Source organism: Acinonyx jubatus, chromosome C2 (genome assembly GCF_027475565.1).
Source record: "Acinonyx jubatus isolate Ajub_Pintada_27869175 chromosome C2, VMU_Ajub_asm_v1.0, whole genome shotgun sequence".
In the NCBI taxonomy this organism is placed as follows: domain Eukaryota; kingdom Metazoa; phylum Chordata; class Mammalia; order Carnivora; family Felidae; genus Acinonyx; species Acinonyx jubatus.
The window spans coordinates 88,930,014-89,218,371 of record NC_069384.1 but is presented as its reverse complement, the minus strand read 5'-3'; the positions used below and the strand labels follow the sequence as shown (position 1 = coordinate 89,218,371).

General features: G+C 34.8%; 1 long non-coding RNA gene across 1 annotated transcript; it reads right to left on the bottom strand.

Annotated features, from left to right (window-relative positions):
- Positions 1-55,397: 55,397 nt before the first annotated feature.
- Positions 55,398-203,419, bottom strand: LOC128315237 (uncharacterized). The gene is made up of 4 exons (XR_008297806.1): positions 202,289-203,419; positions 145,164-145,401; positions 75,563-75,761; positions 55,398-57,705 (listed from the first exon to the last, which is right to left on the bottom strand). It is a non-coding gene; the product is annotated as an uncharacterized LOC128315237 (long non-coding RNA).
- Positions 203,420-288,358: the final 84,939 nt, after the last annotated feature.

The window sequence follows — 288,358 nt, the reverse complement described above, 5'->3', positions numbered from 1 at the left end:
GAAAAAAATGCTGCATTGTAGAAGAAGATATTCAATTGTGGTGTGAATGTTTAAGGCAGCTGATGGCCAAAATAGGCAAGTCAAAGAAGGTGGTCAGTGTTTGGAGTTGAGTCTGCATCTGGAGGAATTTTTTCGCGACCTCAGTGACTGAGCGCTGGAGAGTGGGTCTTCCTCCTCAAGGTCAGTGATACTTGAGGTATCAAATGGTCTCATTTTCCCACTCTGGTCCAAAGAGAGGGTTGGGTGGGCCAGAATTGCAATCAGTCAAAAAAGATAGCAGCACACTGAACATGCCACCAGCATGGTGATGATAATTCCCTCACCGGCACCCTTAGGGATGAACCGGGGCACCAAGAAGCCGAGGAAGCCCCAGAACACATTCATCACAATGAGAGGCACCATGCATCTGTTACATGCCACAGTTACTCCTGGAGCTACTGGCCCCTGCTCAGTAGCCTCACTTAGGTTCCACCTGGCACCAGCCCCCTACCAAATTTCTTAATTGAATAAAACTAAATGCATCACTCACTCTTGAAGGAAATTTTGAAAAGTACATATATAGAGAAGCCAAAAAAAATTTTTAGACTTAAAATTATTATGTCTAACTTGTTTTTCTTGGTAAAGATGCTTTTCTGTACATGGATCTTAGTACGATGTGTTATATAACTCCAAGGGGTGACATTCAAATGCCATTCATACCAAGTAGCATGTAAATGGTAACCTTGTGGTTGAACATCATGGAGGCCTTGCTGTCTGTACCCAGACCTTGTCTGGTAATTGTGAGGTTGACAGATACAGAATCTGCTGTGTCACATAATAAGACTTTAGGTATGTATTAATATGACTGCCAGAGCCAGCTACATAACTGGAAAATAAAAATGTAGTGTTCCTTGTCCAAAACAAACAGGAAAAAAGTTTTTCCTTTCTTCCACTGTTTCACTACTTATCTGTCATGGTATTTTGTTGTTTTTGTCTTTGTTGTTGTTTCAAATTTTCTATTTAATATTACATTCCTCCAGGCTCAGAGAAACTCAGAAGTGCAGACCCTTAAATGGACTTGGGGACTTCCCTAAAACTTACTGCACCAATTTCAATCCTCCATGTTTGTCCCAACCTTCTGCCCAGAGTAGATGCTGGCAGTGGCTGCTGGGCAGGAGCCCGAAGCAAGTGGCCAAGAACCCACCCCAGGGAGGTGCTAAGAGGTGAGAATGCACATGAGCTCCCCATCCCTGGGTCATGCTCTGTTGTGTCACTGGGCTTCACATAAAATACACAAGATCAAAGATTAAATTTTTAAGAATTTTAAGACACAATCTCAGAACATTAAACCCCAAGAGGAGCATCCTTCTTCTTCTTTTTAATGTTTACTTATTTTTGAGAGGGAGAGGGAGAGGCAGAAAAAGAGAGAGAGAGAGAGAGAGAGAGCTGGGGAGAGACAGAGAGAGAGAGGGAGAGAAAATCCCAAGCAGGCTCTGCATTGTCAGCTTGGAGTCCCATGCAGGGCTCGATCCTATGAACTATGAGATTGTGACCTGTACCAAAATCAAGTTCAGATGCTTAACTAACTGAGCCACCCAGGAGCCCCAGAGAAGCATCCTTCTGAGGGCAAGGTCCTGTGCTACCACACTGGTTGAGCACCCATGAAGCAGACCCTGATCACTACATAATTTATCATCTAAACCAAGACAATCTTGACAATAAAAGGGACACAACTCCAACTTTGCTGAGACAAGAGCTGTTAACCAACTTATTTGGGAAAAATTGTGGTTAATAATAACTCTACAGAAAATACAACTCAAAAATATAGCCAATGAGTGTTGGTTTAGGAATAAGGGTGGCTTAAATCCAATGATTCCTGTTCCATTTCTGTATTTTTCTCATCCCTCTGCTCCCCTTCATGTCCTTTCATCCTGACACAATTACAATTATGATAATTACAATAGTTCCAGTCACTTATCTGGTTAAAACAATATCCAGAAGATGAACAAAGTTCTCTACAACACCCATCCTAGGTATTTCCAGAAAACAAAAGGTCATTCTAGAAGCCTCAGAAAACCCCTCCTTGAGTTGCATTGACTTGAATTGAATCACATGCCTATTTCTGAACCAATTACTATCAAAAGAGACTGAATTAATTTTAAGCCTATTGGAACCACCCACGGAGATGGGAGTGGGGTCACTAATGGGCTCCCATGAAAAGTGTGAATTTCAAAGAAAATCAAGTTTTATTGAGAAAATTCCTATTAGTAATGTGTAACCAGTGCAGATGCAGAATTGCCAACTAATAACGTTGACTGTATATATAAATAGACTTAAATGTCCTGGGTGAACAGAGCAGAATGATGAATATGAGCCCTGATCACATATGTAGTGACATGAATGGAGGCACGGGTAAGCTAGATACACACCATTTTCAGAAAAACTTGATCTTTTTGACAAGGTTCTCAGGACCCCCTGTGATTTTTATTACTGCTAACATCTCTCATTACTGTTGAGGAAGCAAAATTATACCTTATGTTCTTGGAGGTTTTTTGTTTTTGTTTTTGTTTTTTATAAGCAGAGCCTGAAAATTAAATTGATATAAGACATTAACGGGAAAAAGGTATACAAATTTACTTAATGCAAGTTTTATGTGACACAGGAGCCTTCATAAGGAATGAAGACCCAAAGAAATGGTAAAACTTGCATGCTTTTATATTAGGGTGAACAGAGAGGCTATTGTGGAAAAGTAATAAACTATGTGGAAAAGCTAAAGGAAGATAAAAAAAAATTATTTTAACAAAGCCTGTATAAAATTCTCTCACTCTTGACTTCTCATCCTTGATGATAAGAATGTTACTTTTCTTCTACTATAGGGAAGACATTTTCACATGGGAATTTCATCTCCTGCTTTTAAGAAAAAAGAAGGAAAGTTAGAGTATGCTTCTTACATCTGATATTTTTCATGTGCTTTCAACTCAAAAGAGTCAAACTACCAAAGTGGCATATTTTAGACTGATGTTTGGAACTCCTTCACTACCTATGGCACATATAAGGAATCAGCCATAAAGAACTACTGAAAATGGTCCAAATGTGTGATGCTCAGTTAACTTGTGTTCCATCTCAAGCTCCTAGCATTTACTGAACACTGAATACATGCACATTAAATTAATTAAGGACAAAAGCATTATTAGGGCTGGAAAGTATCATTACATTTTTACAAAATTTCAGGAAAACATAACAGATTCATACTTAGGTGTATCTAATAAATTGATTAAAACATATAAAGAAAAACTAATAAAAGGACAGAGAGATGTTAACAAACTTATTATAGCTATGATCAAGTCCCCAAAGTTTGTCTACAGATTAAACGTACTTCAAATGAAATCCCCCAAAATATTTTGCTTTCTAAAACATGTATGGAAAAGCAAAGGGCCATGAATAGCCAAGATACACATGAATAAGGGTAAGGCCAGATGACTTCCCCACCAAATATCGACATTTACTTTCACTGGAGTAAGAAAATGATAGAAAAATTGACCAAAGTAATTTATTACACTCTTGATATTTATCAAAACTGGTTTTGAAAATTCCTGGGAATAGCATCAATCCTTTAGCTAAATGATACTGGAATAATTCATTATCCATATGGAGAAAAATAAAACTAAGTGCTTATTTTACTCCATATAAAAAATTATTCTAGATGGAATAAAGACAGCAAGACAAAACTTTGAAATTATTTACAGAAAATGAGGATATCTTTATAATTTTGGGATTGAAAAGTATTTCCTAAACAATTTACAAAGACACCTATCATTAAATTTTGACAAATTTGCATACTTAAAAATTAAGAACTTCTGTTTACTAAAAGGCACCATAAAGAAAATGGGAATATATTTTCAATAAAGAATTATTATCCAGAATGCATAAAGAACTCTTCCAAATCAACATGAAGAAGACAACCAATGGGAAAAAAGAGTTATTACACGAACACAAATTTTGCCAAAAAGAATTATAAATGGTGATTAAGCATAAAAAGGATTTTCTATCTTACCCTTCATCACAAAATGAAGATTGAAATGAGATGAGATATTATTTTTCACCCAGTAGATTGACAGATGCTTATAGTCTGGAAATACCAGAATTTGGAGAGGACATTACTGATTGAAGTGACAATTGGTTTAGCCACATGTAAGAGATATTTAATATTAATAAAATATTAACATTTCATATTATTCTGTAAATGGGACTAGGGTTAGGCAGGGCAAAGCGATGAAAAGGAAGACATATGTGAAAGCACGAAGATTGGAGACGCTCTAGTTATAAGTTGGGAGGTATTCAAAGAAAGAGATGTTATTATTATATATTTTAATTTTTAAGGGCTATATATTTCTTGATATGCATTAATGATAACATTAGAATAATAAAACAAATACAATTTTACACATCAAATGAAGAAAACAGATTTAAAAATATATTGATAATTCTTCACTTGGAACATTTAGACAAAACCTATAAAATGTGTTTGAAGTTGTATAGTCAATTGCAGATCTGGCACAGGGACAGAGTTTCCCACTAGCTAACCTGGTGCATTTTCAAAAAGTACATACCTTTCAGTTTGCTGGATTAATAATTAGAACTTTGTAAGATTTATTTTTTTTAAACCTAGAATTAAAATTTTTAAGTTGCGAGCCCACTAATTTGGGCTTGGCAACAATTCAAAGTGAATCAGGCTAACGTTTACCTTTGTACTATTTAAAATGAATAAGTACTTTAAACAAATTAATTGTGTTAAGATTTAAAGTTTAAAAAAAAGGATTCTCTTTTTAATTGTTTAAACTTTTCATGGATGCAAAAAATACTGACTGAACTCTAAATAATCACTCTTCTAATGACACATGAGACTTATCTATTCATTTGAGTAGGATCTGAGAACTTTGTTTTGCAAGAGATGACTTTTCTTCAATGTATGAAACCGTAACTGTTTATAAAATATTCATAAGCTTAATTTTCCAATAATTCTAGTCACCTTTCTTTGTGGTTGAAAAATGGGTTCTTTTAATGCACAAGTCCCCTTTTAAATGATTATGAGTTATAACAAAACAAAACAAAAATGCTTGGTTACTCAGAAGACAAACACAAAACATTTCCTTACCCTAAATTTGACAGCGTAGCCTGGATTAGGATTAATATGGTTTGTACTGACCTAATCAAAAACAACCATAGAAAGGACAATTGGAAAGGTTCCAGAAGAAGACTGGTAAAAAAAGGAGAGTAATTAGGTTAATATGTTTAATGTTCTGAGAAGAAAACACATGGAGAAAGATTTCTCCTATTCCCTGGAATATAAGTATTCTCAATGTTAAAAAGTGACTGAAAGAAATGTTGGATAATCTAACTCCGTGAAGAAAATATCATTTAAATATAATGTGGGAAGGCACTTAAAGGACAGAGCACTTAACGAAGTGTATTTAGAGTATATTGATTACAGCCATAAATTTATATACTTCTTGTGTAGATAAATTCGTTACCGTGATCCATTCAAAATTACCATTTTAGATGGTATTACTCTATACAGAATGCTGGCAAACTCGAGTGAAGCTGATTTATTCAAGAGAATTATTCATTTAATTTCCACCATTTAGTATTTATGTTCCCTTTCCATTCATTTATTCATTTCATCTTTATTCATTTATGCATTTATCAAATATTCATTTAAATGAGTTTCATTATAACTACAGAAAGTATAGAGCGAGATTTGCAGTAAATTTATTCTTTTAATAGGTTTATTCTTGCAAAATCCTCTGAGCAGATAAAGTCTACTTGACCCATTATGTTCACATCTCTTTACATTTTTTACAACTTTCCCCTATCCATTTCGTTTCTTAATTTGGATGCTTTCCTTGAATTTTATTAAATTGCTTAGAATCAACCTTGGTAATCTATTTAATGTTTGACATATTAAATATTTATTTATGCAATGAATATATCATATGTTATGTTTTATAGTGCAGTCATTGAGAAGACTTTACCATTCATCAGTCAAGCAAACTTATTTCACACTAGATAATATAGTAGCGTGTTGAGAGCTTTCCCTTTAAAACTATTCATATGTCACTAACATTGCCCATGGTCATTTGAGATTTTTCTGCTTCAATATGTTTTTGGTTGTTGTTTCACTAAAATTAACTTGTTAGTTACAAAAATGTAAACTAATTACATTTCACATTGCTAGTAGAACTGTTATTATTATTATTTGTTTGTTTAACGATGATTGTGCATCTAGTTTTGCTAGTCCAATGGAGCCTGAAATCCTGCTTCCCTCTGAGCTTTGGCTGGGCCATATGCCTTCCTTTTTCTGCAAATGAACATTTTCCCACATATGCCAGCATGAGACAGGGGCAGAGACAGGGACAGAGACACAGAGAAAATGGAGTGTTTTGTTTGTTTTGTTTTGTTTTATTAGCTTTTCACATTTTTAATTTGGTGCTAAGTGTTTTAAAGGTAGTTACTTAAGGAGCACCTGGGTGGCTCAGTCAGTTAAGCATCCAACTTCATCTCAGGTCATGATCTTACAGTTCATGAGTTTGAGCCCCATGTCTGGCTCTGTGCTGACAGCTCAGAGCCTTAGAGCCTGCTTCAGATTCTGTGTCTCCCTCTCTCTCTGCTCCTCACCAATTCACGCTCTGTCTTTCAGAAATAAGTAAATGTAGAAAAAAAAAATTTAAATAAAAAAATAATAAATACAGGTAGTTAGTTACTAAGTAACTTTTTTCTTTTTTATACCCAGCCTTGGCATTCCTGTGCTCCTGTTTTTACATCTATTTCTTCCTACCCCCTTTACCTTATTTTGGTTTGGTTATTCATTTTGGCTCCCTTTTGTGGGTTACTGATTTTGGCTTCTTACCTAGCTGTGTTTTTTCACCCTTCCTTAGTTTCATCGTGTCCAAAAAGTGGGGGTCAGAGTCCCTTACTCAGGCAGTGCTATAGAAAAATAAACAAACAGTATACTTCCAGGCCGAGAGAGTTCTTTCTTCCCACTCCTCCTGTTACATTTTTTAAAAATCATGCAATGGAATCTGCTTGAAATTACTGTATGGAATTGCTTCTCTTACAAATTGATAACTACCAAAAGTAAATGAGTTAGTATCTTTTATACTAGCTTACGTTTTGACCACTAATAGTTCCTTTTTAATTTAGGCATTAGGCTTTCATTTAATATTTTTAAGTATTAAGCTTCCTGTTAAAGGGTGGGAGGAAAAAGATGCAAAGGTGGCAAACAATTATCGTTGTCTTTCCTTGGAGGTTCAATTTTTATTTGATGTCAGCATGGATATGCAGATAAACTCTATAATGCTAATAGCAATAACAGTATGAAAAGCATGGAGACGAATGAGTGTCAATATTGTAGCTGGCCGAAGAACTGAATGCAAAATTCCATTCACCATAAATTCTACAGAAATGTGATCTGGAAGATCATTGCTGAGGGGGGGCACAAACAGTGTTGAAACTTACAGAATTTACAGAAAAGGTGAAAATAGATTCCATTTTATATATATCATGATGGTAAGTCATATTCAAAACAAGTGTGCTTAGGTGAAAGAAAGTGTGTTTTAAGTGCATTGTCTATTGTTTGTTTAAATTGCTTTTCCCCACTGTGTTCAAGCATTTACTTTAGGAATATTTTGAGATTATGGTACTTGTTATTTTTTAACTACAAGTGTAGTTTTAATAACAGGACATGATTTTTATATAAGTGATCATAATAATGTTTAGGGAAGTAGTAAATAGTAGCTTTATTATGAATTTAAATCTCTGTGATGTCAGTAGTTGAGCCATAAAGAAAACTTCTCCTGAAGGTCTTCTACCCAAGGTGTTCTGTACTGATGAGAATCTTAAGCAGCAACAGAGAGAGCTGAGTAATATTTGCATCAGTTTCTTGAGACTGTGTTTTGCTACTTTTGTTTTGGGAATCAAATATTACATATAACTGTCAGGTACATAAATACATATCCCTCAATTTTTATTGTTGCCACAGTTAAAATCTCACAAATAAGTTCCCTGCCACCCATCTCCCACCTATAATGGGCTATCTTCTAGGAGTCTTTTTTTTATATTTTTTTATTTTAAAAGGCTCTACTCATTCTCTGTCAATTATAAATTCCATGCACAGTCCTTAGGATAGTCCTTCACAAGGCAGAGAGCCTGTCTCCAGATTTATCAATATCCTGAATGTACATCTTCAATTCAACAACTGAATTGGAGCAGATGACATTCTTTTTAATGTCTCTATGCCTTTATACCTGGTGTTCCTTTGCCTAGAAGGCCCTACCCTCCTTTGCCCTGTAAATTCCTCATTCTCTGCATCAGCTCACTAGTCTCCTCTTTCCTGAGGCTTTCCATTAGAATGTTAATTCCTAAAATCCCTCCCTTTTGTTGCTCCAACATAATTTTATTCACATCTTTAATAGTGTTATGTTATATGATATGGAAGGAGTACCATATAGTGGTTAAGATCACGACCACAAGCATCAGACTGAGTTCAACCCATGACACAGCAATTCCTAGAGCATAACCTTGGGTGAGTTATGTGAGCTTTCTGGACTTCAATCTCCGCATCTGTTAAAAAAAAGGTGGGTAATAGGGGTGCCTGGGTGGCTCGGTTACTCCACCGACTTCAGCTCAGGTCATGATCTCTTAGTTTGTGAGTTTAAGCGCCATGTCGAACTCTGTGCTGGCAGATGGGAGCCTGGATCCTGCTTTGGATTCTGTATCTCCCTCTCTGTCTGCCCCTCCCCTGCTCACGTTCTGTGTCTCTCTGTCTCTCAATAAATAAACGTTTAAAAAAAGGGGGGGGGGGTAGTAATGGTAGGTCAAAAATAGTTGAATATTTCCTGCTTCAGCTTTGATAGGTCAAGAGCTCAGAGGCCACAATTCTGTGCTCACATGAAAAAGTGAAACAAACTGAAAGCCAATTACTTTTCTTGGACCTATCAGAGAACTGAAGTTGCGGGGCAAACCGCCATCTTGAAATCTGGAGAGAGTCTCAGCCAGAGAGTCAGAGACCAGGTCTGCTTACCTGCAGCAGAAATCGCTGAAGGAATAAACTTGAGGAACACTTAAATGGCACTTTGGATGAATTGTGAGACCTGAGTGTGGACTAGTGAGAGCATGAGAAACTCCCAGGGTCAGCAGTCATCGGAGGACCCACATTTTTTAATAGGCTTTACATCCAGGTAAAGAAAAAGGGAGGCAATGTAAAAAGCTCCAGATCCCCAGAGCTGAAATAATTTGGGCAACAAGATAAAGTAGCATTGGATTACAACACAGAGTATAAAATAGGTACCCTGAGTCCATCCATGGCATAAATAAATGACTGAATAATTTAATAAATGGTGAAAAATAGACAAATCTTTCATGCAGAGGAATTCCAAATTACTCAAGTAGCCACTCTGACATTGAGGAGTTAAAACATAACTCCCCACTAACTAAGTGTTGGCTGTGCATAGAGCATTTCTTTGAAAAGAAACCTGAAAACAAAAACAAAAACAAAAACTATCTTAAACAGGTCATCAACTTTAATAACAACAGTGGTAAATCATTTTGATATTGTGTACCTTTGATATGATGCAGTGAAAATGGTAGCTAACCTCTGTGTTCTTCCACTTAACAACCCATAATCCCAGTCTAATCATGAGAAAAAACATCCGACAAATTCCAATAGTAAGTCACAAAACAAAATACCTGACTGGTACTCCTCAAAATTAAGTTCATCAAAAACAAGGTAAATCAAAGAAATTGTTAAAGTCAAGAGGAACTGAAGAAGATATGATAACCAAGTGTCATGCGGTATCGTGGATAGGATTTTGGAATTGAAAAAGAACATTAGGTTAAAAATGAAGAAAATCTGAGTAAAGCTTGGAGTTTAGAATCAGTAAGAATCAGTATTGGTTCATTAAATGATGGTTAATTTAATATGTCAACTTGACTGGGACACAGGGTACTCAGATATGTGGATGAACATTGTCCATGAGGGTGTTTCTGGGTAAGATTAACATACTAATCAGTAGACTGAGTAAAGTGGATGGCCCTGCCCAATCCCAGTTGGTCCCATTGGCGGCCTGAATAGAACAAAAGACAGGATGAGGGAGAAATTGCTCTTTCTATCTGACTGTTTTTGAAATGGGACCTGGTTCTCCTCCTGTACTTGGACTGGAATTTACACTGTCAGCTCTCCTGGGTCTCCAGGTTGTAGATGGCAGATCATGGTACTTTATAGCCTTCATAATCACATGAACCAGTTCTTTATAATAAATCTATGTATTATCTAGCTATGTTTGTATGTATATATGTGTGTATGTAGGTATGCATCCATCTATCATCGATCATCTATCTATCTATCTATCTATCTATCTATCTCCTATTGTCTGTTCCTCTGGAGAATGCTGACTACTACCCATACTAATATAAGATGTTAATAAGAAGAACTTGGTGTGGAATATATGAGAACTCTGTCCTATCTTTGCCATTTTTCTGTAAATCTAAGCCTATTCTAAGGTGAAAAGTTTACTTAAAACAAAGTTTGAATATTGGTAATTTAATAATGGTTGGCCTAGCTCTTCACAGAAGTATAATGCACACTAAAAGGTTAATCCATGTACAGTTCTTAGAACAATGACTGGTGCAAAGTAAATGTCAATAAATACTACCTATTATTATTAATGTACCATGCATGTTTATCGGTTTTTCATTGTTTTCCATACTTCTGTCTCTTGTTGAGTCTTAGTATTTATTTTTGTAATCTCTAGAGATCAATTTTATTAGTTCTGCATGTGGCAGGCTTTGGAAATTTCATAGGAATTACCAGAATGTCTTACTCAATGAGTATTTACAGAGGATATCTTCTGCATTTTATACTAGTCGATCTATTATAGAAGTAGACAAAGGAATAGAAAATGTTTTTGAAGAAAACTACAGCTTATCTGGAGAGATTTCTAAAAATGTTTTTATCATTTATCTTGCTATTATTAATTTGAACTTTTATTTACTCTGTCTTCCTCCAAAATGGAGCTAAGGTAATAACCATGTGAGTTAACTAGGCAATAAATGGAAAGATATGGAAGTAATAATGTGGTGTCTATCGTGTAAATAAGTCTCTCAATGAAACATACCTAATCCCTTCTGCCAGACATGTTTAAGAATTAAGTGATCTAAGTCACACAGATATGGATTTAATTTCTAGCCCTTGCAAGCTGTGTTCTTTTAGCAAGTTTCTTGACCTCTGTTTCAGTCAGTTTTATTTATATAGAGAGAAAAATGTGTGGTTGTTCTAAGGAATAGACAAAATAGGTGAAAGAGCTAAATAAAGTAATTAATGGGTGCTCAATAAACAACCACCGATACTTACACAGTATTGTCAGCAAGGAACACGTTATCTTGTTCAGTGAGGAAAATATTTGTTCATTTTGAACACTGGGTGTTGAAGAAAATATATCATGGAGAAGGTAGAATGTTACTGAGCACCTTCTATAATATCTGATTGTGATATTATATCCAATAAGTAAAATCAAACTGTTTTCTCAGGACTGGATTTTCAGTGGTCTTTTCCCTCCGTCTCCCTTTTTCAAATAGAACTGGAGTTGTACCTAAAGCAATTCTTAAGCCCCTAATACTATTCTATCTTAACCGTATTGATACCTGAGATTAAAAATGAAAATAATACCAGTTCATTTCTTTATGGACTTTTTTTTCATCTTTAATTGTAATTTCATTTCTCAAATGATACATTATTTCTTTGTCATTAACTCTCTTCATCCCATCTGGAATGTCTCTTTTTCATTGTCCTTATTTCTTTTTTATTTATCTATGATAATGTGCCTGCTAGACTGTCATCTTTCTTTGCCAATTTTAGTTATGAAGTATATCTTCTATCTATTCTGATTTTCTCCCACAAATTGTGTCTTTTTTTTACCTTTGTTTTCATAAATTGTATATTCTTTTCCCCTGCAGGTTTAATGACGCTTTTAGGAGTACAGATAATTTCCTGTCTCTGTTGGCTCCATTCTGGAAAGCATACAACTTTGAGATTAACCTAGTTTTACTGAACCTCTTGCTCATCATTTTCTTTCTCTGTTATAACAACATTGATGATTTTAAAAAGTGCCCCTTAAAATCTTAGTTACCACTGAACTTGTACTTTCTTTGCTTCTTACCTATTGAATAGTTAGAGATATCATCAAAAAAACATGCTCAACAACAGTATAGGGTCATTTAAAGAAAAGAGCAAAAAATACTTTGGAGTTTTATTTATGGAAGGGTTCTGATCTTAAACTAGAAGTATTGATGGCAAGTTTTGATGCTCTTCAAAGAAGCAACTCTATTTTATTGCATGAATCAGTGTCAAGAAATTTCCTATCCCCAATAGCCCCATTTCTCAGTTTGAAGATGATCATCCATCAAATGCAATATGTATAATAAATTGAAGTCTGCCAAGAATTTATGTTCTTTGGATGAAGTTGAACTACGAGTTGAAACAAGTGTTATTTACCTTAGTACAGGGGATGAATATGAAAGAGTTAAGACTTAGTTTCATCATACCACTAAGCAGCAGCTATTAGGAATCTTTGCTGGAGATTCTCCAGTAGATCAGGTAAAACAGTAAAGCTCAACAACAAAAAAATTCCTCCAGCTCACTTGTAAGTATAAGGGAAAGTGGATGCTTTTTCACAGGGTGGAAAGGCACTTATCATGTTGAAAGTACCAATTTAGCACTGAAGATTGCTAATGGTTGCTGCAAGATGAGTCACAATTTATAAGCATTCCTGGCAGAGTGCTGAAGGGTTTATAGCTTAGAGAACTGGGGGCTGTGGGGGCTGTGTCTTAATTTCAGTGGAACTAGCAAAGATTTAACATCGTTCCTCTTTTTTTGTCAAAAGAAAAGTTTTACTTTTTTCCCCCGTAGAGCCTTGCATGTATATCTAGTTCAGCTTAGTGACATCAAAAATTCCACAGACCTCATGAATCTCCCTGAGGTGGGTGCCTGCCCTGAGGGAGCTGGCCCCAATCTGATATTTGTCATGGACTTGAACCCCTCCTGACATGGTGTTTCTGAGGTCTGTTCCACTGCTGGTCTTGCATGGCTACCCAGACTCCAGGGAAAGTAAAGCCAGTCTTCAGTGAAAAAGTTCTGAGAAGCTTTGGAATTCTAAATTGAAGTTTTCTGTCCTCTATCTTTTATTTAGAACTTAAAAAAAATTACATTAGCATCTCTTATTATGGCATAAAATAAACAAAAAGAACTAGTATTGACTGTCAGTCGAGTTAGGTACTCTTTTTGATGTTTTACGTACATTATTATTATTCCATTTATCCTAGGAGGAGACATTGTTACATTCATTTATGAATGGTACAGGGTGAAGCTGGACTTTGGAAGTCAAGCAATGCACTTGAGATCACTCAGCCAGTAAGCAGTGGAGACTGGATGAATCCGGGTTTCTGACTGAAAAGTTTGTATCCTTACTGACTTTTTTTTTGCCATATTATTAAAATCTAAATTCAGAATGCTTAGATCTGCTCAAGAAGTGCATGGCTCTTAAACTCTAGTCCTTATGGCATACTGTTTTGTTATTCTCTTTGCATGTCAATATATGCTCTACTAAGATATAAATGGAAAACTCTTTCTTCTGATTCTCTTTGCCTGGCAGAAACATCTGTACAATCTAAGCTTATCAGCATATTCACTGCCACACACAGAGTTGCTCAGAGAAGAATGAAGATCATCAGGCATGTGCATTTCATTGCTGCTTTCAGAGATTGCGTCTGTGTCCCATCAAATATACTGCTTTAGGGATACTGGCTTGACATAAGCAATACCTGAAATGGATAATTTCATGTTTCATTCCTTTCTTGGAAATGGTAATATTCTGTGTCCACACTGAGATCAACTCTGAAGACTCTAGTACAAACATAATATAGTAATTGTTTTAAAGACACCAAAGTCCACTTCATCTCTTTCACTTTTATAAGTGAGATCTGATTTAGATCCAGTGGATTACCCAAAAATTGTCACTAAAAATAAGATCTCACACCACTCCTTTTTAGATCCTGCCCAACCTTTGAATCATATTTCTTGTCCCTACTTTCACCAGCTCAGCTCCCTTCTGATTGAAATACCATTCTTCCATCTTCCCTCTTCCTGCCTCTCTGAGGAAATCCTAACCTTTTTTGCCTTGTTAGGATCACTATATTCACTAACAGAGAGTGGAAATTTTCTAGAGTAGTAAAAAGAGAACCAAATAGTTGAAACAAGTAGAAAATATTGTAGAGAGAAGGCAAGCTTATTGTTGGATGATCACCAGCAGTTTGCCATCAAGAATAAAACATGTAAATTTTGTGGAGCAAGTTAACATCAGGGTAGATATGAAGGTGGGGAAGTATAGTAGAGCCAGTGTGAGCAACATGCTGAAAGAATGTTACCACACCGTCAGTGAGAACCTTGCCTTCGGAGCCAGGTAGTTTGGCTCAAAGCCAGCTTTGCACTTTCTGAACTCATGATTTTGCATATGTTATTCAATTTCCACAAGCCATGATTTTCTCACTTATATAATTAGGATGGTTCTAATGCCCCCTAACCCATAGGTTGTTGTAAGCATTAAACCAGTTAATCATCATAAAACAATGGACACAGTGTAAAGTGCTCAATAAGCAAAAGCAGTATAGATTTAATAATGAATACCTGTGAAATCAGATGCTTTGTAATTTACTTATCTAGTGCCTGGCACATAGTAGACATTCATTAATGTTGGTTTAATAAAGAAACCATATATTTGGAAGAATGGATTGGAGAGCAGAAACAAAAGAGAAGAAACCACAAATCGTCTGGGTTTGAGGAACAAGTTAAAAGCAAAATCTGTTTCTTTGGTATTAAATAAGAAAATGAGATAGTCTCTGTTAATTCCTAGTGGTGGATTTTGCTGCCCCAAGCAACCTGCATGTTCTCTGGCATCCGTCTCTGAGTTGCTATGGACGATTTGGTGTCAGAGCGTGTGCTTCATGTTAAGCTTAAGGGATTTCAGCGGGAATAATCGGATTTCTCGAATTCATGATGCTATGTATGATATCTGCTAAATGAGTTTGCCCAATGAAAATGGATATTTTTAAACTGTGGCTAACTTTAAAGCTGTAGCATTGGGTATCTGAGATACTCTTCAGAAGTACTGTATTTATAGGTTAGAAGGAGCAGCCAACTTCCACTGTGAGCTCAGGTGCTGATCCCTGGGAGCTAACATTCTTTTTTAAAAAAAACTTGCTTCTACACAGGGCATTTCTCACAGTGCTGCCTTTGAGGGAAGATAAGGTGTTTTAGTCTTGTGTCGCTCACAAAAAACAGTGAACATTAGATTACGTTTAAAGTATTGCATCGATTCCACCAATAACTCTAGCATTTTACTGTAAGGTATTCACATATAATTTCAGTATGAATTACTGTTCTCTAATTGTGACTCTAATTATATTTTTATACTTTGGGTCAGTTCATTAAAACTGTGCTACTCAGTGACTACTCTTTCATCTTCTTCAGTACAGCCATTGTCACAACCTTTTTTTGGCCAAATGCTCATCTTCACATACTAAATCGAGGTTTGCCGGCAGCCTTCAACTGGCTATTTTATACATTTGGACATGTCTTCAGCCTAAGTGCGTTTCCTGTACTTTGAGAAATCCTTAAAGACTTTAAGAAAATATTTGAAGCTATTACTAGCAATACTAAAGTGCATTTCAACAGTATCGAAAAATGTAAATCTTTACATCAAGACTTAAAAGCTTTCTCCTTTTACTTAACAGGAAAACTACATGGTTTAGGATATTCATCTGTCCAAAAGTAATTTTGAAGGTAAGAAATATCATAGTGAGTAAATTTGTTTGGTTTTGACATATACATTTAAAAAAGGAGAAAATAGAGAGAGAAGGTGCAGAACAATAAAATAATTTTGAACAAGGAATGTCTAATTTTATTATTACTGGTTGGGTTCAATTGTGGCTCCAAAAAAGATATGTCTACATCCTAACACCTGGAACCTGTGAATATGACCTTGTTTGGAATGGAATTCTTACTGGCCATATTTCTTTCTTGGGAGACAACCATTATATCCCATGTAGGCTTATTAAAAATATGATTTTCAATATTTGAATGTACACAGTATTTGAAAAAGTCTGAAGAATAAGTTATGAATTTTAGTCGTTTGTGTTTTATCATCCACATCCATAGTATATCTTGGCTCTAATGAAAAAATAATCAATAAGTCACTTCAGAGGATTACATTAATAGTTATTGAGAAATACATTACTATCACTCATTTGCACAACACTTTGTACCTGCAAAAGAGCATTTGTTTTATCTGGAAAGAAGGCCGAAGCATAAATTGTCTCAATGTGACTGATGCTGCTGCTGAGGCTATTCATTCATTCATTTATTAAATAAATATTTTTTTGAGCACCTACTATGTACCATTCTATGTGGTAGAGATACAAGGAATACATAAACATCTTTACGGATCTTATAATTTGTTGTGGGTAGAAGAAGGACTTTCAAAAAACATGAAAATAATAAACTGTATGTTATGTTAAAACATATATATCAGGTTAAACAGCAAAAAGTGCTGTGTTAGAAGGGTTTCAAATAGAAATGGTCATATGTTTGATAAGTACTTGAGGGAAGTGAGGATATGAGTCATAAGGATACATAGGAAATGTTTTTCTAACACAATGTATAGTTGGTGCTAACATCTGTGCCTGAAACAGTAAGAAAGTCAGTGAGACCAAAGAGGAGGCAAAAAGTAGATGAAGTCAAAGAGGTAACAAGGTCAAAATATAAAGGGTTTTTATGGCATTTGAGGATTTTGGCTTTTTTTCTGAATTCATTGCAAAAATTTTGGAAGGTTCAAATTAAAGTGATACGATCTAATTTATGATTTAAAGAAATCATTCCCTGTGCTGTGTAGAAATAGACAGTAGGTGTGAAAAGATATGGTCAGGAGATTCAGGTGGCTCTTGGCATAATGTAGGTCCAGGTTATCTGTACCAGGATTGAGCAGAATAGGTGATGAGAAGTGGTAAAACCAAACATGTTTTAATGCTGGATTGGATTTGGGGTATGAGAAAAAGAGAGAATTTAAAGATGATTTCAAGTCTTCTACTTGTCTAACTAGAAAGATTAAGTTGCCATTAAGTGGAATAGATAACGTGGATTTGGAGAGATAAGTTAACAAACATGCTAGCTTCCAGATATCTGAGATCCAAAATGCTGAGTAGGCAGTCAGAGATACACTGGCAGTCAGAGATTCAGGGGAGAAGGCCAGGACAGAAATGTGTATTTGGGAGTCATTAGCATATAGGTGCTATTTAAATGAAGGCAGATGAATGAGTCCACGGATGAAATGATGCAGACAGAGAAAATAAGAGGTTCAAGGATAGTGTGGTGAACTCTACAGAATTTTACCTCAGTGACAGTGAAAGTAAACCATAATTTTGTGGTTCCAGAAATCCAATTAAAAAAAAAAAGTTCTTAAAGAGGAAGGCAGATCAACTTGACAGGCAGGTCAAGTATTATGATAGCTATTAATTGAGTATTGGATTTAGCAATATCGAGGTCATTGCTGAATTGACAAGAACAATTTTGATGGACTGATAGGGGTAAAATCAATATTGGAGTGGATTCAGTGGACAATGGACAGAGAGAAACTGGAGAGCAAAACTATTGACAGTTTTTTCAAGGGATTTAGCTGTAAGGGGAATGATGAAATAGAGTAGTGGTTGTATCAAAGTGACTTTTTTAAAGACAGGTAAATTAGCAGGATAATTGCTCATAGAAATGATGCAGCTGAGAGAAAAAACTTGATGATGTAGAAAATAAATGGGAAAGTACTAATGACATACTAGTGTCGGCGAAAAAGAATGAACTTTTTACAGTGTAACTCAAATGTTTGGCATTAAGTATAACCACAATCAGTTTAACTCTAATAGCACAAGAGAAGCAATTGTGTGGGATCAGATGATAGCAGGCACCAATGTATGATGTTGGGAATTTCTTTCTGGTGGCTTTGATTTTCCTAGTGAAATAGAAAGCAAGACCATAAATTGAGAATAAAGATGGGGCAGGAATTTTTAGAAGATGAGGAGAGGAGAGGATAAGGTGAAATGTTCATCAAGGAGTGTGAGGGAGTAAATGAATGAAAAACCACCTCATGATGATTGTGCAACATTATAGGGACACTTGAAGATCCTGACTTTGAATCTGAGATGAGACAAGGGTGCTTCTTCAGTGCCTTCACAGTACTGGCCAGTTATTTTGTAGATAATCTCTTGACCTGAGTCGAGATGTTTTCACAGGGTCAGACTGAGATCATGCATTTTTGCCAAAAATACCACTGAAGTGATGTCATGGCCTTCTCAGATCATCATATTAGTGGTATGTGATATAAACATGACTTGTAAATTACTTGTCATGTTGGCTTTGATTCTTGTTTCAGGTGGTGTTTGCCAGGTTTCTCCACTGTAAACCTGGTATTTTCATCTTTGCAGTAAATAGGTGCCATGGGTGGGAATATCTTGAGATTACATAAAAGTCCCATTTCTCATAATTTTGCCCACTACCTTTAGCACCACGTTTTAGTGGTTCTTGTATGCAGTAAGTGTTACTGTGATATTAGCATAATGGTGACTCTCTATTTACATCATTCCTTGCATATTTACTAATTGGAGTACTACTGTAAAGAAGAGATGCCCCTTCTTTCACATTAATTTAATCAATTAATTATTTATATCAGAATGAATAAACAGACTGGATATAATAAATATATGCTATAAATATACAAAATGTATTCTATAGATACAATTAAATACTATGTTTTGTTGATTGAATTGTTCCATTTTTGGCCACTGTAAGTTCCTTTGAGTCATTCCAACATGCCTGTATTCTTTTCTGAGCATATTGTTACTTTCTAGAACCACAAGATATATCAGGGTCATCTTGTGTTTTTCTCTGCTTTAGTCCTAGAATCAGACTTTTTTCAAGATCTCTGGTTCCTTTTATTAGTAAATGGCATTTATAAATCAAAATCTGTGTGTTAGTTATATTTATTGCTAATAGTCCATTTCAGTGGGGAGTGCTAGGAAATACAATATCTATTTCTGTAACTACTATCTATGTGTCTGTGTGTATGTAAAAGCTTGAGTTCATTCTGATGTCTCCGATTCTGATTTAATGCTACAGGGTTTGTTCTAACCTCTCTCTTTCAATATGTGTAGCTCTTTTTTCCCACATTTAGAACTAATTTCTCATTGTCCAAAAGGTATTTACTTATTTACTTGATCCTATTATATGTATAGTTTCAGAGTTGCTACTTTGTATCCTTGTGGGGAAAAATACTAACTAGAACACAGTATTTGTGTACAATTCCTTTGAATTTAGCATTATAGTATGAAGTTTAAACGTATAAGCTTTGGTTTTCCAAAGTTAAGTTAGTTCCTTTATTTGCACCTACTTAATTTTGCCTATGTTATTCATTTATAATACAATTAAATTTATCTCTTACTGTTTGCATTCCATTTTAAGTTTCCCTCACATCGTGGTTGGTTTAAATTATTTGTTTTTGGGGTATGTGAAATATTCCCATGGTTTTAAAAGTCAGAGTTCTACAAAAAGGTGTACTCAGAGAAACTTCACCCTCCCTTCATCCCTATTAACATATTCCCATTTACCTAATTCTTTCTAAGCTATCCCCACATACATCTTCAGATAATCAATCTCATTAGTTTCTGGTTTATCCCTTTTGTATTTCTTTGCACAAACAAGTGGATGTATGAATACTTTCTTTTTTGTAAGTTTGTTAATTTATTTTAAGAGAGACAGAGATAGCATGAGTGGGGAAAGGGCAGAAGAGAGAGGGAGAGAGAGAATCCCAAGCAGGCTCCACACTGTCAGAGGAGAGCCGGATGTGGGGCTTGAACTCACAAACCGTGAGATCATGACTTGAGCCGAAGTCAAAAGTCGGATGCATAACCGACTGAGGCACCTAGGCACCCCATGAATACTTTCTTACATTCTTTTTTTCTTGCATGAAATATATCATACAAAAGACATACTTTTGCACTTTATTTTTCACAATATACAGTTTGCTTTGGTTTCACAACATATATCTGAATTCTATATCACATTAGTTCATAAACGTATCCTTAATTCTTTTTACAGCTTTTTAATACTCCATTTTGTAGAAGCATCATAGTTTATCCACCCATCTCCTGTGTAAGGACATTTAGAGAAGAGTTGATTTTAACTAGTGTTATAATTTTGCTAGGTGAGGTGGTTAATATGACTCACTACACCATGGCAAGTTATATATTTTCTCCCTTTCCTAGTAGGAATATTATATTTCTCTGACCCTCTGATGTAAGCAGTGGGTGTATGATGTAAGCAGTGGGTGTATGATTTACTTTGGCTGAGGGCATGTATACAGAAGTAAAATGTGTAATTTCTAAGTAGAGGTTTTAAGAACTAGCTCATGGTTCACCATGTCTATTTATTCCTTTGCCGCAAAATGGGCAGTGTCTTTGATCGGGTTGCTCTGTTAGCCTGGAATAAAGACAGTGTTGAACAAAGCTTCAGTTAACCTATGGTGGCTGTGAAATATGATCAAGAAATAAACCATTGTAGTTATATGCCACTAAGAATTTGGCATCATATGTTGCCACAATATAATCTTGCCTAACTCTTCTGAAGTAACTAGGTAACATATCATATATATGCTAAAATAAGAAACAGAATCCCTGTTTTCTATATTAGTCTACTTAGTCTGCTACAACAAGATACTGCAGTCTGGATGGCTTAAACAACAGAAACTTATTCCTCACAGTTCTAGAGGTTGAAGTCCAAGATAAACATGCTGGTTGGTTTCTGGAGAGACCTGTTTTCCTGGCCTGCAGTCAGCCACCTTCTTGTTGTGTTCCTCACACAGGCCTTTTCTGTATGCGTGTGGAGAGAGAGAGAGAGAGAGAGAGAGAGAGACAGATCTGGTGTCTTTTCTTCTTCTTCTAAGATACTGATTCTATTGGAATACGTCCTCACCTTTGCAATTTCATTTAACCTTACTTAATTCCTTAAAGGTTTTATCTTCAATTATAGTCACGTAGAGGATTAAGCTACAATACATGAATTTGGGGGGAGGTTACCATTCAGTCCATAACATTATTAGTATTAATTATTTAATTATTAATTGTTTGTAATTAATTTGTTAAAATGTACATTCAAGTTATAATAATCATTAAAGCATTATTATTCAGTTTGAATTATTCGACTACTAATTAGATAATATATAACTTTATCTTAAATGATATGTAATTGGCTAGAAATTATTAAATTTCCCTGTATTATTGTTCTTGGATCATTTTCTTTATGTCAAGAAATTGCATTAGGTGCATTTGTTTTTGGCAATTCAGTAATGTAAATTCTTAAAATGGTGATCAATAACTGCTTGTATATACTACCTACTACATTTACCTACTACACATTTAACAATATGGGAATTGGTCTTGTCTTTACATTTTTTTCAAAAGAAATATGTAATAATATAGCAATTAAGGTAGCTCTTTAGTTATATAATCTTGAGCAGTATTCTCAGCTATAAAATGGCAATAGTATTATTATATATGTCACAGGCCAGGCATGCCTGTGTCCCAGGTTAGGATGCAATGGGTTGATTATGTATGTAAAGTCTGTACCCCTATGTGAATGCTCCACAAAGTGAATTACAGAATGCAGATGAAAGTTTCTTGGTTATATGACCACAAATCTCCTTGTTTACTTAATCATACAAATTAATTTATAAACATAGAGTAACTTAGAAATAATAATACATTTTTTTAATACAAAAAAATTATAACAGTTCTTAAGTCCCATGGGATTTAACCTATAATATTCTCCATTTAGGGAAGCAAAATGTGATTTTAAGGACAGAATATATAACATTCTGGAATCACATGGCCTCTGTCTTTTCAAAGATGATATTTGGTGTCCTAGACTAAGATATAAGGAAATTAGTGGTAAGGGAATTTTTTTACTTTAGTCATTATTGAAAACTTCTGAATGAGTTTGACAAGAACTTGAATGCGATTGCCACCTGAATTTTATGTAGGTGTCTTCAGCTTGATGTTTCCATAACATTGCCTAACTATTTGCACAGTTTTTACTAGCTATCACTAAAGGTAAAGTGAAGTCTTTTTCACTTACAAAATAGGAGTAGGTAAATGATGTCAGCAAAATGATGGCATGAGACTATCTAATGATAGTGCCCTTGCAGAAACATCAATTTGAACAACTATGTCCACTGAAAAATACCACACAAGAGCCAAGGATTCCAGGTCAGGGATTACGGCACTGAAATTGGAAAAAAAAAAAAGATACAAAAAGGAGGGTAAGAAAGAAAGATTCACAGTACCTCCATTCACCTTTTCTCTCCAAGCCTGGGCAGCCCAGCATGAAGAGACATCCTTCCAATGGGAGGATAGTGATATGAGTGCCAACTTTACCACAGACCCCAGAGTTGACCCACCTGGCACCATTTTAACTCCCATGGCACCATGTGACCCCCTACAGGGTCCTGTAGTCCCAGCTTTCCAATCAGCCGACACAAACCTAGACTCAGGGTAGGCACCTGTAAACCTAGTCTCCTGGCTAGGCTCAGTGCCAGACCAACTACTGTGGCCCCTGCTCCTGATCTGCCCCAGCACCAGGATGGTCCCCACAGACCCAACATCTAGCCTGGTAGTGGCTCCAGACCTGCCCTAGTGCCAGACTGGCCCCAGGAACCCCAAACTCCCTGGAAACCAGGCTCCTGGCCTGTCCCACTACTGGACCAGTCCTGCAAACCTAGAGGCTGAACAAATTATTTGAATAGCCATTTCACAGAATAATATAAAAAATGGTTAATAAGCACATGAAAAGTTGCTTAAAATCATTAGCCATTAGGCAAATGCATCTTAAAACCACACCCTGTAAAATGGCAATAATAAAAAAGACAAGCAATAACAAGTTTTGTCAAGGATGTAGAGAAACTGGAACCCTCATACATTGCTCATTGAAACGTAAAATGTCACAACCATTTTAGAAAATAGCTTGAAAGTTTTTAAAAATGCTAAACTTATGTTACTATATGAGCCAGCAATACCATTCCTTGATTTCTATCAAAGAGAAATGAGAATATATAGCCATACAGAGACTTGTACACAAGTATTGACAAGAGCATTTTAAATAATGGGAAAACTGAAAACTATAATGTTCATCAATAGTGAATGGGATGGACAAAATGCATTATATCCATACACTGGAATATAATTATTCATCAAGAAAAAGAATAGAGTACTGATACATAATACAACATGGAAGAATTTTAAAATATGCTAAGTGAAAGAAGCCAGACACAAAATAACATGTATGGTTTCATTTACATGTAATGTTCATATAAGAAATAGCCAGATCTATAGTGACAGAAGGTAGATTAGTAATTGTTTATTGATGGGGGGCTGTGCACTTTTATATACACATACTATGCCTCAACAAAAATCTGACAAAATAAAAGTCAATCATGTATTTGGACAAAAAATAATCTTTATCAAGTAAAATAATTGACAATTACATGGTTATTTTCTGCTTACAGTCAGATACAATTAAATATGTTTTTTGAATCACTTGAAATAAAGAAGCATTTCATCATATTTCATTTGGATCAACACAGAAATTTAAAAAAACATTAAAATCATTTTGAAAGCAATAAAAAGTGGCATATGCCACACCATAATTTTGGGTCACAGCAAAATCTGCACTCACAGGAAAATATATGATATGAGTGTTTTTAGTAGTAAGTAGTATAATAAAAATGAAAGAAGTTGTCCACTTATTTTTTAAACATAAAACAAAGAGGAAAGGAAGAACACATTAATAGGAATATAGCTGAAAATTTAAAGTGCTAGAAAGAACAAACTATACAAAGTTTAGGTAAATCCAATATTTTTCTTTTGAAAAGATAGAGGAAATAGATAAATCCAACAGGATCTCAGGGTTAAAGAAACAGTATAGATTAGGAATGCAAAAGGAAGACATACCCTAAAGTACAATGGAAATATAGTGCTTATGTCTTTAGACACAAATTGGAAAGCCTAGAGAAAATGGATAACTTTCTAGCCAATTTACATTATAAAAATAAACCTAAGAAGATGTAAAAAAAACTCGAAAAGACCTTTACGAATGGGAAGATGAGTAAAGGTCAACCTTAAAACAGGCACTGGAAGCTGACAGTTTCACAACTGAATTCTATATCATATTTAATGGATTTGTAGACCTTTAAATACTATTGAAACTATCTGTAATAGGAAAGATGAAATCTCCTAATTAATTTTATGAATCTAGAAAAGGGATAGTATCACAAAATTTTAATCTCACTTTTCTATATAGAGAAATGTAAATTTTATGTACGATTTTTGCAAATAGAAACCCCACACCTTTAACATAAATATAATGAGAGAATATTATAATATGGATTAATTAATTCATTATTAGTATTAAAAAACAATGTTTTTATTTTTAATAGTAATAACCTCCAGGAATTAAATTTGGAAAAGAAAATATTTCAATCAAAGAGTGAATAAAACAATACTTAGTAATATATTAAAGAGGATGATAATCTATAAAAATTACAAATATCTTATTGATGGACATAAAACAATATTTGAATATGGAAAGCAAATCATTTTCTTGGGTGTGAATAATATACAATAAAAAAACAATTTTCCCAAAGTTAATGTATAACTTTAATATAATTAAATTAGAAAATCAACACCTTTTTTCATCTTTAGAATTAAATTAAGTGCTACTAAATTTTATCTTGAAGAATAAGCATGTAAAGAACAATGAGGGCAAGTGGTCTGTCTTACTAAATATCAGATAATACATATTTAGAAGCCACTATAATCAAGTCAATGTGGGAGAGTAGTTCCCCCTTATCTGAGAGGCATATGCTCCAAGACCCTCCCTGGATGCCTGAAATCATGAATAATACTGCACCCCAAATATATATGCTTTTTCCTAAACATATGTACAGGCATGCATTATTTTATTGTGCTTTGCTTTATTGCACTTTGCAGATACTACATTTTTTATAAATTAAAGGTTTGTGGCAACCCTGGATCAAGTAATTCTATGAGCACCATTTTTCCAATACCATTTGCTTACTTCATGTCTCTGTGTCACATGTTGGTAATTCTCCCAACACTACAAACGTTTTCATTATTACTACATTTGTTATGATGATCCACAATCAATGATTAAAACTCATTAAAAGCTCAGATGATGGTAAGAAATTTTTAGCAACATTAAAGTATGTCCATCTTTGTAGACAAAATGCCTTTGCACACTTAATAGACTACAGTATAGTGTAAAGATAATTTGTACATGTACCAGGAAACCAAAAAATGTATTTGACTCACTTTATTGAGTTACTCACTTTATTGCAATGATCTGAACCTAACCCACAGTATCTCTGAGGTATGCCTGTACCTGTGATAAAGTTTAAAGTTTATAAATTAGATGCAGGAAGAAATTAACAACAATAATCATAATAAAATAGAGCAAGTATAACAATATACTGTAATCAAAGTTATGTGAATGTGGTCTTTATCAAAATATCTTATTGCACTGCATTCAACCTTCTTCATGTGATGATATGAGATGATAAAATGCCTACATGATGAGATGAAGTGAGGGGAATGGCACAGACATTCAGACAGCAGTAGGCTACTACTGACCTTTTGAAGATAGGCCAGAAGAGGGCCGTCTGCTTCCAGGTTGCTGTTGACCAGGGGAAATGAAACTGTGGAAAGCGAGACCATGGCTAAGCAGAGACTCCTGTATTGTCAAAGGACATGTATGGTTTCATATACATGTAATGTCCATATAAGAAATAACCAGATCTATAGTGGCAGAAGGTAGATTAGTAATTGTCCATTGATGGGGAGTGTGCACTTTTATATATATATACTATGCTTCAATAAAAATCTGACAAAATAAAAGTCAATCATGTATTTGGACAAAAAATAATCTTTATCAAATAAAATAGAAAGTTGTAAGAAAGACAGCACAGAAATATATTACATTTACATAAGATTTTATTAATAGCAACAAGCATTGCATTTAACAGATAAAGTTTCAATAACTTGGTTCAGTCTTGACTAGTCTCTGATTGCTTTCATGCTGTATTAGTCTTTGGAGACTGCTTCCTAGCTCTTGTGTAAAAGAACTTCAATTTGCAGCAAGACTTATTTAGGAAACATCAAAACTGGATGCTGGTTCTAAGCAACAGCACTAAGTACTTTGAACAATTCAAACACAAGCAGAGCTTCACACATCCTCATGGAAGACTCTTTGCTGATACATAAACACTGATATAGGTACTCATTTTAAATAAAGAGGAGTGAAACCATAAGAGATTCTTAAATACAGAGAACAAACAGAGGGTTGATGGGGGGTGGGGTGGGCGGAAAAGGGTGATGAGCATTGAGGAGGGCACTTGTTGGGATGAGCACTAGGTGTTGTATATAAGTGGTGAATCACGAAAATCTACCACCAAAACCAAGAGCACACTGTATATACACTGTATGTTAGCTAACTTGACAATAAATTATGTATATATTATATATATTATCAATATATATTATTAACATATATTATTAATATATGTTATGTATTAATATATTATAATATTATATTAATATATTATACTATATAAAATAAATATAAATATATAATATTATATATAATATATATAATATAAATTAAATATAAAAAATAAGTAGGCATTCATTCACCCCAATCCAAGGTGCAAGACCTAGCAAACCTTGCATAACCTAGCAAAACAAATTTCTTCTTTCAATGGTGTAAAAACCCTTGATTTTTTTCCCTCAAAAAATTGCTTTGTAGGGGTGCCTGGGTGGCTCAGTCGGTTGAGCGACCGACTTCAGCTCAGGTCACGATCTCACGGTTTGTGGGTTTGGGTCCTGCGTCAGGCTCTGTAATGACAGCTCAGAGCCTAGAGCCTGCTTTGGATTCTGTGTCTCCCCCTCTGTCTGCCCCTCCCCCACTCATGCTCTGTCTCTCTCTCAGAAATAAATAAACATTAAAAAAATTTTTTTAAAAAGAATTGCTAGGTGGGGCGCCTGGGTGGCTCAGTCAGTTAAGCAGCTGACTTCGGCTCAGGTCATGATCTCATGGTCCTTGAGTTCGAGCCCGGCGTCGGGCTCTGTGCTGACAGCTCGGAGTCTGGAGCCTGTTTCAGATTCTGTGTCTCCCTCTCTCTGACCCTCCCCCATTCATGCTCTGTCTCTCTTTTTCTCAAAAATAAATAAACGTTAAAAAAATTTAAAAAAAAAAGATTTGCTAGGTAAAGTTCTTCACTGGTGTATGTTTTCATGCCTGGCAAATAAATAAAAAAAGAATGAAATCTTGTCATTTGCAATGACATGGATGGAACTGGAGAGTATTATGCCAAGTCAAATAAGTCAGAGAAAGACAAATACCATATGATTTTACTCATATGTGGAATTTAAGAAACAAACAAACCAAAAAATGAAAGGAAAACCAAGAAACAGACTCTTAATGATAGAGAACAAACTGATGGTTACCAGAGGGGAGGTGGAATAAAGGAAGGGTTAATTAGGTGATGGGGATTAAGGAGGGCACTTGCTGTGATGAGCACCAGGTGTTGTACCGAAGTGTTGAATCACTATAATGTACACCTGAAACTAATATTACACTGTATGGTAATTAGTTGGAATTTAAATAAATATTAAAAAATAAATAAATTCAGAAGTCATTGAAGAGACTGTGGTCTATTTTTGCTTCTCTTTCAACATTAATACCTATGTCAATATTAGCAGCTTGACCCTAATCAGTAAGGACCCTAATGTGTCATGGGGCAGAGTTTCAAAAAGATATGCAACCTTCCATTTTGAAAACATTTCTATCTTTTCAAAAAAATACATTAGCAATGCAGGGGTGCCTGAGTGGCTCAGTCGGTTAAGCATCTGACTTCAGCTCAGGTCATGATCTCACGGTTTGTGGGTTCGGGCCCCACGTCAGGCTCTGTGCTGACAGCTCAGAGCCTGGAGCCTGCTTTGGATTCTGTGTCTCCCTCTCTCTCTGCCCCTCCCCTGTTCGTGCTCTATGTCTCTCTCTCAAAAACAAGTAAACATTAATTTTTTTAAATACATTAATAATGCCATATATTATGTTCCTCAATAACTATAAAACATGGATTCAATTTAATAAGTTCCCACGTGAATTCAGTACTAGAACAGACATGAACTGCTTTCTCACACAAACAATGAGTACATTAACCCAAAGTATTTTCCCTTTTTATAGAAGCTGCCATGACAATCTGTGCTGAATTTATTGTTCATCTATACTTAAAAATTCTTTTTGGGGTATCTGGTTATATTTATTCCTTTTTCAAGTATTCAAGTATCTTTCAAGTATTTGTATATTGCCTTATTGTATATGTTGCTGTTGATAATGTGTTTGATTTGCAGGATTACCTTTTTTTTTAAATTTTTTAAAATGTTTTTATTTATTTTTGAGAAAGAGAGAGACAGAGCATGAGCAGGGGAGGGGCAGAGAGAGAGGGAGACACAGAATCCGAAGCAGGCTCCAGGCTCTCAGCTGTCAGCACAGGGCCTGACGTGGGGTCCGAACCCACAAACCGTGAAATCATGACCTGAGCCGAAGTCGGATGTTTAACCGACTGAGCCACCCAGGCACCCCTGCAGGATTACCTTATAATATTATGTACAGTAGATAGAGTTTAAAGTTTAAATAAGGAATTAAATATATTCCTATTTTTGTTTATCACTGATAGACTATGTCATTTTGACTGAAATTACAACTGGCTTGATTGTGAACAGACATGACCTTAATGTGAATTAAAAAGGAAGATGAATAAAGCTAACTAAAAAAGGTTGATGCTCCTAGAAAAAAAAAATGTCTTTTACTCTTATGGCCTCTGATGGTTTAGTTTGTCTCTCATTAGGTCACATAGAAGCTCATGTGGTAGAGCTTGCCGTTCAAATGACCACATATGGTTTTTTTTTGTCTTTAATTAAGAAAATATTCCTTTAAACTATCAAAAAATTCAAAGTGCCTTCAAATTTTTAAAACTGAAAAACAATTCTGGCTCTTATATTTATTGTGATATTTTTCCCAACTGTTTTATTTTTTAAATGTGTATTTATTTATTGAGAGAGAAAGAGAGAGAGTTGGGGAAGGGCAGAGAGAGAGAGAGAGGGAAAGAGAGAATCCCAAGTAGGCCCACTATAGTCAGCACAGAACCCTTTGTGGGGCTTGAACTCATTAACCAGAAGATTATGATCTGAGCCGAAATCAAGAGTCAGAGACTTGACCAACTGAGCCACAGGTGCCCCTCTACCAACTGTTTTAGAAGCAATTTTTTTTTATTTTCTGAAAAGAAACATGTTTCAGATGATCTTTAAGATTCTACCTCATGGTTTATTAACTTTTTTATTTCTAATTATTTTTATATCAAATGTATACTTTACTATCTTAATTATTATATCTTCTCACTAAAGTATGTATCAATAAATATTAATACTACAACTTCAGAGTCATTTCCTATTTGACAAAATAAAACAAAACCTTTTCAAAGTTAGATTTTTTTATTCAGTAAAAGACTTAAAACTTGCCTTTCTTTTTCCCTGGCAGTTATTGACCTTTGTTACAAGAGATTATTAGCTAAAGGTCACCGCCTTTTTATTTTGTTACCTTAAAGCCAAAGAATTTATTATCTCATCCTTAATACTATGGCAGATCATTTTCTTCATGGGCTGTGTAGTACATAAATAATGCAAGATTTAAAGTCTCAGAATTCCTTTATCAGCAGATAGCAAAGTACTTAAAAAAAAATCTTTTCTGGCTTGAGGTAACAGTCTACTTTTATGCTGAATCCACTCAAGGCTTGGTGAACTGCTTATGTATGGGAGACAAACCACTGATTCTGGGCGGATCTGAGCATACACCTGCCACAGATTGAATCCACCCTCCATAAAATTCACCAGAAAAGAGAATTGATGGAAACACAATTTTAGTTTTTAAGATTGTGAAAAATGACATAAGTAGAGACATTTTTAAAATAAAGCCAGACCAGCCATTTTAATGGAGCTGCCCTGCACTTCTTATTTTGTAAACCTTTAACCTGGGCCAAACCACCAACATGCCAAGAAGTCTGGCAAGAATGAGAAAATCCAGTGTGAAAAGACCAATAAAAGTGAACTTTTGCCGGCTGACCACTTCACCTGACCAATCAATGAAGAAAAAAATCTAACCCTGCTTCTCAGCCTCAAAAACTCTTTTTAAAAACTACTTATCTAGGGGCACGTGGGTGGCTCAGTGGGTTGAGTGCCTGACTCTTGACTTCTGCTCTGGTCCTGATCCCAAGGCTGTGGAACTGAGCTCTGACTTGAGTCCCACATGGGGGCTCTGTGCTGAATGTGGATCTTACTTAAGATTCTCTCTCTCCTATTCTTTCTTTCTCCCCTACTTGCACACTCTGTCTCTCAAAAAAAAAAAAAAAAAAAAAAAAAAAAGTAAGAAACCCAATATTTACCAAATCTTTTTTTTTCCCCACAAAAACCTTGAGTCCACTTCCGGTAATTGAGACAATATTTGGGTTCTTACCTAAATCTGTCTACCCCAAATTACATTTGTTTGATCCCAAATAAATACAATGCCTCTTGAACTAGTTTTAGGTTGACAAAGGTTATTAGATACAGTGGATTTTTTTCGTTTTGTTTTTAACATCTTTTTATTTAATTTGTTAACATTTATTTTTATTTTTGAGAGACAGAGCATGAGATGGAGAGGGGAAGAAAAAGAGAGACAGAATCTGAAGCAGGCTCCAGGCTCTGAGCTGTCAGCACAGAGTCTGACGCAAGGCTCAGACCCACAAAGAGTGAGATCATGACCTGAGCTGAAGTTGAACACTTATCCAACTGAGCCACCAAGGCACCCCTGTTATTAATTTCCATTACCTGTTTTCTGGCATGACTACTAGAAGAGGAAGGAAAGAAAGAAATTGAAAAGTGGAAATGGAATTATGTGGTAAGAATGGGAAAAGAGATTGCATAACTGTCATGCCCAGTAAAAATAGTTTTGCAATTGGAAACACAATGGTCATACATACTTTCTTTAGTAGTTTAAATAAAATAGGAGATAGGAGGGTCCTGACTGACAGAAATGTAACACACTTCTCAAATGTTACAAGTTCTATTACCACCCAGAGGAGGAAAAATAAAAGTCAATATTACACTTTTCCAAAATGCACGTACTGGAATACTGCCAAATAATTGTGTGGCAAATTTTGACCTGTTTAGAGATGCTTATCAACAGAGGGTTCAAAAGATCAGCAGTTCTGCCTCTGGAAATTCAGAGGCCTAATTAAACTTATTTATGTATTCTAAAAATCACTTTTATTTTTAAAGCACTTATTAAAAACTCGCTTACACATTTGATTCCTAAGCCTTCCTAATTTTGACAGATGTTAAACTGCTATAACCCAGGGAAAAAAAAAACAAACATAAAAATCTTCAATTGACCTGGATCGTTTTCTGCATTAAATGTTTGAATGTCAAAATTATTCTACTAGCTGGTATAGAATAATAATAAGAGGAATGAAATTTCAGTGTTAAATAGTATAAATTAAATTTCCTACATAAACAGTATAATGATTACAGGTATCCAAACATAAATAAAAATTTTTAATAAAAAATTTTACAAGGGGTGCCTGGGTGGCTCAGTTGGTTAAGCAGCCAACTCTTGATTTCAGCTCATGTCATAATCTCATGGGTTTGTGAGTTCGAGCCCTGAGTTGGGTTCTGTGCTGACAGCATGTAGCGCACTTGGGATTCTCTCTCCCTCTCTCTCTTTGCCTCCCTCAAAAATAAATAAATAAACATGAAAAAAGCTTTTAAAAATTTACAGAACTTTTTTTTTGCTTTGCTTATTTTTATTTCATGTCTCATTACAGATACAAATAATAAAATAAATAGTACTGCTGACACACATTTCACAAGTCTTTGACAAATGTTGAAAGCAAACAAAAAGGACTCTCTAGTGAACTAGGAATGAAACAAAACTTTCAGCGAACAAAATACAGTGTTATATGATATTTTACCCTTTGGTCCTTTTCTAAGGCTTTTTAGAGTAGAAAAAATGAAGTCACCAGTTCCAATTGAAATTAGGAATAGTTTAGGTCTTTTGTCCAGTCTAATTTAGCATTCATTTTTTTTTTTTTTTAATTTTTAACGTTTATTTATTTTTGAGACAGAGAGAGACAGAGCATGAACGGGGGAGGGACAGAGAGAGAGGGAGACACAGAATTCGAAGCAGGCTCCAGGCTCCGACCATCAGCCCAGAGCCCGACGCGGGGCTCGAACTCATGGACCGTGAGATCGTGACCTGAGCCGAAGGACGCTCAACCAACTGAGCCACCCAGGCGCCCCTAGCATTCATTTTTAAAAATAAAAGTGGTGAGCATATAGAGAAGCGAATCACTATGTTGTACACCTATAGCTAGTGTAACATTATGTGTCAACTATACTCAAATTAAAAGTTTTTTTAAAAAAATAAAAGAGAATAAAAGAGTAAAGCCAGTGTAATTTACTTCTCTACACCTATCAGTACATGCAATAAAATTTTTTAGTAGTTCTACATTTTCTATCACAAAGTATAAGATGGATATGATAATTTGAATAATTTATTACAATAAAATTAAATTGATATTATGGAGACAAATGTTACAAAGTTCATTGATAATTTATTGAAAGTATTTTAATATAACAAAATATAGCAAATAATTATTTAGCACTTAGTATAGGAAGATGAATCCTGGCAGATAAATAAGACAGGTGTTGAGTTAAAAAAACAATCCACTGATGACAAAGAGATATTTGTAATATTTATAAGAGATAAATAAAGATGCAAAAAATGTCTCCCAAAATTTCTGAGCAAGACATAATTTGATGGACATGGGCAAGGCTGCATATAAATGTTTAAAGTTTTATGAATATTGACTAGCTGAGTATTTTTAGTGCTGTAGTGAAATACACTACGGAACAAAAATGACAGACCCATATATGAGCTTTATGGTATTTCAGATAAAACAAATACTCTGCCTGTTTATTTAAACATGGGAATATTATCCTACTAGTATGATAATATCTCCAAGGGGCCCATTAAAATTTGTGTCAATCTTTGTTTCACACATCACTGACAAAATAGGACATAACCCTTTGGCTCTAAAGGAAATACAAAGAGCTGTTACAGAAAAGAAAGAAAGAAAAAAAAACTCATGATCTTTCATGTAAATATGCTCTTAAACATTTTGAAGAAACAGATCATTGACTTGGTGCAAAAGCTTTTCCAGCCTATCATGGAAATACATATTTAACGACTTTGTAAATTTCAGGTCAATGGTCCAGTAGACCAAAAAGTCTTGGAGCTGTTATAGTATATCCTGTAAATGCACATTTAGGGAATTTAAAAACCACAGATTATTGACTTGATTATTGATGCAAAGTAGCCATTACAGTTTATCAGGTAATTAAATATCCTATCACAAGAAGTACATTTATAGGATGCAGTTATAATTTATGAACAGAATTAAATGTGATACTATTTTCAATATCTTTTGGTTAATTTTGATATTCTTTTTTGGTACCTCTTCTTCTCTTCTTCCCCATTACACATTTGTCTTCCATGTGTAGTGGAGGAAAAATTTTCTATTGACCCTCTTAGGGTTCCTGTCTTGGTCTAAAAATTAAACTGATAAAGACAAATTAACAGAGAAAATCATACAAATTTATTTAATATAAGTTTCACATGACACAGGAGACTTCATAAGGAAATGAGGACCCAAAGAAACAGACTTGTGTATTTTTATGCTAAGTTTGATGAAGAGAGTGAGGTTGTGTATAAATTGGACAGGTTAAGGAGTATTCGGTAGATTCAGTAAACTGGAGGAAAGTTAGGCCTGTTTCATAAGATTCTTCTTGATGTCCCTTCATCTTTGGAGATAAGTGTACTCCTTTTCTCTGGTTATAGAAAGGGCATCTCTTACAGCTGGGTTTTCTGACAGGCAAGGTGAGAAGGAGGTCAAAGTTACCTTCTTGCTTCTGCCATTTTCTTTTGTTTTCTTTTCTTTTGGTTTCTTTTTTTTTTAATGTTTATGTATTTTTTGAAAGAGAGAGATAGAGATAGAGTATGAGCAGGGGAGGGGCAGAGAGAGAGGGAGACACAGAATCCGAAGCACATTCCAGGCTCTGAGCTGTCAGCACAGAGTCTGACGTAAGGCTCAAACCCACAAACCATGAGATCATGACCTGGACCAAAGTTGGACCCTTAACTGACTGAGCCACCCAGGCACCCCTGCCATTTTCTGACACTACTTCAAACTTAAATTCAATATGCCAAGGCTCCACATTTTGGGTGTGTCCTGAACCTCACAACATACATAACTATGTTTGTCACTGAGAACCTTATGGACCTTTGCAAATGTTTGTAATTTCCAATAAAATACATAAGTGAATACTGTACAAATTTTTCATTATATTGTAATTTTGTCAATTATAATCCAGGTCATGATTTTGGATGTATTTTTCCAATATGAAATAGTGTAAAGTATTTTTCTAATTTTGATTCAAAAGATATTCATGTTTTAAAGTTAATAAAGGAGGGGTGCCTGGGTAGCTCATTCGGTTGAGCCTTTGACTCGATATCAGCTCAAGTCATGGTCCCAGAGTCATGGGGTCAAGCCTTGCATTGCATTCTGCACTGTGCATGGAGCCTGCTTGGGATTCTGTCAGATCAGGTCCTATTTAATATATTTGTTTTTAAAGTAAGTACAACAAAAATTTATTTCAGTCAAAAATTTGGATTAGATGTGAACCTACAAGTGTCTCATATTAATTAATTAATTAATTAATTATACAAAAGAAAAATATTGGCATTTCTAAATCAAGGAAAATTTTCAATGTACTTATTAAACATTTTCCTGAGTTTTAAAACTCAATACTCAAAATTTCTACATGTTCTACTGGAATCAATACTTGATAGTAAAATGGCCCATCTTTCATTCCTTTTTTTTCCACACTTGACCTATAAAATATGTTTTTCAAAGAGAGATAACCTGAATTTTTCCTTGCCTTTTGCTATGTTCTGGAAGAACTCCTAACCTAAAGAGGTCTTAATTATCTGAATTTCTTCAGTAAGTGGTTTTCAGCTGAGCTTTCCTTATTTCTCTCTTTGCAGGCCCCATAAAACCAGCAAATCCCTGAAGCTCCCCACTCTCTTATGACAATGTGTATCTTCCTGGAATAGTCTTTATTCCATTTGTTTCTGGTGAAAAACTGTTCTCAGATGTGCTCAACACTGGTAATTCAAAATAAATGAGAAACAATGACTGTTCTCAAAGGGTTTTGCTCTTCTTTCAGGAGAAAGATTTCATATTTTGAAATAATTCTCCTTGTCTCAAGATAAAGTGTCTCTTCTGAATCCTATAACTCCTTTCCCATGCCTCCACTACAACTGCAAATTTTTTTATTTGGTAACTAGTAATCTATTTATATCCCCCCTATTTATTGTAAGTTTCTTAAGGAAAATGACTGTGGTATTCCCTTCTGTATCCTAATCTGGCTTATTGCACTTACTTTAATAAACTTTGCTAAATGAATTGTAAATTTAAAGCTACAAGTACTAAAATGGAAAATGTATCATAGGTCATGTGTAAAAGGAGCATTATTTTATTTTTTTCCCTATATTTGCATTTATTCAGAGATGACTGTTAAAACTCTTTCTTCAATTTGTTATTTGTTTATGTCTCCTTTTGGTTCCGTTAATTTTTGCATTATACATTTCGGGTTATATTAGTGTCATAAAAGTTTAGGATTGTTAAATATTCTTGGTGGATTGATCATTTTGCCATTATAAAATTTCTCTTTGTCTCTACTAATCCTTTCTGCTTTAAAGTTTGTTTCACCTGATATCACTAAAGTTAAACCAATTATGTTTTTGTTAGTATTGACTGGTATATATCTGTTTATTTTCAACATTTATATCCTTAGTATTTTTAAGTTTTCTTTTTCTAGCAACATATAGATGATTTTGTTTTGGTATTCAGCCATATATCTTTATATTTCAATTGGAATATTTAATCTGTTTACATTTAATGTAATTGATAATATATTTGGGTTTAACTCTGAGGACCTGCTACTGATTTTCTCTTTGTCCTAAATATTTATCATTACTTTTGACTCCCTTTTTTTTCCTTTGGGATTAAGTATTATGATTATTTCTGCTTTCTATTTTATTACCTTCTTAGTGGAAGAAAATTTTACTTTTACTGTAATGAAAACATAGGTATTACAAAATTTTATACAAATTTATTAAAGACAAATAATTTTGTACTCTTACTATCTCCCAGACAGTATGAAGACCTTTGAATATTTCACCTTCAATTACTATTACCCACCTGTATGCTAATGTTGACATGTAATGTGTGTGTATATAATATATATATACATATGTAATTTAATAACAAAACACATCATTATTATAGAGCGCCATTATTTATTTAAATCTAGCAGCATATTTGACTTCATTTTGTTCTTCATTTTTAAGTATGTTTTTCTAGCTTCAATCTGTGATGATTTTTCTTCTAGCTAAATGCTGTAGTATTTTCTTTCCTTATTTTTTTGAAATTTTTTTTAAGTTCTAGTTAGTTAACATATACTGTAATATTGTCTTTAGGAGTAGAATTTATTGATTCATCACTTACATATCATAAAAAGTGCCCTGCTTAATACTCATTACCCATTTAGCTCACCCTACCCACCATCTTCCATCAACTCTCAGTTTGTTCTCTATCTTAATAGTCTCCTATGGTTTGCTTCCCTCTCATTTTTTTTCTTTGTTCCTTCTCATACATTCATCTGTTTTGTTTCTTAAATTCTTCTTTAACTTAAATCTTCTGATGACAATATCTTTATTTTTATCTGTCTTAATGTCTGCAATATCATTATTTACTTATGTATAGGTAAACACATAAACTATACATAGACATATCAGTATATAAGTATTCAAAAAATTTCACAATTATAGCTTCTGATTTGATCAGTACAATCTATCACTCACATGGGGAGAATAATGATTTATAACAATACAACAATCCCAAGTACAATTCTATTCAATTAGTTTCTTACTCATTGAAAACAATTTACTTTCTTCAATATAGACCCTTTCCTCCAGCAAATTCATTCACCCCAGCCGTGGTAAACAATTTTATTCTAAATTTTGAGAATTTTAACTTAATTTGCTGTATTATTCATAATATTTTCATGTGTTATACATGAAAATTAATTTCCTAAAGCCTCATTCAAATTTTTTTATGAATTAGATGAAAAATTCTTAGAATTAAGTTGATGATTTCTATTTAAAATATCTGGTGACACTAATAAAATCAAAACTGGTATAATTATCTATGTAATTTTTTTTTCTGCTAATGAAACCAAATAACAAACAACTATTGCTTTACTTTTCTAGGTGCAAAAGAAAGCTTAAAATAGAAAATGGTTACATGTATTTTCAAAAACTAATTATTTAAATTTGAAAGTCATGCTTCATAGAGAAATCTGTAAATACATTTTCTAAAGCTACAGGTAGTAAATTGTCATCTACAATTTTCATTTTTATAGCAATTATTTTATATAAAATATTGTGATGCTTTTTTAGCAAAAAAAAAAGAAAGAAATTCCTGTTTTCTCGTTTCCACAGAGTCACTAATACCATAAGGTCTCTTTGGTAAATGGAAAATTCTGACATCTCTCTACTTTGTGTAAGTTATACACTCATCATCAAATTTAAAAATGAAAAGTGTTTTTTTTACCCACCAAACATGTAGTTTTGATTTTTATTGAACAAATTGCTATTGAAAAGGGTTATTTCATGCTTTGAAATGTATTGATAAAAAAATAAGTTATTGAATAGTAGTCTAAGATTTACACCATATAATAAACGACAAAGTGATTATAGAAAGTGCCTTCAGACGATTCTCTCTAAATACTATTGTGGGAAGTCTCAGTCTCTATTTTCTATACATTTCACGTACATTTAACCAATATCTGCCCATGTTTTTCACTGACCTTGCCAACGAATAGCCTAGCTACTTTGTATATGAGAGAATATTTGCCCAGAGAATTCCAGACTTACTTCTGACCATTGATTGCTGAACCTATTGTGCATACTTTTTTCATTCACAAAAGTCCAGATCAAAAGAAAACCTCATAAGATCTGGATTTTAGTCAGATATGAAGTTTATAACATAAAACTTTTGGAGCTCTGGGGATGGATGAATGTATTTTACATGTGGAAATAATAATCATGTTAGAGGCTAGGGTGTAGTAGACTCTAAAAATTTTTCACTCTTGTCGTTCTCTCATCTATGAACTCTGTCATGTAACTTTGTAGTAATCTTCCATGTGACTTAAGGCTTGTAAAGCACTAGCATGTACTCTTGCTCTTTTTCATCTGTCTTCAACATGAGAATATGCTTCAGCAAGCCTGCCAGAGAGGTGAGAAGAGTGTGGAGCAGCAGCCAGTCATCTCTGCTGGTAGCCAACTGATTCACAGATGCTTGAGTCCCCAGCCTGGAGCCAGCTGACTCTCAGACATATAAGAAAGCCCAGTTGAGACCCAAACCGCCTACCCTAAATCTCTGAACTACATACATATAAGCTTAATAAATTATTGCTTCATGCCACTAAGGTTTTGTTTTTGTGTCACACACAGTTATTGAGGCAATAGATCACTGATACTGAAATGAGGAATGCCAGAGAGAATTTCTCAGGTCAGGAAGCATGTACAAGGTCTTCTAAATCTAATTAGTGAAGGCAGCACTAGGAATAAACTAACATTTTCTTACTCCCAGAATAGTGCTTTTTATCATTGCATGTGTAAACAATCTTCCTGAATTTTTTTCTGTTTCTGAAGTTGTTTTAATATAGCTGTTTCTTAGATGCTTAAAGGTAATTTTGCTAGAGGCGACTAAAATCACAACTTTCATTTTCCTTTGCAATGGGAATCCCCTTTAAGTTCATACAATTTTAACATTTCTTTCTTACCTTCTTATTCCATCTTCTAGCATGACTTAAGAAAATAAAACTTCTGGAAAAATGTCAACAGAGATCTTATCTTCCTTCCTCTTTAGAAATGACACATCTTGATTTTACATTGATATATTCTAAAAAGATATTTGAACTTACTGTAAATGTAATGACTTCTTGTGTTTGATGTAGGAAACAAGAAATATTTCTTTGAATCTTCAAGGTGACTGTCTTTGTTCTATAGAACATTTGGACTTTAACTGAAAAAGTCTGAGGAGATTTATAGGCACTAATGTTGAGCAACATGACAATATGACTAAGGTTGAACATTGGTTAATGTCAGAGGATATCAATAATCACACAGAGGATAATCACTACAGAGGATATCAATAATCACATTCAGTAATTAAGGTCTTTCAAACAATTTAAATAAGATAATATTAGTGAGTGTTTCTTCATTTCAGCTTGCATTAGAATCACTTAGGGGAACAGAGTCACAGCTCCAAGAGTTTCTTGTGTAACTGGCTTCAGAATTAAACTTAGTCAAGCTTCCTAGGTAAGTTTAACATATGGTTAAGGGTCGATAAAAACTATTCAAATATTTGTTGCTGTGCGTAAGTTAAAATTCTTTGATACTTCATGAAAAACTCTGAATTTGAATATTGTGGTATTTTACAGCAGTTTATGAGTAATTTGTGTTCACTGCTATTTCCAAAGCCTGTGTACTATTGTACATAGCGAGTGCTCAATTAATAGTTCTTGAGTTTAAAAGTTTATGAATGAATAAATGAGTGAATGAATGAAAAACACTTATACTCAAGATATACTTGTGGTAATTATTCTAGCAAATGACAATATCTCATAAAACGTTAGCAGAACCATGTTTTATAAGTTCGTGAATCAGGCTTTTATTTTTTTATTTTGATTTAATGATTCTTAATCTTTAGTGCCTAGCAGAATCATTTGGAAGCTTCAAAACATAGATTGCTGAGCTTCCACTCCAGAGTTTCTGATGTTCTAAGTCTGAGGTGAGGCCAGATAATTTGCATTTTTAACAAGTTCCCAGTGGATACCAATGCTGCTTGTCTGGGGCCACACTTTAAGAATTGCTTCTCCAATTCATATGCAGTCCCTCTTTGTGAAATCTTTGCAGGTTATCTAAAGACCTTTGCAAAGGTCTAACATATCCCATCTGCCTGATATGCTGGCATCACTTGACTTTTATCATATTGCTCTGTGGGAATTGGAATGCTAGGAACCTCACAATGACACTCTGGCTCTTTCTGCTACGCTGTGACCAATGTCATCCTTTGTCTCTGACCCAGGGGTCTTATGTCTTCTACTAGTATTCATTAAATTGTGAATTTGAAAGTAGAGTAAAATCTCTGATCAGTGTCAACTCTTAACAATACCTATTAAAATATAAAGTCAATTTCAAGACTTCTTTACAGCATGGCGAACAGCAGTTTTCCTGGCATGTCGTAACATTGACATCAAAAAGATCCATTTTTAATTGGAGTTCTGAATAGCTACTTCTCTTCAGACATTCTCAGCTTTCTGTTTAAGTGGGATTCTTAGAGCTTAGAGGGGGAAAAATAAAGAATCTGTAAATTTGGCCCCAGTTAAACCAGAAGAAAACGTGCTATGTCTTTTCTTAAAGGGTAGTCATTTATTCACAAACAACAAAATAAACATAGATCATAATGGTATAAGTAATCTTACCAAATGGATTGCCATTACCAAATGGATTGTTTGTGGCTGGCCTTTTACTTATACTAAGTACAGAACATGTGGATTAGTATCTATCAAGATTTAGAGGGCATCTGGGTGGCCAAGACAGTAAAATGTCCACTCTTGATTTCAGCTCAGATCATGATCTTACAGTTCACAGGGTCAAGCCTGACATGGGTCTTTATGCTAACAATGTGGAGCCTGCTTGGGATTCTCTTTCTCCTTCCTTTGTCCCTCCTCCCCTTATCTCTCTCTCTCTCAAATTAAATAATTTTTTTTTAAAAAAAGATTTAGAGGAGTACTGGTGTAATTTTCCCCCGTAATTTTTAATTTAATAGACTTCATTTTGGAACAGTTTTAGGGTTGTAGCAGTACTGAAATAAGAGCACAGGCAATTTCCATATACTCCCTACCCCAAAACATAACTTATCTTCCCCTATTATCAACATTCCCCAACATAGTGGTACATTTGTTACAATTGATGAACCTAAATTGACATATTATTATCACCCAGAGACTATAGTTTACATTAGAATTTATTCTTGGTGTCATACACTTTACGAGTTTTAACAAATTTATAATGACAGGTATCACCATTATAGTATCATACAGAGTAATTTCACTGCCATAAAAAAAAATCTTCTGTGCTTTGCCTAATCATCTCTTCTCATCTTAACCAATGGCAACCACTGATCTATTCATTGTTTCAGTGGTTTGGCCATATCTAGCATGTCATGTAGTTGGAATCAAACAGTATGCAGTCCTTTCAGACTGATTTCTTTCACTTAGTAACATGCACTTAAGGTTCCTCCATGTCTTTTAATGGCTTGTCAGCTCATTTCTTTTTAGCACTGAATAATATTTTATTGCCTGGATGCACCACAGTTTATTAATCTTTTTTTACCTACTGAAGGACATCTTAGTTGCTTCCAAATTTGGGCAGTTATTAATAAAGCTGCTATAAATTTCCATGTGTAGCTTTTTGTGTAGACATAAGTTTTGTGTAGACTTTGGGTAAATACCAAGGAGTGCAATTGCTGAATATTATGGTAAGTGTATGATTAGTTTTGTAAGAAACTACCAGACTATCTTCCAAAGTGACTATACCATCTTCTAGTCCCACCAACAATGAATGACAGTTTCTGTTTATACACAGCCCTGCCAACATTTGGTGTTGTAGATGTTCCAGATTTTGGCCATTTTAATAGGTGTGTAGCAATATCTCATTGTTTTAGTTTGTATTTCCACAATGGCATATGGAGCATCTTTTCACATGTTTATTTGACATCTGTACATCTTCTTTGATGAGGTGCCTATTAAGATGTTTGGCCCATTTTTTAAAAATTGTGTTGTTTCTTATTGTTGAGCATGACTTCTTTGTACACTATGGATATATGTCCTTTATTATTAGATATATGTTTTGCAAATATTTCTCCCAGACTGTGGCTTGTCCTCTCATTCTCTTAACAGTGTCTTTCACAGAGCAAAAAAAAAATTTATTTACTTATTTTTGAGAGAGAGAGAGAGAGAGAGAGAGAGAGAGAGAGAGCATGCATGAGCAGGGGATGGAAAGTGAGAGAATGAGGGAGAGAGAGAATCCAAAGCAGGCTCCACACTGGTAGAGCAAAGTCTGACACAGAACTCAATCTCACAAACGATGAGACCATGACCTGAGCTGAAATGAAGAGTTGGATGCTTAACCAACTGTGCCACATAGGTACTCTGAGGGGAAAAAAATATTTCAGTAAAGAAAAACTTACCAATTCATTTAATCATGGATCATGCCTTTACAAATATATCTAAAAAGACATCACCAAACCCAAGATCACATAGATATTTCTCCTATGTTATCTTTTAAGAGTTTTATAATTTTACATTTTATATTTATGTCTCTGATCCATTTTGAGTTTATTTTTGTGTAGGATTTAAGTCTATGATTAACATTTTTGCATGTGGCTACCCAATTGTTCCAGCAGCTTTTGTTGAAAAGACTATCTTTTGCTCCATTGTATTGCCTTTGCTCTTTTTTCGAAGACTAGTCAATTATATTTAGAGAACTCCAGTTCTAATCTGTTCCTTTAATCTCTTTGTCTATTCTTTTACCAGTGCCACATTATTTTGATTGATGTAACTTTATCATATTCCTTGAAGTCAGATGGTGTCAGTCCTCACACTGTGTTCTTTGTCCTTCAATATTGTGTGGGCTATTTTGGGTATTGTGCCTCTTTATATAAATATTAGAATCAGTAATCAATATCCACAAAGTAATTTTCTAGGATTTTTATTGGTATTGCACTGAATCTAGAGATCAAGTTGGGAAGAACTGATATCTTGACAATATTTTGTCTTCCTATCCCTTAACGTGAAATATTTCTCTATTTATGTAATTTTTTTTGATCACTTTCATCAGAGTTTTATAGTTTTATTCTTATAGATCTTATATTTTCATAGATTTATGCCTAAGTATTTCATTTTGGGGTGTGGTAATTTAAATGATATCTTTAATTTCAAACTTCATTTCTTCATTGTTGGTATATAGGAAAACAATTGACATTTTTATATTAATTGTGTATTCTATAGCCTTGTTAAAATAGCTTCTTATTTCCAGGAGTTTTTTTGGTCAATTCTTTCATATTTTCTACATAGACCATCATGTTATCTATAGGCAGAGTTTTATTTTTTCCTCCCCAATTTACACACTTTGCATATACTTTCCTTGTCTTAGGAATTCTGGTAAGATGTGGAAAAGAAGTGGTGAGAAGGAACATCCTTTCCTTGTTCCTGATCTTAGTAGAAAAGATTCAGGCTTGTTACCATTAAATATACAGTTAGGCAGTTAGGTGTAGATGTTTGGTAGGTATGCTTTCTTCAGATGTTCCCACATGATTAAATTTTCTGTACTTTCTTAGTATATCAGTATACTTCTTTTTCAATTTTTTAGCAGGTGCCCTAGATTTTGCAATATACACTTACAACTAATCTGCATCCATTTTCAAATAACACTATGCTGTTTCACAGATATAGTGAGCATCTTTAATGATGAAACAATCCTAATTCCTTCCTTTTGTCCCTTGCACCATTTCAATCCTTCATTTCACTTAAATATAAATAGAATGGGCATATATATATATATGTATATATATATATATATATATATGTATATATATATATGTGTGTGTGTATACACTTATATAATATTTACTCATAAGCATATATAATTGTATACATTGTTGATATTATTTTTTAAGCTTGTTTATTTATTTACTGAGAGAGAGAGAGAGAGAGAGAGAGAGCACATGTGCATGTGAGTGGGAGGGGGCAGAGAGAAAGGAAGAGAGAGAGAATCCCAAGAAGGCTCTGCACTGCCATCCCAGAACCCAATGCAGGACTGGAACCCTTAAAATGTCAGATCATGACCTGAGTCAAAAGCAAGTGTTAGATGCTCAACCAACTGAGCCACCCAGGTGCCCCTATTGATATTATTTTTCAACAAACTATTATCTGTTAGACCAACTAAGAATAAACAAATAAAAATTTTAATTTTACCTTCACTTATGCCTTGTCCAATGCTCTTTTTTTCTTTATATAGATCCAAGTTTCTGACCTTTATCATTTTCTTTCCCTCTAAAGAGCTCTTCTTAGTATTTCTTACAAAGTAGGCCTACTGGCAACAAAATCTCTCCAGTTTTGCTTCTATGAGAAAGTCTTCCGTTCTTCTTCACTTTTGAAGGACAATTTTGCAGGGTATAGAATCCTGGGTTGGTAAGTTTTTTCTTCTCCTTCTGGTATTCACAATACATATATGCTACATCTTTTGTAGTTACCTCATTTTTTGGATATTATTTTAACTTTTCATTTCCCAATCTTTTTTTTTCATTTGCTTATTATATTTGGAGGTTTCTACTGAGATATCCCAAGGTCAGAGATTCTTTTCTTAGACATCTCAGTCTAATGAACACATAAAGGCATTCTCCATTTCTGTTAGTGTTTTTGATCTCTAGCATTTATTTTTGGTTCTTTCTTAAAATGTCCATCTCTCTGCTTACATTGCCCATATTTTTTTGAATGCTGTCTACTTTATCCATTAGAGCTCTTAGTATATGAATCATTGCCTTTTTACATTTCTGGTCTTAAGTTCCAACATTCTTGTCATATCTGAGTCTGGTTTTGATGCAAAGTCTTTCTCTTCAATCTTTTTTTTTTTGTTGTTGTTGTTTGTTTTTTAGTATGTCTGTGATTTTTTTCTTGATAGCCATGTGTGATTTTTTTCTTGATTTACCAGGTTAAAAAGTGGGCTTTTAATAATGTGGTGGTAATATGTGGGCAAGGAGAGCCATTCTACAGTCCTATGATTAGATCTCAGTACCTTTTAGTAAGCCTGTGTTTCTAGACTGTGAACTTCACATGTCCATTTCAGTCCCCTCCCCACCCCATCTTAGGTGGGACAGGATGGCTATAGTGGGTAGAGTTGGGTATTCACCTTCCTCCAAGTGAATGTCTAGGTCTAACTGGAATTGGATATTTCCCTATCCCCAGGTCAGCGAGGCTGTGATAAGATCTCAGCAGTTAGGTTCTGTTAAATAATTTCTCCTAAAGGAAGACCATGTTTAAAAAAATGTTTTGATGTATTTCAAAATGATCCCCTCTCTCCTCAGGAAGCCTGAGGGAAATTTTTTTCTGATAGTCACTGTGAGAACCTGATAGAACTCCAGAAAGTAAAATTCAAAAAAGAGTATGGGCTCTCCATGACTCCATCTCCCTGAAGTTCTTAACTCTGAGTTGACCATACTGAGCCTCCAACAATTCACCAATTACAATTCAGCTTTCTCTACTCCTGCACTGGTTCCACAGAGGTTTCAAGTCATGGGTTTCTTTTCCAGTAAGTTGTAATTCTTTTTATTCACCAGTCTGTCTCTCCAATTTAGGGTTTGCCCTCTGACCTCACTTCTCTTATAGATCTAAGAATGGTTGTTGATTTTCCAATTTTTTCAGTGTTTACTTGTTGTTAGGATAAGGTGGTGATTTCAAAACTTCTTACATCCAGCCCTGTGTTAGTTCTTTTTAAAGTAAACAAATCATTTGAAGCTAAAAAAGATGTCAAGTGTTATTTCTTCCCTATTTTTATATTCTCACCGTATGTTCTAATAAAAAAGCAGATAAATCTCTTAATTTTTTTTCTTGCACTTCAATCTTTATTTTATTCTCATTAGCCATTCACGACAGCCAGCTTGATCAGCAGGAAATGTAGCTGACAAATAAAAATGGTTAGACATATTTTCTTCATTATTTCTTTACTGATCCCACCTCCTTTCCTCTTCCTTATGATGAATGATTGTCAGAGAAGCAAGTTGTTAACTTAGGTTTAAGTATCCTTCTTGTACTGTCTTGCTGATATTAAGAAAATTTGACTTTGCTGATGTTGGTTTTTCATTTCACAATTATGCTAATACTTTTCATCCAAAAGTATTAACTTTTTATTTTAGGAATTTTGAATATATTGCTCATAAAAAAGTGCCTGCCATTTACGTAAAATGAGAAATTTAGAAATATGAACTTACAACATGTATTACTTCTCATTTAAACTCAATCTTTCAGAAAACAATCTATGCCTTTTTAATTCTTTCTTTTTAGAGAGAGAAAGCGTACTGAGCAGAGGAAGAGAGAGAGAATCTTAAGCAGACTCCATGCTGAGGGCAGAGCCTGATGTGGGGTTCAATCCCAAGACCCTGGGATCACGACCTGCAACAAAATCAAGAGTTGGACACTCAACCCACTGAGCCATCCAGGCACCCCACGATCTGTTTTTTTTACTAACAGCTGTTGATGTTCTCATAAGCAGTAGAAAATAAAAACATACAATCATATATTGTATTTAAAATTATTTTGTATGCTATCCTCACAAAATTTCAAAGTCCCCTCCTACCTTAAATTTGACTTATTTTTTTTACAAATATTTTTTAATTGAAATTTAATAGCATTTCTCTTTTCAGTGTCCTCTCAGTTATCCAACAGTTAATGGAAAATTCAGACTTCCCTTTTCCCTTTAAAATGCATATTTTTTTCCTTTAAACAGTAATTAAGTTTGTAGTATATCTGATGGTGTTACAAAAATTTTGTACACATTGTCTTGCCATTGGGTGGAGGTTAAGCAGAAAGTTAACAAAAATCTTTTTGGCCTATATTTCTATTTTCAGGGATAGGACTTATAGATGTTATGTGGTTAAAGTACCAACTCATCTTTCAGCTTACCTCATTTCCTTCCCCTTTCAATACCAATTTCTCTTTTAATAAAATTCTGTATATTTATCTTTTTTCTTAGCATGTTACTTCCAAGACTCTTTATTTAGGATTTTAAATACTTTGAAATATTTAGGCTCATGTCTTGAAAGAGTTTTCAGAGAAATTTTTTCTGCATTTTGAGCAAAAAGAACAAAAAAAAGGGGGGCTGGCAAATAAGCTTCTATTAATAATATATGTAGTTGGAGAAAACTTTAGACTTTGTTGCCATGAATGCTATGATGCAGACCATTACAGCATGTCTACCAATCTGGTCATGTAAATTTACATCCATAATGACTCTGTTGCTATAGGTTGATAAACATTCTACAGCAAAAACTTTGCTTTCTAACAAAATTATAACCAGGCAAGATAAGAGCCTCCAGGGCAATAATTGCTTCACAGTAGGTGGCATCTATGTCACAAATTGCTCTGCATCTGGCCTCTAAATCATCTGTACAGAAGATAGTACTGCCAGACAAGAAAACAGAAAAAGCAAGACTTGTTTATCAATATACAAACCACATGTATTTGGAGTATCTGTAATTTATTAATATTTTTCAAAAAGAAAACCAAAGGAAACCAAGCCAGGCTTCCTAGTTTAAAAAAGGAATTAAATTTATGAACTGAGATTGCTAGAAAATCAAAGGGCTATTTTTACTGCAAGTAAATATTTCTGTCTTAGAACTTTTCTAGATGAAGGCAGTATCATAACAAAAAAGTATAAATAAGAGGTAACCCACATTTTTGTCTATCATATGCTAGGTACTCAGTTATGAACTTTAGGTTAGATATTACATTTTATTTTCACTCTAAATCTAGGACATATATTGCTCAGTGGATTGCTCTAATTTATAGGAGAGAAAACTGAGGCTCCAAGAAGTAAGGAAATTTGTTCAAACTCACAACTAGTATGTGGCCACTAGGAAAACCAAACTATTTTTATCTGATACTTAAGTTTGTTCTCTTAATCACTGGGACATTTACCTTTATTTCTGAATATGCATGAAATGTATATCAATTTCAACAATGGTACAACTCTCAGGAATATTAAACAAACATTCATATTCAGATTTGAGGTTCTTGAGTTTTTAGCTGATATTCAAGGAGGAGTGGCTGTTCCAGAATTAGGGAAGGTGTGTTATTGATCAGCATGTTAATGCATTTTCAGAAGTCATCAGGAAGACAGAACTGGCCAGGTTATGTTCAAGGCAGAATTCTTAAGCATCCGGGGACCCTGACACTTTTCTACCACATATTATCCTGTTTTATTTATCACTATGTGAAATTACAGTATGTATTGGATTATATTCCACCCTCTGTTCATCTTTTCTTAAATGTAAACACCATGAGAACCAGGTTCTTGTCATGTTGTTCTCAGCCAAACCCTCAGAGTTTAGACTAGTAACAGAAACATAGTAGTCACTCTACAAATAGGTGCAGAATGTATGAATGAAAGAAAGAATTCTTGGAGAAGCTGTAAAGAACCATGTCTATGGAAGTAAAGAACAGTAAGGAATCATTTCAAAGGACTTATTGGATGTATATTAACTCTTTCTTACTGTCTGTCTCCAATATGAAGTTGGAAACACTACTTGTAAAAAAAATAAAAAAGAAGAGACATTGTTAAATAATTACTTCGGGTCAGTTTATTCAGAAAGGATGGAGAAGTAATCCAAAGAGCAAGCCTTGAGAAAAAAAAAATACTCAATAAGTAGAAGGAAGCCAAAAAAGTCAAAATACTGACAGAGAGGAATTCTCTCTTAATCACTGAAATTATATACCATCTGAAGATATTTCTATCAAGCGTAAATCTGGTTTTTTGGATACATAATATTCCACATTTCACATAAAAATACAAAATTTTGGAAATTTGGCTAGGCTTGAAGAATACTTGTGAGAAGAGATCAGATATGAAGATTAGTGATTTCTCTTCCAGATGCAAACAGACTCAAGGCCGATCAGTTGACAAGGCACTGGCCTATTTTCTTGGAACATGGGACTAATATGTGAGAGAGATTTTACACAGGATTAAGAACAAAAACTCATTAACCTTTACCCAATTGGGCTGAAACACAGGAGAATTATACTGGAGCTCACCAAAAGAAAAACAACAACAACAACAACAACAACAACTCGAGTCTGTCAAATATTATGTAGGGAATTGAAGGGCATGGAGTCCAGGTGGTGTGTTCATCTTTGTTCCCCATTTGAAGGTCATACCTTTGCAATAGAAAAGCAGATATGAGAAATGAACAGCTGGCTGCATAAATGACATCAAAGGACAGAATTTGGTTCTTTTGGACATAATTATGCTAACAAAATCACTAGCTCCTGCAGTGACAAAGTGCATTTCATGGGTCTGGAGAGGACATATTTTTCAGGACATTCACTGACATAATCAACAAGATTCTTAAATCTCAAGAGGGAAGGCAATTACCATGAGGAAAGGTCAATAATAAATAAAATGATGTGTATCAAGTAATACAGAGAGGAAAATAGTGGTGTGGATACCTACGATTTCTAAAGAAAAACCAGTAAATGCCCTTAGAATGCAACTAAATGCCTTTGTATTTCTAAATAACTCAGTCAAAGGTCTTAGTAATAAGGTTTAAAAGAAATTCCATTTAAAGAAAACTCAATATGTGATCAATTCTTGGACTGTTTTGCTTTGATAATAATTTTCTCTTTCAAATATTATAGAAAGAAGCTGAAGGATGTTTTTATGAATATGTAATATCCTAAATGGAGAAAAAATAGAGAAAGAGGTATTGTAAATGATAATAGCTTCTTTAAAAAGTTTCTCATCCTTCTAAAAATCTATAAGACCTTTGCCAAAGAACAGAATGTGGTTGACACTATAACTATGGATTTGGGAACACACAGACAGCTTTTGGAAAAGAAAAAAATGGAAAAAAATCCTATGACCTGAATTTTGTAGAGCATTGGTTCTTATCCGGGAGCAATTCTACCCCCAGGTGATATTGGCCACTGTCTGAAGATATTTCTTATGGTCACAATTTTGGGGATACTATTGGAATCTATTACTATTGGGATACTATTAGCATCTGAGATGATGCTAAAAATCTTACAATGTACAGAACTGCCCCCTTGCCCCTTGCTCCAACAAATCATTATTCAGGACAAAATCTCAATAGAATTTTAGTTAAAAAAAAAAACCTGATCTAGGTAACAACATAGTTCCATGAATATGTGAGATTGTTTTCTTTTTAATTACAAATTACTATAATGAAAAAAAGGGGAAATATCAAAACAAGGTATCATGGCTACATGGGAAGTCCCTGTTGAAACTGGAAAGCAATGCTTATATGGTAAAAATGCCAGATTTGGATTCAGCAGGCCTAGTATCTACAGCCTTTTATACTATTGAGATGGAAGAACTACAGTAGTCATGAGTTGGGCTTACAGAATAACAGAGTAAGATTCAAATTCTCAACCTATATCAACAAGGAATCAATGGCTTTGGATAACACACTGGACCAGATGGACTTAACAGATACAGTCAGAACATTACATCCTAAAACAGCAGAATACACATTCCTTTCAAGTGCACATGGGACATTTGCCAGAATAGATCACATACTAGGTCACTAAACAGGCCTCCACAAATACAAAAAGATTGAGATCATACCATGCTTCTTTTCTTACCACAAGGCTATGAAACTAGAAGTCAACCATAAGAAAAAACTTGGAAAGATCACAAATACACAGAGGTTAAACAACATGCTACTAAACAATGAATGGGGTAACCAGGAAATCAAAGAAGAAAATTTTTAAAAATACATGGAAACAATGAAAATGAAAACACAATGTTCCAAAACTATCAGGATGCAGCAAAAGTGGACCTAAGAGGGAAGTATATAGCTACCTCAGGAAACAAGAAAAATCTCAAATAAACAACCTAACTTTACACCTAAAGGAGCTAGAAAAAGAATAACAAATGAAGCTCAAAGCCAGAACAAGGAAGGGAATAATAAGGATTAGAGCAGAAATTAAAAAAAAAAATCTCAGTCTACCAAGCACTAGCTGTTGACCTGTGAGGGTTCTTTTTATGAACCTCTTAAACAAGGATTAAAAATAATATCTACTTCATTATATTTCTGTGGACATTAGGTACAATAATAAAATTAAAACACTTAGTAAAATACTTGCAATGGTAAGTGTGGGGTAAATAGCAGCTTTTATTTACTACTATTTTCTTTTTTTTTTTCTTTTTTTATATGAAATTTATTGTCAAAGTGGTTTCCATACAACACCCAGTGCTCATCCCAACAGGTGCCCTCCTATTTGCCCATCACCCACTTTCCCCTCCCTTCCACCCCCCATCAACCCTCAGTTTATTCTCAGTTTTTAAGAGTCTCTTATGGTATGGCTCCCTCCCTCTCCCTTTTTTTTTCCTTCCCCTCAACCATGGTCTTCTGTTAAGTCTCTCAGGATTCACATAAGAGTGAACACATATGGTATCTGTCTTTCTCTGTATGACTTATTTCACTTAGCATAACACTCTCCAGTTCCATCCACGTTGCTACAAAAGGCCGTATGTCATTCTTTCTCATTGCCAAGTTATTTACTACTATTTTCTTCGCTTTCATTTCTTTACCTATAAATTAAGGTCACTTGATAGGATGATTTCCAAGCTAAAATAGGATTTGAGATCTGAAAAGAAGTTTCAAATCCTATGAAAAATTAACTAAAACTTATAGAGTTATCTGTTAAAAATATCCTATTTAAAGTGGATAAATAAACTTATAGTACATAAAACTCTAAAATACAGAAAAATTTGAAAATAATACTAAAAACACAAAATTGCAATCTGGGAGGGATAATTTCTATTCCTAATTTAACTTTAAAAATCAAACATGATTAAGAAGTTAATTGAATTGGAACAAAACTAAAATCAATGTTTTATATGTTGAGCTAAAATCTAATGACCAAGGGACATTGAAAACCAACCTAGGAGACAAGATACTAAGCAAGAATCAGCAAGAACCCTTCTCATAGCCTTATTTCCTGCCCTAGATGATGAAATACTCAAGCTTATTAAGTAATACTTGCGACAATTCAGAATGCAGTTTTGAGAAACCTAAAGAAAAAAGACCTGAAAAGTATCATCCTGATATTTCTTTTTTTTAAATTTTTTAATGTTTATTTATTTTTGAGAGAGAGAGAGAGAGAGAGCAGGGGAAGGGCAGAATGAAAGACAGACACACAAAAACCAAAGCAGGCTCCAGACTCTCAGCTCTCAGCCCAGAGTCCAATGCAGAGCTTGAACTCACAAACTGTAAGATCATGACCTGAACTGAAGTCGGACCCTTAACCAACTGAGCTGCCCAGGTGCCCCTCATCCTGATAGTTCTAAAAGAGAGATAAATTGATAAATTCTAGCAATCCAGACTACTACTTCCCGACCATCTGTCAATTGCTTAGCTGTCAGGACTTCAGCCATATCTGTGCACTCAGTATCTGTGGAAGGAGAAAGATTTAGGGGTCTCCAGAAAAAGAAAAACAGACATAGCTTTCATGGCACAGAGAAATCATTTTGGCTATCAGTGATCTTCTGTGATCTCTGCCCTACTTGCCCAAGCACACTTCTTGTAGAACTTCCTAGGATGTGTCAGAATTAAAAAGAAATGCAAAAATATCAATAGTTGAGGATTTAAAGGGAACGAAGGGAACTCAGAGACTAACGGCTGTCTAGCTAACTGTATCAGAGACAATAAATCAGTGGTAAAAATTCCCAGTGCTGTTTCAAAAATAAGAAAGATCCTGCATTCCTTACCTGAGATAAGGAGCCCAGGACTCCATCAGTTTATACTGGCCCTTGGAGTATGCCCATAGCCCCTTCTCCTTGTCTGATAGTTACCTTTGCTTCATTATCATGTTAAAATCTCTGCCTAAGGAGGAGCACAAACCTTATGAACATAATATACAATGTATGCATAGACATTATTCCTTAAAATGTATGTGCCACCTTATGCCCACCTCTACATATGATGACAAAACTCCTTTTTCTGAATATTCATCCTAACTCTAAATAAAAGAAACCCACTCACCCCTGATTAGGGAGTCAAGGCTTTGGAAGTAATTCCCTGTGACCTACTTATTTGCTGCAAATAACATTTCTTTGTGTGACAACTCCACCTGGTTGTGGTCTCTACCTGCAATTCACCAAGGAATGAACTCATGTTACTTATGTTACATTTGTTTTAAGAAGGGTGTTTTGGTTACAAACAGAAACCAAGTGTCACTACTAATAGAAAATGATGATGAATTTTAAAATCACATTTTAAAACTCTTTGTCGATGCTCTTGCCTGCCAAAACTGTGTCTAAGTTCTCTTTTTAAAAACATAGGAATCTTAACAAGTGTTACAAAAAGTGTTAAATAAACACTAGTACCAAACTGAGACATCCTTCTTGATGGGATGTAATTTTTTAATTGAAAAAGGAATGATTCAATGTCTTCTAATTAATATCATTTAATTATTCAATTAATAATCACTTAAGTCAGTGTACAGCATGAGATAATTTGAAGTTTGAGTAAAGAGAGCCAGAGGTATTATGCTTTGTTTTGGGCAAAAATGCCTTTAAAACCCACCAGAATTACCTGGACAGTTTTTAAAATATATCACTGCTCAGGCCTCTTTAGCAGAGATTCCAATTTGGTTAATCTGGATGGGGCCTGGACATCAGTATATTCTCCAAACTCCCTAGTGATTCTAATATGCAGCCAATATTGGGAACTCTGCTCCAGAACAACACACTTGGTAGAATACATCATTAGCAAATGCTTGGAGGTACTTAACAAATGAATTATCTAATATTTAGATCCAACTTCATTTTCTGAAACAATTTGCAGACTAATAATTTAGGTAAGATCACAAACATGCTGAATGCTGATTTTAGCAAGGCATTTAATAAATATTGATTATATTACAGAAAGTTTTTTTTTTAATGAGTGCTACATAATAGTAGTTTGATTTCTATCTGGTTAAACTATTGCCCAAGTTATATCTAAAACTGTGTGTGTGTGTGTGTGTGTGTGTGTGAACTGTGATGTGCTCTATATGGTCTAATTCCCATTTGGCAGTTAAAGAATCTTTATTAGTGATGTGAGTTAGGAGGCTGACTTAAAAATTACTGTGTCATGATATTAGGAGCAACATATAATACAGGACAAAAGTCTACTTTTAAAATAACTATAATACTAGAGTGGTAATGATAATGTTAAATAGAGGAAAAGATGCTGACTCTGGATTTTGAGTTAAAGATTTGGTTTTGAAAGTACAAGATAATGGTCTTGTGGCTGAGCAATATATGGGTTAACATATGTAGGAATTTAGCAGTTTGCATGTTCAATAGGAACCATTGGAGTATTGTGGCTACTTAAACGAAACAACCATCCCCAATGTAAGTTAGTTGCATTAAAAGGATAGTCACCATATCAGAATATGTATTATTCTCACTCTGCACAAGTCATACTGGATTTGGAAGGATGTCAGATTTTTTTTTAATATTGTTAAAAAAGAGCTTGTCAAAAGAAAAATGCATAGGACAAAAAGGATTTTGAAGGGTGGAGATATTTTTAAAAATGATTCAATGAGCCAGAAACTTTAAAAAAAATTAATGTTTTTACTTATTTTTAAGAGAGAGAGAGACAGAACATGAGTGGGGGAAGGGCAGAGAGACAGGAAAACACAGAATTGGAAGCAGGATCCAAGCTCTGAGCTGTCAGCACAGAGCCCAATGTAGGGCTTGAACTCATGAACTGTGAGATCATGACCAGAGCCTAAGTCAGATGCTTAACTGACTGAGCGACCCTGTCACCCGGAGCCAGAAATTTTTAACTTGAAAAATAAATGTGTGTGAGGAATCCATGACCATCATCCATGATAATCATCTTCAAATATTGAAGGGTTCTCATGCCAGAGAAGTTTTGATAGATTTTGTGTGGGTGTGGTGAACACAACTAGAAAATATTTTAGTAGGCTAAGGTCTACTTTCAAACATAGCCTCTAATTGTTCACATGCAACGATGACTTGTCCTTAAGATAAGGGCCTCTCTTACAACTAGAAGTTTTTAACCAAAGGAAAGGTACATCTTTTGAGAAATAGTGAAGGTTCAGGGCTGGAAGAATAGCCAAAAGTGGACGTTTCTTATTAGATTCCTTACAGTTCAAGAATTTATTTAAATACAGTTCAGAAGAGCAAGCAATTTAAGATTAAGAAAGTACTTAATACCAGAAATAAAATTATAAAAGCGACTTGTAATCCTTTTCTAATATGAGCAGTTGTTTTTTTCTGGAAGAAAATCGTTATATATGCCAATTTATATATATTTTTTATCACCTTTCTCCTCCTGTATTCTATTTCATATGGCCACAGACTATGAAAAATGTACAAGTGTGTTTTCTGCCTTGCAATAGAATTTAATATACGTTGTCAATTTTTAAGTCATAAGCAATTCAATCTTAACTAATGAACTTGAACTTAGAGTCATGTATGTATATATAAAAGGTAAAAAGTACACCTTATACCATCTTATAACAGTTTATATTTGACAGCTGAAGGAGTGCCTTAAGATCTATTAGAATTTATTAATATGTCACAATAATAGCTTTAGAAATGATAGCCTTAAGCAAGTTCTTTTTTCTTTGAATGAACGAAATATAAGATTGTTGAAAATAACTCCTTAATGACTTCCATTTATTTTTGAAATCTATAACATTTTGTGAAAGAGAAGTAAGCTTTGGCATTTCCCTACAAAAAAAACTTCAAATTCTAGGTAACTATATATAAATATTGCCTTAGTAAACTAAGCAGGAAATATATGTTCTTTCCATGGCTCAGGACCTAGTGACCATAATCAAATGGAATGCATGAAAAATCTATATCCCACATTGGATTTTAAGTCATCCAGCTATCATAAAATGCCTGAGATGTGATTGTAAAATGAATTAACCATAATCTTTACAGAGGTGTCAGTTGCACATATTTAATTTTGCATATTTCTAAAGGCTAATAAATCAGGTGAACAGAAATATATGCCAAAAGCCACAACAATTTTTATACACAGTTTGACAAAGTGTTTTTTCTGTTACTTTAATAAATACAGTTTCAAGCAAAGTTTTTGCTAGTGAAACTCTATAGTTATGCAAACATCCTAAACAGAATGGTAACATTTAAGTGTTTAAAACTATCAATACCTCTCACTAGATTTTCACTATATATTATTTAAATAAATGAATGAGAAAGCATAAACACTGAAATAAGATATTTTTTATATATTCATAAATAAAAAGTCCTTCTATGGCTCTCTACCTTATTAGTTTATGTGATCCTGTGTTCATATTTTCTCATCTGTAAAGTTAGAATATTAGTAATAGTATATTCTGTATTGGGTTGTTGTGATAATTAAATAGAATAACGAATGTAAAATGCTCAAGATAGGCTTAGCACATAAGAAATGCTTAATAAACGTTAGTTACTATTATTATACTATCACATCTTCTTTTGACTCTATTTAAAAACTGTAGAAGATACATATTTGGTAAAAGAGCCTATAAAACAGAATCTCTCTTTGCTTTTTCACAAAAAATATAGACCATTTTTGTCAAGGACTGAATGTGTATTCCTCTCTCATTCATATCTTAAAACCCTATTCATCAGTGTGACAGTATTTGAAGGGGGGGAGGTTTGAGAGGTAAAATAAGTTTAGATGAGGTCATTATGGGATTGATACCCTTCCTTATAAAAAGAGAAAGAGAAGGAAAGTTCTCTCTGCTTATGCACTGAGGAGAGGCCATATGAAGACACAACGAAGAGGCAGCTGACTAGAAGACAAGAGGTCATACCTCGCCCAACACCAAATCTGCTTGCACTTTAACCTTTGACTTTCCAGCTTCCAGAACTGTGAGAAATAGCATGTTTTTAATAACTCCAGTCTATGGTATTTTGTTACAGCAGCCCAAGTTGACAAAGACAATTTCACTCTCCTACCCACTTACACATGTGCATACCTATATTATGCACAAAAACAGGTATTCGAAAGATTTAGTCTTAAGGGAGACCTTTTGTAAAAATAGCAATGATTCATTTAGGCAAATATGTTCTCCACTGACATTGTAGAGTGATCAAAAGAACTGTGCTTCTAAGGCAGCCCTATCCTCAGGCAATATCTTAAAACATTACTTGTCATATAGATGCTCTGAAAAAATAAAAAACAAATAAAAATAAAATTTCAATGTCAAATAAACTTAAGAAACAACACCTGTGTTGTAGACTCTGGGTCTGGAGTTCTCTCTTGTCCAGCAAGAAAGCAGGATGCAGGATTAAAAATGCAAGAGAGGCTAATGTCTGGGAGAAGACAAGAGCCCCGAGTAAGCGTCCTTGCTCATTTTTATTAGGATCAAAAGGCTTACAAACATGGTGACGGGCATCTACAAAGAGACAATGAAATCGTGAACATTAATTCATGGGTGTGAGGGAAAGGGAAAGGTTTTGAAGATATGCGGTGTCAGGGGTTTAGGTCAATACAAAACAAAATCCTGGCACAGGGCAGAAGGTTGTTTGTAGCAGACATGAGGCCCCACCTCTGTTTACCTAAACTTGCCTAGGGGACAAGAAATACAGAGCATACTGCCTCATGTACCTTTCTTTTACTAATTAGTTCTGTTCTCTGGCAACTTCCCCCTGCAGCCCTCTACAGCCCTATTTACCTGTTTACCTAATTTGGTCCTTCCTTCCTGTGAAAGCAGGTTTCTGCTATTATACTAAGTTGGGGGGCATTTCTGCCCCGAATACCTAATCTTGTTTACCTTGTCTTGGATATTTTCATCCTGAGATTCCCTACTCCTATACCTTTGTCCTATACTGGGACCTTTGCCCCACTTTACCTATACTGGGGACCTGTGCTCCATTTACCTAATTTTATTTACCCAATCCTGTTTACCCAAACTAGGGTGTGTACATCCTATGGCTTTCTAATTCTTTATGCTTATTATGGAAAGAGCCTAAATGTCCATCAACTGATGAATGGATAAAGAAATTGTGGTTTATATACACAATGGAGTACTACGTGGCAATGAGAAAGAATGAAACATGGCCCTTTGTAGCAACATGGATGGAACTGGAGAGTGTGATGCTAAGTGAAATAAGTCATACAGAGAAAGACAGATACCATATGTGTTCACTCTTATGTGGATCCTGAGAAACTTAACAGGAACCCATGGGGAGGGGAAGGAAAAAAAAAAAAGAGGTTAGAGTGGGAGAGAGCCAAAGCATAAGAGACTCTTAAAAACTGAGAACAAACTGAGGGCTGATGGGGGGTGGGAGGGAGGGGAGGGTGGGTGATGGATATTGAGGAGGGCACCTGTAGGGATGAGCACTGGGTGTTGTATGGAAACCAATTTGACAATAAATTTCATATATTTAAAAAAATAATAATTATTATTTATGCTTTATTAACCCATTGGTGCAAACTTAGGAAATTCCTAAACTTATTCTCTACACACCTGTAAAAATATTCTTGGGATTCCTACACTGTAGTGAGTTTCATTATATTTAAGGTTATCCAGAATTCCCTTCCTTTGGGAAACGGCACCTTCATCTATTTTCTGTAGTTACTTCTCCTCTATTGTGCAATCCTGATGGGATTATAAATAAAAGGAGCCCTTTGTTTATAAAAGGGGTGAATATGTAAGCCAAACTAGCCAATTGAAGCCTATCTCTTCTGAGTCTGAAACTTAACCTGAATGTCTCAAGGACTGAAACAGTCAATCAAAAACAACTGGGGCTCATGCAGTACCTTGGTTTCCTGATAAGACTTTTGATAAATTCTTACCACCCCAATCCTTGCTTCTATATTTTCCAAACTTATTCTCTATCCTTGTCAATTCTGTGAGCTATAAGATCTACTTTCATTATATTCCAGCTCTGCTTAATTTAGGCAATGTGTTTCTCTTGCTTGCAATGAAAATAACCCAATTGATAAACATAAACAAAACAAACAAACACAAATACACATACAACCTGCCAACCTTCCAGGAAAGAAATATGTGTGTGTGTGTGTGTGTGTGTGTGTGTGTATCTATACTTCTCTATATCTATCTATCTATCTATTTACGGACCTACCTACCTACCTAGATATCTGTCTTTCATCAACCATCTATCTACCCCAGTTTTGGTTTTTGTTTGTTTTTGTCTTTGTTTTATTTTTATTTACTTATTTTTTTTAGTTTCTTTTAATATTCATTTATTTTTGAGAGAGAGAGGGAGAGAGAGAGAGAATGAGCAGGGTAGGGGCAGAAAGAGAAGGAGATACAGAATCTGAAGCAGGCTCTAGGCTCTGAGCTGTCAGCACAGAGCCCATCATAGGGCTTGAACTTATCAACCATGAGATCATGACCTGTGTTGAAGTCATACACTTAACCAACTGAGCCACCCAGGCACCCCGTGTTTTTGTTTTTTTAGAAGGAGCAAGTGTGAGATGGGGAGAGAGGCAAAGGGAGAAAGAGAATCCCAAGCAGGCTCCAAGCTCAACATGGAGCTTGACGCAGGGCACAATCCCATGACCCTGGGATCATGACCTGAGCTGAAATCGAGTCCCATGCTCAACCAACTAAGCCACCCAGGAACTCCTAATCTGTTTATGTTTTACCCAGTATTTCTCTACCTGATTTGATCAAAAAACTCTTCCCATTCGGCGTCCCCTCCTTGTCTCCTGAACATCTATTAGTGCCACTTAGCATGTTTTGAGCAACATGTTCTGATGGATTAACTGTATCCAAGAGCAATGTCTTACATCTGGAGAACTGTCTGACATTCCATAGTGGATTACTGCTTCTATAACATTCATTTCCTCCATTTCTTCATATCATCTCCATTGCATCTAAGTGATTACACCACATTTCTCAAGTATTGAAAAATTCACACTTACACAAGAAAACTCATTTTAAACAGTAGCATCTGGGCTTTTGCAAAGAAATGTAAAGAAGTGCCATCTTTCATTAGGTTAAAAAATGAGATCAGAAATCTACCTAGGTTACTGTATTTCCCCTCTCTGCTTTCATCTATATTGGCTTAAGGCAATTAATCAATAAGCAAGGACAAGGGGTGAAAACATATGGTCTTTGATATTTAATAAATGAATTAGTGGTGTCCCTTGCTTAAGCATATAAATTAATAAGCATTAGGTCCTTTACTTAATGAGGAATTTCCCTTTTAAAACCCAAATGAATTATCGAAAAGACCATGGCATAAATTCAAAGGCATTTTCTGACCTTCTTGTATTCTGGCCGGCATGAATTTTTAACAAGTGCTGTATATCTGAAAGTCTATTAGAAATTGTTCATATGAAAACTTTTCTTAAAATAAAAAGCTAAACTAGCAAAGCAAGGAGAGTACCTACGACACCAAGAGAATATTTAACTTGCGGCAGAATGAAATTTTGCTAAAAGTGTTTATGATCTCACATTTTGCTGTAAAATATAAAGTGTTCAACAATGTAGGAAATAGTGGGATTACTGTTAGTGTGTACTTTAAAAGTAAAAATCATAAGTAAAATAAAAATTTCTATGTATTTATATCATATGGTGCTTTACAAAAGTTCTATTAAATGTTTTCCAAGATTTTTAAAATCAAGAGTCAATTGCTACACTAAAATGTGTTATAAAATATAATAATTTTAAATTAAAATATTTTTAATGAGAGTAAAGGTCAAAAGACTTGACATGGTCTCCTAAAACTTATTCTAAACCGGTGGTTTATATCTCAGCAAAGATATTATAGATCTTTTATTAAACCTGTGGGAAGAATGGTCAATAGACAGCCAGACTTGCTCTGCATTCTGGGACTATGGTTAAGAAAGTAGTCTTAGAATCTATAAAGCTGCTATTTAATTCTGTGGGGACTATTTACTACAACAGTTTCTCAGAAGTCTTTTAGTAGATAAGTGTATAAATATTCACCAATTCTCTCCAAAAAAGAAAAATAAGAATGATACAATAAATTGTTCATGAAGCTAAGTTTGCTCACTATAAAGGATTAACCTTTCTTCTCTCATATTTTTGCTTATTACATTTTTAAATTGAATGAGAATGATAGTTGATATTGCTCTGTAGATAAAAATACCTATTCTCCTAATGTTTCTAAATCGGTGGATGAGAAAGTTGGTATCCTTGATATTTTAAACTAATTGTGAAGTTTGAAATACTTAAAATCATGGATCTAATCCTGTAAGATTTAAAAGTGTTTTTTTAAATTTTTTAATGTTTACATTTTTTGAGAGAGAGACAGAATGCAAGCAAGGAGGGACAGAGAGAGAGGGGGACACAGGATCCGAAGCAGGATCCAGGCTCTCAGCTGTCAGCACAGAGCCCTGTGCAAGGCTTGAACTCACAAACCATGAGATCATGACCTGAGCCGAAGTCAGACGCTTAACCAACTGAGCCACCCAGGCACCCCTAAAAGTTTTATAATTTTAAAATTTTAATTAAGTTTCACCAAATATAGGTAACATTTACAATAAGGTGAATTTTTAAATACTTAAAATTAAATACTAAATCATTTCTTTCCAACTCTGTACAGAAAGATACTATTTTAGACAAATAAAATTTATTAATATGAAAGATCCCTAATAAACCAGTTTCCCAATGGCCTATTTTACTGATTTTCAACAAGAAAATACATATGCATTCCTTAATCATTGATCTCTACTTCATTCCACATGAACATTGTTTATGACAATAAAATTTCCTTTTTTTCTTCTTGTTTAAAAATATGTGAAAGGCACTTTTTAAAATACTTATTTTTATTATTATTATTTTTAACACACTACTATACTTATTGTGCATACATTAAGTGGTTGAGTTTAATGCTATTGAGTGGAAAGCTTTATGAATGGCATATAGTCTTCACAGAAGCAATTAAGATCATCCCTCCAACCATCATGTATTGCAAAATTCAATTTGGGTCTCCAGTATACTATTGAATGTGGAAGATGAAGTGTCAAGTAGAACGAACATAATGGTTGATTAAAAATATACTAAGAAGTTAAAGAACCACCGAAGTATTTCTTAGGTACAAGTGCAGATCCATTTGAGAAGGACTTAAGGACTCCCACATTTAACTTAAATCATTTTGTATTAGCTTTATTTGAATATGTATAAACCTAAGATGAATTATAAGCTCATACTAACAGTTCAAAGGAATTATAAAAATAAAAATTACAAAATAAATGTAAAATGTCTAATATTCAAATTTGAACTAAAAGTAATAATACTAATCTGCTATGTCAGATGATGTTGTTTAGCTAAAACCAAGTAGTTGATTACACTGCAAATGTGGTGCTAACCTATGGTTCAATTTCTGTTAAAATTACAGGACCTAGCTATGTATTATTACAAAAAACTCAATTTTTCATTCCATACCATTAATTGAACAAGTGAAAACCTGTGTTAGTACAATGAATCATAATCTCCTTTTCCCTTCTCTTGGCATGAAGACATCTTCTATTTATTTATTAAGTCAACCTCAGTTCTTTAGCTATTTATCCTCAAAAGTTAGAGAAGAGCTGCATCTGGTATAAATAAGATCTTAAACCGGATCCAAACTGTGCCTAAAACGCTGTGGGTGTATATGGTTTTTGATTTCAAGTTTATGAAGAAATTTCCCTTTTAAAGTTGAATATAGATTAACAGAAAAATGAAATAAAATACTTAAATAACAGTCCCAGAGAAAACATTTGTGCAACCACTTTGAAAAGCATGACTAGGGAGTGCCTGGATGGTTCAGTTGGTTGAGTGTCCAACTTTGGCCCAGGACATGATCTCATGGTTCGTGGGTTCAAGCCCTGCATTGGGCTCTGTGCTGACAGCTCAGACCCTGGAGACTGCTTCAGATTCTGTGTCTCCCTCTCTCTCTCTCTGCTCCTCCCCCATTCATGCTCTGTTTCTCTCTGTCTCTCAAAAATAAATAAATGTTTAAAAAAAAGAAAAAGAAAAGAAAAGCATAACTGGGCCATTCACGTCTCCTGTCTTATGTTATCAGACCTGCTTCAGATACAAATGTCTTTGAGCTAGAATTTTTGGGTAGACCTAAACAAAAGTGGGGAACTAAGCAAAAAATGATTTGATAAGTCACAAGATGGGAGTACTGGATGGAATTTTGTAGTACCACCTAAGAAAGGTCATCAAGAAAAAAAAAACAGAATAACTGGGAACATTTAAATGGTTTGAAACCTTATCGTCATATTTAAGTACCTATCTATAGATAATAATATACATATATACATACACACATACATAAATATTCATACACATACACACACACATATATAATATGTGTGAATACACTTAGTTATTTTAACCCTTATGCTTGCCTGTCATGAATGTCAGCAAGTGCTTAAAACCAAAAAAGACCAAGAAATTTATTTTAAGGAACAGCAAAGTAATTGGAAACTGAAGAGATCCAGTACGAACTTGTGGCCAGTTTTGGATGGAAAATATATCATGTGGAGACAATTGCAAGTATGAAAAGTAAAACAACAAAAACAAAAATAGAACAGACTATCAATCTCTGTGGACAAATACACACACACACACACACACACACACACACACACATGCCTTGGCTTCTGTTAATTTATGATCACAGAAGAGAAATTATAGAAAAATATTTACATGATACACAGTGGTAAATTTACCCAAAAATGGATGCATATTCATCATCCTTAAGGGCTGCTGCTTTTCCCTCTCTGAGAACTACCTAACAGCAAGTACAATTCTGTGGTAGTATTAAAAAGAAAGGCCCCTTTGTCCTGTCCCTCCGAATCCCAATTACCTCACTACAAGCAACCAATGTTAACAGCTGGTTGATTCTTCCTTTTTTTTTAAGTGTTTCACGTATTTATTTTTGAGAGAGAGAGATTGACACAGAGAAAGAGAGAAAGAGAGAGAGAGAGAGACAGAGACAGAGAGAGAGTGAATGAACAGGGAAGGAAGGGGCAGAGAGAGGGACAGAATCCCATGCAGGCTTAACATTCCGCTGAGCAGACACAGGGCTCAAACTCAGTAACTGCGAGATCACGACCTGAGCAGGTGTCCTACACTTAGCCAACTGAGCCACCAAAGCACCCTGCTGATACTTTTTAACATTTTTCGGCATTCATTTACGTGTGAGATAATTTCTCACACTATTTTTACTTTTCAATATTTCTTAATATTTTGCCTATATACTCTTACTGATATCCCTTAGCAACAACTGAATTTATGAATTTTTCAGGAAAGATTAGACAATTATATTTTGGCTTAACATGTAAGTGACTCTATGTTTTCAGAACTTTTTTTAGTTAAAATTTTTTTGGCTTTTCACTATTGATTTTTGGTACTATTTATAGACTCTAGATATACTTTGTCAGGCACTATGAAAAAGTTTTCAATCCTGTCATTTTTCATTTAATATAATTTATGCTGTCTTTTATCATAAAATATATATTGTTATATAGTTTTGGTGTCAAATTCTCCTTTTGTGTTTTAGTCTCCTGTCATTTTTGGAAAATCATTGTAACCTTAATAATTGTAAAAGTTGTCCGATTTTAAAATTCAATCATTCAATGTTTTATTTAATATACTTACATACTTTATTGATGTGGATTTACTTTGTATAATCTGAGAGGCAGGACTATAACCTTATTTCCTTTTCAACACTCCATTCTTAATCCTATTTTTTCATTTGTTTTTAGAACAATTGAATAAATAGTATATACTTTCACTTTTGATACTAAATGTCACTTTCATAAATTGTCAATCCCATATTTACATGGAACTATTTCTGGACCTTACTTAAATTTCACTGATCTACTTTCCTTCTTGTGAACTATTATCATACTAACTCAATATTTATAGTATATGATATACTATGGTATCTAGCAAAGTAAAGTCTTAATTCATTTTTTAAATGTCTTAGCATTTTTCGCACTTATATATTTACTAAGAAACCCAGAATCAGCTGAATTTGTAAATGGGCAAATTTAACTTCCAAAATTTCATAAATAATGGAATCATATAGCACATATGCTTTTTTTTTGCCTTTTATTCACTCAACATGTTTTTCATGCTCATACATATATTTGTCAGTAGTTCATTATTTCCATTGTTAAGTACATCATTGGATGGATATCCTACATTTTGTTTATCCATTCACCCTTGATGAACATTTCGGTTGTTTCCTTTTTTTTTCTGACTATTATGCATAGAGTAATACATATTTATGTATTGTTAGTGGACATATATACAGTTGATTCCTGAACAACCCATATTTGAACTGCATGGGCCCACTTATATATGGATTTTGTGCAGTATGATGTTGTAATTATATTTTCCCTTCCTTACGATTTTCTTAATAACATTTTCTTTTCTCTAGCTTACTTTACTGTTAGTATACAGTATATAATACACATAACATACAAAGTATATGTTAATTGTGTATGTCATCAGTGAGGCTTATGGTCAGTAGTTATGATTTTGGGGGGTCAAAACTAATAGGTGGATTTTCGACTATGTGGGGAATCAGCACCACTAGCCTCCTGCATTAATCAAGGGTAAACTATATTTTTGTTTCTTTCAGGGAAGTATCTAGAAGTGGAATGGCTGAACTATATAGTGCATGTGTGTTTAACTTTAATTTTATTTATTTATTTATGTATTTTTTTTTGTTTATTTATTTATTTTGAGAGCGGCAGAGAGCTCAAGCAAGGGAGACGGAGAGAATCCCAAGCAGGTTTTGCACTGTCAGTGCAGAGTCCAACTCCGGGCTCGATCTCACAAACCATGAGATCATGACCTGAGCTGAAATCAAGAGTTGGAAGCTTAACCAACTGAACCACCTAGACACCCCTTTACTTTATATTCTAACCAAGAAGTTTACCAAAATGATTGTACCATCTGACATTCCCCCACTGTGCATGAGAGTTTCAGTTGCTATATATCTTCACCTACAGTTCTTATTGTCAGTTAAAAAAAAATTAACTGTCTAGTGAGAACATAGACATTGTGGTTTATGTTTGTATGTTCTTAAAAACTAATGGTACTGAGCATCTTTTCAAGTGCTTATTTGTTATCCATATATCTTTTTTTTTAACAGTTTAGATATTCTATTTTTAAATTGGGTTATTTGTGTTATTGCTGCATTTCAAGAGTTTTTAAATTTCTTTTTTACATTTATTTATTTTTGAGAGACAGAGCACAAGTGGTGGAGGGACAGAGAGAGAATGAGACACAGAATCCGAAGCAGGCTCCAGGTTCTGAGCGGTCAGCACAGAACCCTATGCGACGCTCAAACTCAACAAACCCTGAGATCATGACCTGAGTCAAAGTTGGACGCTTAAACCACTGAGCCACCCAGGAGCCCCCAAGAGTTCTTTATATGTTTTGTATACATCTATTTGACAGATATTCATATTGCAATTATTTTTCTCATTATTTTTCTTTAGTTTATGTTTTGTTAACAAAGTATTTCAAAGAGCAAGTATTTTAATTCTGATAAAGTCCCTTTTGTTAATTTTGTATATGTATGTTTTCAGTCTTATATAATAAATATTTGCCTACCCCAAGATTGCAAAAGTTTTCTTCTATGATTCCTTCTAGAAATGATACTGTTTTAGTTTTCACAATTAAGTCAATAATCCATCTCCAATTAATTTTCCTGTATGATATGAGGTTAAGAGTCAATTTTTTATTCATATAAAAATATAGTTTTTGTTGCACCAAATATGTCAGAATCTACTTGTGGGTTTCTAATTCTCTTCCACTAATCGAATATGTAACTTTTTGAAAATATCTGGCTCTGTTTTGACTGAAGTTTAGAGCAATTCTTGAAATCAGCTAGCTGAAGTCCTCTAAGTTGGCTCTTTTAAGAAAGTATTTTGGCTATTTTAGATCGTTTACATTTTCAATTGTGGAAGAATTGGTGTCCCAACAATATCGAATCTTTCCAACTTTGAATGTGATATATCTTTCCAGTTATTTAGGTCTTCTTTAATTTTCCTGCGTAATGTTTTACAGCTTGTAGCATCCAGCAATCCAGGTATTGCGGATAGTTTGGTACATTTCCATTTGCTTGTGTTTTGGCTTTTGTTTCTATTTCTCTTCTGACAATTTCTACCTTCCTTTTTATTTAAGAGTGTATGTTTTATCTTGATAATCTCTTCCTTTAAGAATGTTTTTGTTCCTCGCACGCTGATGAGTTTTGGATTATGTCTCAGATATATTTGTTATGTTATGAAGTCTCTGGGTCCTATTAAAATCTGATAACGGAGAGTCTTTTGTATAGACTGTCTCAGCTTCTTAGGCAGTGGTTCTAACGTCAGTCCATGTTTTAGAGCTTTTGTTAGACTACTTTGAGTCTGTCTGTTACATGCACAGCTCAGGGGTGAACTGAACTTCTGTTGGGTCATACACTAATTAGGGGATCCCCCTCACCCACACTCTGACTCCCAGAGAATGCTTTTCCTGGTCCTTTGGCTTGAAAGCTAGGTTTCTCTCCAAGTTATAGTCCTGTGTCCTTCAGTGCAGTACTGTGCTAGCTAGTGGGCACATCCTCTGAACAAGCACCAAGAAAAAACTGGGAGTTTATCACATGGGAGTCACAGGACCTCTTTTTTCTGCTCTTCTTCCCTCAGGGTTTCAGGTGCCTATAATGCCATCAATGTAGTGCAGCTCCACGATGGGGGTCACCCATAGGCTAGGCTAGTTGTTTGTAGTTGACAATTTGCTGGGTCGTATCTTATAGTCTGTTTCTTAATCTATTGATGTCCACTTGCCTGTCTATTAACACTTAAATGCTTCTTTTCTGTATATGGTAGTTTTCATATAAGTGTTTGCAAATCCCACTCTATTACTTTTGTTTCTTTTTTTGATCATTAATGCTTGTGCTTAATAACAAGCCATATGTTTTGCAATTTAAAAAATCATTATCTAAGAAATTCTTTCATATCTTTGGTATGACTTATGTTTGTTTCTCCCAGGTGCCTGAATTTAGAAACAGTCTAAAATATATTCTCAGATGAAAGATTTCCAGAAGACTTGAATGGTAATGAATTTGGATAACAAACTTCTGGGAGGGCAAACTTGTCAAAAACAAAAATGTCAAATCTTGTTTATGGATACAACAACTTTAGGAAAAGCTATTTTTCTATTTTGTCCTTTCATTAGGGGGTTGCCTTCCAGAAGCCATAGTTGTTTCTTCGTTTGCTTGTTTGTTTGTTATCTCTATTTAGATTTCCCAACTTGTGTGGGGCCCATGAAAATATTAAAAACCAAATTTTTATGTCATTAGTGATTTCCAAATGACCTCAGGGCTGCTGGTAGTTTCAATCCTCCCATACATTTTTTGGATTTTGTGGTCCTCCGCTTACATTAATTGCCCATACTGACCAAATCATTGAGTACAATATGGGGATTATTACATTCCATAAAATATTGTAGTTTTTAAAAACCTGTAGGCAGGCATAAACCACAGACACTATGAATACTCTACCTGCTCTTAAATGATTTTTCTTAATCTTTCAGCAAATCATCTTGTCTATTAAAAAATTTCAAGGTCACATTCTTTGAGCTGGAAAATACATACTTCCAAGAACAGCACAGAAGGCTGTGATTCGTATCTTCCTCAGTGTCATTTACAAAATGGCCCTGGTTATATCTATACCTTTCTTAGGGATCTAGAAAGAGAAAAACATGGAGAAATAGAAAAGAGAATATAAAAACAGAATTTTTGTGCCTTTCCATTTGTATAATTTTCTGTGAAGTGTGGTTATAATTTTGTATGGTCATATTTAGGACACTTTCATGTACACCATAAATGTAAGAAAAATATATACACAGTTTAATAAGTATTCCATGATCAAAGGACATAAGATGAGTGCTTTAGGGAACAGAGAATGAAATGAGGTCAGAGCTAAATTTTGATTTAGAGAGAGGTTAAGGAATTCAAAAGTAATGATTTTCAAATGTATTTCAAGGAGTTTCTTGAAAAAAGAACTCAAGGTAGGCATGTCAACTTTATTCTGCCTTTCTTTTCTTTTCTTTTGATATCCTGCTACTGCATCAGAGCTTGCAATTTACCAAAATAAAATGAGGATGCACACACACACACACACACACTCGTATTTCTCTTGAAAAATATAGGTTAAAGCTCATTGCAGAGAAACTATTTTTTAAATCCTGTGCTTTTTATTTTTTCTCATAAAAGTTTAGAAATTCATAATACTCATATTGAGATAATGCCTTATGCCATAATCTAGTAGTAGGCAGTTAAGTAATTAAGCTATGTAGAGTCTAAATTATCTGTCACAATTCCACTGCTTCTGAAAATACTTCAATGTCTCCCCAGTATTGTCATATAACATTGCAAATCATCAAAACAACTTAAAATATCCTTTATGACCTGATGCTTATTTAATTCTCCAACTTAATCTCTGACCAATTGTCAGTATACTCCAGCAATGCTGATTTTTTTCTTTAGTTTCAAGTTTTTATTGGAATTCTAGTTAGTTAACATAGTGTGTAATATTAGTTACAAGAGTAGAATTTAGTGATTCATCACTGATATATAACACTCACTGCTCATCACAACAATTGCCTTCCTTAATCCTCATCTTCCTATCCCTCCACCTTCCTCCCCTGCATCAGTCTTCAGTATAGTTAAGAGTCTGTTTTATGGTTTGCCTCTCTCTTTTTCCCCCCTATGTTCATTTGTTTCATTTCATAAATTCCACATATGAGTGAAATCATGGTATTTGTCTTTCTATGACTTTTTTCAGTTAGCATAACACAGTCTAGTTCCATCCATTTCATGGCAAAAGGCAAAATTTCACTCTTTTTTACAGTTGAGTAATATTCTATCATATATATAATATATTCTAACATTCTATCATATATTCATATATATATCATATATATTCTATCATATACACACATATGGTATATATATATATATGGTGTATATATATATGGTTTATATATATATCATATATATATGGTTTATATATATCATATATATATGGCTTATATATATATCATATATATATGGCTTATATATATATCATATATATATGGTTCATATATATATATCATATATATATATGGTTCATATATATATATCATATATATATATGGTTCATATATATATATCATATATATATATGGTTCATATATATATATCATATATATATATGGTTCATATATATATATCATATATATATATGGTTCATATATATATATCATATATATATATGGTTCATATATATATATCATATATATATATGGTTCATATATATATATCATATATATATATGGTTCATATATATATATCATATATATATATGGTTCATATATATATATCATATATATATATGGTTCATATATATATATCATATATATATGGTTCATATATATATCATATATATCATATATATATATGGTTCATATATATATCATATATATGGTTCATATATATATCATATGTATATGGTTCATATATATATATCATATATATGGTTCATATATATATCATATATATATATGGTTCATATATATATATCATATATATATGGTTTCTATATATATCATATATATATGGTTTCTATATATATATCATATATATATGGTTTCTATATATATATCATATATGTATGGTTTCTATATATATATCATATATGTATGGTTTCTATATATATATCATATATGTATGGTTTCTATATACATATATCATATATATGTATGGTTTATATGTATATCATATATATGGTTTATATATATATCATATATATGGTTTATATATATATCTCATATATATGGTTTATATATATATCTCATATATATGGTTATATATATATCTCATATATATGGTTTATATATATATCATATATATGGTTTATATATATATCATATATATGGTTTATATATATCATATATATATGGTTTATATATATATCATATATATGGTTTATATATATATCATATATATATGGTTTATATATATATATATAAACTCTTCTTTATTCATTCTTCAGCAGATTCGTTCTTCAGCAGAACATTCGGGTTCTTTCCATAATTTGGCTATTGTTGATAATGCTGCTCTAAACATTGGGCTGCATGTGTCCGTTCAAACTAGTATTTTTGTATCCTTTGGATAAATAACTAGTAGTGCAATTGCTGGGTGATACAGTAGTTCTATTTTTAGCTTTTTGAGGAAACTTCATACTGTTTTCCAAAGTGGCTATAACAGTTTGCATTCCCACCAATAGTATAAGAGGATTCTCCTTACACTGTATCTTCACCAACACCTGTTGTTTCCTGTGTTGCTAATTTTAGCCATTCTGACAGATGTGAGATGATATCTCATTTTAGTTGTGATTTGTCTTTCCCTGATGATGAGTAATATTGAACATCTTTTCATGTGTCTGTTTGCCATCTGTGTGTCTTCTTTGGAAAAATGTCTATTCATGTCTTCTGCCCATTTTTAAATTGTATTTTTTAAAAAAATTTAAACATGACACCCTCTGGGTGCACATGCTGTTTCCTTTTGTCTTATGTGCTTGTTACTATTTTTCATGCTAAATCTTGTCATCTATTATATTAAAAGTAACATGTCTCATGCTTATTAGAATACTGTAATTTATTTGTGGTAAGGAACTAAAAATTTAATATGTGGATAGATATGAGTATGAAGATATATGCTAACAACATTTGAAAAGCTTCCCTAAGTACAGATTATGTGCTCTACAATGTGCTCATGTAACACTGGGTTTCTCTTGGCTTTCGATTTTCTAAAAATTTTCTGTTAATTATATATTACTCTAATAATTTGTTTGCCAGTCTTTTTTTTCTCCCAACTAGGAGTAATAGCTACCATTTATTGAACTCATATCATGTTTCAGGCTCTGTGGTAATGCCTCAATATATACTACCTTATATCATGGAATATGGAATACCTTCATTTTGTATAGAAATCACTATCTAATATAATCAAAAAACTTCATTGATTATACATAACATTCAAAGATACTGAAATTTGAGGAGCTTCTAGGAATCAATGGAATATGCTATTTACATGCATTCATTATAGCAACCATATAAGAAAGATGCCATTAAGCCTACTTTATGAGGTAAGGAAGGAAAAACTTAAAGAGACTAAATAACTTTTCTAAAATAATAACAAGGTTGGAATTTCAACATTTAATACCAACAGTTTAATGCCAAAGCTCATTCTCTTAACAATTTTATTTACATTATAAAATATGTGAGAATAAGTGTCATATACATCTTGATCAATATTGAAATCTCAGTGCTCAGCACAAAGTAGAAACTCAATGAATATTGAGTTTTAAAAGGTAATTTATTAGCTATGGTACTGCTAAGATAGGAGACCAGGTCAGAACCTTGTACCTTTGGTACTCTATCTTGATGTTCAAAAGCACCCATGTGATTTTCTCTAGACTAAGCATTAATAATCTTCTATACTAAATAATTTGATAAGATTCATGAAGAAATAAGATTAATACCTATGGGATGACACTAACTGATAAGATAAAAGATGACCACTTATGATTAAGACTAAGTTAAACTAGTATAATCTGGGAAGGGAATAATAGAAATTTAGTGTTTGAGAAGAACTAAGTAGGAAATGATATATGACCAGTCAGAGGTTCTAGGAAAGGTATCTATCTCTAGGCTTGGGAGAACTAATAGAGTAGAGATTCAATAGCAGAAAAAAAAAGAAAAAATCTGTTCATTAATCCATTGATTTGAAATTAATATTGGAATCGTGGAATATTAGAGCAAGAATAGCTAATCAGGAAAAGGCCTGACCCCAAAACCTTTATAAAACAAACAAATCAGTTTATATGTGGTAAGATAGAACAAAAATTTTAAATCCTTGAAGGTTTAATTAAAGAAAGAATTTGAAAGATCAATAGGAATTTGCATCATCAGTTGGAAAAGGACAGGTCCTGGAGTCAGAGGGTCAATTTTATGGCTCTTGTAAAAATCCAGGTGTGAACAGCTAAAAATGATAAGGAACTGAACCATGACAATGGTTTCAGCAATACAGTTAAGTCATTTCATACCAAAAAGTAAGGAATCCAATACCTCTTGGGACTAGTGAATATGGAAGATAAAAGAAGTGAGTAAAAGATGGTTTATATTTTAAAATCAGAGAATAAATGATTCATTGTCAGAAATGTAGAAGACTGAAAACAAAAAAAGGGGTCAATCTTGAGTTGTTAACATATGTGAAAACAGAATTTTACATTGTAATTTCCTATCTATCATCTATCTAATCCATCTATCATCTACCTAAAGTGTTACTTATTATTTGAAACTTAAAAATCACTATGACATTTTCCACAACAAACTCACTGATACCACCAGAATTATTTCTAACTATATGAATAAAGGAATGTGTCCTTTAGAATGCTGTGATTTGTGATAAAAAAAAACTGAAAATTCAGTATGTGGATGGATATGAGTATATGAATGTTTTCTAACAACATCTGAGAAATTTACGTGATCATTTTAGAGTCATGAACATTATCTCTGATGTAAATGTCAGTTTTCTCTTGTATGAATTTGACATTCAATGATATCATTGATGGGGACAATCATTGTCCCTCTGTTTCTGTATTGTAATCCTCTTAACCAATGAGCATATTTAATAAATTGGATAAAAATAATATTATATAATGTCTAAAGTAGCTGTATTTGATAGTATTTAATTCTCTAGGGCTAAAGATTTTCTTTGTGCCTCATTCAACTATCATAAGGACACATAATTTTAAATGAAATGTTAGAACTTTGAAAATATCCTTTAAGGGAGTTGGCCAATAACTCTCTCATCTTTACTCCTCCTCTTTGACAATCATGTAGTGGTTCACCACACATGGACAAGCTCAATTTTCAGCAGAGGTCTTTGGCTTAGTCTGCACTGCACCCATAAATCGTGAATGACTCTTTTTATGGACATGCCCTTTATCAGGCACTTTAAAGATGAACAGCAGTAAACTCACATGTTCAGAAAGAAAATTGGAAAAGTAGAGGTTTTTTTTTGGAGTACCTATCTTGTTTTCTTTTCCATGTTAAAAATTATTTATATTTTTATTTTGTTCTTAAAATTATTTTTAAATACCCTTTGACCATACTAAGCTGATACAAAAGGAGCACACTTGGCATACAAATAAAATATGAGTGAGAACAGAAAAAAATCCATTTTGGCTATTGTCATTATTAATCAGAAAATGCAAATCACATTTAAAAATAACCTTAAAATTTTTCTTGAGGCATAATAGGCATACAACTGCACACATTCAAAGTACACATTTTGATGTTTTGGTATATTTAAAGACCAATGAAACTAACACTCTAATCAAGGTAATGAAGGTATTCATCATCCCAAATTTTTCTTCCTTCCCCTCTGTAATCTCTCCTTTCCATTCCCTCCCATGCCCTGCCTTCCCAGAAACTAATGATTTGCTCTTTGTCATCACAGATTAGTTTTTATTTTTGAAAATTTTGTACACATGAACAGTACAGTATGTATTATTTTACCCTCAGATTGTTTCAGTCAGCATAATTATTCTGAGATTCTTTCATATTGTTGTGGATGGATCAGCAAACTATTTTTTCAAAAGGGCCACATAATAAATATATTAGACTTGGTGGATCATGTAAGATTTCAGTTACATATTCCTCAATATTTATTTACTTATAGCCCTTAGAAATGTAAACAATAAGGATTCCTGCGTGGCTCCAACAGTTAAGCATCTGACTCTTGATTTTGGCTCAGGTCATGATCTCATGGGTTCATAAGTTTGAGCCCCATGTTGGGGTCCAAGCTGACTGCGTGGAGCCTGACTGGAATTCTATCTCTGCCTCTCTCTGCCCCTCCACCACCCCTGCTCTCTGTCTCTCTCAATAATTAACTAGAAAGAAAGAAAGAAAGAAAGAAAGAAAAGAAGGAAGAAAGAAAAGAAAGAAAGAAAGAAAGAAAGAAGAAAAGAAGGAAGAAAGAAAAGAAAAGAGAAAGAAAGAAAGAAAGAAAGAAAGAAAGAAAGAAAGAAAGAAAGAGAAAGAAAGAAAGAAATTTAAAAAATATTCATAATTTGTGCACCATATAAAAACAGTTCATAGACCAAATTTAGATCAGGGCCAGAGTTTGTCAATCCCTATCAAAGTTCTTTCTTTTTCTTAACTGATCAATAGTCCATTTCATGGAAGAACTAGAGTTTGTTTATCCACTTACCTATTGATGGACATCTGATTTGGTTCCAGTTTTTGGCTATTAAAAATAAAGCTGAGGGATGCCTGGGTGGCCCAGTTGGTGGAGCAAGGGACTCTTGATTTCGGTTCAGATCATGATCCCAGTGTTGTGGAATCTGCTGAGTGTGGAGCCTGTTTAAGATTTTCTCTCTCTGTCCCTCTCACCAACTCGTTCTTTCTTTCTACAAAATAAAAACAAAAAGTTAAATTAAATAAAACTGATATGGGCATTCATGTGAAAATCTTTTGGACATTTGTTACCCCCTTCCCTATGATAAAAACTTAATAGTAAAATGCCTGACACGTATATACTTTTCAGAAACTCCAAATTGTTTTTCAAAGAGTGGTATGATTTTTTCTTTGCACCAACAGTGTATGAAAGTTCCAGTAATTTTACATTCTAGTAAACAATTGATAAGATCAAAAATTTTTAATGTAAACATTCTAGTTTTCATGTAGGAATATCTTGTTGTGATGCTTACTTTTATTTATCCAGTGATTGATTGCATTAAAACTTTTCATGTGCTTATTTGCCATTTATATACCTTCTTTGTGAAGTCGCATTTTAATCTTTTGCTTTTTTTTTAAAGTTGGGTCATTCATTCTCTTATTGGATTTTAAGAACTCTTTATATATTCTAGGTGAAAAATTTTTATCATCTATATGATTTGTAAGTATTTCCCCAGTTTTCAATTCATCTTTTCATCCTCTTAGTAGTGTCTTTTGAAGAGGGGAAAGAATTAATTTTGGTGACAACAAATTTCTTTTTTTTTCTTTTATACATTGTGGTTTCTAGTGTCTTATTTGTGAAGTAATTTTTCAACCAAGACACAAAGATGTTTCTCCTGTTTTCTTCCAAAAATAGTACATCTAGGTTTTGCATAAAGTCTATAATCAAATGTGAGTTAATATTTTGGTATACAATACAAACTATACATTTGTTGTAGTGCAGGTATACTGTTGATGTATTATATTAGCTTTTACATGACTGAGTACATCTGTCCTTTGTCACTATTTTTGAAATACATTTTTATTGAATATAGAGTTATAAATTGTCAGATTTTTTGAGCACTTTGTTATTCTACTGCTTTCCAACTTACATTGTTTACAAACAGAAACCCCCTGTTATTCATATCTTCCTTGCTTTCTTCCTCTTTATAAATAATTTTAAGAAATTTGATTTTGATGTTCCTTAGTGTTTAACATTTCTTATATTTTGAATTTGTTGAACTTATGCATGTGGGTTTGTAATTTTCATCAAAGTTAGAACATGTTCAGCCTTATTTCAAAAATAAGTTTTCTGTCTCTCTTTCTTTTGTCTCTTCTTTGGATACTCCAATTGTTTGTATATTTGACCTTTTGAGGCTTTCTTACAGTACAAGAACGCTATGTTGTTTTTTTTCCCACTGGTTTTGATTTGGAACAATTCATATTGCTTTGTCTTTAAGTTTATTAATTTTTGTTTTGCAGTGTCCAGTGTACTGTTACACTCAGTGTTTTATTTATTTATTTTCTGTCTAGGGCACTGTTATTTTCATCTCTGTGAGTTTATTTTATTTTTTTTTAATTTTTTTTAACTTTTATTTATTTTTGAGACAGAGAGAGACAGAGCATGAACGGGGGAGGGTCAGAGAGAGGGAGACACAGAATCTGAAATAGGCTCCAGGTTCTGAGCTGTCAGCACAGAGCCAGACGTGGGGCTCGAACTCATGGACCGTGAGATCATGACCTGAGCCGAAGTCGGCCGCTTAACCGACTGAGCCACCCAGGCGCCCCTCATCTCTGTGAGTTTAATATCACATTTAAAAAATGCTTCATGTCTCTACTTACCATTCTCAATATTTCTTCCAGCTTCTTGAACAGATGGCATAGAGTTAAAAAGACTGTTTTAATGTACTTGTCTACTAATTATATAATCTGGGTTATTTCTGGGTCTTTTCTGAGTAATCAACTTTACTTATAATTATGGGTTCTATTTTCCAGTTTTTTTATATGCATGGTGATTTTTGATTAAATGTAAAATGTATTTTACCTTCTTATGTGCTGAATACTTTTTATTCCTATAATATTCTTGACATTTGTTCTGGGATGCAATCAAATTACTTGGAAACATTTTGATTCTTTCAAGTCTTGCTTTTAAAGTCACTTTATGTGAGATCAAAGAAGCATGTAGGCAAGTATTTATTTTGTCCTACTATTGAGGCAATATTCTTCTGAGTATTTCAGGCATGAATTAAGAGGTTTTTCCACTCTGTCTGATGGGAATAAGAACATATGCAGTGATGAGTTCTCAGCTGAAGACTCAAAGAAGTCTCTCTACAAACTCCAGAACTCTTGGTCTGTGCAGGTGTCTTTTCTTCTATATTTTATCCTAAGAACTCTAGCTACCTTAGCTTCTTTAGGATCTCAGCTCTGTCTTTTCTACCCAAGGAAAATGTTGTATTACACCCGTTTCCACCCTCTGTGCCACAGCTTGGAAAATCTCCAGTCACTGATGTCTATCAATTATAGGGCTAATCTCATTTCGTTTTAAAACCTTAAGCTCTTTGTCCTTTGGTCTAATATATAATATCTTGGAAAAACATTTTTATATGTTTTATCCAGTTTTTTTAGTTGTTCAAAGCAAGAGTGTATTTTTGGTGCCTGTTACTCCATCCTGGCTGAATGTAGAAGTCATCATTTTCAAATAATTACATCAAGGGTAGTACTTATCTCTTTAATTATATATGTAAGGAATTTATCCTTTTACAAGAGATTTGGCCTTTGTCATTGGCTTCTGGGAGATAAGCCCTGAATTTCATCTCTAAGCCTTGAATTTCATGCCTGCTAATATTTTCTTTGTTTTCCTGGTGGCCTTGGGTGATCAGAGAGTTTAACAATATGATTTTAGGGAGGAGGGGCTGACCATGCCAGGAAGACCAAATCTATAACTTAGAGAGGGACTTTGGATAGTGTGGTTTCATTTGACCACTGTGGGGACTAGAGGCTGCGATTAGACATATAGGCAATCAATAAGGCAGGGGTAGTAAAATCAATCTTGTGGAGAAATTAGCACAAAGAAATTCATGATATAAAGTAACTAAAGGTTTGCAATAAAATAATTTCTGAGTTTCTTAAAGGCCAAGGCAAGGAAAGAAGTATGAACCATGACAAGATACAAAATGTCCATGGAATAAAACACACCATTCCTCATAAAAACTGAGATATTAGAAGAATATGTACTATAAGCCTTTGGTAGGGTAGTACTCATCATCTATAAAGTTTGCACATTTTTGATATTTACCATGAATAGATTCTGATTTCAAAATTTTGGCAATTACAAAGATAAAACTATAGTAGTTCTAAATAAAATTTGCTAGTACTTTAATTCTTTAAGAAGAAAACATTTATTATAACCCAGGAAGTTTTATAAACATTCACTGATACACAGAAATTGTCCTGAGGGAGAAAGAAAGCAGATTACAGCAAAAAAACATAAAGAGACAAAATCTGAGAAGGTTAAATAAAATCTTAAAGAGAACTAATAAAAATGATTAAATGAATATTTTTCTACCTTAAATCTCCAATTTCTTTATTAATGAGACAAGTTTCCTAACATATTTGCAACTCTCAAATAGAAAAAGAACAAAAACTAATGAGCATATGGAGAAAGACTATATAACATAGGGAAAGATCTCGCATATTAAATGTAACTTCTTTGCTTCACAAAATGTAAGTTAGTTTCATACAGAAGACCACAGTGATGGCATAAGTAGTAATACTTTATAAGGAGAAATGCCTGCCATTGCTGTTCGTATTTCCATCATGATTAGTATGAATAGATACACGGAAGAGCTGGCACCGGGAATGTAATTAATAAATATTTGTTGAAATGAACACCACTCCTTCCAACTCTTCTCCCATCCTTTCTTCTAGAACAACTCGAGGCTCAGCAAGAATGAGAGTAGAGGTAAGCAAAACAGACATTCCAAGGATGGTGAGAGAGAGAGAGAGAGAGTTTTAAAAAGAGCAAGAAAAAGGAATAATAGCAACAGACCTTGATTACTCAGGACTGTAAGAAGAAGTATACATATAGATACAAATACCTGCATTCTGACAAGGGAGATAAATTTGCATTCAATCTGAAAAGTTGCAGTTCATTGACATACTAATATATGCAAATTATTTGCCTAAGACATCATGTTGACAGAATAAAGGAAACAGCGTTCCTTCTTGTGGCCATGCAGGGCTGAATGCGCTAATTGTAGGATCACTGTTGCTGGTACTACATGACTTGACTTGCATGCTGCTCTTTTTCTGCCCCTACAGGTACTTGAAAATGTACGTCTTGCATCTATTACCATGACACATACCTTTCCTAACTGCCTCATACAGCGAGAGAGAATTCACTTAGCCACATATGGTGAATTTTGAAAAATGAGTTCATGGTTTGGTCAAGTCTGTCAGATAGTAGAAACACAGTTGAATCACTGAGCATTGCAAACATGCCATCTAAAATCACACATATCAAACAAACAAACAAGCCAGAGTCAGTTGACAAGTGGAGGCTAAATCCTTGCGACACAGAGCAATTCAAGCCTATGTTTGGTATCCGAACTTCTTAAAAACTTTCTGGAATATCACCAAGACTGTCTCATCAGAATTCATTTCCCCTGCCAAAGCATTCCATAAGTGTGGAAGAGATAAAACTGCAACACAGAAACATATGGGCAGAAGATAAAAGGAGATCAGTGAGCAGGAAAATATGTTTCTTAAAATCTGTGCTGCAGTCATTTTTCTTCTCAGTTTTGTTGTTTGTTTTGCCACTGAATGCCCATAGCCAACATTAAGAATGTTTCTACACAACAGCAAAAGAATAAATTGATTCTGGCCAAAAAGAGCCAATTCAGTTAATAAAATAACAACAAGAACAACATCAGAGACAAATGGAAATAAAGTTGTTCGGTATTTTATAATAAATTGGTTGATTTGTTTGGGTGCTGTGGAAGCACAGCCCAAATGACTAGTAACAAAGGTAAGTTTTCCATTAAGAATTTGCTTGGCCTGCAATCACAAGTCTTTTATTATTTTATTTTATTCATGTGTACATACTTATACATTATGCTATGCTCACCACAAGTGTAGCTACCATTGTCACCATACAATGCTATCACAATATCATTGACTAAATTCCCTATGCTGTATCCTTTATAACTGTGACTTACTCATTCCATACTGGAAGCATCTATCTCCCACTCTTCTTCACCCATGTTTCCCATGCCCCACCCCCTTCGCTCTGCCAAACATTCGTTTGTTTCCTGTATTTCAATCATAAGTACTTTTAATGTTTATGTTCCATTATGCTTTACGCAATGTCTCCTGTGATGAATTCTTTGCTTTCTTCAAAGTATTATATTTGAGAAGTGGGTAAGTTTCCATGAAGGGGCTAAATGCTATTTGCGAACTGGTCTAATATCCTAACGAGGAATGCTCCCATGGGTTAGTGAGGTAGCTGTAGATGTTTATCTCAGCAAAACATTTCCTAGAAACATTTATTTTCTGCAGTGTATCTAAGGCTAAAATCATTGATTTAAACTGTTTCCACAGTTCAGTTTCACAAAACAAATAAATTTTCAGTTTTGTTTGTCTGAGTTCTTTTATAATGTCACAAATGGTTGGACAAATTCTCCAAGTCACTGATTAGCACTTGGAATGGTACTTACTTGTCTTTAGTCCAGAATTTCTAAGACAAACCCCCTTCAACTATTTTGTCAAATAGTGCCAATACATTCTAAAATATTCTAAATCTTTAAATATAAACGAAATGAAGAATTGAATTAAAGAAGACCTGAGTTAAATAAGCAAAAGTTTTAGGAGAAATGCACACATCAAAAAGTTGCTGGTCATAAAATATGGAGATGCTGGTTGAAAAACTGTATGATCAATAAAAAGCAAATATGTTCACCAATATTGGTTTAATTCTTCCACTAATACATAATTTGCATATTAGTGGTATTTGTCAAATTTTCAAAAGAAAATTGTAAAGAACATAACTGACATCTCCTATGTGAATGGCACTGATTGGATAGGACCTTAAAATAAATTGTCCTTAAAGTCAGTTTCAGCTCTTAGGAATTTAGCCAAAGCATGAGTGATTGGAGAGATTAAAGGAGGGAAAAAAGGAAGAGCACCTGGGTGGCTTAGTTGGTTGGGCGTCTGACTTCGGCTCAGGTCACGATCTCATAGATCGTGATTTCCAGCCCCGCGTCAAGCTCTGTGCTGACAGCTCAGAGCCTGGAGCTTGCTTCGTATTCTGTGTCTCTCTCTCTCTCTCTGCCTTTCCCCTGCTCGGGCTCTGTTGCTCTCTCCTTCAAAAATAAATAAACATTTAAAAAAAATAAAATAAGGAGCGCCTGGGTGGCTCAGTCAGTTAAGCCTCCGACTTCGGCTCATGATCTCCTGGTTTGTGACTTTGAGCTCTGCGTCAGGCTCTGTGCTGACAGCTCAGAGCCTGGAGTTGCTACAGATTCTGTGTCTCCTCCTCTCTCTGCCCCTCCCATGCTCAAGCTCTGTCTCTCTGTCTCTCAATAAAAATAAATAAACATTAAAAAAATTAAAAATAAAATAAAAGAGGGAAAAAAGGAATAAAAAAGAATAACATAGCATTTGAAGACAGGGGACAAACAAGCAGCAAAAATAATTATATTTCTTAGCTTTTGGTTTTTAATTTCAAAACCTCAGTTTCAACTAGCAATGTGTAAATTCAGAATGGCCTGTCTTACGGATTGCAAATAGCAGACCTTCAACAAACATCTGTTGAACAAATGAATGGATAAAGAGTGTATATGCTAAAAGCTAAGTATACAATAAATCAACTGAAAAAAAAAAAAAAAACCCAAAACCCAACACTGTCTAATAGACTCTTAGGAATTAGCATTTGAAGTACAATTGTTAACAATAGTTACTAACCAATCTATGAATATCTCCCATTAGTCCTGGAGATACTTTGAAAATGACCGTATAAAACAGAAAATGCATCTCCTTCCCTATCCCCCCAAAGTTAGAAGTACATGAGAAAGACATAAAAGCTAAGCAGAGAATTAAACCAGGATCATGTCTTGCAAAATAGGATGGTGTCTCTGACATAGTGACACTTAAGGTGGAATCTCAACAATAAGGAGAAAATAGCTATCGAAAGAATGGAAAAATATAGTGATAAGCAAAAAGAGGTTAGTAAAAAAGCTAATGTCTGATATGTGTCATTGCCAAGCTGAGCAGAAAGTAGGCAAGTTCATTAGAGGTTAGGGGGATAATTTATTAAAGGGGGAAGAAGATGACAGGGTTCAGATCATTTAAGCACTTTTTAAGAAAAGAGATGGGGGGGTGATTTTCATCAAACAACCGGAGGAGTTTAAGAAAATGAATGTCATTGACATTATATATTCGAGAATATTATGTTATTTATAATTACTGAATCTGGAGTTATTAGAGAATTCAAGAATGGAAATAAAGACAGTTGAGTCATCGGCATATAGGTGTTTAAACCATTGCGGTGCCTGAGTGGCTCAGTCAATTGAGCTTCCGACATCGGCTCAGGTCATGATCTCACAGTTGGTGTGTTCAAGCCCCACGTCAGACTCTGTGCTGAACGCTTGCTCGGAGCCTGGAGCCTGCTTCAGATTTTGTGTCTCCTTCTCTCTCTTGCCCCTCCATTGCCTGCACTTTGTCTCACTCTTTCAAAAATAAATAAATATATTGAAAAAAATTAAACCATGAGTCTCCAGGATTTATCCTAGAGAATGGAAGAATATAGGAGAAAGGTACCAAGAAAAGGAGTCTTCAGAGAAAGCTGAGCAATTGATTATAACCACAAAGTGCAGGTAATATTTGATGATTTGGGTTTTTTTTAATTTCCCACTTATTTAATTTTTAAATAAGAAATTAAATTATTTAATTTTTAAATAAAAATAAAAATTATAAAATAAAACTGCCATAATATTCCTTAACTTACCTACTGTTTCTGTAAAAAGATGGGTCAGTAATCTTGCCATATATGTAAATTTATAGGAATTTGCAGATTTGCACATTTTTGAGCAGGATATTAAGAATCTCAAGTTTTATTTTATTTATTTAGTTTTAAATTCCTGCTTTGGGGGAAAAAAAAGTACTGGGATGTCTGGGTGACTCAGTCAGTCAAGTATCCCACCCCTGATCCTGGCTCACATCATGATCTTGCGGTTTATGGGATCCAGCTCTGCACTGTCAGCACAGAGGCTTCTTGGGTTTCTCTCTCTCCCTCTCCCTCTGCTCCTCTCCTGGCTCCCACATGTATGTGCATGCTCTCTCTCTCTCTCAAAATAAATAGATTTTAAAAAAATAAAATAGAAAAAAAGTACTAATGTATCAAAAAGTATTTGTGGAAACTTGAATGTTCATTTATTGCTGATTGATTGATTTTGATGTACATTCAAATAAGTAAAATAAATGTCAGCATATTTTCTGATTTAATTCTGAAATTTTACTGACAGATACGTTGATTATTTAAGGTCACATGGAAGGAGACATATTTAAGATAATATAGAGTGCTTCCAAATGTTTATGTGAATTGTTTGTAGAGAATTATCTAATTTAGACATACCAAATAGATTTGGCTTAGTAAAAGTACCTCACAATTTAGGCCGATGCTTTTTTTTTTTAGTCACTTATATGTTCAAATTGTCTGAATAGTAAATTAATATTAGGCCAATTTTATCTAACCTACTGATTTTTAAATAAAATATATTTAGGACTTGTTGAGTATTCTCCACCGATAAAACTTCCAAATCATTTGTGAAGGGAGCCATGCAATACAGTAGTCCCCCCCCCCTTAACCATGGCTTCACTTTCCAAGGTGTCAGTTACCCAGAGTAAACCGCAGTCTGGAAGCAGATGATTCTCCTGATACGTAGTCAGAACATCAATAGTAGCCTAACACTATGTCAGAACACCTAGGTCATTCACCTCACTTCATCTCATCACATAGGCATTTTATCATCTCTCATCATCACACAAAGGAGAAGGGTGAGCAATAAGGACAATGAGGTATTTTGAGAAAGATCACATTCACATAACTTTTATTACAATACATTGTTATAATTGTTCTATTTTTATTAGATATTGTTGTTGATATCTAACTAATTTATCATAGATATGTACACATAGGAAAAAACCATAATGATGTATAAGGTTTGGTACTACCTGTGGTTTCAGGCATCCATTAAGGGGTCTTGAACCATTCCCTACAAGGATAAGGGGGTAGTGTGTATGCCACATCACCTACAATTTCAAAGTATACTTTCTCTGTGTCCAGGGTTTTAGGATAATTTAGGAATAACCTTGATATTTTAAGCAGATTTTTATTTTATATGATGGAATGGTCTAAATCCATAGTAAAATTAACCATTTGAACAATACCTGGGCATGTACTACACGCCGATTTGGGTCATATTTGGTCATATTGGTTAGTGTGTTGGGTATTGTGCAGTTAGGAATGAAATAGAATATGAGAAGGCGGATTAGGCATATAGTATTGGAAAGCATATTCTATGTAAACAAGCTTAATCTTTTGACATTTTAATGTCTGCCATGGAATATGGGGCACCTGGGTGGCTCAGTCAGTTTAGCATCTCTCAGGTCATGATCTCAAGGTTCGTGGGTTCAAGCTCCATGTCAGGCTCTGTGCTAACAGCTCAGAGCCTAGAGCCTGCTTCGGATTCTGTGTCTCCCTCTCTTTCTGCCTCTTCTCTGCTCACACTCTGCTCTCTCCCTCTCAAAAATAAACATTAACTTTTTAAAACTAAAGTCTGCCATGGAATATACAGTTGCAAAAGAACTCTCAACTCATCTAAACCTATCTTCAAAGCATATGAAGTTCTCTTTTGCATCACCCTTGTTGCAGGTTCTTGCATCATCAAATTAAGTATTGGCATTGGCAGAAACATTCTTGGTGGCGTTGTTGTTCAGTAACTGGACACGTAGCAATTTTATCCCTACCTCATTAAATTGATTGTAAGAGATTTTAGCTTGTTTTTAACTTTGTTTATTTTCACACACTTGGGAGTTTTCTTCTGAGGATCTTGAAACGTCAACTTTACGTTGTAACTACAGAAACAGTATTTTTTTGTTGTTGTTTATTGAGAGAGAGAGAGAGAGAGAGAGAGAGAGAGAATCCCACTGTCAGTGCAGAGCCCAATGTGGGGCATGAGATCGTCACCTGAGCCAAAATCAAGAGGAAGACACTTATCAACTGAGCCACCAAGGTGCCCCATAAACAGTAACTATTACTCATAATTTAAAAAATGTAAAGGAGGTCACAGGTCTTTTTATATTTTTTTGGTTTTAATTTTGTGTATGATTTTAATTTTTTTTTACTTTCCATATGTGTAAAAGATGAGTACTATGTTGCATAGATTCTAAAACATATTTCTATCTTTATATTGGTATCAATGTATGTAAAATGACTGGATACCTACTCCAAGGATGTATAAACTAATTATTTAAATAATTTTTAACTTTTGAAAAATACTAGAATTGCTTTAAATTTACAAAATTTGTTTTTTCAAACCATTCATTTATAGGGTTCCTGGCACTTAAACTTTGCAAATGCCAGGATCATGCTGATATATATATTTTTTAATGAGGAAGCTTTACTTCCTGATTTATTGGCTATATAATTAAAGAATATATGAGCTTGCATGTGGAACAGATTATATTTTATTCTTAATTTTATATTTTTGAGAATAGAGCAGAGTTTTAAGCTCCCAAGGGTTTATGCATTCATACGTCAATAGCCATAAAAGAAACAGCTCTTGCTACTATACATAAATGGGTTTATTTACTTGTTTAGTATTCAGAGAATATGGGGCTATTGTATGCCAAAAAAGCTATAATATTTTCATAGAAAATTTAGTGTTTTTTCTTGCTGACTACTGTAATTGATGTGATAAAAATAGCAGACCTGAATTTCAGCCTGTGTACCCAGAGGGAGTTCTTCCATAGAGTTACTTTCAATGAGGTTTGAACCCAGCATATCATTTATCATGGTAATACGAAGAAATGTTCATATTTCTGCCCATATTAGATTGCCTAAATGTGAGAATTTTGCTGTATACCCATCTGTCAACCCATCAAGAGGCTCAGAGAAAAAACAAACACATATAACCCAGATAATGCAACATCTTTTCTTTTTTTTTAAAGTCTTTTTTTAAATTTTTTTCAATATATGAAGTTTATTGTCAAACTGGTTTCCATACAACACCCAGTGCTCATCCCAAAAGGTGCCCGCCTCAATACCCATCACCCACTCTCCCCTCCTTCCCACCCCCCATCAACCCTCAGTTTGTTCTCAGTTTTTAATTGTTTCTTATGCTTTGGCTCTCTCCCACTCTAACCTCTTTTTTTTTCCCCTCCCCCATGGGTTTCTGTTAAGTTTCTCAGGATCCACATAAGAGTGAAAACATATGGTATCTGTCTTTCTCTGTATGGCTTATTTCACTTAGCATCACACTCTCCAGTTCCATCCATGCAACATCTTTTCTACTGTCCATACTTGATACATCTTTGGGGAAAGGCAGGAAGGAGAAATGAATGGAATAATATCTTTTAAATTGAGATCATCATGATTTGTTATCTGTACCATGATCTTGGCATTAAAATCAGTGAGATACATGATTAGAAATGCCAATGTTGGGGCGTCTGGGTGGATTAGTCAGTTAAGCATCTGATTCTTGTTCTCCACTCAGGTCTTGATCTCAGGGTGGTGAGTTCAAGCCCCATTGTAGGCTCTGGGCTGGGTGTAAAGTCTCCTTAAAAAAATTTGCTGACGTGGACCTGTTATGTCAAGGAGTACACTGGATACTTTAGTGGTCTCACCTATGATTTTTCCTGAGGACAAATTCAAAAATGTTTTTCTTAAAGTTAGGAGCATCTTAATACATTTTTTTACAGCGTATATTTTTTATGCAGATAAAATTCAAGGACCTTTCTGATCTAGGAACTTTAAAAAATATTTTTATTGCTTTTTTTTATACAGAAAGAGAGAGCATGAGTGGGGGAGAGGAGCAGAGGGAGAGAGAGAAAAAGAGAGAGAGAGATTGAGAGAGGGACAGAAGGAGAATCCCAAACAGACTCCATGCTCAGCCATGCAAGGCTGGATCCCACGATCATGACCTGAACTGGAATCAAGAGACCAACATTCAACTGGCTGAGCCATGCAAGCATCCCCTTTACTGTTTTTTTTTTTTTTAATTAATTAATTTATTTAGAGAGAGAGCAAGGGAGGGGCAGAGAGAGTCAGCTCTGTGATGTCAGTGCAGTGCCCAACTCAGGATTATATCTCAGGAAACATGAGATCATGACCTGAGCCAAAATCAAGAGTCAGATGCTCAACCAACTTAGCTACCCAGGCGCTTACCTTTTATTGCTTTTTAAAATAATTTTTCACTATCTTATCTTATTCACCAAGTTATTTGTATTTATCAGCATGATATGCATTAAGTTTATTTATTTATTTATAATGTATGCTTGTAACACTTTGAAAAAAATATTGTTTTTTCCATGTTCTTCCAATAGTTAAATATTTTGTGATAAATATAGTTTGTCATAGTAATGAAGAAACATTTAAAGCAATTAGTAGAAAGAACCAATCAAAACATTCCAAGGATGAAAAAAATCTCCAATAATTTTATGATATAAAGATTGTTTTCAATAGAATGTCTATCAAGTATTTAATGTTTAACTTTTTAAATGTTTATTTACTTTTAAATAAAAAAAACCTTTTTAAATGTTTATTTGTTTTTGAGAGAGAGAGAGAGAGTGAATTTGAGTGGGGGAGGGGCAGAGAGAGAGAGGGAGACACAGAATCTAAAGCAGGCTCCAGGCTCTAAGCTGTCAGCACAGAGCCAAATGCTTATTTACTTTTGAGAGAAAGGGACAGAATGTGAGCAGGGGGAGGAGCATAGATGGAGGGAGACACAGAATCCCAAGCAGGCTCCAAGCTGTCAGCAAAGAGCCCGATGTGGGGCTCAAACTCACGGACTGCAAGATCATGACCTGAACCAAAGTCAGACGCTTAACCAACTGAGCCACCCATGTATCCCATGATGTTCAACTTTTAATGTTGAACATTTAATGTTCAAACTTTTGTATCTAGTTTGAAATATGGATAACACTGATTTTGTGTGCTTGCCTTTGACTTTCTAACACCAGGGCTTTACAGCAGGCCAGTTCCCAGGATGAGACTCATCACAGGGCCCATGCCATTAGGAATGAAAAACATTTCTGCAAATTGGTTCTTACCTGCCAATCGCAGTAGTACTATTCTGACAACAGAACTGGGAAGAAGCTCTTGTTATCCCTCTTAGGTACTTATGAGGACACTGAATGTGGGTGAGATTTAGTGAATTCCCATGAATTTGCAGCAAAGAAATGATGGACTCATGATTCAATCCAGGCTGCTCTGCCTAGAGGAAGAATTCTCTTTCCATAGGCATGTGGTATTGGTTTCACTCTCAACATGCAGAAGCTAGCTTGTCAGTGGTGGGTGGTTGGAGTTGTCTTGACTGGGCTCCTTTAGCTTAAGTTCCTATCATCGCTCACCTTCTGTTTCGATGGTTATTATGCTATAAGAAAGATATTTTTTCCCTTAAAGAGGAAAATAAAGAATGTCAGATTTGGCTATAAAATTATGTGCATAGCTTTAAGCAAATAAAGAACATTTAAGGTAGAGCTTTTGTTAATGTCCTTTATTCAAAATACTAGGAACACACCTGTAAGTCAGCAAGTTGGATTTATTACTTGTCATGCTAGACAGTTAAATTCACCTAAATTTTGTAGAGACAGAAAGATACTATATATTACGATATGATATGATATGATATGATATTATATATCACATAAAAAATTACACAAGAAAACATGGACTAACACAGTTCAATGCTTTGAAATCAATAAAGATATCAGTTAATTGAAGACATATTTATTACAGCCTCTGTTCCATATACTGAACTAAGTCCTGACTATCTATCTATCTATCTATCTATCTATCAACTACCATATATCTACATCTTCCTACCTATTTATCTATATTTAAAATACTTTAGTTTAACATATGAAAGAACTTCCTGACAACTTTTATGTACAAATTTTGACTTGGTCACTAAAATAATGAGAAAAATTTTGTGCATCTTTACAACTCTTTGATTAATGAACACCTTACAATTTTACCCTCTTGTCCTCTGATTTCTGCAACAGGGAAATCACAGCATTATAATCCTACTTTCACATTAGCAGTAGTTCTCCGAGGTGATGAAATAAAAATAAAGACAAGACATTGAACTTAAAATGGTAACTGACTTAGAATATAATTTAAGAAGCCTGGGGCAGCTGGGTGGCTCAATCCGTTAAGCGTCCAACTTCGACTCAGGCCATGATCTCACAGTTCATGAGTTTGAGCTGTGCATTGGGGTCTGTGCTGACAGCTCAGAGACTGCTTGGGATTCTCCCTTTCTCCCTTTCTCTCTTCCCTCTTCCCTCTTGCACTCTCTCTCTCAGAAATAAATAAATATTAAAAAATTAAGAAGCCCAGTTAGAAAAAAAAACACAAAAAACCAGAAACAAAGATAAAAAGATCCTAAATAACCTGACAAAGAAAGTAATAGAAAGTACAGTAGCTGTGGGGTAATAGGTATTTGGCATTCTGACTAATCTGAACATTCCTAATTTGCTTCTGTGGGTATGGGTAATTAAAGATAAGCTGGGGGCAAATTTTTTTACCCTTTCATTCTAAATCATCACAAAGCAGGTCTCATTTCTATTGTCCTTGTCTCCTGGTCCACTACACTTATCCTTGCTACTGTAATTTTTGCAAAGTAAACCAAATTATACTTTTAGGTTGATAGATTAACTTTTAGTTATTTAAATATAAGGGAATACTTTAAAATATCAACTAGTCTTGAGGTGCCTGGATGACTCAGTCAGTTAAATGGCCAACTCTTGATTTTGTCTCAGGTCATAATCTCACGGGTTCATGAGTTCATAGTACAGAGCCTGCTTGGGATTCCGTCTCTCTCTCTCTCTCTCTCTCTCTCTCTGCCCCTCTTCCACTCATGCTCTCTCTTTCTCTCTGTCTCTCTCTCAAAGTAAATAAATAAACCTTAAAAATATCAACTAGTCTTACAAATAAAAAAATCATTTTTAATGATTTTAGAAACTGAATCAATTAGAAGATTGCTAAAATAAGCAGCATTTCAAGAAGTGGCATCTAATGTTTCTGAAATCCTGTCTTAAATGGTCAAAGGGCTATAAAAGCAGAGGAAAAGTAAAGTAGGGGAGGCTATTATCCATGAAAGACAGACCTTGAGAATTCCTTCCACATATAGTGCAGATGGGATCAGATAGAAGAGAACAGCTAGCATCTGCTCACAATTGGCCTTCTTGAGACGATGGTGCTTTAGCCACAGGATGTAAACAGAGCACAATTTGGCCAAAGTGCTCTACACCTAGCATTTTCTTTTTGGCAGGGTGTGTTTGGATACTGACACTAAAGACAGACTAAAGGAAAGATAAAGGCCACTTTCCTTGCAACATCACACTAGCATGAATAAGCAGCTGCATTAGGCTTTCCCAAAGCAATCTGACCACCTCTAACACAAAGGATCCCAGGTGCAAAGGGAGCCTTTTGCCTCAAAAGGCTTTATACTGAGTAAAGCTGAAAATGGCCCCATAATCTACCTAGTATACAAGCCAGACCAAAGAGAAGAAGTATCTTAATTACATAAATAAAAGCTCTAATCTGGCACAGAGGTTTCCCTAGACATCAAGAAGACATTAAAGAGAGAAATTCCGCTCCTGAGATGGGACAGCCCTTGTTCTCAGCATCACTGGTGATGGACCTGGGAACAGACTCTTATAGTAACTAATTAGCTAGCCAAATAGGTCAAGGACAAAAGATCAAAAAACCTTGAAAAGGAATGGAGGTCATCGATACAATGAGAAAGGTAATATATCCAGGGTGAATTCTGAGTTACATAAACAGAGTACAGAGAATAATTCTTTTTTATTACCCCTGGAACATTACCATATTTTGGTTACATTACTTTCACACATCCCAGAATTCAATAAACTTGAATAATCAACCCAATAAGTCACATATTTTGGCCAAAATGTAATAAAATTGGAAATTAACAGCATAAAATATGAAACATTACAACTCATATATATAAAAAATCACTTTAAGAAATCTTGTAAATGATAACTTATATAGGTAATTGAATTCAATAATAACAGTATATGTAATAATATATGGAATATAGCTAAATCTATAATTGGAATAAATAATCAGCTCTAAACAATTTACTTATTAAACATAAAAAATAAATATTCAACTCAAAAAAGTTTATAAATCTTATAAATATGGCTAGATTATAAAGGATAGATTTAATAAATAAATCCAGGGTCTGGATAAACTATAAAGGGTAGAATTAATAAATATATCTAGAAATATTGAAATGGCCAATATAAGACACACCAACAAAAAAAATACGCCAAGATTAATCAATAAAAAAGAAAAACACAAGACCAAGAATGAGAAAAAGCTTAAAATCTCAAATAAAAAAGCAATGAAAAATTTCTATCTTTGGTACAATGGCAGAGCAGATACCTTCAAAGGTCCTTCTGCAAAGTATGCCTAGATTATGGATAAGTTACAACAAATATACATTTTAACAATCTTCTGGAATTTCTGGAAAGTAATGAAACCCTCCTCTCCCTCCCCCACTCTGTAAATGAAACAGGAAGTACTGAGGGTTAATACAGCTCAAAAGATGGATTTCCCTTTTGGACAAATGTCTACATCTGAACTGTAATGAAACTCTCTGCTTAGTGCTCTTGTGAAGGATTTGGGGTGGAACCCTGGACTTTTTTGTACTTGGAGCTTCATAGGTGGAAGTGGTCAATGGTAGTTCAGGAAAAAACAAACTCCCTGCTGGGAGAAGACCATAGTTAGATTCTCGGGATTCCCACAAATATAGCTCATAACAACAACAACAACAACAACAACAACAAAGCCAAACAGACAACAAAGATGCCTATGCAGGTAGCTTTTACTTATTCTACTTCTAGCAATATATATCAGAGATACACTAGCAAAAATACATACAACACATACACAGAATATTAATTGTGGGCTTATTTATAATAACTGAAGACTGAAATTATGCACATTTTATCAACAGGGGCTGGTGAAATAAAGCCTAGTTTATGTGTAATTGGATTATTGTGAATATATAGAAAGGAATAAGGAAGGTCTTCATATACTGTCATGGAAAAACGGCTAGAATAATTTTTGACTGAAAAAGAGCACATAAAACAGATCAATGTTTATAGAATTCATCATACAAAAACATCTTTTTTGTTTGAAAGGGAAATATATGTGTCTGTGTTCATATGTGTATGTGTATATATTTGGTTTGCATGTGTATGTTTCAATTTGCTCATATTTTCTAAGAAAAATTATGGTAGAATAAGCAAAAACCTAATAAATATATACCAACATGAGGAAAAAGGAAGCAGACACGTAAGTAAGTTTTGTATAAATTTAACTTGCTTTAGGTTTTACATTTAATGTAATTTAAATATTTCACATAATTAAAAATAAATCAAAAAGGAAAACAAAGTGATGCTTAAAAAGTGAAAGTGAATAGAAAAAATGAGTCCAAATGTATAAGAAACGATTAAAAATTATTTTCTTTCACAACTTTGGCAAAATTTGACTTAATTCCTTCCCACTTTGATTTTCAATCATTTATTACATTGTAAGTACCTTCATCTTTTTTTGTTGGTGACGGTAGTGAATGTGTTTATTTTTGTAAACTTTCATGTATATATATGCCATTCTCTTCCATTGACGTTCTCATTTTTTCTCCTGGAATCCCTGCTATGCAGATGTTAGATTCCTCTAACAAGAAGTCATTGATCAAGAAATGATTGCCAAATCCAATATCATGAAGTTTTCCCCCTGTGTTTCATTCTGAGAGTTGTATAATTTTATCACTTACATTTAGCTCTTTGACCCGTTTTTAGTTAGTTCTTGTATATGGTGAAAGGAAAGGACTCAACTGCATTCTTTTTGCATGGGGGATACCAACTTTTCCCAGAAAAAGAGTTCATTTTTAAGTAAATATTTTCATAGACAATTTGATGCTCTGTCCAATGCTTCATCTGCTAGAATTCACATGATAAATTCTCAGACAATGAGGATTTTCTAAAATCTTCATTTTATAGGTAAAAAATACATTCAGACAAAATATCTTTCCCACCATTTCATCATTCCTTCCTCCATTCAACAAAATACTGCTGTGAAGCAGTCACATAGAGAGGAGGAAATTGTCCACTTGTTCTGACTCTCAATTTAATGTTCATTCCTTTGCCTGAAACTATATTTCTTGTTATTCTTTCATTGTTTCTGAAATTGAAATATCTGAGCCTTGCTCCTGGGAAGGGAACCAAGGGCAGTGCTAATTTCACAAAAATGGAAATTTCTGGATATGAAGCAAGCAACACTGTATATAGGGTTTAAAAGTTTAATAAGGTTAGATAGAAAGATATTATGAAGCTGTATATTACTAGTATTAATATGCAGCCATTATTGGAAGAAAAGAATTCTCTTTCTATTCAGCATTAAGATTTTAATTAATTTTATTGATGCATGAAAAGATTTTACTAATAATGTACAATCCTCAAAAATTATATTTAGAGATTTTTGCTTTCTTTTGATGTCTTTAAAATCATCACACTGTGTCATTTTTTTCTAGGTAATAATTTTCTATATTATGGCTCTCTTCTCTACAAAAAATTCTCATTAAAAAATAGATTTAGAAAATTATGGTACTTGGAATTCTATTATCATCTCACTCACTGGAATTCTGTAACACAGTTGCCTAACAGAATTTGGCTGATTGCTTAAACATCAGATCAAGTAAATGGAAAATAAAAGAAATAGAAACAGTTTGATTTTCTCCTCTATGGGCTTTCTAAATGTCATGCCACTAGTGAGACCACTTTGTAAAAGCAGCATAAGAAACTGTGTCTCTAAAATGCAAAACTTATCAAAGAGGAATCATTACTGAAAATTCTCCCCTGGAGGAAAAGGAGTGGGTGAGCTTGAATAAATAAATGTGGGCTGAACCAGGGCATGGGAGACTAAAGAAAATGTTCTCCAAAACCTATACATTAGCAGATAGACAGATCATAGCCTGACTCATAAAGGCCTACAGAATCTGGAAAAGAAACACTCTTGTGAAGACATCTGTAGGACTGGAGCTATGGGGAGCCAGGCCTCTTATGAGTTCTGCAAATGTAATCTGGATACTGAAATGATTGATGTGTGTATTTTCCTGGCACCTGGACTTGTTGGGGGGGCAAGGGGATCCCAGAGGCAAGAGAGGATTCTCTTCTACCCCGTACTCCAGAATAATATACAGGGAGAAACTGAGACTGTACTATATACATTTTCTATAATCAATAAAGTAATATGTCCACTGTGGGAAACAAGCTTAGAAATTCCCTGGGCTTACACCAATGGGTTAATAAGGCATAAAGAATTACAAAGCCATAGGATGCTCACACCCAAGTTTGGGTAAACAAGATTAGGTAAATAAGTATAGAGAAGGCAGGGCAGAATCCCCAGTATAGAGAGGGTGGGGCAAAGTCCCCAACATAGAACATAGGTATATGAAATAAACAAGATTAGGTATTCAGGGAGGAAATGCTCCTCAATTTAGTACTATAGAAGAAGGCTACTTTCATAGGAGGGAAGGACCAAGTTAGGTAAACAGGTAAATAGGGCTTTAGACCTCTGAGCTGCAGGTGAAGCAGCCCAGAGCAGAGAGGATTAACAAAAGAAAGGTGCCTTGTTAACCCTGAGGTCACATGTCCTATCTTTCTTGTCACCTAGGCTAGCTAAGATAAACAGAGGTGGTGCCTCCTGTCCTCTGTAAACAACCTTCCACCCAGTATTTTGTTTTGTATTAACCCAAACCCCTAACCCCGAATATCTTCAAGACCCCTTTCCCTCACTTCCCAAGTTAATGTTCACAGATTCATTGTCTCTTTGTGCACATCCATAGCCATGTTTGTAAGTCTTCTAATCCTAATAAAAACAGGGCAAGGACCCTTATTCGGGGCTCTTGTCTTTTCCCGGACATTAGCCATCTCTCACATTTTAATCCTGTGTCTCTTGTCCCTCTTGCTAGATAAGAAAGAACTTTAGACCCAGAGTCTACGACAGTCCACAAAATTAAAAACCCTAATTTAGACATATTTTTTAAAAGGCCGTATGGAAGGAATTCTCCATGGATAGCATTAGGTGTAGCTTTTGGTAATTTTTTAAGATAAATCATTGTTCCTTATTGAGAGCCATGTTGAATAAAGAGAAAGGTGAACAGAACAAACAAACAAAAAAGGAATGATGGGGTTGGAGAAATAAACAGGTGAAATGAAGAATAAAGTCTCCCCTTCACTGAGAAGATATAGACATGTCAAAACAATGAGTCTGAAGGGAGATTTCCTAGTTGATGCTGTTGCCAACACCTTCAGTTGTCTAATTTTCTTGATTGGGATTTGACTACTAAAAGCAGAGGACTGTGTCTCCCCAAACCTCCCAATACCCAGCCTTCATATGACCACTTAATTGTTAAAGAAAAATGATCTGCAGTAAAGACTAAGGAATAATTACATAATGAAGAAAGACTGAAAGGGCCAGTTTAGGTTTATATGAGTAAAAATAACTGTAATAATAAGAGCTAGCACTTATTTATCATTAAATGTCTGTCAAGCACTTTGCAGATATATAATGAATTCTACATACGTAAGGTGCTTTAATATGTAAGACATTTCTTATAAATAAGAAATGTATTTATTATCTTCAGCCTCTACAGATGATGAAGCTGAGGATGAAGGAGGATGTGTAACTTACCTCAATACACAATCACAAAACATCACAGTGAACCTAATCAGTCTGATTCCAGAGTTTGAAAGCTCAGAGCCAGCCTACTACATCACCTCTCTCCAAGCTCTTCATTGCCCCTTGCACAGAGCTCTTTATTACCTCACAGGAGCCCTCACTGATCTTCTCAGTCTAAAGAATTTGTATACCAACACAGAAATAAAATACAATGTACCCAACAATGTCACTCCTCTTTAAGTGCTCAAGAGAAATGCAAACATATGTGTATCCAAAAAATATATGAGTATGTTCATAGCAGCAGTGTTTTCTCCAAAGCTAGAAATTACCAAAATTTCATCAACAGTAGAATGGATAAATACATTTTTTATATTTATGCAATTGAATGAGAATGAATGGACTACATACAACTATGCACAACCATATGGATGAATATCACAAACAAAATGCTGAGCAGAAGACAGATAAGTGAAATAAGATAGACACAGAAAATCAAACACTGCATGGTCTCACTTATATGGAGAGTCTAAAAAGACAAACTCATAGTAACAGAGGGTAGAATGGTGGTTTAAATGAGGAGATGTTGGTCTAAGTGTAAAAATTTTCAGTTGTGAGTAATTTCTGTAGACTTAATGCACAGCATGGTGACTATACTTAATAATAATATGCGTCATACTTGAAATTTGATGGTAGATCTCAATATAATAAAAAGGTAATTATGTGAGGTGACTGATATGTTCATTAGGTTGACTGTGGTAATCATTTCACAATGTAAACATGTATACATTTCACAATGTTAACAGATATAAAGACATGTTTTTTACATAGAATTTTTATTTGTCAATCATACCTCAATAAAGCTCAGAAAAAAACTGTATCTTTATCAGCACTCAATCTTCCTCCTTTTTTTTAGAAAAAAAAATCCCTCCTTAAAGCAGTACTTTCAATATCAAAAATTGGAAACAAGCTAAATGTTTATTATTGTGGGAATAGACAAAAAAATATTTCTGTACCAAATAGCCATTAGAAAGCAGGCATTTAGGGATACCTGGGTAGCTCAGTGAGTTGAGGGTCTGATTTCACTGACTTCAGCTCAGGTCATTATCTCACGGTTCTGGAGTTCAAGCCCCGAATCAGCTCTGTGCTGACAGCTCAGAGCCTAGAGCCTTCTTGAGATTCTGTGGTCTCCCTTTCTCTCTGCCCCTACCCCACTTACACTGTGTTTCTCTCTCTCAAAAATAAATAAACATTAAAAAAATAAATACTAAAAAAATGTGATACATATGTACATTCATCTGGAAATATATCAGTGATATGTTTTTAATGTAAATTATAAAATAATATGTATACAATTATTTTTTATAAAAGCAAAATATACATATGCATATACACACATGTGTGTAAGTGTGCTATCAAGGCATACAAAATAAATAACTAAATATGTATCAAACTGTTAGCAGTGTGCAGAAGAAGGCAGGACTGGGGTGGTTTGAGATAAATTTAGGGAACTGAAGTTGGGAGATTGAAAGTCTAAAGATGAGAACTTACTCTCTAAAACTTAAAGAAAGGGGGCTACTTTTAGTTTTTTGTATATTCAGTAGTTTAAAAACTTCAAAAAAGGAAAATAAATATTTGACTTTTTATTTTTTTAAAAAAAGTTTACTTATTTTGAAAGAGAGAGAGAGAAAGGAGGGCACAGGGAGAATACCAAGCAGGCTCCATACTGTCTGCATACAGCCCAATGTGGACTCGATCTCGAGAACAGTGAGATCATGACCTGAGCCTAAATCAAGAGTTGGACGCTTTACCAAGTGAGCCACCCAGGCTCCCCATTGACTTTTTAATAATCTCTTACTTTTCAAGAGAATTTATTTCTTAAGATTTCTTATCCTGTTACCCTCAAATGTTTACTTTTCTTTCCCTCAGCTTACAAAATGAATTCAAGTTTTCTTCTGAATGGAAGAAAAAAAATCATCAATTCCAAATCACCTTTTAACAATCTTGTATCTTACTTCTCCTTTTGTAGTCAGGTTAATACATACTACCTTCACTCTTTTTCTTTTCTCCTTATTCTTTGACACACTGAAATTAGACTCATAGTTCTGACTACTCATTAAAACATCTAAAACAAAGTTCATCAATGATTTCTTAATTGATACAGTGGATTACTTCTTTTTTCTTTTTTTCTTTTTTTTTTGAATTTTTTTTTTCAACGTTTATTTATTTTTGAGACAGAGAGACAGAGCATGAACGGGGGAGGGGCAGAGAGAGAGGGAGACACAGAATCGGAAACAGACTCCAGGCTCTGAGCCATCAGCCCAGAGCCTGACGCGGGGCTCAAACTCACGGACTGCGAGATCGTGACCTGGCTGAAGTCGGACACTTAACCGACTGCGCCACCCAGGCGCCCCTACAGTGGATTACTTCTAACATCACATTATTTATATTTATTTGGTGGCCTCTAGAATTAGTCCCCTTCCTTCCTCTGAAAACTCTCCCTCAGCTTTTGAGTTACGAGTTTCCCCCTATGCTTTTCCTAATTCTCTAATTGTTTCTTCTAAGTCATTTTTGTGAACTCACTTTGTCCAGCTCTTTCTTAAATGGTGGTGGATCCAAGCATCCTGTTCTGGGTGTATTTCACCCCCACTTTGCACAACCTTGGAGGATAGCAACCAACTTTAGAGATTCAATCACTACATGGTGAAGGTACCCAACCAATGAGATCAAGTCTGGAGTGCAGATCCCCTGTGAGGAACTAGTCTCTGGGTATTGATAGCTGATTGTCCTCTAGGCAGGTCAAAAGAGGCATATATCTCAAACTAGTCTACTTCTCTCCTTTACTCCCTACCTTAGTTACTACCACAGGTTCATCATGTTTCTAAACTAGGAACCTGGGTGTCTGTCTTGAATTTATTCTTTTATTCATTCCACCACTACATTTTATCCATTGCCAAGTCATATTGACTCTAATCACATTTTGTGTAAGAATCTTCCCTTTGCATCTCCAATATTTGTATGTTGATTCAAACTTGTGTCCTCTCTCACTGAGATTATTGCTCTGACTTCTTAATTCATCTCGTTCCTTCCCTTCTATCCTTCATCTGCACAGTGCTGCTGATCTTATCTTCCTGATAATGTAGATCTGTCTATGGCTGCCATGATTGAATACTTGCAAAGTTTTCCATTGTCCATAGACCACCCACCAACAATTCTTACTTTATATTTTGTGATGACTTTCTCTTCATATACTTGTAGTAAGCCTAGCTAATTATGGCTACTGTAATGTACCATATTGTTTTGTACCTCTGTACATTTGTCCACGCAACCAAAAATGCCCACCCTTTCTACCTGCTTAGTTCCTTGGCATTGTTTAACATGTTTTCAGAGATCTTTTGGGAAAAATTATGTAATTGCTCTGTGTGTCCCTGCTATCCTAAGACTAACTCCAGAATTTTAAATTCCCAAATAAGCAAGTATCAGCATCCAAGTACACCAGTTTGCATTTTATACAATCTGTTTCCAAGGCAACTAAATGCTTAAGATGGCAAATCTCATCTCAGCTATGTGGTTGGCCATCTTCGTTCATTTATATGCTAATCCAAATGGAAAGCAATATGATGTAATGATGATGGTTATTCCAGAAGACTGTGTGCCTAATACCTTTTTAACACATAATTTAATATTGTAATTCAGGGACCAGCAATAAAACTTGATGCCTTCTGTTGTTTTGCAAATCTGTTGATTATTTCCTTAAGGAAATAGTGTCAAACATTTACTTCTCAGTTGAAGGGGCAGTAAGGTCTTAAAATCTGTTCTGGCTCATTGGACTTCTTAGTTATACACACAAATGTTGGAGTAAGTTAAATGACTGTGTAAAACAACAAGAAAAAAAATGAATGATGGGATATAATGTGGAATTCTGCCCACTCACTATAAAGCATAGTATTCATAAGTAAAAGAAGCTTCTTTAATTATAAGGCTTACTAAAAGACTAATTATTTTGGTTTTAAAGAATGCTTTAATAAAAATCCATGATCAAAACATTTAACTAGTAATTTTTTATAGCACTAATTGGCTAATATTTTTATTAAATTACTTTATAAACATTAAATTGGTTTTAAAACCCTGCCTATGAGATAGTGAATTTCATTATCCCCATTTTACAAATAGAGTCTACATATTAAAATTTTCAAGTTCCTACAAATATCAATTACTCATTTGGATGAAGGACAAATATTTCTTCATGTTTTGAGTTAATCTGTGTTTCATAGAGTAGAGCTAATATAAAGAAATGTGTCTTTATATTTCAACATTTCTGACTTCCATTCTGCCAAAATGTCATATCGTTTAAGTGGGCAGCATTCTAAATTTAAATGATTTCCTGTCCTCTAGTACACACTCAATGTCAACATTACTGGAGAGGTTATTTTTAAAAGTGGCTAGAACATAACCCATATAGACCAGCTATGGCACAATGGTAGGACCACTCAGCCATCCCATTCATGAGGCACCTACTTTATATTACCCTGCTCTTAACTGTAATTTGCCTATGTAACTTAAGTATAAACACCTGAGGTCAAGGACTCATTTATCTCAGTAATCCCAAAACTACCAGCATAAAACCCTGCACATAGCAAGCCAATACTAAACGCTTATTAATTTATTGCCTGAGATACAGAAATAATTGGAATAATATGTCTTTGTTTTGAAAGAGCTGCACTTTAATAATTTAGGGAGAGAAAGAAGATGTTTAAATGCTTGGGAGCTGGAAAGAAAAATTAGCAGTAAGAACTGCAATCTAGTGTACAGGGCATTAATTCAGATTGCTTTTGGAGACCAAAACCTGGCATATGGTTAAAAAAAAGACAAAGTCACAGGATACAAGGGACTCCTGAGTGCAAACTCTTTACTTATGTTTTCAAATTTATATTTTCAAGAAATAGTGCAAAGAGAATAAGCAAGGAATGCCTTTTCGGATGTGGGGTGAAGGTGAAAAGATTCAAAAATTACATCTGGATTTGTTCCTAGAAATCTAGTTCCTTGGATCCATGAGTATAGGTCACCTGAGATCATCCTAGTCCAGTGTTCAGAGGTTGCTGTCTGGGATATTGATGAACACAGGACATCACAGAGATTGAGTCCTCTTCCATATGTGAGAATCCTGATATATTAATCAGCTAAGTAATTATAGTCAGAAAAAAATCTCAGAGTGTAACGAGCATTTTTTTTATTGCTTATATGTCTTTGGTTCAGCTAAAATGGCTTTAGTTCATATTGCAGGTCTTCTGCTTCAGGCTATAGATATGTGAGTCTGTTGAGATGCCTTTCACTTCTGGGCATACTTCTCCAATATAATAACTTTGAAATTTCAAACAATTTAATTGATAAGCTGGTAATGTTAAGAAAAAAAATTGGTCTGCAAATGTTATCCAAAAAATCATTTTTTTTGCATTATCAATGCAAGCTCAAATATTAATCATACTAATTGTATTCATGCCTGGTAGATGTGTATGTAGTCTATAGATTGAATGTTTTATAGTGTGTGTATTTTACCAAAAATGTTTGCAGATGATGCAAAAGATATAGAAGTCATAGAGAGCCATAAGAACAGTAGTAATGTAAGTTGAAGGACTCCTAGAGGGCAAGAACATCTTTGCATATCCAATGTCTATGGGACTTCCCATAATGTAAAAGCAAGTGATGGCTACATCCAGAATGCATGAATAAATTTAGTTTCACTTTTGCAAAAACAAATTGGATAAGCAGTGTAAACATCATAATTTTCTTAAATTTTGTTTGAATGTTTATTTTTGAGAAAAAGAGAATGTGAGTGGGGGAGAGGCAGAGAGAACAGGAGACACAGAATCTGAAGCAGGATCCAGGCTCTGAGCTGTCAGCACAGAGCCCTACACAGGGCTTGAACTCACAAGCCATGAGATCATGACCTGAGCCGAAGTCAGATGCTTATTAACCGACTGAGCCACCCAGGCACCTCACAATAATATGATTTTCTATTGGGCCAGCTTCTCCTCAGTGAGGACAGAGCTGACATTGCTCAGTTGTCAGTCATTAAAGTCTTTAATTGGAGGCCCATTATAATGTTTTGGGATCCCAGATATAAATATTTTCTTATAACGTAATCTCAGTGTTTTCAGGCATCATTAATGTTGATTCATTTAAAATATTTTAGGCATTTAATCTGTTCCAGGTACAGTTTAGGTACTTCGATAACTCTGGTGAGGAAAAATTCAGGAAACATCTTTTCTTTTAGGGAGCTCACATTCTCAAGTAGGAGGAAGACAAAGAGTTTTGTTTTTCTTTTTTGTTTGATTTTTTAAGCAATGAAATAAATATCTTAAAAGTATGCATGCTCTAAGGAAAATTAAAATAGGTTAATGTGGTGGCGCATGGTTGGGAAGTTCTCTTTTTTTTTTTTTTCCTTGCATGCAAAAACGTGCATTTATTATGGCATAAGGACAGCACCCTTGGGCAGAAAGAGCTGCACTGTAATTGTGAGGAGCTATTGATTATATACTTTTAAGGTGGGGTGAGGCAGAGATAAAGGAAGTCTCTAAAGGGATTTTCATAAGTTAAAGGAGATTTACAGGATCAGGAGGTCTGGCTATTGTCAAGCTAGGTTGCTTTTGATCTCATGATTACAGAAAATACCTTGAAAAGGTGACATTTGAGACCCAAGAGAAGGAGTCAGCCAGGTAAAAACTAGAGGAAACACATTTCAGGCAAAAAGGCACTTTGTGCAAAAGGCTTGAGATAGAAATGAGGTTAGCAAGTTGAATAGAAAGCCAGAGTGGCTGGAGCATATTGGCAGAGAAAAAGAATGGAATAAGGTGCAATAGGAGACAAAGACAGAATGTTCTGTCACTTAGAGTTTTACACACCAGGATAAGAAGTTTGAATTGTATTGTAAGTGTGATGAGAGGATATTTAAACATGGGAATGATTTGACTTGACTTCTATTTTTAAAGATAATTAAAGCTACTATTTAAGGAATCCATTTTTAAAGGATAGTAGCAGTCTGGAGCAGTGTGGATCATGACTTTGACTTGACTGGTTAGGGATAGGGACAGAGAGAAATATATAGATTCAGAATATTCTCTGTAGGCTGACTCCACAAAATTTTCTGTTACAACTGATATGAGAACTGAATGAAAGAAAAAAATCAAGGTTAACTTTCTGACATATGGCTTTTAACAATGGGGTACATGGTAGTGGGGTTTACTGACACCAAGACAATTTAGCAATGAGTTTTGACAAAATTATAATGTTCATGTTGAGATTCTTACCAGAAATCCATGTGGGAAATCACATGGTAAGTGGTTTAATAAAAGGGCTCTATATAAAGACTTGTGATGGGTATAAGGTACAAGGGATAGAAACTGTAAACTTTGTTTTTGTTTTGTTTTGTTTTTACCATCTTTATGTTCAAAACAACCAGAGGATTAACTGAACCTGGAAGGGGTTTCCTATAGAAGGTCTACTGTAAGAGAAAAAATGGAAATGCCTAAGGAACACAATCAACTCACAGATACTTGCAAAGAGGAAGCTGAAGAATTAAATATCCCTACCAAACTCTCATACTGGGCTCTGGTCCTCTGCTGATGTTCTCCATTGGCTAAAGCCAACTGGAGAGAAGAAGTCAAGAAATCTAACTGTAAGCCATACAAATCAGCCTTCCAGGGCACAGAATAGGGTAGAAAAGGGTGGAGGAATAAGAAAGGACACATGGAAGCTATGTGGCTCAATGACCACTAGATTTGGCAGTATAAACTTTGTGGCTGGCTTTCACTGGAAAAATGTTAGTAGATTGCCTGGAACAGAAACTCAGTTGATATGAGTTGAGAGGTTTTGAGGTGAGGGTGTAGAGAAATGAACTCTATAACACACATGACTGTCAATGAAATCTGAGTTATGGGAGGGGTGAGGGGTCCTAGAATCAGGTGTTGGGTCTATGGAGAATTCTTGTTTTTGTTTTAGTAGAGAATGTATGCTAAGAGGAATGATCTAATAGAAAACAAAAATATAATTGAGAGACAGGGATAATGATGGAAGGAATGATTTTGAGATCAGATGAAGTAAATCAAGAAATGGAGAAGATTTGGTCCATGATAGGGAACAAAGTAAAGTAAACTTGTACACAGTAAAAAAAAAAAAAAAAAGAAAGAAAGAAAGAAAGAAAGAAAGAAAGAAAGAAAGAAAGAAAGAAAGGAGAAAAAAGGCAAGTGTGTGAATAAAAATGGATGGGTAAGCTTGTTCTTTTTTTTCTTTTTTTTTTTTAACGTTTATTTATTTTTGAGACAGAGAGAGACAGAGCATGAACGGGGGAGGGTCAGAGAGAGAGGGAGACACAGAATCTGAAACAGGCTCTAGGCTCTGAGCTGTCAGCACAGAGCCCGACGCAGGGCTCGAACTCATGGACCGCAAGATCATGACCTGAGCCGAAGTCGGACGCCCAACCAACTGAGCCACGCAGGCGCCCCTGGGTAAGCTTGTTCTTTGCAGAATGAGAAAATTAGGAATATCCTATCTTACTGAATCTATTTTCTTAGTCATCAGATGAGACTAAAGTTTGCAGAGGAAAAGCAGAGAAGAGGAAGAAGATTGAAACATTTTCTGGATAATGGGAATATGTACATAGTAGGGAAATGCAGTAAGTTTGCTTGGAACTTGTGAGTATTGCCAGATACTTGGTCCTGAATTTAAACTGAGCAGTCAGCAAATGTATATGTTCCCCTTTAGAAACACTCACCATCTTAAACTCAGGCGCAAAGGCAATAGAACGTTATGTTTAACCTTAGCTGGGCATTTAGCATTCATGTTCAATGAAAAGAGAAGCAATGAAAGTAAAGCGTTTTGTGGGAAGACTTAAATAAATCATAGATTCTAAGTTTATAAGGAGTATCATGAGGACATAAACTTGGTAATTGAGCAGGAGAAAATGATAGGTAATGCATTTGAGCTCTCCATGAGGTGGAAGGAGGGATACAGAGGGTATTAAAGTGTATAAACTAAAAGGTTAGAAGGTAGCAAGAATGAAGGATAGTTGGAGGTTTTATATCTGAAGGATTTAATAAAAATATCCATGTGACCATGGCTGAAGTGATAGTGGAGGAGAGAAGAAATGAAGGAACAGAAAGAACAAGGTTCTAGAAGTATCTATCATCCATGTGAGTGGTGAAGGTGCTAGAATGTTGATTACAGTGGTAGAAAGGTCAGCAGTGAGCAAGGGGAGACAGTAGATGAGAAACTTGAAAACAATGACTTTCAGGAGCCCAAAAGTTTGGGGGGAAAAAGCAGGAAAGAAATTGTTTAAAAGAAGCAATAAGGAGCAAAGAGGATTTGTATTCCAATGCCAGGAATTAGGGTACGACTGTGTGAAAGGAAAGAAAAACAGCCTTCACTAGAGAGGGCTTTGCAGGGCTGAGTAGATTTCATGTGGGGCAGGAGGGAAAGCTTCAGAGGTATAGTTAAGGATATGGAGGTATTTGCTGTTAGTAGGGATCATCAGCCATAGGAAGGAAAACACGGGAAAGGAGCAAGGGACTAAAATTTGATCAGCTTCACATGTTCACAGAGTGGTATGGAATTGGGAGGAGGAGTCTTCAGGCTAGGGTTTTGGCATCAAGTGAAAGAAATAAGAGTGTGAGGTATGAAGGATTTAATCCTGACAATCTCTTGCGGAAAGCTAGATCACCAATTTAAGTTGAATGTAAGGGGTCTCAGACACCATACACAATGTTCTTAGGGATAAACGAGCTAACCTTAAAATCAAGAACTCACTTTGCTGTCTTGTTTAGTGCTATCTCACATAGAATATTGACTAGATCCTAAAGAAAAAATCTCCACAATTAGGTCTAGGTTTCTCCAGGAGCAGTACTATGTGGGTTCAGAAACAAGTACGGAACTTGATGCTCCATACTTTTTGAATGATACTTACACATGCTCTTCTGCTATAGCTTCCTAGTTGAAATTGGCTTCCTCTAAGCCATTTGAAAGAGACATTTTCCCCAACTCTGTTTCTGATGCCCTCTCAACACTGACCACATACCACCTTGTTGCCCAGCCTGCCACCGTCACTCATGGTGGCTCCACAGTCCTGCTCTGAGTTCTGTGCAGGGATGGAGGGGATGACCCTCCCTTCCGTTCTCCTATCTCAGACAGCCCTGCTTCCCTCAGGCTTTATGGTCCTTAAACTTGCACACCCTAACATGTAACTGTAATTATGACCATATAGTAGATGAGTGCTGTATTTTCAGCCATTTCCTTCTCCTGCTCTTCTCCCACCTAGCTTTCTTGCTGGCTTTCCCTCTCAGCATCCACTCTTTCCAGTGGCATCAAAATATGTAAATACATATTTTGGAAGTCAATTGCCCAACACATCTGCTTCTCAGTTAGATTCATCAGAGTTTATCAGGCAACTTATTTGATCAAGATGACTAAAAAGAAAAATGTCTCATTTTCTAATGTTCCTCTTAATTTATTGTACAGATGGTTCACAGAAAGAACTTACTGTTATGCATTTTTTAAACTCAACTGCATGGCAAGGATTTTATTAGGATTTGGGGTATGTCAACCTATTTTCCCCAAAGTTATGATATCTTGCAGTTCTTATAGTGATGCTACTAATAAGGGTTTATGGGGAAAGAGGACTGATTACATGGGCCCAATATTCTTAGCTAACAACCAGATCTAGATGGCCCTGATTGGGTGGGAATTTTTAACTCCTTAGTAATTCAGTTCAACTCTTAAGTAATTCATAGAAGTGAGACATTTATGCAAGATGTTACACAAATTAACATCATTTCTAAATTAAATAAAATAGAATCTGATGAAAACTAATCCTCAGACATCAACAAAATATTTTTATCATATTAAATATGCAGAATTTTTACTAAAAACTGAAAACACAAGATATACATAATTTATACTATGATCTGAAATGAAAATTTTAATCCTTAATGTTTCAGAATTGTGATCATTCTTAAATCCATGTAAAATATTTCATAATAAACAGAATATAAAAGAAGGTTGGCAGCATCATTTAAATCTAATAATTCATTAAGTCTATGAGGAATATCAAATCTAATATATCTGGGCAAGTCATTTAACTTGTTATGCTTAAGGTTTAAAAAAAAAACTTTACATTTTAAGTTTACATTAAAATTTTTTTTTACATTTTTATTTATTTTTGAGAGACAGAGAAAAACAGAGTGAGAACAGGGGAGGGGAAGAGAGAGAGGGAGACACAGAATCTGAAGCAGGCTCTGGGCTCTGAGCTGTCAGCACAGAGCCTGACACGGGGACACGGGGCTGGAGCTCATGAACCACGAGATCATGACCTGAGCCAAAGTCTAACACTTAGCCAGCTAAGCCACACAGGTGCCCCAAGTTTACATTTTAAGTTAACACTATTGACATATTCAGAAGGTTGTTGAAAGGATGAATAATATAAACATTGTGGAGCAGTTTAGAGATATAAAATGCTACATAATGCCTGAAGATGGCTATCCTTCTATAAGAAAGACCGAATTTCTATTTATTTCATCAATATTAAAATGAAACACTCTAATATTACTTGAGTGTTATGAGAGAAAAATCAAATCCAAATTCTCCACACATAATGAAGAAATAGTTGACACAAAATGAATTGTGACACAAAATTTACATATTTCAGCTCTTACCTGACCTTTTCATATTATCTAATATCTTTGCCTACAATAAATGGCTACTTAGTCATCTAAAAAATCAAATTTAGTTGGGCCAAATACTTTGTAATAAAGCTGTCCCATAAACTAAACTGCCCTCTGAAGAAACTATTCGTGAAAAGAAATGTAAGTATCAGTTGAAATACCATCCCTGGGGGACTAATTTAAACTTATCCAGAGAATTATTTTATTGATCTATGCTAAAACCCTCAGTCAATTGACCCTGTGTGTGACCCTAGATGTGTTCTCCAACTCCAAGCTTCAGCTGCTGCAATTATAAAAGTGAGGAGGCCAATAATATCTGCCTTACAGCTTCGCGAGGTAATCATAATATGATCAAATGTGTGAGCATTTGTTAAGCATATTTCTGGCATGTTTACATGTAAGGAAGAAAGATGCTGGAAAACTAAAATTGTGACTTTTTAAATTTGTTGATCTATACTTCCCACTTAAGAAAAGCAAAATATTGGGGCACCTGGGTGACTCAGTCGGTTGAGCATCCGACTTTGGCTCAGGTCGTGGTCTCACAGTTTGTGGGTTCAAACCCTGCATTGGGCCCTGTGCCTCAGACTGTCCATGGGGCTCTGTGCTTACAGCTCAGAGCCTGGAGCCTGCTTCCAATTCTGTGTCTCTGGCTCTCTCTTCCCCTCCCCTACTCAAGCTCTCTCTCTCTCTCTCTCTCTCTCTCTCTCTCTGTCAAAAATAAATAAATAAATAAAACATTAAAAATTTTTTTTTTAAAAGAAAAGGAAAATATCTAGTCATGTACCTGCTTTCCTTGTTCCCTCTTTTCAGGGGCAAAGGTTCATGATAGCAACATTTAATGAAGAAAGATTTGAATTAGTCTTTATTTATGTTCCTTTCAGACAAAAACACAAAGAGTTAGATTGTAGACATGTATTTATATAATAAAACACATATGACCCAGTGAAATTATTATAATTTCATGGGCAGTATGTCGTAAAGTATGTAAATAGTATAGTCAGATTTGAACTAGTGCATTGCTGCATGTATCTCTGTTAAAGGAACAAGGTAAAGTAACTGTTTGGTATATATTTCAAGCAGCCAACTTAGCCAATAAAAATATTTCCTTGAATAAGCGTTGTTTAGAAAGTTTAAATCAATGTAGTCAAACAATATAGAAGTAAAAAAAGTAGAATTATGATTCTGGGACTATACAAGCAGAAGCAATGTCTGTTAAGTATGGTGTATGTATGTACGTGTTTGGGGGTGGTGGTGGTATATCATAAACACAATAATGTATTATTTTGTTTTTATAAAAATGGGATTATAGAAGCTGGTCTCTAACTTGCTCATCTAACTGCCTCTATCTATCTCTATCTATCTATCTATCTATCTATCATATGTCTGCCATCTCTCTACTTATCCGCAGGACCACCTTTCACAATTACCCTTCCCATTTAAACTTCTACAGAGTGGTGGTATAATGAAACAGTAGAGCAGGGAATCTAGATATGCCAATTCTCAAAGGCACGACAAGAAATGGGAATCAGAACAGTTTGTCAGCAGACAGCAGGACCCTAACCAGCAAGCTCAAGATCAGTGGAACATTGCAGTCCATTGGAGACAGTGTGGTAAAAATATGAGTGAGCCAGCCAGCAGTAGAGGATTTAGAGTTTTTGTTTACTAGAAAACAGAAAATTAAATGGAAACCCAATTATCCGAATTCATGTATGAGGTTGTATACAGGGCAACATAGGGAAGAAAAATGTTGGGATTCAAGAACAAGGAAGAATCCTGACAAAGAAAATTTTCATTCCTCCATTTGCTCAAATGTGTCTAACTCTTCCTCACTTCAAGGTCTTCACCTAGGCTTTTTCCTATGTCTGAATGTAGCCCTCCTGACTTTCTTTGGGTGGCTCTTTTATAGTCAAGCTTCAGACACCTTCCTCAGAGTAGCCTTCTGGAACTCTACAAACTAAATTAGGTCCTTTAACATGCTTTGAGATATAATTGACATATAACATTGTATAAGTTTAAGGAATACAACATAATGCTTTTATATATTTATATTTTGCAAAATTATCACCACAATAAGATTAGTTGACATATTCATCACTCACAAAGATACAATTCTCTGTGTTTGTGGTATGAAGTTTTAAGCTCTAGGGAGGAGCCAATATGGCGGAACAGCATGGAAGTTTTTTTGGGTGTCTCACGTCCATGAAATACAGCCAAACACTAAACCATTCTTCACACCTAGAAAACTGATCTGAGGATTAACACAACAATCTGCACACAACAATCTGCACAACCTGAACCACAGAATTCAGCAGGTAAGCAGCACAGAGAAGTGAACTTGGGGAGCGAGAAGGCACAGCTGGCAGAGAGAGGCACTTTTGTGGGCAGAGAGAGGATGGAGATTGGGGGGGGCAGAATACGGGAAAAGCACCCCTCCCAAAAAGCAGCTGGAGAGAAAGTAAAAAATTGGAAACAGCCACAGGGACTAAACTAAAAAGGGAGAAAGGAGAAAGGAGAAAGGAGAGGGTTTAAATTCCATTAAGACTGTAAAGAAGGGGAACACGAAGTCTGCAACTCTGCAGCTCGATAACTGGCAGTGCTCTGGTGGGAAAGGTGAATCCCCAGGAATAGAGTGGGGTCTGGGAGGTTCTCGGCCCCACATGGGGAAAAGTGGTTCCACTGCTGGAAGGACATTTGGTAGAGACTGTTGAAGCCACCTGGTCCCAGCAGACCCTGGAAGGCAGCCACATTTGCTGGTGTTGAGGCAAGGTCATTGAGGGTGAAACCTGGTGCCAGATGTGTGTTGTGATTTTCCATAATTGCTGAAAAGCTGCTGCTGCAATATCTCGCAAACTTTTTCTGGGGCAGGCTGGCACCCAGCCACAGTCTCAGGGTACCGGCAACAGCAGGGTTCACCAAGTCTTCCTGGGTGCAGCCAACATTCGGCCATTGCTCGGTGAGACACTCCCACAGAAGGGCATAGCGGGTCAAAGCCGCAGTGCTTTGGAAGCAAGGGGCCAGAGAAAACAGCCACATCTGAGACAAAACTCAGGAGAGAGGTACTGCCTGGGGTTTGGTCACAGACAGTGAAAATGCGGGGAGTGGAGGAAAGCTGAAGACAGAGGACAGGTGCATGATTGCTGATCTGGGAAAACAGAGTTCGGATACTACAGACTGGGTAGCTGGGCGACACCATTATCACCACTCCCGTGCATGCGCATAAGCATCTATGAGCTCCACAACACTTCACCCCAGTAGGCTAGCAGCTCCATCTAGTGGAGAATGGAGCCGTTACACTGAGCCCCACCCAACTGTGCCAACCCCGCTTTTCAAGAACACAAGTCTCACCACCGGCTTACTTTATGTACTATAAAGTGCTTCATAGTCTGACTTCTAGGGGAAAAGAAGTAATTTCATTCCTATTTCAATCTGTTAGCAGGTCCATCTATTCAAATTTCTTTCTTTCTTTCTTTTCTCTTTTTCACTTCTTTTCTTTTTCTTGAATACAGAAAGAGAAAAAATCCATTTTTATTTTCAATTTTTATTATAAAATATTTTATTTTCTTTACTATATTTTTTGTTTTTGTGTAATTTTTTTCAAATTCTATTTTACTTCCATCATTTTGTTTTAGTCTACTTCAGTGTATTCACTTTTTCAAATTTTCAAATGATTTCCTTTTTTTTTCTTTTTCTTTTTTCTCTTTTTTGTTTCTTTTCTTTTTCTTGAATGCGGAAAGAGAAAAACTTAATTTTTACTTTCAATTTCTATTAAAATTATTTTTCTTTAATTTTTTTCTGCTATATTTTTTCACAATTTGTGCAAACTTTTTCAAATTCTATTTTAATCCCATCATCTCATTTTAGTCTACTTCAGTGTATTCATTTTTTCAAATTCTCAAACAATTTCCTTTTTTTTCTTTCCCCCCTTTTTTTCTCTAATCTGTCAAACCACTTTCAACACCTAGACCAAAACACACCTAGGATCTAGCATCATTTATTCGATTTGTGTGTGTGTGTATGTGTTTAATATTTTAATTTTAATATGTTTTTAATTTTATTTTTTAATTTTAATTTATCTACCTCATTAATTCCATTTCTCCCTTCAAAATCACAAAGTGAACGAATTCACCCCAAAAGAAAGAGCACAAATAAACGACAGCCAGGGATTTAACCAATACACATACAAGCAAGATTGTCTGAACCAGAATTTAGAATCACGATAATGAGAATACTAGCTGGAGTCAAAAATAGATTAGAATCCCTTTCTGCAGAGATAAAAGAAGTGAAAAAGAGTCAGAATGAAATAAAAAATGCTATAACTGAGCTGCAATCATGGATGGATGCCGTTGCGGCAAGGATGGATGAGGCAGAACAGAGAATCAGTGATATAGAGGACAAACTTACAGAGAATAATGAAGCAGAAAAAAAGAGGGAGCTTAAGGCAAAAGAGCATGATTTAAGAATTAGAGACATCAGTGACTCATTAAAAAGGAACAACATCAGAATCACAGGGGTCCCAAAAGAGGAAGAGACAGAAATAGGGGTAGAGGGTTATGTGAGCAACACAGTGGAAAACTTTCCTAATGTGGGGAAAGACGCAGAGATCAAAATCCAGGAAGCACAGAGGACCCCCAGTAGATTCAACAAAAACTGACCATCAACAAGGCATATCACAGTCAAATTCACAAAATACTCAGGCAAGGAGAGAATCATGAAATAGCAAGGGAAAAATGTCCCTAACTACAAGGGAAGACAGATCAGATTTACAGCAGACCTATCCACAGAAACTTGGCAGGCCAGAAAGGAGTGGTGGGATATATTCAGTGTGCTGAATCAGAAAAATATGCAGCCAAGAATTCTTTATACAGCAAGGCTGTCATTCAAAATAGAAGGAGAGATAAAAAGTTTCCCAAACAAAAATTAAAGGAGTTCATGACCACTAAACCAGCCCTGCAAGAAATTTTAAAGGGGACACTCTGAGGGGAGAAAAGACCAAACAAACAAACAAACAAACAAAAAAACCAAAAGCAAAAAAGACTAGAAAGGACCAGAGAACACCACCAGAAACTCCAACTATAGAAGCATCATAATGGCAATAAATTCATATCTTTTTGTACTTAGTCTAAACGTCAATGGACTCAATGCTCCAATCAAAAGACATAGGGTAACATAATGGATAAGAAAACAAGATCCATTGATATGCTGTTTACAAGAGACCCACTTTAGACCTAAAGAGACCTTCAGACTGAAAATAAGGGGATGGAGAACCATCTATCATGCTAATGGTCAACAAAAGAAAGCCGTAGTAGCCATACTTATATCAGACAATTCAGACTTTAAAATAAAGACTGAATCAAGAGATGTAGAAGGGCATTATATCATAATCAAGGGGTCTATCCACCAAGAAGACCTAATAATTGTAAACATTTGTGTGCCAAATATGAAAGCACCCAAACATATAAATCAATTAATCACAAACATAAAGATCAAGAGTAATACCATAATAGTAGGAGACTTCAACACCCCACTCACAGGAATGGATGGATCATCTAATCAAGAAATCAACAAGGAAATAATGGCTTTGAATGACACACTGAACCAAATGGACTTAACATATATATTCAGAACATTTCATCCTAAAGCAGCAGAATATACATTCTTCTCCAGTGCACATGGAATGTTCTCCACAATAGACCATACACTGGGACACAAATCAGCCCTCAGCAAGTACAAAAAGATTGAGATCATACTGTGCATATTTTCAGACCATAACACTATGAAACTCAAAATCAACCACAAGAAAAAATTTGGAAAGGTAACAAATACTTGGAGACTTGAAGAATATCCTACTAAAGAATGAATGGGCTAACCAAGAAGTTAGAGGAAATTAAACAGTATATGGAAGTCAACGAAAATGATAAAACCACAACCCCAAACCTCTGGGATGCAGCAAAGGCGGACATAAGAGGAAAGTATACAGAAATCCAGGCCTTTCTAAAGAAGAAAGAAAGATCTCAGATACACAACCTAACCTTACACCTTAAGGAGATGGAAAAAGAACAGCAAATAAAACCCAAAACCAGCAGAAGACAGGAAATAGTAAAGATTAGAGCAGAAATTAATGCTATGGAAACCAAAAACAAAAAACAAAAAAAACCCAGTAGAACAGATCAATGAAACCAGAAGCTGGTTCTTTGAAAGAATTAACAAAATTGATAAACCATTAGCCAGTCTGCTCAAAAAGAAAAAGGAAAGGACCCAAATAAATAAAATCAAGAATGAAAGAGGAGAGATCACAACCAACACAGAAGAATTAAAAACAATAGTAAGAGAATATTATGAGCAATTATATGGGTAATCTGGAAGAAGTGGACAAATTCCTGGGAACATATAAACTACCAAAAGTGAAACAGGAAGAAATACAAAATTTGAACAGACCCATAAACAGTAAGGAAATTGAATTAGTAATCAAAAATCTCCCAAAAAACAAGAGTCCACAGCCAGATGGCTTTCCAGGGGAATTCTACCAACATTTAAGGAAGAGTTAACACCTATTCTCTTGAAGCTGTTCCAAAAACTAGAAATGGAAGGAAAACTTCCAAACTCTTTCTATGAAGCCAGCATTACCTTGATTCCAAAACCAGACAAAGACCCCACTAAAAAGGAGAACTTTAGACCAATTTCCCTGGTGAACATGGATGCAAAATTCCTCAAGGATATATTAGCAAACCAGATCCAACAATACATTAAAAAAATTATTCACCACAACAAAGTGGGATTTATACCTGGGATGCAGGGCTGGTTCAATATCCGCAAAACAATTAACCTGATTCATCACATCATTAAAAGAAAGGACAAGAACCATGTGATCCTCTCAATAGATGCAGAGAAAGCATTTGACAAAATACACCATCCTTTCTTGATAAAAACCCTCAAGAAACTAGGGATAGAAGGAGCATACCTCGAGATCATAAAAGCCATTATATGAACGACCCAATGTTAATATCATCCTCAATGGGGAAAAACTGAGAGCTTTCCCCCTAAGGTCAGGAACAAGACAGGGATGTCCACTCTCACCACTGTTACTCAACACAGTATTAGAAGTCTTAGCCTCTGCAATCAGACAACACAAACGGATAAAAGCATTCAAATCAGCCAGGAGGAGGTCAAACTTTCACTCTTCACAGATGACATGATACTCTATATGGAAAACCCAAAAGATTCCACCAAAAACTGCTAGAATTGATTCATGAATTCAGCAAAGTTGCGGGATATAAAATCAACACACAGAAATCGGTTGCATTCCTATACACCAACAATGAAGTGACAGAAAGAGAAATCAAGGAATTGATCCCATTTACAGTTGCACCAAAAACCATAAAATACCTAGGAATAAATCTAACCAAAGAGGTGAAAAATTTATACACTGAAAACTATAGAAAGCTTATGAAAGAAATTGAAGAAGACACCAAAAAAAGGGGAAAAGATTCCATGCTCCTCGATAGGAATAACAAATATTGTTAAAATGTCTATACTGGGGCACCTGGGTGGCTCAGTCAGTTGAGCGACCAACTTCAGCTCAGGTCATGATCTCACGGTTTGTGAGTTTGAGCCCCGTGTTGGGCTCTATGCTACCAGTCAGAGCCTGGAGCCTGCTTCGGATTCTGTGTCTCCCTCTCTTTCTGCCCCTCCCCCTCTCATGTTCTGTCTCTCTCTGTCTCAGAAATAAACATAAAAAAAAATGTTTTAATGTCCATACTACCCAAAGCAATGTACATATTCAATGTAATCCCTATCAAAATAATACCAGCATTCTTCACAGAGCTAGAATAAATAATCCTAAAATTTGTATGAAACCAGAAAAGACCCCAAATAGCCAAAGCAATCTTGAAAAAGAAAACCAAAGCTGGAGGCATCACAATCCCAGACTCCAAGCTATACTAAAATGGTGTAATCATCAAGACAGTATGGTACTGGCACAAGAACAGACACTCAGGTCAATGGAACAGAATAGAGAACTCAGAAATGACCCACAAACCTAGGGCCACCTAATCTTTGACAAAGCAGGAAAGAATATCCAATGCAATAAAGACAGTCTCTTCAGCAAGTGGTGCTGGGGAAACTGGACAGACACATGCACAAGAATGAACCAGGACCACTTTCTTATACCATACACAAAGATTAACTCAAAATGGATGAAAGACCTCAATGTAAGACAGGAAGCCATCAAAATCCTCAAGGAGAAAGCAGGCAAAAACCTCTTTGATATTGGCCACAGCAACTTCTTACTCAACACGTCTCCCGAGGCAAGGGAAATAAAAGCAAAAATGAACTACTGGGACCTCATCAAAATAAAAGCTTCTGCACAGCGAAGGAAACAATCAGCAAAACTAAAAGGCAACTGACAGAATGGGAAAAGATATTTGTGAATGACATATCAGATAAAGGGTTAGTATCCAAAAGCTATAAAGAGCTTATCAAACTCAACACTCAAAAAAACTAATTCAGTGAAGAAATGGGCAGAATACATAAATAGACACTTCTCCAAAGAAGACATCCAGATGGCCAACTGATGCATGAAAAAATGCTCCACATCACTCATCATCAGGGAAATACAAATCAAAACCACCATGAGATACCACCTTACACCTGTCAGAATGGCTAACATTAACAACTCAGGCAACAACAGATGTTGGTGAGGATGCGGAGAAAGAGGATCTCTTTTGTATTGTTGGTGGGAATGCAAGCTGGTGCAGCCACTCTGAAAAACAGTATGGAGGTTCCTCCAAAAACTAAAGATAGAACTACCCTATGGCCCAGCAATTGCACTACTAGGCATTTATCAAAGGGACACAGGTGTGCTGTTTTGAAGGGACACATGCACCCCCATGTTTATAGCAGCACTATCAACAATAGCCAAAGTATGGAAAGAGCCCAAATGTCCATCAATGGATGAATGGATAAAGAAGATGTGGTATATATATACAATGCAGTATTACTCAGCAATCAAAAAGTATTAAATCCTGCCATTTGCAGCTATGTGGATGGAGCTGGAGGGTTTTATGCTAAGTGAAATTAGTCAGTCAGAGAAAGACAAATATCATATGACTTCACTCATAGGAGGACTTTAAGAGACAAAACAGATGAACATAAGGGAAGGGAAACAAAAATAATATAAAAACAGGGAGGGGGACAAAACAGAAGAGACTCATAAATATGGAGAACAAACTGAGGATTACTGGAGGGATTGTGGGAGGGGGGAATGGGCTAAATGGGTGAGGGGCACTAAGGAATCTACTCCTGAAATCATTGTTGCACTATATGCTAATTTGGATGTAAATTTTAAAAATTAAAAATAAAATTTAAAAAAATCTGCCCTCTTAGCAATTTTCAAACATGTAATACAGTTTTCTTAAGTATAGTCACCATGCTGTGCATTACATCCCCATAACTTACTCATTTTACAACTTCAAGTTTGCTTCCTTTGATCACCTTCAGCCATTTTCCCTACCCCTACCTCCTGGCCCTGGCAACCATCAATCTGTCTCTTTATATGAGTATGTTTTTTATTTTGGATTCTACATATAAGTAAATTCATACAGTATTTGTCTTTCTCCATCTGATTTATTTAACTTAGGATAATGTCCTCAAGCTTCATTCATGTTGTAGCACATGGCAGGATTTCCTTCTTTATTATAGCTGAATAATATTCATATATATTATATCAATTATATATATATTAATATTATGCAATTCATATATAAATTATATATATATCATATATATGTATGGTCTCATTTCCTTAATCCATTGATCTGTTGATGGATACTTAGGTTGTTTCTATATCATGACTGTTATAAAATAATGCTGCAATAAACATAGGGATGAAGAGCAAGCCTTGATGTGCAAATACTTCTCATGTCTCTGCTTGCATCATATTTGCTAAAGTCCTGTTGGCCAAAGTAAGTAATTTTCACTTAGGTGAAAATTAGACTCCATCTCTTGATGGGAAAATCTGCAGTGTTATATTACAAGGGATTAATTCAAGAAGAATAAGTATTTGTGGCTATTTTTACAATCTGCTGAACACTCAAAATATCCTAGAATTTTTCTCATAGCATTAATATTTATAAATATATACTTATTATAAAAACTATTACAAATTACTAATTTTACCTTATATACATTCTATATTACAGATTATAATATTATTTATATATACTAATAATTATTTTAACTCCTCTATACCTACTACTAGTTTATAAGACTACAAATATCATATGGATAGAGTCCATGTATATATTTTTTTGCCACTCTATTTTAACTGCCAAGCCCAGGGTCTGACTGGTAGCAGGCCCTTTGTACTAGTTATTAAATGGATGCATGAATGAATCAGACCTGGTACATAAAATTATGGTTTGAATTGTAGCTGGGTAACTCAGCAAAGAGTCTGAGTACTACAGATTCATAAGTGGTGCTGCTTTCTTATAGTGCTTTTAATTTGTTCGTGCTTATCCACTATAGTTTGATTATAGTGGAATACAAGTCCTATCTGATATAGTCAAGGAAATATTTAGCATTGGTTACAGATAGATCAAAAAATGTATAATGGCATCATCATTTTGGTGATATGACTATTTAGGTTGTAACACAATTGTATAGGTTAGAAATATTCATACAGTTAAACAATAATAAAATCAGTGTCTTCCCACAAAAAAATTATTTATCCTTGTTTTTAAAAATACTTAATTAAAGGGCACCTGGGTGGCTCAGTCAATTGGGCGTCCAACCTTGGCTCAGGTCATGATCTCACAGTTAGTGGGTTCGAGCCCTGTGTCGGGGCTGTGTGCTGACAGCTCGGGGCCTGCAGCCTGCTTTGGAGTCTGTGTCTTCCTCTCTCTCTGCCCCTCCCCTGCTCGCTCACTCTCTCTCTCAAAAATAAAACATTTAAAAAAATAATTAATCCCTTTTTGGTTCACTATCATCAGACCAAGGACTGAAGTCTTTGCTGCATCAGCAATAATCTCAGTTATTAGGTTACAGAGATTTTCTGACCTGAAATTTCACGTTTTGGGGTATCTGATTTGGTTTAAATAACCAGATTTTTTTTTTCATAATGACTTGTTTCTCACCGTAGCATGAACTTCAGTAAGAAACTGCTATATGAATGCTTCTATAATGTTGGTTGTTTCTTTTTTTTTTAATGTTTATTTATTTTTGAGAGAGAAAGAGACAGAACGTGAGCAGGGGAGGGGCAGAGAGAGAGGGAGACACAGAATCCGAAGCAGGCTCCAGACTCTGAGCTGTTAGCACAGAGCCTGATGTGGGGCTCAAACCCTTGAACTGAGAGATCATGACCTGAGCTGAAGTCAGATGCTTAACTGACTGAGCCACCCAGGCACCCTTATATTGGTTGTTTCTTTTTAAAAATTAGTAAAAAGTTAATAGTAAATTCTACTATGTCTAAGGTGGGTGGCTGCCTCATGTACATTAACAGAGTCCCGTGCTCTCAGCTGTCTCTCAGGACATCTGACACTCAAATTACATCACATTAACCAACGCGCAATTGGAAATTAGCTAAAAATCTCATTTGTCAGCAGTCTTTTCTGTTATCTCATTTCAGAATTTTGTAATTTGTGGAAGAAAAACTACATGATGTCATTGTCATTATTTTCACCAAAGGCCCGATAGTTATAAAATAAGGTTAGCTCTTGATAGTCTTATTAAAAATATTAAAAAGTGTAATAAAATAAAATAAATAAAATAAAATCTCTTGAATACTTGATCTTGGATTCCCCTTTTCAGTTTTATTTTGAGAAATAATTACTGTCCAAAGACCAAACTGCTCTATACTTGCAGTTTTATAATTATTTCATTCTCACACCTCTGTTTGGATATAAATATGATTAATCAGATTTTTCAAGTATTAAAAAATGTTTTCCAAAAGGTCAAACTGAATTTTAAAGCTTTTCAAAGCAAAACAACATTAAAATACAAATTGCTCTCTTTATCTGTTCAATTAATGTGTTTTTCTCTAGATGACACTTTACAGTTGCAGAATTATTGAAGGCAAAGAGAAGTGATATAAATTTAATTTTGTGCAGCCTATTGCACTTTTTAATACAGTTTACATTGAATGGGAATTATGCAAATTATGAACAATGAAGATAAAAGTTTGCAAAACATATTATATTGGCTTTTCAATTAACCAGATAAACACGAGGATACAGCATGGTATGGATGGATTCTCAATACTCCAGGGTCTTAATAATATAAGGGAATCTTTAATCAGTCACCACAGCTGCCAGTCTCTTTACTCTGGATTTTATAAGCCTTTACTTGTTCATAATTCTCTAAGCTTCCTTGAATAAGGAGAACAGATTAAAAGAATATAGCTAGGAATGGAGTTGGGGTTTAATTTTGGTTTGGAATAAAGGAGAGCAGACAAATCCAAGGAAGGAAGGAAGGAAGGAAGGAAGGAAGGAAGGAAGGAAGGAAAGAAGGAAGGGCACTGCATTCCTAGAAAGGACAGCAACATCATATATTCTAGTTAAGATGAATTAATTAGGATATCTCAGTATTTTTGCTGAGGGTAAGATAGTTGGTCAGGAAGGGATTAACTGAGCTGCACACAGGAGGGGAGGAAATGAAGGAGGGATACCTTCATTCATCAAAGGGTAAGGAAAGCCAGCCTAGCAGAGGGGTCTGTTTGAGTGGGGCAGAGTGAGCAGGACCAGGAGTTGCAGGGTGTGAGATGAGGGTGAGTGTAGAACAGGAAAGGGAATGAGATCTCTCGTGGCCTCCAGGCTAAGAGGGAGCCATGCTTCTCTGGGAGCTGGGAAGTCCTGGGAGACTGCCGTAATCTATCTACATTTTAAAAAGGAAAATTCTAGCTGCTGGGGTGAGAATATATTGTTTGAAAGATAAAATCAGAGGACCATGATTCAAAAATGAGAATGGAATATAGAATGACACCAGCTGATCTTCTGCCCATTATTTTGTTTTTAATGCTGAGGACCAATTTTTATGAAATATAACTAACAATGTCCTATTTACTCTTATAAGAAAAGCAATTAAAAAACAGGTAAATTTTATTTGTATTCATATTTTTGGCAGATTGAAGTGTCCAGTATGAGAGAAAAGTATAAAAAGAAAATAGAAATTTAGAAATACATTTATATATTGTTTGAAATAGTTAAAGAAACAATCCATTCAAATCTTATGATGGAATGACCATACAAAGGCATTTTGAGTTGATTAGTGAATAAATAAATCTCTTCTGAAGAGCAACGATAGAAACAAAAGTGGAAGAATTAAAAGTTTTAGAGAAGCTGAAATATATTACTTCTTGTAACCAGGCATTATTTTTATTAGAAATTACCTTTCTGAAAAGAGAAAGCAGCAAATGGAAAACAAAGTGTGATCATTTAAGACACCTTCAGAGAAGCCTCCACAAGTTCAAATAATTATCTCAGAATAATGGGACATCTATGCAGGACTGCCATAGAAATTCTAATTGAGTCGTATCTTTTTTCACTTGTAAGCTGGAAGATGTAAGACATATTCACATTTAATAAATTATGTAGAAGATAAAAAATAATGGATTCAGCTACCACATAAGCAGAACACAAAATTTCTGTATGCTTTCATTGCTTACTGTGGAAAAAACAAAAACAGAACAGAAAAACTAAATTCTGAATATTTTAGTCATCAACCTTTCCATTCTGGGAATAACAGACTTTTTAAAAGTCAAGTGCTTAGTAATAATAATGATGACAGTGATGATGATGATGATGATGATGATGATAATAAAAATAATAAACATTTAGGTACAAATCTCAACTCTTATTTCTAGCTGTATGGTTTTGGGAAAATTAAGCCCTGGAAGCATCACTATTTGCACAATGAAAATAGTAATGATGAGGTCTGCTTCATAGGATTATTATAAGTGATTAAATGAGATGGTGCTTTTAAAGTGCTAGATAATGCATAAACAATAAACACTAATTTTTCTAGGTGTCACTTTTTATTATAAATATTCAAAGGACATCAGGAAAAATGGTCATCCAAAAATTACACCATTAATATAGCCTTCAAAAGTTTTCCGTAGGTTTTTGTAAAGGTCTCAGCATTTTATTTTATATTGTCTAACTAAAAATAATTATCATCAAAATTCTATGACCTTGCCACAATAGTCTACATATTTTGAGGAGCTATGATTAAATATTGTGATAAACCAAAAGGTTATATTATTTAACTATTAAAACAATGGCAAGAATAGAGTATCTTTTATATTTTCCATATTAAAAATACTGTGCTTCTGTTGGTTAGGAATATCATTGAAAACTTTTTCTTATGGAAAAGTAGCTCTTCACATCTATCATTTTCAATATCTTAAAGAAGAAAGCTTGCTAGGCAGAGCAAACAGCTGACACAATTTTCTCCAATCCTTGTCCTTCTGTCTTTAATACTCTTTCCCTAGAGAAAGAACCATCATCAGGCACTATGACTTAGGCATTGATAAAAAGTCTATATTCTCAATTATGGGTCTCTCTTTTTTCTAATTCATTTATATGGCCTATGGACACCCATGTCAGTCTATTAACTGGTTCTTACCAGCTTATAAGAAGAAAGTCCAGACATTAGAGGAAGTGCTTAGAAACAAGATAAAGATATTGTCATGCATATAAGCATATAGTCAGTGGGTTCCTCTCCCTGGACAGGAGGTAAACCAGTTCGCACCCACTTTGGTAGAGTTGCATTTTTATTATGTGCAGTAGGACCATGTAAAAGGTATGAGTGTTTTTAATACTTCTTTTTGAAACAAATTGAAGCTTATAGAAGAGTCTCAAGAATCATAAATAACTCCTATAGATTCTTGGTCCAGAAACTCCATTCATGTTCTTCCAACAGCAAAAGGATACAATCCAGGCTCATCTGTTCTACCCAACTGTCTCCTCACCCTAGCCTTTAACCTGGAAGTATTCCACTATATTTCCTTGAATTTTATGCCCTTGAAAATTTTATCAAGATTACAGAGCAGTAATACCACATACAGAATGTCATTCAATTTCACTTAGTTTGTCTCATAATTAGACACAGATTGTACATTTGTGATAGGTAGATTACAGAAACAACACTTTTTATTTCATCTTATCAGGTGACGCTGGATATTTATTTGTTTCATTATTGGTGATAACAAATTTGATAATTTAAAAAAATTATTTATTTTCGAGAGAGAGAGACAGAGAGAAAGAGAGGGAGAGTGCAAGTGGAGGAGTGGCAGAGAGAGAGGGAGACACAGAATCCAAAGCAGGCTCAGCTGTCAGCACAGAGCCTGACTTGGGGTTTGAACCCACAGACTGTGAGATCATGACCTGAGCCAAAGTCAGATGCTCAACTGCTGAACCACCAGGCGCCCTTGCAAATGTGATAATTTGATTAAACCAATATCTGAAAAGTTTCATTACATAGTTGTCTTTTTGCCTTTGTAATTAAAAACGTATTTTGTACAGGGATGCTTTGATATTATATACATTTCTGTTTCTCATTCTATTTTTGCATCCATTGGTGTTTCTTGCCTTGATTATTATTATGAATATTGCCAAAAAGTTCTTTTCCAACTCCACATTCTTTCTGCATGTATTAGTTGTCATTCTATGGAAAGAGAGCTTTACTATATATACATGTGTGATATACATATAGTGTGTGTGTATATATATATGTATATCGAGAGAGAGAGACAGAGACAGAGAGAGAGAGAATGAGTGTTGTGTTGCAGCAGAGTGACAATGGAAGTTGAGGGGTTATTTATTAGGCCTGTCTTTATCCTTGTTTTGACCCCTGATTATCTGATCCTTGTCCCTCTGGTGTGATTTGGCCTGACTGAAGTCTGGAACAAGAAGGGCACTTCCCCAGAATTGGCATATTTCCCTAGTGATTGCACCCCATCACCATCATTGTGCCTGGCTTTAACTCTCATCTCACCCCACCTTATCTTTGTTTTAATATATAAGACTTTACTGAATGTTTAAAAATGTTATTGTGGGGGTTCTTGAGTGGCCCACTTGGTTGAGTGTCAGACTCTTGATTTGACTCAGGTCATGATCTCATGGTTGGGTTAGATGGAGCCACTATTGGGCTCTGTGCTGACAGCCTGGGGCCTGTTTGGGATTCTCTCTCTCTGCCCACCCTCCACCCCCCCATGCTTGTGCTCTCTTCGTCTCTCTCTCAAAATAAATAAATAAATAAATAAATAAATAAATAAATAAGTCATAAAATGTCATTGTGAGACAGGATAGAAATTTTACCTCAAAGGTCTTTCAGTGGTTTCTAAAGCCACAAGGAAAATAAAAATCATATAAATACATGTTCTATGAACCAAATCTGAATGGGGGTGCCAGAAAAATCAGGGCTCACATCAGCACCAGTAATTTATAATTCCTGGGTACAGAGTAGGCACAAGTGAGGTATCCAATCCCTATTTTTGTAGATGGTTTGAGTCTGAATGAGTCCAGGTTGCTTGCAGTCAGATTTCTACACTTTTGGTCCTGTCTCAGTTCCATCAGTCACCTGTGATTGTCAAGTAGGAAATTATCCTTTATAGACATCAGGAGTCCATGAGTTTCCTCATCAAATTCAGCTTTTTGCATCCCAAGAATCTACAGGGCACACTCTGGGTGTCTCAAGGCCTCACACAGCACAACCACCTCAGTGTGGTCCAAAGCATTTCAATTCAGGTTGAGACTTTACAGGACTTTACTGCTGGTGAGAGCAGAATAGAGATCCTTGCAATAAACACTAGTTAACTTATATATTTGTCTATGTTTACTAGTGTGGATTTATATTTTATTCAATAGATTATGATCTGCTATTATCATTATTCAGTTTAATATGAAACTTGGTCTAGATTTGGTCAGTATAAATACCTTTAGGGCAGGCTGTCCTCTGTGTCTTTGTCACATGCGTCATTTATTGAGCGCTTCCTGATATTCACCCACAGCAAGATTTTGGGGCTTACACTATGCATTCCCTTTCCCAGCCTTGGGATTAGCCATTCCTCCAAGAAGTAATATTTCTTTTTAGAAGTATATCCAGAAATCAACATGTGGGTACTAGATATGCTCACTGTCACAAAGGTATTTCTGCTCTCAGACTGTATCTGTAGAAAAATAAATGTATAGGTTCTCCCTCTGTTTCTCTTTCTATGTATGTTCCTATTTCTCTGTCTCTGCCTGTCTCTCTCTCTCTCCATATATATAGTCTCTCTATGTATGTATGTATATATGTGTATGTATGTGTGTGCGCGTGTTTGTGCATGTGCACACACATACACACGTATATTCTCTATGTATACATAAATGCATGTACATACATATGCATCCTTATTTGTATCTATATTTCTGTATCTGTCTATATGTGTGAACCATCAATTCATGCTGTTGCTTCTGATTCAAATCCAATACCATGAAGTTGATTCTAACTTCACCTATTTCTATATCTGTACCTCCTTTCTCCATCAATAAGAAACCTGCATCCTTTATCCTCAATATCTTTAATTATTACTAAATCTCCTGCATTTAGCCTGGCCATATCAGTCTTCCCTCAACCACTTCTATGAAGCCATTCTCAGGAGGCTGCCATTGTTAGCTTCTATTGTTCTACTTTTCTTACCTTCTGAAGCCTTTCTCATATAGACTGACAACACTGGTTATCACAGTAATGTCCCTACAGCTCTGGTCTATAGCTATTACTGTCTGCTTCAAGCCTGCTCAGTGAAATGTATGTTTGTATGATCCCTGTGTGTATGTAAGTATGGTCCCTCATATAATGAGTTGGATTTTGTGGCCATAATTGATGATAAATTGATAAAATCACCATCTGTTACTCCTGGAGATGTCCTGCATAATGAATAAATGAAATGATCATTTAAGTGGCATTCACAACTTCTTAGGGGATAACTTGGATGGTTAGAAAAAAACTTGATTCACAATTTCTTAAATTTTTTGCAGGAATGCTGTTTCACTGTGACCTGGCTCTGTATATTGATTCTGAGAAGGCTTGAAAATCCAATTCTCTTGCTCTTGTAAGTTACTTCATCTTTTTGTCTAAAGGATCTATAGATTTTGTCTTTATCTTTAAAAGTCCAGTAGTTTTACCAGGATATGTATTGGAATTGACCTTTTCAATTTCCAAACTAGTTGATGGAATGCTTTGAGGTATACATTCAGACTCCTTTTTCACTTCTGGAAATTTTTCTTGGGTTATAGGTTTAAATGTTGGTTCTGTACCATTTAATATAGTTCTGTGACTCTAATTGTATAAAATTTTGGATCTTTCTTGCCTGTCTTCCATTTCAGTCACTTTTTCTCTGGCTTTCTTGTTTCATATTTTACCCCATTTTTAGTCTCTTGGTAATTAGCCTGTTTCCTTAAAAGCCCCTTACTAAATTTTCATTTAAATAAATTCTGCATTAGGTACTTTGTATTTTAGGCTTCATTTCTGACATGATTTTGTTGTTTTCTTCTATTTCTTTCCTGATTTCAAACCCTCATTTTATTTCTATTTACTTTAATCCATTTTTATTGTTAGTTTCTGATTGAAAAAAACACTTCACATCCTTGTTGAAGAATATGCAATTTTGTTTGGAATGTTGTGGTACAATTAGATTTTTTTGTTTGCTTGCTTTGGTTTTTTGCACATAATTTTCACTAGAAAAAAATTTCACTACCACACCCTTATTTTAAGAATTTTAAATTCAGTTTGGAGTGATATGTTACACTTCTCCTAAGATTATTTATCTTTTTAAAGTTTATTTGTTTGTTTATTGACAGAGACAGTGTGAGTGGGGGGAAGGTAAGAGAGAGAGAGGAAGAGAGAGAGAGAATCCCAAGCTGACAGCACACAGCCTGATATGGGGCTTGAACTCATGAAACTATGAGATCATGACCTGAGTCAAAACCAAGAGTCAAATGCTTAACTGATTGAACCACCCAGCCACCCCCCTCAGCTTCTTTGTTTGAAAGTAACTGGTAGAAATCTAATCACCAGAAATGTTTGGAATTGCATTTATGGATTTTTTTTTTTTTACCCTAGTGGTTGTATATAGGCATGACCTATTTTTAACAGGGCTTCTATTAAGGGAGTGCCCTACTCTATAATTTCTAATCTATTCTGTGCAGTTTCCGTTGTGGATATATGATTGGTTGTGGTGGAGAGGGGACTGGAATGTCTTGGTTCATTTCATTTCTATGGGATCCTTATTTTCTCCCATTATTTCCTTCTTTTCTTTTGATTCCACCAATCCAAAAGGATCCCCTCTTTTTCATAAATTTAATTCTATCCCAGATGTAATGCTTTTGTGTGTCTTCCTCTAAGTACCCTGTTTATTTTTAAAACCCTCTTTTGGTGACAAAGTTTTGAATTACCAAGGCTTAGCCTGTTTTAATACACTAACGTTTAATTTTGAATTTCTTCTTTCTTGGGTTGGTTTTGTTCCTACATCATCTAAGTCCTTTGGTCATATGAACTCATTCCACAGGGTCTTTTAGGTTTTTAATTCTTTTACATCTTTAAGCTAGAATTATAGGTAATAGAGGAGGATTTATTAGAATTTGGTTTATTTTTGTACTTACAAGTAACTGGAATATTGTAGTATTTTTCTTTCTCCCATTACTGTTGAGGCATTGTTTTATTTGCTTTCCTTGTTGATTTTATTGTTTTGGTAGAGGATATGTACAGAGATTCAAAATCAGGAGTTATCATTGTCCTTCAAATCCAGACATTCCTTGTAACTAATCTTTTTTTAGTCAAAAATAGTGATGTTAATAAGATTTTTGGTCACCTTCCTCTTTCCTATAGACTTCACAGACATATTATTTAATTATTTATTTTGAGAGAGAGAGAGAGAGAGAGAGAGAGAGAGAGAGAAAGAAACTCAAGCAGTCTCCATGCACAGCAAGGAGCCCAAAGCAGGGCTCCATCCCATGACCTGAGCCTAAATCAAGAGTCAGATGCTCAATCGATTGAGCCACTCAGGTGCCCAGAGATATTTTTTGATGTACTAACTTTGCCCCAGAAAGAAGTATCATTTTTTACATTGTAATATTATCAACAGTCAACATATAATCAATGATATGTACATGGCTAAAAATGTTATAAAGATTAAAAACTACGTGGTATGTACAAATATACTATAACACATTTCCTGTCATGATTTTTTTCCATTCAATATTTTCTCATTCAAGAATAACATGCATACTCAGAAAACATGAGGAATCAAGGAAACAACAATAATCAACATTGCTAATCATTTGGTTTCTAGCCTGATGGAATCAAATATCTTCTAATATATTGAATTTGTAAAAAAAAAATTGCTAAAAAGGAAGAGAAATCTAAAAAGACAAGAAAAAGAGGAAGTAAGAAATGTACGTTCTCACTTTATTTGTTGTCACTTCCACTTCTATGTGGTTCTAAAGCAGAGCTTAGAGGATGATCGGCAATGAACACATTAAAATCTAGTACAGAGCAGGGGCGCCTGGGTGGCTCAGTCTGTTGAGTGTCTGACCCTTGATTTAAGCTCAGGTAATGATTCCAGAGTTGTAAGATTGAACCCCACATTGGACTCTGTGCTGAGCGTGGAGCCTGCTTAAGATTCTCTCTCTCATCCTTTGCCTTTCTCCATTACTTGCATGCTCTCTCACTCTCTCTAAAAGAAAACAATAAAAATAAAATAAAATGTTTTTTTAAAATATCTAGTACATAGAAGACTATGCCAAACATAAGCAATTGTAAATAATTCATTGCCCATTATCAAAACATGTAAATATTGGAAAACCTTATATTTAAAATGGAAACCAAATTGAATTTATGGTAGCCCAACCCGACTTGCTGTGGCTATGATTTCTTATCTGATTTTACCTACCTAGTTTACTCTTTCAGGACTCTAAATATCCTTAAATTTTATGAACTTACCAGCTATATAATATACAGTGACTTCTTATGTCAGTATTTGTTTTCTATATGTACTTAATTTATTTTAATAATGAGAATATAATTTAGGACAAAGGATAGTTACAGATTAACAAGGATCTTCTGCTATGTCTTCTAGGTTCTTTCTCTATCCTAGTTGTTTTCCATGGGGATTTTTCTTTTACTTGTCCTTCTTAAAACATGACACGTAGCAATGCATACCTCTAAATTTTAGTTAAAATGGTGGAGTGCAAATCTAGAAAAGGAGAAAGGAAGAAACAAAAGAAAGAAGAAAGAGAAAAAGGAAAGATAAGGAGAAGAAACTGATAGAAGAGAAGAGAATTTGAAGAGAAATCTGAAGAATGATGATAAGTTCTGCTGAGAATGAAATTCATTATTGTGACATTTTTTCCTGAAATATTTACATTAACTATGCTATCTATATTTCTTATCCTGCTCCTCAGAGAGAAACTATACAGCTATGCAATGTTTTTGAAAAATCTGTTTAATATATGCAAGACCAGCCAAATTCTAACAACCAATAATTGGTTTAAATGCATTTCTGAAATGTGTAAATATGCATTTGACTCTGTTGGCATTTACCTTAATAAAAGACCTCAGAAACACAAGTGATTAGCCATTAAACTAAATTTGTAGTTCTGGATGAGTTTTTTTGGTTTTCTAATATGTGTTCTTCTATTATTCCTAAAATGTTACAATCTTTCCATTGAGTATTTTAGCATTTATCTATCCTATAGAGGTAAAACCATTTTAGGCTAAGAAGTTTTAGGAAACAGCAGAAAAAATATGACCACAGTTCTGTTGCTATTGAGGCAAAACATGAACAGTCTTATTCTTAAAGGTTAAGTTGGAAACCCACAATCACAAACTATTCATTACAAGCAACTAGTGTGTCCTTTGCTGCCACTATACATCATCTGTGCAATCAAAACATTATCTGATATTAGTAGGCAGAAAAACTACCCAGATTTAAGTCGAGAGCAAGAAAATGAAATGTTCACTACAATTATCAGAACAAGACAGTATTAAAAAACAAGACAGTGTACAAGTTCGCTACAATTATCAGAACAAGACAGTATTTTTCTTTCTGAAAAGAAAAAGTATTGTCTTCATTAAAAATATTTAGATGATAAGGCTGAAATTATAAGTGGGTTTTTGTTTGTTTTGCTTTTGCTCTGAAATATTCAGAATATTGCTAAGTATCCAAGTTCACTTTATTATTGAAGATGTACATTTGTATAAGACTACAGTAGGAAATAAACATTTTGTGTCACTTCTGAGTTTAAAGAAAGCTTAAAAAGGCCAAACAGTGGACAACCTTCTATATGTGAGAACATTCTAGTAGTAAAGAAAAAGAATACAATTATTATAAAATAAAATAGTCTGTGTTCACTACATCATAGGGCAACAATAAGAGGTAAGGGTATTTTCGAAGTTGAAGAAGGGAGACCTGGAATCCCTTCTGGATCTGGTACTTGTTAAATTTATATGATCACTGAAAAGTTGTGGGGTCTCTTTCAGGCTCAGTTTCCACATCTTGAAAATAAGTCTTAGAAAGAACTCTTGTTCTACTTTACACAGTGGTATGAAGGTCACATGGTAAGATGTGGATGAAAGAGGGTTATACATTTTAAAGTTTTTAACACATTATTGCAATTAATCTATGGTAAATTGTAACTAATGTATTTAGACTTATCATTTTCAAACCCTTAATTTGACAACATCTTTATTATCCTTAATAAAATTCATGGAGCAACTAACTTACCTACATACATAGTTTTGAAAGTAAGTATTGTAATTGCCAAACTACATATATGGATGACTATATAAAGATGAGATAAAAAAACAAGTTATAATCAAATAGTACGTATTTCAGCATATAAATATTGTTATAACATACCTAGAAAACATAAGGGAGCCATATAGCACAACTATATGTAAGATTATCAAGAAAAATCATAGCTAAATAAACTGATTCAGCTTGGCTGTATCGGCAGTTCTAGGGCACTTGTTGGGATGAGCACCGGGTGTTGTATGGAAACCAATTTGACAACAAATTATATTTTAAAAAATGTGCAAATCCAAAAAAATAAATTAATAAAACCACCAGCAGTGCTGTGTTCAGTGATGTGATTTTATGAAATGGTTAACAATTCTTATAAGTTTTTGAAGGAAGAAAATGTATCCCTCTATTTGCAAGTTAGTAGCACTCCTGGGAATTCTATAGCCATTAAATAATACAAAAGTAAGCTATATTTATTTCCAGTTTGAAGTAAAATTCTAGTCTAAAATGGTTTTAAACAGGTTTCTCAGTTACACGAAAAACTGGTGCACACTGACAATTTGTGCTGACCATGAGACCATTCTGCGTACTGTGCAAGACTATTTTAAATATTGTAGATTGTCTAGTGTTTCTGACCACCACCCGCTGAAGGCCAATGTTTGCTTCTAATCATTTTGATAAATAAAAATATACACATTTTATAAATACCTTTTGAGATAATACCACCACTATTGCAAACCATGAGTCCTTATATAAATAACATCCAAGTCATATTTTCCCCCAAGAGTCAGCCTAATGTATAGAAATATATCATATTTTAATAATGATGGTTGCTTAATTTGGTTCCTATTTGATTGAAATGTCCATCAAATGTATGTGGAAACTTTATTTTATCTTACTTTTGTTTTGGTCCATCAGCCTTCATAAGGACCCCAGTTTTAGTAGAATCATTCAACTGTATAGTACCCCATACCCTTCCCACTCAATCTTTCCTGCACTCAACTTATTATGTGTTTTGCCCAGGACACTGCTAGTTTTATCTTTTACAGACTTGGTCAGGATTATTTTTTCATCCTTATTCTTTTATCATTAAAATAATAGTAATAGGGGAGCCTGAGTGGCGCAGTTGGTTGGGCATCCAACTCTTGATTTCAGCTGAGGTCATGATCTCACGTTTGATGTGATCAAGCCCTGCATTGAGCTCTGCACTGACAGCAGCACAGAGCCTGCTTGGAATTCTCTTTCCCTCTTTCTGCCCCTCCCCCACTAATGCTTGCTCTTGTGCTCTCTCTCTCTCTCTCTCTCTCTCAAAATAAATAGAAATAAAACATTAAAAAATTTAAAAAATATAATAATAATAAATATTTATAGTTCTTTGTACACACTAGGAAAATTTATATCTATGTACCTCTGCTCACAATGCTTATTCTATTTGAAAATACCTATCTTAATCTCATTTCTACTGTGGTCTGAATTTTCCTCCAATGAACAAAAAATCATCTTTCGTTGTGTAGCATAATAGTCACCTTCTCTAATTTTTTCAAGTAAATTTATGAATCTCAATAATGCTATTTTAAACAAACTAATATGACAATACTTCTCACAATTAATTTTAGTATTTTCTTATAAGTACCTTTTCCTTCTTAGTTGTTAAAGCCTGGTCAATAATTATTTCTTACCCCTCTGAATCAATTCTTATTTATGTAAACCAAACTTAAAGCCTGATATACCAGGCAATTAAAAATATTTATTAAAATATACAAATAAATTTAAGTTATTATCAGGTAAATTGATAGGCCCTAAAGACTAATGGTATGGCAAAAGTATTTAGCTTTTTTTTCTTTTTAAATAAAAAAATCAAATGAGATTCACCAAGAAGGCAGAGTAATTTGCAAAGGACATGTAATATCTCTAGGGTTCAGAATTTGACTGATGTTAATTTAATAATCTTAACATTTTTAAGAGTGATCTGACAACATTAAAATTTCTAAGGAACAAAAATCAGGTGTCTTTTCAATAATGAAATTAAATTTTCCACTTAGGTATTTTAAGCATAGCTTGTCTCCTCCATTTTTTCTTAATCAGATTAAGACATGTTTTGGTGGTTTAACCAAAATGTCTTTTGGATTTAAAAACCAAACAAACAAATAATTATTATGTGTAAAAACTACCTTAGGAAAGACAAACCAATATATTTTTGAGAAGAAAAATGATTTATATATAATAAGCTACTGGGAGATAGAGTGGACTGTCAGGGTTTGCCAAGAGCATTGTGAAAGGGCAATGAGTGTAAAGTGAAGATTTCCTTAATTCTCTTAAATCAGATTTAATACATCTGTTTAATATGCGCGGTGGTACTTTATGTGCTCCAACAAACTATTTTAGCTACAGTTCCTAAGTGGCGTCAGACACGTTATATTTCCACTACAAATATTTGCAATGTAGTATAAATTTAAAATTAACTCAGTATACTATCATCACCTAGAATTAGGGAATAATATGATCAGTCATTATAAGCTTAAGAACTTGAATTTCGACTGGTTTTTAAACTCCTCGTTTGGGAATTAAGTCTTCAAAATGGCAAAAAGCATGTCAAAGTCTTACTTTTTTTGATGTAAATGTTTAACTTCATCCCAGGCTATTATAAATATAGATATAGTTATTTATATTTATATAATAACATTTGTATTATATAACATATATAGTATTTACATACTGCATACATTTATGTATTATACATTAAAAAAATTTTTTTTAACGTTTATTTATTTTTGAGACAGAGAGAGACAGAGCATGAACGGGGGAGGGTCAGAGAGAGAGGGAGACACAGAATCCGAAACAGGCTCCAGGCTCTGAGCTGTCAGCACAGAGCCCGATGCGGGGCTCGAACTCACAGACCGCGAGATCATGACCTGAGCCGAAGTCGGATGCTTAACCGACTGAGCCACCCAGGCGCCCCGTATACATTTAAAAAATTATAAATATACCTATATGACATCTACTTGTTATGTTTGAGAATGTCCTGGAGCTGCCCAGTCAACTGTTTCTGGAAATTGTAGCTATCATAATAAATAGGTTTCCACTTTTGCACATGCTTATATTTAAACCGTTATTAAGCTGCAGATCTTCTCTGTCTTGTTCACTTCTGAATCATGAGTGCCTAATAAATATGTATTGAATAAAAGATGAATCAGCAATGGATATTTTTGTTTGACTCTGGAAGGAAAAATATTTAATTTACTTATTACTTTAGATGATTTGCTATTTGATTTTTAAGTTGGTATATACACGAATTTAATAATAATAATTATGAAAAGGAAGAGGAAGAGATAAAGAAAGAGGAAAAATAAACAAGGGAAGAACAGGACAAATAAGGGAAATGGGTGAAAAAAGAGAGGGTATAGGGATAGGATAGACTTGAAAGGGGGAAAGGAATAGAAAGTATGGAGCAAAAGGGAAGAGAATATGGAATTGGGAAAATTTGTCTATTCAATAGTGTTATAATAATTAGTTATTCATATGGAAAATTAAAATCAAATTGCTGTAATATATCTCATACCAAAAAAAGTAAATTCCAGATGGATTAAAGATCTAAATGTTTAAAAAACCTTCCAAATTGTTTAAAAGAAACTATACAAGGACATTTTACAGCCTCAGGGTAGGAAATATCTCTTTAAAAATGAACATATACAATCATAAACAAAAAGGAAAATTTTTCATTAAGTTCAAATAAAAAACAAACTTCATATGACAAGGCATTATTAGAAAATTTAAAATACAAAAAAAAGATCTAGAAAACATATTTGTAACATATATAACAGACAAAAGCATTAGATCTTTGATTACTCTACTACCTACACATCAATATGGAAATGACCATTTTTAATAATGTACACAGAAACAAATAAGACACAGAAAAGAAAAAGAGAACGGCAAATAAATATATGAAAAGATTATGTTACTAGTACTCAGAAAGATGCAAGTTAAGAGAATAAGGAGGTATTATTTTAAACTACCCAAATTTGAAAAATTAGAAGTCCAATAGTAGTAAGCATTGTGAGAATATAGAATAACTAGAACTCTTTTCCTCTGCAGCTGGAAGTATTAATTGGAAAACAGTCTACCACTATCTACAAAGCTCAAAATGCATGTACCCTACAAAAGAGCAACTGAACTTCTATGTAATGTCCCATTGACATTCTTGTGTATGTGTATTGCACAAGTACCGATGTACAAGATCTTTAATAAAGCATTGTTTTTAATAATAAAAAATTGACCTAAATACCTGCCAATTGGGGAATGAATAAATGCAATGTAACACAATTATTTCCCAAATTAAAATAAATGATTTAGACTTGAGGAGAAACCCTAAAAACAATAGTGATAGAGAAAAAGTAATTGCAGAAGGGTCTATATGTGTGTGTGTGTGTGTGTGTGTGTGTGTGTGTGTACGTCTCTCTCTCTCTCTATATATATACACGTGTGTGTGTGTGTATAATATATATATATATATGTTATAAATATACACACATACATAAAAAGCACATACAAGATTATGTATGGAATAAGTATAAAAACATAAACAGGATACAGACAAATCGCAATAGTATTTATTTTGTGAATGGAAAGGGTAGAAAATAAATTCAGTTTTATATGTAATCATTTTTGATTTGTTCAAAGGGATTTATAAGATCAAATTTAAATAGGACAGGACTGCTATTATTGCTCTTAGTGGAGGGTGTATGAGTGCTTATTGTGTGGGTCTCCATATTAAAAAACATATAAAAACAATTAACACTGTCTTGACAAGTAAACATACTTGCTCCAAGATTACACAGCTAAGCAGGAATACCCAAAAAAGAATTTTATGATTCTAAAGCCCATGATCATGATATCATACAATTCTCTTTCCAGCTAGAGTATTTGCAACATTACAACCTAGATCCTTTAAAATCTCCAACAAAGTAGGAAAGAATATCCAGTGGAAAAATGACAGTCTCTTCAACAAATGGTGTTGGGAAAACTGGAGAGCGACATGCAGAAGAATAAAACTGAACTACTTTCCTACACCATACACACAAAACAACTCAAAATTGATGAAATACTTAAGTGTGAGATAACCATCAAAATCCTAGAGGAGACCATAGGCAGTAACCTCTTTGACGTTGGCCATAGCAACATCTTACTAGACAAAGCCAAAGACAAGGGAAACAAAAGCAGACATGAACGATTGGGACTTCATCAAGATAAAAAATTCTGCACAGTAAAGGTGTATTCTGCATCAATAAAACTAAAAGGAAGCCTATGGAATGGGAGAAGATATTTGCAAATGACATATGAGATAAAGGGTGAGTATCAAAAATCTACAAAGAACGTACCAACTCAACACCCCCAAAACAAACAATTCAGTTTAGAAATGGGCAGAAGAAGTGGATAGACATTTTTCCAAAGAAGACACCCATATGGATAACAGACATATTAAAACATGCTCGACATCACTCATCATCAGGGATATACAAATTAAAACCATGATGAGATCAACCTCACACCTATCAGAAAGACTCAAATTAACAACACAAGAAACAACAGATGTTGGCAAGGATGCAGAGGAAGAGGATTGATGCCTTTTGCAGTGTTGGTGGGAATGCAAATTCCTGCAGCCATTCTGGAAAACGGTGTGGAGTTTCCTCAAAAAAGCTAAAAATAGAATTACCCCCATGATCTAGCAATTGCACTACAAGGTATTTACCCAAATGATACCAAACCACAGATTTGAAAGGAAACCTGCACTGCAATATTCACAGCAGCATTATCAACAATAGCCAAACTATGGAGAGAGCCAAATGTCCATCAACGGATGAATGGATAAAAAAGATGTGGTATACATATACAATGGGATATTATTCAGCCATCAAAAAGCATGAAATCTTGCCATTTGCAATGATGTGGATGGAGCTGGAATGTATTATACTAAGTGAGATAAGTAAACCAGAGAAAGACAAATACCATATGACTTCACTCACATGTATAATTTAAGAAACAAAACAGATGAACATATGGGAAGAGGGGAAAATAGGAGAGAGGAAAACAAACCACAAAAGACTCTTAACAACAGAGAACAAACAGGATTGATGGAGGGAGGAGGGTGGAGGATGGGCTAGATGGGTGATGGGTATTAAGGAGGGCATTTGTTGTGATGAGCACTAGGTGTTGTATGTAAGTGATGAATCACTGAATTCTACTCCTGAAATCAATATTGCATGGTATGTTAACTAACTAAAATTGAAATAACAAAATAATCTTCAATGTAAATATCTCCTATTCATTGGTTACTTTGCGTTTACCTCTGTCCACTATGAAAGCTAAAGTTGTCCAAGGGCTTCAACTTGGACATATATTTTGGCAGATAAACACACAGCTATATTTTTAAAACCTCAGTGAAGAAACTAAGGCCATTTGTAAGAGCTTTTATTCATAAGAAAAGATTAAATAATTATTTCACTAATTAAAATGCCTGGGCATATATCAAATCATTATGATGTGCCTTGTATCCAACCTGGCTTTGGATATTACCCCTGCAATCTCAGTAACTGCATATTTTTAATGTCAAATAATTGTTCATTGTTTCCCAATATACATTCTCTACTTCTTCGACTGGGCATATGACCTACCAGCTGCAGATACATTCTCTCAGACTCTACGCATCTGTGTTGACCTTGCAGCCAAGCCCTGACCAATGGGGAGAAAGCAGGAATGTTGACTGTATATTTATCAGAACCTCAATATGGAAACTGCTTGCCTGAATTTCACCTTGCATTGGCTGGAAATTATGATTATGAGCCTTGATTCCAGAGGTAGAAGCCATGCATTAGGATTACAAAACCATCTTGTTAACCCTGGACCACTCTGAATTGTTTTCGTGGGAGAGAAATAAACTTCCTGCTTGTTTAAATCATTGTATTTTTGCATCAGGTTAATTTTAACTCGCTCTCTAACTAAAATGAATTAACACTTATGTTTCACAGAAGAGTAATTTGATACTCAAAAATTAAGAACTTTGTCCATGATTATACAAATAAGAAGCATCAAAGTGAAGTGTAAGGAGTGGTATTTCTGACTCCAAAACCTGACCAATATGCACCTTCCTCCGAGTCGGGGAAAGTCTGTCCCAAGTGCATGAATTCTCATATGTAATTGTAAAAGGCTGGCCTCAAAGTGACTGTTGGCAAAAGCCTAGGGCACATGGAAACGCTAATTAGGAAATATTTGGCTCTTTTATGTTTGTTTTAAAGATACAGTGCTAGAAACAACTCTAGGCACAAGTTTCAGGATTTAATCTGGCTCGTAGGTGATGAGGAAACTACAAAAGATACTTCTCAGTCATTCCACCACATCCACCCTGACAGGAAGCATAAAATATTTTGTTACCTAATGGGAAGTTAGTTCTTAGAAGTCACAGTTAAATATCCTTGCCTTCAGCTTCCAGCACATAAAATATCACCAGTGTGTTAGGAGAGACACTGATAGAATCTATTTAATTTTCTCCGTGGCCTAATGAGGAATGTGTCAGTGAAAGAGCTCAGCAGCTAATGTCCCAAACACCGACTACAAAATTTTCCTACACAGAGGTAGGAATATAATAAATCTAGGCAAAGAAGAGCTATTTGGTTACCAAGCAGTGACTTGGAACCAAGGCAACAATTCTTTCTAAATCTAAAAAGAAAAAGCTTTTCGTTCTTGCAGCTAATTCAATTAAAATGAAACACATGAAAACATTAAATTCTCTTTTCTTGGTGCCAGAGTTGCGGGAGGACTAAAGAGATACTTAACATGGGCAATATTTCAGTCATAAAAACTAATCTGCTCAGTTAGTGATGTGTTCTAGGGGAAAATTCAAACCCACCAAGTACATTAGAGTGGCCCAGATGCACAGCAGATTTGAGCAGCACAATACAAACAGGAACTTTCATTAGAGATTTCCTCACTGTCAGAACCACTATCATCATATAAAGACAACAAATATTTGAGAGGAAACTGGAGAGAAACAAAAGGAAAATTCAGCACTTCTGTTTGCCAATATGTTTACAAGCGAAGATATTGAGCAAAATGAAAACTAAATGAAAATTAATTTTGAAATTCTGTTTCCTTTCTTGAAAATTAGATCTGAATAGTAATATAAATGTGTGTGTATATGTGTGCATGTCTCTGTGTTTGTGTGTGTACGTGTGTGGGTATAAGCACACGTATTTACACAAGTGTGTATATATAATCCATATGTCTGTGTGTAATTACATCTACACATACACATACACATATATAGACACATACACATTTAAGGAAATTGGAGGTTAACTATGAGTTCTTTTTTGGTTTTTGTCATAATGATAAATTGAAAGAAAGAGTTTTCTTCAATTGTCATGTTGAGAAGTCATGTTTTTCAGATTCTTATTTAAAATGGAACAATAGGGGTGCCTGGGTGACTTAGTCTGTTAAGTGTCTGACTCTTGATTTCAGCTCAGGTCATGATCTCACTGTTTCTGAGTTCAAGCCCCACATGGGGCTCTGCACTGACAGCGCGGAGGCTGCTTGCGATTCTCTCTGTCCTTCTCTCTCTGCTTCTTGCTCTCTCAAAATAAATCAATAAACTTAAAAAAATACAATAGAACAATAAATTCTGGCTGTTATTTTTTTTCATATTGTTTTAAATCCATAGAGCAACCAGTACATAGTTATTTGTTCTCTGATAAAGTATATGAGAGCTCTATACAAGACAGCAAATTCAGTATATGTTCTATTAGATATGCTTTGGTAGAATTCTAAATAGTTCTAGAAGATAGAATTTTGAGGTTAAGAACTAATAAGAAATACTGTGAATTCCTTCTTGTTAGCTTTGCAGTCTCTAATCTGCCATTAATTCCATTCAGTGTATTTGTCTTTCTAGGCATTGTGATAGTCATTTCTAGTAGTTCAAATAGGATCTTCTTATAAAGTTTCCATCTATTTGCTTTTTACACATATTGCATATAGTTATAATTTCTTAATATCCTTGTCTTCTAATTTTAACATCTATGTCCGTTCTCAATCCAACATTATTGATTATTTCCCTCCTTCTGAATTGTGTTTTACTGCTTCTTTACATGCCTGGTAATCTTTCATAGGATGCCCAATATTGTGAATTCTACCTTGTTGGGTTCTGAATGTTTTCGTATTTCTATTTTTCTTTAGCTTTTTTCTGACATATGCTTAAGTGACTTGGATATAGGCTGATAATTTTGGATTTTGCTTTTATTTTTCATTTGGCTGATTAGAGGCAGAGTTCAGTATAGAGCTAATTATCTGCACTAGTGAGGCAAGCATTCCTGAGTACTCTATTCAATATTCCATGCTATGAGTTTTTCTAGTCTGGCTGTTTGGAATAGGCTTGTTCTTGGCTTTGTAAGAGCCCAGGCACTACCTCATCTAATATTTTCAGATAATTCTTTTCCTAGCCTTGGGTAGTGTCATCACACATATGCAGTAACCATTACTCTACTCAATACTTGAAGAAGACCTTCTGTGTATATTGCCTTTTTGGTACTTTGTCCTATAAAATCTAAACTTTTGGTTCTCCCTTTAATTTTGTTTGTTTGACATAGATCTAAGACTTTACATGATTGAGGATATGGTTAAATGGATCTGAATAAAATTACTAACATATAACAAGTAGATCAGATCTGTTTATTTAGTCCTAAATCACTATTTATTAAGGATATTAATATCAGTCATTGTTTAGCTGATTTTTCCCAATTATCTAAACTCATAATTTATTTTAGCAACATATTTCTTTTTATGCAACTTTGTTTTTCATTTCCAGTCTCCAAAAATGAATGCTCTGTGATATGTGGAGGAAAGTTATCACGCTTTTTTTGACCTTATAAAATGTATTAATTGCCACCCTAACTGCCAAAACATTTCCACAGGCTTTTACCAGAAACATTACGTTAGATACCACTTCTATGGATTGACAGAAACAGATCCATATAGGGAAGCCTATTTTGTCATTTAATTAAAGACTTCTTTCTATAGAGGAGGACGTCAAATTGGTTTCAATCTTGCTAAAGGCAGGTTGATGTGAGACCGGTCTGCTGTTCTGAACGAGAAAAGAGACATTTCATATTGAAACCATTTGGAGTGTCTTAGCATGACTTCACTAAACACTGTTCAGTAAAATGACCCACATGGAGTGAGGAGAATATGCTCAGGGGATAGTCTCACTAAGCTATTTGTGCAGCAAATTAATTCTTCCTGGAAAAAGTGGGGACAGAAAAAAAGGAACAACAAAACAACAGCAACAACAAAATGATTGTAACAGGGTTTGTGGATATCCTTGAATTTTTTTTTGAGGTAAACAAAAATCCAGGGAAGTAGGGAACATTTAAAAAAGATACATAGCAAAGGTCAATTTGTAAGGTGCTGAAAGACAATATAAGGATTAGAAACGTATACGTATTATAAACCAAATATGGACTTTCAACAAACATTTTATGATTCGATAGCAATGTAAAGAAGAATAATTTCAGTTGAGGAGAGCAAATAAAATGAATATAAATGACATTTTTTCCTTGATTGGTAAGTACAGCATTACATAATTCATCATGAGAGCCACTTTTATAAACCACATAAATGAGTTTTATGATGATAGCAAATCAGAGGTATGTGAGAAATATTATAATATGAGTCAAAATAATTTTACCATTAATGCCTGGTTTAGTTTACTGATAGCTAAAATTTATTGTATGTTAGTTCATAGAGAGGAAGACTGTATGCCATTCAATAAACATTATGAAGAGTAAAAAAAAAAAACAACTAAGAAGTCATTGGAGAATAGTTCTTTGTTTGCTTGAAATAAGTATAAAACTCAGCGTAATGAATCGTATAAGGGAATAGAGAGAACACAAATGAAAAGAAATCATATATTACCAAATAGCACCTTGATGAGTTGCAACATGAGATTTTTTTTTGGTAAAAATAAGATTATTATTGCTTTGAAAAGTTATAGTTTAGGACAGATGATACCGCGTTATGAGAAGAAAACTGATGAGAAATAGCTATGGAAATCAGAAGAGTGACAACAGTAATTGGATTGCTCTCATTGGCTATAAAATTAGAAGACACTTTGAAAGCACAATAAACATATGAATTATGTTTTGAGAGATTCAGCCTGGAAGTTATCACACAAACAGACTCAGAAAAAAGAATTTGGGGTTGAAATTAATCAAAATTGATCCAAGTTTTCTGGCATGTTTTTCCTTTTCTGTTATCAAAGAATTTCATTTTTTCCTTAATACTAAAGTTGATGCCAGAGTTTTAATCAGGCCAAAGTACATCGATCCTTAGTTCTGGTACTTCCAATTAGTTTCTTGAATAGGAAGGAAAAAAAAATAACACATAGGCAAGCTTCTGCAGGCTTTGCTTTGTGTATTAAACATTTTAATAGCAATAATTACATTTTGAAAACTAAGACAATGTAATCATTAATTATCATGGGTTGGAGCCCAAACTGTTACAATTTACTAATTTGAAATCTTGAATCACATTTTTATAATTAGAGGAGTCTATCTTGATCTTCCATTTTTATTCATTATGGTTCCTTAAATGCAAGATGATAATGATAGGGATGGAAGAATAGCATCGGTTCCTAATTGGGCAATAAATGCTAATTTTTTTCCTTAAGTTCATAAACAGATACATTAGAAGGAGTAGCTATCTCAATAATGTTTTCTAGGGAAAAGGGAAAAACAAAACAATAGCTTCCTGGGAAAGGCATGCATCACCATCCTTGTAAATAAATAGTCCATAGCTTGACAGTAGGAGCCAAGTCTTCCATTAAATAATTCAATAAATAAGCATTCCTCCAAGTGACAGGAATACAGCAACAAAAACATAAAAAAAAATCTCTGTACTTATGGAGCTTGCATTCTACTTTTGGAGACTATTATTGAATAAAATAAATGGGAAAACTATGTAAGAATTTAGGTAATAAGTGCTATGGAGAAGAACATAGTTGAAAAGAGGGATAGAAATTGATGCTGTCAGAGTGAAAACTCAAATGTATATAATGTAGGCAGGGAAAATCTTACTGAAAATATCACATTTAAATAAAGAAGTAAAATTAGTGAGGGAATAGACCATGGGAGTATCAGGAAGCACATTCCAGAAAGAGAAAACAGAAAATACAAGTCCCAAAGGTAGGACATGCCTAGTGCGTTTTTGGAACAGTGATGGGGCCATTACAGTTGCAACAGAATAAACAAAAGAGAGAGCAGCAAAAGATAAAATAAGGTGGGTAAATAAGTATCAACCATACAGAGTTTTACAGACCTATAGGCTTAGATTTCCACTATGAGTGATATAAGAAGCCATTAGAGGCTTCCTTTTCAACAAGGTTACTAGAGCACCTAAATTGAAAATAGATTGTAGAAGGCATAAAAAAGAATCAGGAATGCCATTAAGGATGCTATTGCTGAAAACCAAGCAAGAGATAAAGATAGCTTGGACTCATGTAGCAACACATGAAGCATTGTAAAATTTATTGGATTTTAGCTGTATTTTAAAGACAAGGCAAAATGAATTACTGATGGACTGGGCACGGAGCATGTCTAGTCAATAAACGCAGTCAATAAAGGTATCAAGCAATCAAGAATGACATCAAGTCCTTTGGCCTACACATCAAGAAAAATGAAGTTGACATCAACAGAGAAGGGAAAGATTGAAAGAGAGGCAGGTTGTGGGGGAGAAGATCAGTCAATATTCACAAGAACAATTTTGTGAGATTGGACCAGGTTCAAGAAAAAAAGAATGAGAGCAATTGTAACAGTGGAATAGACTACTTCTTCAAGGAGAAGTAAGGAGAATATCCAGAATATCCAGCAAAGTTGAAGGTGATAATTCATGAGAAGAACAGAAAAATTGCTGGAACACCATAAATGACTCATTCCTTGGGATAATCCCAAAATTAAAATTGGCAGATGTTACATTTACTACTCTTTTTTATACATACTATGTTATAATCGAATGTTTACAAAAATTGGGTAATAATATCAATATGCATATAATGGTTTAATATTAAAATAAAAGTAACAAAGAACTCAGAGGGGCTAGAAAATGTTCAGATACCACTTATTCCCCTATTAGCTTTTGGGAAGCAACTTAAGACCAGATAACTTTGAATGGTCAATTATCTGCCTCAGTTTGTCAAACAAACATGCATCCATATTTGTTCTCATGGAATCAATTTAACCCCAGGCGCCAATTAAGGTAAACCTAGTTATGTTGCAGTAACAACACATAGTGTCAGTCTTTTATCACAAAATTAGTTTATGTTTTGTTCTCACAATATGTCCATTATGAACTGACAATGGCTGCTGCTCACTTCAGTCACTCAGAGAGCCAGGTTATCAAAGACTTCCTCTTCCACATGTTTTCACAATCAGGTTGAAGAGACTGTGACTATGTCATACTGACTATTAAGATATTTTTTCCAAAAAGCAATACAGATTTTATTGGTTGAAAATTGAATTGAAACTATAATTTTACCATGAACCACAATAGCAGGAAAACTGAAATCTTACCAATCGTTATAAAGGATGACTACCAGACCTGGGGAAAATGAAGCAAGTATGCATTCCTCTACCAGATATGTACATTTGGGTTTTGTGAAGTTTAAGAATGAATATTGAAATGAATAAGTTCCACACTCTTGCTGATTACAAGAGCATATATTAATTAATGGATTATAATAATCTATGTAAGCAGCAAGTTGTATCTCTTGATGTTTCTCTCAATTACCTCTGTATCTCCAATCTTGGTGTGGTTAGTGATGATTTTATGATGGAAAGGAATGAACATTTTTGGGTAGAGTCATGAAAATTTAATGTTCGTTTGGAACTCCTAAATTTCACACACACACACAAAAAACCTTCTCTTTTGAATTGGATTTGATTGTAAATATTATCTGACCCTTGTATGGAGTATGACATATGATTGTATTAGTTATTGCTGTGTGACAAAGTGCCACAAGACTTCACAACTTAAAAGAATGCACATTTATTATGTTATCATCTCTATGATTCAAAGCTTGACATGGTACCTGAGTTCTCAGTTAAGGGTATTTCACAGGGCTGCAAACGAGGTATTTGCTGAAGACTCAACTGGGGAAGGACCCACTGCTAAACTCTCTCACATGGCTTTGGGTATGATTCTATTCCTCAGGGGATATTGAATTGAAGGCTTCAATTCTCCTCTGGCAATTGGCCAGAGGCCTTCCTTACTTCTTTAATACTTAGGTTTCACCAGATTGCATCTTCGGTGCAAGCACATGGAAAGGTCTAGAGAGAAATACGGACAAACAGACAAGCATGAGTACAGAAATCTCAGTCTTTTATAACCTACTCTTAAAAGAGACAATCCATCACTTTTGACATGTTCTTTTTGTTAGAAGTGAATTACTAGGCCCAGCTGACCCTTAAAAGGAAAGGGTTATCCTGTTTTCCGTGGAGAACAGAGATAGAAACCATTGGCTACTAAGACTGTGCTAGTTTGGAGAAGAAAATAGATAACAATTATGATACAATTTAATGAATGCTCTGATATTAGAAATTGTATGCTATGGAAACAAACAGCAGAGTTCCCTCACCACCTCCTCCACCCCCCTCCCCCAGCCTAGTTAAAGGATTAGTATAGCTCAAAGGGCTGGATCAGAAAACACAGTAACAATACTATTGAGGACACTACAAAAATCGACCTAGCCCAGATCACCAGGCCCCTGTAATCTATAATTAGTCGTAATTATGGTATTTGATATCAGAATGAAATACTACCATTCATCATCACCAATATCACAAAGTTATTTCCTTATCCTTAAGTAACTAATATGTAAGAATATTGAATTGTTATTTTGAATAATCTCCATTCCTATGTTTGATGTTAAGTAGCAATAAAAGACATCTGACATTCTTTAAAGATAGGGATATAGTAGAGTTTAGATAAGCATTCAAACATCTGAGCTCTAACATATATCCTAACTCCAAATAACTGTGAATTTATGTTACTGATACTAAAGGTATGTTGTTCTTCTGACCTTTAGTCACTTAGTGATCATTTATACTTTCTTGGAAAAATACCCAGAGAAGCATAATTAGCAGTTGGCAATTGATCCCTTTTGTTCTCAGTGAGAACATAGGTCAACAACTCACTCCATGTGATGTAGAACTATTTTTTGCAAGCAGTAGTCCATAACTGTTTCTGTTTTTTCATTAGCATCAGCATATTGTTTAACCTTGAGGTTGTTTTGAGAGTCTGCATCTAGGTGTAAATGCTCTATTTTGCAATGCAGAGGTGAAACTAAAATATCTTGCTCTAAAGATGACATTAATTTTCAGTGAAAATGACAATATTGTTTTGTACCTCTCCCATGAGCACTATAAAGCTCCATACTGGATTCCATAATTTCTTGCTAGAACCAGGCAATCCACAAAGCAGATAGCAAGATTTTTAACCAAAGAGTTTCAAGGAAATACAATTAAAAAATTGTCTAACAAATATGCTCTTCTGTCATCGACAGGTTGGGAGAAGGAGTATCTCTGAAGTGTCTACCACACAGTAAAGGTCAATAATTACTGAGAGAATATTTCACTAAATGATGATGATTAAGTAATTATACCATAGGCACTATTCTTCATGTTGGAGAAGAAGGGCATATATACATTTTATTAATTGTAAAAAGTAATCTTACTTAACAAAAGAGGTAGGTAGGAAAATCCAGTCTCAAGGAAAATATCCCAAATATTACTTTTGCAATTCCTTATTTTTCTTTGTGAAGAACAACAGAGACAAATGCAAACAAAGAAGAAATTCTGGGTATATGGAACCAACACTTGATGAGTCAGAGATGTTCTGGACACAGTAAAATAAATCATAGAGAAATAGGATCTGCTGTTAAGTGAGTCACCTGGGACAAATCCAGGGGTGCAATCTGCCAAGATCTAAGTGCAAGTTGCTGTAAGCCCTGCTCCCCCTTCTCTGTCTCTATATGATCCTCAGTGGTCCAGTTCTACAGATTCCCCCATTAAACCCCAAGAAAACACACCCAAGAGGCCTTTCCAAGAAGTGTCCTGTAATAATTGGGGACACCTGGGTGGCTTAGTCCATTTAGCTTCCAACTTGAGCTCAGGTCATGATCTCGAGGTTTGTAGGTTAAAGCGGCATACCAGGCTCTGTGCTGACAGCTCAGAGCCTGGAGCCTGCTTCGGATTCTGTGTCTCCCTCTCTGCCCCTCCCCCATTCTCTCTCTCTCTCTCTCTCTCTCTCTCTCTCTCTCTCTCTCAAAAAAAAAAATAAATAAAACATAAAAAAAATAATAACGGAGACACCGGATGTCTACCTTGGGTTCTGTTTTTCCCACTAGAGAAACCTTAGGCCTAGGGGAACTTCCTGGCGTAGTGCTGTGCAGGCCTAGGGCAGCAGTGATGTGGTCACAGTGATATTGCTCTTCCTACCCTTCTCATGTGGTTTCTCTCTCTCTCTGCTCCAAGAGGGTGATTCAGACCCACAACCAGGTTCTGGGATTTTTAAGATGCTATTTGTCTACGGATAGTTGTTAATTGGTATTCTTGTGCAGGGGACTGGAGCCAAGAATGACTGATTTTGCCATCCTGATGACATTACTTCTCTTTGGATTTCTCTATTTTCTATCACTTTTCTTCGTATTTCACATTCTTTTCATATCTCCTTTTTTCTCTAATTTTAAAAATTCTTTTTCTTTGCTATTTATGCTTCAACTAGATGTTAAATACAAATGTGTTATATTTATTTAATAAAATTTGTGTTAATGGTTCTCAATTCTAAGAGCAAGTAGTTGCATTTCTTTTATCCAAAAAAACTCTTCCTAAGGTTAATTACATTTTTGTTTTTATTTATATTTGTGGTTTTGCAGCAATTTTCTTCTGAGGGTAAACATCCCCAGATATACATAACAGAGACTGTTTTCCCAGGAACTAAAAATAAGGCCATAAAATCAAACAATTTAGGGGCGCCTGGGTGGCTCAGTCGGTTAAGCGTCTGCTTTCAGCTCAGGTCATGATTTCACGGTTTGTGGGTTCAAGCCCTGTGTCAGGATCTGCGCTGACAGCTCAGAGCCTGGAGCCTGCTTCAGATTCTGTGCCTTCCTCTCCCTCTGCCCCTCTCCCACTTGTGCTTTCTCTCTCTCACTCTCTCTTTCTCTCAAAAATAAACATTAAATTTTTTTTAAAAAAATCAAACATTTTAGGTAACCTTTGAATGTCAAACTTAGAAGGTTAATACTGTCTTTAATACACTTAACCTGTCCTCCTGACTTTAGGAAACATAAATAAATATATAGTCAAAGAAAAACAATACAGAATTTAAAAGTTCACATAATTCTTAGCTGACCTATTGGATTATAAGCCTCTCTGTGTTATCTGTACACATATGACACAGTAGATGTGATTGGAGGATGTGTCTTTTGATATGCACGGGGAGCATGGGCCATTATATGTGCAGTGTTTTGAATTGTGTTTCTCCAAAACTCATGTCAACCCAGAACCAGGCATGTAACCTTATTTGGAAATGGAACTTAATTTCAGTTTAGATGCAATCACACTGAAGTAAGGTGGACCCTACATCCAATGACTGATTTCTTTTTAAAAGAGGAAAAAACACTCTAAGACACAGAGAAGGCTGTGTGAAGATGGAGGCAGAGAATGGAATCGTGCAGCCACAAGCCAAAGAGTGTCAAGGATTGCTGGGAGCAACCCGAAGCAAGAAAAAGGCCACGACGTATCCTTTCATAAAGCCTTCAGGAGTATGTGCCTGCTGATACCTTGATTTCAGACTTCCAGTTTCTAGAATTGCGAAAGAATAAATTTCTGTTATTCTAAGCCATGAACTTTGTGGTATTTTGTTATGGCAGCCCTAGGAAACTAATACAATATGTTCTGTAAGCTTTTTTATGTTATGCTTTGCCTGAGACCCACCTATCTAGACAACATAGATTTATGGGAGCTTTTTTTTTTTAACTTCTCAGGTTTAACCAATTAAGTTAACTGAAATTTATTCAGAGTCAATAATATTTATTACATATTCTAGTGAGTTATAAATATTTCTCTACACATTTTTCTGCCAACTAAACTATAATTTCTTCTTGATATGAATTATATTACTCACATATATCCAGAGCCAATCAATAAGCATAAAAAGAAAAATAAGAGGAGATAGGGAGAGCAAAGAAGGGAATAAAGCAAGGAGAGGGATAAGATAGTAAAGGAGAAAAGAGAGGAAGAAGAAAGAATTTTATGATCATGTTAATACTGGCACTATTTGATTTGGTTGTCAGAACCATTTGGAAACCTTAAGGTACATAGGGGGAATTTTTCCTTCAAGGAATGGAATGGAATAGAGGTCAGAAGTGAGGAGGAATATTGAATTATATTAACAAGAGTAAATATTATTGACTACTCATATACAAGGCATGGCGTTAAGTAACAGCCATGAATTACCATGCTTAAATTTTGCAAAGATCTTCTGAGGCAGCAACAGATGTTATTGTACTCACAGTGTATCAAAATGTATTTAAAATCTAAAATGTAGAAAATGTCCAGATGGGTATTTAAACTCAAGAAAACTGTAATTCACAGCCATTTTCTTGACATTTCTATTACATCTTCTAATGTAAAAAGGACTCCATCCTTTCTTCTATGGTTCTCTTACAGTCTCTTGACTTTGGTCTGTTTGGGTCCTCTCAAGCAAGCCTGCTTCTGGACAAACTTTTTCACTGTACAACTTTGCCCTGAACTTCTAAACTCTATTGCTTCTCATCCTCCCTACCAGCAAGACTGGACCCTCTTCATTGGTATCAAACGTGGAGAGGGATTTGACGGTTTCCTGAGTCAGCCATGTCCGCAGAGAGAGCATTCCATTTCCTTCCCAATTCTGATGCTTGGAACTGACAGGGACACCAACGTTAAAACATTGTCAGCAGCACCCACCAAGTAACAACATCAAATAAATTGTCATAAAAATTGGCCTCAATTTTTTCATCTATCATGAGTCTTCTATAAATAAATATTTATGTTCTTTCTTTTTTACATTTGGCTTTCCTTCTGAAGACTATAGCAAATTTACTACTCCCAAAATATGCTCATTGTTAAATGGCAGACTCAAATCAGAAAGTTAATTTGAAGTATATTTTAAAAAACACTATATTATTCTTTCGATGACACTTAAATTATATATAACCACATTATCCCAGGAAAAATGATTCTGACAATTATATTTAGACTGAAACCATACTGCATTCCAACATGGAATCTTTTAGTGGAAAAATGGCACAGTGTATGAGCCAAAAAGAGGAATATAAAAATGTGCATTTTTAAAAAGAGATTATACCCAACCTCACTCATTTTAGCGAGTTGTTTTTAATATACAGTGTCTTATGCTTCAAGAGTGTGATGAGATACTGGCTTTAACTCACACTATCTCTGAACGTGTTTTTTTAAAAAAAATTCAAATTTTTAATAAATAAGTGTAAGGCCAATTTACATTTTGAAAATGACTGAATACTCTGTTTTGGGTTGGTTGGGATCAAATCAAGCAGTTTCTAGGAAGTTTATGATAATCACCCTTTCTTTTTAAGCAGCTCCTTATGGTTAATCAGTACATCAAGAGAAATTTCATTTCTACTTAAAGTTTAGTTATGTAAATAAGCATAATGGACAGAGATCAGACAATCAAACTACCATATGAAAATTAAAAATAGGAGTAAATTAGAAGAAAATGTTTATTGCTTATTTGCATTTTCAGAGGGCATATACTGTAGTTTCTGATGCATCACTCATTATGAGGCTTAATAATTAGCTCCAGCATAATTAACTGTTAAATCAAGAAAATGTAGCCAGCTTTGCTGATGAGAAGTTTAAATAGTGTTGGATTCTCAAGTATGAAACATATCCTTTCCTTAAGGTAGACCAATATTCTCCTATTCTTCCTTTATAATTATAGTAATGCCTATCCATTTGGGGAGAAGTGGATTTTGTGATTAATTACAAATCCTGAGAGTGTTAATGTTAATAGTAATATTTCTATAGCATAATATATTTTATTGTTAAGGGTTTTTTTTTGTAGATAAAGCTTTCTATTGACAAATCTTTAACATTAGATATTTTGCAAGGGCCCTTTCAAAATTGTATATATTGATAACATTTAAATGTGGGGTGCTTTGTCTTCTAGATATTTTATAAGAAAGTGTCATCTATAATAAATAGCAAGAAATAAAAATTAAAAAAGGGAAAGCTTTATTAAATAATACATGAAAAGAAATAACTAAGACTATATTAAAATTAAAGATGGCTGCTTATCAAAGACACTTAATATGTGAAAAATAAAGCTATAGAGTAGGAGATATCTATAAAGTGCACACTAAGATTATGTAATGTGAATACACTAGAAAGTACTTATCTTGAACATATAGAAGAATCCTTCAAGTCAACAAGAAAGGAAAGATGACAAAATTTTTTGAAAAAAGGACAGAAGATTTGAACAGGTACCTGATAAAGGCAGATAGCCAACTGGTCAATAGATATTTAAAAAGATGCCCATTAGCTATTAGAGAAATGAAAATTAAAACCAGAGTGCCATACATATTCATGAGGAAGACAGACAATTCCATGTATTGGTGAGTAACTGGAACATACACAATGCTGGTAGGAATATGAATTGGTGCAACATTTTAGGGAAGTGATTGTTGCTTTCTGCTAAAAAATACTTAATGACTCAGCAATTCCACTCATGTGACTAAAGGCAATTCATTCACATATGTAAAAAAATAATGTTCATGAATATAGGGAGTAGTATTCTTCATGATAGCCTCAAATTTCTAGCAACTCAAATGTTCATCAAAATTAAAATGGATAAATACATTGGATTTTATTCCAACAATCAAATATACATTTACAAACAAAGCTATTGCTACATATGAAATACAAATGAATTTTATAAACATTGCACTGAGTAGAAGATGTCAGGCACAAAAGAGAACATACTATACGTGTACCCGTAAAGTTCTATTTCTGATCCGGCGGCTGGTTACATTAGTGTGTTCACATTGTGAAAAGCTATTGAGTTTACAATGTAAACACTTTTCTGTACGTAATATATATTTCAAGAAGAAATTGGGGCACCTGGGTGGCTCAGTCGGTTAAGCATCCGACTTCAGCTCAGGTTCTCATGGTTCATGAGTTCTAGCCCCACGTTGGGCTCTGTGCCGATAGCGTGGAGCCTAGAATCTGCTTCGGATTCTCTCTCTCTCTCTCTCTCTCTCTCTCTCTCTCTCAAATATATACACACACATATATATATATATATATATATATATATATATATATATATACATATCAAGAAGAAATTAACATAAAAATAAAACCAAATGGAAAAAGGAAGTATTTTCTGCTACAAAAATCAAGTAGCAAAATGGCATTTTAGGGAAAATAAACACTAAAAAATTCATTTGGGTAGATGTTAAGACATACTAAAATTTTTATGTTAATGAGGTCAAAGCCACTCCTGTGAAGAAACACATTTGTTTTTAATGTAGTCTTTAGTCTCATAGGCACCAGAGAAGCAGGAGAATTTCATGGAAGGTCATAGCTTGAGAGTTAAACATACCTAGCAAGGAATCCTATTTCCAAAACTTATTATTGGCTGTATGAATTTAAGCAAGGACCCATTTAGATATTAATGAAACAAATATAATAATGAAATGAGGATAATTAATAATGATGATAATGTCTACTGTGAAAGACTTTGCTAAGGATTAAAGATGATATAAGTAAGTTTAGTTTATAGTGCTTGCCACATAGTATGTGTTCAATATATTATAGCTTAAAAACAGACACCTTAGGGATATCATATATATGTAAACTAAAGTCCATATTTAAGAGTAAGAATATACAAATGAAGACACAGGAGCAGGCAGTTTAAAGTAATAAGGTAGTGAAAGGACAGTTTATTATTTGACCACAATGTCAGAAAAGTTTGGCTCTTCAAGTGTCTATTAATTATGATAGGGGTACCTAGGTGGCTCAATTGATTAAGCGTCTGACTCGGTTTCTGCTCAGGTCATGATCTTGCAGTTTGTGAGTTCAAGTCCTGTCTCGGGCTCTGTGCTCACAGTGCAGAGCCTGCTTGGGATTCTCTCTCTCCCTGTCTCTCTGCCTCTTCCCTGCTCAAGCTCTCCCTCTCTCTCAAAATAAATAAATATACTTAAAAAGAATTATGAGAGAAAATTCTATCAATAATATTGTAGTAATTCATTACTTATTTGCCTGGTTTACCACAAATACAAACTTTTTTATTACAGATGTTGGACCACAAAAGAAAAGCAACTTAACTATCATTGAATTATTTTTGCTACCTTATGTAATGTTTATCATTTTATATAACTAGATTTTTAAAACTGAGTACTAAAAATCTATTTATTTATTCACAATTAGGGTAATGTAAATGTTAGTCCTTTTAGGTACTTGCACTATGGCATAAGTAAATCTTGAAAATTCTTGTGTAATATAAATCTTTATAAGCAAGCAAAATTTTATTTTTTATTTTTATTTTTTAAGTTTATTTATTTATTTTGAGAAGGGGTGACGGATAGAGGGAGAATGAGAGAGAGAATCCCAAGCAAGCTTGACATTGTCAGTGTGGAGCTCTTTGCAGGGCTTAAACTCAGAAACTGTGAGATCATTACCTGCGCCAAAATCAAAAGTCAGAGGCTTGACCAACTGAGCCACCCAGGTGCCCCACAGGAAAATTTTAAATAAGAAAATAAATTAGTGTGCTAGGAAGTGTCACTCAAAATGGTAGGTAGACTTTATCATCTCATAGTCTAAATTGACTGAAACAATTATGAACAGTTTTAAATTTTAAAAAGGAGTAATTATAAAATAAATTGAAATCTTGTATAATAAATAAATTAAAGATAAAACCTAATATGGTGGAATATATATCAATAATAACAGTTCTGCTGTCTTGGTGTAAAAACAACCATAGATAAACAAATGGATGACCCTGTGTTCCAATAAGACTTTATTTATAAAAACAAGAGATGGAACATATTTGGCCCTTAGGTCATAGTTTACTGATCCCTGCCATAGGGCATTAAGGTCACACAGCTGAAGGTAGGTTCCTAACACTTTTAGATACTGGTCAACTGGAAGGAGAGATAAAATATGAGAAAGGGGACAATACCACTGTCTTAAGGACCATTACACTAGGAGTGGTACACATCACTTCTGCTCATATTTCACTGGTGAAAACTAGTCATATCTAACTGCAGTGAAATCTAAAAATTGTAATGTTGGGCAGATTTGTCCCGGCTACAATTCTATTAATGTGGAAAAAGAGTAGAATAAAATTTGATGGAGATCTAATAGACTCTGACACCTAAGGAAAGCCTGATTTTCTCCAACATGCCTGTTTTCCAATGCTAGCTTTGCACCTTACTTAATGTAATATTTATGCAAATTCACCTCTTATTTCTTTGATACTCTCATCCATAAACAATAGAAACAATAGGAAACAATAGAACTCACCTCATATTGATTTACGGTGAACATTAATGTTATCATATTTAAATCACTTTGAATGCTTTGAGACAATGCCTCAAAATTGCCTTTGTGTCCATGGAGGTAATGCTAATTTACATTTAACAGATTAAGAAACAGAGGTTCAAAGATTCGAGGGCCCTATTTAAGATCACATAGTAAATAGGCAGCAGACCAAAACTGAAACCAGGTCTTTGATTTCATACTTTCACTACACCACATACTGAGTACAGAAAAAGGACATCAATGGAGTAAGAATGTGTGTAGAATACCAAATGCAATTTTTAACAGATATATATTACAGCATATTTGCATATTGATTGGATTGACCTAATAGAAAGGCAAATATTGATGACAAAGGAATAGAGACAGGTTAATTCCAAAGGAACACGTCTTGAATACACAAGGAAAGTTGGGATTGAGTCCATTAGAAGAGAGCCTGACCATAGATAGAAGCACAAATGTCCATAGCAGCAAGAGGGAGGAGTAAGTACAGTGATGCAAATGCAGGCAGGTTTATACGGTGCGGTGTATGGTGGTGGAAGCATAAGAAACTTCTTTTCCAGGGTCACCTGGGTGGCTCAGTCATTTGAGCAACTGACTTCGGCTCAGGTCACCATCTCACAGTTTATGAGTTCGAGCCCTGCATCAGTTTCTGTTCTGACAGCTCAGAGCATGGAGCCTGCTTTGGATTCTGTGCCTCCCTTTCTGTCTGTGCCTCCCCTGCTTGCTATCTGTCTCTCTTGCTCAAAAATAATAAACATTAAACAAAGAAAGTTCACTTCTATTGGCTTTTATTCTCTTCCTCCCCCCCCAGTTTTATGGAGTTATAATTGACAAAATATTGAGATATTTAAAGTGTACAACTTGATATACCTATACATTATGGAAGGATTTCCCCCATTGAGTTAATTAATATATCTATCACATTACATATTTACCTCTTTTTTTCTTTTTTTCTTCTTTTTTTTTTAATGGGTGCCTCTGTTTTGGTGAGGATATTTAAGTTCTACTCTCTTAGGAAATTTCAATTACACAACACAGTGTTATCAACTATAGTCACCATATTATACATTAGCTATTCAGACCTTATTCATATTTGAGCATTTATATCTTTTTTTTACCAACCTCTTTCTATTTTCCCCATTCTCAGTCCCCTGGCAATCAGTTTTCTGTTTCTGTGAGCTTGAATTTTTTTTTAACATTCTACATATAAATGATATACCATGCTGTATTTGTCTTTTTTCTGTCTCACTTATTTCACTCAGCATAATGTCTACCAAGTTTATCCATGTTGTCACAAATGACAGTATTTTCTTATTTTTTTTAGGACTGAATAATATTCCTGTGTGTGTATATATGTGTGTGTGTGTGTGTGTGTGTGTGTGTGTGTGTCACATTTCTTTTATCCATTCACCCACTGATGGGCATTTATGTTGTTCCCATACTGTGACTATTGTAAATAATGTTGCTATGAACATAGGAGTAAAGAGATTTCTTCCAGATAATGATTTCATTTCTTTTGTATATATATATTCAGTAGTGGGATTGCTGAATAATATTATAACAGTGTTTTTAATTTCTTGAGAAACTTCCATTCTGTTTTCCGTAATGGCTATACCAATTTACATTCCCACCAATAATGTACAAGGATTCCCTTTTCTCCATATCCTTGCCAGCATTTCTTACCTCTTGTTCTTTTTTCTTTTATAATAGACATTTTAACAGGTGTGAAGTAATACCTCATTGTGGTTTTGATTTGCATTTTTAAGATTATTAGTGATATTGAGTACCTTTCATTACCTGTTGGCCCTTTGTGTCTTCTTTGGGAAAGTGTCTAGTTAGGTCCTTTACCCATTTTTTTAGTTAGTTATTTTCTTTATTTTTAAAATTTTCTGTTATTGAGTAATATGAGGTCCTTATATATTTTAGATATTACATATTTATAATATATGTGGTTTGCAAATATTTTCTACCATTCTATAGGCTGCCTTTTAATATTTTTGATGGTTTCCTTTGCTGGGCAGAAACGGGGCACCCACATGGCTCAGTCAGTTAAGCAACTGACTTCGGCTCAGGTCATGATCCCACGGCTTGTGGGTTTGAGCCCCACATGGGCCTCTGTGCTGACAGTTCAGAGCCTGGAGCCTGCTTCAGCTTCTGTGTGTCTCTCTCTCTTCCCTCCCCCCTGCACACGTTCTCTCTCTCTCTCTCTCTCTCTCTCTCTCTCTCTCAGAAATAAATAAACATTAAAAAAAGAAACTTTTTATGTTGTTTTAGTTCCAGTTATTTTTTCTTTTGTTGTCTTTTTTTTGGTGTTATATCCAAAAAATTATTGTTAAGACCAAAGTCAAAGAGTTTACTCTCTATATTTTCTTCTAGGAGTTTTATGGTTTTAGTCCTTTCATTCAATCTTTAATACAATTTGAGTTGGTTTTGTGTATGGTATAAGATAGGGGTCTAATATCATTCTTTTGCATACGGATAGCCATTTTTCCCAACATTGTTTATTGAAGAGATTATCCTTTCCTCAATAAGAGATTATTGGCTCCTTCCTCAAAAATTAATTGACCATATATGCATGAGTTTCTGGGCTCTCTATTCTGTTTCATTGTTCTGTGTGTCTATTTTGAGAGCACCACCTTCCTGTTAGTTCTGTTTGGTTGGGTTTTTGTTGGTGTCCCTTTTTAACTACCTTCACTTACTTTTTTGATTACTATAGTTTTGTAATATGATTTGGAAACAGGAAGTGTGATGCCTCCAGCTTTGTTCTTTCTCAAGATCGCTTTGGCTATTCAGGGACATTTGCGGTTCCATGCAAATTTTAGGATTTTTTTTTTTTTATTCCATGGAAAACATCAGTGGAATTTTTAGAAGGATTGTATTGAGTCTATATATCACTTTGGGTAGTGTCGACATTTTAACAATATTTATTCTTCTAATCCATGAACACAAGATATTTTCCCTTTATTCATGTCTAAATTTGTTTTGTTAATGTTTTATAGTTTGCAATGTATTGATCTTTCACCTCTCTGGTTAAATTTATTCCTAAGTCTTTTATTCTTTTTAGTGCTATTGTAAATGGGACTATTTTCATTTTCAGTGTATAGAAATGCAACTAATTTTTGGATGTTCATTTTGTATCCTACAACTTTATTCAAATTGTTTATTAGTCCTAGTGGTTTGTTGGTGGAATCTACTACTATGACTAATAAACAATGTCAATACTATGTTGAATAAAAGTGGTGATAGTGGGCATCCCTGTTTTTGTCCTGAACTAAGAAAAGCTGAAAGCTTTTGAATATGATGTCAATTTTGGGCTTGTCATATATGGCCTTTATTATATGAAAGTATGTTCCCTCTATACTCAGTTTGTTGATAATTTTTATCAGGAAAGGATGTTGAGTTTTCTCAAATGCTTTTTCTGTACTTTTTGAGATGTCATGAGGTTTTTATCCTTCATTTGTCAATGGGGTGCGTCATATTTGTTGATCTACATATGTTGAGCCATGTTTATATCCCTAGAATAAATCTCATTTGATCATCATGTAGGTTTTTATTTTCTTAGTGAACCAGATAGCAGGGTCATAGTGAGGGAAAAGGAGGAATGTTAAGAGTTGTGAGAGAAAGGTATGAGTTTTGTCTGAGAGGGAACATTTTTAGGCAAGAGAAATACAGAAGGAATCTAGGCAGCATTAAGTGCCCTGGTAATTAGTCACAGTTTTAAAGAAGATCAGTACAGTTCTGTGGTTTTCTCCACCTAAATCAGCAGTCAAAATGTAGATGTTTTCGGATAGATAGAATTGTGTTGAACCAGATGTGGGGTCTAACTAAAGGGTTATATCAGGAGAAAGGAGCAAAAGGATCTGAAAGTACATGAAAGAAAATCAACCTAGTAATGAACTACAGATACCATGTTGGATAGAAAGGGACTGGAGAATATAGAGGAGTGAGGAACATTTATAAGCAGGTAGAAAAAAGTCAGTTTTCTTTAGGACCCAGTGGAGTCAAACAATTGTAGTAATTGTGGAAGAAGAGGGAGTAAACTGGAAAGATAGAGAGTTGCATTCAGATGGTGGAATATTGAAATTCAGCTGATGGAAGAGGTTGATATTGACAGTGTCTGCAGTTTGTCCATAGTAGTGAAGACTGAGGAAACATGACAGAAAAGATCAGGTGAACAGGAGATCAAGAGACCATAAAGTGGTAAAGAACTATTGGAGGAAGATAATCTACATTGCTATTGTAATTACCAGACAAAAATGGTATTAGAAGTCATAGCAGTAAGCATGATGCTAAAATATCCAAGGAATTAGAAGCGATGATCAGGGGATTTCAGATGATTTCAATAAGGAGAAATTGCAACTATAGACTCTTGGCAAGAATGATATTGAAATTTTAAGTGTTTCTTCTGAACATATTCCTTTTTGAATTTCTCAAGTACTGTTCAGTGAATAAAAACAATTTAGTATGAATAACGGTGATTTTCATAACGAAATCATGGACAAGAAGCTCTATGGAGTTCATGATTTCTTATACTTCAAAAATAAAGTCACAATACAAGTAATTAAATTTATCTAATGAGAGAAGATGCATTTGAAATTCAACTAACTCGTTGACCTTCCTTTTGAAATATTTTGGTAATTACAATTAAATTGCTTAAAACCTGCACTGGTTTCAACTAAACTTTATTGGTCAGCATTGGCATCCAATCCCTGAAGACATACAGAAATAAAAACAAGTAATTACTTGTAAAGACGTCACATCACATGCAAACATATTGGCAATTGGGTCTCGCATTGCAAACATCGTTTCTTTCTAACCATAGCTAAGAAATATACCACATTTAACAGTTGTGGAGCTCAATGCAAATCCAACTAGCACAACTACATAAACATTAAACAACATTATACAAAGAATAAATTTTGTGGTCAGCAAAGTCATAGAGTTAGAAAATGCTAAGGTACCATTTGGAGAGAATGATCCTGATTTATAATGCTTATGTTTAGTGTTTCAACACTCTTAGGCTCTGTTTATATATCACTAAAACATTAGGTCATTTAATTGACCAAACAGCTGGACTGACTACATTCTAAACTGAATTGACTGAATTTCTAAATTTACTTAGTCACAGACTTAACAAAACCATAAAATGGAAAAAGGATTATTATTTCCATATCTATGTACTTAAGCAGCAGAAAGGCTTAGGAAATCATGTTAATATAATAAAGCAAGCAGAAGAGGCAAATCTGAGGCTCCCTGACATTTGTAATGTCACGCAAAGATAGAAAAATAAGGAGTATGTCCCAGAGGCTCAGGTTAGGACAGTAAAGCCTAATTGGCATTACTAAGGCAAGGTGGGATTTATTATACCAGCCACATAAACTGGTACAGAGCCATACTCAGATTGAATCCTGGAGAGTCAAAGGAAATCAGGATCTGGCTTTGCTGTTCTGTCATACCATGAAGCTGGTGTGGAATGTATTACTAAAAGTAAATACTATTTTATCAAACTGGGAACACCTTAGGAGTTAGGTGTTTAAAGGGCTTATCCTTTCTGGATGTGGCTTTTCTTCTAAGTCACTTCTGGCTCCCTGACATTCATGAGAGTGTTAGCAACACTTTCAAGTCTGCCTCTCTTAATAAGGAAGGAGAGTGGAAACCCAGAGAAAAATGATTAAAGTCTGCTTTTACCTTAATCAGTATTTTTTGAAGTATCTTTATTGAGATATAACTTATCACATGATTCATCTACTTAAAGTACATGACTAGGTGGTTTTTAGTATATTCACAATGTGGTGCAATGATCACAACAACTTAATTTTAGAATATTTAAATTATCTCCCAGAAAAACTGCATCCCCATTTGGCAGTCTATCACCATTCTTCCCACACCCTGCTCTAGACAACCACTGATCTATTTTCTGTCTACATAGGTTTCTCTATACTAGCCATTTTATACAAATGGAATCATATAATATGTGGTATTTTATGATTGGCTTCTTTAACTTTTTAATGTTTATTTATTTAGAAAGGGAGTGGGGGGAGGGGCAGAGAGAGAGTGACAGCGGGGGGAGAGAGGGAGAGAGAGAGAGGTAGAGAGGGAGAGAGAGAGAAGGAGAGAGGGAGAGAGGGAGAGAGGGAGAGAGAGAGAATCCTAAGGAGAATTCGAACCCAACTGGGGCTCGAAATCATGAACCACAAGATCATGATGTGAGCCAACATTAAGAGTTCGACTCTTAACTGACTGAGCCACCCAGGGGCCCCATGATTGGCTTCTTTAACCCACAATAATAGTTGTCAAGGTTCATCTACGTTATAGCATGTATTAGATTCTATTCGGGTTTTTTTTAAATAGTATTCTATTGTATGAATATTCCACATTTTATTTATCCATTCATCAGGTGTTGGATATTTGGGTTGTCTTTTTTGCCAAATGTGAACAATACTGCTATGAACATTCACACACATATTTCTCTGTGTGTGAACATATGTTCACATTTCACTTGGGTACATACCTAGGAATCAAATTGTGTTATATGGTAACTTTATATTTAACATTTTGAAGAACCATCAAATTGTTTTCCAAGTGACTGCAACATTTTACATTCCCATGGCTACTGCATAAAGATTAAAATTGCTCCATATTCTTTTTTTAAATTTTTAAATGTTTATTTTTAAGAGAGAGACAGAGACAGAGAGACAGAACGCAAATGGGAGAGGGGCAGAGAGAGAGGGAGACACAGAATCCGAAGCAGGCGCCAGGCTCCGAGCTGTCAGCACAGAGCCTGACACAGGGCTCAAATTCATGAACTGTGAGATCATGACCCCACCTGAAGTCAGACACTCAACTGACTGAGCCACCCACACACCCCAAATTGCTCCATATTCTTGCCAACACTTGTTATTGTCTGTCATTTTTATTATAGGCACCCTAGAAGGTATAAAGTGGTATCTCATCGTGGTCTTGATTTGAATTTTCCTAATCAATGATAATGTTGATAATCTCATGTATAAATTAGTCATTTTATATCATGTTTGGAGAAATGTCTGTTCAGATTCTTTGCCCATATTTAATTGAGCTATTTGTCTTTTTATTGGTGAGTTGTAACCGTTTATATATTCTGGATACTGAACATTTATCAGATACATAATTTGGAAACAGGTGAGTGAGTCATTTTTGCACTTTGTCAGTAGTATTCTTTGAAACATAAAGATTTTAATTTTGATGAAGTCTAATTTATTTTTTTTTCTGGCTTGTAGTTTTGGCATTATAACTAAGAAATCATTGCCTAATCCAAGGCTGCAAAGACTTATTCCTATGTTTTATAGTTTTAGCCCTGATACTTAGGTCTTTCATCCATTTTGAGTTAATTTACATATATAAGGTGACATAGGGATCCAACTTCCTTCTTCTGTATGTGCATTTCCAGTTGTCCCAGCATCAGCTGTTGGAAAGACTATTCTTTCCCTCACTGAATTGTCTTGGTGTCTTTAAAAATCAATTAATCATAATCATATGGGGTTTTTCAATTCTATTCCATTGATTCCATGGACTCTCAATTCTATTCCATTGACTTATATGTCCATTTTCATGCTAGTGCAACAAAGTCTTGATTATTATAACCTTGCATTAACCTTTGAAATGCATAAGTGTGAGTCCTTCAAATTTGTTCTTTTTCAAAATTGTTTTTGTTATTCTGGGTGCCTTACATTTACACATGAATTTTCCGATCAGCTGGTCAATTTCCTCACACCAGCTAGATGATATTTTGATAAGAACTGCAATGAATCTATAAATTTAGGAAATACTGTCATCAAAATAAAATTGCTTTTCAATTCATGAACATGGAATGTCTTTCTGTTTATTAGGTCTTGTTTAATTTATTTCAACAATATTTTGTAGCTTTAGTGTACAAGTTTTACACTTCTTTGTTAAAATTTGAAGTGTTTTTATTTTATTATAAATTGAATTATTTTCTTAATTTTCTTTTAAGATTTTTAAATTGACAGTGTATAGAAATATAATTGATTTTTTAAATATTTAACATGTATACAGCAGTCATACTAGACTCATTTATTAGTTCTAATTAGTTACAATTTTTTAGTGGATTGCTTAGAATTTTCTATATACAACCTCATGGAATCTGCAGAGAGATTATTTTACTTGTTTTCCAATCTGGGTGGCTTTTATTTACTTTTCTTGGCTAATTTCTATAATGTTTAATAGAAATAGCAAAAGCAGAAATTCTTGTCTTGTTCCTTATTTTAGGAGGAAAGTATCTAATCGTTAACTGTTAAATGATCATTAAATGATGTGATGTTAGCTATTATGTTTTTGTAAATGTCCTTTATTGGGTTGAAGAAGTTCTCTTCTATTCCTAGTTTATTGAGTGTTTCTTTTTTTATTATTAAAGGTGTTGGAATTTGTCATGCTTTCTATGTATCTATTGATCTGGTCATGTTGCTATTCTTTATTTTATTTAGATGGTGTATTATATTGATTGATTTTTGGATGTTAAACCAATCTTATATTCCTAAGATAAATCCTACTTGGTATTGGTATATAAATATTTTTTTTATTTTTTTATAGAGTTGGGTTTCTAGTATTTTATTGAGGATTTTTACATTTATGTTCATGAGAGATATTGGTCTGCAGTTTTATTGTTATGTCTTTGTCTGATTTTGAAATCAAGGTAATACTGGATTCACAGAATAAGTGGGGAACTGTTCTCTTCTATTTTTTGGGAAGAATTGGTAAAGGATTGGTGTGAGCTCTTTAACTTTTTAGTAAGATTCATTATGAAGCTATCTGGGTCTGGACTTTGTAAGACACTTTATGAACTAAGTCTCTTTTATTATTATACATTTATTTTGATTTTCGATTTCTTCTAGAGTCAGTTTCAGTAGTTTGTATTTTTCCAGGAGTTTATCTCTTTCATCTAAGCTATCTTATTTTTTGGTATACAAATTTTTACAGCATTCCTTGTAATCCTTTTTATTTTGTAAGTTTGGTAGTGACTTCCCCTCTTTCATTCTTTATTTTGGTAATTAAAGCTAGCTTATGTGCTCTGTCTCTCACTCTCTCTTCTTACTGTAGCTTTAATTTTATCAATTTCGTTGATCTTTTCAAAGAAACTCTTTGAAACTCTTTTGGTTTCCTTTATTTATTCTATTGTTTTTCTATTGTTTACCTATTTCTGCTCTAATCGTTATTTTCTTCATCCTTTTGCTTGTTTCAAAGCTTTGTCTTCTTTTTCCAGTTTTGTAAGGTGGAAGTTTAGGTTATTGGTTTTAGGTATTTCCTCATCTAATATTAGTGTTCATAGCTACACATTTCCCTTTGAGCATTGCTTTCACTGTAGCTCATAAGTTGGTGTGTGATATTTTCATTTCTATTTATCCCAAAATATTTTCTAATTTCACTTGTGGTACCTTCCTTGATTTGTTGGTTATTGAATAGAATGTGGTTTAATATCCACATATTTATGAAATTCCTAAATTTCTTTTTATTATTAACTCCTAATATCATCCTATTGTTTTTTGATGAATACGCTTTGCATGCTTCCAATCCTTTTAAATTTACTGAAACTTATGTTATAGCCTAACATGTGGCCTATCCTGGAGAATGTTCCATGTATACTAGAGAAAAATATGTATTTAGCTCTTGTTGGATGGGGTATTCTACAGATATTTGTAAGATCTAGTTGATTAATAGAGTAGTTCAAGAATTTTATTTCCTCACTGATGCTCTATCTAGTTGGGTTTTTTTCTATTTTTGAAAGTTGGATATTGAAGTCTCCACCTACTATTGTTAAATTGTCATATTTTCCTTTAATTCTGTCAGCTGTTGCTTTATATACACTTGTTAGAGACATATATATTTATAATTGATAGATTTTCCCAATGGGCTAATCCTTTCATTATTATAAAATTCACTTCTTTATCTTTGATGATAGTTTTTTTTTAATGTTTATTTATTTTTGAGAGACAGAGAGACAGCGTGTGCAAGCAAGCAGGGGAGGGGCAGAGAGAGGGGGGGGAGATAGAATCTGAAGTGGACTCCAGGCTCTGAGCTGTTTTAAAGTCTTTTGTATGATATTAGAGTCATTTTATCTCTTTAATCATTACTATTTGGATGGTACAATTATTTCTTTTTTTTTACTTTCATCTTATTTGTATCTTTAATATTACATGTTTCTTCTATTGACAGCATCAAGTTGGATCTTGTTTTTTTTTTAATTGTGGCATTTCTGCCTTTGATTTGATTATTTAATACATTTATATTTAATGTTATTGATATAGTTGAATTTATGTCTATCATTTTCTTTTTGTTTTCTGTATGTCCTGTAACTTTGCCCCTCTGTTTCTTCTTTATTGCTTTTTTTTTTGCATAAGAGTGTTTTCTAGTGTAATGTCTTAACTTCTTCAATGATTATTTTTAATTTAGTTTTTTATTTTAATGACCTTAATTTTTGGAAAATTTTTATACTTACAGAAAACATTGTGAAGATAGTACAGAGTTCCTAAATACCCCACACCTAGTTTTCTCTATTATTAATGTCCTGCATTAGTATTAGTATCCTGCATTTGTCACAATTAGTGAACTAATAATTAAGCATTATTATTAACTAAAGTATACACTTCATTAAAATTTCCTTACTTTTTACCTAATATCTTTCTTCTGTTTCAAGATCCCATCCAATATGTAACATTACTTTCATCATACATTCTTAGTCTATTCTTTGCTTTCACAGTCTCTGAGACTCTCCTTGTTTTTAATGACCTTGACAATTTTGAAGATTGCTTGTCAGGTATTCTGTAGAGAGTTCTTCTATTGGAAATTGTCTATTGTTTTTCTTATTTTATTTTATTTTTTAATCTTTTTTTTAACGTTATTTATTTTTGAGACAGAGAGAGACAGAGCATGAACAGGGGAGGAGCAGAGAGAGAGGGAGACACAGAATCTGAAACAGGCTCCAGGCTCTGAGCTGTCAGCACAGAGCCCGATGCGGGGCTCGAACTCATGGACCGTGAGATCATGACCTGAGCCGAAGTCAGACGCCCAACCGACTGAGCCACCCAGGCGCCCCTTGTTTTTCTTATTTTAAACTGGTGCTATGTGCTTTGAGAAAAGACCATAGAAGTAATGTGCAATTTTTATTACATCATATTGAGGGTAAATACTATCAATATGATATCACCTTGATGTTGACTTTCACCACCTTGCTAAAGCTGTGTTAGGTTTCTCCACTGTAAAGTTACTCTTTTTTAACCTTTGCATACTGTACTGCTTAGAAGGAAATCACTATATGTAGCCCACATTTAAGTGAGAGCATAACTTCACTTGAGGTTGGACTATCTACATACATCATTTGGAAATTTTCTGCTTGAGATATTTGTCTTTTCTTCCCCATTTATTTTTTTATTCATTCAATAATTCATTTATGTCAGGATAAACTCATGAATATTTATGCATATAATCCAATACTACTTTATTTTGTTGTTCAAATAGTTCCAACTTTGGCTCTTGGGAGCTTTTTGGTTGGTTCCTGTGTGCCATTGACAAAGTCCATCATTATATGTTTTTTGTTTTTGTTTTTAGCACTCTCTTACTTTATGGAACTAAGAGATGCTCCAGGCTTATCTTACATATTTACTGCCCCAGTCCTAAAATAAACCTTTCCCACTGCCCCAACTTCCCACCAAGGAGTCTTAGTTCCTTTTACTGGCAAATGGTATTAGAAATAACAATGTAGGTGCTAGGTGCATTCATTGCTACTAGGGCATTGTTATTTGTAAGTCCTTTCAGTTGCCAAAGCAAGAAAATATATGTTTTTGTACTAACCTGTGAATATACACGTATCTAATAAATATTTCTCTATTTAACCATTTGCAACTACATGAAGCTAAGCATGAGTTAATACTAAAATCTCCAACTTTAATCCATTATTGCACAGATCATTCTAACTTCCTGTCCTTGCTTATCTATAAACTCCCACTAAGGGGCACCTGGGTTGCTCAGTCAATTAAGTGTACAACTCTTGATTTCAGCTCAAGTCATGCTCATGGAGCCTGCTTGGGATTCTTTCTCTCCTTCTCACTCTGCCCTACCCCACTTGTCTGTATCTTTCTCTCAAAATAAACAAAACTAAAAAACTTCAGAAAATAAAAAATAAAAAAATAAAAAATATAAACTTCACTACCATTATTAGAAACCCAGGTCTCACTGTCCATTTACCTGTTTATTATACATGTGTTAATTATAAATGTAATTTATATATATATAATATAGTTTTATATATGTAATTTTATATACAATATAGTTTCCCTTTAAAAATATATATTTATAGTTTCCCTTTAAAATATATATTTATAGTTTCCCTTTATATATATATTATATTAATATATATAATATATATGTATATAATATATATAATATATATGTATATAATATATATAATATATATAATATATAATATATATAATATATATATATATATATACTATATACTATATCATAACATAGTTTCCCTTTAAGACGAGTATTATCATTCCTGTTTTGCAGGTGAGAATATTGAGGGTAAAGGAACTTCATTTGCTCAAAGTTGCAGTGCTTATGAAACTAGTTGAAATTCATACCTAGAACAGAACTGATTCTAAAATCTACCAAGAGCTTAAAACTCCTACTACTGGGAATATGGCCATGATTCTAGTTACTGGTTAATGAAATTCCGCATGCCTATTGCTCTAATGGAATAAGGCCTGGGATGTAGAGCCTTTCCGTCAACAACCAATAATGTAGGAAATGTTAAAAATGTCTCCCTCTTGACTACAAACATGAAGTAAGAGTATTTTAGAACAGAGGAGCAAGATTAGATCAGATGGGCCTGAAAGGATTAGTAGGGAAGGCAAACAGATCAAGAGAAAAGGACCTCAATACACTGTTCAATGTGAAAAACTAAATAAGCTTAGTTCTATTAGGTAAGTCATATGAAATTGCTGACATTTGGCTCTTCCTGTCTTACAAAAATAACAATTTCATTTAGTTTAATCTTTACATTTCTGCCAAAATGTTGAAAAGTTTTTTTTTTCCTTTTATAACTAACCAGTAGATAAAGGTAGAACAAATGAGACTGCGTTCCAGAAAGCAATGCAATTTTATATCTTGCTCCCTTACCCTTATTTAAGTCCAAGGATATAATCTCAACATAAATTTCTCTTAAAAATATTAAAGTTTCAGGGTGCCTGGGTGGCTCAGTCAGTTAAGTGTTGGACTTCGACTCAGGTCATGATCTCATGGTTCATGAGTTTGAGCCCCACATCAGGCTCACAGCTATCCGCGCAGAGCCTGCTTTAGATCCTCTGTCTCCCCACCCCCCTCTTTGCTCCTCCTCTAGTCATTCTCTCTCTCTCTCTCTCTCTCTCAAAATACATAAATAAACTTTAAAGAAAAACAAATAAAAGTTTTCTTTCAAGTGGTATTTTTTCATTTTAATTTGTTTTGATGAATATTTTTTATCTCCTCAAACTTTCCCAATCATGATAATCTTTTGTTCTGATTGCTATTGTTGTTAGGATCATCATTAGTACTAGTAGTGATATTAGCAGCTGTCATCATTGTCCTTATTGCTATTAGTGTCATTGTGTCATAATAGCAGTATTTTCTCTTTTGCCAAGAGGGTGTCAGATAGGTATAAGAGTGAAACAGTGCAAGATTAATCTTGCCTACGCTTGCTAAATTGCTATTTGCATTTTACGCTGTGACTTTAACCTCTCCGTTGCTTATCTCTTTAGCTGGAAAATGTGGATTGTGCCAATTTTACAAGGTTACTATAAAGGTTAATGTTTGCAACTTTTAAAGCTTCTTGGTAAGAGGCTCAGAGAAGAGAACATATTATTCTACACTGTTTGGTTCCTTCTGTCACAAGGCTAAGCTGTGAATTGAGAATCTGATTAAAACATATCATTTTTCTCTTTACCTGTCAATTGCCCTCTTATTGAATAAATAAATTGAATATTAAAGTAGGCATTTACTTAAAAATTCCATCAGATTCAGCCTCTTTTCACTGACTGTTCCAATTTCATTTGTTTAAAAAATGCACTTTTTAGTGTGTCTGGACTGCAAAATACTGAATAAAATTACCATGAAAAATAAGTAGTGTCTGCATTAGATTGATGAAGTAATTGAATGATTACAGTGAGCTTAAAATATCTTCTGATGAGCATATACTTCTTGTTATCATAAAAACAATATCTGAAAAAGAACTTTTCAAGTTAAATTTAAAATTTCTTTTAAAAACTAGAAATTAATAAATTTCTCTTTCTTCCATTATAATAGAGGGAATGACACCTTAACTTAGTTTCTGGGTAACTTTAAAAGAATGTTTAACTGGACCCAAGCCAGTTTCGTTTTACACCAAACAATTTCTTTGTAGTTGAAAGTATATTTGGTTCTTTGAAGATTCTGAAGAGTTTTCAAAAGTAGTTGTGAATCTGCTCAGGTATTAAAATCAGATTGTTCTTTCTATAAAATGGAAACTTTTGAAGTTCATTTCAATATAGATTTTTCACATGGATGCCCACATATCTGAGACTAGTTAAAGAAATTCTGGTATATTCACAAAATAAAATGCAATAGAATTATTTTAAGCATCACATTTTTATGTGTTTTAAAATTCCTTAGAGAAATATAATAATTGTGAATAGGATATTATATATATAATTCAAATCCCATTATTGTATATAATGGATTGTATATACTGAGAATATATATATGTATATATTATATATCTACATAAATACATATAATTTAAAGAGATACAATGAATATACAAATTGTGTTTATAATTGAGTAGTGGTAGAAATGCAGGTGGTTTTTATGTATGTTTCATTCTTGTGTATTTTATATATACACATTTAAAGTTAGAAATACCAAAAATTATATGGACCTATATAATTTATAAAATTAACACGTATTTACAATAATATACATCTGAATTAACATGTATGCAGTCATATACATACCCATCTCCTACAGAATTAGACTAGGGAAAGAGGAAGAAGGGGCTAATTCTTGTGAGAAACATGGAAGATAGAGTCTACTCATTCCAGAATTGAGCAGCTGAGGGCTTCATGGTTAGCATCATGGTGGCTGTGAGGGTGTGGCATGCGTATGATATGGATTTCTGGGGGGGACAAAAGTGGCCAAGAAAATAAAATTATCTGAGAAAATTGACAATTACATGGATGTAAAGATTTTTGTGGTTTGTGGAGTGAGAATATTCAGATGGTTTTAGAGAACTAAAGAATACGGAGAAAAGGACTAAATGACTTTTAATATTATATGGGTTATATTTTTTGATCTTTTAATTTTCTACAAGGATAAAAGCAAAGGATTTGAGTTATTTTAATATTAGTTTTAGAGACTGATCTATGATTTCATAAATGAAAGCCTATTCGAAACTGGGATACATGGATCTCCACAGATGTAATAGAGACATAGCTACAGATGTTTACTTGTGTATCTTTCTATTCCATAATTATAAAAGGTACTTTTAACTGTGGTTAATGAAGGTATTTTATCTTACAAAGGCTTTTCTTAAGTCAAGCAGTCTATCAACGTCTTTATTTCAAAGCCAAATCTGGTACCCTTGAAATTCACAGCTGTTTCTTAATACACTACCACACACTCCCAAGTAGGCCTTTGGTCTCAATGAATGGCTCACTTGTCCCCTGGTGAACATCTCTTAAAGTGACTTATGAGAGTATACTTCCAGCGCAAAGGAGGGGTGACACGTTTTGGTAGGAAAAGAGTATCAGAGATTTTCCAACAACACAATCCAGGATGAAGAAGACCATTGTCCATCCACAACGGTATTCTAATTAAAATGCATGTTCAGTGAGAAATTATAGGACAATATGTGCTTGATTGCTGAATAAGAGGCATGATTTTGTGAGATCCTGATAATCACACGAGTGTAGGCGATGAAGTACTAGCCATGTATTTTAAACAGAGAAGTATCATGTGCAAGTACATAGTTTACAGTGATCTGGAGGATGCTCTGGGAAGAAATGAAATTTGGACAATTCTCCCTGCCCAACCTATGTCGTATCCTCATATAACACTTTAGCATATAAAGTGTTTAGCACTATACATATAACACTAAAGTTTAGCATATAACACTAAAGACACTTTAGCATTCTTTAACATGAATTCAACACGATTGGCTTGGAAAAATGCTCTGTGACTTTAATTTTATTCTGCCAATTTTGATGAGTCTTTACCCTATTTAGGCCTTTGCAATGTTATCTATAAAATAAGATGGGTAATCTCAGTGATCACCAACACATCCCTAGGTTTCAAATTCTCTGAAATAACAAATTTAAATGGTTATGTGAACTTCTAAAGTCTTGTTTTCATAGAACACCCATGTCTTGATTTATGAGGGAAAAAATGCCATTTCCACTTAGACACCCACAAAAAATATATTCAAAAACGTCGATAATTTCTTTTGGTTTTCTGCTCATTTTTTTTCTGATGCATAATAGTATAAGATTGTATGTAATTAATGGAGGGAGAAAAAAAAGAAATGATAAGAATTTGAGATTACTCTTCAGTATAAGGATGCTCAATATCTTAGTTGCCATAAAAGTTAATGAGGATGTCAAGTTACTTTGAAGTTCAACCCCCAAAGGACATTCTCAATTCTGCCAAAAAGCAAAAGCTACGCATGATAATGAGCATCTCTGAGGGAGATAAAACAATGATGATGTAGAAGATGCATGGCTCAATTATGTGCAGAATAATAATAAGCCTTGCATCCTGTATACATTCCTAATTGGATAACAGTGCAATCCTGTGTACTACAAATAGTACAGAGTGCTCATTAAGGCAGAAAGAAAAACAAAAGTATCTCATCTTAGTTATAACTCAAATGCTATGAATTTAGAAGAAAAGACATATCTGATACCAATAGCTGTACATATTTTTTTCATAGAGGTTTCTCTCAACTTGACAAGCTACTGGACCTGAGGTGAGTTTAATTAGTTTGAAGCATCATGCTAAGTTGTAGAAAGAACTAAAACTGGGAAAAAAGGGAGAGAAGTATCTTTCTTAGTTTAATCGTACAAGTCTATCTGCAAATCACTATACTGAAATGCAGGAACAATGGGGTCTTAAACTGTACTCTAGAACTCTATAAATCTATCTATATGTGATGGTCATTCAAGATTTTTTCCAAATATATTTTCCTGTTTCATATCATTTTCTGTCATCAAGGTTTTTTCGACAACAATAGCTGTTCCAATCAACAAAATGGTTAAGAGGAACCACCTGCTCATATATTTCATGACTGTAAGAGAATAATAGATATAAGGTATAGGAGGACTGGAATAATAAACCACTACTACTTACACATCTAGGAAATTCCAGGCATTATCTGGAAAGAAAAAGAATATGGAAAGAAAAAAGAAGGGAAGAAAAGAGAGGGGAGGGTGAGGACAAAAGGAATAGAGGTGAAAAGAGGGAAGGAAAGGAAATGGAGAGAACAGTAAGAGAAAAGAAAGGAGGAGAGGGACCACAGCTCATTTGGCAGAGACAATAACTGCCAGATCTAGGCACGTGACCAAAAGGGGAGAAAAAGACAAATATTTCAAAGTTTAAAGCAATTGTCTAGGACTCTAAAACTACATCTTCTTAAGAGAACTCTTAGAGGAAAATCAACAGCTAATGCTCAACTAGAATGTACCAAAGGATTCTTTGTAGAGGAAATATATTCTTATTACTGTTCAAAGGTTCCTAGAGGAATAGAACATTTTTCATTGATACATCTATCCATTATTCAACATTTGGTAGGATAGACTTGAGAATTACACACATTGTTCTCCATCTGTAGTAAATCCAACTCCTTCATATTCATAAATTCCATAAACTACAAACCACACTCTAACTCTGGGCCACATAGTATAGCGAGTGGTACTAGCACCAGATATGTTCCGATGTTTGCTTCCAGGCAGGAGGTTTCAAGAAAAGGGAGATAGGTGCGCCTGGGTGACTCAGTCGGTTAAGTGTCTGACTCCTGCTTTTGGCTCAGGTCATGATCTCACGGTTCGTGGGATGGTGCTCCAAGTCTCTGTGCCAGGCTGTGCACTGCTTGGGACTGTCTGTCTCTCTCTCTCTCTGTTCCTCCTTCATTCCCACACACTCTCAAAAATAAACAAACTTAGGGGTGCCTGCGTGGCTCAGTCTTTGGGCCTCTGACTTTGGTTCAGGTCATGATCTCAAAGTTCATGGACTTGAGCCTGCGTCAGGCTCTGTGCTGACAGCTCAGAGCCTGGAGCCTGCTTTTGATGCTGTGTCTCCCTCTCTCTCTCTCTCTCTCTCTCTCTCTCTCTGCCCTTGCCCTGCTAGTGCTCTCTCAAAAAAATAAACATTAAAAACTTTTTCAAATAAATAAATAAACTCGATAAAAAAGAAAAGGGAGATATATTCTTATTTACTCTTACATTTTGACTTGAATTTCATCAGATCACTATCACTAAATTTTTCTAAAATAGGATAAGCATTTCCTCAAAGACTTCCACAGCTCTCAAGTACAAGCTAGATTAGCTTTGTGGGTTTACTATTCTTCATAAGTCTGAAAATTATTTTAGGACTCAAAAAACTAGTTGGTACTGTCAAATCCATACAAGGGCCATGTCTATCTCAGGTGAAGTTACCCTCACCATAATATGTAAATGGATTTCATTATTTCCTTTAGGTATATGTTTAATATCAATGCCTTAACCTCTAGTTATTGTGTGGGAGGGGGGTGAGATTTCATATACTACCAAATAACTTCAGAATTGTTTCCACATTCCTCACACAGAATAGCATAAAGTGTGGAAGTCTAGGCTGACTATCAGCATTACAGCTACTCTCTCACTGAGAAATAATCATTACCTTCTATCGTCTAAACACACTACCTGCCTTCTCCCTATCCTGCCCTTCTGCATAGTCTCTTCTCAATCCATTTCATTCTAGCACCAGAATATCAGGAAGAGGTTGACATTATCTAAACAACTGATTTCCCTTGACCATAACACTACGATCATGTTTCCACTATGGTAAGGAGTCGTAGAAGACTCAGACCTAAACTTGTGAGCCTCTTCTAGAAAAGTGTTTGGAAACTTGTGGCCTGTATTTTTTTTTCTCTAAACTAACCTTATGTGAATCTCCATAATTTTCCCCATATTATTTTCCTTCTCCTTTTTAAACTATTTATCTTATAGTTTTATGTATCTATATGCTCCTAAATCTCTACTGGGCTAGAGGCTAATGTATTATGTAGGTTGCACTCAGCTGAAGGTTACAAAGAATCTGCTACTTCTTTATCCAAATTGGACTTTTCTTTTTGATATAAAACAACTCCAGATGTACATAATACTAGTCTAGAATTTTGGATCCATGGCTTCCTTATGAACCCAGGGTCTTTCTACTTTGTCTGTGCCTTCTATCTCATACAGGCAAGGTGGCTGCCACTCCACGAAGGCAAAGAGCAAAAGGTACATAAGGTACATATTGGCTAAATACATCTTTATATTTTTAATTAGCTCATCCATAATGCTTATGTTTTCATTTTATTTGTTAGAATTGGCCTGCAAGATGGTGTGTTGTAAGACATGATTGTGAATTTTCCTTTCTGGACAACTTGAGACAATGAAAGAATTTATTATTTGGTTAGTTGTAGAAGTTGGGGAAAATGGATATTGGGTAGGCAATTAAAAGTGTCTGCTATCATATATATATATCAAATAAAAAATTATAAAAATATACATTTGCATATGTGCAGATAGACTCATGTGCATATACATATATATACATATATATGTAATTGCTTTTTTTTTTACTTTTCTGTTTTTCCTTTATGATAGACTCACACCTAGGATCATAAAAATACTTCTCCCTCTGCCCCAAATAAAACCTAACAACTCTTGAATATCTGTATGTACTATTCAGATTGCATTCATGGGAGAATAAACTAATCAAAACAAAGTCTGTCTCATTTTAACCAAGCCAACTTTTATTTGGTGTTATTACATGTAAAACATTCTGCTAGTAATGATCAGGAATTAAGATATTCAGGTTCATGCCTTTTATAGAAGCTTATAATTTACAGATGGGATAAGACTCAAAGTATTTGTTCCATTTGTGATCTTCATAGAAGTCTCACTTCTAAAACAGTGATTTCTAAATTTAGTTTTGTCTATTATCTAAAGGAATGCTTAAAAAAGCAAAAGGCTGCTATCGTTCCCAGAGAATTTCCAATGACAGTCCTAAAGTGATATAAATATTTCCTTTATGAAAAATGAGGGCCTGAAATACAGAAAATTATTTTCCACCTACCTTGCCCCCCTTTCACTTATGCCTTTCCTCTTCACTGAGTGAACTGAGTTATGTAAACACATCATTACTACACATAAGTCAGTTAGCATCACTTTGCAAATACACGTTCCCTAAAGGAAGGGACTAGGAAGGGATCTTGTGAGCATTCCTGTTATTGTCACACACATTACAGCTTGTCAGTTCTCTACCATTTTTATAATAGACCTGTTCTTATTTTCCCTCAATTGCATTCCATCAACTACTCATTTTTATGTTTGTATTATAATCATTTTTATAGCCATTTCAAATTGATTTTCTAATGGTGTAAGAAGCAATATGGAGAAAAAGTAAAAATGACCCCCCCCCCAAAAAAAATGATGGAGCATGAAAGAGAGATTTGCTTTAATCACTTCTGCAACCACTAGAAGTGCTTATTGCTAGTAATATTCCGATTCTGACTTCCAAGTACAGAGAACCTCATGTTTTGTGTCAAGTAATAATGAGCTTATTATACTGGCATACTTTTAAGAAAGGCTACTGAATTTGCAAATGGGCCAGAGCAGGTGAATTCTTTAAGCGTGACCATGAACATGGCTCCAGGTATCCTATAATATGAGTAACTCTGATTTCTATCTGAAGTATGAAGACACTGTGAACATTATATGCATGTCAACAGGGTAGACAACAGAGAAATCAGAAACAGCACATAATCACTGTAGTTTCATATATAACAGATAAAACAAATACACCTCTCTGACTTCTATTCCATAGTTCTTTCCTATTGGCAAAATTCTCTAAATCTACCTCACTTTCAATTTTAGAGAGGAGTCCATTATTTCAGATTGAGCATTATCTCTTTAATTTGCATCAACAAGCATTGAATTAACAGAAGTAAAAACTAACATTCTAAATACTAAACTTACTCCACTATAAGATGATCCATCAAAATAAACATTAAAAAATAATTTTGAATCAACAACTTTAACATTAATCAAGCACTAGCACACTCAAATTAGAAGATATGAATATTAAATTATCTTTAAGAGGGAAAATGTATACAGTATTAAATATTATATTCTTCTTTTGACTTTAAGATTGTCTTTGAATATAAATTTCAAAATAGTTAACTTGAACACCAAGAACTTTTTACCTCATTGTCTTGGGCTCACTACATTTAATTTTAGTTCTTTGAAAATGTGATGGTGTGCTAACAAGACCTTCCATTACCTGACTGTTTTAATTCACTGTTTTGACTTCCATAATCACTTTGTTTCTACATTTAACAAGTGACTATACTGTTATAGCTGTAGTATTAGCAATAACATTCAATTAACACTCACACTGTGAGCTAAAATTATACTTCACTAACACCTAAATTCTACCTTCTGCTCTCTTGCTAAATGGTCGCTAATCTCTTCTTTGCACTTAATATTGCTGAATTGAAAGAAATCTGTAAAAAGAAGTGTGGAATATTTTGGGGAGAATCATAGTTTGTAAGGTAAATTAATGTGTCAAGTAAAATGTATTCATTGATCATCAGTAGCAGTGTTGCATTATCCAAAACAAGTCAGTGGAAGATGAGAGAAGCATACATTGAGTTTTCTTACTCGCAAGAAACTCAACTAATAAACTAGACATTGTAAACACATAGGAAAGGAAAGGAAAGGAAAGGAAAGGAAAGGAAAGGAAAGGAAACGAAAGGAAAGGAAAGGAAAGGAAAGGAAAGGAAAGGAAAGGAAAGGAAAGGAAACGAAAGGAAAGGAAAGGAAAGGAAAGGAAAACAAGAAAATAAGATTTGTATAATTATTGTGTGTATATTTTTCTTGAAATTTCAATATTTTTACATTTAACTTTAGATGGATTATCTATTTTGAGTTTATATTTCATCCTGAAATATTCAGTACAATCCACTATTGAAATAATCTGCACCTGGAGCTTTACTTTTGGAAGATTTTTAATGATGAATTCCATTTATTTAATAGATATGACATTAATTATGTTATATATTTATTTATAAGTATGTTTTATTAACTTGTGTCTTTCAAGGAATTAGTCCATTTCTTCTAAGTTGAATTTGAGGCCATAGTGTTTTTCATTGTATTTCCTTATGATCTTTTTAAATGTCTATGAAGTCTTCAGTGGTGTCCCCTCATTCATTTCTGTTACTGATAAATTGTATCTTTTCTTTTCTTGGTCAATCTGCTGAAATGTTTACCAATTTTGTTAATCTTTTCAGAGAACCAGGTTTGGGTTGGATTGCCTCCCCCGCTTCTCTCTGTTTTTTGTTTTTTTTTAATTTTTTTAATGTTTTTATTTATTTTTGAGTGAGTGAGAGAGAGAGAGAGAGAGAGAGAGAGAGAAAGTGGAGGAGAGGCAGAGAGAGGGAGACATAGAACCCGAAGCCATCTACAGACTCTGAGCCGTCAGCATAGAGCCTGACACAGGGCCGGAACTCATGAACTGTGAGATCATGACCTGAGCCAAAGTCGGAAGCTTAACCGACTGAGCCACACAGCCACCCCTTTCTGTTTGTTTTTGTTTTTACTTTGAATTTTATTGATTTCTACTCTTGCTTGTCTTGTACTAATCCTCCTGACTATTTGGGCTTTAGTTACATTCTGTTTGGTTGATTTGTTCTTAATGTCAAAGCTCAGAATCCAGTTTTAATTTCTTTTTCTTTTGTAATATAGATTTGCATCTATATACTTCTTCCAACTACTTTAGCTGGATTCTACAAATTTCAATATGTTGAAAATTTCAATATATTTTTAAACAGTTTTCCCTTGACCAATTATTTACAAGTGTATTTTCAAATATTTGTAAAATTTCTAAATACTTTTCTGGTAATGTTTTCTAGTTTAATTCTGTTATGATCTAAGAACATGCTTAAAATGATTTATATTCTTTTAATTGGCCAAGGTTTGGGGCACCTGGGTGGCTCAGTCAGTTGGGTGTCCGACTTCAGCTCAGGTCATGATTTCACAGTTTGTGGGTTTGCACCCTGCATCGGACTCTGTGCTGACAGCTCGGGGCCTGGAGTCTGCTTCAGATTCTGGCTCCCTCTCTCTTCTCCCCGACTCATGCTCTGTCTCTCAAAAGAGAATAAATGTTAAAAAAAATTTTAATTGGTCAAGTTTTGTTTTTTAGCCCAGTATATGATTTATTTTGTTGAGTGCCCTGTGTGTACTGTAAAACAATGTGTATTCTACTTTTGTTGGGTAGACTGGTCTAAAAATCTTGACTAGTTCAATTTGGTTGATGGTATTGTTTAAGTTTTCTCTTTTTTTAATGATATTCTATCTAATATTTCTATCAATTATCAGAATGGTTGTCTTGAAGTCTCCAGTATAATGATAAATTTATCTATTTTGTTCTTATCTGTTTTGATTCATATTTTTGTGATGTCTTTTTGGAAAATTGACCACTTTATCATTATGAAATGATTCTATTTTTCCTAGTAATATTCTTCATTCTGAGATATTCTCCTATTTTAACAAAGCTCATCCAGCTTACTTTTCATTAGTTTTAGTATGGTGTATCTTCTTTTATTTAAGATATTTTTGTGAATTACAGTTGTAAATAATCAGTTTTGATATTAGTTCTTGTTATTTTTTTTTCAGAGAGTGTAAACCTGTGTATATAATTCTCTTTGCCTATCTTTTATTGTAATCATGTTCTCTTTTGTTTTCTCCTTTATATTCTTTTTCCCTTAGCATTAAAATTCTTCAAATATATTAACATTCTTTTACTTCCTAAGTGACATTACTTAACTATAATTCCGATAATATTAATTGCATCCACTTTAAGCATAAAGTTTCTAATGTACTGACAAATATATACCTCCATGTAACCATAGCCAGTCAAGAAATAAACATTTATATCACGAGAAAATGTCTCCTCATGCCAATTTATAGCCAATAACCCCACTCCCACTCCTGCCCCCAGGCAATAATTGACCTGTTTTCTGTCACCACACATTAGATTTGCCTGCTCAGGGATTTTGTATAAGTGGAATTATACAAAATGTTCTATTGTGTGTGCCTGGCTCTTTTTACTAAGCAAAATGATTTTGAGAATCATCCATGTTGCAGTACATATCAGTAATTGGCTTTTAGGCTAGGTAATATTTGATTGCATTAAATATGGTACAATATCTTTATATGCTAATTTTTCGATGAACATTTAGCTTTGTTTCCAGTTTTGGATTTTGAGACTAAAGATGCCACAGGCATTTATACACAAATATTTGTGGAATACATGTTTTTGTTTCTGTTTAAACAATTAGAATATAATTGGTGGCTTTGTTCTAAGTATGTGTAACAACATTCCCGGGGTGTTTTCCAAAGATTTTTACCATTTTACATCCCCTTCCATAATATAAGGCAGTTAGTTCTAAATGTTCCACAACCTTATCAACACATATGTCATCAGGCTTTCAATTTGAAACATTCTGATATGTTTTGATAATTATTTTAATTTGTACTTTTCTGATGAAAAATTATGCTGAACATATTTTATGTGTTTTCACTTCCTTCTTAGGTGTGGAAAGTGTGAGTTGCAATAATTTTGTCCTTTATTTTGGAGAGGTTTTCCTGACATGCTTCTAGACACTAGATTCCTAAAAACTTCAGGCCCTTGAAACATTATAGGTTTTATCTCTAACTTCTGGAGCATATGTGTTATATCAAGGCCTCCAATATACTTACTACATCTTGCTCATCTGGTTTAATTAACTTGATGTCATCAAAATAGTGGACCAACCTTATCTTGTGTGAAACATCCAGATGGTCCAGCCCCCTTCTGAGTTTATTAAGGAAAAACAATTAGCATGGCCTTACAGCATGATGTAAAATGTATTTTCTTGTTTGTCCCACATAAATGTGAACTGCTTTTGATCAAATCTCTTGAAAGGGGTGAAAAAAATTTTCGACCTTGCCATGGCTACATGCCTGAGGCTGAGTTAATCTGTTCTCACAAAGATACTATATTTGGCACAGCAGCTACAACTGAGGCTACTACTTGTTTGAGTTTGTGGTAGTCAACTGTTAATCTGCCAGGATCTATCTTCTTTTGTAGGTGTTAGATTATGAATTAAATGGGAATATGATGGGGACTAGCCTCTTGTATTCTTTAGATAATCAAAGACGTAAATAATCTCTGCTATTTCCTCCAGAGTTGATATAGCTTTGTACCTTGGCCAGGGGGAGGGACAGTTTCAGGTGCTTCCTCTTGGTTTACCACACTATAACAGCTCTTAAAGATTAACAAACCATTGAGGGGTTCTGTCACCTACCAAGTTTATTCATTGAATTATACATTTGAAGACCAGGAAAATGACCACCATGTGAGTTCACAGACCCAGTGCCTTTACTGAGAGTCAGGCCAGGGTCAAGACTGCAATTATTACTTACACACCATTCATCCCCCCCCCCCCACTCTAATGGTGGTAGGAGAGGGTCATACAGATGCTTCAAGTCCAGGTATTATCAACTTAGTTCTTGTGTACCTCAGTTCTTGACTCCTATTGTATAATTATCTGTGTAAATGGTCATAAGTCCTTTTGCAGAAGACCTAGAAGAATTATTACTATATACCTTGTTGTGGTATTGTAGAGCCATTTCTCAGTGAGACTCTGCCTTTTCTTCAAACAGTGGCTTCTGAGTCACAGAGCCATATCAGGTTAAGAAACTGAGAACTGTCTTATGAATTTCTATTGGAATGGCTGCCCTCAGAATCCTGATCATCCAATACCCTTCCTGATTATCTATCTATTTTGTTCTTAAGAATGGCATGTCCTAGGGGCGCCTGGGTGGCTTGGTAGGTTAAGGGTCCGACTTCAGCTCAGGTCATGATCTCACAGTTCGTGAGTTCGAGCCCCACGTCGGGCTTTGTGCTGACACCTTGGAGCCTGTTTCAGATTCTGTGTCTCCCTCTCTCTCTGCCCCTCCCCTGTTCATGCTCTGTCTCTCTCTGTCTCAAAAATAAATAAACGTTAAAAAATTTTTTTAAATAAAAAAAATAAAAAAAAGAATGGCATGTCCTATTTTAATCATATCCATATCCATACATTCTTCAAATAAGCTACCGCCTCTCTTCTTCCTCACTTAATGTTATTTTGTTTCCCATTATAGTAACTGTATCCCAAGGAGAGAGAACAGAAAGCTACAAGTAGTTTGGGACCAAGAGACCTTGTAGCTCTCATATATGTATATGTTTATAGGAGAAAACAAACAATTATACTATTTAAGCAACTATATTTTGGGTCTCTGTTACTCAGCTAATCCTATTTCTAACTATTACAGTCACTTGTGATTGTATTCCAGAATTTTTTAGTTATGAAGCATTATGTTTCTGAGGAATATTGTATCCTATGGAATTCCTGGGACAAAGGTAGTAGGATGGATTGTGAGAGGAAACTAATGTTGAGAATTCAAGTATCAAAAGAAGGCAGATATTTAGGTTCTAGATATTTGAAAAGGGCTATTATATTTGGTAGAGAAAGGGGATAGAATCACCACATGAAGGCTAGATATGGAATTCAGGTATGTCCATAACTGTATCTTTTCTGAATAGTTTACACTTCCTTTTTCCCTCTAGGAACAGACAATATTTTTATTTTCCTTTACAGCATAATTCCCTTTAGATGTTCCAAAAAAAAAAAATCCTGCTTTGTTTTCAGGGACTAAAGGACATAGAAGTGGTCTTTCTAAACATCACTGTTCTGCTGAGAAAAGCTTGGCAATTCAAGGTGGTACATCTTGACATTTAAAACAACAACCTTCAATTGGTAAGCAGAGATCCCATATGTTAGAGCAATATAGAGATTAGTTGAGATATGAATATATTTAAAAACAGACTCTTTGGGACACCTAGGGGGCTCAGTAGGTTGAGTGTCCAACTTCAGATCAGGTCATGATCTCACAGTTCACCAGTTCGAGCCCCATGTAGGGCTCTGTGCTGACAGCTCAAAGCCTGGAGCCTACTTCAGATTCTGTGTCTCCCTCGCTCTCTGCCCTTCCCCCACTTGCTCATGTGCACTCTCGCTCTCCCAAAAATAAATAAACATTAAAAAAAATTTTTAATTAAAAAATAAAAACAGGTTTTTTGTCCAAATATACTAGCAGTGATCCTTAATTCATGCTGAACATCAGAATCACCTGGGCTTGGGGGGGGGGGGTTGGAGGTATATAAAAATACTGATATCAAAGCTCCATCGCAGGCCAATTAAGTCAGAATGTTTAGTGGTGGAGACAAGGTCTAGGGCTTTTTGTTTTGTTTTTAAACACCCAAGGAGTTTATAATTATAAGTATATAATTATATACTGATTATAATCTGCAGTATTTAAGGAAGCTAACGCTTAATGGGTGTTTTGGAGGTATCACATGGGCAGTTATTTAAGTCCTATGGTCTAAGCAAAATAACCACAACTTTTGAAAATATATCCCTTGAAACAGCTCAGCTATTTGACTACCATATTTAATATAAACTTTGTAATCATTTTGTTTATCTAAAGAATAAAATATTTTTTATCTAAAAACGCCCCTAAGTTTTTTCCATGTAAATAATAAAATATAAGAATAGTAAACATGAAAATAACCAAGAACATAAAAGGAATTAAAGTTGCGATAATTTGAAATTGTCTCTAAATTTTATTTTAGGCCTCAACCTGCGGCAACCGGAGTCAGCCTCGGCAGATTTTGTGATAGAATCTCTCATTTCAAACACAAATGGTCTACTCATTCAGTTTGGAATGGGTTATGTTTTTACTCCCAATGTCATTTTTGCTTTGGCTAGTCTCATTTCAATGTCTGGCTTGAAGACAAAGTCTTTTGTTGTTTGGTTTTCTTCCATCAGCTCGCACTTAAGACAATTACAGCACAGCTGGGCAAATGCTGGCTTGCAAGTGCCTTTCTGTTTCAAAACTCCATTGTGAAGAAGCAGCCCAGAGAATCAACAGTAAAATTAGTTACAATTGAAGAGAGCAATCTACATTGTATTCAAGCACTATTTTCAAACCTTGACATAAATAAGACATTCATGGTTAATTGTTTATTATTATTAGGTATATTTGAACATTTTTCCTAGAATAGAACTCTGGACCTGTATTCTAAGCTAAATCCCTTCAGTCCTGGGTCTAATTAAATCTTGGATCAAGGAGAATTAAATGTCAACAAAATCACAGTAGAAATGGTGTGCATGTGTGGTGTGTGTGTGTGTAAGTGGGTGTATGTGTGTTTAATCATATTGATTGCATGGGCCTTCTGGTTGGTGTTACAGATGATTGTTGCAAGTGAGAAATTTGGTAATACCTTTGCCAGTGCATGTAAAGAAATGGTATTCACAGAGGCAAGAAAGTACTTGGTAGTGGGATATGATGCAAGCTCCTTTTATTTGTGATGTGAAGTCTAGAACTGATCATTCCTGCTATGTAATGAATTGGACTCCACAGTGAATAGCAGGGCCACATAGGTATTGATAATATATGCTAAGTACAGGCTGACTTCTTAATTCATGACAAGGACTTCTGACTTATGGCTTCCAAAGCACTGACTAGAAGTACTCATAACGTCACCACCATCTGCAGTGTGGAAGTGAGTGCTAGGTAGGTAAGCAGGTGGGGCAAAAGTAACAGAGAAAGATGAGAGTAAAGGACTTCCTGTGACTTATTCACAGAGGACTATTCTTATGATATAGTTGGTTTTTGGTATATTACTGAATAGGTTTGTTTCGCAAAGTAAGACTCTTCAAAACAAAAGTGAGGGTGGTGAATGGTGAATTTTTGACCTGCTTTGGAGAGAAAGAACTAGGAATGTTAAGGTCATCTAAGATGCTGTTTATTTTTTTACATTTATTTATTTTGAGAAAGAGACCAATCTCGATCAGGGCAGGGGAGAGAGAGAGGGAGACAGAATTCTAAGCAGGCTGTGCTGTCATTGCCGACACGGGACTCCATCTCACGAACTATGAGATGGTGACCTGAACGGAAATCAAGAGTCGGAGGCTCAATTGACTAAACCACTGAGATGCTGTTTAAATTCTGATTTCAACTTTTATGTGTAGCTGGAGGTCAGCTGTCTTTCAGGAACAATGAGTCAAGGGACAAAAATGCACCCATGTCTGTTAATATCTTACTTTATGGATATGTGTGAAACTTGTCAGTAATATGGATAACTTAAAACATTTGTTTTAAAATCATTTTCTACTGGTTCATCTTAAAATGTCTCCAACAGGCAACTTCTGAATAAGGTAATAAAAATAAAAACTGAAAAATTATATATATATGTATATATATAAATTCATAGTTTACTGGTGATACAGTAACAAAAAAATACAAGAAATTTCAAATATGATTTTATAACAAATTTGAAAATTTCATTAGCATGGAAGCCTTTCTGAAAATAAAAGTGAACTTAATTTATAAAAAAATAAAAAATATAATCAGGCAATAATTTCACTAAAAATACAGAAGTAGCTGGCAGAGAACTCTCATGAGTTTGTATCACCACTTCTACTCACTTATGATCAACTGAGCCTGTAATCTCTAACTTCTGTCCTATTATTAAGAATGTGCTTTCCACACTACTCACTGTGGTACCCTCTACTTGTGCCAACACAGGGTTATTTAACTCCTACCCTTTGCTTTAGCAATTTCCCCTCTTTCTGCTACAATATGAAATTTTTTTCTTACCCATTATCTCTTGAAACTGCTTCAACTCAAGATTTACCCTCACTTTTCCATACACCCTTGTCAGCAAGCTCAACAAAGCCCTCCATGTTGCTAGATTCATCACTCAGTTCTCCACTCTTGTATGACTCAGCAGCATTTAACACAACCGGTCACTCTCTCACTTAAAACATGTTCTTTTGGCTTCAAGCCTATTTTTCTCTCTGACCACTATCCCTCAGTCTTTTTGTGGCTCATGTCTTTTTTCCCCTTGATTGCCAAATATTTAAGGTTTTCAAGACTCAGTCCTTAGACCTCTTCTTTCATCTGAAATCTAACATATCCAAAACTCAGTTCCTGATATTCTCCCCAAACCTACTACACAGTCTTCTCCATCTCACTGAATTGCTACTCTCTTTTCTTAGAGACCTTGTGGTCATCCTTGAATCCTCTTCTTCTCTTACCTTGCATTTAATTTGTTGCCCCTACCTTCAAACTGTGCCTGAAATACAATCATATGTTATCACTCTATTGCTAGCATTCCTGGTCTAAGCTATAATCTCTTTGAATTTAAGTCTTCAATAGTTTATCTTGCTTCCACTCTTGTCTACCTACCATGCAATGTCTCAGAGAGGTCAATATCATCTTGTTAACTAAAGTGACTAAAGTCAAGTCACTTCACTTTTCTGCTCAAAACTCCCAATGTTAACTCATCTCTCTCAGAGTAAAATATAATATCATTCCTATGACCTCAGACTTCTCAATGAATAATACTCCCCATTATTTGACTTTATCCCCTTCTATTACATCCGAGTACCTCTAATTAGAATGATCTCTGATTAGAATGATCTTCTCAGGATATTCTCATGCTCATTTCCTCAACCTCATTAGGGCTTTACTCAAATGTTATCTTTAAGGAAGCCTTCCCTAGTTATCCTGCCTAAAATTAGAATCTCCTGTCACTTTTTAACTTAGTATCCTCTATTTTATTTTTATTTTTAGCAGCTACCACTACATAACACATATTTTCTTGCTGTTCTTATCTATTGTCTATTTATTTCAGCTCCATGAAGGTAAGGATTTTTATATACTGAATACAACGGTGCCCAGACAACCAGTACATATATTTTTAAATAAGTGCCCATGCAGTGCTTTGAAAAATTTATCACCAACCCTAATCCATTGCAAAAGTCATTGGGCATACACCATATTATAGATGATTTCTATCAAGTAAATTTAATCATGAAAAGATTGAAGCTACCATAATTAATGTCATCAATTAGTCTTTATACCAAAATCTGCTCAGCACAGAAAATAAAAGTACAAACTAAACTCATATATAAATATAAATTAAATACTTCTATGGTAGGCAGAATAATGGCTCCCACTAAAGGTTTCCACATCTTGATCCCCAGAATCTGTGACAATATTATCTCACATGGGAAAAGGAATTTTACAGATGTCATTAAGGGCCTTGAAATGGGGAGATCATTATACATTTTCCAGGTTGGCCCAATCTAATAGCATGGGTACTTAAAAGTGGAAACCTTTCCAAAAAATGCAGGCTTTTCCAACTCACAATCATAAAGATGAAATGTTGCTGGATTTGAAGGTAGAGGAAGGTACCATAATCACTTGTTATAGCTATGTATCAGCTATATGGGTTTTAAAGTCTTTGGTCAAATAACTGTGGTTAATTTATTGCCTTCTAAGGAAATGCATGCATGTACATACATATAGTAAATAGTTGGCATACATAAAGGCTATATTCCTTATTAAAGCCCCAAATCTATGAAGACTATTTAAAAATTATATTACTTCCTCCACAACATGAAGCTTAAGTGAAAATATCTACTGATCCTTTTAGTCAATTAAGTATTCTATAAATATAGAACAAAATTCATTTAGAAATCTCATACAATTATCCAATTCTTCTTTTCAAGTTTCAATAGCTTTTTTTTCCACCAGACTCAAAAACTGTGTGTTGTTTGAATTGAAAGATAATTTTACAAATATCATTCCCTTTCCCTCTATTCCTCTCTCTTTTGTTTGCATGCAAAAGTTATGGCATATTTGCCATCTCTACATCAGAGCAACAGCAAAGCTAATATTCTTTTTATTTTTCCAAAACTTCTCTTATCTAAATTAAAGCTATCCATTTTTTTCCCTCAAGATTTCTTCACTTTTAAGCGCAGAAAAGGTGATTGGTTTTCTTTGGGGATACAATTTCACATAAAACCACAAGATTTTATTGTTACATATATTACTGTATACAGAACAAGTAGAATAAAATGAAGCCATGCTGAGCTGCAGTTTCTAGACAGTGAGCCAGGATTGCTCACCAACACTCATTCTCACAAGCCAGCCCTCAGTGGATCAGACTAAGATTGTCTCAGGACTTTGACAAGCTATCACATATCATGGAAGTTCAGCATGCATCTGCAGCATCTAATCAAAGCCTATTCAAAGCATCTACTCTATAATAAGGAGGAACAGAACTAACAGGGATGACTGAAACACAAACACTCTACAGTTCAATTTAATAGTTGGTGGCCACTCTCTTTCCAGGCAAAGAGAAGAAAAGAAAGGTTCTACATAATATACCAACTTTGGAACCACCCTGACTCCTTTATTTTCATGCTTGTTCTCTAGTATCACAGTTTATATGATTTTAAAAAAATTAATATTTATTTTTGAGATAGAGAGAGACAGAGTGTGAGCAGCGGAGGGACACAGAGAGAGAGGGAGACACAGAATCCAAAGCAGACTCCAGGCTCTGAGCTGTCAGCACAGTGCCCAACACGGGGTTTGAACTCATGAACTGTGAGATCATGACCTGAATTGAAGTTGGAAGCTTAACGGACTGAGCCACCCAGGCACCACACAGTTTATATGATTTAAATTGTTTTTTTTTCTGTAATGGTAGTTTTCACATAGCTTTTCAGAGTTAGGTTTTCAAAATACATACAAGTTTAAAAAAGTGAATCAAACAGAATTAATTGCTGATGAAATTTCCAAGTTATTATTCAGAAAGGATCAGGGAAAACAACTCTTGATTAAAGTTCTTTTGTTTTCCTCAATATAGAAATATATTTCCTTCTTTCTCCTGACCCATTTCTAAGTATAGCATTTTAAAATTTCCTGTCTCAACATTACCCTAATCAGCCCACTGAAAACTACTCTCATAGACCTCCCAGAGTGCATCTGATTGTCAAGGTGAAACCAGAATCAGATTCCTTATCTTTAATTAATAAATAAATTCCCTCCTTCTGAAGAGGAGGGTCAGAAGAATTCTGGACATCTAGTCTACCAATCATATATGTAAGAAAACAAGGAAGGCTGGTAGGTCAGCAGCTGAATTTTGCAAACAAAGCAAAGCTAAAATGCATTCCTTTCCTTTCTCATTAAGCAAACAAAAAAGACTGGATTAAATCAGTCTAGGATTACTGAATATAAATAAGAGAAGAAACACTAGGAAATGAAGATGCACGTGTAATCTAGAGCACTAATTTAGATATTTTTTCCTTAGTAACAGTTAAGAGAAATAAACTTTTGAAGATCTTTCTAATTGGAGCTGACTATAGAATTTTCCAGTTTCTTTTTTTCCTTTTCTGTTTTTTTCTAAAAGTTTTGGACTAGGTCATTATTGCTTCTAAAGCAGAGTTCAAATCTCTAAATGTAGGCATCCCATTAACTGAGGCTGTTTCATGCAAAAAAATAAATAAATAAATAAAAAGAGTTCAGACGTAGCTTATGAGTCATTTCCTTTTTTCATCGAACACTCCTCTAGATCCTGAAGCGAAAAGGACACCCTGTGTTAATTGCTAGCAGAGCTTCTCTCTGTTCCTGTCTTGGTCTTTTTTCTCAGCATGGCCTTCCCTTCACTCCTTTCTTTCTGTTCCTTACCTCTCCAAACAGTTACCTGATTGCAACCACACTTGATTTAAGAAAAATGGAAAAAAACGTTAAAACCTTCAGGTCTAATCCTGTACAGAAGACACAACTTAACAAGAAGAAAGATGAAAGGAAAGCAGACAGGGCTAGAAAAAGAAAAGTAAAGCACAACACAGGAGCAGGCCGGGACTCTGACACAGAAAGGGAAGGCAATTCACATGAACTTTAAAAAAAAACCTCATACTTTCAAAAATAAATTTTCCTTTGAAAAAAAATTCTATAAAAAAGTTTGTCTATTTCTTTTATCTTGTAGTTCTTCAGTGAATCTGAAATATTCCCTCAAGTAAGAGGTGAAAAAAAATTAACATTTCATCCCATATGAGGAGTTAAATTGAGAAATGTAACTCTTCATAACAAACAATCCAAGCTACACTATGACTGAAAATTATTTTCTTACTAAATCTCACTAGGAAGTCAGGAGTGCATTTATGGTTTAATTGCACGTTTTAAGATTTTTAAACAATGTCAGACAGTAAAATTGTATATAGTATGTTGACTTTGGTGAAATTTTATATCATTAAACAATTTATTTAGATAAAGGCTTTTATATTTTCACAAAGGCAAAGCACTTGGAAACTGACATAAAGTTACTGAAGTCAGTTTGTCTAATCAAAAGTAATTCTGTATGCAAGGTCATTTCTGATTTGGCCATTTGTTGTATTAGTGTTTTCCATGCTCCGTCCCCCTGGCTTCCGGCACAACCTTCCATTTTTCTACCAGGTTGACTTACTTGTCTTAGTGCTAATAGGATGATTTGATCCCTTCCATTGTTACCGTATTCCTTCATTATTCCTTCTCTCCTGAGTTACTGTGTTAGTATACTTTTATTATGCTCACATTCTCCTCTATCCAGCTGAACAGAATTAAGAGCGGATGTCTGCTCAATAAATGATAGTTTGATGAGAAAGACATAAGAACTAAATTTACAATACAATAGAAATGGGAGTAAAATACCATCAGATTGGAAGAACAAGAAACAAATTATTCCTCAGTTGCAGGCTCATGGGAATAAGGTAAGACTCAAAGGAAGCAATGTTTGGATGGGTCCTGAAGATGAGGAATGGTATATTACACACAGCCTGTAACAAGGCTGAGACACAAACTAGGTACCAGTGAAAGAACATAGAACACAACCTTCACAGACTTCATCATTTTGCTGTTTTTCTTTATGCTACCCTGGAAAACCTATGGACTATATACTTGTCTCCAAATGTGGAACCTTGTAATGTGGTTCAGATGCCATATAACTTTCAAATAGCTTAACCTAGTGACTCTCAGGAAAATATATGAAAAAAAAATGTTAAAAATTTATTTAACTCATGAATTGTATGAGAGTTTCAGTAAAATGGCAATATAACTGATTCAAGAAGAGTAGCTGAAAAGTTAGGCTATTTCTAGGATGATAGGGTCAGTGGGTAGGTTACATAATTGGTTACTACTGTTAAAAAAAAACATTTAAGTGAGGACATTTGAAAATCTAATTGGCTTTATTATTAAAACTATTCATAAATCCAACAGCATCCCATCTAGCAAGTAAAGGGGAGGTCCAAGAAGCTGTACAAGATCTAAGGTTTTTAAAGCAGAAAAGCTGTGAAAAGGGAATTTATTAAAAAGGAATTCATTGCTTTAGGCAAGGTCATCCTCCTAGGTGGAATAGAAAGGATCTGTTAGGTGCTTAACTCCCAGTGTTGATATCAAATTCCAGTTTGTTGGATAAAGTTTACATTGGGGGGGGGGCATTGAGAACTGTTATTAAATTAGATATTATACCTTGGTTTAATGACATCATTTTGGGCCTGTGGTTTTCTATCTAACATTACTCACCAGGGCTTTGAAACACAATATCTAAGATTTATGTGTTCCCTATAACTTACAACATGTCTGAAAGGTAAATGGTGAATCAAACTAAGTAAATTCCTTTATTTAAACAATGTTCAGTCCTCTTCCCCTTAGTACAGCACTGAAAAAAAATATATCACCTACATGTTGCCTTATTTTCCAGTAAGTTTTGGATGAGTTTTCAGACACTGTACATATAATTCTGATTTACAGTCATTGTTGGAAAGATCTGAACTTGGAGTTTCTATGACTATTAAAAGCCAATACTCCCTATTTCTCATCCAGTTATGTAATATACACGGCATCAGGAATGGCATGTGGAGGGTGGTTGATGCTGAGATTGGAGCAATGGAGGCAGTAAAATCGGGGGCTCCAGGACTGTGGCAGAGGTGAGAAAGAACTGCACCTTTTGTGAAAGGTACATAAATAGCTAATCTCACTCCTGACCATTTGTTTTATACAAAATGACAACATATTCTTTATGAACAAATCTTAGGATATTATTTTATTTTTCTTTTACATTTATTTTTGAGAGACACAGAGACAGAGCACAAGTGGGGAGGGGCAGAGAGAGAAGGAGACACAGAATCCGAGGCAGGCTCCAGGCTCTGAGCTGTCAGCACAGAGCCCATCGCGGGGCTCGAACTCACAAACCTCGAGATCATGACCTGAGCCGAAGTTGGATGCTTAACCAATTGAGCCACCCACGCGCCCCGTTAAAGTATTATTTTAAATGGACTTAAAGTATTATCATTATATTCATCATCATTAATATTCATTAATGGAATTAATGAATTATCTAGAATGTCAAGCTTAAATAACCTCTTTTTCTTGAATTACTAAATTATTATATAAATGTATTTGATTTACTGATGTGATTGATTAGTATAATAAATTGTATGTAGCCATCATGACCACATATACATATGCCTGATATGGATATGGTATATATGACAAATTTGACCAAATGGTTATGGGAGTTAAAAAGTGACACAAAGGTCACGTACCTAGCAGTGTGAACCATGGGTATTTTAAATTGCTTGTAGAAAATAATCAAACAATTATTTCAAAGTTCCCAAGGTGACCTTGAATCCTTTGCATCTCTTTCCAAAAGTAACATCAGCAATTTGTAGGAAGCAATATCTATTTGAGATATTAAATAAGAAAAAAATGGGATTTAACCAAGTACGCCTCTCCAAATAGGAAATACTTCTTATGTCAAAGGTCAGGTTGAAGGGTAATATAAATTCAAATGTGAACTAATAATCAGAATCTTGAAAATAACTTGGAAGGCACCCAGAGTGAACTCTGAAATATGTTTATTAAGAAAACTGGGCAACTGATGACTATATCTTTTTAACTAATATAAAGTACAGATTTCTGAAAATCATAGCAATGACTTATATTACAAAAATGTAATTATATGTTAAAGGAATAGGGAACAATTTTAATATAATGATACAGTACATGAATATAGAATGTAACTGAATATATACTGACTCCATAAGCATTTGTGACATGGTGCTATATGTTAAATAAGACCACCAAAATGCTTTTCTTTCTTCACACCCTCTACCAGTCCAATCATTGCAGCTTTCCAACAAGAACATCATTAACAACAGCATTTCATCAAATTGAAAAATCAGATGTTTTTCAACCTATTTGCAGTGAAAATTATATTATAGAATGATATATGTATCACTGAGAAAGGTTAGCTTTCTTGGTGTTTTAAGATACATTGTCTACCCTCTTCCCCATCTTCCTCAATCAATAGAATAAGATACTCAATATGCATTATCTGATGATTTGAGTAAATCTATGGAAAAATTACAGAACTTGCCTTCACTCCCCATCCAGGGATTTTTTTTTAAGCTTGACATTTTCCAAACTGCCCTTTGTTAACCATGAAAAGGCCATAGTACATTTTGCCTAGAAAGAAGATTATGGAGTCATCCTCCTAGCCCCAAAATGGGTATGTATAGGAACAACCAAATGGACCCTGTGGTTCTGCCATAGGGAGTACGTGGTTGTTTGAGAAAGGAACGTTTGCTTTGTCTTGATATTTACTTAGCTCATCTCAAATACTGTACCTAAGAAGGTGATGAGGTAAGGGGGAGAACGGACAGGAAATGAAAGGAAATGAGTCTACTCATTTGGATCCTTTTGGACTGGTGAAGTAAAATGGGGTGCTGTCCAAGAAAACCACATGTGCCCTCTATGCTAGAATCACCAGTCAACTGTTATTTGTACGAATGAAGTAAAACTGTAGACAAGTCCCCTACTCCATGGCATCCAGTACCAGGGGTGGATAAAAGGTTTATATGAACAGTGGTTGAGAAAAAGGGGAAGTAGCTTCACAACTCTCCCTTTCTTTAGGCCATCACTGTTGAAAGCGGAAGCACTGTTAAGGTGTGAAATAGCAACAAAATAAAGGAAAGTACACATTAGGAGAAAAATTTCTGTGATTGAGATTATAAATTGGACAGCAACTCTAATTTTACTGAATGTATTAAAGCACACCATTGCTAGACTGAATTTACAGAAAAAGGACAGAATAATCCATTTTCGAAATGAGACAGCCTAAGCCGTAGTTAGGCTGAAGATGTAGAGGAAAAAAAAGAATACTTTCATAAGACCAAGACAAATGTGATGATTTCATGCAAATATATATCTGACTCACATTCATTAAGTATTACTATCTTTAAGGTTAGTAAGGATAATCACTTCACTGTTCCCGGATTGCCACAAGCCATATGGTAGGTAAATACAAAAGGGAAAACAAAAGCACAAAGGGCATATACTCAATCTGTTACTTCCAGCAATATTAAGGATAACTTTGCATTGCCACTTATGACTAGGTTGATTGTCGTGTAATTAATAGTTGGTACCAAAAAGTGTTCAGCTTTTGCTTTTGCCCAATTGTGAACTCTGCCTTAAAATAAAACTGAAGACAATAAAATAATATAAATAATTTATTTGTACATATATTGGTGTGGTTAAGTGTTGGCAGTTTCTTCTATCATCATGGTTTATTCATTTTATGTAATTGAAAAATTACCTCCAGGGTATCATGTATTTAATTTTTATTCAATGATAAACTGCAGCAGGTGGGAGCAGCAGCTGCTTTACTAAGTAGGGAAAATTTTGTGTGTGTTTTTTTTAGATGATTTTTTTCTTCCTTTTTATCCTATAAGAAGTGTTAATCTTCTTCTTCAGGTATGTCTAAAACTTAACTTTGAGTGGAAGTAGAAGCAATCATAATAATAATTCAAATTTTACAAATGCAATTGAGGAAATGTATTTGTTTTGACTAGACTTTTCAGTATACAATCCCCTACCCCATATTTCAAAACCTCCTTAGTGTTTGCTAACAAATTACTGATTAAGGAAAAGGAATAAATATGAAATTAAAGGACTTTGTTTATCTTCATGCTAAAATACATATGCATATGTTTATACATATTATATTGGAAAACAGAAAATATGCTGCATCAAGATCCTGTCTTAATGTTTTCTACTCCTAGACTTTTAGAAATAACTCACTGCTTCAAAACAACTGTTAATATCACTTATCTTCATCCACTTGCCTTTAGTCTTGATGAGTTGATAATACAGAGATTTTGATGGCGTGACATTTTTGTGATTAAAGCCATCGTTTGTTACTGATGATAGATTTATTTATATCTGACTCTTCCCTCTCTTGATAATATCATTTACTGAATCCTTTTCATTTAGATCCTGATTGATTCTCATACTGCTCCTTCCTATAAATTCCAAGTAGCACTATTGTAGTGCAAAGTCTTTCTTTCTCACCTGATTTACCATAATAGAATTCTACTGATCTCCTTAGCTATAGTCCAGCCAAACTAAAATACTGAAAAAATTATCTTACCTAAACTCACCTGACTTGCTGGATTAGGCAATGTCTTAATGCCTGATGTCAATATCAGCTGAGTTGAATACTGACCACGAATCAATTGTGTTTATTCTCAAACTTGCTTATGCCATTTTTACCTATAAGTAAGAAATTAGGAGATATAGTAGATATACTTTGTTTTTGAGAAGAGCAATCAATGGTGGAAAACACCTACTTCTGAGAGCCAATCCTCAATCTAATCCAAATTCATACTGTGTGTTAGTTTCCAAAACCTTCAAAGTGTTAATATATTTTAATATGACCTCTGACTGGATGGGCCCAAAATAACTGGCAAAAGCAAGTTATTTTATTTATATAAAAGCAAAATAAATTCTCTCTGGATAAACCCATCATAATCCTAGGTCACAAAGAATTTCCCCAAATAATTTTACAATAATATTGAGTAGCTAGTAGATAAAATCTTTTAGCCCCAAGAAAACTATTCACCATGAGTGAGAAGTAGCTACCTCATCCCCAGGGGGACAGAATCAAGACCTCCAGGGATACAGACAAGTAATTTTAAAACCCATGCTTATTGTTTCAAGAAATTAAATACAAACTTGAAAATATGAGCAGAAAATAAGAACCTCTAAAATTTTATACAGAAGATTTCCAACTTAACCAAATGAAAATTCTAAATGTGAAATATAATGATAAATTAAAAACCCAATGAGGTGCAGAGCTGCAGAGTAAAATGCATAAACACACATGCGTGCACACACGCACACACATATTAGTGAACTGGATTTTCAGTTTTTATAGATCAAAAGTTGTAGGAGAGGAGAGAAGAAGACCAGGGTATACATTACTTAGTAACTTATAAAATTAGCTCCTTTATAAAGCTGGAACCTATCACAAATGACCCTGATCCTCACCAAAGAACAGAAACGAAAATTGCCTGTCTTAAAGTTTGGTGTTGAATAAAGTTTGTGTAAGAGGTCCAATCATGACATTTCATAACAACAGGCTAATCCTACATGAATCTGTAGCCCTAATTCATAACAAACAGTCGTTTGTATACAAATATTTCTCTCTCCCCGACCAAACAGGAAATCTGTGCACCAAAATAGATTTTCCATGCATCCCTAACATATACCATTCTTATTAGATAAGCACACATAGATGAATGACGAAGCAACACTAACAACAGTCCTAGAATAAATAGTGTTTATTGGGAGGAAACTCGGTGACAAAGGAGCAGGTGCCTGCCTTCTTACTGCCTTTTGCATAATGTGGCAGTATACAGTGATTCAACTAGGCTGAGTGCCAGAACCTTATAATTTACAATATGAGGAACTTATCATTTACTTTCCTTCGCTGGAGAGAAATCCTCTTATGACAATTCAACACATTGGCCACCAATACTGTTCTGCCAGTGCTTCATCATGGCTGGGCCAACAATCCTTTCTTTGGCTTGGTCAGAGTCTTCAGTCAAGCTTTGTGATTGTGGCTACATGGCACAGCTTCAGACTGGTAGCTAGCACTGATCAATATTTTATCAAGCTGAATGCTTACATATTTATTTGCTCACCAATAGTTAGTATTACAATATATTGGCTGATTTTATCAAGTTAAGATAGCTTTAAAAAAAAATCAAATTAAGATAGCTCAAGTTAGGATCTGCTGTTCAAAATAGAGGAATAAATGATTTTACTTATCTAAAGGTAGACTAAAACCCAGTTATCAATCTATATCTATCAAATAATCAACTGATTGACCCTAGGTAATTGATATAACTTCTGAGTCACAACTTCCTCATTTAGAGTGATTATAAAGACCTAGTTCAGGTACTCTATATACTGTAAAATTATGTGAATATGTCCTATTGGTAGTACAGCAATACTAATACTGTTTTATACTTGAAGAATATAGTGTTTCCCTGGCACCATTAATTAACTCCAAGAGACATATATATCTGCCATTAATACTGGATTTACAAACAATAGAGGAAAATGCTAAATAAATAATAGAAGGGAAAATAAAGCAGCAGATATTAAATGTTGGTTTTGTGTCACATAATATTTCATAGTGTTTGCATATTTACTCTTTTTCAATAAGTTGTAACAATGGCACTCTGAATTTTACATTTATATAAATAAATCAAATAACTCTATCAAATAAGTCCCTGTGTTCATAATGGTCTGCAGAGATCTAATTGGATTTCAATTTGTGAAAGAAAACTTGATTGTCAAAATACATCAAACAAATGTAATTTGAGTCTATACTTAGAAACGATCACAAAAATAATCCTTTAAATTCATACACGTTGCGATTTAAAGTTTGTTTATAAATACTATACTTTAAACTATGATATTTACAGAAATCATGTGAGGTAGGCAGGGCTGAAATTAGCATGGCAGTTTTTATAAAATTTAAATACCTTGGCCAAAATCACACAGACAGTAATGTTGGACACAGAAGAACCAAGGTGTTCTTAATCTAAATTGGGTAATCTTTCTATATTTTTCATGCTGCCAAGCCAAGTGAGATGAATATCATGCTCTTCTTTTTTTCTCGGGAATGTGTCAGAAACCTCACTCATGAGAATAATTAATTACCATTAATTTATCATTAATTTTAAATTTAGAATTCCTTTAAAATATTATTAAAATTGTTAATAAAACCAAACTGATTAAACATAATGGCATAGGTGAACTAACTGAATTTTTCTAAGTGTTAAGAATCCTATAGCTTAAGTAATGCAACTCAGTGATAGGTAGATGGATGAGTTCTTTTTTTTTTCTTTTTTAAAAATTTTTTAACATTTATTTATTTTTGAGAGAGAGAGAGAGACAGAGTGTGAGCAAGGTAGGGGCAGAGAGAGAGGGAGACACAGAATCTGAGCAGGATCCAGGCTCTGAGCTTTCAGCACAGAGCCCAATGTGGGGATCAAACTCACGTACTATGAGATCATGACCTGAGCTAAAGTCAGATGCTTAACCAACTGAACCACCCAGGCAGGCGCCCCTGGATGAGTTCTGTTATAATTTGACTGTCTTGAGTGAGGACAAAAAATAAAAAATAAAAAAAGAACCAGACCTGGCATAATTATTGTCCTGTTCCAAAAGTAATGATTTAAAATAAAATAAAAAACTAATTTTAATTTAGAAAAAATGGTTCAACCAAACATTCTTTGTGGTCTTTTTGAAAATAAGAAATAGAATTAAACTGACAGTTATCTTTTGTATCTTCTGTTCCTTGAAGGGTAAAACAAAACAAACAAACAAAAAAACAAACATAGAAGAATCTACACCTTTAGTGTTTATTTTGTGTTTGATGATAAAGAGTTCCTGATACACAGAAAACTACCTCTTGTGGGCTGCTAGTTCTAACAAGAATTATACTCCGAGGGTCAAATTGTACCACATTTGGAGATTCTTTGTTGTTCCTGATCCAATCTGCTCTCTACAAAACCTCCTAAGTTTAATAGAGGGATACAGACCTAGAAAGAAAGATAGAACCTAGAGAATTTGTTGTTTTAACTCAGCTGCCGGTTAAAACTTACAATATTGCAACTCAGTTTAAATTTTTACTAGCACCCTCAAATAACTCAGAAGAACATTTAACAAAATAAAAGCATTTTCCAAAGACTTATTCTATCAATCCCAAAAGATAGGTGTAAGCAGAAATGGAAAAAAAGACAGCTCAGCCCTAAAATGCAGGGAGAACATGGGAGCAAGTTTACCCTGAACATGTAAGGCCAAGACCTTTATAAAGCTGGAGTTTTAATAGTAAACCCCAATTTCAGTGCAGTTCCCTTAAGAACCTAACATACAAGGACAAGACAAAGAACAGATATATCTGAAGAGCCTACTACATATCAGACTGTGTTAGGTTTATTTTATATTCAAACTATCAAGTGTCCATTAATAGCCCCAATACAAGAAGCTATCGTTCTTTTTCATATGGAAATGCTGAAAATTAAAAGACTTTTAACGCTTGCCCAGGATGATAGATGCAGCAGGTTACAGGACTCAGAAGTGCACGTTTAAACTGAGGCTTCAAAATAGGTAGGAGTCTCTGTATTCATTCCAGGATTAAAGCAGAGACTCAATCCTCTCTGAGAAAAGTAGCATGCATGTTAGAGTTTTTCACTTCATCAAAGGTTATATTGATGTTAACTGGAGCTACTGGACTTCTACCAGATTTCTGGGGAAACACATGACTGAAAATTTCGAGGATGAAGAGTAGTAATATTCCGGAAGGTTCTAGCCATACCTCACCTTTTGCTACAAATTATTTCCAAGTTTTGAGTTCAGATTGGTCCAGGTATTCAAGCAGTACAGTAATTATGTCATTCTTTTCTTTTACTTTCAATGAAAAGCTTCTTAAACCTTGGAGACATGAACACCCCTGGTTCAAATATATTATCCTTTAGTCTTTACATGATTTTGAGTATAATGTCTAGCATCTTAATACACTGTTAGGATTATATCCTCTTCCCTATATTTCACTTTCATTTTCTGCAATGAATTTATATTACACTATTATATTGCCAAGTCTTTTTAGAGGTTACCTATCCCTAACACGAAAGTATTTTGGCAGCTTGTCTATTGCAAAACACCAAGTTTTATTGAATAATTGGAAGTCAGCTTTTCATTTCTTTGGTTTCTCAATGTATTGCCTTCTTTCAAAAAAACATAATTACATACATTTCTCTATCAGATTCTTAGTTGCTTCATTTTCTTCTGCATCCTAATGTTAGGTATTTATTCAACTCTTCTCTAAGCATCATATAATTGTGAAATGGAATTGCCAGCCCCTAATGTTATCAGCAAAATCCATTAGGTAATTTCTGTAGCTTGAATTGCCCCTATCTCATTAAAGCAGCCTACTGTCCCCAGTGATTCTTTTCTAGCTTAGATAATATTGTTTAAAAATATAAGCAATTATACACAGAATACTCATTTAAAATTTTGTTGTGCCTACAATGTGCCAAATATTGACATTTTCGAACTATGGCAGGATAAATTCAGTTCAATTCAATTTAACACACATTTATGGGATGGCAGATATATGTCAAAGCACTAGCCTAGGTTCTGGGGACATAAAGATAAATAGTACCCAGTGCTCACTATCTGGGAACTCGCAATATAAAAGGAAACAAAACACAAAAACTGACCCTGACACAATATGATAAACCCTATAAGACAGGTATAGAGGAAATTTATGAACACACAAAAGATGAGCCAATTAAGTTGACCTTGAGGGGGTAGTGGGTCAGAGTGCTTTTATTGAGAGCATAGAGGTGGTTATTATATTTGGCTTCCAAGGATAAATGGTTGCTCTTCATGTTTTAAAAACTGTGAAGGCCATTCTAAGCAGATGGAAGAACATAAGCAAGGAAATGGAAGTATAAATGTGCATGGGCTTTTCATAGGTGCTTGGATCAGTTGACCAACAGGAGAAGCTAGAAGGAAATGTTGGGTCAACTGTTTGGCAAGATGGATGTCACACTGAAGAGTTGGACAATTATTTTAAAGGTGATTGTGTTTAACAAATTACTACAAACTAGTAGGTAAATGTAACATTTGTATATTCTCTCACAAGTCAGAAACCTAGGCATGGCTTAGCTGGATCCTTTGCTTGGAGTATCAACAGACCCCAATCAGCTTAATTAGTTACGCGTCCGACTGTTGATTTCGGCTCAGGTCATGATCTCACAGTTTGTGGGTTCAAGCCCTGTGTCAGCTCCAAATTGACAGTACAGAGCCTGTTTCAGATTCTCTTCCCATCCCCTGCTGCTCTCTCTCTTTCTCTCTCAGTAAATAAATAAATAAATAAATAAACAAACAAACAAACTTTTTTTTTAAAAAGGGTGTATTACAAAAAAAAAACCCAATCAATGTATTAGCCAGTGTTAGGTTCTTATCTGGAGATTTGACTAGGGAAGCAAATGCTTCCCCATTTAGATGGTTATTGGCAACATTCAGTACTTTGACTCTTCCAAATGCACAAATAGAGAGAGAGAGAGAGAGAGAGAGAGAGAGAGAGAAAGCAGCCTGACTAGAACAAATGAGCTAGCAAGATGGAGTTTTATATAACATAATATAAAAATGATATCCCATCACTTCTGCCATATTAAAATTGTAAACAGTAGGAGGTGGTGATCGATGACACTGTAAAATTTGTCCACAAGGAGATAGTTTTTAAGTGGTGATGATAATACATATGTATAACAAAGAAACAGGTATGTCAGGGTGAATAGTGGTTTCAAGGTGGAAAGAGATGGAAATATATAAATTTACCTTTTAAAATTTCTCTAAAATAATTTTCCTTTCAGAGATTAGTTTGTGTTATTTTTCTACCAAAGAAAAATGAAGATCATAAAGCTTCTTGGGATTTACTAAAAACATTCTCCCCTTAGGAAAGAAGAAAATGACAGCACCTCGTAATACTAAAAGGTAGCTCTCCCTAGAAGAGGGAGGGCCAGGATAGGGGGCCCTCTGTTTCGATTAATGGGATATAATTAGATTCTTTTATGTTTCAAACACATTTTTTAATGTTGATTTATTTTTGAGAGACAGAGAGACAGGGAGAGAGACAGAGTGTGAGCTGGGGCAGAGGAGGGACAGAGAGAGGGAGACACAGAACTCAAAGAGAGCGCCAGGCTCTGTGCTGTCAGCACAGAGCCCAACGTGGGGTTTGAACTCACAGCCCTGAGATCATGACCTGAGCTGACGTCGTCGAATGCTTAACCGTCTGAGCCACCCAGGAGCCCCAGATTCTTTTATGTTTCAAAAGTTTAAAATAGATTCTCTGGAAAGAAGCAAAGGAAGATGATGACAAGTAGTCTGAGGGAACCAGCACCAAACCTATTCTGACCTGGCAGCCCTTACTTAGCCTACAGTGTTCAGTTCACTAACCGAACAAAACGCGATTGTAAAAGGGCATTATTCCCGGCTAGGGAGGAAACAGGGTGATGGGACAGTTGGTGGGAATCCTTGTTTTGTTTTGTTTTAAGCATGGCTTCTGGTCATTTCTAACTACCACTTGGTTCTCCCTCATGCTTACTTTGTGGGAGGTGAAATACATTCTCTTTAAGCAACAAAAGATGACTCACTCATGTTACTGGTAAGTTCTGATGTACTTTTTCAGCCTTGGCTTTACAACTACAATAACCTTGGGATTATATATACTCCAGTTCTTACTGGTAGATGATCTGAATCAAATGCTCTGATATATGCAAGAATTGGAAAATTTTTAATGCTCTTTAGGTGTTTCCAATGTATAGCCAGGGTTGAGAACCAATATGCCAGGAAACTCAGAATATATGGTAGGATGGTGCTAGAGGTTAGTCTAAACTTGCTGATGTTAGGGACATGGGTGGGGAGCATGAGCTTCTAATTTCTGAGGAAATCAGACTGGGGTACTGGTCTACTCTAATTGGAGCAGGTAAGAACACACAGTGATACACTTTGTATTGCTATTTTATGAATGAGCAGTTATGTGCTGATAAATATTTAACAACCAGATTTCAGGGGAAAAATAGAGTTCTAATTTATAGATTTGATTATATTCATGATGCAAATAGTCCTAACTATTTTTTAACATCTATCAAATTTATCACTGAATGCAAAGTTGGAAAGAGATGAATGGTAAGTAGCACATCCCTGCATAGTATTTCTACAATACAGATAAAATAAACAATAACTTCAAGAGCATAGAAAAGACTAAAATATATTTTTAAAAAGCAAGGAGTTTTGAGTATTTATTTTCATTGTTTAATAAAACTTAATTGTAAGTTTCTATTATTCGCTTTTGAATAATGACTGCCTTTAACAACTGACTCAAATAATCCTTTAAAATGTAAAACGGGCCATTACAACATTTTATGAACATGCTTCAGCAAAAGGCGACTTACCTGCAAGCAGGATTAATATTCAAAATACGTAACACCTACGTCTGCATGGGCACCACCTCATCAGAATTGTTACTAAGCCAGTATGCCATGGCTCTGCCTGAAAGGCTTTAAGGGTGTATCTAGAGGACGGATGCTATTTATCTTCACCTTTGTGTCCCTTAAGGTTCCTAGCACACTGACATTGACATAATGTCATAACGACATAGAATGTCATAAAGACATAAATGACATAAAGATATTGAACATAATGACTGAATAAATAAGTGATTGAATAAATTATGTATTAAAGGGCCTGACTCCATAGTAGTTCCTTTACTAAGGATTCATGTTATAACAAACCCCCTCCCTCCTTTTGTAGAAAGAGTTTGTGATTGGCTGAGGATCTTTATAGAGGAAAGTAAACAGTATTTCATTTATTCCTTTTCTTAGTGATCTTCTTTGTCATATGTCGAGGTTCTACATTGAAGTAGATACCTACTCCCCCTTCTGTGCTCTAAGTAAACTGAAGTCCCTGCTATCCGCAGACATGTCTGGCTATCTCATGCTCCATCAGACTTGTTTACTTCTTCTCAGTACTCACTTTTCTCAACTTTTCCCTTGGATCATCTGTTTCCCTTTCCAGATTCAGGAAACTTTTTTCTATTCTTCTCTGCAGCTGCTAGGATATTTGTTACATTCTCCTCTGTGCTCCCACTATGATTGATACATAATGCAAACATAATATCTAACACTTTCTATGGTTTAATTGTTTATATATCTGTATTTGTTGACTTCTCTCTATCCTTGGGGAGAATGTTGCCCCTTGAAGGCATCATTTCTCTGAAATCTTCTTGATGTCTCCTGTCTACCTTGAGATTTTCTACTGAGTATTACACATGTGTGACCATCCCTCCCCCTTCCCAGAGCTTAGGCTCCTTGAAAGCAGAGCTAGGATATCATCTATCACTATTCCTAAAAGAAAAGATATTGGGGACTTTGAAGACAGACTTCTGGGATTAGAATTTGGGCTTTACACTATGTGTGTGATTTGAAACTAATTACTTCCTTCTGCCTCATCTTCCTTATCTGAAAAGCAAAAGTGTTAAAAAGCATACCAATTGCCCAGATTGTTCAGAGTACAGAATGAGTGAACTCATAAAAATAAATAAATAAATAAATAAATAAATAAATAAATAAATAAACAAACAAACAATAAATAAATAAAAGACTTAGAAGAATGCTTAGAACATAGTGAGCACAAAATGAATATTAGCTATTATTATTCTTATAGTAAACACTCAATAATTGCTGAATGAATGAAGAATAAAACATATAATAACAAACCAACAACACTTAACTCCATTACACCATACTTAGTATTATACTACCTTATTCCAGCAAAGATAAATAAATTGATTTACCATTTTAACACTATGCAATAACTGAAATTAATTTTCTTTTTTCTGTTACTCAAAGATTGTCTCTTTCTTTCTGAACTACCTTCAGGGTTTTTTTTTAATTATTTAATTGTTAATTAATACCCTTCTAAACCAGAGAGTGCTTAAAATATTCATGCTGAAGGTAGGACCTTTACTTCTGTCAGACCATTTGCTTTCTAAGATGACTTTCACCCCATCCATCCCGAGATGGTAAGTCATTAGTTTTGATGTAGCCTGATACCAAAAAGAACATGCCATTTTCCTTTAAAGAGATAAGCTAAAATGCAAAAGGTAATAAGAAGCAAAAAGCAAAGTATCCATTTTTAACTCTTTACCTAAGCAGAATTTTTATTTCTGATGACATAAGAAACAGATCATTTAACCAGAAACTGGGAGTATAGGAGCTATGAAATCCCAGAATATAGTATCTTAGGATACTTAGGAGAACAAAATATGTGGATTTATTTGCCTTCTGAAAATATGCTTAGGATATTGAACCAAGACTAAATGGGTTCTTAACTTGAATTTACCATTATAGACATGTTTAATTCATCATTTAAAAAATCTTGTCTGGGCATCTTTACTATTGATCCTTTCTTCTTTTTGTCTCTTAGTTACAAAACTTTCCTAAGAAACTCTTCATTTTTAGTTGCATAGATTTATTTTTTTAATGGGGGGGGCCTATTTATTTTCCTTTGAAGCCATACAGATAGTTGCACTGATAAAGTGGAAGAGATTGCTCTTGGGCAGTTGTAATTTGCCTATAACTTATCAGTAAGTAAGTAAGTAAGTGAATAAATAAATAAATAAATAAATAAAATCACTTAAAGAAATCCCATTAAATCCAAGGAATCAATTTTAATGTTTGTAATTAATCTTTCCTAACATCAAAATCACCACAAGAAAAAAATGTGAAGTGAAGCAAATTATTGAAGATGAAAATCAAATATCTTCTCATAATAAAACAAGGTAGATCTTAGAAGTCAAGAATTCAGAAGTGTCCTTCCTCATTTAAACTGTTTCTCTCCTACAGTATGAAACCAGAGCCAGTCTTTCTGATCCTTCATGTAACAATTCTTTAGACTATATTACAACAGTTTCAAATTCCTTGAAACTCTTACTTTTAGAAACATATTATTCAGAAATATTTTATTTTGGTTCAGGTTGAACAAGGAATGATACAAGGAATTTTTCAGATAATCTAGAAAACACACTGGATGAAGTATACACATTAGAAGTCTACATTTTTGTCATCAAACCTACTTTATATATTGTTTTACTTTTCTCTTAGCCAAATAACTGCTTTTGGTAATAACTAATATATAAAAATGATAGGAAAACACAGAAGATAATAGTATATTCCTAGAGTGAATTTAGGAATATTTTTTTTTCCTATTTGCCAAATTTTCTCCTACTTGCTTTTGAGCCCAGGCTAAAGATACACAAAATTCTTGCTTCACCCTTAATCTTCAGAAGGGGAAAATAGTGCAATTATTCTGATTTTTTTTGTATGCTATTTTCTTACATTCTCTCCTAGATGCTTAATTCTTGTCTTACTTCCAAACAATTTAGGCACAAATACTACCTCTGTACATGCTACAAATACTGAGGATTTGTCAGTAAAATGTAGTATCTCTGAGGGAGTCTATCTATCTGACACTACTTTCTCCTAGGACCTTACATCTATATTTCTGATTTTTGCAATATTTTATATCACTTCCCCTCTCCCATCACTACTATTCTGTTAAGGTAATAAGCAGCAAAATTATTATTCACATTTAAAAGAGAGAAAATTGAGGCTGGAAAGACTTGTCCAAGGTCACAGAGGGAGACACTCCCTGGGGAGACACTGGAGAGTTATAGCAAATACTTCCTATAGAATATTTGCTTTTATAACATACTGCATCATATGAGGTAAATGCACTTTCTTTGAATGTGGAAAGTGAAGAGACTTGTTAGAAAACATGCAATTTCACAAGTGAGCCAGGAATATGTTTTGCCCAAAGAGACACCTGGAATTAATTGTTGCTCTCTTAAGAGATCAATGGGACTCATGTAGGGATTGCAATGTGTGGCAGAGTCACTGAGGCGGAAGACTTTCATGTTGGCAAAGCAGTGCCTCCCAGATAGATCTTTTAATTGCTTAAACATTAGGAGCAAGCTGTCACCTTGTGGATGAAAGCTTTAGTTGATATCTTGATACTTGGCATTCCTACCTCCAGTGGACTTAAAATAAAGGTTTGAAAATATGAGGAAAATTTAGCTCTTAGCTAAACTCCTTAGATTGAAGCCTTCTTATCTAAAAAGTAACTCTAACTAGGAGTTATTTCTTCCCTACTCCCTCCCTTCCTTCCTTCCTTCCTTCCTTCCTTCCTTCCTTCCTTCCTTCCTTCCTTTTTTTTCTGCCAACAGATAATTTTTACAAATTATTACCAAAAGTTTCATGAACACTTATTAAGAGCAATTTTAGTTACTGTTTAAACATACATTGAAACTCCAGTGCTATGATCTATTATTAGTATCCATGAGAAAGAAAAATAAACCTCAGATCCTTCCCTTGACAAGGCTATAAGCTAGTGTGAGATGGAAGATGTATACAACTGACCACACCACAATATAAATATGATAAGTTGTAGTATAGAAGGGAACAAACTAATTATCTTTGGAGTTCAGAGAGAAAGAGATGGACTTCATTAGGATGGGAAAGTGAGGCAAGACTCAAAGAATTAATATCAGAGAACAGGTGACCTCTATCTTGTCTTCTCCCCTGTTTGATCAGAATTTATATCATACTGCACTGCTATCTTTTGGGAGTTTCCTAAAACAATATAATAGTTATTGAATAACCAGGCCAGACGAAAGTCATCTGTCAACATTACTCCAGCTCCCATGTTACCTCATTCTGTCATTTGAAGGCTTTTCTTCACAGAAATGAAATGCTTCAAATTCAAACCCTCAAAAAACTGCCTCAGTTCAATTTTGGAATCTTATGTGATGCTTCTACATGGATCATAACAGGTTTCTCTTTCCCGTGCCTTCCCTACATGAAAGAGAATAAGAAAATTAATTATGCCACTTGACAACAACCACATTTGATAAGTGTGATTGTTGGGCAGGAATCTTGTGGGGAGGGCACAACAAACTAAAGTATTTTGGCAAAGATGAGACTCCACCACAATCATTGCCAGAGCTGTCTCATTATATACCTCCATGGAGGAGAGAATACAAGATATCCTTGAAGCCAAGTGATGTTGCAACCCTGACTGTACCTCTTCTATTTGAGGTGACAAGTATAAATTACGGAAAATGAGATGGCATGTTAGCTATTTGATGGTGTTTGACTTAGGGCCACAATACAACAACTGTACAGAACAAGTTAGCCACATTCAATGATGGATTTGAATTTCATATTGACATTTTGTAGAAGGATATAAGGCATCTCAGCTAATTTCACGCTTACTTGAGTAGAAATATATGAAAGTCTAGTTAGTTCACATATTTTAAGATAAGTTGAAGCCACTATTCTTTAAACATATCTTGATAATTGGGGGAAAAATCACTCTGAAGAATTCTTGAATGTGTATTTTATAAATCAATGCTTATGTGTTAACCATTGATAAATGTATGCCACACACAGATTGTAGACACCTATTCCTATAAACTGACTTCTGTTTATTCTTAATTTTTCTGTTTAGAATGTTATACTCTTCAGCCTTTTTTCATCATTCATGAATAAATATAACATCTCTTTATCTACCCATTTGTTTATCCAATAAATATTCATTGAGAACTAGTATGTATCACGCAGATCTAGGCACTTGGCAATATGGCTGGGAATAAGACATAAAAGATCCTGGTGTTTTAGGAAGAGGAGGGCCTGTGTGCGGCTCCTGCCCTTTCCGACCCATCTGGGCATATGCTTTGGGTTTCCAGTCTGAATTGGCAGTGAGAGCAGAGCCTGAGGAACCAGAGGTGCCTAAGGCTTGTGGGGCATTACTGGAGATGGACAGCTGGATTCCTTATTATGACTACCCTATAGTTTTCCTGCCTGCCTACAAGTATCCCCAAGCATGGATTCCTCCTCATGAGAGGGTGCATAACGCAGGACCCAGTTTCTGCCTGGAACTGTCACACTGAAGAAGCCCACTGGAGCTCAGTTGGCATTTAATATCCAAGGAGGAAAGGCCTCACAACTAGGGATCTTTATCTCCAAGGTGATTCCTGACTCTGATGCACATCAAGCAAGACTTCAGGAGGGGGACCAAATCGTAGCTGTGAATTATGTGGATTTCCAAGACATTGAGCACAATGTTGAGATCCTGAAAACAGCGCATGAAATCGGTAACCATCAATTATCATCACTGAAAAGAGAGGACTGTGCACCAGAGAATTGCAGCCCATAGCCTCCCACATGGAATCTTCTAGGACAAGCTGATTAGGCCTCAGGGAAGTCTCTGGAGAAACTCTATTCCTGGCCCCACCCTGGCAGAGTGGAGTGGGGACAATGGGGACACAGTAAGGCCCTGCACCAAGCCAGCTAGCCAACTGCATTACCCAAACTGAACTGTACTTTTTGTTTCCTAGTTTTCTAGGTGATCTTCATTCCCTGAAAGAGGAAGAATGATGATATCTAGGTATAGCCTATGGAGAACCCTGCTAGAAAAGGTAACTGACATTTATTGAATACCCTGTGCTAGACAATTATGCATATGTCATATCATTTTCACTCAAGTATAGAGATTAATAGAGAAAAGAATTTTGGGGGCCATCTCATCTACCTGGCCATCTCATCTCATCCTTGTACACCAGTCTCATACACTCTGGCAACAACCTGGGACTGTTCCTCCCTCTTCCCCCTATCCTTTTCTCCAAAAAGTAAAAGGCAATGCTGAGAGAAAAATAAAGACATAAAAGATCTTTGCTTTCATAAACTATATATTATTTTATACTCAAATACACACACACACCCACACACGCACACACACACACACACACACACACAAGTGAAAAATGGATAACCCAGTAGCAGTAAGTGTTATGAATGAGATAAAACAGGAAACTATTAGAAATGATCTCACATAAACCACACATTTGATATCTCATGAAGAAAGGACTCACTAAAGAGATAACATGGGTTTGATATCTGCAGTGTAAGAAGAAACTTTGTTCTGTGAAGAGCTGGAAAGAACTGCTGGAAAGTGTTCAAGTTAAAAATAGTAGCAAACATTAAACTTTGAAGGCAGAAATGAGCTTGTCTATTCAAGAAATTCCCTGAAAAATAGTATGGCTGAAATATAACAAGGGGGAAAAGTGGGCAGAAATCACATCAGCTAGAAATTGGTAGGGCAAGGTAAGAAGTCTGGATTTTTCTCCTGGCAATGGGAAGCCATCAGAGATCACGTACTTTATGTCTTCAAAAAGATCCTTCTGGCTCTTATGTAGAGCCAAAGGGTTACAAGTGTGCAATTAGAAGGAACAGACCTGTCAGGAAGGTCAAAGAGATCCAAGATGATCAATTCCAATGATAACAGAAGTGGATAAATGAAGTATAAATTTTGCCCATAGGCAAATTTTGTTGTTGGGTAGGATGTGTCAGATCATGAGTAATAGGAAGGAATCATGATGACTCTGAGGTTTTTGCCTGAACAAGTAGTTGAATGGAGGTATAATTTACTGAAGTTGACAAACGCTGGGTAGGATCAGGTTACAGAACCAAAAATGAAGAGTTCTAGGTCAGATATATTTTTGATATATCAATTAGCCATTCAAATGGAAATTTCAAGTACGTAGCTGAATACATGGAGTCTGGAACTCACAGAAATTATCTAGAAGTATATTTAAAGCTGTGAGACCATAGGAAAGATCAAATGCCCATGGAAAATACAGATTTTTAGAAGATAAGCAGAATAAACCCTGGGGCAGGTTAACATCTCAGAGGATTGTGATGAGATATTAATAAGAGATAATGTTCACAAAAGTATCTACTACATGATATATGCTTAATAATTTTGACTTATATTTATAGATTCTTTGTACATGATAGACCCAGTGAAAAATAAGAATAAAATAAAATACGTATAAGATATAAGAAAGGAATTAATCTGTACTGGCAGTAAATATCTGTTACATATGAACTTAAATAGTCATATTCACTAATACAAATTTATCAGGGTAATGTCATAATCCCATTTTATGTATCAGTAAAATGAGATCTATAGATTTTTCCTACTTGCCAGTAACTGACAGAATTAAATTGACACTCCAAATTTTAAAGTTCACACCTTTGGAATCCCAGGCTCCAAATCATTTAGGATCTTATAGCCCACTTGAGATGTCAGCGTGTACAAAAAGTTAGATTTTAAGATGGTACATTATTAACTACATTAGGAATGAGGTAGTGTGTTCTACAAGGAGTTAGGCTTTATAGCAAGGCACACATAGATTTGATAATAGGTTTGCTTTTTAATAGCTTCATGATATTAGGCAAATCATGCACTCTTTCTGAATCTCAGATGTTTTCTTCTTATGTGTAAAATAATATGTACTTGGTGAAGTTGTTTTGAGGAGATGACAAATAGGTGTGAGTGCCTTGCAAACAATACATATGCAATAAATATTAGTTTGCTTCCCTTATCCTGCAATCAAGAGCCATAGTTCTAATTAAATCCGTTAGCTATCTGTGTGCAGTGGGTAGGGGCAATTAAATTCAATAATGTTTAATATGATCTTATTTTTCCAAAATGGGTTGGGCAGATTTAATAGCTGGCTTTGCATAAAGTGAAAAATTAGAATTTCAGGTGAATAACTATGTTTTAGTCTATTTGAATAATGATTCTTTTCAGAACACAGACCTGGTATCCTTCTTTTTCTTTTTTGAAATGAAGTAGAAGGGATACACTTTCAGTGCTAAATAACCTAAAAGCTTTTAAGCTTCATTCAAATTATCTTCAGTCATTTTTAATATTGATTAACCAAAAATGTCCTTTAAGAAATATTATGCAAAATAGATATTTGCTTTTCAATTAGATTGTTTATTATAATGATTAAAATCAAATATAAAATTATTAAAATTAATATTTAATTATTTAATATTAAATAAAATTAATAATTAGCATTGGTATCAAATATTAAAATATTATATATGCCTGTTGACTGAATGTATGTATATATTACATTTTGCATAAAATTAACCAGACACTAAATCTGTGTTTGATCGATAGCAGATTGATTTATTAAATGAAACTATACAATGGAAGAATATTAAGTTAAAGGGTACTGTTTTAGTTTATTAATTCATTTGTCCTTAGTTAGCTTTGCTTTTTTTAATATAATAACTAGTTACTTCCTAGTGTAACTCATATTGAAGTATAATTATAAAATTTTTTAATTGAATTTTATTTGTAATTGGATCATTTTAAAATACTAAGGCCCACATTGCTTTTACAGGTCCATTTTGAATAGGTTGGAAGAAGAGTTATTAACTAAGAAAAGAAGTGCAAGGTACTGTGCTATATCACAGAGATAGGAATAAACCATGTCCAAGAAATTAAGTCTCAACCTGGTGATAGGATATAAGTGAAAATTATTCCCACATTTTCTCTCTGGATGTGTAGTAGATAGTTCCATGAAGGCATACCCAATGTGGTAAAGAAACTAAAGAAAGCCAACTCTTACTGAGGTTGTAGGCACTCTCCCCATAAGTGAAAAATGTTGCCTTATCTACTCGCAGAAGGAGTAGGAGGCGCCTGGATGGCTCAGTCAGTTGGTCATGACTCAAGTCATGATCTCGTGGTTTGTGGAATCCAGCCCCATGTTGGACTCTGTGTTGACAGCTCAGGGCGCCTAGCCTGCTTTGGATTCTATGTTTCCCTCTCTCTCTGTCCCTCCCCCACTCGCGCCAGCTCGCTCTCTCTCTCTCTCTCTCTCAAAAATAAATAATATTCAAAAAATTAGAAATAAAAAACAAGGGTGTGGCCTGTTGGTAATTAAATGTAGACAGGCTATAGAGTTACTCAGATGGTTGGGGGAGGCGGTAGCAAGCCATCTGCCACGGTATATTATACATGGCTCATCTTCGTTTTTGGTTTTTTTTTTCCTTTCTATCTAAATAAAACTATAAAATCCAGTTTTGATCCTGCAGAAAAACAAAGAAACTACACACCATATTTCAAATTTTTCTCATGTACTACAAAAGTTCATGTCCTATCATATTTCTGAGAGTTTGTTTCTCTTCCTTCTGAGATTCTGAGATTCTGTTATATAATGTGCACCTCTGATTTTTTGGGGTATGTTGTGGAAGGACGGAGAAGGAAGTTACTGGATGTTATAAATTAGAAAGGGGGATATTTGTATTCTTTCCATTCTGCCTCCATCTACTTTTGAGCAGAGCAACAGAGGAAAAAAAAATGTTGAATCTCATGGTTACTGTTTATAACAGTTAAAGGCAGGAGAAGAAGCATAGTTCAAGTAGATGACCCAACAAGGAGAAAGAAAAGCCCCTATGTGGCACCTCTTTTTATGCTGGGGCTCTATTTCTTTCATCAGAGATTTTACTGCAAATCAATAACCACAACCACAACAAAACATTGTGTACAGTTTTTTTTTTATAGTTAGCGATATTATTTAGAATTACATGTGTATGTCTAAATAATATTAGTATGTAACACATACCATGTATATAAACATTATGTGTATATATTATATACAATCTGTATTTCACATATAAATATGTAGTAAAGCAAGTAAATGAAAAATAAGCTTTTATTTTATTTTTTGAATTATTACTACTACTACTATTATTATTATTATTATCATTATTATTATCACAGCCTATCAGTAAAAAAATGAATTAGTAGAATTTAGGAGTAGAGAGCATTTGAAGGAGTCCTTAATCCCTTCAGCCCTTATAGTTCTTTTTAGGTTTATATCGTCTTAGACGAACTATCAAATCCTCAGTAGATAATCAATTAATATTTTGGTGGCTAATTTGATTGATATGACTATGTGAAAAAATTGAAAACAGGATTTTTTTTCCTAAAATGAGGGGAGTAATCAGAGAAGCTTCATATTACTTGAACCTAAAAATCATTCTAGCAGATCTATAAAACTATATATTGTTGTTATATTTCGTCTTTTGAACATTTATCCAGATCTTATCTTCAAAAACAACCAGTTTCTTCTGTTAACTCCAAGAAAAGAGCTTTTGATAATAAAACTCACTTGGCAAATCACTCACAACAGGTGTGTGCATTCTCTATCTTTCACTTTTAATTATTTAGCCATTCCTGGCATGGTCGACTGTTCCTTTGGGCAAAATTAACAATATTGCTTCCTACCTGTAAAGGCATAGTCCTCTGTCACTCATTCATTTATTTCTGAGTTAGCACAGATTAAAAGTGTATTTTGTAAGAAAAACCTCAATTTTGGAAATTCCTGGTAGATCTGTTATCAAGTAAATATGAAGCAAATATATAATAAAACTATTTAAGGGGTACCTGGGTAGCTCAGTTGGTTAAACACCCAACTCTTCAGCTCAAGTCATGATCTCGTGGTTCATGAGCTTGAGCCCTGCATTGGGTTCTGTGCTGACAGTGCAGAGCCTGCTTGGGATTCTCTCTTTCCTCTCTCTGCCTCTCCCTCTCATTCTCAGAATAAATAAACTTAAAATAAAACGAAAATATTTAAGAATATTGGTGATGACATAAACATATCTAAAATCTTGCAGAAAACAGGATTTATTTTATTAGAACTAAAAATATTTTGAAATATTTTCATGTTTGGTGGCTCAGGGGCGCCTGGGTGGCTCAGTCGGTTAACCGCCGGACTTTGGCTCAGGTCATGATCTCGCAGTCCGTGAGTTTGAGCCCGCATCGAGCTCTGTGCTGACAGCTCAGAGCCTGGAGCCTGTTTCAGATTCTGTGTCTCCCTCTCTCTGACCCTCCCCTGTTCATGCTCTGTCTCTCCCTGTCTCAAAAATAAATAAAATGTTAAAAAAAATTAAAAAAAGAAATATTTTCATGTTAGCTGAATTCTTTACCAAAAAATTTAAATAAGACATAGAATTATTATTCTATTGAATGAGTACTTATGAAATCTGTCTACACAATGCATTTGGCTTCTAAAATGATATATTTTATTTTAAATTTTAATGTTTCTTTATTTGAGAGAGAGAAAGAGAGAGAGACAGAGCATGAATGGGGGAGGGGCAGAGAGAGAGAGAGGGAGACATAGAATCCAAAGGAGGCTCCAGGATCTGAGCTGTCAACACAGAGCCTGACATGGGGCTCAAACTCAAAAACCGTAAGATCATGACCTGAGACGAAGTCAGTTGCTTAACCAACTGAGCCACCCAGGCACCCCCTGAAATGATATATTTTAGTATATATTATGCTATATCCCAGTATTATCTTTTCATTCAACTCTCTTATTTCAGTCTAGGAAGTTTGGATATTGAAAGGAGACCATTTGCATATTTTTCCTTAGAATCTTTTCCAAATGTTAACAATTCTGAAAAGTTTAAATGAATTTTTTGTCTTGATTTAGGAATATTGTTTTAAAATATCAAAATATGGGGCGCCTGGGTGGCGCAGTCGGTTAAGTGTCCGACTTCAGCCAGGTCACGATCTCGCGGTCCGTGAGTTCGAGCCCGGCATCAGGCTCTGGGCTGATGGCTCAGAGCCTGGAGCCTGTTTCCGATTCTGTGTCTCCCTCTCTCTCTGCCCCTCCCCTGTTCATGCTCTGTCTCTCTCTGTCCCAAAAATAAATAAACGTTGAAAAAATAAAATAAAATAAAATATCAAAATATGTTTATCAAATGTAGAGACAGAAGAGAAAAATCCTGCTGCTATTCTTATTAACTATTACTTCTAGAGCCCAACAGGACCCCATTAGCATATTCAGCTTATCCAGTCAAGAACCATTTAAGGAGAAAGAGAGTTATATAGTGACCACCTGTAGCAAATTATCAGGATATCTTGAGCATAGGAAAATCTCATGTATTTAGATAAATCCAAAATTAAATTAAACACACATTTGAGAGATAACAACTTAAGGTTTATGTATTTTATTTTTGAGAGAGAGACCAGGGAAGGGGCAGAGAGAGGGCAGGCAGAGAGAATCTCAAGCAGGCTCCACGCTGTCAGCACACAGCCCAACACAAGACTCCATCCCAGGAACCTCGAGATCATGACCCCAGCGAAAATCAAGAGTGGGAGGTTCAACCAAGGGAGCCGCCCAGACGCCACTAAAGGATAACAACTTAAAGCAGAGAGGTATTCAAGAAACTTAGCTGTACCCCATTGAGTCTAGAAAGTTATTTGTTTATTTAGCTGCTGCTGCTTCAACATGCTTACAATGCACCAAAAAACCACAACTTACGCCACACATCTGCAGGAGAGAGCAGTCTTGCCTGTACATACTGCAGTGAGGTAGAGATTTCACATACAACTTCATAATACCCACAGAGTAGCTGGGATATGCAATGCCAATCAGGTTAGCAGGAAGGAGAAAGTAGTTACGACACTGAGAGGTAACAGTACAGATTCCCCAAGAGTAGAATCAGGGAAGGAAGGAGAGGGGGGGGGGGGGGAGAGGGAAAGAAAGAAAGAAAGAAAGAAAGAAAGAAAGAAAGAAAGAAAGAAAGAAAGAAAGAAAGAAAGAAAGAAAGAGAAAGAAAGAAAGAAAAGAGAGAGAGAGAAAGAAAGAAAGAAAGAAAGAAAGAAAGAAAGAAGGAAAGAAAGACAGGAGGGAGGGAGGGAGGGAGGAAGGAAGGGAGAGAAGGAAAGGGAGAGAGAAAGAAGGAAAAAGAAGCATAAATGTCAAGCATTCAAATTGCATTAGCATTTCAGTGACTGAAACCGTAGCTTACGGCATTTTCTCAAATGAAAGAAATAAGGGAAGGGTACGTGTCTCCTCCAAGAGCAAGGGCTACTGTGAGCTTTCATCCACCTCACCAAAAAGCAGCCCTTTTTAGTTCAGTTACAAAATAAAAACGTGAAATACACATAAACCCAATTTTAAACTAAAAGTTAAGTCTCCAAAGGAATATTGGAAAGAGCACAGGCTTTTTTCCCTCGCTAAGAAAACTAGACTGGAATTAGGCAACTCTCACAGACTATATGTGTGACAAACTGGGATCATTATTTAATATTTTTGCCCTCAGTTTCTTTATGTATAGAATGGGGATAATAATAGTTTTACCTCACAGTATCTTAATATATCAAACATAGTAATACATGTAAAAGAACACATACATATTATTATGTCTTGATTCTCTTTTTATCTCTAGTTGCATGTTGTAATGCAAGTTAGGCTCTTCCCTGAAAATATTATAGACCATAATCTTTTCAAGTGAATATGAGCTCTCTTCTTTCTGCTCAGTGGCAGGGAAGATAAGTTGGTGGTGGCTTGCTCGCAAATAATTGTGACCAATAATTCTTATGTCTTCCCCAAATCTCTTCATTTGAATTCTAATTGTCATTTCTATTCTTGTCTTTTTCAGGTAAATTACTTTTTAAAATGCCAAGGCCTTCAAATTTGAGTCAAATCTTTCACCTACTACCACTTAGGTAACAACCATCAAAGTAATAAACATTCTAACAATTTGTACAGTGATTTAGCATTTATAAACCATTTTCACATGCATTGTTTTATTATATCCCCAGAAAACTCTTGTTATAAAGGCCTGCACCAATATCTCCTTTAGGGCTGAAGAAATAAATGGACTTTGGAAGATTATCCAAACAGTATAGCCAGAATGCAGTCCAGGTCTTCCTAATCTCAGAACTCTTTTGCTATTTCACATTGCCTTTCTGCAACAAAACTTTCTATGTTGATATCTGTTCATTCACTTGATCTCACATTTTATTTTTTATGCCTCTATATGCTTCATAGACACATTTTTCCCGTTAGAATTTTTTAAAACTATATAGTTTTTCTATTGGAGTGCACACCATTTTCAGACATATTATAGAAACTCTGGGGGCTAAAGGAATCTGGAAAAAACTGATTCTGAGATACTAACATGTTTCCTTTAAGGGGACAGGGCCCTCTCTCTGCTGAGAATCAGAGCTTTTGACTTTATACCCTGCAACCTGGCACTCAACTCCTGAACTACCTATTTTCTCTCCCAGTTCATCAAGCAGCCAAGTTCGCTTTTCCTGAGACCTTCAAGTATTACTACCCTCCCCTCACAATATATCTGGCACACATACACTTTAATAAGAGCCCCCCCTCCTGGACACACAGATTGTCCTCTTTCTTCAGATTCCTGGGCCAGTTTTCCTGTATTTGATCCATTCTAGTGGTATCCATTTGGCTTTTCTCAAACTTATTTGTGAGTCTTAAACCCCCAATCCTCTCCTGTGATGAAACTCTTTCTTTCCAACCAAATAAAAAAATATTTCTAACTGAATATACTCTGTCCTCAACTTTCTTGAACTGTTACCTCACTCCACTGACCACTTCCTCTTTTTAAAATTTTATTTAAGGGCCACCTGGGTGGCTCAGTCAGTTAAGCCTCTGATTCTTGGTTTCAGCTCAGGTTATGATCTCCTGATTTCATGAGTTCAACCCCTGCATTGGGCTCTGGGCTAGCAGTGTGGACCCTGTTTGGGATTCTCTCTCTCTCTCTCTCTCTCTCTCTCTCTCTCTCTCTCTCTGCCCCTCCCCTACTCACACTGTCTCTGTCTCTCTCAAAATAAATAAACTTAAAAAAATCATTTAAGATTCCATTTCCTATTGGGGTACCTGGGTGGCTCAGTGTGTTGAGCCTCTGACTTTGGTGCAGGTAATGGTTTCATGGTTCACAAGTTCGAGCCCCATGTTGGGCTAGATGCTGCCAGCCTGTCAGTGCAGAGTCTGCTTTGAATCCTCTGTCCCTTCTCCTCCCTGACTTGGGCTCCCCCAAAAGTAAATAAAAATGTTCCAGCTCTTGTTTTGTTACTGGTTTTGCCATTCTCAACATCCCTTCTTAATTTTTTAATGTTTATTTATTTTTGAGAGTCATATAATATTTGTTCTTTTGTGAGTAATTCTTATTTAAATTTTTTAATTTTTATTTTTGAGACAGAGACAGAGCACCAGCGGGGGAGGGGCAGAGAGAGAGACACAGAATCCAAAGCAGGCTCCAGGCTCTGAGCTGTCATCACAGAGCCCCACTCGGGGCTTGAACCCACGAGCTGTGAGATCACGACCTGAGTCAAAGTCTGACACTCAACCGACTGAGCCACCCAGGTGTCCCTCTCAACATCCTTTCTTGCCTTCAATGTATTCTTCTTCCTCTGCCTTCAAAATCTGTGCATGGCCAGCCCACCCTGTTTCACAAACAAGCAATTTGTGTGAAATGAACTGCAGATCATCTTCACTTAGATGACCCACCAGCAACTATCAATATGTCCGAAACAGAGCATATCCTATTCAAAATTGAACTCCCCCATTTTCACCACACAAACTGCTACTCTGTCCTACAACACACTTTTTTTTCCCAATAGCAGCATTATTCTTCTGGAATTCTAAATAAGAAAAAAGCTAGTTTTGATGCTTTTCTCTCTCTTTTCAATTGGTAGTCCTACCAAACTGCAGTTAAAGAGACTGGCATAGCTTTGGACTGATGGACTTTGATGACCGTGGATCCTGAGCTGCTGTGTGGCTGGGAGCTCTACTGGAGCAAAACCAGGAAAGAACTGGAAAGAAACTAGAAATTATGTACCATGAAAACAAAGTTTCTTCAAAACCAAGCATTTCGTTTTCATGTCCCCATCACTGTCCAGGCTTTTTATCAATTCATGCCTAGATTTTTAATGTTTGTAACTGAAAGGTAAATAACTAATGCAGAAAAAATGTTATTACTTTTTAAGGTATTTTAATATGAATTCTTTTATTTGGACTTTGCACCAGAAGAAGGTCCTATTGTTATCATAACCCATTTTTTCACAGAAAAGACTGTTGAGACTTGGAGTAAATTTCTCATGATACACTAAAATACTGAAATTCGAAATTTTGTCTTGTTCCTACTCTACTATGTCAGATCTCAGCTTTTATATATAAATTCATTCAATCCACATTTCCTATGGCAGATGAGGAAATTTATTTCCCTGATGGTAAAAATATTTTGACCATGGAATAGCAATGATAATGTAGTATTTATCTCATAAAATTAAACCTCAGCTTTGAAGACCCTCCAAAGAAAGACTAACACTGTTTCAGTTATGTAATTTTATTTCTTGTTTCTCCCCTATGTACCCTTGCTCCTTCCAGGCCAGTCTTTCCATCATCCTCCATATTCAAGACAAAATCTCCTATTTCCAAACCTTCATTTGTATATTTCTTCTTCCTCAAATGCCCTATGTCCTTTCCTTCCTCCTTCAATCATCATAATTTAAAATGTACTTCAAATTTCACCTTCTCTATGAAATCATTTCTATATGAATATGTTCTTCTGTAACTATGGCTTTCTGCATGTGCATATGTGTGTAACCATGCTCTAAAATGGAGAAGCCAGGCACATATTCAGATTTTTATCCCTGATTTTTATAGAAAGCTCTGCAAAGACATGGACATTGAATTCTACACATAATATATCACTTTCAGAAGAGAATAAACTTTTATCAAGTGGGGATGATCTCAGAAAATGCATATATTATTGTGAATGCGACATTGTCCACTGTGATTGTTTCCTTTTAGGCAATTCTTGGTTTTTATAATTTTTTATGTTTAACATCTTACCTCTCCAGCTATATTTTTAGCTCTTTGAAGGGACTACCATGTGCAACTTTGATTCCCTATAATGCTGAGATCACAGTTGAGCTAATAATACACTTGAGGCTAAAAACAATGCAGAAGGGTAGCAGATCATAAATTCCAAAGGATAAATGCCACCACATCCTGTATCGACCTTCTATGTTTCATTGCTAACCTGTTCCAGAAAAGAGGTCAGTTAAACCAGCAGTCCAGAAAAATATGAAAATATTTGCGCTTAATAAAATCACACACTAAACTTTACATTTCATTCTCCAATATATTTGTGTATTTGTTACCAAGTTATCACATGCCCATCTGTTTCTTTCATCAAAGAACTTTATGTGGATCATATTATCCCTTTTTTGATAATTTTTATAAGTTAAAGGAAAAGAGATAAATTGAAGCAGATTCTCACTGGTTACTTAACAGGCCAACCCCTCACTGTATCTATGAACATTCATCTATGATTCTCCTAGGAAATTTCCTGGGATCAGACAGATGAAGCAGAGCCATCTGTCAACTTGGAAAAGATCCCACACCAGACAGACAGGTAACACTTTGCTCTACCCTGATTGAGCCATTTATGGCAAAGGAAACGTAATCTGACTTAGCAACTCGGGCTAGGTATTTAGAGGATCATGCAAAGAAGACTCTGACACACATAAAGACATGTTGGCTTTTAAAAATATTTTACACCATAATATAGAAAAATATCAGTTAAGAAAGAGATAAGAGATATCCAATGACTTTAAACAGAGTAGAACTTTTGTGGGAAAGCCAAGGCAAAAACAAACCAACTAACCAAATACCTGCTCTCCTTTTAGATTACCTGGGCATAAAACATTTAAAAAAGATTCATTGCTAAATGTGAGAAACGATCAGAACAAGTAGTTACACAGAAGAGAAAGACAAAAATATGGATCATAGTAATAAATATAATTCTAAAGTTCTGAACATTTCTGTTTTATTTATAAACATGACCATAAAATACTAAAGAAAAAATTTCCCATAAAACATATTGATTTGAGATTGTAAGGGAAGGGAATGAAGATGATTATTTATTATATGATACCTTTCTTATTAAAAGGAAATAAATGAATTTTATTATTTTCAGAGACATTCAATGAAATATAATTGGCATTGTTGGGGAGGATGAAATAAGAGGCAGCTTAACTCATGGACTTATTCCTAGAGATTCAGGAAGGTGGAAACACAGCATAGAGGCTACTTATTCTTACTATAAAACTTATATCTAAAAAAAAAATAAAACTCCTCAATGGTTTCATTTTATTCAACATCCTGTTAGCTTTAAGCAAAATTCTCATTTGTAGAATGCAAGAAATGGTAATCACTTTAGAAACCATCAAATCCAATCCTCTGATTTTATGAAGAATTAGAGACAGAAATTTTACCTGAGGTATATTAAATACTAAACCCTAGCAATTTTAGCTTACATATCCTAGGACCACAGATGATAGAAGGATGATGTTAACCTAAGTCTTATGAATACCAGTGCAGAGTTCTTGTCACTCTATCACGTGGTCTTTCTCATCATAACACCACAAGAAAGAGAAAAACACATCTGGGAGCTAGCCTGGCACTGACGGCTAGGGCTTGGTTTTCTTCTGTTGAACATAAACACTTTCATAGAACATCAACATCAGACAAGGTTACTCCATGATACTGATGAATTAAGACAAAAACAAAATCATTTCATAATCATGCCTGAACACAGATAATATAATCACTGTCTACACCACAAAAAACACCAACATCCTAATCCTGACTAATAGGAGTGACTGCTGCTTCCTTACTAATTATATCGTTAGCCTTAATTTATTCCTCCTGCCTTAAAGATAATATTTATTAGATACTTATCATAAAATTGCCTCAACTTCCCGAAAATATCTAATCTAGAGTAAACTTCGCTTCCCAAATCTTCTGCAAGTCACCTAATGCAAGTTCAAATCGTACAAGTCCTTTCTAGTAGTCTCTTAGTGAGACACTTTCCCATTGTGTTTTCTCCCTTCTTTTAAGAAGTAAGAAAAGTAATTTGCTCAAATACAGGTGTGTTCCCAATGGAGGGGACAAGGATAGTAAAGAACAAGCAAAAACAATAACAACAAAAACCCCAAAACATTTATTAAAACAACATAATGATGATGTATTTTGGAATATATCTTAAAGATGGTTCCATTATTGTTAAAATTGCACATGTTAAACAATTTTGCTTATATAAAATCATCAATGCTAGCATCAGAGTCAAATATTCTTACATTTAATGAAACCAGCAAAGACTACTTGCATACAAGCACCCTCTTGTCTATCCAAATTATTAAATGTTATTATCTGACTTTCACATTGATTCTTTTATTAGAGAAAAAGAAATTAATTCTTGCACTTCCACTTAGGTAAGATCAAATAGCAGGAACTGAAGTACTTCCTTCATTTGCAACAACAGAGGAGGGGAGAGAAGGCAAACTACATAAATCAATGGCTCTCAGAATGTTAAACATCACTCAACAAAGGAGGGGATCCCCAAGAGATGGGAGACATGATCTCTATGACTGCCCCAGCTTCTGCCTGGAGAAAGATTATATGCCACAGAATTGGGAGGGGAAGACCTACCAGAGCCCCCACGGTCATCTTGAGTTGAATAGACAGAAGTGGGCTTCCCAAGAAGCCATGGTGGCCAGGATTTATATGACAAAATCCTGTACAGGAGAGAGCTGTGCAGAGAGAGAAGCCTAGAGATGCAGAGGGCCTCCCTCCAGAATTCAGTTCAATACTGAGCATCACAGAGGCCAGAAGAACAACCGTGAGTCTAGATAATACTTGTTCCCAAGAGATAGAGTGGAAACTTTATAAGTCAGGAGGCATCTATTAGGGTAGTAATTGGCATAATTTTTCTTAAAGAACCAGTCTCTGTGGGTCACATAGTCTTTATTATAACTACTCCTTTTTGCCATTGTAGCACAAAAACAGCTAGAGAAAACAGATAAATGAATAGACATGACTGTGTTTAAAACTTTATTTACAAAAACAGACCCTATCACTCAAGCTGTAGTTTGCCAATCCTGAATTAGAATACTAAGAGGTGTCTTGCCTCAGTTTTAGGAAAATTGAAATGACTAAATGCTGCTCTGGTTACAGCCACAAAGCATAAATTCAACACCTGAAAGAATCAAACTGATTCCAATGAGCAACACTACGTTCCAGAATAAAGCTCAAGAATATTTTTAGAAATACAAAAATACTCTGCACACAAAAAACTTCACAATGTCTTTCATTATATCTAAAATTGTCAGATATGCAAAGAAGCAGGGAAATATGGCCCATTAAAAGGAAAAACTTAGTTAATTGAAACTAACTCAGAATTGAGACAGATGATAAAATTTGGGGAAAAAAATGAACAGAATACTGATGAACTGTGGGACAACCTGGGTAGCAAACTATATATGTAATTAAAGTCCCTGAAGGAGAGAAAAAGAGACAGAAGATACATCTACAAATATAATAACTAAAAATTTTCCAACTTTGTTAAAAACTATACACCCAGAAATTCCCCCCAAAACACAATGAAACTCAACAACAACAACAAAAACATGAAGAAAACTATACACAGGCATATAGGAATCAAACTGCTTTGAACTGATTGTAAAGAGAAAAAAAAACCGTACAAGCAGCCAGAAGGGGAAGGCAGATTACACACAGAAGCACTAAATAAGAATGGCACCAGATCTCTTCTCAAACGAATAAAACTTACAAGAGAGTAACATCATCTAAATACCTAAAGAAACAACATTCTTCTCCCAAAATATAAAAACGACCAATTTTTAACATAGAATTTGTTACCCAGCAAAACAAAATCTGTCAAAAATAAAGTAAAAAAAAAAGGGTTTTTAAGATATTCAAATGCTGAAAGAATTCATCATTGGCAGGCATACACTATAAGAAATTATAAATATAGTCCTTTAAGTAGAAAGAAAATTATTGCATACGGGGACCTGGGTCTAAATCAAAACATGAAGAATATTAAAACTAGTTATTTTATGGGTCTATATAAAGGCATAATTATTTATATCCCCTTAAGCATGATCAATTGTTTAAGGACAAAAACAAAAACAATGTGTTTGGGGTTTAGCATACGTGTAGAAGTAGAATGTATGACAGCAGTACAAAAGCTGGTGGAGAGAAGTAGAAGCATACTGTGAAAGGTGCTCACATTATACATGCAATATCATATCTTCTGAAGGTAGACTTTGATGTGTTAAAGATGTAAACCATAAACTCTAGAGCAATCAACAGTAGTGAGGATGCAGAAAACCTGGACTGCTTATACAATGTTAGTGGGAAGGGAAATGGTACAGCTACTCTAAAACTGTTTGGCAGTATCTTCAAAAAAACTAAACAGAAACTTCTGGTTTCTGATTCCTCACAAGAGGAGCTTGACAGTCACCACTCCATACTAACAAGTAAAAAGCTGAACACACTGAAAAATTAATAAGTCTTCCTGCGTCTATAAAGAGAAGAGATGACGCAGAGCAAACTGCTGTCCCCAAGATCAAAGAGCCAGACAGGAGAACACAGGGAGGCGCGGCTTACCGGAGAAGAGACTGGCAAGGGGGAACCGCCACAGGAACCAGTGCCAGGGTAGAGAAACCTAAACCGTAACTGATGAATTTTTGGAGGCTCAATTAGGACAAACCTGACAGTTAGAAAATCCCAAAGGATGGAGTCATAGGCGGTCCTCACAATACTGTAAGAATTACCAGGAGCTTGACCACAGTATATGTAAAAGAAAAAACCCTCATATTCTCTCAGAGGGGAAAAAAAAACCAGCAACATTTTCAAAATATGTCAGCACACACTTCTTAATAAGCCCTGCATGCGGAAAACTAGTTAAACAAAGCCTCACCTGCTAGGGTATTATCATGACCTGCACGAAGGCAAAAAGCCAATTCCTGGCCACTCTAGGCACCTGACCCATTTAGGAGGGGGACAAAAGAACCAAGAAACTCTCTGACGTTTAAATTCCAGAGGCATAAGCTCCCTAAAAAACTGAAACATAATCATGGGATAATAGAATGCTTTCTCTCCCTGAACACTCACCACATCACTAAAGGCCTTATTTACAGCAGTTTCTTTTGCCTAGTACATCACGCCCAGCTATCAAAAAAAAAAAAAAAAAAAAAAAAAAAGTGTAAGATGAAATCAAAGCAAGAAGGAAAGGAGAAAAAAGAGAAAGAGAAGGTGGGGGGAGAGGGGCAGGGCAAGAATCTGAACCAGACAAGAAAAGAATTTTGGAATTATCAAACTAGGAATTTAAAACAATTATGATAAATATGCTAAGGGTTCTGATGGATAAATTAGATATCATGAAAGAACAGATGGGCAATGTAAGCAGAGAGATGAAAAACCTAGGAAAGAATAAAAAACAAACGGTAGAGAATATAAAAAACTATAGTAGAAATGAAGAATGCTTTGGGCACCTGGTGGGTCAGTCATTAAGCATCTGACTTCAGTTCAGGTCATCATCTCAGGGTTCATGAGCTTGAGTCCCACGTTGAGTGAGCTCCAGCCTTGTTTCAGGTGAGCACGAGCCCCACTTTGGGCAAAAACATGAGCCCTGCTTTGGGTGAGACCTGCTTCTCTCTCCTTCTCTCCCTCTCTCCCTCTCTCCCTCTTTCCCTCCTTTCTCTCTCTCTCTCTCTCTCTCTCTCTCTCTCTCTCTCTCCCTGTTCGTCACTCACTTGCACCCTCTCTCTTGAAAAGAAGAGAAGAGAAGAGAAAAGAAAAGAAAAGAAAAAAAGAAAAGAAAAGAGAAAAGAAGAAAAGAAAAGAGGAATACTTTGGATGGCCTTATTAGTAGACTGAACACAGCTGAGAAAAGAATCTATATGCTTGAGGATATATCAATAGAAATTTCAAAAGCTGAAAAGCAAAGAGAACAAAAACTGAAGAAAAATAAGAACAGAGTATCAAAGGACCATGAGACAACTACAAAAATTGTAACATATATATAATGGGAATATCAAAAAAAGAAACAAAGGAATAGATGAAATTTTGAAGCATCAGTGACTGAGAATTTTCTCAAATTAATGTCAGACACAAACTACACATCCAAGAAGCTCAGAGGCTCTTAACAAAATAAATGCCAAAAAAATAAAAAAAAACAACATAAAAAAAATCTCCAACTAAGTATATCTTCAAAGTACAGAAAATCAAAGATAAAAAAAATCTTCAAAGAAGATGGAATAAAAACACTTCACGTTACCTATAAAGGAACAAAAAATTTACATCCAACTTTTCCTCAGAAATCATGCAAGAAAGAAGAGAGTGAGAGTGAAATACTTAGTGTTAAGTGAGAAAAAAATCTAAGAACCCAGAATTCTCTGTCCTGAAAAATTATTATTCAAAGTGGAATAGCTCACACTAGCTCACACTCATTTTCTCTCTCTGTCAAAAATAAATAGACTTAAAAAAAAAAGAGAATTTGTTGCCACTAGATTTGCCTTGCAAGAAAGGTTAGTTTCTCAGAAAGAAGGAAAAGAATATAGGTAAGAAAGTCAGATAAACCTTAAGAGAGGAAGACAACTGAAGAAGGAATAAGTAAAAATAAAGTAAAAATCTTTATTTTTTTTACTTTTAATGGATCAAAAAATGACAGCAACAATATATTTGATTATTCACATGCCTATGTATGCTTATGTATAAGTGAAATAAATGACAGCAATGATACAAGGAACAAAAGGGCTGAATTAGAAATACTTTGTTAATAAAGGTACTCATACTACCCATGAAGTGGCACAGTGCTTGATAGTGGACTTGGATTAGTTGTAAATGAATATTGCAAACTCTAGGGCAACCACTAAGAAAAATGAAAAAAACAAAGTACAAGTGAAAATGCTAAGAGAAGAGAGAAAATAGAATCACAAGAAAAGTTCAGTTAAAACCACCAAAGGGAGAAAAAGACTGAAAGACAAAAATATAGGCAATGAATAGAAAAATAGTAACAAACATGGAAGGTATTGATCCTATGAAATCAATAATCATTTTAAATCCTACTAACATAAATGCACCAATTAAAGGAGGAGATTATCAAAAATAAAACCCAATTATATAGTGTCTACAAGAAATTCCCTTTAAATATAAAGACACATATAGATTACAAGGAAAAAGATGGAGAAAAATATACAATACTAACACTAATTTTAAAAATCAGGAGTGAATATTAATTTCAGAACACAATTCAAAGCAAGGAAACTTATCAGAGATAAAGAAGGGCATTACATAATGATAAAAGAGTTCTACAAGAAGACATAATTTTTAAAAATATGTACACAAAAAAACAGGGTGTCAAACTATGTGAGTCAAAAGCTGATAGAACTACAAGGAAGAATAGATGAATCAACAAACATAGTCAGAGACTTCAACACTCCTCTATCAGAAATAGATTCAGCAGGCAGAAAATCACTAAAAACACAGTTTAACTGAACAATATCATCAATCAATTGGATATATTGGATATCCATAGACAACTTCATTCAGTAACAGCAAATTACACATTCTTCTCAAGCTCACATGTAACATTGCCCCAGAAAAATCACATTCTGGGTCATAAAATACACCTGAACAAGTCTAAAAAATAGATATTATGCAATGTCTGCTCTTAGACCATATGGAAAGTTCACTTGAAAATTCCAAAATATGTGGAGATTAAATAACATACTTCTAAATAATATATAGGTCAAAGAAGAAATATCATGGGAAATTAAATATTTTGAACTAAATAAAAATAAAAACACAATTTATCAAAATTTGTAGGATGTAGTGAAAGCAGTACTTAGAGGGAAATTTATAGCATTGAGCACATATTTTAAAAAGATCTAAAATCAATAATCTAAGCCTCTACCTAAGGAAACTAGAAAGAGGAAAACAAATCCCAAATAACCAGAAGAAAAGGAGTAATGAGAATTAATGCATAAGTCAAAGAAATTCAAAACAGGAAATCCATGGTGAAAATCAATAAAACTAACTCTAGCCAGGCTAACAAGAGAAAGGTGAAGAGAAGGAGGAGGATGAGGATGGGAAGGGGGAAAGGGAGGGGGAAAAGCGGGGGAGGAGGAGGAGGAAGAAGAGGAGAGGAGGAGGAAGAGAAAGAAAATAATAAAGAGGGAGAGAGGACACACAAATCACTAACATCAGAAATGAAGGAAAGAGAAATCACAGTAGATCATATGGATATTAAAAAGATAATAAAAGAATCTTATGAATAATTCTATACCCACAAATTTGGTAATCTAGTTGGAATGGACCAACTCCTCGAATGATACAATTTTCCAAAATGTACAGAAGAAAAGACATTCTGAATAGGCCTATGTCTATTAAAGAAATTCAGCCCATAATTAATAATCTTCTAAAACAAGAAGCATCAAATCCAGAAGAGTTCACTGGTGAATTCTACCAAATATTTAAGAAAGAAATTATACCGGTTTTCTATAATCTTTTACAGAGAATAGAAGCAAGGAAATTTTTTCTAACCCATTCTATAAGGCCAGGATTACCCAAATATCAAAACAAGACAAAGACATTACAAAAGAAGGAAACTCTGACCAATATCTCTTATGAACATAGATGCAAAACTTTTCAGCAAAATAGTAGCAAATCAAGTTTTTAAAAAGTATGAAACAAATTATACACCAAGACCAAGTGGGATTTATCCCAGGTATGGAAGCCTGATTCAATACTCAAAAATCAATTAAAATAATACATTACAACAGGCTAAAAAGGAAAAAAAAAAAAAACACTTGATCACATTAACAGATGCAGAAAAAGCAGTACTTTCAATACGGTACTGAAAATATAATAAGAAAATATAATAAGAAAAGAAAAGGAAACAACAAGTATATGGATTGAGAAGGAAAAATAGAACTGTCTTTGTTCACAGATGACATAACCATCTATGCAGAAAATCCTAAAAAATTGACCAACAAAACTTCTAATAAGGAATTATGTCAAGGGTGTAGAATTCAAAGTTGGTACACAAAAGTCAATTGTTTTCCTATATACCAACAATGAACAAGTAAAATTTGAAATTAAAACCACAACACCATTTATGCTAGTGCCCCCCCAATGAAATACTTATGTATAAATCTAATGCAGTAATAATCTAACAAATTATGTAAAAGACTTATTTGACAAGAACCATAAAACTCTGATGAGTAAAATCAAATAATTAAAAAATGAAGAGATATTCCATGTTCATGAATCAGAAGACTCAATATTGTCAAGATGTCAGTTCTTTCCAATTTGATCTATGGTTTCAATGAAATCACAGTTAAAGTTTCAGCAAATTATTTTATTGGTATTGACAAACTGGTTCTAAAATTTATGTGGATAGGCATGAGACCCAAAATACCCAAAAAAATATTGAAAGAGGAGAACACAAATTTGTAAGACTGGAACTATTTGACTTCAAGACTAAATATATGACTACAGGGATCAAGACAATGTAGAATGGGGAAAAGAATAGATAAGAAGATCGATAGAACAGAATCGAGAGTCCAAAAGTAGATTCCCATAAATACAGTCAACTGATCTTTGACTACGAACCAAAGGCAATATAATGAAGCAAAGACAGTCTTTTCAACAAATGGTGCTAAAACATCTGAACATCCACTTACAAAATAATGAATCTAGACACAGACCTTATATCCTTCACACAAATTACTTTGAATTGGATTATAGACCTAAATGTAAAATGCATAACTTTAAAACTACTAGAAAATAACATAGGAGAAAATCTAGATGACCTTACGTGTAGTGACACTTTCTTAGATACAACACCAAAGACATCATCCATGAAAGAAATAATTGATAAGCTAGACTTCATCAAGAGAATGAGAAAACAAAACATAGGCTGGAAGAAATTGTTTGCAAAGAATGCATGTGATATAAATGAGCTATCCAAAATAAACAAAGGACATTTAAAACTCAACAATAAGAAAACAAGCAACCTAATTTAAAAAACTCAGTAAACTTGGGGCACCTGGGTGGCTCAGTCAGCTAAGTATCCAGCTTCAGCTCAGATCATAATCTTGTGGTTCATGAGTTTGAGCTCCACATCGGGCTCTGTGCTGACAGCTAGGAACCTGGAGCCTGCTTTGGATTCTCTGTCTCCCTCTGTCTCTGCCCCTCCCCCGCTCACACTGTGTCTCTCTCTCAAAAACAAATAAACATTAGATTTTTTAAAAAAATATAACCAAAAAATCTCAGTAATCTTTGCTTTATTTCAAAAATTAAAAAGTTGATTTCTAAATTTAAATGGAAATGCATAGGATCTAGAATAGCCAGAACAAACATAAAAACAAAAGGAGAAATGTGGGAAGACTTACACTACCTGACACTAGGTCTTATTATAAAGTTGCTGTAAGCATTAAATGTGATATTGGTGTAAATACTGACAGGCATGTTAGTAGAAATAATAAGGTCCAGAAATAGATATGCACCTTTATGGTCAACTGGCTTTAAGTAAAGAGGCCAAGGCCTAGTAAATTATTGAAGAGATAATAATCTATATAAAACCTCTAGCACTGTGTTTGTCACCTAAACGGAAGCTGCTATTGGTATTGTAATTCTATAATAATTAGTTTCTTTATAGTATTTAACAGTATAGTCTTGTGGTCTGGAGCTAGGAACCTGTATTTGAATCCTGGATCCACTTCTTACTAGTTATATGACCTGGATAATAACCTTAACTTCTCCTAGCCTCAGTCTTCTCATCTGCTAAATGAGAGTAATTGTAGTAGTAAATATTTCACACCATTGTGTTTAAGATTAAATAAGTTAACACATACAAAGTGCTTAGGAAAAAAATCCTGGGTCATAGTAAGCATTCAGTAAATATCAGATATTATTATTAGTATGTCTTGTTCCATAGAAATCATGCCTGATGCCACAAATTTATATGTTGGCTGAAGGAGAGAACACATTCATAAATGATTGGGAAAAATATATACATATAAAATAAGGGATTTAGTTATATTTTAAAAGCTTTATAATAGAATTCGTTACTTTTTAACAATAAAATCTTTGTGAGCATTGACAATAGCAGTAACATTTTAAAAAATAAATTTTGAATTCAAAGTGAGTACAAAACATGAAATGCCTTTCAGATTCTTTTTATCCCTACACAGATAGACCTAAATGTACTAATTAAAGTGCATCTTGATTTTTTCATATAACTAAGCTATTCACAATTCATCTATAACCCAGAGTAATTGAAACAGAATATTTACATAAATGAAATTGTGCCTCTCAACTTTACAAGCCGCCAATTAATTAATGCTAGAGGCAAGATTACTGCTCTCGCTGATCTGAAGAACCGAACATTATTTATGCCTATTTAAAAATCATGTTATGAGCAAGAGGTGAAGTAGACATATAGTATTGTCTATCAATTATAGCAAACATGGAATTAGGACACAATTGTTTTATATTAAAGTAAAGCACTTTATTTTCAGTTAAGACATAGCTAGTGGCTTTGATTTATGTTTAAAGATAATATTAATGATCTTAAATCACAAAATATACAATTATATTCCTTGGGTAAATGTGAGAATATGCGTGTTCATTTTTCTTCTTAATTTCTACATTTTGTAAGTGGTATCATTAATTTGCATTCATTTTTCGTTCATCTATTATTTCCATCTTACTAGGTAATATATCTTTTCCTGGTTTCCTTTTGGCATATATTTTCAACCTTTTAAAACCTTTCTTTTCAACACTCTACATAATATTATGATTTATCTCCTTATGAGTAAGAAAGACAAATTTCTTCTTTGAACAATGGCTTCCCAGGAATGTACAAAGTCCCACACGTACCATCTCATCTGTCACTAATAAAGATCTTGGAGCCAATAGGCATTGAATAATAATAGAATACCAAAAAAAATGCTCAAATACAAAATCAGGGGAGACACTTCCACTTTTCCACTGGGGATCCTGAGAAGGAGAAAACTTGAAGAAATTCCCTTCACCTCGCATAATATAGAGCAGAGATGGATGTTCAGATGCCAAGGGTCTGAACCAGGCCTGAAAGACAGCCCGGCCTAGCATTTCCTGCCTCTGAGAAGATCATAAAATACAAGTGAATGAGAAAAAGAATGAGAGTGTTCTGTGACTTTGACAAGGGGACAAGGCAGCAGAAGGCACTTGAACCATAAAGCAGAGACCAGGGAGGAGGAGAGAACAAGAAGGCCATTGTGAAGGATGACAATGCAATGGCCCAGACAGATTTATATCCACTGTAGTGAATGCCAATATGGAACAATTGTGAGACTACCCTTTTGTTTAACTCACTTGAAACTATAATGCCACATAAGTCCCCTCCTCCCCCATTCCCACTTCACCACAACTATTGCTCAGTTAAATCCTATGGAGAAAGAAGGGATGTTAGAGTGATTACAATATTTCATCGACTTAGTTTAAAACAGGAATCGCCATTATCCTTGTATTTATTAAGTTGTTTTGTGCCATCATTTGAAATATCAGCTCAAAATAGAGTTTTATGAATTAGATGAAACAATTATTTGTATACCTAAGTTTATGGTCAGAAAACCGAACCTTACTATATGGTTTTTATAATACAGAGCCATGTTTGAACCTCAATTCCATTAATAATCGGATGGCTTTAGGACTCCTGTGTCGTTCAGGGCTCTATTCAGTGTCATCTTCTCAGAGAGTCTCTCCTTTATTTGTCTATAATGATAGCTTTCCTGACACTATGCATCACTTCTATTTTTTTTCTTCAAAGCATTTACTACTACACAGTGCTATAAATTTGTTTGTGTATTGTTGGTCTCCCCAAAGAAATAAAATCCAAATTGACATGGACTTTGTGTTGTTCACTGTGGTATTTATAGAGCAATTCCCTCGTACAGAAAAGATGTTCAAAATATGCAAAATCAAAATACAAAGTGAACAGTATAGTAGAGGGTATTAGGTACTAAGTAAATGTGATTATTTGCTTCTCTTGTTCCCCTTATTCTTGTATCCCAGTTATTCCTCAGAAGATTGTGTGTATGTCTCAACAATCCTGACGTAAAGAGTTTACTAAATTATGATATCTGGAAGGAGAAGCAGAATTGTTTGATAATAAAGTCATAGAAGTGAAGAAAAAAACTCAGAGATGACCTAAGAAATAATATTTTCCTATTTTATAATTTTACCCACACTTGGTCCTGCACACAAGTCTATCTATTTGATGTTTTTTTCATTGATTAATACACTATGTGTTTTAGAAAATGGAAAAAAGGAAAAACAAGTCTCAATTTTCAGGGTCAATTCACAGTGGAATTTATTTTTAAACCTCACAGGAAGATGTATATGTTAATTATAATTTTTCAATAAAGCCCATCATCATCACTGGTCCACACAGGTCCTTCTGTTGTTTCGTCTATCTATCGATTCCCATGTATCTTTATCTGCATTCTGCTTTCCCATTACACACTTTCAACCTTTACAATAATTGTAAAGTGTTTTACATATATTGTTTCTAAAATATATGTATTGCTGTCTTAAATAGATGCTTTTTAATTAAGTTGTATGATGTTTTGTTATATGTATAAATCTCTCTTCCCTTTTTCATTCAGTTACATATTATTAAGATCCAGCCATGTTGCCATGTGCACGTCACTTCCAAATACTGCATACTACTCCATTCATCTGTTTTGTGACTGCCACATCTTGCTTATCTATTTTCTGTAAATAATTATTTACATTATTAGAACAAATGACAGAGCAGAAAGTGTTCTATTTAAATACTTAGTGTACCTTTAATGAAATGCATCTTTAAGAAAGTATAAGGGGGGCCTGAGTGGCTCAGTCGGATGAGTATCTGACTTTGGCTTGGGTCATGATCTTGCATTTCGTGAGTTTGAGCCCCGCATCAGGCTCTGTGCTGACAGCTCAGAGCCTGGAGCCTGCTTCAGATTCTGTGTCTCCCTCTCCCTACCCCTTCCTTGATCATGCTCTCTCTCTCTTTCTCTTTCTCTCTCTCTCTCTACCCCTCTCAAAAGTAAATAAACATTAAAAAATAATTAAAAAAAAAGAAAGTATGAAACAATCATGTTTATTGTTAAGTTCTGTCTTTTGCTGAATTTGTTTTAAGATACTTTCAATCACTTCAGATACCTGGTTTTCTGTCCTAAGTACGAAAGGTGAATAATCTGTTTTTCATATGGACAGGAAAAATTCTTATATTCATATGTCTATGTGTACATGCACTCAAAAGGACAAAAGGATCCAGAGAGGCTTTCTCTTGCTGTGAAGGACAAAAACTCAAGATGGTGTACTTTGACACAAAGTGCATTGCTTTGCCAATCTCTAAAATGTCACTTCGTGGACAGCCTGCTGGGCTCAGCTCAGAGCCATGGTGCCAAGACTGCTAATATAAAAGAATAAAGGTTAATGAAGGCATTGGGTTATTTATTATCTGGAATAAAATAGCCTCGGTTTTATCTGAATGGTTTGTTCAAGGCATAAGGTCTTGCCTTTGATTTTTAACACTGTGAATCTTAATGCTTTTGCTAGGATACAATCTTATCATGTTTATTAGATATGCAATTATATTACAAAAATAAATGGAGACATCAGAGATGTTGAAATATGATGGCTACCATACATGAAAAATAAAATAAATCCTTCAGAGAACTCACTTTGCAATTCAGTAAGTGAGAATCTTAAACATCAAACACATCTTTTGTTGCTCATGAACAATTTACTTAAAGAAAATAAATCTAAAGCTCTGTGGCATTATAACATACAAGGAAACTGACCTTTTATAAGTGGTATATCATGCTTCAGTTGCATACGCTAAGTTTAGACACTGCAATTTCATTAAAAAGGAAACAAACTCTGTCATAAAACTTATCTTTCTGTCACCTGACAGAATGTAAAATGCAAGAAGTATGCCATGCTCCATAGCCAGGACCTCATCTTGAAGATTTTAAGTCATCTAAGAGTGAATACACACACTACTCAGCCCTCAACTGGTAATTTCAGAATATCAAATGCGTAAGATAAACAAAATGGTTTACTCCTGTGGTTTGGTTTTGTCTGTGTCCTCATTTAAAATACACACTTTATAACAGCATCTTTGCTGTGACAAAGCTTGTAGCTGTCTATAATCATCTCTAAAAACTTAGATCTTTGTTCTCAAATAAGTACTAAATATGAAGTCATCTTTAAAATGACTGCTAGTCATTCCTACATTTCCCACTCCATCCTAACATAGAAGAATAAACAAATCTTTGTGAAAAAAATGAACTTGTTTTCCATTTTGGTTACGTTTTATCTGTTTGAAGCATTGTTCTGGCTTCCTAGATTGATTAATATTGTAAGAGACTCATAAGCTATGCCACCATTTCTTCCTGACTAAAACAGGAAGTATTTCATTATCTTCTAAAAATAACTAGAGTTACTGACACTACTCATTCAACAAATATTTCTTGGGTGGCTAATATGTGCCAGTCACTATTCTAATATTGGTGATATATTCATTAAGAAAATTCTTCTAGAGCTTTTGTTTTAACCCATATTAGGAAAATATCAAAGATAATTAAGAAAATATCTTATTAAACTGCATAGACAATCTATAGAACATTATATATTTATAGATAAGGTAAAACTCAAAGATCAAAAATATATAGTTTTAACTTTTAGGTAAATAAATTCAAAGTTTAAGTAAGATAAACCCAAAGTTTATAATCTTTGGTGAAGATAAATGTTTCTTATTTTATTGGAAAATATCAGAAAATATAGTCATCATTAGATCTGTTTAAAATATTCTAGTTCTGGGGTACCTGGGTGGCCCAGTCTGCTAAGCATCCAACTCTTGATTTGGCCTCAGGTTGTGATCTCCTTGTTTGTGAGATCAAGCCCAGCATAGGGGTCTGTGCTAAGCATGGAACCTGCTTGGGATTCTCTCTCTCTCTCTCTCTCTCTCTCTCTCCCTCCCTCCCTTGCTTGTGTTCTCTCTCTCTCTCTCTCTTTCTCTTTCTCTCTCTCAAAATAAATAAATAAGCTTTAAAAAATAAATAAACATTCTGGTTCTATTTCTGAGTAGAACTATAGTTTCCAATCCCCTTAAAATTATGAGTAACCATCTGATTTTCTTGAGCTAATGAAACGTGAATAGAAGTAACCCATGAAAGTTTAGTAATTCACTGTATTCACTATTACTCTGCAGTACCTGAGGTGGTGGCTTCCCCTCCAATAAGTTCCAGAATGAGGACTACCTGGAAGAAATCTTCCACCTGACCCATTATACATATATATCTTGAGTGAGATTTTAAAAATGTGTGCTTAATTTTAACTTACTTTAGTGAGCTATAGCTAGCATACAGCAAAATGCACCCTTTCAGGTCTACATTTTATGAGCTCTGATGAAAGTTACCATGATCGCAAATGAGATATGGAACATTTCTATTACTCCAGACAATGGACTAATAAAATAAGTCCGAATCACAAAACTATATTGTATTTTTTTCTAAAGAAAAATTTTCCTTTATAATTAATACCTGTTTCTACAAAACTCAGAAAACAAGCCTCTTAAAAATTATTGGCATAAAAGTAAACTGATACAAAATTTCTAGAGCAGACTTTGGAACTGTGCATCAAAATGCTTACATTTCTATAACCTTTATATAATTTTAAGTGACCAGTATTTTTAAATATGTAATTATGTAACATAACACATCAAACTCAGATACAACCATAGGAATTTAATAATCGTCTTGCATCCTTATGATGAAAGCATCTAATAACATGAGAAAATGCACCATCTAATAACATGAGAAAAAAAATCCAAATAATTTTTATGTGGGGAAAAATTATAAAATACTATGTGCAGAGGTGCCTGGGTGGCTCAGTGGGTTAAGTGTCCGACTTCTGCTCAGGTCATGATCTCACAGTTTGTGAGTTCGAGCCCCGCATCAGTCTCTGTGCTGACAGCTCAGAGCCTGGATCCTGCATCGGATTCTGTGTCTCCCTCTCTCTCTGCCCCTCCCCTGCTCATGCTCTCTCTCAAAAATAAACATTAAAAAAAGTTAAAAAAATAATATTTTAAAAAACATACTATGTGTAGTAGGAGCCTATTTTGCAAAATGTATACATACATAGGACTTTGTCTACCAAATTCTTATAATAGATGGCTTATAAGAAAGGATTCAGAGAGTACTTTACGGTATTTGAAATACCGCTAGCACTCAAGTATATGTCCAGACCAGCCAGGTTGGGGATCAGAGAATAATGACATTTGCTCATCCTAATATGTATAATGTACTGAAAACATAATTCTGACTTTTCCACATCTAGTTTTGTGACCCTGTGACCCCAAATACCCCAATAATAACTTCTCTAAGCTCTCATTGACTGATTTCATTTTTTAAATGTTAAGTAGTTATAATAATAGTACTAGTAGTAGTGAAGATTATCTCATGAGTTTAAATGAAATAAAATAGCATGGTTTCTTGCATATTTTAGATGCTGAATAAACACTGGGATAAGACAGCCTTTTCCACACACAGTATTGATTGGGTTGACAATTTTGACTGGTTGATGATCTCCCAAGAGAACGATATATTTCTCTCACAAAGAAAATATGAAATAGATGATCTAACCATACAGAGTGTGGCATTTCAGTACTAGGTTATAAGGAACAGTTAGGCAGAGAAGAAAACAGGACTCTCTATAAGACTAGGCCTTTACCATCTGCCCAGAAAAATAATATCAACCTAGACAACACGATTTTAATTTAAACTGCAGTTCAACTTTACATTTTGTTCTCTTTTATTTTGTTAACATTTGGGATGGTGATGATCCCACATACAGAACTTTCTGTCTCCAAAACACACAAAATGACTAATCCAGATGCTGTTGCTGGTTACAGAATGTGTGTGATGAGTTATGGAATTCACTACAGAATTTTATCTACAAGTGCCAGAAAAATCAGCATTGCATACAGAGGTGCCCGTCACAATGTTAAATTAGTCTCATTATATGCATCTAGATGTGCAATTATTTGCCTATTTTAACAATAATGTATATGCTGCATTAGCTTCTCTATTAAGGTGAGGAAAGTACAACACACAGTAAGTACATTCCTAAAAAAAAAAAAAAAAAAAAAAAAGAGAAAAAGAGAATAACATACTGTCATTTTTCATACCACAGGCTAGAACTACAAACCACAAAAGGAAAACCACCTCAGAATTCTATGAAAGCCTAGAAGAAATCATCACAGAACCATATGATAAAATTTGTTCTAATCATAGCAGTAGTGTCTGGTTCACTCATTCTTATATCAAATATTTATTAAGCACTTTCGTGCCATGTTATAGACTCCAAGAATACTGTAGAGAATTTTGTAGATTATTTCTGTTCTCATGGAGCTTAAACAGTCTTTTGGGCATAGGAGTGTTGGCAAAGGACACTAGTGATATGAAATAAGCAAAGAAAATTTCAAATACTATACTCTAAGGATAATTAAAGGAAATTAAAATTGTATGCATTCTGCATGTCTTGTGAGCAGAGGTACTGACTGTCTTTGTTTCATACCACATCTTTAAAGATATATGCATAGCAAACTACGTATACCCAGGCCTCAGAGGGGCTTAGAAGGAAAACTGAGAAAGGCTTGGGTCCAAATACCCCAATATGCAGGGGCTTGAGGGCCATGAAAGAAAACTGGAGGGTAGCTAGCAGATGGTCTCAATTCTACGAGCCAGGTAGAGCTATGCCTGAATCTAAAATTATTAGGGGCACCCGGATGGCTCAGTCGGTTAAGCATCTGACTTCAGCTCAGGTCATGATCTCACAGTTTGTGAGTTAAAGCCCTGCATCGGGCTCTGTGATGACAGCTCAGAGCCTGGAGCCTACTTCAGATTCTGTCTCTCCCTCTCTCTGCCCCTTACCCACTCATGCTCTGTCTCTCTCTATCTCTCAAAAATAAACAAACATTAAAATTTTTTTTAATAAAATTATTATCAAACTGGTAAAAATTAACTGTTTTTATGCAATAAATAGTGCATTGTATTATGAAGGAGGAGGAGGAGGAGGAGGAGGAGGAGGAGGAGGAGGAGGAAGGAGGAGATAGAATTCTAGAGTAAATGGCAGGGCTGTTTTCCATTCAGTAAAATACACATATGCCACGCTGTGGAGCAAAGATCAGTAAGATTTGGCATTCATTATAAAGTTGTGCATCCCTAAACCTTGAGATTAATCTGGAACAATTAGCCACATGTGCAAGCGTCACTTGGATTTCTTTTTATGGAGACTTGGGAGTCGTTACTCAGGGAATCAGTACAAGTGCTGATACCCTGGTAAGTGATATTTCTGGGAGTAATCAAATCCTTGTAGTCTAAATCAAGAATCTCTTACCTTCTGCCAATATTCATAAAAGTGCAGCAGACTAACCTGTACAACCATAAGTCAGGTAAAGTCTCAGAGCCTTCACCATTCTTGACGAGGCCCTGATGAGTTTGTGTGTACTGAGGAAAGAGGAATAGAGGCAACTTCTGAGAATGATAAGTGAAGGAAGTAAAGAAAATTCAATGAGAAAGGTAGGTTCTAGATTTGTAGATCCTTGTAGACCATGTCTAGAATTTGGTTCTATTTGTGGAAAGAGAATAAACTGGAAGGTTTAATCAAGAAAGTGGCATGATCCTATTTATATATTATATGCTTATTAAATGTATAGACAAAAAAAATACTAGACTGTGAGTCAGATTTAGATTTCCGTTTTAGCTCTGCAACATAGTTATTTTTTCTGGATTAAACTGTAATTTTTCTCAGCTTCCATTTTCTCCAATGTAAAACAAAATCAGTGCATCAAAACAATGTGATATACCTCATATCTGTTAGAATATCTACTACTATCAAAAACAAAAAACAAAACAGAAAGCAACAAGTGTTGGCAAGAATATGGAGAAAAGGGAACACTTGTGCACTATCGATGGGAATATGAAATCATGCAGCCACTATGGGAAACAGAATGGTGTTTCCTCAAAAAATTAAAAATAAAATTACCATATGATCCAGCAATTCTACTTATGGATGTAAACCTAAAGAAAAAAATTGAAAGCAGAGTCTCAAAATGTAATTTGTACATTGGAATTCACAGGAGCAATTTTTCACAATAGCCAAAAGGTAGCCCAAGTGTTCATCAAAGGATGAATGGATACACAAAATGTGATATGTACAAACAATGGAATATTATTCAACCTTAAAAAAGGATGAGAATTCTGACACACATTACAACATGAATGAATATTGGTGAGATTAGGCCAAGTGAAATAAAGCAAATTACAAAAAGACAAATGATGTGCCCAAAAGACCTTGGGGCACCTGAGTGCCTCAGTTGGTTAAGTGTCTGACTCTTGGTTTCGATTCAGGTCATGATCTCATGGTTACTGAGTTCAAGCCCTGCGTCTTGCTCTTTGCTAACAGCTCAGAGCCTGGAGCCAGTTTCAGATTCTCTCTCTCTCTCTCTCTCTCTCTCTCTCTCTCTCTCCCCGCCCCTCCACTCGTGTGCTCTGTCTCTCTGCCTCTCTCTCTCTAAAAAATAAATAAACATTAAAAGGATAAGTTTATTGAGATGTACTTGAGATGCAATAAACTATACATATTGAAATGTACAATTTGATAAATATATATATACAAATTAAATTTACTATTATTGAGACAGTAAAAATAATCATTACTTCCCAAAGTTTCTTCATTTGCAATGCCTTTCCCTCTCTCCCCACCCCACATATGTAGCAATACTGACCTTTCTTTCATTAGGTTGCATTTTCTAGAATTTTATATGAACGAAATCATACAACATACTTTTTTTTTTTTGCTGGGCCACTTTCACTCAACATAATTATTTTGAAATTCATCCATGTTGTTGTAATTATCAAAAGTTCATTTTTTTAAATTTCTGTATAGTATTTAATTATGTAGATATATCTCAATTTGTTTCTTCCCAGTTTTAGGTTTCTACAAATACAATTATGAAATTCACATATATATACACCTTTGTATGGATACATGCTATAATTTCTCTGAGTACGTACCTAGGATTGGGATGACTGAGTTGTATAGTAGAGTGTGTATTTTTTTAAAAAAATGCCAAATGCATTTCCAAAGTGGTGCAGTATTTTACATTCTCACTTACAGTGTGTGAGGGTTCCACTTGCTCAATTTTCTTGTCAACACTTTGAATGGTCAGACTTTAAATTTTAGCCATTCTAATAAGTTTGTAGTGGTATTTTGTGATGCTTTCAACTTGCATTTCTGAAAAAACTAAGATGTTTAACATTTTTCCATGCCCTTATTTGCAATAGTATATTTTCTTTGGTGTAGTGTATGTTCAAATATTATGTTTATTTTATTTTATTTTTATTTTATTATTGATGTTTATTATTTTATTTTATTTTATTTATTTTATTTTATTTATTTTATTTTATTTTATTTTATTTTATTTTATTTTATTTTATTTTATTATTATTGAGATCTGAATGTTGTGTATTTATTTTGCCATAATGTAGCAAGGTAAGACTTCAACTGATAAAAATTCAGAGCAAGTAAGGACACTGCATTTGTGATACTATGATAGCTGACTTCTTGTAGGAAGATATACAAGAGGAGTTATGGCTACAGTTGCTCCTATGTTGTTGATACTTCTAACTAAAATTCAGAGCTCAGCTCAGTTTGTAACATTCCCGAAGACTGCGTGAGCTGGAATATTTAAAATCATTCCTGGGGCGCCTGGGTGGCTCAGTCGGTTGAGCGTCCGACTTCGCTCAGGTCATGATCTCACAGTCCGTGGGTTCGAGCCCCGTGTCGGGCTCTGTGCTGACCACTCAGAGCCCGGAGCCTGTTTCAGATTCTGTGTCTCCCTCTCTCTCTGCCCCTCCCCCACTTGCACTCTGTCTCTCTCTGTCTCAAAAATAAATAAACATTTAAAAAAAATAAATAAAATCATTCCTTAAACTGTGAGAAATAAGCTACTATTTGTCACAGACCAAGTCAGAAATTGGGATGCTCAAACAGGTAGGGTTTTTGGGTTTTGGTGAAATCATATTTTTCATCAGAGATCCTGTTGGTCCAATTAACAAAGTCAACAAAAGGAATGTGAACCTGAATGACAGGATGCTTAGAATATTCCAAAGGGCCACAGCACAGGCAGTCTTACCTGACCCTTATTGTCTGAAGGCTCAGGTGGTACAACACATGTTGGAAAATAAAATATACACAGACTAGATTTTCTGGCAGAAATCAAATAAATTTTCTCAACAGAAACCTCCCAGGTTTTAGTCTAGAAATGTGCCTACTACAACTACTCAGTATAGTCCATTAAAAGACAATGACTAACTTCTCATGGGGAATTGGTTGAAACTGCCCCCCACCATAGAAGGGTGTCTATCAGATGACTTCAAGGACAGGAGTATCGATTATGCTTATAAAATGTCAGAGTAGAATAGAAAAGGAAAGCCCAAAAAGTTTGCTCATAAGATAGAAGTTTAATATTCAAAATCATGCTGCAGGAAGGGTGGGAGATTCATGGGGAACATAGAGCATATAAGACCAGATGGCTTCACTGACCTAGGGACTACCACAGAGCCCTCCAGGGGTACCACCTCCACCACTGTGTCGCTCAAACCTTATAATTTTCTCCTACCTAAAGCAAAGCAGTTTAATCTGGTTCACTCAAATAAATGGCCAATAATCCTAGGAAAAGATGTTTAGTTATAAATAAATAGGAAAGTGTTAATTTAACAACAAAACATTTTAATAAGAGAATATCAAGTGAAAGAGAATATTTGTAGAAAAAGAATTCTTGTACATTGCTGCTAACAGTGTAGAATTTTTAAAGTACTTTGGAAAAGACTCTTGCATTATCTAACAAATACAGAATTTACATACTTTAAAATCCAGCACTTTGGGGGGCACCTGGGTGGCTCAGTCGGTTAAGAGTCTGACTTTGGCTCAGGTCATGATCTCATGGTCCATAAGTTAGAGCCCCACGCTGAGCTCTGTGCTGACAGTTCAGAGCCTGGAGCCTGCTCCCTCTCTCTGTCCCTTCCCCACTTGCACTCTGTCTCTCTTCTCAAAGATAAACAAACATTGCATAAAAGAAGAAAAGGAAGCACCTCCCTAAGAGCTCCCCATATTTGCAAAGCATCAAAAAAAAATCACCTCTGATAAATGCTAAGATAACAACAGTATGCTTTTTAAAAATCTTCTCAGCCCCTCCACTAAACAAACACACAAAGATGGAGCAACTAGCATAGCAGAGCAGAAAGCTAAAAATAAAGTTTTCAACAAGACTAGGTGGATCTACATCTATGACTCCGGGTATGTGAGGATATTGGAGCAAGCCAGCTCAATAGCAGTTGTGTGGGAGCAAATGGAGAAAAGAGAAGAGGGTTTTAGTAGTCCTAAGAACTGGGAACCCAGCCAAGAAGTACTCCCCACTGCAAACAAGATCACTCCCCATGGAGTGAAGAACTGGTCAGTGGATCTGAGAACAACAGTCAGCTTTGGTAGGTGAGTTCACAGGATCTCTGGGAAGGACTGAGCATAAAGTGTGACGTTGGACTTTGCAGCTATTGAAATATTCAGTGAAAATACTGGCCCACGCTGAGATGAAACAACTGGGAGTAAGACAAAAATTAATTAAGAAATAGATCAAATTGGAATGAAAGGAAGGAAAGGTTCTGATGCCATTTATGGAAAGAATGAGAGAATGCATGTGACAAATTCTAGAGAAATGACTATGACTAATTTTTCAATTCTCAGTTGTAAACCAATGGAAGCAGACTATAAGTGGGAAGTTAGCATATTAGCTACTTTTTCAGTGGCTTTGGGGCCAGTACATATGGAAAGTGGGGAGGGAGAGGGAAGAATTGAGGACTGAGCACAGATAGTGGTCACACCCCCAGTGAAAGCACAACCATAGCCTCGGTTGACCACAAGGGGAGCTCTTGAGCCAGAACAGCCTTTTGGAACTCCTCTGAGCTAATCTTTAAAAATGCTGACAGCTGAAGGTTTCTTCATACCAGGACCACTAGCAGTTGTAACAACATTTCATTGCTGGGCATCTGGGCCGCACATCACACCCCCAAAGGCAGCTTGGGAACTGTAAAACTAGAAACACTTTCCTGACTAAAACTTCTGAAAATATAAAACTCAACACACTTAGGAAGAACAGAATTGGATTGCATTCAAACACATAGTAATATACTGTAGGAATAAAAGAGAATAATAAGAAACTACCAAAAATTGAGACACACAAGAAAAACGTGCCAAAATGCAGAGCAAACCTGTAAATGAATATTTTTGTAAGAATAAACAAAGATTATGGAAAAAATAGAATCTATGGTGGAATAAAATGAATCAAAACTGGACAGAAACGAGAGGCCAGAAATGACAGAATGAAATAGAAATAAAAGATCCCAGGATATAACTGGAAAAAATAATTAGAAAAAAAGACTAAATTAGAAAGAACCAAGAACAAACAGACGTGATAAGACATACTATTGTTGAAATAGATACAGCCAAAGAAAAAACAGAAGAAATTAGACACTAAAAGAAGATACAAAAAAATCTTTATTATTTCTTTCATCTTATTTATTTTAGAGAGAGACAGAAAACATGAGCAGGCAAGTGGGCAGAGAGAGTGTGGGAGGGAGAGAGACAGAGAGAGAGAGAGAGAGAGACAGAGAGAGAATCTTTATCAGGTTCCATGCTTAGCACAGTGACATGGGGCTTGATCCCACAACTCTGGGATCATGACCTGAGCCAAAATCAAGAGTCAGACATTCAACCGACTGAGTGACCCAGGAGGCTGGAAGATACAAAGATTCATAAATAATAATGATATAATTCGAAAATCACTATTATACAATATTTAAAACATAATGAAACTAGATGAGTTATCAAAATGTGGTCTGATAATCCCTGGTCATGAGACCTTTTCAGTGGCTCCATGACTTTCTCTGTTTTCCAACTGCATGTCTGTTTGAGGCCAGACTTTCTTCATATACTTCAATGAAAACAACACATTGCAACATATTGAATGCAGAAACAAACATGAAAATTTAGTTATATTCTAAGAGACAGTAAAAAGTTTTACAAGAATGTCAAATGATACTACTTTTCTCACTTCCTTTGTTTTAAAAAATAGTTATTTTTTATAGAAATCTGGGTTTTTTTGTTAGCATATGTAACTAATGAAACTGAACAAGTAAATTTATATGGGAACATGGAACACAACATATTTAGGACAATTTTCTTGTCAAGCAAGAAAGTATTATTCATAAAATTTCTGAAATTCTCATTCATAAAAAAACTATAATTTTTAAAGAATTGGAAAAATAAATAACAAGTTCTCTGACCACAATACAATGTAACTGGACAACCATAATAAATGACAACTAGAAAAATGATGATGTTTTCCAAATAAGAAATAAATTTAACCTTAAATCAAAGAAGAAACAACAGTAGTGATTAGAAAAAAATTTCACACTGAATGATAATGGAAATATTTTGTATAATAACCTGAAAACACAGTTGAAACAGGAATTGAAGGAAGTTTATAGACTTAAAAGCATGCACTATGCAATACTGGAGGCTGGAAAGTTGAAGAGCCAAATAACTATCCCAAGAAGTTGGAAATAGAACAACAAAGTAAACAGCCAAATATGAAGAGGCATAGAATATAGATAAAAGCTGATAATAATAAATTGAAAACCTATAGTAGAGGTGTCAAATACATTGAAATGTTAATTCTTTGAAAAGGTTAACAGCAAATAATAGAAATCAAGCAAATAATTTTAAGAAGGGAGAGGGGTGGCTTAAGGGATACATAGCCCATAACAGAGATGAAAAAGTACATGTCAAAAAAAAAAAAAAAAAGAAAAAGTATGTAAAAGTATGCTGTCATTAAGAATAATAAGTGTTAAAGATGTAATAAATGGTTATGAAAAATTATAATTTTTAAAATTTAGATGAAATGCATAACTTTTTAGAAAAACATAATATTAAAAAATGTATACAGGAATAAACTCCTAAAAATAGCCTTTGACAATTAAAGAAATTAAATTCTTCATTTAAAATCTTCCTGTACAGAAAATTCCAGGTCAACATGACCTCACTGGCAAATTCTAACAAAGAAATAGAGAAATAATGCCAATTTTACACAAAATTTTGGTATACTAGAAAATGATAGTACATTTTCAAACTCAATGTGACTAATATAACCTCAATACACTTGACAAGGGCAGTACAGGAAAGAAAACTTATAACCCAATCTCATTAATGAAACTAGATGTAAAAATTCTAAACAAAATATGAGGAAACAAAATCCAGCACAGCATAGCAAACTTAATATCTCAGACCAAGATGAATTTATTTCATGCAAGATTAAGTTAGCATTAGAATATCAATTATTTTAGTTTGATACCTTAATAGATGTAGAAGAAAGAAGACAAATCATATGATCAGTATGATGATGAGAAATAGTGTCTGATATTAGTAATCTAGAAAAAGATAGGAACTTCCTTAATCTGATTAAGAATATCAAAAATTTACAACAAACATTATACTAAATGGTAAAATACTGAAAATGTACTCTGACGGGCACCAGATAATGATATTTCTGCTTCCATTTCTATTTAACAGTTTACTAGATGCACTAGTTAGTTCACAAAGCCTAGACAAACAAATAATACATTTAAGGACTGGAAAGAAAGAAACAAAATCCTAACTTTTTGTAGATGAGGTGATTATGTATGTAGAAAATGCAAAGGAATCTACCCCTAGGTTATTACAATGAATGAATTAGCAAATTTGCCTGATACAGGATAATATAGACAACCAATATATAATATCAACAGAAATGTTTCAACAGAAATGTTTCAGTAGAAAAAATGTTTAATGATACTATCTATAATAGCATAAAATAGTAAATATCTTAGAATGAATCCAACAAAAGATGCACATGACTTCTCAACAGAAAGTCAGAATTTTTTATGGAAGTAAAATAAAAAATACCTAAATATATCAGGTTTATGGCTTAGATGATTAAATATTTTAAAGATATCAGTTCCTTCTAAACTGACCTAAAGAGTGTGCATTCCAAATCTAAAACCCCTGGAGGTTTGTGTGCATGTTGTGTGTACTTGTGCGCGTGCGTGTGTGTGTGTGTGTGTGTGTGTGCATTTGCATGTATTTGCAGCTTGTCAAACTGACTCTCATATTTCTATGGTGACACAAATGATCAAGAACAGGCAAGACATCCCTGGAGAAAAACAAAACTGAAATATTTGTTCTACCAAATAATAGGATCACACTAAAGCTAGAGTAATTAACACAGTAATTAACACAATTATCATGTTGGTGTAAAAATGTACAAATATCTTTATCAAAGTGCCTAGAAACGGACTGACTCATGGATAGTTGAGTCATTGCAGAGTTGTCTCTCTCAAGTAATAGTGTTGTAGTAGTAGCAATAACAAAAGTTTTAAATGATACTTAATAATATACATGTACTATCTACTTCAATCCTTACAAAATCTCTGCTAAAATTACTCCCATTTTATTGTGGGGGTAAACATGAACAGGTCAATTAATTTTTTCACAAATGGAATGGAAATGGTAGAGTCAAAATGTACACTAGATAGTCAGGTCTAAATCTCACATTGATAGCTTCCTGTGCCAGCCATTGTGCTATGTACATTTATGCATATTATATTATTTACTCATAATAACCCTGGATAGAAGTCTTTATGTATAAAACACCTTGAGCTCCTGATGAAGCAGAAGAGTTTTTTGTCTTTATGTTTATATAAAAAAAAGTAAATGACAATTATACCATTGGTGACATTTTATTGAGAAACAATTTTCCAGAATTGTGATACACTAAATTATTTAAATAAATTTATATAGAGAACATACTTCATAATTTACTGTTTATTTATTTTTTAAGTTTACTTATTTATTTTTGAGAGAGAGAGAGAGAGAATACAAGGGGCAGAGAGAGAGAGAGGGAAAGAGAATCCAAAGCAGGCCTCACTGTCAGCACAGAGCCCCATGCAGGACTCAAACTCATCAACTATGCGATCATGACCTGAGCCAATGTCAGACTCTTAACCGACTGAGCTGACTGTGCCCCTATTGTTTATTTTTATTACCTAACCTAGTAATTTCACAATAATGATTAAGACTATAAATAAATTTTGATTCATATTTATTGTATCCACTACAACTTCTGTTGTGAGTTTTCCTTGGCTACTATTTCTCTCGTCTATTTTTTCCCAGATAAAATTTTCCTGATCTGAATTTTTCTAAAAAACAAATGAATTTTTCAATAAATTTTCATTACAACCTGCATTTTAAGTTCCTGTGTTGTTTTGGGCTTATTTGTTCCAGGAAATCTAATTTTATTCAGAACAACTTTTTCAGGTATCTGTTATGTCAATAAGATGTATTTCTTCATTTAGCTTTCATCCATAATAAATTATATGTCGGACTTAGTCAAAATGTTGAGTTAAAACAATTCGATCATAACATCCTGCTTTATAACTGTATCTATTTCACTTTATTTAGATAGTGAAATTGATGCTCACGCAGAAATTGCCATGACATATATTTGAATACAGGTCTAAAACCAGGTTTATGTTTTTCTCCTATATGCTAATGTCTCTGACACTATCACAAATTTAATCCTGAAACTGGATATAACTTTGTCTTGCCTTTCTCACAGCTTATTATTTGAATAAAATGAGATCATGTATGTAAATTGTTTATAATCTCTAGACAGTGTACAAATATAGATATTATCAATACTTGTAATTATTAACATTTATTCTATTTTAATGTGTTAGATTGTTAAATGTAAATTTGTTAGATTTGACCTGCTTCTCGACAGTTGAAGATGTTTCCATTTTATATTTGTTTTTCATTTTTTGACTATTCATCCTTGATATATCTTATGACAGAGTTCTTTTATGCCTATTTCAGATGTTATGCAATGTTGCAAATTAAGGTGGTAACTTAGGAATCCTCTCATACTCTTGGACAATGATAAGGATTTTCTCATCTCAGAAGCCCTTATTCTAAGTGTACATTTAACTCTGTGTGAGTTATGAATACACAGGGACAGTATGTCTGTCAGTAGGGAAAACTCAATCTTTCTGTGTTCCTCCTCTACTCTCATCCTCCTACCATACTTGCATTACCGACTAGGTGGGTGGGGTTCTTCCCACACCAAGCAATTCTTGGTGGTACTAGCTGGGCATCCTCTAACATAACTCAATTCTGACACTACCTACCTAGAGATAGTGTCAAGTCTCACTGGTCTAAGGCTCAGTCTTTTTTAGACTACCCTTCACTTCAGATGACAATCACAGGTAGTAGGTCCCAGGTTACCCAAAAATTTTTGTCAGACTTAGCTCCAAATTAGAGGTTTCCAAGACCTCTTCCCCTTTAGATTGAATTATTTGTAGAAGAGCTCACAGAACTCAGGGAAACACTTACTTATGTTTATTAGTTTATTACATAATAACGGATATGATAAAGGATACAGTTGAACAGCTAGATAAAGAGATACATAGGGGAATCTGGGAGGGTCTCAAGCACTGGAGCTTCTGTCCCTGTGCAGTTAGATACCTCACCCTCCTGGTACATGAAGTGTTCACCAACCTGGAAGCCCTCCAAACCCCATGCTTTTGGGATTTGTATGGAGACTTCATCATGTAGGCGTGTAGCCCCTGTCCTCTGTCTAGAGAATGAGAAGTAGAACTGAAAATTCCAGACTTCTAATCATGGCTTGGTTTTCCTGGTGACCTGCTCTCATACAGGAACCATCCAGGAGCCCACCCAGAGTCATCTCATTAGAACAAAGAATACTGCTATCACTCAGGCAATTCCAAGGGATTCAGGAACCAGAGTCAAAGACCAAATATTAGAACAAAATATGCTCCTAGTGCTCTTATGGACTTAGAAAGCTACGAGGGTTTTAGAAGCCCCATGCCAGGAATAGGGGAGCTATTATATTATATATTAATATACATTCATAATATAAATTATAATTTATAATATATAATATGAGTATTAAAATTTTACATAATATAAATATTTATAATATATAGTGTAATATAAATATAAATTATATGTTATATTATATATTAACATATATTCAAAATTTTTTAATGTTTGTTTATTTTTGAGAGACACAGGGACAGAATGCGAATGGGTTAGGGGCAGAGATATTGGGAGACACAGAATCAGAAGCAGGCTCCAGGCTCTGAGCTGTCAGCACAGAGCCCAACGCAGGGCTTGAACTGAGGAGCCGCGAGATCATGACCTGAGCTGAAGTTGGACACTCAACCGACTGAGCCACCCAGGCACCCCTATATTAACATATATTATATATTATTATTATACAGAGAGATAGATATTCTATTATCTCACACACTGCTAGATAATTTTTATCATTATCTTTATCTTCTTTTTCCTCTAAAATGCATTTAATGTGGTTTAGAAAAGAAAGCCAGACTTTAACCAAAACTATGTAAGGAAGAGTAGACTTATATTCTGAACATTGTTAATGGGAACTGGATGTACCCTCATGCTGGAGGGTATAATGATGGAGCCAATGGTTTCCCAAAGCATCCTACCTAGAAGCACATGCCAGGAAAGTTTATCAGTAAAGGAATGGAATGTCAAGAAGAGGAAGGCTGCCACTGAGTTAAAGAACCAGAGTTCAGAGGTCAGGAAGGTTGAGACAGCTAGAAGCCCCAAATTAAAGCAAAGGCAAATAAGACACTGAGAAAAAAAAAATGAATATAACCTAACTGGACAGTATCAAGCAGTCAAATATATATATGGATGTTTGGATTTCCTGAAAATGAGGACAAAAACTTTTGGAAAAATAATGACTAAATTTTTTTCCAACACTGATGAAAATCGTGAACTAGGGATCTAAGAAATTTGTAAAACCACAAGCAGGATACGTAAAAAGAAAACTAAACCAAAGCATATCATAATCAAACTGTTGAATCAGTTATAAAAATATCATAAAAGCATCCACACAACAAAGACAGATTATGGGTATAAGAACAAAGATAAGAATGACTCCTGGCTTCTCATCAGAATCTTTGCAAGCCAGGAGAAAATTCTACATCTAGCAAAAATGACCTTCACTAATGAAGATAAATTAAAACTTATTCAGACAAAGTAAAAAAGATTTATTATCATCAGACCTCTATTAGAAGATATGTTTAAACCACTTTAGGCTGAAGGAAAATAATACCAGCTAGAAACTCTGATTTGCACTAATGAGTAAACATCTCATAATATCTTAATATCTGAGCAAGAAGAAAAAAGCAATATTAGATAGCTGAGAAAGACAAACTATTTCCTAGCATCAAAGTCTTAGGAAAAAGAGTCTTTGAATGAGAGATAAAGAACATTGAAACTGATATTCTTGATAATGTATATTTCAAATGCAAAGTTGATTTTTATGTGGCCATTTTATCTTCTAAAAATGTCAAGTATATAGTCTTAAAGTATAGTTAACATGTAAATATCTTCATATCATCATTTCACCTTCTTTTCCAGAATCCTCTCTTTTTATAAAAGCACCAAGTGACCCTGAAATCTGAATTCCCTAAACCTAGCAAGCTTGCTTATATTTGTTGAAATCTTTCTTATACCATTACTGACTTCAGCCCAAAATACTTGTTTTCCCCTTTTCCCTTGATGCATTACTTCTCTTCTATCTTCTCTAACTCACACAGACTCAGTCATTATACTCACTGTAGCTCTAAATCATATTGTTAATATCTCTGTTGGTGTCATATGAATATACAAATATATAACATATCTGTCCTACATTTCTTGAAAGTGGTACTACATTACTACATTCTTTCTTCATCCTCAGTGCCCAGTAGAGTGCCAACACAGATATTTGTTAAATGAATGATTCTGTGAATATATTTCTGAATGTCTTTTACAGGTCCTTTGATATGGATACCTTTATATTAATGCCTGGATCAAAATTAATTTTTTAATTTTAATACACCATACCTTATCATTATACAAAGAATAAATTTACATAGTAAAATTTTTATCTCTAGGTATTCTATTCCTTATAGTCAGGCTTCACACACATGGCAAATTGAGAAAGCTCGATATTTTAAAGAGATTACAGATATTTTAAAGGCAATAAATGTTTTATTTTTGTTATATTTCCTTTGGAAAATAAATAACTTTGATCTAAATTTTCTAGATAATAACATGTTTTTGCTTCAGTCTTCTATTTGTATTTTTTAACATGACAAAAATATGTAAGAAGACTTAAGTTTACCACATAGAATTATTTAATAATACCACCACAAATAATTTAGTTTATTATTATGATGAGGCAATTGATTGCATAGATTAATTAGTTCAAGATTTCTGAGTTACAGAGTAGCTTCTTCCTTTAATGGCTTAAAAATCTAGAAATTCAGAGCAGAACAGATTTCATGTTTTACCTAGAATAAACTTTTCATTTCAAAGATCAAGAATGGTAGGCACAGAAAAACGGACATCTCACATTCTGTGGTTACTAAGAGGAGGGGCCATCTCTGCAATTGGTGCATTTGCAACTCAAGTCAATTCCAGTCTTTAGCAAGAGAAAAGAATCTCAGTATGGAAATCCTCTCTATTACATTCAAAACATTTGTGAAAGAGTATGATGTGTTTCTCTAAGGCTTAGTAAGTTTGTCCACCTTGGATGCACATTCGTTACTGGTGGGGGCATACAAAGTATCAATGCTTGAGTCCCAGTCCCCAGAATATCTTTATTAATTGGCCTCTGAAGGCACCCACCCATGTACTAGCACTACAAGGTGTAGTTCAGGTTGAGAGATAAGGCAATATTCAGTTTTATTTTTCCAAGTCAGCAATATTTTCTTAAACTGTTATTAATTTATGCTTCTGAGTAGCCATTTTTAGTTGACAGACACTATAATGAGCTGTTAATAAAAAGAAATATTTCAATATTTCAGAATTCATATATTAAAAATTATCACAATGTTTCAGTTAATCAGTCATGGTAGTCTAGGACCAGGTATATGGCTAAAACTACCTAAAACATTTACTGTGTATTATATCATTATTTTCTGTTAATTTCCTGGTACCATGTATTCTTAGAAGCATGAAACAGGGCACATCTATATTATACTACATATTGTTATAACAGGGTTTTGGTATGGTGACTTTCAGCTAAAATCTATATTAATATGTGTTTCATTTAACTCAGCAGGCCAGCCATGACAATGTATTTTCAAATATTAAGTTGAAATATAGTTCACATTTAAAAAAATAAATATTTAACTAAATATAATATTTCCAAAATGCTATTAAATAAAACTAGAATTTTTATTTTTCATGTAACTTTTATGGTCTCTTTTATTAAGTTTATAGAAAAATTAGAATGTTACATGAGTATTTCTCTTTCCAATAGTGATTTGAAATACCATCTTAAATGAAATTTCAGCAGTAAATCATTTATGTTATCAGCCTATGTTAGTCTGAAATTATGAACTATAATTGAATGATCCAATAACACTAAAAAGATTAATTCAAGTTTTAAAACTTAGATTTTTTTTGGCACATATATCTTTTCTTAACAGAATATATACTCAAACTAAGACTAGTAATAACACCTCTACCTCACTCACAAATATGGGAAATCTTGATGGTGTATACTAATCTTTAAGATAAACACAGGGTTCCTTCCTCATTCCAACTTTAAGAAATGCTTTGTCAGTGGAAGGATGGGGTTCTCGTGGCCACAGAGATGGCTGCCATCAAAGAAAATGAGCTTTCAGCAGGTTGAGGAAAAGAAAAAATCCCGAGGGCATGTTGTCTTGGAAATAATATGATGATCAGTTCCTTCTGGGACATTTAAAGATTAGTTGACAAAAGTTCTTGAAGGGTTCAATATCCTTGTATTGGCCTAGTTGTAACTTGGGAATGATGGCAATGTTAGTGACAGTGGCCTCATACAAAAGCACATGCAGGCCTGAGACAGGGAAAAAGCAAAAACAAAAACAAAAATAAAAACAAACAAAAACACCTGATTGGTCTTTAGTTTCACTTCAAAATATTGCTCTTCCCAAAATGTTCTGCTTGGAAATGGCCATGTGACTTTTCTCATGGTTTTCAGACAAAAGGAAATATCATGTAAAGATAAAAGCTAACAACCAGACAATCTTTCTTCCTCAAAAGAGATTTAATTCAATGTAAGTTGACTGGTTATCACAAGTGTCCCCTGTAGTGTGGGATGCTGATACTGGGGGAGGTTATGTGCAGGGGCAGGGAGTATTACGGACACTCTCTTACTTTACATTCAATTTTGCTCTAAACCTAATAGTTTACTTCCAAACAGAAGAAGAAGGAAGACAGAGCCATATATATAATCAGTGTTCTGTCCCGGAAGTCATGAAGAGAGACTGCAGTTTGAGTAGCCCTTTATCTGATAATCTCAGTTAGTTGATAAGAAACAAAACTAAAATAGTGATTCTCAGTTTTCACTGTGGTTCAGAATCACCTGGGAAAGTTTTGAAAATACATATGCTAGGATCTTAAAGCAATGAATCAAATGCAGTTGTTCAGGGATACGGAGAAGACACTGGTATTTTTTTAAAGCTCCCTAGGTTACTCTCTACAAAGTCATTCTGTAATAATTTTAGCCATAAGGTCTAAACACACTTACACTCAATTTTGTACCATAAGGAATAGTCCTGATGGCCTATAAATTATTCTGGTCTTTTCTCCACCACACCAAAGTCCAAAAAATGCCCATCAGTGAATGTCTCACCTAATGGAAAGATGAATAATCCCAAAGGAGTTTTTATTGAATTGATTCACAGATAGTACAAAAGAAAATAAGAAAACTAATGTTAGAAAAAGAACATTCAAAAGAGAATTATTGCCAAAAGTGATGAAAATTCTGAGCTTCTATATGATTCAATTTTTAGAAAACTCAATGAAGGAACTTAGTGAAGTTGTAGCAAGATTTGATTATAGAATCAAATAAATAATAACCATCACCCTTACCTGTACAATTATGCAACTCAAATCCTTTTTCTTTAAATCCCAAACTTCCTTGATTTCCAATATCTTTCTAATTTCAAGATAATTCCTGTTTGATTTCAGTATTCTACTGACCTTTTTACTGCATTTCTAATAAGCTAATGGTCAATGTTGTGATTTAAATTTGGGACAGCCATTCTCAGATTTGCTATTCAACAATAGTGTTTTGAACATTTTGAGTTTTCTCAAGTGAGAACAATTCCAAATTAATGACCCTTTCTTCCTCAAATTGAAAACAACTTTAAATGATATTATAATGTTCACATAACACTGTAACTGCAAAAACACTCACCAACTCTAATCACATACAAAAATGCGTTTTTAACTGAAGCCAATTTAAATATCTTGAAGAGATTCTTCATATACCAAGCCAATAATAAATAATCTATTTGAAGTCTGCTCAATTCCCAATTGCATGTAGGGCATTGGTGTTGACATTTCTGAGGGAAAATTAGTATCTGAAAGACTATTAATCAAAAAATAGACAAACCTAGACAGGAGAGGCAAAGATAATTAAACATCCTATCACCTTGACCCACTAACACTCCTCAAACCAATACCAGATGGATCTTTTCTAGAAGCAATAAAAAAGTATTCAGTTTTCTATGGCTATTTCACATGCCTCAAGGCAAAATCCTCAGGTCACAGCTATTGCCTGGACCTTCTCAGTTCTTGTGTTTTTATATGTGCATGCCTATTCCCTCTTTTTATCCATTTTCTTAGATAAAATATAAATGTAGATTAATTCAAAACTGATTTATAAGTGACAATTTGGAAAATAAAATAAGTATCTATAGTCATTATACAATACACTAATAAACTTCTCAACTTGATTTAATATTAATTATGGTAGTTATTTGAATGTGTTTAACAGTCCCATAAAGATATTTCTCTTATTAGCATTTTGGATGTTTGTTTGTTGTTTGTTTGTTTGTTTGTTTGTTTGTTTTAGACAGAGAGAGAGAAAGCAAGGAGGGTGTAGGGGGGAGTGAGAACGAATCTCAAGCAGGCTCCATGCCTAGTGCAGAGCCTGACACAGGGCTCAATCTCGCAACCCTGTGATCATGACCTGAGCTGAAATTTAAGAGTCAGATGCTTAACCTACCGAGCAACCCAGGTGCCCCAAGATACTTCTTTTTTATTGAAGGAATCCCCTTCCTTTGTGTTCAATATACATGGATGGGTAAAATCAATTATTTTATTTTGCTAGAAATTACGAATAGTTTTTTTCAGTGAAGCCTGAAGATGATAGACAGATTTTTTCTTTGTGCAGACATGATATAAAGGAGTGACATTTTGAAAGACACGATGATAAATAAACCATAAAGTTGACAGCATAGTAGCAACATAACACTAAGATACCCTTTTACTCTTGATTTTTTCTCTTTTTAAATATTTTATAAACTTATATAAACTATTATTGGACAAAATTTGGTTGTATTTTAAATGACCTCTTATTTAAACATATGTGTAATCAATGAACTATTGTAAAATAGTAATAATTTTATTATTGGATGGTAGACAGAAAATCCCATTAATATTCATTGTTATAAGGGCCATATATTTTGATGATTACTTCAGTTAATAACACCTGACATTTTTATCACACCTTACACTATTTAGATGCTTCTATGTACCAAATTCCATTTTCTCTTAAGATGTCCGACTCTACCCCAACTTCCTGGAGTCTTCTAATTTCTATTGCCATTGCTACCATTTTGGTTTAATCCCAGAAGTATGCCATCCCTTAATTTACCAACATAGATAGAGAGGGAATAAAAAAACAAGAAAATACTCTTCCCTTATTGAATTAGCTGAATAAAGACTGAAAACTTGCAAAGAATTTTACTTAAAAAAATGAGGGAATATTTTAGGAAATTGTGATCCCATCAAAACACGCAAAATTCATTCCCAGGTGTTTACTTCCACACCTTTCCATGCCCCCCATGACTTTATTAATAGAAGCTGCAAGAGCAAAACTCAGTAATTTTATCAAATGAGACAGATGGTTGCTATATATTGTACGTCTTAGGTTTAGCAAAGTCACCTTTATTCTCTAGGCATAGATTTATTCAACTAATGGAATGCCCAAATATTAACTTAAAAAAAAAAGTGAGTGGTGGCAGCAGGTGGAGGAGCTAAGATGGTGGGGTAGGAGGAGGACTCTAGACTTGGCTCTTCCCTGGAGAACAGTTAGACAAATGTCAAATCATTCTGAACGCTCAAGAAATCGATCTGAGGACTGACAGAATAAAGTGCACAACTAGAGGGAGAGAAAAGACCACATTGTGGAAGGTAAGAGGTTCAGAGATGTGATTTGGGGGGAGGAAAGGACCCCTAGTGCTGCAGAAGGGAGGGAACCCTGATCACAGAGAGAGGAGACAGAGAGGCAGAGAGACAGAAGTGCACAGGGGATGGCAAAAGAAAAACACTTCACTAAAGCCACTGACTGGCAAACAAGAGCGGCTGATAATCATGAGTTTTTATAACCAGCAGAGCTTAAAGACTGGAGTTTTAGAGGTCCACAGTGTGGCTGATGTGGATCCCTAAGGGCCCTTACAGTGCACCTGTGGAGAAAAGAGCACATAGCCAGGTAGCGGATGCTAGATCTGAGGATCCTCTGGGATGCATGAGGAGAGACATTTCCCCTTTCTTGGAGTGCAAGTGGAAGATGTGGCATTGCCTCTCAGGGGACAAAAGAGACAGTAGGTGCCTTTGTGATCCCCTGCCCCTCAGCAAAGGCACAGAGACACCTGCTGAGGGTGGCTAATGTGGACACCAGCTTTTTGCTGTGCTTTACACCAAACATCAAGCTCCTGTGCATTGGTGCAACTGCTGTTCTGGGACAAACCTGTGCTAGCCCCGGCGTGGCAAGACCCTCTCCCAGAGGACCGGTGCAGGTCTGAGACATACCAGGTCCCTAAAATTTGGAGTTTTAAAGCTCAGCTGGCCTGACTGCGACAGAACACAGGTGCACTGCAGACAGACAGACAGCATGGACACAGACTGGGTGGAAATAGGGATCTGAAGGATGCCTGGGACATATGAGGGGAGATGGCTCTTCTGTGAGGGCTTCCTGGGTAGCAGTGGGCCTGAACTCTCCTCTCTAGGGATGAGGGAGGGGGCTGGCACTATTTCTCTCCCTCGCCCCTCAGTATAAACTAATTTCAGGAGCAGCATGGCACCAACAGTGGTGGCCTAAACCACTTACACCAAGCGATGCTCCCCTGCTCTTTGCACGTGCTGTTTTACTAGGACAAGTGTGCCTGAGAACCAGAGCAGTGGGCCCTCCCCTGGAGACCAGCACAACATGCAACCCCCCACATGCAACAAGTCTACTGGCCATAGAGTGCTGCAAAGCTTCGGCTCTAGGGGAACCAGCATCAGGTCTCTTTTAAAAAGAAGACCAGAGGACACCTACTTAAACTCACCACATTCTGGCCAAGATCCAAAATACTAAAACTGAAACAGGAAGACACAGAAAATCTGAACAGACCCATAACCATCAAAGAATTTGAATTAATAATTTCCCAACAAACAAAAGTCCAGGATCAGATGGCATCTCAGGGGAATTCTACAAGACATTTAAAGGAAAGTTAATACCTATGTTTCTCAACCTATTCCAAAAACCAGAAACGGAAAGAAAACTTCCAAACTCATTCTATGAGGCCAGCATTACCTTGATTGCAATCCAGACAAAGACCCCACTAAAAAAGGAGAAGTACAGGCCGATATCCCTGATGAACATGGATGCAAACCTTCTCAACAAGATACTAACAAATCAAATCCATCAGAACATTAAAAAAAAAATTATTCACCACAATCAAATGGAATTTATTCCTGGGCTGCAGGTTGTTTCAATATTTGCAAATCAATCAACGTGATACACCACATTAACAAAAAAAGGATAAGAATCATATGATCCTGTCAATAGATGCAGAGAAAGCATCTGACAAAATATAGCACCCATCCTTGATAGAAATCCTCAATGAAGTAGAGATAGAGGGAACATACCTCAACATCATACAGGCCGTATACAAAAGACCCACAGCTAATATCCTCCTCAATGGGGAAAATGGAGAGCTTTTCCTCTATGGTCAGGAAAAAGACAGGGTGTCTACTCTCACCATTGTTGTTTAACAAAAAGTAGTATGAAAAGTCCTAGCCTCAACAATCAGAAAACAAGAAGAAATAAAAGGCCATCCAACTTGGCCAGGTAGAGGTCAAACTTTCACTATTTTCAGACATGATACTCTATGTAGAAAACTCAAAAGACTCCACCTAAAAAAATGGTAGAACTGATACAAAAAGTCAGTAACGTTGCAGGATATAAAATCAACATACAGAAATCTGCTGCATTTCTGTACACCAATAATGAAACAGGAGAAAGGGAAATCTAAGAATCAGTCTCCTTTACAATTGCATTAAAAGATACCTAGAAATACACCTGACCAAAGAAGTAAAAGACTTTACTCTGAAAACTATAGAATACTTATGAAAGAAATTGCAGAGGACACAAAGAAATGGAAAATTATTTCATGCTCATGGATTGGAAGAGCAAACATGTTAAAATGTCTATACTACCCAAAGCAATCTACACATTTAATGCAATCCTTATGAAAATACCGTCAGTATTTTTCACAGAGCTGGAACAAACAATCCTAAAATTTTTATGGAAACACAAAAGACCTCAAATAGTCAAGCAATCTTGAAAAAGAAAAGCAAAGCTGGAGGCATCACAATTCCAGACTTCAAGCTACATTACAAAGCTATAGTCATCAAGACAGTACGCTACTGCCAAAAAACAGACACATGGAACAGAATAAAGAAACCAGAAATGGGCCCATAAACATATGGTCAATTACTCTTCAATGGAGCAGAGAAGAATATCCAATTGGAAAAAGACAATCTCTTCAACAAATGGTGTTGGGAAAACTGGACATTCAAAAGAAGGAAACTGAACCACTTACTTATGCCATACACAAAAATAAATTCAAAATGGATGGAAGACCTAAATGTGAAACAGGAAACCATCAAAATCCTAGAGGACAACACAGGCATTAGCTTCTTTGACATTGACCATAGCAACTCCTTACTAGACACACCTCCAAAGCCACAGGAAACAAAAGCAAAATTGAACTACTGGGACTTCATCAAAATAAAAAGCTTCTGTACAGTGAAGGAAACAATCAACAAAATCAAAAGCAGACTACAGAATGGGAGAAGATATTTGCAAATAACATCTGATAAAGGTCTAGTATCCAAAACATATGAAGAACTTATCAAACTCAACAACTAAATAACAAATAATCCAGTTAAGATATGGAAAAAAAGACATAAAAGACATTTTTCTAAAGCAAACATCCAGATGGATAACAGACACATGAAAAGATGCTCAACCTCACTCATTACCAGGAAACTACAGCTCAAAACTATAATGAGATATAACCTCATACCTGTCAGAATGGCTAAAATTTACAACAGAGTAAACAACAGATGCTGGCAAGGATGGGGAGAAAGGGGAACCCTCACACTGTTTGCAAGAATGCAAACTGGTGCAGCTACTCTGGAAAACAGGATAGAGGTTTCTCAAAAAATTAAAAATAGAACTACCTTATGACCCAGGAATTGTACTAGTAGGTATTTACCCGAATGATACAAAAACACTGATTCAAAGAGGTACATGCACCCCAATGCTTATAGCAGCATTATCAACAATAGGAAAATTATGGAAAGAGCCCAAATGTCCACTAACTAATGAATAAAGAGGTAGTATATATATACAATGGAATATTGCCCAGCTATGGAAAGAAAGACATCTTGCCATTTGCAATCATGTGAAGAGGGCTAGAGAGTGTAATGCTAAGAGAAATAAGTCAGAGAAAGACAAATACCATATGATTTCACTCATATGTGGAATTTAAGAAATGAAACAGATGAACATAGGGTGAAAAAAGGAGAGGCAAACCATAAAAGACTCTTAACTGCAGAGAACAAACTGAGGGTTGATGCAGGGAGGTAGGTAGGGGATGAGCTGAATGGATGATGTGTATTAAGGAGGGCACCTGTGATGAGCACTGGGTGTTATGTGTAAGTGATGAATGTCTTAATTCTACTCTTGAAACTAATATTATAAACTGGAATTTAAATAACTTGAAACAAAAAAGAAACTAAAAAAAGTGAGTTAAAACGGAAAATTAAATTTCAAATTAAAATTACAAAATTAACATGGAGTAGTTAAGTTTTACTCGTGGAAGTGAATTGAATTCATCTTTGTTGAAGATAATTCCTTTTTTTCATGGAAAATCTTCTTAATGGTCTTTTGGTTTTCCACTCATTATTCCAGAAGTAAAAATATGACACAACTTGAAAGGGAAAGTTTCAGGCTCTGAAAAAGTCTTGTATTATAATTTAGGTATACATTTTTAAAGAGGTAAGTACAGCCTTTGTTGCTGTTTTGGGGAAAATGTTTCTCAATCCCATATATACTTAGAAATGGGAGTGCCTCAAATTGCTGTATGTTTTTGCAAAGAAATCTATGTTTTCCATGAGTTGGATTACCAGAAGATAGACTCTGAGAAAGAGTTTAGTGCTTAGGAGATTTACTGTGGAGTGCCTTTGGAATCAACACTTGCAGCACGAGGAGAAAAAAGAGGATTGTGAAGAGCAAGAAATCAAGTTGTGACAATAGCTTCAGCTTAACCATGGTGAAATCTGGAGCTAGAATAGCTCTTCAGAGTCATCCCAAGTTGGTCTCAATGGTCACTCCTAATTTAAGAAGTCACTGAATGTGGAATGTCCTGGGAAGGGAAGTGATTTTAGGCAAAGTGGCTTTCTTCATCTAAATCTAATCCCTGTAGGAGCTGACAGCTAAAGGGTATCTACCAATCTCAGAGGCTGGGGCAATACGTCCATACTGAGGAAATATCTAGGTGGCATATCAGAGTTTTTGCTGCCTTTAACCTCTTGTAAAACTCAATTCATCTCTGTATATACATCCTGATGGACCTCTCCTTTTGAGGGAAACTTAGCAGAAGAAGGTCAGTGAGACAAAAAACCACCTCTGCCACTGCCAATGGTTGCTTATTGTCTCCCCCTCTCCATTGCCCATTCTAGAGTCCTATTAATATTATCTAGTACCTCTACTAGTCTCAGGGCTTACCTGGTGGCATAATTCTGTGGCTCTGAGCCCCTGGTCACCATGGCTTTCTCAGGTTAGGGCTGCTGGCAATCATCCATTTACAATTAAATTTGAGCAAAGAGATCCCCACAAGCATCTGAGTGCATTACCCTATAACAAACATATTTCTTCTTGCCCCCATTATGTAGCATATGTAGCAGAAGCCATGGACCTTATTTTATTTCCACTAATTGGTTCAATAGAGATATACTCATTATATTAAAAATAAAGCCAATGTTACCTAAGCACATACATTTGAACTAAACCATCTTAAGTATGAATTCTGTTTTCATTATTTGCTATTTAGGACTCTGGGCAAGTTACTTAAATTCTCATGCCTTAGTATCATCTCTGTAAAGTACTGATAATAATATCTACCCTGAGGTTTTGTGGAAGGATTAGAGATAATATAAAATGTCTTGCAAAATACATTGACACAGAGCAGTGCACAAGAAATAGTAACCATTCTCACAAAAGTTAATTTTTCTATAGGGCTTTTGTTTGTACGCCTGATAGATAAGAAAAATGGGAATGGAGAGAGAGTTAAAAACTACAATTACATTCATAATCTTTATAAAGAAACACTAGCTATGTAATGATGTCATTGGAGCAGTTCAGACAGATCTGTATGATTATTGCTGTTTACCTATTTATTCTGCTTGCCAATTCCTATGTGCTTACAGGAGAGTTCTCTAAAGACTTGCATTTAGTTATATTGCAGACAGATTGGTATGTGGAAACATTTGAGGAGTAGCTTACAAGTTTCCCCTTTAGATTGACCCAAATTACTATTAAGTGGAATTAATTTTTATGTTCCATGGTTCATCTCACTTTTGTAAAAACCAAATAGTTTTTTAAGATATTAAAGCCTTTTATTTACTATAAACACTAAACTGATAAATTATAAATAGGTAAGTAGATAGATATAGATATAGATACAGATACAGATATTTTCACCACTATAAATGGTGTGATAGATGGTAGTAATGGACTTAATTCTTCACTCCCCCCTGGATCAACTTCATTTGTCAAGTAACTTTGCTGTGGCTTTCACTTTAAGTGGGGTTTCTGTCCCACCCCTGAACTCTTGGGTTGGCCATATAGTTTGCTCTGTCAATAAAATTTCAGGAGCCAGGACACAAAAAGAGGCTTGTAAAATGCCTCCATTTCATGTATTTCTGCTGTCACCATGAGAAGGACGTGCCCCAGCTGGTGCCTGGTCCCAGGAGAATGAGAGGCACGTGGAACTAAGTCAAATGTAGCCAAGCCAATCTATATCAGCTGACCATTAGCTGTCCCAGTAGGTGTGAGTGAACTAAGCTGAAACCAAGAGAATTGCCAAATGGACCCTAGCCTAGATCAGCTGATCCTCAGATGACCTGATTGCTTATAAAAAATATAAGTGGCTGCTGTTTTAAGCCACTGAATTTTGGGTGATTTGTTACACAGCAAATTTTCCTGAAATTGGTTTATTTTCCAGAAAAAGGAAATTTCTTTCTGTTTTCCTTAGATGTGTCATCCATCCATAAAATATTGGTTTAAAATCTTACATTAGAAGCTCTAAGCATGATGCAAATCTGTGCATAGCAAGAATCAGAAAAACTCATTTTAATTCAGGGGGAAATTTGTTAAAATTAGGACAGTGTAAATCAAGTTATGCAGTAGATGAAATGTAGGTGGTTAAAAATTATATTAAATTCATTTTTAAAGTTTATTTATTTATTTGTGGGGGGGGTAGGGACAGAGAGAGAGAGAGAGAGAGAGAGAGAGAGAGAGAGAGAATCCCAAGCAGGCTACATACCAGCAGGATGGAGCCCAATGCAGGGCTTGAACCCATGAACTGTGAGATCATGACCTGAGCCAAAACCAAAAATCAGACACTTAACTGACTAAGCCACCCAGGACCTCCCCAAAGTATATTAAATGTAAAAAGCACATTGCAGCTATAATTACAGAATATACTCAGTGAGTTTCAAGTCTAGTTCAGCTATTTCAGCCTTATTGAGGATGTGGCAGGAGTTAGGAAGAATTTCATTCTTTTTATGTTTTATATTCTTAATTTCATAAACTTATGATACCCCTAATATAGTTTCTTGCATCATTTCACAATTTTACATAAAAATTCTTTTGCTAAGCAGTAAGAGGAAAATAACCCCCCAAATCTTGGGGGAATTTATGATCTCATTCTAAGTTTTCATCAGGAAACTTTAATAGTCAATTCATGAAAATATGAAACTGTAATATACATGAAAGGGAAAGTTTAATTTCTATTTTTCCAATGGATTAATTATATTAAGGTTTGCTCTTGAGTAATTAAATTAGATGTTGTACATAGCCCTTAAGGACGACAAACAGGACAATCATTTCAGAATAATACTAGTGGTGTCACTACAAGTGAACAAGGTGGCTGGGCAGTCATATCTGGGACCAGAGGGGAAAATCAAGCTTAAAGGAAAACCTTAGTCCATTATCAAAGAGGCAATGACATTGGGAAGATAAAATTAAACTGGGAGTCAAATAGGAGAGAAGCAAACAGCTACTGTTTAGAGTTAGGAATTGGAAAACAGGAAAAGCAATCAAGAAAAAGGAGCAAGAAAAGTCAAGGTCCATGACCATGGCCATTTGGTCACCGCCCTGGAGCATCTAAGAGGCAGAAGAGGCAACGGACTCTTGGCATCTTGTACACAGATGACACACAACAAATAGTGGAGATGGTATGCATGAACAACTAGCACTAAATAAGGAGACTATGGGTCAAAATATTATGGATTGTTAAATAATTCAAAAGACTTATCTCTAAGAAAAAAAGGAAAAGCAGTCAAATTTGTGAAGCATCAAGCAAAAAGGTTATGTATTTATTGTAAAATGGAGATTTGGAGACTGTGGTAAAAATGTTTAGAAGAGAAAAAGCTTAATATTCTTTTTCTTATACAATTGCTCTATCCTGCATGGTTTTGGTTATTAATACAGCATACACATCAGGAGCTGAAGAGATTTATACACACCCCAGAGGAATTGTATAAGTTGTTCTCTGTTTCTCCAATACAGTTGCAAACCCTGAAGCAGCTTAATGCACTGCATGTTAATGGGCTTTTGGATATTCTTCAGGAAGTTATCAGAAAAGGGTTGGCAATGAGCTCCAATTACTGAAATCTGAGAGTCTCCAGTGGAAAGCATAACAATATAGACTTTGGAAAGCTGAGGAATCTCTAAAGACCAAGAGAAACTTGATAGTCCAACACAAGGAAAATAATAACAATATGTTTTGTTATTTACTTTCTTTGTATTATGCTTTTGGAGGTCAGATATTTCAGAGGGGACTTTTCAAAGTTGAAAATTGAAAATCAGGTAGTTTTTTTTTAAAAAAATAGACAAGACTTTGTATTGTTATAAAAATAGAAAGTGTTAAATAGGTAAGATAATTTATGCCAAAATATAGCATGATTAAACTACTGTTGAATATCAAAATTAAATGAGTTAAAACATGGCAAATATTAGGATAAATGGTAGAACTTAATTTAGTATATAATTCACATATAAGTCAGATTTTAACTCAATTTTAATTTGTGGCTTTTTACTCTTCCTATTATATTTAAGGAGTTGAAAAACTATAATAGAATGTCTGTCATTTTATCTGTTATCTAAAATCTGAAGATGATTCCTTTTGAAGGAATTTCATGTTTTATGAGGCTCAGTAGAAAGCAAGTTCCTGATTCCCACAGTTAAAGCCAAAGAATTTAGGTGTTTCTCTTGCCCCATATGAGATAGGAAGACGACCTAGGTGAAAATTTTCCTGCTCCCTAGAATTTCAAATCTAGTAGCAGTGAAAACACAGCGAGAGTTAAGCAAATATTCACATATAGGGTAGCATGAATCTAACTACAAGGTCAGTGACAAAAATTCAGCAATGGTGGCCTTGCTGTCAGTTGCCTTTCTACCCAAGCTATTCTCATGCTAGACTCTGTGTCTGCTGTCTGGTGTCACTTGTCTGCCTATGTTCTGAGGGAGGCTCTTTTCACCGATTTTCCATAGACTCTTTGAGATACTCAATATTCCCGCCATTTCTAAGTCTTTGTTCAATACGTCCTCTCAATGAGGTCTACCTAATATTGAATCTGCTCCATCCCTCCCCACACACCCTGACACTTGTGCTTTAATCCACTCTTACCATGTACTATTTTTATAGCAGTTACTAAACTCCAATATGAAATATAACATATTTATAATTCTTATACTTTATTGTTTCCACCTTTGGAATTTAGTTGCAGGAGGGAAGAGACATTTGTGTCGTTCACTTTTGAATCCTAATACCTAAAACAGGGCCTAGAACACAGTAAGATCCATTAAGTATTTGTAGCATGGAACCATGAATGAATGAATGAATGAGTGAATGCTCATTCCTTTTTAGGACACTTGCACTAACTATTCCTTTGTCTGGAATGTTTTTTTTCTCATTGCCACATAGTAGCTTCTTCTAGACATTCAGCCTTCAAAACCTCAAAGAAGCCTTTCCTAACAACACAATCTGAAAGTACTACCAGTCATTTGTCTTCCCATCTCCCTATTTTCATAGTTTTCATCACCATATAGTATTTTCTTATTTATCTATTTGTTTATTATATATCCTTTGCCCCATCCCCACACAGAGTTATTCATCTCTCTCTTATTCTCTGAATCCCTAGGACCTAGGACAGTGACTGTCATACGTGAGGCACATATTTATTACATGAAAAATATCACAAAGCCAGCACATCAAATGAAAAGCATTACACAAATTATACATTAAAGGCAGAATCCAATGCAAACCTCTAATATGCCAAAGCCCCCTTAATAGATATTCTGCCAATTTAGTAACCAAAGAATTCTAAACAAGAGGAAAATATACAATATTACTATTTTTAGTAGGCTGCAACTATAACAGCTTCTCTAACTTAATCATTACATAGCTTTTACACATGGCTTAAACCCATAGAGCATTGAAAATCTTCAACTATATTACTCTTCCATTGCAGACTGTCTGGTACTGTGGGCAGAGAAAAGCTAATGCCAGATCTAAGTTAGGAGTATGCCTGGTGAGTTTGAATAACAGAGAATATTTCAGTGTAGATAGATCGCATTGACTGAGAATGAGAATAGAAATATATGGGGCAACTTCTGTTAACAGAAATGTTACATGTGGTATTTGGTAGAAATAGATTTTGTGCTAGTTGGATAAATCTGAAGAAAAAAGTGGTAGACTGCATGAAGTCATATGAAAGCAATTGGGTAGTATGAAAGAGGAAGTATGAGAAATAAGGATAGAAACAGTATTATGTTTATCTTATATAGACTCTGATTGACAAAATATTATTCTGAGATCTACTCATGGACTTTCACTTTATCTAAGGCTATCATCAGGTTGAAAGACAGTTATACTTCAAGAAGGGCCAGGCTTGGGGCAGCTGGATGGCTCAGTCGGTTAAGTAACTGACTCTTGATTTCAGCTCAGGTCATGATCTATAGTTCGTGAGTTCAAGCCCTGCATTGGGCTCTGTGCTGACAGTGTGGAGCCTGCCTTGGATTCTGTTTCCTTCTCTCTCTGCCCCTCCCTTGCTTGGTCTCTGATTCTTTCTCAAAATAATTAAAAATAAATTTTAAAAAAAGGTCCAGGCGTGACCAATTTATTTTAAGTTTTTACAATATTATGTGATAGTTGAAGCCATCCTGAAGTGTGATTTTCTTTTTTATAGAGTCTTCATTTGACTATAGTTTCCCCTTTAAATGTAATCTTTATGAGAGCATTGCCCTATTCACCACCATGTGGCCATAACCTAGAACAGTGTCTCAATGAGTATCTGTTAAATCAATCACTGTTTCCCTTTTAACTTGTTTCCTTTTGAATTGTACCCTTTACTTTAGTAAGTGTTCAGGGTCTCATGGCTTTCATTTGATATATTCATCTGACCAATGAATTTCTGTATCCTGATTTTCCTATCTTTGGGATTTCTTCATATCTATCATTTTCAACACATTTTCTTACTATGCATATATATATAATCTTAAGTAAGTTTTGATTCAATATTAGGTAGAACTAAGTAAATCAAAATGATTCATTCATCCATGTACTTATTGAGCAGAACACTATATTTATGGCTTTTACTAAATGTGCTGGCTTCAATTCTCAGGGTATTAAATATTTGATGAATTCCAAGACACAGAAAGGATCCCCAAAAAGCTGCTTCTCCAATAAAGAATAGACAGAGTAATGCAGTAAATACCATTATTTGAAATATTTTAAAAATAGTTGCAATAATTCAAAATTTTGATAGTCAATCTCCATTTAATATCATTGAGGGAACTGACTATACACAGAGTCTAAAAATGAATACTGGTTGTTATATAAGTAATAACAGCTTAACATGTATACATGTATATTTTATGTCTATGTATGTATTATACATTTATATTGTGTGTGTATTCTAAAAATGAGGTACATGTATAGAGTTTGCCTAAGTATGGCAGAAATGTCTTGAAAAGGAATGGGTGACAGTTGCAGCATGGTAGAACTGTCATGTGATTTTATAAACATGGGTCACTGACCAATTGTTAGATTAATTACATATGATCGACTAAGGTGACTTTAAAGAGATTCTTAGGTTCTACCAACAAATATTCTGATTTGACAGGTTTGGGGTGAGGTACATAAATCTCTGTTTTTCTTAAATTATTTTCTTAAAGTTCCCCAGGTATTGTGGTAAGCACTCTGATTTGTGAAACAAAGAGAAGTGTTACTAGAGATGAGCAGAACCAAGCTAGACCTCAATGGTTTGCCACATTCCAGATAGACCCCCCCCCACCTTGACAGTCCAGGGAATTATTCTTGTTGGGTGCAAAATAACCAGGACCTAAAAGAGAGGGTCTTGTTATATAGATACCATCAGAATGTCAATATATTGTCAATGAGAAGTATAAATATCATGTGTATGTGAATACTTATCATAGCAAGGTATATGAGAAGCCAATCAACATCTGAAAGTTTGGGGCAAATATGAAATCAGGAAAATAGAGAGTTAGGTAAATTGAATTTTAATCTTAGAAGACTCACATTGATGGTAGTTCTGTTAATGGGATGGGAAATATTCAAAGTCTATTTGATAATGCCTCCCTCTCTCTGAGAAGGGTTTATTTGGGCATTTACAGCATTTGTTTTATAATTCTTTCTTCGTTCTTTGCAGTCTTATATTGTGAGCCAACCTTTTGGATGACAGAGACTACATATTTTTTAATAAATTCTCTTAGAATACATTCAAGGTACAAGAGCCTAGGAGCTAGTGTGTTTCTTTTATGTGAATTAAATTATGTAAGTTCTAGTCCATTATGTCTTGAATTCATAATTTAATTTTTAGGAAGAAGTCTGATTTTTCTAAGTCTTCTATAAGAACTTCAAAATAGTGCCCAAATAATGACAAAAAGTCCTGTAGACACATGAAGTTTTTTCCACATTCTATCAAATATATGTGTCTATATATAAATATACTCATTTTTATCTTTTTTTATATAGACAAAGATTCAAGGAATTGTAAGGCAGGTGAACTTAAGCAAAAAAGATTCTGCACTAAGAATAGGAGGTACTGATTAGTGCACATAATCATGTGTAAATCTATGAACATAGAAAGATAAATGAGTCCAAATTTCAATAGATGAGTTAGCTGCAAAACTATTTTCCCATCTCTGGGAGATAAATGACAATTAAAATGAGATGGCAATGAGTAATAATGGAGGATATATGAACTTAAAAAGCATTGCTAGTAGGGGGGCCCTGGGTGGCTCAGTCGGTTGAGCATCCGATTTCAGCCAGGTCATGATCTCACAGCTTGTGAGTTTGAGCCCCGCGTTGGGCTCTGTGCTGACAGCTCAGAGCCTGGAGCCTGCTTAGGATTCTGTGTCTCCCTCTCTCTCTGCCCCTCCCCCACTCACATTCTGTCTGTCTCTCTCTCTCAAAAATAAAAAAAAAATAAAAAAAAAGCAGTGCTAGTAAAGAATGCAGAGGTGTGAAAGGGGTAAAAATCAGGGACCTGTACTGTAGATAGGCCATAATTACCATTGGTCTATAAGTGTTAGACTTATACTGATTAGAGGTTCCCTGAAGATACAAAGGCACTAAGATGTGACTATAGTAAAAGCATTTCTGGCTAAGTTGTTTCTCCCTTATTATAAGTAATCAAATGTTGGATGATTAAGTATCATTCTCACCAGATTTGATTAGTGCTATGATTTAGGGCTTTGTGATAACAAAATTCTGAGATCAAAGTAAATGGGCATGATTTAATTTAGAAATTCAACAAAGCATATATTTCATTCATAAAATTTTTACAATCCTGGACATGTCACTATACATGTTTGTCCTTTATTTTCAGTATTTCTAACTCTTTATATTCACTCATTCAGAGGATGAAGTGTATAATCCAATTCATTATGAGTTTGGATTACCAAAGATGGATTTTCTGTCAATGAAATATAAGATCCTTCATGTAGTGCAGTTTCTCTTTTCCTCTCGACCTATTGACACCAATAATGGCGACTATGGACTTTCCCCTAATGTCTGTCCCCCCTTCTTTCTTATGAGAATAGAGCACCCCATGTGTTAGTTGAGAACATAGTCACTGAGCTCCACAGTATGGCCACGGGATCCTAACAGAAATATGTGTCACTTTCTAGTCATCTACTTAAACATGCCTGCCCTAGGTATCTTCTACCTGTCTTCTTGCTGGCTGAGAAGTGGTGACAACTCGAACAACTTTGGAAGCCTGTGTTAACCATGAAAGATCTACTCCATCCTCCCTGGCCCCCTTGCCATTCTGCCATGCATTCCTTGACTATTACATGAGAGATAAATAAATATCAATCTTCTTGATGATACTATATTAATTAAGTGACTAAAACATAGAGACTTCAAATAACCTTTCCACTCTCATGTCCTCATTACATTAGCCGCAAATAAGATCACATTTTTTTTTATTTTACTATATTTGTTTTAATTACCTCCAAGAGTCAGTTGCCCAAAGTAGCAATAATCCAGGATCTCTGTAGGGTCTGCCTCCATTCCTTGAAATACATTATACTTTATGGGAATTATGCAGCCCAAAGGGAGCATTGAACTTTCAAATACCAAACCAACAGAAATTTACCATGTTTGATGTTGGGCCACCTTATGTATTTAAATTTACAGGTCACTAGAATTAATATATTTGAGGAAAAGATAGTCATTTCCCCCTTCTTGGTAGAAGTATAAATTGTGATATTTAACATTAAAAAATTAAAAATATATAAATTCTTTTCCCAGAAATTCTGATCTTAGAAATGCAGTATACAAATATTCATTTATCCCTGACCATAGAGTAAAAATTATCACTTTTTCTCCAGTGAGGATAATATTAGCTGTGGCTTTCTGAATTAAAGCTTTTATTATCTTAAGGTATGTTTCCTCTAAATTTACTTTGTTGAGGGTTTTTATCAAGAATAGATGCTGTACCCATTGAGCACTAAGGAATCTACTCCTGAAATCACTGTTGCACTATATGCTAACTAATTTGGATGTAAATTTTTAAAAATAAAAAATAAAATTAAAAAAAAGAATGGATGCTGTATCTTGTCAAATGCATTTTCTGCATCTATTGAGAGGATCATGTGGTTCTTATCCTTTCTTTTATTGATGTGGTGTATCAGGTTTATTGATTTGTGAATATTCAACTATGTTTGCAACCCAGGAATAAATCCCACTTGATTGTGGTGAGTGATTTTTCTAATGCATTGTTGGATTCAGTTTGCTAGTGTTTTACTGAGAATTTTTGCATCCATGTTCATCAGGGATATTGGCCTATAATTCTCTTTTCTGGTGGAGTCATTATCTGGATTTGGGATCAGGGTAATGCCGGCCTCATAGAATGAATTTGAAAGTTTTCTTTCTTTTCTATTTTTCGGAATAGTTTGAGAAGAATAGGTATTAATTCTTCCTTAAATGTTTGTTAGAATTCACCTGTGAAGGCATCTGTCCCTGGACTTTTGTTTGTTGGGATTTTTTTGATTACTGATTCAATTTCTTTGCTGGTTATCTGTTCAAGTTTTCTATTTCTTCCTGTTTCAGTGTTGATAATTTATATGTTTGTAGAAATTTATACATTTCTTCCAGGCTGTCCAATTTGTTGGCATATAGTTTTTCCATAATATTCTCATATAATTGTTTCTATTTCTGTGGCACAGGTTGTTATTTCTCCTCTCTCCTTTGTAATTTTATTTATTGGGGTCCTTTCTCTTTTCTTTTTGGTAGGTCTGCCTAGAGATTTACCAATTTTATTAATTTCTTCAAAGAACGAGTTCCTGGTGTCACTGATCTGTTCTTTGTTTGTTTCTATATCATTTATTTCTGCTCTAATCTTTATTTTTTCCATTCTTCTGTTGGCGTTACGGTTCTTTTATTGATCTCTTTCTAGATCCCTTATTTGTTTTTAATGTTTATTTACTTTTGAGAGAGAGAGCATGTGCATGAGCAGAGAAGGGTCAGAGAGAGAAGGGGACAGAGGATCTGAAGCAGGCTCTGCGCTGACAGCAGATAGCCTGATGTGGGGCTCTAACTCATGAACTGTGAGATCATGTCCTGAGCTGAAGTTGAACACTTAACTGACTGAGCCACTCAGGCACCCCTCTAGCTCTGTTAGATGTAAGGTTAATTTGGTTATTTGAGATTTTTTGTTTGTTTGTTTCTTGATATAGGGCTTTATTGCTATATACTTCCCTCTTAGGACTGCTTTTGCTATATACCAAAAGTTTTGGACCTCTGTGTTTCCATTTTCATTTGTCTCCATGTAATTTGTTTAAATATCTTCTTTGACTTCTTGGTTGACCCATTCATTGTTTAGTAGCATTTGTTTAGCCTCTACTTATGTGTTCTTTTAAATTTTTTTCTTATGGTTTATTTCTAGCTTCATAACATTGCGGTCAGAAAAGGTACATCACAGTTATTTAATATGGTAGTCCTAGCCTCAGTAATCAGACAACAAAAAGAACTAAAAGGCAGTCAAATTGGCAAGGAAGAAGTAAAATTTTCATTATTTGCAGATGACCAGAAACTCTACATAGAAAACCAAAAAGATGTGCCAAAAAACTGCCAGGACTGATGAACGAATTCAGTAAGGTCATAGGATACAAAATCAATGTACAGAAATCTCTTGCATTTATATACACCAATAATGAAGCAGCAGAAAGAAAAATCAAGGAATCAATCCCACTTACAATTTCACCAAAAACAGTAAGATACCTAGGAATAAACCTAACCAAAGAGGTGAAAGACTTGTACTTTGAAAACTAAAACACTGATGAAAGAAATTGAATGTGACACTACAAAAAATGGAAAAATATTCTATTCTCATGCATTGAAAGAAGAACTATTGTTAAAATATCTACTGTAACCAAAATTACTTACAAATTTAATGTGATCCCTGTCAATATACCATCAACATTTTTCACAGAGCTGGAACAAACAATCCTAAAATTTGTATGCAATCACAAAAGATCCCAAATAGCCAAAGCAACCTTGAAAAAGAAAAGCAAATCTGGAGATATCACAATTCCAGATTTCAAGCTACATTACAAAGCCGTAGTCATCAAGACATTATGGTACTGGCACAAAAATATATAGATCAATATAACAGAATAGAAAACTCAGAAATAAACCGACAACTATATCATCAATTAATCTTCAATGAAGAAGAAAAGAATATCCAACAGAAAAAAGACAGTCTCTTCAACAAATGGTATGGGGAAATTGGACAGCAATGTACAAAAGAGTGAAACTGGACCACTTTCCTACATCATACATAAAAACAAATTCAAAATGGGTTAAATACCTAAATGTGATACTTGAAACTATAAAAATCCTAGAGGAGAACACAGGCATTAGCCTCTTTGACATTGGCCTTAGAAACTCCTTTCTAGACATATCTCCAGAGGCAAGGGAAACAAAAGCAAAATAAACTATTTGGATTACATCAAAATAAAAAGCTTCTGCACTTTGAAGGAACAATAAATAAAACTAAAAGACTACCTTTGGAATGGGAGAAGATATTTGCAAGTGACATCTAATAAAGGACTAGTATTCAAAATATATAAAAAATGTATAAAACTGAACACCCCAAGAAATGAATAATCCAATTAAAAAATGGGCAGAAAACACAAATAGACATTTCTCCAAAGAAGACATCCAGATGGCCAACAGACCCATGAAAAGATGCTCAATGTCACTCATCATCAGGGAAATACAAATACAATGAGATAGCTCTTCACACCTGTCAGAATGACTAAAACAATACAAGAAAGAACAGGTGCTGGCAAGGATGTGGAGAAAGAGGAGTCTTCCTGGACTGTTAGTGGGAATGCAAACTGGTCCAGCCACTCTGGAACTGTATAGTGTTTCCTCAAAAACTTAAAAATAGAAATATCCTATGATCCAGGAATTGCACTATTAGGTATTTACCCACAGAGAACAAAAGTACTAATTCATGCACCCCAATGTTTATAGCAGCATTATCTATTAAAGACAAACTAGGGAGGAGGAGCCAAGATGGAGGAACAGCATGGAAGTTTTTTGTGTGTCTCGCATCCATGAAATACAGCTAGACCAACACTAAACCATCCTATTCACCTAGAAAACTGACTGGAGGATTAACACAACATTCTTCACAACCTGAACTACAGAATTCAGCAGGTAAGCGGAGCAGAGAAGTGAACTTGGGGAGCAAGAGGTGCAGGAAGGGAGGTGCTTTTGCAAGCAGAGAGAGGACGGAGAAGGGGTGGGGGGGAGAATACAGGAAAAACACCCCTCCCCAAAAGCAGCTGGAGAGAAAGTGGAAAATTGGAAACAGCTACAGGGACTAAACTAAAAAGGGAGAAAGGAGAGGGTTTAAATTCCATTAAGACTGTAAACAAGGGGAGTGCAATCTGCAACTCCACAGCTCCATACCTGGCATTGCTCTGGTGGGAAGGGCGAATGCCCAGGAACAGAGTGGGGTCCGGGAGGTTCTCGGCCACACGGGGAAAAGCAGTTCCACTGCTTAGTAGAAACTGTTGGAGTGACCTGGTCCCAGCAGACCCCAGAAAACGGCCACATTCACTGGTGCTGGAGCAAGGTCGTTAAGGGTGAAGCCTGGTGCCAGATGTGTGTTGTGATCTTCCATAATCCCTGAAGCGCTGCTGCTACACTATTTTGCGAACTTTTTCTGGGGCGGGCCGGCACCTGGCCACAGTCTTGGGGCGCCGGCAGCAGCAAAGACCAACAAGCGTTCCTGGGCCATTGCTCAGTGAGACCCTCCCACAGAGGGGCAGGACGGGTCAAAGCCACAGTCCTTCAGCAGTAAGGGGCTGGGGAAACAGCCACAACTGAGACAAAACTCGGGAGAGAGGTACTGCCTGGGGCCTGGTCACGGAGAGTGAAAAGGCAGAGAGTGGACAAAAGCTGAAGAGAGCGGACAGGTGCGCGATTGCTGATCTGGGAGAACAGACTGGGTTGCTGGATGGCGCATTTTCACCACTCCCGCGCATGCGCACACGCACCTACTAGCACCACAACACTCCACCTCAGTAGGCTAGCAGCGCTGTCTAGTGGAAAGCGGAGCTGTTACACTGAGCCCCACTCAACTGTGCCAACCTTGCTCGTCAAGAACACAAGTCTCACCACCGGCTTAGTTTATGGACTATAAAGTGCTACATAGACTGACTTCTAGGAGTAAACGAAGTTATTTCAGACCTACTTCAATCTGTAAGCAGGTCTATTCAATTTTCTTTCTTTTTTCTCTTTTTCGCTTCTTTTCCTTGAATACAGAAAGAAAAATTCATTTTTATTTTCAATTTTTATTAAAAATATTTCTTTAATTTTTATTACTATATTTTTTACTTTTGTGTAATTTTTTTTCAAATTCTATTTTACTTCCATCATTTTATTTTAGTCTACTTTGGTGTATTCACATTTTCAAATTTTCAAAAAATCGCCTTTTTTCTTTTTTCTTTTTCCTTTTTTCTCTTTTTGTTTCTTTTCTTTTTCTTGAATGCAGAAAAAGAAAAATTCATTTTTACCTTCAATTTCTATTAAAAATATTTTTCTTTAATTTTTCACTATATTTTTTTGCTTTTATGTAAAATTTTTCAAATTCTATTATACTTCCATCATTTTATTTTAGTCTACTACAGTGTATTCACTTTTTCAAATTTTCAAACGACTTCCTTTTTTCCTTTTTTCTTTTTCCTATTTTCTCTTTTTTTCTTTTTCGTTTCTTTTCTTTTTCTTAATATAGAAAAAGAAAAAATTCATTGTTATTTTTAATTTCAATGAAAATATTTTTCTTTAATTTTTTCTACTATATTCTTTACTTCTGTGTATATTTTTTCAAATTCTATTTTACCTCCATTTTCTCATTTTAGTTTACTGCAGTGTATTCATTCTTTCAAATTCTCAAACGATTTTCTTTTTTTTTCTTTCCCCCTCTCCCATTTTTTTCTCTAATCTGTCAAACCACATTCAACACCCAGAACAAAACACACCTAGGATCTAGCATCATTTGTTCAATTTGTGTGTGTGTGTGTTTAATTTTTAAATTTTAACATTTTTTTAATTTTAATTTTTTTAATTTTAATTTTACTACCTCATTAATTCCTTTTCTCCCTTCAAAATGAAAAAGGAAGGAATTCACCCCAACAGAAAGAGCATGAAGAAACAACAGCCAGGGATTTAACCAACAGATACAAGCAAGATGTCTGAACCAGAATTCAGAATCACGATAATACAAACACTAGCTGGAGTAGAAAATAGATTAGAATCCCTTTCTGCAGAGATAAAAGAAGTAAAAAAGAGTCAGAATGAAATAAAAATTCTATAACTGAGCTGCAATCATGGATGGATGCCGCTGTGGCAAGGATGGATGAGGCAGAACAGAGAATCAGCGATATAGAGGACAAACTTATAGAGAATAATGAAGCGGAAAAAAAAGAGGGAGCTTAAGGCAAAAAAGCACGATTTAAGAATTAGAGACATCAGTGACTCATTAAAAAGGAACAACATCAGAATCATAGGGGTCCCAAAAGAGGAAGAGACAGAAATAGGGGTGGAGGGTTTTGTGAGCAAATCATAGTGGAAAACTTTCCTAACGTGGGGAAAGACACAGATATCAAAATCCAGAAAGCACAGAGGACCCCCAGTAGATTCAACAAAAACCGATCATCAACAAGACATATCATAGTCAAATTCACAAAATACTCAGGCAAGGAGAGAATCATGAAGCAGCAAGGGAAAAAAGTCCCTAACCTACAAGGGAAGGCAGATCAGATTTACAGCAGACCTATCCACAGAAACTTGGCAGGCCAGAAAGGAGTGGCGGCATATATTCAGTGTGCTGAATCAGAAAAATATGCAGCCAAGAATTCTTCATACAGCAATGCTGTCATTCAAAATAGAAGCAGAGATTAAAAGTTCCCCAAACAAAAATTAAAGGAATTCGTGACCACTAAACTTGCCCTGCAAGAAATTTTAAGGGTGACACTCTGAGGGGAGAAAAGATGAAAAAAATATATATACATAGAAATGAATAAATAATAAATACCAAAAGCAACAAATATTAGAAAGGTCCAGAGAACACCACCAGAAACTCCAACTCTACAAGCATCATAATGGCAATAAATTCATACTTTCAGTACTCCCTCTAAACGTCAATGGACTCAATGCTCCAATCAAAAAACATAGGGTAACAGAATGGATATGAAAACAAGATCCATCTATATGCTGTTTATAAGAGACCCACTTAAGACCTAAAGACACCTTCAGACTGAAAATAAGGGGATGGAGAACCATCTATCATGCTAATGGTCAACAAAAGAAAGCCGTAGTAGCCATACTTATATCAGACAATCCAGACTTTAAAAAAAGACTGTAACAAGAGATGAAGAAGGGCATTATATCATAATCAAAGGATCTATCCACCAAGAAGACCTAACAATTGTCAAAATTTGTGCGCCAAATGTGACAGTACCCAAATATATAAATCAATTAATCACAAGCATAAAGACACTCATTGATAGTAATACAATAATAGTAGGAGACTTCAACACCCCACTCACAGCAATGGACAGATCATCTTATCAAAAAATCAACAAGGAAACAATGGCTTTGAATGACACACTGGACCAGAAGGACTTATATATAATTAGAACATTTCATCCTAAAGCAGCATATACATTCTTCTCCAGTGCACATGGAACGTTCTCCAAAATAGACCATATACTGGGACACAAATCAGCCCTCAGCAAGTACAAAAAGATCGAGATCATACCATGCATATTTTCATACCACAACACTGTGAAACTCAAAATCAACCACAAGAAAAAATTTTTTAAGGGTAACAAAAACTTGAAAACTGAAGAACTTCCTACTATAGAATGATTGAGCTAACCAAGCAGTTAAAGAGGAAATTAAAAACCATATGGAAGTCAATGAAAATGATATCACCACAACCGAAAACCTCTGGGATGCAGCAAAGGCAGTCATAAGAGGAAAGTATATAGCAATCCAGGTCTTCCTAAAGAAGAAAGAAAGATCTCAGATACACAACCTAACCTTACACCTTAAGGAGTTGGAAAAAGAACAGCAAATAAAACCCAAAAACAGCAGAAGACAAGATTAGAGCAGAAATTAATGTTATCGAAACCAAAAAAATAGTAGAACAGATCAATGAAACCGGAAGCTGGTTCTTTGAAAGAATTAACAAAATTGATAAACCACTAGCCAGTCTTATCAAAAAGAAAAAGGAAAGGATCCAAATAAATAAAATAAAGAATGAAAGAGTAGAGATCACAACCAACACAGCAGAAATAAGAACAATAAAAAGAGATATTTTGAGCAATTATATGCCAATAAAATGGGCAATCTGGAAGAAATGGACACATTCCTAGAAACATATACACTACCAAAACTGAAACATAAAGAAATGGAAAATTTGAAAAGACCCATAACCAGTAAGGAAATCGAATTAGTAATCAAAAACCTGCCAAAAAACAAGAATCCAGGGCCAGATGGCTTTCCAGGGGGAATTCTACCAAACATTTAAGGAAGAGTTAACATCTATTCTCTTGAAGCTGTTCCAAAAATAGAAATAGAAGGAAAACTTCCAAACTCTTTCTATGAAGCCAGCATTACCTTGATTCCAAAACCAGACAGAGACCCCACTAAAAAGGAGAACTATAGACCAATTTCCCTGATGAACATGGATGCAAAATTCCTCAACAAGATATTAGCCAACCGGCTCCAACAATACAATAAAAAAAATTATTCACCACAACCAAGAGGGATTTATACCTGGAATACAGGGCTGGTTCAATATCCACAACACAATTAACATAATTCATCACATCAATAAAAGAAAGGACAAGAACCATATGATTCTCTCAATAGATGCAGAGAAAGCATTTGACAAAATACACCACGTTTCTTGATAAAAACCCTCAAGAAACTAGGGATAGAAGGAGCATACCTCGAGATCATAAAAGCCATATATGAACAGCCCAACGCTAATATCATCCTCAATGGGGAAAAATTGAGAGCTTTCCCCCTAAGGTCAGGAACAAGACAAGGATGTCCACTCTCACCACTGTTATTCAACATAGTATGGAAATCTTAGCCTCTGCAATCAGACAACACAAAGAAATAAAAGGCATCCAAATCAGCCAGGAGGAGGTCAAACTTTCACTCTTTGCAGATGACTTGATACTCTATATGGAAAACCCAAAGGATTCCACCAAAAAACTTCTAGAAGTGATTCATGAATTCAGCAAAGTTGCAGGATATAAAATCAACCCACAGAAATTGGTTGCATTCCTATACACCAACAATGAAGTGACAGAAAGAGAAATCAAGGAAGCAATCCCATTTACAGTTGCACCAAAAACCATAAAATACCTCCCAAAGAGGTGAAAAATCTATATGCTGAAATTACACAAAGCTTATGAAAGAAATTGAAGATGACACAAAAAAATGGAAAAAGATTCCATGCTCCTGGATAGGAAGAACAAATATTGTTAAAATGTCAATACTACCCAAAGCAATGTACATATTCAATGCAATTCCTATCAAAGTAACACTAGCATTCTTCATAGAGCTAGAAAAAATAATCCTAAAATTTGTATGGAACCAGAAAAGACCCTGAATTGCCAAAGCAATCTTGAAAAAGAAAACCAAAGCTGGAGGCATCACAATCCCAGACTTCAAGCTATACTACAAAGTTGTAATCATGAAGACAGTATGGTACTGGCACAAGAACAGACACTCAGATCAATAGAATAGAATAGAGAACCCAGAAATGGACCACAAATGTATGGCCAACTAATCTCTGACAAAGCAGGAAGGAATATCCAATGGAATACAAACAGTCTCTTCAACAAGTGGTGCTGGGAAAACTGGACAGCCACATGCAGAAGAATGAACCTGGACCACTTTCTTACACCATACACAAAAATAAACTCAAAATGGATGAAAGACCTCAATGTAAGACAGGAAGCCATCAAAATCCTCAAGGAGAAAGCAGGCAAAAACCTCTTTGATCCTGGCCGCAGCAACTTCTTACTCAGCACATCTCCCGAGGCAAGGGAAACAAAAGCAAAAATGAACTACTGGGACCTCATCAAAATAAAAAGCTTCTGCACAGCGAAGGAAACAATATGCAAAACTAAAAGGCAACTGACAGAATGGGATAAGATATTTGCAAATGACATATCAGATAAAGGGTTAGCATCCAAAATATATAAAGAACTTATCAAACTCAACACCCAAAAAACAAATAATCCAGTGAAGAAATGGGCACAAGATATGAATAGACACTTCTCCAAAGAAGACATCCAGATGGCCAACCAACACATGAAAAAATGCTCAACATCGCTTATCAGGGAAATACAAATGAAAACCACAATGAGATACCACCTCACACCTGTCAGAATGGCTAACATTAACAACTGAAGCAACAATAGATGTTGGTGAGGATGTGGAGAAAGAGGATCTCTTTTGCATTTTTGGTGGGAATGCAAGCTGGTGCAGCTACTCTGGAAAACAGTATGGAGGTTCCTCAAAAAACTAAAAATAGAACTAGCTTACGACCCAGCAATTGCACTACTAGGCATTTATCCAAGGGATACAGGTGTGCTGTTTGAAGGGACACAGACACCCCCATGTTTATAGCAGCACTATCAACAATAGCCAAAGTATGGAAAGAGCCCAAATGTCCATCAATGGATAAATGGATGAAGAAGATGTGGTATATACAATGGAGTATTACTCAGCAATCAAAAAGAATGAAATCTTGCATTCGCAACTACGTGGATATAGCTGGAGGGTATTAGGCTAAGTGAAATTAGTCAGAGAATGACAAAAATCATATGACTTCACTCATATAAGGACTTTAAGAGACAAAACAGATGAACATAAGGGAAGGGAAACAAAAATAATATAAAAACAGGTAGGGGGACAAAACAGAGGAGACTCATAAATATGGAGAACAAACTGAGGGTTACTGCAGGGGTTGTGGGCGGGGGGATGGGCTAAATGGGTAAGGGGCACTAAGGAATCTACTCCTGAAATTGTTGTTGCACTATACGGTAACTAATTTGGATGTAATTTTTAATAAATAAATAAATAAATAAAGACAAAATATGGAAATAGTCCAGTGTCCATTGACAGATAATGAATAAAGAAGATCTCACACACACACACACACACACACACACACACAAACACACACGTGCGCGCGCGCGCGCACACACGCGCACACACTGGAATATTACTCAGCCATCAAAAAGAATGAAATCTTGCTGGTTGCAATGACATGGATGGAGCTAGAGAGAAACAGAGAGAAACAAATACCATATGATTTCACTCATATACGGAATTTAAGAAACAAAACAATTGAACAATGGGGGGAAAAAGAAGGAATCAAACCAAGAAAGAGGTTCTTAACTATAGAGAACAAACTGAGGGTTGCTGGAGGGGAGGTTGGTGCGAGGATGAGTAAAATAAGTCATAGGGTTTAAGGAGTACATTTGCTGTGATGAGCACCAGGTGTTGTATCACTATATAATACACTGGAAAGTAATATTACATTGTATGTTACTAACTGGAATTTGAATAAAAACTTAAAAAAAATAAAATAAAATAAAAAAGACACCTCTAAAATAAGACAAAATAAAACAACAAAATGAAAATAAAATAAAATAAAATAAAATAAAATAAAATAAAATAAAATAAAATAAAATGCATTTAAAAATAAACCAAAAACAGGGTGCCTGGGTGGTTCAGTCAAGTCATAATCTCGTGGTCCATTAGTTCAAGCCCGCATCATGCTCTGTGCTGACAGCTCAGAGCCTGGAGCCTGCTTCAGATTCTGTGTCTCCCTCTCTCTCTGCCCCTTCGCCACTCGCATTCTGTCTCTCTCCTTCTCTCTCTCAAAAGTAAATATACCTTAACAAAAAATTAAGAAAACATATAAAACATTTTAGCTGTATCTTAAAATAAAAATACTCAACATGGAAAAAATGACCAATACTCACTTATATATTTATTCATATACATATTCATTAATATATGTATACATATATTCATATATGTATTTCTTGCAATGTTATTTTGAATAGAAAAGTAATTAAAACCGACATCATCTGGAAATAGGGGTCTTTTGTATGTGTTTGTGTGTGTTTCCCTTCAAAAAAATTATTGGTTAAATAAATTATAGCAGATCTCAGAAATTATATTTTACACAGTTATTTAAAAGTGAAACAGATTTCACTTTACAGACTAGTGACTGATAAGTACATGTTACAAAATATTTATAACAACCATACTTTATTTTAATGCATATTTACAGAAACAGACAATTTCTGGAAGAATACACAAATATCTCTTAAGAGGTAAATTTTGGAAGGTATGAATAGAATTACAGGTGAGTGAAAGAAATTTTAACTTTTTGACACTTCTAAAATAAATAACTGAATGTCTTTTAATGAAATATTATGAAATAGTATATATATATATATATATATATATATATATATATATATATAGCCATGGGAAAAATATTTGCAAAGCAAGTGAGAAAAACAAAAAAAATTAGAATTAACCTAAACCCAATGATCAATTTTACTTTCAGCAAAAGTTTTTTCAGTGAAAAAAAAAAAAAGAGCCTGAACATAATTAAACCTTTGGCTCTACAAATCTGTAGGAAATATAGGGAATAGAGGCATAAAGGGAATAAGTTAACCCCACAAGTAATCAGCCAAATCCATAATATGCTGTTTTCTACAGTGAAAGTGACCTGAGTTTTTCAACAAATCAATGAAATAAAAAATAAAGTAAAATAAAAAACAAAAGTGATAAAGGACTGCAAAGTAAAAAAGTTCTGACACATATAAGACCCAAATATAATATATTTGTTCAGATCCTTATATGAAAAGCTACAAAATGAATTCTTGCATTCTTGGGAAAACTGACAAAATCTGAAAATGAACAACAGTATATTCATTATTATGAAATTATTGCTAATTTTCTCAGTTGTGATAATGGTATTATAGTTATGGAAGAAAAAAAAAATTTTTTAGCAATGTATATAATGTTTGCTACCTACTTTCAAATGTTAAAGTATGCATCCAAAATGTTTGGATAGAGAAGTTTGAACATGGTCTTGGTATTAGATGATATCCAGAAATTATTGTCAATGTTATTAGATGTGATGTCATTTTGGACAACCAGAACCCTCAGTTCACAGTAGAACACAGTGCTAATAAAAGATCATCATAGTGGTACCTGGGTGGCTCAGTCAGTTAAGTATCTGACTCTTGATTTCGGCTCAGGTCATGATCTCACATTTCGTGAGACAGAGGCCCACATGAGGCTCTGCACTAATAGTACAGAACCTGCTTGGGATTCTCTTTTTCCCTCTCTCTCTTGCCCCTCCCCTGCTTGTACACTCTCTCTCAAAATAAATAAATAAACACTTTTTAAAAAGTTAAGAGAAACAGTCAAGAGAAGATATAGCACATTGAAGAAAAGAAAATAAATTATAAGCCTGAATTCTCCCTGTATATTAAACTGAAACACAAGGATCACTCTTGGGGCACTTTCTTTATAATTTATCTTATTTTAAAATATGTTCCTAATATAAGAAAACAAGCTGTTGTTTTCAATGAGAATGACAAATTGTCCTCAGTTCCTTCCCTCCTAATTTAATTAAACTTCATATCAGTCAAGAAAGACCCTTAGTGTTCTTTCCACGACCAGATATCTTGCCCAATATTCAAGAATTAGACGGCCTTAAGAATAGGATCAAAGGTAAAACGAATCTAAATTTCATGCAAAACAATATTTTAACCATTAAAAACTATGGAAGTGAAATCATCTTATAGATGCCTTTAACGATCCTATCAGAGAATACACGTCTCTCTGCCTATCATGATGTTTTATTCCCTGTGTCACTTTTGCACATGGGTCTAATCAACTTTGCAACCATATTACTCCAGTGAAACTGTCATTCATGAGGACATTGATGATCTCCATGTTATCAGAATGTAAATGTCATTATTCTGGCCACGTTTTACTTGACATTTTAGAGATCACCACACTTGCTGACAATACTCTACTTCTTTAAACACTTTTTGTCTCCCGGGACAACCTGATGTCACTAGCCACTCCTTCTCAGTCTCCTTACTCTTTCTGTTGCAATGGACCTCTAAAACTGAAGTGTCCCAGGCTCAGTTTTCTTTCTTACCTTTTCTTGACATTTTCTCCTGATGATTTTTTCCAAGCTCAAATTTACAATCTATCTTCACATTGTTGATTCTCATATTCATATCTCCAGATTTGACCTGTTCCTACAACAGGTTTAAATATTTTCCATGCCATCTTTCCTTGGATTTATGAGAGATTTATGATTCCTTTCTTTCCTTTAATATCTTTATTTAATTCATCAGTGTGTCTTTTTATATTTTCCAAACATATCCCATATTCACCCACTTTTTCCCATATATTTCTACCATCCCAATCCAAATCACTTAAAATAATGTAATGGTCCTATTATCACCCCAATTACAGTTTAGTGTTTTAAATTGTTGTGCAATTTTCCAAAACTACACAATAGTCTGATATAAAAAATCATTTTATACCTATCATCCATATTTTGATTTGTTTGTATTTTTTTAGTTTTAAGTTTTTATTTAAATTCCAGTTAAATAACATACAGGGTAATATTAGTTTCAGGTGTAGAATTTAGAGATTCATCACATACATACAACATCCAGTGCACATTACAAGTGCCCTCCTTTATCCCCATCACCCATTTAGCCGATCCACCTGTCCACTTCCCCTCCAGAAACTCTTAGTTTGTTCTTTATTGTTAAGAGTTTGTTTTTATGGTTTCCTTCTCTTTTTCCTCATATGTTAATTTGTTTCCTTTCTTAAATTCCAGATATGAGTGAAATCATATGGTATTTATCAGTATTCATTACTGAGGTAATGATTTTCTTTTGTTTCTACAGGCTCTGAGTGCTGGTTATTTTTATACATACTTAATGAAAATAATTTGGAAATTTTCTTTATTTTGGATATTCTGGATAGTTTAATTAACAACAGGATTTTTTGATCTATAACTTTTGTATTGTCATGTGAGCTCGTCTGAGCTTGGTGCATTTTATGAGGCAAACTTTTATAAATTTTTGTATATTTTTAAAAACAGAAACTGTCTTTTAAAATGAATTTATCTATTTTTTTCTTAAAGCTACCCATTTCATCTGGATTTTTAACTTTATTGACAATTTAACAAAGCAGTTTCATGATTTTTTTTGCAAACTTCTCTGTTCTAATGGTAATATTTTACTTAGTATTTCTTATGTGTATCAGTGCTTTCTCCCTCACACAGGCTCTTCCATTATTAATGTTATCACCACGAAAATGATTTTCTACATTGTTGAAATCTTTGTATTCGCTCTGTACATGGTCAACACCCCCACCCCTTGGCCTGCACTCTCCAGTTCTGGGAATCAGCAAATGCCCTAAAAGTAATATGGGGAGAAATACTGGTTTATCTCAGTGCTTTTCCCTTTTATCTGGGATCATGTCCCAGGAAGTTCTGGTGGCTTTAGCTGTTCTCTGATTCTCTCAAAAATCATTGTTGCAGTAGAAGATGTTGTTTTGGTGTTTTATCAAGCATCAAGAGAGTGAGCTCATGCTCACGCTCTCTCTCTCTATCTCTCTCTCTCAAAATAATAAATAACTATATTTTTAATTAAAAAAACAAAGTATAACTTTAAACATAACATTTAGGATATGAACAGCTTTCTACAATTTGTGTGATTTTGGTTGGGTGGTTTAATCTTGGAAAGCTCTTATTATTTTCATCTATAAAGTGGAGAAAGGAAATTAGAACACCTAAAATTTCCCGACTTATCACAATACACTTTTATACTTTAACATGAAAATATACAGTATAATCTACCTAATTTAAAACATTATCAGTATATTTGTTCCCCTAGGGATTTTATTGTACATATTAATTTTTACCAGGGAATTACATTCTTTTTATCTCAATTATTTTAATACATTTTTAACCTGTTACGTATAATAAACAATATTAGGAACAAAATAAAAATATAGCGGAGGAATTAAGATGGGAGACTAGCAAAGGGATCCTGGGCTTGTCTCATCCCTCAAACACAGCTATATCAAATCATTTTGAACACCTAGGAAATTGACCTGAGGATTAACAGAACAATCTGCATAATTTGATGGAGAGAACACAGCAGGCAAGTGGTGCTGAGAGGTGAACTGGGGGATAGAAGACCCACAGTGTTGCAGAGGAAGGGAGACATTTTCACAGAGAGGAGAAAGACGGGGGGGGGGGGGGGGCGGGGAGAGCAGTGCATCAGGTTTGTGCAAGAAAGCACTCCCCCCAAAAGCAGCTAGAGAGAAAGAGTGAAAACATGTACAGGGGACTGCACAAGAAAACTGTTCCCCAAAACCATTGATGGGGAGAAAAGGAGAGGGTTTCAATATCGCCAGATTTTTTAGAAAAAGCAGAACAGAGTCTGAAGTTTCAGAGGCCCTGCAAGAAAGCCGGGCAGAGCCCAGGGAGTGGGCAGCCCAGTCTGAGGATCCCGTGGGTCACACTGGGAGACGTGGTTCCCCTGCTTAGAGTGCATTTGGTACAGGTGATATGACCTCTCCATGGGCAGAAGACCGGGCAGGCGACATCAAGCTGCCTCGTTCACCCAGCAAACCCTGGCACCAGCTATGTGTTGTATGATTTACCATAACCTCTGAGCCACTGCCACTGTACATTGATGCTACTCTTTTCTGGGACAACCTGGCCTTGGCCACAGCAAGAAGACCCTCCTCCAGAAGACTGCTGCAGTTCTGAACTGCAGGGTTCTCTCAAGTGTGGGGTTTTGAAACAGCCGCGCCTGAGATAAAAATCTGAAGAGAGCCAGCACCTAGTAGGCAGACAACTTGGACAGTCAAGGCAAAGGCAGGAAGCTGACAGAAGCAAGGGACACAGGAAGAATGACTGATCGCATGCCTGTGAGTGTACAGACTTCCCACTCTGGAGACTAAAGAGCAGGGTGAAGCCATTTTCACCATTAGCTCACCAACATTAATCAACAACAGTGAGCTAAACTGCACCACCAAGCTGAGAATGGAGCCATTACACCAAGCCCTGTCCCCCTGTGCCTGTAGGTATATATCCACCAGGGCAAGTCAGTCTGAGAATCTGAGCAGCAGTCTCCTCCCCTAGATCAGCACAAATCCCTCCCAGGAGGGACTGACCATAGACTGTGGCAAAGGTTCAGCTCTAGGGGAAACTAGATCTAACTTCATTTGGGTTTTTTTGATTGTTCATTTTTATTGTTGTTGTCGCTTCTGTTTTTGTTGTTGTTGTTTTCGTTTGTTTCTTGGATACAGAAGAAGCAAAATTTTTTTTTACTTTTTCATTTTATTTTTTCTATTATTTTTTCAATTTCTGTTTTTTAAATTTTTAACTTTTTTCTCTCTTCTTTTCTCTTTTCTCTTTTTTCTATCAAGCTTCTCCTAACAAGCAGACCAAAACACACCTATGATCTAGCTCCCTTTATTTGATTTCTTAAAAGTTTTTAATTTTGGGGATGCCTGGGTGGCTCAGTCAGTTAAGCATCTGACTCCTGGTTTTGGCTCAAATCATAATCTCATGGTTCATGAGATCAAGGCTTGCATCAGGTTCCATGCTGATATCTCAGAGCCTGCTTGAGATTCTCTCCCTCTCTTTCTGCCCCCCCCACTTGTGCTGTCCCTCTTTCTCTCTCTCTCTCTCTCAAAATAAATAAATAAACATTAGAAAAACTTTAAGCTTTTTAATTTTTATTTCATTCTATTATTATCACCATTAATAATAATAATTATTATTATTATTGCTTTTATTTCTCCAAAATGACACAACAGAGGAATTTACCTCAAAGAAATGA